At 43.7% G+C, this 288358-nt stretch overlaps 5 protein-coding genes across 17 annotated transcripts; 3 read left to right on the forward strand and 2 right to left on the reverse strand.

Annotated features, from left to right (window-relative positions):
- The first annotated feature begins 78164 nt into the window (after positions 1-78164).
- LARP1 (La ribonucleoprotein 1, translational regulator) lies at positions 78165-184554 on the forward strand. 6 transcript variants are annotated; one of them, XM_060271625.2, is made up of 19 exons: positions 78165-78240; positions 152929-152990; positions 156958-157023; positions 161401-161575; positions 161944-162084; positions 162696-162848; positions 163465-163627; positions 164991-165135; positions 165651-165825; positions 167504-167673; positions 168254-168607; positions 171750-171873; positions 174736-174941; positions 175079-175185; positions 175479-175630; positions 176932-177076; positions 177321-177430; positions 177964-178091; positions 181631-184554. In XM_060271625.2, the coding sequence occupies exons 4-19, from the start codon at positions 161452-161454 to the stop codon at positions 181874-181876; spliced, it is 2643 nt and encodes an 880-aa protein (XP_060127608.1). In that variant the 5' UTR covers positions 78165-78240; positions 152929-152990; positions 156958-157023; positions 161401-161451; the 3' UTR covers positions 181877-184554. The 6 variants fall into 6 exon arrangements, with proteins under 6 accessions (XP_060127608.1, XP_034961618.2, XP_060127606.2 ...); XM_035105727.3 differs by lacking the exon at positions 78165-78240 and adding an exon at positions 111000-111813 and having other exon boundaries at positions 161404-161575; positions 161944-162075; XM_060271623.2 differs by lacking the exon at positions 78165-78240 and adding an exon at positions 111007-111813.
- A 3626-nt stretch (positions 184555-188180) lies between these two features.
- On the reverse strand, positions 188181-211193 carry FAXDC2 (fatty acid hydroxylase domain containing 2). Of its 3 annotated transcripts, none has more exons than XM_035105733.3 (9): positions 211055-211193; positions 199883-199939; positions 197887-197978; positions 197692-197795; positions 195002-195123; positions 194090-194295; positions 192916-193021; positions 190642-190808; positions 188181-189579 (listed from the first exon to the last, which is right to left on the reverse strand). In XM_035105733.3, the coding sequence occupies exons 1-9, from the start codon at positions 211133-211135 to the stop codon at positions 189423-189425; spliced, it is 1092 nt and encodes a 363-aa protein (XP_034961624.2). In that variant the 5' UTR covers positions 211136-211193; the 3' UTR covers positions 188181-189422. The 3 variants fall into 3 exon arrangements, with proteins under 3 accessions (XP_034961624.2, XP_088518160.1, XP_034961625.1); XM_088662034.1 differs by having other exon boundaries at positions 199876-199939; positions 211055-211145; XM_035105734.3 differs by lacking the exons at positions 199883-199939; positions 211055-211193 and adding an exon at positions 198127-198262.
- Positions 211194-228672: 17479 nt separating this feature from the next.
- On the forward strand, positions 228673-240015 carry CNOT8 (CCR4-NOT transcription complex subunit 8). Of its 4 annotated transcripts, none has more exons than XM_035105736.3 (9): positions 228673-228844; positions 229248-229342; positions 230903-231092; positions 233928-234109; positions 235283-235476; positions 236623-236784; positions 237312-237456; positions 238588-238698; positions 238897-240015. In XM_035105736.3, exons 4-9 carry the CDS (start codon positions 233993-233995, stop codon positions 239044-239046), a joined length of 879 nt encoding a protein of 292 aa, XP_034961627.1. In that variant the 5' UTR covers positions 228673-228844; positions 229248-229342; positions 230903-231092; positions 233928-233992; the 3' UTR covers positions 239047-240015. The 4 variants fall into 4 exon arrangements, with proteins under 4 accessions (XP_034961627.1, XP_088518162.1, XP_034961626.1 ...); XM_088662036.1 differs by having other exon boundaries at positions 229255-229342; XM_035105735.3 differs by lacking the exon at positions 229248-229342.
- A 672-nt stretch (positions 240016-240687) lies between these two features.
- Positions 240688-268401, reverse strand: GEMIN5 (gem nuclear organelle associated protein 5). 2 transcript variants are annotated; one of them, XM_088662035.1, is made up of 28 exons: positions 268088-268401; positions 266899-267053; positions 266540-266721; positions 264758-264909; positions 264485-264595; positions 263692-263824; positions 263273-263435; positions 262320-262532; positions 261896-261981; positions 261184-261266; positions 260267-260403; positions 256292-256365; positions 255815-255996; positions 254563-254702; positions 253535-253706; positions 252976-253203; positions 251920-252027; positions 251425-251553; positions 250895-250990; positions 250341-250478; positions 249913-250060; positions 249004-249123; positions 247304-247514; positions 245045-245302; positions 243768-243930; positions 242300-242816; positions 241735-241831; positions 240688-241079 (listed from the first exon to the last, which is right to left on the reverse strand). In XM_088662035.1, the coding sequence occupies exons 1-28, from the start codon at positions 268386-268388 to the stop codon at positions 240873-240875; spliced, it is 4704 nt and encodes a 1567-aa protein (XP_088518161.1). In that variant the 5' UTR covers positions 268389-268401; the 3' UTR covers positions 240688-240872. The 2 variants fall into 2 exon arrangements, with proteins under 2 accessions (XP_088518161.1, XP_034961620.3); XM_035105729.3 differs by having other exon boundaries at positions 264485-264598.
- Positions 268402-268492: 91 nt separating this feature from the next.
- MRPL22 (mitochondrial ribosomal protein L22) lies at positions 268493-278518 on the forward strand. 2 transcript variants are annotated; one of them, XM_035105739.3, is made up of 7 exons: positions 268493-268538; positions 268660-268871; positions 271491-271626; positions 274010-274075; positions 275110-275187; positions 275931-276000; positions 278242-278518. In XM_035105739.3, exons 2-7 carry the CDS (start codon positions 268858-268860, stop codon positions 278451-278453), a joined length of 576 nt encoding a protein of 191 aa, XP_034961630.1. In that variant the 5' UTR covers positions 268493-268538; positions 268660-268857; the 3' UTR covers positions 278454-278518. The 2 variants fall into 2 exon arrangements, with proteins under 2 accessions (XP_034961630.1, XP_034961629.1); XM_035105738.3 differs by having other exon boundaries at positions 268660-268705.
- Positions 278519-288358: the final 9840 nt, after the last annotated feature.

Raw genomic sequence — 288358 nt, forward strand, 5'->3', positions numbered from 1 at the left:
TTTATTTACTTTTTCTATATCGTATAGATAAAAGGAACACCATCAGCTCAAGCATCACCACTGCAAACATTTTGTCGAAGTGTTGTTTTGTGCATGAATCAGTCATAGGAGAGACTGATTCTTAGGTTAGTTTGGTTGAACATCTGTTCTGGGACAACTGATGGAAAACATTATTAAACATAAAATTAACATATTTGCAATATTCAAATAATCTATATTAACATTGATGGTATATCAGAAAAAAACAAGTCTTGCTAAAGAGGAATCAGCATGGCTTCTCCAAAGGTAAGTCCTGCCTCAACAATCTTTTAGACTTCTTTGAGAGTGTTCAGAAGCATGCAGACAGAGGTTACAGTTCCCAGCAATTGTAACATGCTCATTGGGTAAGGAAGAAAGTCATAGCTGTCAAGTTCTCCCCTTTTTAAGGGAAATTCCCTTATGCTGAATAGGCTTCCTTGCGAGAAAAGGGAAAACTTGACAGCTATGAAGAAAGTAGACATGCAAACCTGCCTCTTTAGGAAGGTGAGAGGTGGTGGAAGAACTCAGAATTGATTCTGTGACATGACATCTGGTACTGCAAGCACACAGAGGCAGTGGAGACTGGTTCCTGTGGGGTTTTGTGGGGTGGAAAGGTAGGGAGACCAACAGGAGGTAGAGTAAGAATCAATGGCTGGTGGAGCCACAGGCAATGACAGGCAGAGGCAACTAATTCTGGTTTGGTCCCCATCACAGCACAGGCTGAGGAGGAGGAGGAGGAGGAGGAGGTTGACAAGTAGTGCTACCCTCTGGACTGGTTGTAAGTAAGAGGCAAGTAGGAGGCCGGCCAAGAGGAGACCGTGCCCCATTCATTCTAATGGATCAGCCTCCACTGATCAGAGACAAGGCTCTATGCTGCTTTCTAGGATCAGAGCCAACATGTCACTGAAGACTAATTGCTGGGAAGCAACAGCAGAGGAAGGCCATTCTGCTGATGTCCTGCTCGTGGGCTTCCCAAAGGCATGTGGTTGCACACAGGAGGCTAGATTAGTTAGGCTTTTGGTCTGATCCAGTAAAGGCTCTTCTTCCATTCTTTAGTTGAACACACTGGCAATAGGTGGGTATATCCGCATTCTTATATTACCATTGCTACTAATAAAAGTCCTCATTCATTTTACTAATTTATAAAATTGTATTTATCCTTATATCTTATGGTCTCAGAATTCCAAGCTGTTATGACTTAACCATGGCCCCATTCAGTGACCTTGGAGGCTATCACCTGAATAAATACAGAGGGAAAGCCATGTTTCCCAACTTACACTTAGCAACAAAGACAGACTTTTTTTTTTGGTCCAACACCTTCTAAATTCAGCCAGCCGGCTTGCTTTTCTTAGCACCTTTCAAGCTCCTTTGGAAAAGTCTATCCTTGCAAATTTATGGGGTAGAGAACTCTTAGGAGGGCTCTCTCTTCAGACACCTGCTTTCTGTCCAAATCCTTCTAAGGAGAGTTTCATGTGTCTTCTCAGTACAGCGTTGGCCTGGGTCAATCATGCAAAGACATCATTTGATTTCTTTGCACTTGAGGACTGTACACATGGTGACTGGGAGCTGACTTTGTGCACTGCCTTCAATGCAAACATGGCATTTCAGTGTTATGCATCGAATATCCAAATTCTTTCTGTGACACAGGATTGCGCTGGCTCATTTGTACTTGCACATTACCACTTGATCCTTGTGGAATAGACAAACAGCATTAATTTACACAGAGTCTGGGCTGCTTTATATGAGGCTTTTTGTACAGTAATTATACTCACATGTATGGACTTCACCTGCAGATGAGTTTCATACTTTAGCCTACCTGATTCCTAGGAAAACCACAACATGGAATACAATCTGTATCTGGAGAGCTGTAGGAGGCTTAAAGCAAGTAACCAATGTGCCCATGCCATTACCAGGCATAGCAGTCAACTCCTGGGGGAGTGGGGACTTTGGCCCCACAAGTAAAATATTTTAGGGGTCAAGGCCCTCCCAAAGTTACTGGACATTGCCATTTGAATGGTGTGCGTGGACTGCATCATGTAATCGATTATGTCGAGCGGTGCTTACTTCCCACCCATATTTAATTCAAGTTGGTTGGTACCCCTGATGGATATGGTAAAGATTGCTCCCAGCAGTGAAGTGGGTTTTTTATTGCTGATTAAGTTGCAGGTCGTACACCTAGGAGAAGCATGCTCCAACACCCCGACCCATATCTCGGTTTTGCCTCTTCATTCCCATTTACATTCAAAAGAGAGCCACTCCGTCACACAAAGGAACGCAGAGGTCTTAAGCGGCTAGATAGTTTGGTTCTGAGTGAAGCAACACCCAGACCTAAATCTCACGCGCAACAGAAAAACTCGAAGAGCCCCTGGGCAGATTGCGCAATCGAGCCGACCGCCCAAAGCGAAAGGAAAGCGCAGGAGCCCATAGACATCCTCGCACCTTGTCGAGGTCGCTTTTGATTGGCCTTGAGGGAGAAACTCCATTCCCACCTTGACCAATCGCCGGCTCCAGCGCCGAGACCGGGCTTTCCCCTCCCTTCTTCGCCTTCTCCTTTTCCTTCTCAGCAGCGCCTCTCGTGGCCGGTAGCGGTGGGACACTGTTGGCTGCCTCTGCCGAGAGCTGTAAGCGGAGTGACCCGAAGGGAGGGATTGCTGGTGCTTTTGCGCCGGAGGCGGCATTCTTGGGCGGCGTTTACGGCGTCTCCGTAGCTGCTGCTGCTGTCCGACGGAACGTCCGCCCTGGCCCGCCCTGCGACCTTGACGCCACCGCCAATCCCTTCTCCGGACACCGTTATCTAAATAGGGCCGTAAATCAGGCACTTGTCTGATCGCGCGCCATTGCAGGGGCTCCATAAAAAAAAGCGGGCTCTGCGGCGGCAATGTTTACATTGCAGCCACGTAAACTATTTCCCCTGTCTTTTGTATTAGCGTCTCACTGCAACATCCCGTAAATCACGGGCCTTCAGCGTGAGGAATGGCTTAAAGGTCTTACATATTTTTGGAGGCATAAATAATGTCAAATTGGTTTCCATTATGCTGCGAGCTCGGGGAAGAGGAGGCCCTGACTTACGGGAAGATTGCCCCTAGCGCTTCCTATGAAAAGACACATGGTCATAGAACTGTAGAGTAGGAAGGGGGACCACGAAGGGCATCCAGTCCAACCCCTTGCAATGCAAGAATCTTTTTGTCCAGCGTGGGATTTGAACCCACGACCGCGAGGTTAAGCGTCTCATGCTCTACCCACTGAGCAGGAGTGCAATGCCAGCAACGGGCACCCTCAACCAATACAGTTTCAGGCATGGTTGGTAGGATGCCAAGGCTCTTCTTGAAGTTTCACCTCTTGAAGTTGCTTATTATGGAGCTCAGCCCTGAGCCCTGCAATCCTGATGAAATGCTTTTATAATAGTCACTCAGTCAGGCACTAGACCAGGGGTCCCCAAACTAAGGCCTGGGGGCCGGATGCGGCCCAATCACCTTTTCAATCCGGCCCATGGACGGTGCTGGAATCAGCATTTTTTACATGAGTAGAATGTGTCCTTTTATTTAAAATGCATCTCTGGGTTATTTGTGGGGCATAGGAATTCGTTCATATTTTTCTTCAAAATATAGTCCGGCCCCCCACAAGGTCTGAGGGACAGTGGACCAGCCCCCTGCTGAAAAAGTTTGCTGACCCCTGCGCTAGACTCTAGAACTGGTATAGGTGCCTTTTAGTAGCCTACTGTAATGTGTGGCCTGAAATGGGCTATGGAGAGTGTCTGCTCCTCACTGCTTGAATGCCAAACTGGTATTTGTGCAAGAAAATAACAGCCACTTTGGTTACCTTAGAGGTGAATAAACCGCATCCTGTTCTGTTTTGATGGTTTTGAAGAGACAAGGTGGGGCTGAGGATGTGTGGGTTTTGTTACAGGCAGATCAAGTGGGCGGATCCAGAGTTGGCTCTTCTACTGCTGGATCTGTCTAGATCTTGGATTGACATAAAGGGTCTCTGTTCAAAAGCCATTCCAACAGAAGAACCCTGGTGTGGATGTTAGTGCAGGACTATGTGTGTTTGTGTAGAATACACTTGCATATGTACACACAAGCACACACACAAATGCACACAAACTAGAGATCTGAATCTGAGTGGACAGTCATATTTCAATAGTGGCACAATAGTAGGTATACCTGTGTGGTTTCTTAACAGCCTGATAAGTTCCTAGCTTGAAGAGTGTTCTGTAACATTACCTCTGGGTGTGTTTTTTCCCCTACATTTGTTTTAAAGTGAAATTAAAAAGATATGCATCTCTAGAATGGCTGGTGGTCTAAAGGAGTTCATTCAGTCACTCAGAAATAAAGTTTGCCTTTGCCAGTTACCACTACAAATCCTGCAACTTGGACATTAGTCTGGAATGTGTCTCTGAAAAACCACGATCTGACACACATTATAGTCATGACAGTACAGTACAAATAGACATCACAATAAGGCAGTTAACACGACACTGTTATCTGTCACTCTCCCCTGTTTCTTTTTGTCTGTCAGACTCTAGCAGCACAAGTGTCCCAAACCTAGTTGCTTTGGTAAAATAAAAGCCAATAAGGTCATCTTGATTAAATATCAAAAGCCAGGGTGTTTCTTCTCCCCCCCCCCCTGCCCCCAGATATCTGAAAGAAAAGAAAAGAATATATGTTAGTGGGTGGATAGCTCAGAGTTTTAAACGGAGAATGCAGACTCAGCTCTACTGTTGAGGGTCTTCAGGAGTTTTGATCTAGTAGGGCTCCGTAGCAATCATGAGAGGTGGAGGACAAAGATCTGGTTGATGAAAGGTGTGCAAACTAAAAGGTCCAGAGAGGGTTTTTTTCCTGGGGTGGGGATGTCTGGATTGTGCCTGGGGGAGAGAGAATTGAATTCCGCTGATTAGGGATGTCCGGATGCAATTTTACATACATATGTATATATATATTATGTAAATTGTTTTAATGCAATTAACACCAGGTCTAGTTTGGTATTGGCCAGGTCAGAGATAATGTGAGTAGACTCTAGTTTGGCTGGATGCCATGAGGAGGGGCTACAATCATGGCGTTGACTCTTGGTGGCAGGGTCCCTTAACAGTTCAGGGTCCTGACAACTTTAGCCCTAATAACCTCTGGCTGTGGCAGAAGGACTTCACACAACTGAAGGGAGGGAGGGGAATCTCTCTCCTATTTCCCATGTGGTCCTGCTTTCATTTCAGGATTATTTATTCTTATTTTAACCAGATTTAATATAGCACTTGATTGTAAATAGAATCTCTCGAGCAGTTTACAAAAAATAAAATAAAATTAACTTTAAGACAGAGTTTAAAACTTTTTTTAAAAAAATGCAAAGAATGTATAAGAATATATAAAAAGCTTTTTAAAAGATTAAAACACATAGTGGTGTCTTCATGTCTGAATAGGCTTGCCTGAACAGAAGTGTTCTTACCAACCCAGCCAATGCTGAAGAGTGCAGTGTTTCTGAGTAGACCTGGTTAGGATTGCAGTTTATGTTCGGTGGATTAATTTTAATAAGTCTACTCTGAGTAAAACTTAATTGAGTAGCACCCATGGACTTTTAAAAACATAACAGGTGAGAAAGGTCTTCATGAGGCATAAAAAAATAACCCACTCCTATCATGGGCATCAAGTGAGCATCTTTAAGGAGAGCATTTCCGAGACACCACCACTGAGAAGGCTATGTATTTATGGGTTTTAGTACTTAAAGCCAATTCACATACAACCATTTTATACTGTCTGTTGTTAGATGTTTGCATTTAACTGTCTGGATTACACTGAACAGTAGCACATATCAAGTACAGTGGTACCTTGGTTTACAACCATAATCTGTTCTGGAGGTCTGTTTGTAAACCAAAACAGGTTGTAACCCAAGGCTCACTTTCGCCAACAGGGCCTCCAAAATTTTTTTGTTCGTAATAATAATAAAAAAGGGTTGTAATCCAAAAAAAGTTGCAAACTGGGACACACACTTCCAGGTTTGATGTGTTTGTAATCCAAAATGTATGCAAACCAAGACATATGTAAACCAAGGTACCACTGTATATCATTTGAATCATTCATCACAAACCTCTCTTTTTTGCACTTTGCTACTGATTGCAAGAAAAAAGTAAATGTGGAAATAAGAAAAGAAAAGAAATCCATGCATAGTAAGTTTGAGGAAGTGGAAAGATGAAAATCTAAAACTGGTACCACTAGTTGTTTGCTCATGAAACCCTGACTGTTGTGAGGCAAGAAACAGAATTATTTTTAAAAATTAAAATAAAAGTGGGTCCATTGTTAAGACTGGAGTTAAAGGTGGGTCCCAGATCCACAAAGATTAATGACCATTGATTCAAATGAGCACTTCATCAAATGCAAGGTTCAATCCAGTTTTTGCAAGTGGAGAGGAACAGCCAGCTAGGAAATGATTTCCCTAGGAAATGGGGAAAGTATAATAATTTAGGGTGACAGATCAAAATTTTAAAATAACATGTTATGAAAGGATGGGTAGTGGTCTTTAATGGAACTACCTAAATCATAGAATCTGTTGCCCTTAGGATAATTCTGAAGAGAAGTCGTTGGTAGAAGCCCGTCTTGCCTTCCACTGACTTTATGCACAGTTGAGTCTTTGTACTGCAGTTCTATTATTATTATTATTATTATTATTATTATTATTATTATTATTATTATTACTTCTGGGTGTTAAAATCATGGGCATTGTAATGAAAACGGTAAAACCCGGCCTGTTCCTAATGGTTCGAGCCCAGTCACAATGTCTCTCTCCTTATATTGAAAAGAAGTTTGGTTCCTGTGGAATCTCATGTTGGGAAGGTGATGGTGGTTGTTTTCTTAAGCCTACGCTGAAAGAAAAATCATTTGAAAAGATGACAGGCTTGATTTACAGTGTCATTAACCAGAACTGAAACCCTACACAGGCGGCGTCTCCTGTGTAAACCGCATTCCCCTCACGCTTTCCAGCTGACGTTTCTCTGATTATGGCAGATAAAGGCCACTGTGGATCTGTTTCTATCACTAGGCCTTCATTTTCTTCATGGGGATAGTGCAATTATTGCCTTACATGTTCCCCAATCTCTAGATAAAACGGGAGTTAATAATCTGCCCAAACTGCAAACATGTGAGAGATTTCTACATTACAGTAAAATAAATGTCAAGGTTTGTTTTTGTTTTTTAAAGTCACATTTAGAATTCCCTCTCCCCCGGATCCTGTTTTAAGAAATTGATTTTTCTTGACTGGTCAAGCTTTGCAACATTTTCAAAAAGTACCAAAACCCCTAATCAATAATGATGTAATTACATATAAAGAAATTATGGTCATTGCAGAACAATGGTTGGGATAACAATAAGAAGAAATATAACCAAAAATAATATGGTGAGAATACTGCCAAGTTTTGAGAAAATAATTTATAAGAAGGAAAATCTGAAGGGGGTTGATTCTAAAATATATGTTTTTTCTGAATACTTTGAAAGCACATTTGGGTATAAACCTTAAGGGAAAATGTGGGTAGACCAATTTTCGAACAAGAATTGGATTTTGTTTTTTTACTCAGGAACCAGCACAATCTCTAACATGAGAGAAAATCATTACAAACTGCTATTTCAGTTGTATATGACCCCAGACAGAATTAGCAAAATTTATACTGTCTGTGATGGAAAGTGTTGGAGATGTGGACATCTGATGGCAGATATGGAGCCTATTTTGTGGACTTGTCCAATAATTTAAAACTTTAGGGGGAGGATAGTAAATATAATAACATTAACAACAACTTTCACTTTGCCACTGGGGTTCATGTGGAATATAATAGTAGCTGCTTGCATGTTTGTTGCACCAAAAAGGGAAAGCAGGTCACCACCAAAATTAGAGGAATGGTTAAAATAAAATTTGTATGGCAGCAATGGTGCATAAGCTTACTCAACTGATTACAGTGAGAGAAAGCAGACAAGAAAGAGAAAAATGTAAAAATAAATGGAAACGGTTTTCTAAATTTATGAAGAATAAATATAACATAAATATGGATGAATATAATAGTTTTTCTGTGTAGTAATATGTTAAGTATAATTATAATGCATTTATTGCATGCCTCTATTTTGCTATGTCGTGAAGCTGAGGCTCCAATACTTTGGCCACCTCATGAGAAGAGAAGAATCCTTGGAAAAGACCCTGATGTTGGGAAAGATTGAGGGCACTAGGAGAAGGGGACGACAGAGGACGAGATGGTTGGACAGTGTTCTCGAAGCTACGAACATGAGTTTGACCAAACTGCGGGAGGCAGTGGAAGACAGGAGTGCCTGGCGTGCTCTGGTCCATGGGGTCACGAAGAGTCGGATACGACTAAACGACTAAACAACAACAATTTTGCTATGTTATGTATAGATGTGTATATGATTTAATGAAGTCAGGTTTTTTAAATAAAAAAGGATCAGAACCCCTTAAAAAGTACCCAAAAATCCCTTCTCTAGGACTTTCCACATTAGTACAGCCCAGGTTTTATTCCTCTTCTATATGAAGACAGAAATGGAACTAAACAGTGATTCCACAGGATACTTCAACCCCTATGAAAATTCAACAGTGTCTGTCCCCATTGGCAATATCCTAAGCATGTTTATACAAAAGGGGGCTGCAGACCAAACCCCATTTGTGCTGGGCGGGGAGAGGGGGAATGGATTGAGCAGAGATGTCCCTCCACCCAGCCCTGGCATCCTCCACCCATTGAATCCCCACCTCTCTCACACACACACATCTAACAAGGAGGAAAAGTATGCTTTGGAGGAAGAAGAGATCATGTCCTAAAACCATTTGCTAGTTAGGCTGAAAACTGAAATCAGACAAAAACAGTGCATCAGCCTGAATTTCACACTGGACAATAGCACCATACCTGTGGTAGTCGAGTCATCTGCTGAAAGGTTGTTATCTGTAGCCTGCAGAAATCATTGCTAAATCCTTTATAGATTTCAGCTTCCTGCAATAATCCATGATGTTTGGTGAGACATCACAACTGGTACATGTACACTAGAAAATCACCTAACATTATTTACAGCAATAAGCATTGTGAGTAACTGGGATCCATGTAAAGGAAAACTAGCAGGAGGCACTGGTGCAAATGGAATATTTACTGTTCTGTTTAATGCATCAGCACATTCTGGGAATCTCTCTTCATCTAGGGCAATCAAAAATAGCCTCACTTTTTTGTAACCAAGCAATACTTCCTGTAAGAGGAACCATCTTGGTGAGTCTGATTTTTTTTACTGCTTCCTGATGAAAGTTATTAGGCCTGTCCTTTTGTATAATAAAAATGCACTGTTCTACAATATGAAATTCATATTAGCTGTTCTGTTGTTGTTGGACTTGAGTGTTCAGCCAGTTTTTACATATGCTGGATTTTATTATCCTTTAAAACTGATGTTTGTTGCTCACTTCAAATACTAGCCCAGGATGGTTTGGGGGAATTTGGCATATTGCTATGGCTAATAAACTAACTCACCATAGCAAACTGGTTAGCTGTGTCACAAAGAAGGATTTTGTCACAGAGGCACGGATTCTGTTTCTCTCCAAGGTACACGAAGGCACCCTTGGGCTCCCCCCTACACCCCCTCACATTCCTTATTTTGGAAAGGCACTCTTACAGTACTTTGAAGTGTTAAATATGTTGTAATCTCCCATCTTTCTTGACCTTCATGAATTCTTCATTTGAACATCAGCTGACAGGGCAAATGTGTGAATACACCAGCACTTGGTTTGGATCCATTGTTTCTTGCAATTTTGCATCTTAGACACTTAATAAAAACAGGAACAATAAGAAGCAGGAGGAAAAGACACTCTGCTATCATTGTATATATGGTGGTAGTATTTACAAATCTAAGTGGGACCCACATAAAACAGGTACAAGAAGATGAAATGACTTCCTTATCAATAGGGGGCACATACTTTCTGGAGAAGCCACAACTCTTGATCCCTTTCCCAATTTTCTGTTGTACGAACAATTAACATGATGTTGCCATGCTAGCCCTGCTTCCCTCTGCCCACTGAAGTCCCTAGATCACCATGACCAGTTTGTGGACATTGTCCTCTTGAACCACTCCGTTGGGGTGGTGGTGGGGAGGTAATGTCTGAAACTTGAGGAAGAGTAGGTAGTAAGAAACTTTGTGGGAGCCTGCAAACTTCCACCTGGAAGAGAGCCCTAAATGATCCTTCCCCGCAAGAACACACTACCTTGTGACATCAGCAGCTATTCCTCCACTTTCCACTTTCATATTTGCATGTCTAATAACCAGCACACCTCATTCTAAGGAGAGGGGGCAAAGAATGCTGTGCTCATAGCCCTAGAAACGAAGGGTTAAGAATGCGGGTGGGTATATGGGTGTCAGCTGGGAAGATAATCAACCAGTTTAGGGGAAGCACTTTCTCTGAAGAGTGGATACTTCTAGTGACGGGAAAAGATGCTTGGGACCGAAAGATGGGAAGGAGGGACCTTGCAGCAGAAAGAAGTGATGGTCTCAAGGGACTGGAGAGGGAGGAAGCAGGGGCAAGGGAAAGAAAGAAGAGGCAAAGTTAGCTGGCTGCAAGGGTTGAACTTACTTTTATGGCCATAGTTCCACCATTTGGTGGGCTTTTTCCTGAGGCCATTACATAAAACACCTCAAAACAAACATATGGCATTTACTTTTTCATTTCCCCCCTGTGTCTTTGCTGCGTCCTTCAAGACTTGAGCATCAGGGTCATCACAAAGTTGTTTGGAGTCTTCATGGATTTGCCCCACACATGTTGTTTCCCATTAACAGGCATTCCAGATTTCAGTGGTATCTGCAAACAGATAGGATCTGTCTCCTGTCTAGGCATAGTCTTCCTGCCCTCCAGCTAGTTAATGGAATGAAAAGCAGTCCAAGGGTTTCCCATTTTGGAATGATTCAGAAATGACTACTAAGGGCTTGGGGTTTTTGTGTGGGTTTTTTTTTAGCATAAGAATGGAGCAGTGATAACAAAGAATGGAGAGAGAGGGGGAAAGATGTAGGAGAGATGGAATAAATACATGGCCACAACTCTATCTAGATACTCAGTTTGCAGACTTAGGTGAAGGGCAATCTTACTATGGCTTTTAGCTTAGACTGAGCTCAAGCTATTCTTGTTTTCCCAGCTAATTCCATATCATCACCATGAGAAGACACTGTTCAAAACACTGCATAGGGCTTGACGGTTACTGATCTAAGCAAATCACTACTGTAATGAATAACGTCTGAAAACAGACAAGTGTTCAAGGGAAATTGAGAGATGCGTCACTTCAAGTCAAAAACTTGAAGAAGATACCTGTTTATCAGAAGTGACTTGAGTGTATGCACAAACAAGCATCTTCAACCCTCTTTAAAAAAACTACAGCCTTTTACCAACAATAGATGCAGGCTTCTAGCTGCACATTCAGCATGACTCCAAAACAAGCTTCTCATACCATGGAGCAAAGGACCTCAATTATTACATTTTTATCCTGCCTGTTCTCCAAGGAGCTTAGAATGGCACACATAGTTCTTTCCCCCCGACCCCCAAACCTTATCTTTCTAACTCTGTGTTGTAGGTTAGGGCAAGAGATAGCGACTGGCCCAAGGGCACCCAAGGAGCTTAATGGCAGAGTGAGATTTGATAACCTGGGTCTCCCTGGTCCTAGAGCAACACTTTAATTATTACACCACATTGGTCCTCAGTTATCGATGTGTACCATTTCCCCCTTTAGGCCGCTTCTCAGAGAGGCAAAAAACTGAATGGGTCATGAAGGCGACACCAGTGTGTGTGGACAAGGTTCCACCAGAATTGTACCTCCTGAAAGAAGGCAGCAGAACTGCACTCCCGCCTTGTGGTAGAGACACCTCTTTATTTGCTAGCTCTTGGCTGCATAGACGCTATAACTTTAAAGCACATTCAAAGCACGCTCCACTAGGTGGAAGCAGCAGAATAATCAATAATAATTTATTATTTATACCCCGCCCTTCTGGCTGGGTTTCCCCAGCCACTCTGGGTGGCTCCCAACAGAATACTAAAAACACATTAAAACATCAGAAATTAAAAACTTCTCTAAACAGGGATGCCTTCAGATGTCTTCTAAAAGTCAGTTAGTTGTTTATTTCCTTGACATCTGGTGGGAGGGCATTCCACAGGACAGGCGCCACCACTGAGAAGGCCCTGTGCCTGATTCCCTGTAACCTCACTTCTTGCAGTGAGGGAACCGCCAGAAGGGACTCGGAGCTGGATTTCAGTGTCTGGGATGAACGATGAGGGTGGAGATGCTCCTTCAGGTATACTGGGCCTCAGTTGCTGGGATTCACAAATGGAGAGAATGCAGCTGTTCTCAGGTTCAGCTCATAGGCTTTCCACAGGCATCCAGTTGGCCCCTATGAGAACAGGATGCTGGACTAGATGAGTATTTGGCCTGATCCAGCAGGGTTCTTCATATTATTTCCCTCAAAGAATTCTGGGCACTGTAGTTTACCCCTTGTTGTTTAGTCGATTAGTTGTGACCCCCATGGACCAGAGCACACCAGGCACTCCTGTCTTCCGCTACTTCCCAGAGTTTCATCAAATTCATGTTGGTCACTTCTGTAACACTGTCCAACCATCTCGTCCTCTGTCGTCCCCTTCTCCTTGTGCCCTCAATCTTACCCATCATCAGAGTTTTTTTCTAGAGAGTCTTCTCTTCTCATGAGGCGGCCAAAGCAAGCCTCAGCTTCAGGATCTGTCCTTCTAGTGAGCACTCAGGGCTGATTTCCTTCAGAATGGATAGGTTTGATCTTCTTGCAGTCCATGGACTCTCAGGGGTCTCCTCCAGCACCACAATTCAAAAGCATCAATTCTTTGGCGATCAGCCTTCTTTATGGTCCAGCTCTCACTTCCATACATCACTACTGGGAAAACCATAGCTTTAACTATACATACCTTTGTTGACATGGTAATGTCTCTGCTTTTTGAGATGCTGTCTAGGTTTATCATCACTTTTCTCCCAGGAAGCAGGCGTCTTTTAATTTCATGACTGCTGTCACCATCTGCCGTGATCATGGAGCCCAAGAAGGTAAAATCTGTCACTGCTTCCAATTCTTCCCCTTATGTTTGCCAGGAGGTGATGGGACCAGTGGCCCTGATTTTAGTTTTTTTTGATGTTGAGCTTCAGACCATATTTTGCGCTCTCCTCTTTCACCCTCATTAAGAGGTTCTATAATTCCTCCTCACTTTCTGCCATCAAAGTTGTGTTCTTTGCATATCTGAGGTTGTCAATATTTCTTCCGGCAATCTTAATACTGGCTTGGGATTCATCCAGTCCAGCCTTTCGCATGATGTATTCTGCATATAAGTTGAATAAGCAGGGAACTCTCTGGAACTCTCTGCAAGTTTACCCCTTGCAGAGTTACAATTCCCATCAACCTTTTGCAAACTACAGTGCCCATAATTCTTTGAGGTGTGTGTGTGGGGGGGGATGTGCTTTAAAGGTACAGTTGTGTACGCAGCCCTTATGCACGAGTTGTCCTGTACTCAGGAGCAAGGAACAATTTACAATTTACATAATGTCACCCACTGGTTAAGTTATTTTAGGTTCCCCAAAGCACGGAGTCTGAGCTGAGCACCTTGTCTCCTCTAGGCACAAATGTAATGGATTGTGTTAGTAGATACAGTTTATTATAGTCCGCAGTTGTAAGATGCCTTTCTGGTTACCAAAACAAAGGCAAATACCTTAAGGCATAATTGAGACAACCAGGTAGTCTATTATTATTCTTATCAGAGCTGAGCCAAATAGTCCCTGGAGAGGTCAAGTCAAAGGAGTGCAAAGCTCTTTCTCAGGGGGTGAGCTTCACATATGTTCCTATTGCTGCATTCCAGCATGCAGTTAGGTTGTCTGCCTCCCAATGACTTGAAGAGGATTTAGGCAGTGTAACTATATGCAGGATTGCAGCTGTGTTGCTATCGACCAAACAACACTCAGCCAATCTTAGTGCCAATCTACACATGCTGCAGATTTGTGGCAACAGAGTTTTTCCTGGGACGTGCCACGATAGATTGCAGGTTTAAGTTTAAATGCTTCTCCACCCAGAAAGAGACCCTGCACATAGAAAATAGCGCCTCAGGGAAAAGGTACAGTCCAGAAAACATTGCGTGTATGGTTGGTTGTCTGTAACAGCTGCAGTGAGAAACACCACCAGAGCTGGCAGGTCTGGCCCAAGACATTTGACTGCCTCAGGCACACCCACCCCATCCCAGGTCAAAGGGCACAGTACCCAAGGCTGTCTAAGCTATTCTGGCACCTGAGACAGAAAATCTCACAAGCGCTTCTCTTTAGGAGTAGAAATACAATAAAAGTTAGTTAACTAGCTATTTGCCCTTTCAGGACACTCAAAATCACTTGCCTAAGGCAGCTGCCTCACTCTGTCTAAGGATAGACCTGGCCTCGGATTTGATGCCATGTCATATGCATGGCACTGTAGTTGTGTAGTTGTGCCTCATTTTAGGGACTTTGTGGCTGGGGCCATGACTTGTTAAAAAAGGTAATGGGCTTACCTGAAGTTTTCAAAGAAGCTGTTTTCTCTTCCTGCCAAACTGGCAGAGTCTCAAACTTCCATAATGAAATTCGAATATGAATATAAAAAAATCCTGCACTCAGCCCTAGTCAGTGCCACGTCCCCATTAAAACTTAATGTGTGATTATGTTGGCCAGTGTCATGAATCCAGGACTGGAGAGTGTCACAGCGCTTGAAAGGAGTTATTTACTTACATGAGTCAGAGCGTTTCAGGACAACCTCCTGGGTTCAATCACATCAAACAATTTTTCTATAGTCTTGAAAGCTGATCCATCTACAGCAGCAAGGGATATCCTTTCCGAATGGAATTCCTTCCATTTAGGTTTTCCCAAGGAGAGGGGGAACATGTCGAATTTTTGTTTTATTTATCCAAAGTCTTAAAGCAAGTGTTCTCAAAGTGTGAGGTGGAACTCTCCAGGGTGGTGTGGGCTGTTGTCAGGGGGAGAGATCAGATGTTTCCTGACATCTCCCAGTGTATCTTTATGGAACCAAAAGTCTGTCTGAGACCTAGTTCAGACATTTAGACTTGTGGTTATGTCCTTTGTGGGGTAAGAGTTGGCGGCCAGACCTCAGCAGCACATCCATTCGTTCCTTTGACTTCATCAAAATAGATCCCAGAGCCATTTACGAAGCAGTAAATAAGTGAATCAGAATGCCATCAGAATGATATGTATCACAAAACATAGCGTAAACATATATTAAGACATGGTCCAACTGTTCATCATAACAGTAACAGTACACCTTGAAGAAAGTAATCAGTTTCCACCTGAGGCCTGGGTGAATGGATATGACTTAACTAGGCATGGAAGCTGAGTGTTGGGGTCAAATAAGCCTTCAAGGAGTAAAGTTTCACAGTCAGTGAACCAATATAGAGACGGCCCCATCTTGTGTCACCATACAGCGAGTTACACTCATTGGTGGGACATGTGAATGATGTCTTGTGTCAATCAGGTGCAATCTTGTGCATGGGGGGGCAGCATTTCATTTCCCTATTCATTTCCATTTAAAAAGTTTCATTTGCTTACGTAGTTTCCCATTAGTCATAACTGATTTAATTTTTCATTTGCGTTTTTCATTCATTACCATTTTTTAGTTGATTTCAGAAGTTGCTCCTTGCATCTTTCCCCAACCAGATGGTATGAAATTCACAGGTGTTCTACTATCTCACGCCAAGACATCTGACCTGCCAATGTATAGAGAGATTGGACAAAGGGTTCCCATTTTAGAGGATCATATGGTTCTTATTAAGGATGCGGGTGCTGCTGTGGGTTAAACCACAGAGCCTACGGCTTGCCGATCAGAAGGTCGGCCTGCGACGGGGTGAGCTCCCGTTGCTTGGTCCCAGCTCCTGCCAACCTAGCAGTTCAAAAGCACGCCAAAGTGCAAGTAGATAAATAGGGACCGCTCCAGCGGGAAGGTAAATGGTGTTTCCATGCACTGCTCTGGTTCGCCAGAAGCGGCTTAGTCATGCTGGCCACATGACCCAGAAGCTGTACGCTGGCTCCCTCGGCTAATAAAGCGAGATGAGCGCGCAACCCCAGAATCGTCCGTGACTGGACCTAATGGTCAGGGGTCCCTTTATCTTTACCTTTATTGTTCTTATTGTTTTAAATGGGAGACCTAACCAGTCTTCTGTTGCCTGTAACATAGGTGGTTTTCATCCAAATGTGCAAGCGTTTGAAATGTGCAAGCGTTCTGCTGTCACCTGGGACATCAAATTTCACTGCATGCACAATTCATCCAGTCTGTGTGATTCTTCCCCCAGGAATGGATTGCAGGCAAATTGCATGCAGTTTTGTTCAAGCTAGCAAAATGCATCATTTGCATGGTGCCAGGTGCCAGTATCCCTGAAGGCTAGCCCTAGTTCCCAGCATATGTACATGAGAACTGGGCCCAAGTGCAAAGCAACCCCATTATTTCCTATTTAATGCACTATAGTTGTCCCACCTTCCAATACATGGTGCACCTCAGTCTGTGAAGCAACTTTCCTTTTTGTTTTGATGAAAGAATATTTCCAGGAAAACAATATTTCCAAGGGTACCAAAAGCAAAACAAACAAAGAAAGACCACCTTTCTAGTTTGTAATTTCTAATTCTGGACAGTTGGGCTGGAAAATATTTTTATTCCAGCCAGAAATACATGCTGCAGTCTTGTAAATTAGTTCGAACATAGTTGGAAGTCCTGAATCCAGCCATAGGCTGTACCTATACTTTTTGTTCCTGAGGCTCTGATGTTTGGGGCAAAGAAAGATTCACAGCATAGAATCATAGAATTGTAGAGTTGGAAGGGACCCCAAGGGTCATCTAGTTCAACCCCCTTTGATGCAGGACTCTCAACTAGATCGTGGATGACAGATGGCCACCCATCCTCTGCTTAAGAACCTCCAAGGAAGGAAAGTCCACCAGAATGAAGAATGCTGACTTACAGGACACCCCTGCCCTGGTGAGTCATCAAAGAACATTTCAATGAAAACAAAGACTTAGCCTTGCCAAGACATTTTGCCTTCTTTTAGCTTCATCTGTTCTAAATTTGGGAAATGTTGTTACTAACTGTTTTTAGGCTAAAGGAGTCAGGGCTGGTTCAAGACATTTTGGCACATGAGGCAAACCACAAAATGGTGCCCCCACCCCTGGCCAGTGAAAAAGGAGTGAGTGAAGATTTACTGTACATTGGGAACAAGGTAGGGGAATCAAATCAACCTTACCCAATGGTTGAAGTGGGAATCAAAGGCCATGGCGGGTGGGGGGTTAAAAGGGGCCCGCTCTGAACCATGCTAGGCTGGAGCAGAGCCCTGGAGACCCCAGAGAGTAGCCCTGGCCATTTCTTCCCTAAGGATGTCAGTAATTCGGCCGTCCCGGGGGCCAGCTGTTGGACTTGTCCCACAGGCCAAATATGCGATTGCTCCCACAAACGTGATGAACAACACACAAGTCAGCAAATAAGGCTAAACTGCTTTATTTACATATAAACAAACTGGGAGCTCTACATCATGGCTCCCTCTCTCTGGCATCACAGCCAGTAAAGAGAAAGAACAAAGGAACAACAGTCCCACGTAAACATCCTGTCTACGTCACTTCCACTCTGTGGGAATGAAAACACATACAGTCATATGATACACAATAACCCTATGACTGCAGACGGGGAATGAATCCTAACAGGGAGGAGTGTCTCCTATTTGCTGAGAGGCAGATGTAGAAGCAGCATGGGGGGGGGCTTCCAAGGGGATGGCAGATCCTGCTTTCAAGGAGTGCACTGCAGTCATAGCTGCTACTGCAGCAGCAACACCAGTGGGTGATGGATTGTTTGAAGGCCAGATCTGCTGCCCCTGTGGATCCTGCCACCCAAGGTGGTCATCTCACCTTGCCTCATGTGTGGGCCTGCCCTGAGAGGACCATTACCAGGTTATGATGGCTCAAACCCTCTCGTTGCCTATGGAAAATACCTAATTTGGCCCCACCCACTTACTAAAAAATATAACCATTTTTAAAAATTGAGACTTTGCTGCCTTTTGGTGGCACCTTCAAGTCTGCCAGGTCACCTCAGCATGCCTAATGGTAGGGTCCCTTCTGCAAGATCAAACACAGCTAACAAAACTTGCAGCTTGCTTCTTGCTTCTTGTTATGTGATGCTTGCTATGTGATCAGCTCACACATTCAGCTGCAAAGGACCTAAGAGCCAAGTTAGATGTGATGGGGGAGATCCATGAAGAAGAACACACACATTTTCAAAGTTTGAAGCAGCTGTGGGTGCCTTGATTTTGATCAGGCCCACAATGTTGGGGGAAGGGGAGTTTAACTCTTCCACCATGTCACATGTTCCTGATTTAAACTGTTCCACCTACTGCTCTTTGGCCTGTGAGGAAAAGTGTACAATGAACATATAGAACATATAGAAAAATCCTTTGTGTTTTCTCCTGTGCTACAACTTTGGAAGCATTTAAAGAGGCCAGATGTATCAGACCAAAGGCCCATCTACACCAGCTTCCTGTCTCCAGCAGTGGACAGCCAATGGCTTGTAGAAACTCACAAATGGGGCATGAAGGGCTTTTGATGTAGCAGCCTCATCAGGACAGTGGAGTCGCTAAGCTGGTTGGAGGGTGCCTTGTACGCCTCATTCTGGGAACTCCTGAAGCAAGGCTGGTGCCAAACATATTGCTCTGAGGTCCAGCGCCGAGGGCCTTCTGGCGGTTCCCTCTCTACGAGAAGCCAAGTTACAGGGAACCAGGCAGAGGGCCTTCTCGGTAGTGGCACCCGCCCTGTGGAATGCCCTCCCACCAGAGGTCAAAGAGAACAACAATTGCGAGACCTTTAGAAGGCATCTGAAGGCAGCCCTGTTTAGGGAAGCTTTTAATGTTTGATGGATTTCTGTATTTTAATATTTTGTTGGAAGCCGCCCAGAGTGGCTGGGGGAACCCGGCCAGATGGGCGGGGTATAAATATTATTATTATTATTATTATTATTATTATTATTATTATTATTATTATTTGGACTACATCAGCGAGGCCAAGAGGCAGGGCTTTTTGCTTGGGCAGCCTAGGACCTCCATGCACACTGCCCAGGCTTGCACCTCAGGGAAGTAGCTTCGATGCTTGACTTCACCCCAGAGGCGCACTCCATTGTCACTCGAGACAGATAGATGCTAACAACAACAACAATTCTCATCAACATGTTGAATGAAGCCATGCATGAGAACTAGTGGTGGGATTTAGGTAATTTCTCAAAAGTGTGCAGCAAATGCTTCTCTGCAAAAAAAACAAAGTTTCAGAATAAAAAGTTACAGAGCGGCTGTTTTCAGACCCTACACCTTTTTTTTGTTCTGCAGTGTTTCTTTGTTTCTTTTAGGGCTTCATTCATATATAATTCCAGAAAGTTCCTTTTCTGGGGGTGCTACCCAATGACCTGTGCATGGTATCATTGGAAGAGACAGCATGTATTACTTTGTTTATAAGAACATATTTCCGGTGATTGATGTTGGAGCTGCGGAAGTATGTTTGCAAGTGAGACTTTAAAACATGAATCAAACAATGTTTGGAATACGTATGCTTCTCTGTCAAACATTTCCCTTAGTCTGGAGTCTGCCGCTAGCCTGCTTCTCCAGAGGTATGAAGGCCTGCAGTGGAGTCTGGATCAAAAGCGATTCTTCTATTGGACAGTCATCTGTCCTATATGACTATCTTCAGGGAAAGATGAGCTGGTGTGCGCTGTGTAAATGTGTATATATATGTACAGGATTTGCAAGATAGTTACTTCCTTAGACTCTAGTGTATACAAAGATGATACATCGCTCCAAGATGCTGCATCATATTTAAAAAGTTTGGGATCAATAGTAATACTCTATGTGACTTTAGAAAAAGAGGTGTTCATTTTTAACACTACTTTCTAATCCTGTAACCCTATGTATACTTGGGAGTAAACCCTGTTTAATCCAGGGAGGCTTTCCCCCCAAGCAACTGTGCATTGGCTTGGGCTGTAAGCTACATGGAATGGAAAAGGTTCTAGAGTTAATTGATTTATAAAGCAAGGACTATAAAAATAAAATCTGGATAAGGAAGAAGAACCAGGTCCAGATACTGGCTCAGCCATGATAGTTGTTAGATGGTAATGTAAATTGGTGTTGCAAACTGTAGAAGAGTAGAATTGTAAAGTGTGAGTTGACTCAGAGGTTCCTGGTTCAAATGTCACATCTTTGGGACTCTACCCCAAATCCACATTATGGGGATGATGGTAACAATAACAGCCTGCTTTACACAGTCGTTGTAAGACAGGCATGGAAAACTTGTTTGTATGTCAAGTCTACACAGCATAAATTTAAAGCACATAGTTTGCCCCCCCCCCAAAAAAAAATCCTTACAGTTTACCCCTCACAGAGCTACAATTCCCAGCACCATTAACAAACTACGGCTCCCAGGATTCTTTGGTGAAAGTCATGTGCTTTAGCTTTAAATGTATGTTATGTATTCAGCCAAGGAGTGCATTCCTTCAGGAGATATGTCTCGGGGGCCACATTTTGGGAGTGGCCAAGGCTGATATAATGTATGTTGAGCTGAACATTGTATGAATGTTTCCTGCTGCTGCTGCTGCTGCTATGACCAGTCATCACCACTGCCATTCAGCTGTAAGTATTCTTTCTTTATCTATGATTTGGCGTCCTGTTGAAAATAAAGGGGAAATATGGGATAACTATTTACATTATGAAGGACATCCTTATAAAAATACATTGGGTGTGCCAGTGCACATACAACAGATTTTGAGGTAAGGAGTTGCAGCGGAATTGAGGGCAATAGCTTGAGGGCCTGTCTTTGTATCTTTATATGCAGTGAGGGAGGGAAAAGAGCTGATTCTGTGCAAGGCTGCAGTCTTAAATCAATGTGACAGAGCAAGCTGCCTTATAATAACTCAGTCTATTTATTCGTCTAACCCAGGGGTGGGAACTTTAGGCCCCGGGACCAAATATGGCTTTCCAGGCATCTTCATCTAGCCCTTGGCACTCTTCCACTGCCACACGTCATCCTTTCCCCAGGCCACACGCTAACTGATCCTGCTTTTCACTCCATGTGTTTTTGCCTGGCTGGACTTTGCCCTTGAACTCTGATAACGTTTCTTCCTTGTCTGGAAGAAGGACAGAAAGAGGTGTGTCAGTGTATAGACATTAGCCTACCATATAAACATAACCTGTCACATTCATTGTGCCGCACACTTCTGCATCTGGTCCCGCCCCTTCCCTGGCATGTGGCCCTTGGAAGGTTGCTCAGGAGAGAATGTGGCCCTCAGGCTGAATAAAGGTTCCTCACCCTTAATCTAATCCAATAAGGTCTACTCTGGCGGAAAGCAGCTTGTCACGGTCTCAAGCAAAGACGTTTCACATCGTCTCTTAACTTGATGGTTTTAAAGGGAGGTGCTAGAAATGTCATCTTGGACTTCCTGCATATGCTGTACCCCTGAGCTGCAGTTCTTTCTGTAAAGAGCTGGAATGTAAACCAGAGTTTAGCTGGTTTACAATGGAGAAAATAGAATAAGTGAAATGCTCGACTCATAGAAAACAAATCAGAAACAAACCAACAGATAAATGCTTAGATAAAATACTGAGCTCATCGTAAATAATAAAGGGGATAATCTAATAGCAGCACACACCCGGGGGGAAATTTGGCCAGGCCTTCTAGAATACCTGTTAAGGACATAACTTTTCAGTTGTGGCTCTACATCTTTTCAGTGCCAGATAAAAAAATTCTCTAGACCAGGCATCCCCAAACTTCGGCCCTCCAGATGTTTTGGACTACAATTCCCATCTTCCCCTTACCACTGGTTCTGTTAGCTAGACTTTTGAATTCAGTTTTGCTATTGTAGGTGTTTGCCAGTTTGCAATAAATTTGGGTTTTCTTGACCCAGAACTTTATAAATATCTGCAGCTATTTTCCCCGTACAGAACTCTCTGCTTTGAGCCTTATCTGTCCCCCGTAATAGTGGTTCTGATCAAGTCTGATCTGATCTAGAATTGCTCCTAGGTTGCGTCGCTCCCTATAATCTGGAGGGGAAAACAAAACACCTATTCCAAACCGAGAAGCCTATTCTCAGTTAATGGCATGCTTAAAGAGCAAGCCATCTGGGTTGCTTTAACTCTGCTCATTCAAGAATCTTGTTACATTGTGAGAGGTACAGACACACGCACACACACTCTCTCTCTCTGTATCGATTTGGCAAAGTTATGTCCTTAACAGGTGACTTTTCATTACTTTTTAGCATGACCAAGATTTATTCACTTCACAGGTATTTTAAAAAGGCACTTGCCTTATAACCAGTCTTTCCGTACTTAGGAGAGATTAGGGGATCATATTTCATGGCCTCTCCTGGATCCCACTTCTAAAGCCCTAATGAACTATGGTTGAGTGAGCACAGTAATCCAGTATTTGCAGGAGCTTGTTAAAGTCACTGATTCCATTATAATAACCAGCTACATATGATCAGATTACTTACTGAAATAACGGCTCAAGGTAAGATGTTAGGGCCTGAACTGGCTGTCACACCAGTGAATGGAAGCTTTCCTGTTTGCTTCAATGAGGTCCGTGCTCCCTTTAAAAACAGATGATATGATGAACAAGGACTACAACCCAAGCCAAGAAGCTTTACGCTTTCCTTTCATTTGCTTTTCTTGGCTGTGTTGCCAGGTGTTTGAACAATGGCATTGGAACAGGCATGGATTCTGGGCTAAGGTTAGCATTTTATGCTACCCTGTCCCTGCTCCTCATTAGGGAATCATTCATGATCTGAACGTGAGTTCTATGACTAGATTTACCGCTGGTTCTGTTGTTAATTTATAGGTTCCATTCTACTAGGCAAAATGTTACACGCACAGGGACTGATACTCTGTCTGTTTAACTGTATCGTTTAATCGTCTTCGTTGGTACTTGACTGCTTGGATGACAGCTTTGGGCTCTGTTGTTGGAGGAAAAGCAAAAAAATCAAGCATTGGTAAATAACTAAACTGCCTTATTTGGATACATGTTTTACTGAATCGTTTAATGGTCTTTATTGGTATCTTACTTTTAAAAAAACAACAACATTGGATAGCTGCTTTGCGCTCTGTTGTTTGAGGAAAAGCATGGGTAAATAACTAAACTGTACTTTTTGGGTACTGTACTGTACAGCAAGTAGCATGAAATAGCTGACAAATCTATCTCTAGCCTGAAAACATCAATTAAAGGAAGCCAGCAGCAGAACAGATGTTACCCTGTAAAGGAAAAAGCATAGCAGCATAGAATGGAAACGTTATTTATTTATCCGATTCAGTTTAGTGGGGCGCGCGAATTGAGGTATCCTCTGTTTCTTTTTCTTTTCCTTTTCGTATGTACTCTTTATTAAATGTTTTCTTACACAATCTTATACACCTATGCTTTGTTGTTATTTCAAAATTACAGAATTAAACAATTATATATTTGTGGTTTTTCCAAAGTTCTTGCTTCTTGTTTCCTTCTTCATAAGTTATTTATGTTAACTCTAATATAAATATTAACTCTATTAACTCAGTTAATATAAATGTTAACTCTAATATAAATATCAACAACCTCAGATATGCAGATGACACAACCTTGATGGCAGAAAGTGAGGAGGAATTAAAGAACCTTTTAATGAGGGTGAAAGAGGAGAGCGCAAAATATGGTCTGAAGCTCAACATCAAAAAAACCAAGATCATGGCCACTGGTCCCATCACCTCCTGGCAAATAGAAGGGGAAGAAATGGAGGCAGTGAGAGATTTTACTTTCTTGGGCTCCTTGATCACTGCAGATGGTGACAGCAGTCACGAAATTAAAAGACGCCTGCTTCTTGGGAGAAAAGCAATGACAAACCTAGACAGCATCTTAAAAAGCAGAGACATCACCTTGCCGACAAAGGTCCGTATAGTTAAAGCTATGGTTTTCCCAGTAGTGATGTATGGAAGTGAGAGCTGGACCATAAAGAAGGCTGATCGCCGAAGAATTGATGCTTTTGAATTATGGTGCTGGAGGAGACTCTTGAGAGTCCCATGGACTGCTAGAAGATCAAACCTATCCATTCTTAAGGAAATCAGCCCTGAGTGCTCCCTGGAAGGACAGATCGTGAAGCTGAGGCTCCAATACTTTGGCCACCTCATGAGAAGAGAAGAATCCTTGGAAAAGACCCTGATGTTGGGAAAGATTGAGGGCACTAGGAGAAGGGGACGACAGAGGACAAGATGGTTGGACAGTGTTCTCGAAGCTACGAACATGAGTTTGACCAAACTACGGGAGGCAGTGGAAGACAGGAGTGCCTGGCGTGCTATGGTCCATGGGGTCACGAAGAGTCGGACACGACTAAACGACTAAACAACAACAAATATAAATATATATACATAAATCTTGATACACAACCTATAACCATAACATATACAACATATAACCATAATCATGCCTAGCTGATTAAATCAATAATATCGACTTCCCGTCACCTCTCGAAGTGCATCTCATCAGTATTACAAATGTACCTTGATTCCTCATCGTATTCCTATTATCTCTTTTGTACATCATAAAGCCAATCATACCACCATTTCTTATAAATCTTACTTTTTTGTTATAAGCCAATCATTCCAAGGCTGCCATGAAGAGTACACCATTATTATCATTTTCTTGCAAATATTTTCTGAACTTTTCCCATTTTTCCACAAACGACTGTTTAGAGTTTTCCCTTAAATTATCTGTTAATTGAGCCATTTCCACATACTCTAACAATTTGATTTGCCACTCTCTGTGGGGATTTTATCCCCTTTCCAGTTAGCAGCTATCAGCAAACGGGCTGCTGCTGTTGCATACAGAAAGATCTCTCTATGATTTACAGGTATGTCTTTACTCAGAATTCCAAGGAGGAATGCCTCTGGTTTTTTTTTTAAATAAAAGTTACTTTGATGATCTTTTTCATTTCCTTGTATATTCTGTTCCAAAATTCTTTTATTTTTCGGCAGCCCCACCACATATGTAGCATGTCTCCTCTTGACTCCTCACACCTCCAACATAAGTCTGCTATACTTTTGTACATTTTGGAAAGTTTGGATGGCGCGAGGTACCAGCAGTACATCATTTTGAGCATGTTCTGTTTCATTGTATATGACGCAGTAAACTTCATGTTACTTTTCCACAGGGTCTCCCAAGGTATCCTCTGTTTCAGCTCAAATTAACAATGGACTTGTTTGTAGATTATGCTAAAATACGCTGCTGCTACTATTACTGTTACTTCCACTACTACTACAACTAATAATGTGTAACTAATACATGATCATTTGTTCTTCATTTATTTGTTCTTCATTTATTAGTTATACCCAGGTGATACAGGTATACACCTGGGACCCAGGTGGCGCTGTGGTTAAACCACTGAGCCTAGGGCTTGCTGATCAGAAGGTCGGCGGTTCGAATCCCTGTGACGGGGTGAGCTCCCGTTGCTTGGTCCCAGCTCCTGCCAACCTAGCAGTTTGAAAGCACCTCAAAGTGCAAGTAGATAAATAGGAACCGCTACAGCGGGAAGGTAAACGGCGTTTCCATGTGTTGCTCTGGTTTGCCAGAAGCGGCTTTGTCATGCTGGCCACATGACCTGGAAGCTATACGCCGGCTCCCTCGGCCAATAATGTGAGATGAGCGCGCAACCCCAGAGTCGGTCACGACTGAACCTAATGGTCAGGGGTCCCTTTACCTTTAATACATGATCATTTGTTCTTCATTTATTAGTTATACCCCATTTCCCCTCAAATATGGAAAACAAAAACAGACATTTGTGTGTGTGAAATACAAAAACAAAATACACACAAAATCTATACTGTAAAACCACCAATAGTCAGAATACTTTATGAAGCATTTCCAGTATATCGGAAGCCCAAAGGGAAGTTAATGAAGAAGAAGAAGAAGAAAAAAACATGTACAACTGTTATCTTTTCAATTCCCACACAGATAGGATCATATTTATTTATAGTACCCCATTCCATCTCATTTGATATTGAGAAACAGCTGATAGTAGTTTTTTTTCCTATGCTGCCTTTATCATCCCTGGACACATACACAAAATAGTTACGGTGTCTAAGAAATCTTCAGAAAAAGACAGTCCCTTTGAGAGAGAGAAATGTGTTTGTAAGATTTTGACTCTTCTGATCTGGACAATAACAGGCTCTGTTGAAGAGCTGTAGAATAATTCCCCAAAGGTACCACCCAAGACTGGAGTATTATACTTCAGTACTGTAATTAGGGATCTGCTACTGATAAGGCTGCTGACCTAAGCCATGTTCTGCTATGGCCAGACGCACAGAAAAGGCCAGTGAACTGAATGTGCTTTACCTTCTGCTGCTAATAGGATCTCCCTGTTATACTGAAATGGAAAGAGACGTAAACAAATGAAAACGTCTCACTGTGATGGTTTCAGATCTTTAATCTATGGGAATTGGAGATGATAGGGTTGGCAGATTGTCCGTATACTGATTTGGGATCGTTGTTGACATTTATGCAGACAAGATTGTAAAACGGCAACGTTTGAAAAGGCAAAAAGTCTTTAAAAATAGCTCGGAGCCAGAACAGGCATTGGATGAATAGAGCGTTTGTCTTGGATGCTACTGATTGTGTGAAAGATGCCAGCAACCAGCCAGCCCACTCCTACTGTAGGGTTTCCCCACCCCCCACCCCTTACTATACTATCCATCCCAATTCTTTGCACACAGTGGTACTTCTGGTTAAGAACTTAATTCGTTCTGGAGCTCCGTTCTTAACCTGAAACTGTTCTTAAAATGCGACACTACTTTAGGTAATGGGGGCTCTTGCTGCCGCTGCACCACCTGGGCACGATTTCTGTTCTCATCCTGAAGCAAAGTTCTTAACCTGAGGTACTATTTCTGGGTTGGTGGAGTCTGTAACCTGAAGTGTTTGTAACCTGAAGCGTTTGTAACCCGAGGTACCACTGTATTTACTTGGAATTAAGTCCCACTGAATTCCGTGGAACTTGCAAGAAAGTGCGCATTGGTGCAGCCTTATTTAAATGTGAACTCTTCAGCACATGCTAGTTTTGGGGTAAATGTGATCAGTCCATTAAAAAAACCCGAGGTTTTCCTGTATACCTCTGAGATTAATTTTCCCCTCCTCCATCTCTCTTCCCATGCTTGTTTTGCCACCCAGGACATCCACATGCTAACTATCCACTTCATTAGTAGTAGACAGTTTTTCCTTTTCGTGCAGAACTCAAGCCCTTTTCTCTATTCAGAAAAAAAACCTCAGAAAAAAAGATGCCTCACATATGGAATGTGGCTTCAATTGCCAAAGAATGATCTATATGAGTTGTACAATCACCTAAAACAGATAAGGAGAAGCTACCACATGACTCTTGCAATTATTTGAGTTTATTGCACAACCCATTCAAAGAAAAGGACAGGATTCTTGATCTTTGCCTCTAACTTTTGTTTATGCATCTATTTGGGTTTAAAGCATTTCTCTGTTATCTACTTCCACCTTTATGCTGTAGCAAAAGAATCAATCACCCCTTTGGTGATTGTGAAGCCTAAGATTAGCTATATGTAGAGAATCTAGTCTAGACCTGTAGTATGCTTCACCCTGTAGTAGAAGTCTGATGCTGCTGAGCCTTGGGGCCCAGGGCAAGCCATGCAGATCATAGACCAGGTTTCAAACAATAGGTGCAGGAATGTCACCTGCAAAAAAAGTGCCTGCCTTTGCCCAAGGCAATTCCTGGTTATGCATTCTGTTACTAGATAGGAGCATAATATTTGGAGATACCCCAAGACTTCCTAAAGGTACATTCTCTCCACCCATCCAGCTTTCTAGAGTTTGACATGGGCTCCATGCAGATCAAACCAACCAGCAGATCCACACCACAACGATTCGATGTGCAAGACGCACACACCATTCCTCTTGTGAGAGATGTGAATGATGTGCTTTGCTGTCCTTGTCACTTCTGAATAACAATGGTGAAAGATGCAGATGCATCAATGCAAAGCAGCACATCTAACATGACATGGTGGTTACTGAACAGGAATCAGGGAGGCATGGGTTCAAATCCTTGCACAGCCTTGGTGCTGTCTGTTCAGTTCTGTAGCAGCATGAGATTCACAGGCTAGCAGAGTCCATATAGTACAGGGGTGGCCAACTTCCAAGAGACTGTGATCTACTCACAGAGTTAAAAACTGGCATTGATCTACCCCCTTTTGGGGGGTTCAGGTGAAAGTTGTTGAGCTTTTTAAGGAAGGAAGGCCCTGTTTTGGGGGGTTCACGTAAAAGTTGTTGAGCTTCTTTAGGGAGGAGGAAAGCAACATTGACACTGAGCTTTTTTTTAGGAAGGAAAGCCCTGTTTTTGGTGGTTCGGGTCATTTTAGGGGTCCAGGGCAAAGATGTTGAGGTTTTTTTAGGGGAGCCAAAAAAAATTAGCTTCTTTGGGGGGAGCCACTGATCTACCTGTGATCTACCACAGACGTCCAGTGATCTACCGGTAGATCACAATCTACCTGTTGGACATGCCTGAATGGTACATTGAAAAACTCCAAAGGCAGCTGCCTGTGATATTTCCCCTGTAGGTAACTAGAGTCAACTGAAGCCGTATGTAGGCTGAGGAGTCCTGGGATGCGATAGGTTCTGCTTCCCTGGATAAATAGTCTGGTTTCATCTGTTTTTGAAGTCTATCCCTTCTGCAACACTGGGGAGATGGAGGTCCTTCAGGGGGACTCATCCTCTAAGTCAAAATGTTGTGTTCTCTGGCCAGGAGGGCCTGGTGGTTCTCCCCCCTGAGGATGTAGCCTGAACTTCCCTCTCACCCTCTCACCTGCTGTGCATTCCAAGGTCTCTGAGTTATGGGTCAAGACAACCTTTGGTGAGTATCTCACAGGAGAAACCCATTCATGCAGCTAACTTGAGCTACTTTGAGGAAGGGTGGGATAAGCATGATAAAAAAGGGTATGATAAATTATATAATGATGTTATACACACAAAGAAACAGTTATTTAAAAATGGAAAATTAAATTGAACACACACTTTGCTTCACTCTGAAATACTCCATAGTAAGTTGTTTTGAATAACAGACTGATGAAATTGTAGAGTTGGAAGGGATCCCAAGGGTCATCACCCTACAAGGCAGGAATCTTTTTGCCCAACATGGGGCTTGAACCCACAACCCTGAGATTAAGAGTCTCATGCTCTAAAAACTGAGCTATCCTGCAGGTTAAGATTGCCACTTCCAACTTACAAAGGCATTTGGACCTTCTCAGTCAATGCCATACCTGCCAAGTTATGGCCTGAGAAATAAGGGACTGGACCAGAAGTAGCAGACCGGAAGTAGCGCTGCCGCCATTTTGGAACTGGGTGGAGCATGCTCAGAAACGACTTTTGATGCTGCTCTGCCCAGTTCCAAAATGGCCACCGCACCAGAAGTTGCGCTGCAGCCATTTTGGAACTGGGCAAAGCAGCATCAAAAGTCGCATCTGAGCATGCTCCGCCCAGTTCCAAAATGGCCGCCGTGCCAGAATAAACCAGGGAAAAACAAAAAAAATCAGTTTTTTCGGCTGGGGACAGCTGGAAAAACGGGGGTTTCCCAGGGAATACGGGAGACTTGACAGCTATGGTCAATGCTTCATGCGAAGTGTCATAGATTCAACCCACAATAGTCACAATGACATTGGTGGGGGAATTCCTTGACTGTTCATGAGTTATTCTCAGCCACAGATGCCCCACCTTCAGTGGATTGTTGCAGCTGGAGCTCTGAGCCACTGCACTACCATTCACAACCTACTCCCAGAGACAAACTACCATATTTTTCGTTCCATAAGACACACTTTTTCCCTCCTAAAAAGTAAGAGGACTAAACCCTACCAAAGGTTGTCAGGACTGACTTCCAGCACAACCCTATGCATGTTTATTCAGCAGCAAGTCCCACTGAATTCAAAGGGGCTTACTCTGAGGTAAGTGCACAGATGATTGCAGCCCTAATCCTGGACTCACTTTAGCTAAACTAATATGACTGGATTCTAAGCTAAACCACACTTCCCTGCAAAGTACTGTGATTCTTTAGTAGCTTATCATGTTATTTTTTAGAATGGGCATTACCCAATTCAGTTCAGTTCCATTTATTCTGTTGATTTATCACTTCATACAGAAAGAGTTCTGAAGTGATTGACAGAGAGCAATATACAGAATACACATTTAACGGAAACACACGAAGTGTTCATCCACCCAAATCACCCAATGTCGTAAAATAGCCATCCCACCGACATAAATGAACACCCAAAGCAACCAACCAAAAGCCAGACTATTAGTGCTGTCCAAATGCCTGGGAGAATAACCAAAATTAGTAACCATTAAGACCTATTATTTCAATGGGAGATATAATCACAAACATATTAAAAACAAGGTCATTTTGATACTGATTCTTCTTCTTTGCATGTCAAATGTACTGGTATGTTAAATGTGGAAACAACATTCCAATCAGAAAAATAAAGGTGAAGCTTATATATAAAGATTCAGTGTAGGCGTGCAATTACTTTCTAACATCATCGATGTGTGTGTGTGTGTGTGTGTGTGTGTGTGTGTGTGTGTGTGTGTGTGTAAATGCTATTAAGTGGTTTATGAATGACAAGTTTCAACACTTACAAAACGCTGTGCTTGAAGATTTTATTGTTTTATTTTATTTTCATGAAATTTATACACCGTTTGATTGTTTAAAAAAACTCCGCAAAGTACTTTACAAGAAGAATAAAGCAATAAAACTTTCAGTAAAAACAACAATTTAAAGAATTCAAAAAATTAAAATTAAAAGCCAGAAAGTAAAAACAGATTAAAACACACATCAGCATTACAGATATCTGTGTAGGTTTGTTGATTTTCGGAGTGTTTATTCTCCATACAATATAATACATTCTCAACTCCCCGCTTCTATTTTACTAGAAACAACCATATTTAAAAGGGATCCATTCTACTTTTTCCATTCAACACCTCCCAGAATCAGCCCACGAGGCTTGTGATTGTAAGATATCCTCTCTGACAATAAGGTGAGCTTAGGGTAGAGGGAATCCCCTCCCAAACCCTTATCTGGGCTTGTACACTTAATCGTTCTTTTAAGAGGCACCTACTTAATTACCCAACCTTTCCAGTTGCATGGTTTGGAGAGGGTTTTTTTTTTTAGAAAGCAATTCTTAGTGTGATCATTATCAAATTCTCCTCACTCGTCTCCCCCCTTTCTTAATCACCAGCCTGGTGCCAGGGCCTACTTCGCTTGCCTGCCAAGGGATCTGGCAGGAGCCAACCACCGGACTGTTTTGGTCGGCGTTCCCCATTCCACAGCCTCCCCCTGTCTCTTCCACTTCAGAGCTCCACCACTGAGAAAAAACAGATACCCCCACTCCACCGCCGGCCCTACGCTGCAAAGCGAACCGCTGTCAAAGTGACACACATTGACTTCCATGCTGCAATCCTGGCTGAGAGAAAAAGAGATGTATTGGGAGGTGGGGGTGGGGGAGGAGGAGAGCACATTAAAATAATAAGTTGTTGCAGCACCGCTGAAGCATCGCTGGAAACCAGATTTCCAGGTGGGGGACACTGGAGGATTCTAATAGGTCAACTGTTGAGCTTTATAGAGATTAAAAAAACAACAACAACCCGCAACATTCAATTGCCAAGGTGATGCATAGAAACACCTAGACCAATGGAGGCAATGAAGGGGCTGCCATGAGGGTAGGGAGGTGCGAAAGCAGGGTGTCCCATGAAAGGGACCGGACATAGTAGGAGGTAGTGTGTTAACTGTTTCTAACTGTCTCTGAGTTAACAAGCTGCAAGTGAAGGGACTTCTGTCTGGCTAGCTCTTCAAGACCTGCATGGTGATCTCACATTACAGTAAAGGCAGAGTTGGCTTCCTTGATTTCAGTGGAATGCTCCTGGTTTTTATAACTACTCAAGCCACCACCAAAAATTTTCACAAAGCATTTGGAACACATTTTAGCGTGCTATTGAAAACCAAAAAGGCTGATCTTTCTTTAAGCAAAAAGAAAAGGGGGAGGGATCTAAGCTACAAAGTTAGCAAATAGTTTTGTGAAGATTTCCCGATGCAATTTCACCTTGCATAAAAAAAACACAAGAGTCCTTTATTTTTACAAAAGAATATTGTTTGACAGTGTCAGAAGGAAAGCCCATAGTCTCTATTATTTTACAGGGATTAGCAATTCTTGGGTCCAGGGCTCAAAGAATTTTTGAATGACCACGTGTATCTGCTTACCAATAAAAATTGCTCAGTGGCTATATAAGTACAGTACCCTCTTCTCATATCAGCATAGGAATTGCAGTTTACCCCTCACAGAGCTACAGTTTTGCAGCACCCTTAAAAGACTACAGTTCCCAGGATTCTTTGGACAAAGTCATATTTTTTAAACACATGGTGCATATCCGGCCCATGTCTTAAGATCTTCTGCTGAAGCCCTACTCTAGCAGCAGTGCATTATACCATCACAAGGGAACAATGGGCCTGTTGTTGTTCAACATCTTTATAAACAACTTGGATGAATGAATTGAGGGGACGCTCATCAAACTTGCAGATAACACCAAACTAGGAGGGGCAGCTAATGCCACAGAAGACAGATTTGGGATTCAAAATGACTGTAACACATTGGAGAACTGGGCCCAAACCAGCAAAATGAATTTCAATTGGGGCAAAGGAAGAACCAGCTGCACAAATATAAAATGGGGAGACACCTGGCTTACTAGCAGTACATGTAAAAATGATCTGGGGTCTTAGTGGACCACAAGCTTAACATGAGTCAATAGTGTAGTGTGATGCAGCAGCAAAAAACAGAATGCATCAACAGAAGTATAGTGTCCAGATCAAGGGAATAATAGAGGGTGGTGCTGTGGGTTAAACCACTGAGCCTAAGGCTTGCCGATCAAATGTTCGGCGGTTCGAATCCCCACGACAGGGTGAGCTCCCATTGCTCAGTCCCAGATCCTGCCAACCTAGCAGGTCGAAAGCATGTCAAAGTGCAAGTAGATAAATAGGTACCGATCTGGTGGGAAGGTAAACACCGTTTCCATGCGCTGCTCCAGTTTGCCAGAAGCGGCTTTGTCATGCTGGCCACAGGACCCAGAAGGTGTACACCGGCTCCCTCGGCCAGTAAAGTGAGATGAGCGCCGCAACCCCAAAGTTGTCTGCAACTGGACCTAATGGTCAGGGGTCCCTTTACCTTTACCTTTTATTCTGCCTTAGTCAGATCACACTCAGAATACTGTGTCCAGTTCTGGGTGCCACAATTTAAGAAGGATATTAACAAGCTGGAACGTGTGCAAATGAGGGCAACCAAGATGATCAAGGCCAGAATCCAAGCCTTATGAGAAGCGCTTGAAGGAGCTGGGTATGTTTAGCCTGGAAAAGAGGAGACTGAGATGAGTAATGATAGCCATCTTCACATATCTACACATGTGAACTTAGTCAAAAGGCTGAGAAGCGATTCAAATATTGAAAGGGCTGTCACATGGAAGATGCAGCAAGCTTGTTTTCTCCTCCAGAGAAAATGATTCTATGATTCCCAAGAAATGCTAGTGAGATGTGTTAGTAGTCCCCGTTGGTTTCAGTAGAGCCAGTGTACTGGAAGAAGCAAAGATCACCAGTGTTGAAGCAATGATTCTTCAACATCAACTACGTTGGTCTGGTCATGTTGTGCGGATGCCTAATGATCATCTTCCAAAGCAACTACTCTATTCCGAACTTAAAAATGGAAAGCGTAATGCTGGTGGTCAACAAAATAGGTTTAAAGACTGTCTCAAGGCAAATCTTTAAAAATGTAGTATAAACACTGACAACTGGGAAACAGTGGTCCTGCGAGCGCTCCAGTTGGAGAACAGCCTTTACCAAAGGTGTCATGGGCTTTGAAGAAACTCGATCTCAGGACGCAAGGGAGAAACGTGCTAAGAGGAAGGCACGCTTGGCAAATCCACACCGTGATCAACTCCCGCCTGCAAACCAATGTCCCCACTGTGGAAGGACGTGTGGATCCAGAATTGGCCTCCACAGTCACTTACGGACCCATTGTTAAAATCGTGTTTATGGAAGACAATCTTACCTGGCTACGAGTGATCACCAAAGAAGAAGACAGTAGAGCCAGCCAAGCCCCTGAAACCAGGAATTAAAAACACTTCATTTTAACTACAGCAGGTTTGGAAGTGAACCTATAATAGGTTTAGAAGACGTGTTCAAAAATGCCTACTTCATTTTGGCTTCTAAGAACTATTTCTGCCTGCAGATAATTCCATGTTGTGTACAGTTATCAACACCCCCCCCCACTTCTTGGAATCAATATACCCATTTATCGGCTATCTCATTCCCATTTTTCTCCACTGCAGTGTTTTAACAAAAGCTTGTACATCTGTAATGCAATATGCAGGGCACATACCTGAATGTCCTTTCACAAAGGTGTTAAAATTGTAGGCCACAAGGAATGTGACCATCCAGCATCCATGTGCATGTTTTTGTTACCTCTCATACAATGGGAGCTATTTCAGCCTTACTTTTGGCTAATGTCTTTTCACCGCTTATTATATAAATAATATAAATAACTCGTCCTCGGACTTCAAACATGCCATGTCAGATGTATGGCAGGAGATTACAAAGTTTGTTAACGCTCAGGTCCTCAATCATCTGGGCAGCTTAGAGGCCGTTAACTAAAATAGAGATCAATGCTTCAATTTTATGGGGGGCCTGTCCCATGTGACCAGAAGCAAATCTTTTAGTTTATGGCTTGCTTATACATTCCTGGTGAAAAAAAACGGTTTACATTTTGGGGCTCAGCAACTCTCCTAAATCAGCTGCCAGGTTTTTGCAGCTGGTAGTAAAGGGAAGTGCTGTCAGCAGGCTGCCCAGAGGTGGATAAATGAGCCGAGAGGTGGGTTAGTGACGGCCTGAGCAGGGGCACGGAACAGCTCCCCTCGGTGCAGAGAGCTGCTACTGAGCCCAGCCGCAAGAGCTGTGCTTACATAAAGGGGATTGTTGTCTAGCTTACAGGGTAATGCCAGGCTCTCCCACCCTGAGCCATCACTCATAGGTACCTGACAGATCAACAGTGGCATAGGCAGAGTCTCACTGAAGGGGGCGACGGTGAGCTACACAGGTGTGCTGAAGGCCGCTTATCCATTCAATAGCATCTTGCTTATACGGTATGACAAGGATTTTAGGCAAGATGAGCATTTTCAGCACCAGAAGGAAAGGTCAAAGAGATTGAAAGCCACAAACTATGGAATGGCTGAAGCCCTCTCCTTTCTTTCTTTCTTTTCTCTTTCTTTCTTTCTTTCGTTCTTTCTTTCTTGGTAGCATGTATAACTAATGTTTCAGTGTCTGGTTTTAAGAAATGGTTGATCTCAACTTTAAGGTGTGTGTGTGTGTGTGTATTGCTTCTAAGAAGCAGACTATTTTCCCTTAAAAGAATCACAAATTAGGGGTGACAGACTCCAAATGCAGAAAAATATACCCTGCTCCAGCTCTTTTGTACACAATAATTTATTCAAGTGTAAGCAAATTTAAACAATTCCTTTTATTCATTCTTTCACCTCTCTAGCCTATGCTTCTTCCCAAGTTTGGGCTTCCAAGGTTACTAGCAACAATGCAATCATTAATTTTTTTTTAAAAAACCCCACTTAAAATCATTTCAAAACCAGCTCTAAATACACAATAAAAATGTAATAAATACACAGCAGAAACTCATAAACTTTGTATCCACACCAAGGTGAGAAATATGGTTTTCCTAATTAAAATGACGTTCCAAATGTATAAATGCAGGTGTACTTACCTGTATAACAAGGACATCTCTGTGATGACTTCCCACATTGACATGTTAGTCTTTGTGGTCTTCTTTCATTATTTCACTTTGTAACAACCCAAATAAATAAATAAATAAATAAATAAATAAATAAATAAACACACAGCATAAACTTTAAAAGTGGAACACCCACTCCAAAAAAAGCCTGCTTAAACACAAATATTTTTATTTCCTTTCTGAAGGCTAGAAGGGAGCTTGCAGTGTGAATCAACTCATAAGTGGGGTGTCACCAAAGAAAAGGCCCTGCTCACTGGGAATGCTGATCTCTCTGCAGTCAAGGAAGATATCCCAAAGAAAAGCCCACTAGATAATATAAGAGCTTGACGTGGTTTGTGTTACAAACAGTGGTCTCTAAAGTACCTGTGTTCCTATCACTGTCAGGTTTTAAAAATCAATACAGCGTGAAATATACTCGGAGTCGAGAGTGAATTTCATGCTCTTTATTCAGCTCATATTCATCAAGGAGGAGAAGAGAAGACGAATGCCCCCCCTTCCGTTAGTACCTCGTACGACACGGGACCGGTCACCTTGGTGACTGTGGCGGGTACCCATGCTGGGCCTGCCCCAAAATTCTTCGCATACACTGGGTCCTGGGCCACAAATGTCCGGGGGTTCCTGCCTTTCCCCACCACTACCTCATCCTGAGCTCTGTCGGGGTGAAGTCGGTCCAGTCTAGTTGCAAGGCGCCGGCCCATGAGTAGTTCAGCTGGGCTCCGGCCCGTCGTTGTGCTTGGGGTGCTGTGCTGTGCTAGAAGAAATGCGGCAAGGCGGTATTCCCAGTCCCCTTGTGTTATGCGGCGGAGGCTGTCCTTGGTGGTCCGCACCATGCGCTCCGCTTGGCCATTGGTGGCAGGGTGGAATGGTGCTGAGCGGATGTGGCGGATGGCGTTCTGCGCTGTGAAGGTCTGGAACTCCTCTGACGTGAATGCGGTTCCATTGTCCGAGACGAGGGTGTCAGGGAGCCCGTGGGTTGCAAACAGCTTACGTAGTACCCGGATGGCTGCCGCCGTAGAAGTGGACGGTACCAGTGCGACCTCCAGCCATTTGGTGTAGGAATCCACCACTATGAAGAATGTTTTTCCCTGGAAGGGGCCAGCGAAGTCCACGTGCAAGCGTGACCATGGATGTCGGGCGGACTCCCAGGGCTGGACTGGGGCCCTTGGGGGATCCGGGCGGGATTCTTGGCAGGTCTGGCAGTGTTGGACCCAGGCCTCTATCTCTCTGTCAATCCCCGGCCACCACACATAACTCCTGGCAAGGGCCTTCATCCTCACTACCCCTGGGTGTGTCTCGTGTAGGGCTGTGAGGACCCTTTTGCGGAGGGGCTGGGGAACAACAACCCTGCTTCCCCATAACAGGCACCCCTTGTGGGCCGACAGTTCATGTTTGCGGTTTGTGTAGCCAGCGAATTCTGGCCCGGGGCTGCTGCTGGGCCATCCTCGCCACACCCAGTCCAGGACCCGGGAGATGACCCTATCTTTTGTGGAATGGTGCGCAACTTCTTGTGCCTGAATGGGTCGGTCGGGAAGCAGCTCCAGGGTCATAACCTCTTGCGCAGGCGCTGGGTCGGGGCCTGTTTCTGGTAGTGGTAGCCTGCTGAGTGCGTCTGCGTGGCCCATCGCCTTCCCAGGGTGGTGGATTAGTGCATACTGGTAGCCGGCAAGGAAAATTGACCACCTGAGGACACGTGGAGACAACACTTGGGGGGTCTGCTTCTCGGGGGCAAACAGGCCAAGCAACGGCTTGTGGTCAGTCACTATGGTAAAGGGCCGCCCGTACAAGAAATCATGGAATTTTTTTACGCCCTTCACGATTGCCAGACCCTCCTTGTCAATCTGTGAGTAGTTTCGTTCGGCTGCAGCAAGCGTCTGGGAGAAGTATGCCACCGGCACCTCTCTTCCATCCGGGAGTTGGTGTCCCAGGACAGCGCCGATGCCATAGGGAGAGGCGTCGCATGCCAGCACCACTGGCAGCCTCTCGTCGAAGTGTGCCAAGACCGAGTTCGAGACGAGCAAGTCCTTGACTGCCTGGAATGCGGCCCTTTGTCGCTGGCCCCACACCCAAGGGGCCCTTTTATCTAGGAGTCTGTGTAGGGGCTCCGCTATCGCTGCCTTATGGGGAAGGAAGGCATGGTAAAAGTTCAATAGTCCCAAGAATGACTGAAGTTCGGGCTTGCTCTTGGGCGCTGGGGCCTCACAAATGGCCCGTACCTTGTCACCGGTTGGATGGACCCCTTCTGCGTCCACCTTAAATCCCAGAAAGTCCACCTGCGGCACTCCCAGTAAACACTTTTCCCGCTTCACCTTGAGGCCCGCCGTCTGGAAACGGTGCAGGACGGAGCGGAGGCGGTCCTCAAATTCCTCTGGTGTGGGCCCGGCGATCAGTACATCATCGAAGAAGGGGGTGACGCCAGGAATCCCTTTAAGGAGAGAGTCCATTAGATTCTGGAATATGCCTGGTGCCACGCTAACGCCAAATTGCAGCCGCTTTACTCTGAATGCCCCTCTGTGCGTCACAATCGTCTGAGCCTCTGCTGTGGCTTCGTCCACAGGCAACTGTTGATACGCTTGGGCCAAGTCCAGTTTGCCAAAGATTTTTGACCCAGCCAGGGTGGCGAGGACATGGCTGACCACTGGCACTGGGTATGCATGAGCCGTGAGAGCCTTGTTTATGGTGCATTTGTAGTCTGCACAGATGCGGACCGAACCGTTAGGCTTGACGGGTGTGACAATTGGAGTTTCCCAGGGGGCGTTGGGCACCGGCTCCAGCACTCCTTGCTCCACGAGCCGGTCCAATTCCTCGTCTATGCGGGGTTTCAGGGCGAACGGGACCCGGCGGGCCTTGTGCCTGATGGGTCGTACAGCGGGGTCTAGCTGTAGGGCAATGGGGGGTCCTGTATATCGTCCCAATGCCCCATCGAAAACCCCTGGAAACTCTTTGCATATGGCGTCCACGTCCACTTGTAAGCTAGTGCGGTTCACCCCGGTAACGGCTAGCCCCAGAGGTCCAAACCATGCCAGTCCCAGTAAGCTAACGTAGGGGCCCTTAACTACCAGCAAGTCCAATTGTTGCTTTCGCCCTCGATATTGCACCCTGAAGGTCCCCACCCCCATTGTAGGGACCTTACGTTTCTGGAAGTCCCGGAGGGTGAATGGGGCCGGCCTTAGTTTGGGACCCCCATTAGGGCACAGTTCCCTTAATGTTCGGGCCGAGATTATGGATAGAGTTGAACCCGTGTCCAGCTCCATGCGGCATGGGGCTCCCTCTATCTGTACCTCTATATAAATTTTCTCTGTGCTGGGATGGGGCAACTGGAATACCTGGTAGTCCGTGATCTCCGTCGAGTTGCCTTGGTGCATGGTGCCGTGTGACCTGGGGCTCCTGGGTCGGTCATCTGATGCTTGTCGACGGGTGAGTCGAGCCCGACACACCCGGGCGATGTGTCCCAATTTTCTGCACTGCCTGCATTCTGCGTTGCGGAAACGACAGGTCCTCCTCTCGTGGTTCTCCCCGCAGCTTGCACAGTTCCCTCCTTCTCGTCGAGGCTGCTGTGGTGTGTGTGCTGCTTGAGTGCGCCGCTGTACTCGGTGTACTTCCTCCCTGTCAGATTCGGATTCGTCGGTGAGGTCTTCGTGGTAGACCCTCGGTTGGGATGGCGGGGCCGGTCGTGCCTCTTGCGTTGACCTCTCGGCGGCTTCGGTTGCCCGGGCTTCCTCCAGAGCAATCTGGAACGTGAGGTCTTTTTTGGCGTAGAGGCGTCGTTGCAACATCTCGTCCCTCAGGCCACCGACGAGGCGGTCACGAAGCATGTTCTCCAACTCTGAGAAGTTGCATAACCGGGCGGCTTGGCGGAGGGAGGTCACAAACCCAGTTATGGTTTCCCCCGGGGCTTGCCGCTTTGCGTAGAAGGCATTTCGGCAAGCTACCACCGAGGGCTGTGGTGAGAAGTGCTCCTTCAGCCGTTCCATTATTGTTTTGTAAGAGACGGTAGCGACATCTCTAGGTGCAAGGAGAGCCCGGGCGATTTCAAACGTCTCCTCTCCACAGACGCTGAAGAATGTCGCCCTCTTCATGGCATCGTTGGTGACTTCTTTCGCTTGCAGGAGGAAGTTGAAACGGGCGGCGTACCCTTCCCAGTCTCCTGATGCTGGTTTGAATGGCGAGAAGCTGCTGTCGGTTGCCATTCTGGGTTCCTTGGGTCCTGGAGCTGAAGCCTGGATGCACGGTGCGATGCAGCGGTGCAGCAGGTGGCGGTGCTGCGGTGCAGTGCGTGGTGGCGGTCAGCTCAGCAGGATCCCACCTTCGTCGCCAGTGAAATATACTCGGAGTCGAGAGTGAATTTCATGCTCTTTATTCAGCTCATATTCATCAAGGAGGAGAAGAGAAGACGAATGGCTCTTTTCCCAAAACCATCTGCTTATATACATTATTTACACAATGGGCCTTGCGTGATTGGCTACTTCAGGGCTACACCTGTGGGCCAATTATATTGTGGATTGACTTCTGCCTGCAGCCTGATTGGCTGCTCCTACAGGCCAATCAGGTAGCAGATTCACTTCTGCCAGCCGCCTGATTGGCTGCTCCAGCAGGCCAATCAGGTTGCGGATTCACTTCCACCTGGAGTTGGATTGGGTAGCTCCCGCTGATTCTGAATCCTATTGTTCTAGGATTCCGCTCAGTACATAACACAGCGGTACCTCAGTTCCTGAATGAGTCCATTGTAATACATTTTGGTTCTCGGATCCCGAAAACCTGGAAGTATAGGCTTCCATTTTCTAACATTTTTCGGAACCCAAATGTGCGACACAGCTTCCACTGAGTGCAAGAAGCTCTTGCAATCAATGGGAAGCCGTGCCTCGGTTTTTTAATATTTTGGAAGCCGAACAGGCTTCCAGAATGGATTACGTTTGAGAACCGAGGTACCACTGTATCCTCAATTCAGCTTGGAAACAAATTAGCAGCCAGCACAACTCTTTAAACATCAGCATAATAGGGCACATTATTTGAAGGTTGTTGGTTTTTTTAATGTGGAGGGAAGACAAGTAAGGAGAGATATGATAGAGGCATCTAACCTTATGCATGGAGTAGAGAAAGGGGACAGTGAGAACTTTCTCTCCATCTGTTATAACAGCAGTCCTATACCCCAGCCTTCCCACCCCTGGTGTCCTCAAGACAGTCTGGATTGCAGTATGGTGCTGATAATGCTAAGGTTGCCAGTTCAATCCCTGTATGGGACAGCTGCATTGCAGGGGGCTGGACTAGATGATCCTCAGGGTCCCTTCCAACTCTACGATTCTATGAGTCTCATCAGCCCCAGCCAGTTGTAGTCTGTAATACATGAAAGGCACTAGGTTGGAGAAGGCTGCTACCCCCCACTGGACTTCTGGGTAGACATGCATAGAATTGTGAAGTGCAAAAGAACATAAACATATAAGGCAGTGCTCAGAACTTCATTAGTCTGGTGTCTGGAAACATTATTTCTCACTCGTCTCTTTTCTGGTGGAAAAATCAGTGGAGGGGTAGACAGATGGTTGGATGGAAAGAGAATCAGGATAAAGGCAACTTTCTCTCCAAAGATTGTCATCACAAGGATTTTTCACCCTTTTTAAATAATAATAATAATAATGTATTTATTAAAGATTTTCTTGTGTAACAAAGAAAGAAAGAAAGAAAGAAAGAAAGAAAGAAAGAAAAGTACATATCACGTCTCCACTTCCAATTCCCATTTGAAGTAAAGGGACTGTCTCCAAACAGCTCCCTATCAAATCAGCTGAATTTGTCTCTATACAAGCCTATCTTAGAATCAATTATTTCCCTTACTTTCAGTGATAATTCATAATTAGACATTAAACCAAGCAAGTGCATCAGTTGTTTGTAAAAATGAAGCTCCAGGGCAAGCCCAACGTTATTGCATAATTTCATTTTGCAAATTCACTTCTGTAGGTAATAGTTTTTGCTTGCAAATGTTTAAAGAAGCACAGCACTACAACCAAAGGTTATAGTGCATATCCTCCCTTTCTTATCAGAGTGCTCCTGCTCAGGCTTTCAGCCAGCCATGCCCTCCTCGGGATACTCAATCCATTTCCCTGCCAGCCAACCTAATGGTTTTTCTACATTAAAAAAAAAATCTAGATAATATTCAATAGTCTGTGGCTTCTGAGGATGCTTAGTCTATATTGAGCTGTGGTTTGCTTTTGGTTTTCTTTACATGGGTGGGGGTTTAATAAATTTATTTCCTTTCGCAAGGCTCAGGTTCCGTTGAGTGTGCTGATAGCTCCCTTCCTGTTTCACATTGGCCTCATTTTGGCTCCATGGCTGTTGGCCCCTTCTACCTGAATTTGCTCTTAAATGGGAGTGATGAAAAAGATGAGTCAACAGTACAGTACCTTGTTTTTTTCCAATAAATTAGCAGCTAAAAGCGCTGCCTTGTGAACTTAGGCAACGGTACAGGAGCGCAAGAGTGGGCAAAGGTATTCTCCCTGATAAATAACACTATTTGCCCCGAGAAGCATGCAACACAAAGCACAGTGCCCCCTCCTTATGCAAGATAGTGTTTGTCCCACAGAACTTGCTCTTCCAATTGCCTTTTCAACTGCCTTCTCTTCCCACATTGATAGCAGGCACCTGCCTAAATTACTTCCTTTCCCTTTCTGAGGTTATTTAGGTCTCGAATCGGCTATCTTCTAAAACCTAGTGGGTAATTTCCAGAGGGGGAGCCACGTTAACCGCCTGTTGCTTCATAATCATAATTGAGCATTGGTTCTTTTGAGATGAATATTTCTGCCCTCCTAAAACAGCTTGCGCGTTTGGGGACCAACTGGAGCCAATGAGTGTACCTTGGAGGTAGAAGCGGGGGCGGGGACACCAAATATTTTTGCAGATTTCCTTAGCAGCCTGGAGAGCTTGCATGCACATTATTGCAAACTCTTAAAAGAAAGAAAGAAAAGAAACAATGATCATAAACTCTGGCGACTTCAAATGGGCAAAGACTGTACTATTTAAAATGCAGCATTTGTGTGGAAAATATAGGAAACACATGTTTTCCCAGATGGTCTCCTTAGCATTTGCACCAATAGAGACTGAGATGTTTATTGGCTTACGGAATGGCAGAATTCTCTTCAGGCTATTGTTATAAAAGTAGACTTCCAGCTGCTCAGATTGACAACTTGTGTAGAAGGCCATCTTCTGATGGCCTAGGTAGAAAGGTACACCTGATTCTACCACAGTTTTATACAGCACTGCTAAACTGATGAGCGATTAGCCCTTTCCGGCTGTTCTTCACTGCAACATATTACAGTTGGGGTGGGGCTGTGATCACTGGCCTTGCCAGGCCCATTGCCCCACCCGGCATGAATGCATAACATGGGGCGGATCTGAAAAGGGGAGTCTCTGCTCTGCACATGTAGGCTGCCTGCATGATCTGGAATCCTGATGGTGTAGTTTTCAATCCTGCAGGGAATTTTAGGCTGTGCACACATCGCCAGCTTAAAAGGCAGCTTAAAAGGTCACCTTCGGATCCAAGTTGGCTTAGAATTTTTTTAAAAAGGCATCAAAATGCAGCCTTTCTTCAGGAGAAACAGGACTGATGCAGGATAAACATGGATCGCTTGTACACTGCTGCCCAAACCACCAGCAGACGCACAGTGGATGCAGAGGAAATAGGAGCAGTATCCCTCTTCAGATCTCCTCCCCAAGGTATAGATTTGGGGGGGGGGGGGGAGAAAGAGAACAGGGACACAGTGAAGGGAGTGGGACTAGCAACCATAAGACCTCCTCTTCTCTTTTACGGGCCAAGACCCCCCCAGAAATCCCCCACCAATAACTCAGACAGACACATTATTTTAGGTTTTGTTTTTGGCATAATTTTGGCCACAACTTTATTCAAAAAATTACAAATTAATTTTGAGTGTTGGCCTTAGGCTTTGGTTAATCTTCTGCCCCACGGTGGGACAGGACCAGCTCTGACGTCCTGCAGTAGGAAAGTCAAGTAAACACCGCATGGTGGAGGAGATAGCTGAGACCAGGCAATCTCCCCCACCAGAAATGTTCCCCAAGGCTCGTGCTCTGTATAGGCCCCAGCCCCGCACCATGCGGGGGTGTAAAGACTAGAGCCCCGGAGCCCCAGGATTCCTTTAACGGAATACTTCCATAAGAGCAACACTGAGGGGCATGCACCTCCATGCGATGCCCCTCCCAAACTAATCAACCAAAGCCTAACCTGCCAACCTAACAAGTTGTGACTATTGCTAAGCAGTAGGCGAAAAACCAAATGGCACGGCCAATCAGCCAATTGGAAAAAATTCCTACTGGCCCCTGAATACAGGCGGCACCATAGCAAGGTCATTCTAAACCAGCAAAGAAAAAGGAGGTGGGCGGGAGGGAGATTGAAATCACTAGCAGGAAGGAGCTCAACCCAAAAAACGCTGAGTATTTAAGGATTCCCCTTGTCAATCAAGAATTAGATACATGCAATTCTCCCCAGCGACACTCAGTCCTCCAATCATCTTCTTCTGATTAGATTAAACCCACACACACACCCCACACTCACAGTCATTTCTGCCAGGTCTGGCCGCAACCCTCACCGTACCCTATGGGGGTTAATGAGCTTTGTGGTTGGGAGAAATGGTGAGCTATCTGGATGCACACATTCAACAAACATACATAGGCATCATTCTCTGTTATATCTACTGACCTACCCTGAAACACACGGATTCTGAGTACCCATCTATTTTACAAGATTACGTTGGTTTTATATCCGTTTCGTGGATAAAATCTTGAGAATGGCAGTTCTCTGGTGCTTCCTGCAGTAATCTTATGTGGATCAGTCAGCAACCTTTTTCAGCCGTGGGCTGGTCCACTGTCCCGCAGACCATGTGGTGGGCCAGACTATATTTGGGGGGGGGATGAACGAATTCCTATGCCCCACAAATAACCCAGAGATGCATTTTAAATAAAAGGACACCCTCTACTCATGTAAAAACACGCTGATTCCCAGACCATCCGCAGGCCGGTTTGAGAAGGCAATTGGGCCGCATCCAGCCCCCGGGCCTTAGGTTGCCCACCCCTGGTCCAGAGGAAGACTTGTGTCTTTCTTAAACTCTTCCCTTCTCATTTGTTCTACCTCTGCCACCTACCCTACATTTGATTCCACACGGTGATGCATCCTACCTGCATGCAGACTTATTTAGAACAGGAACCAATCTACCAATGCTTTGCCCCCAGAGAGCCAGTGTGGTGTAGTGGTTAAGAGTGGTAGACTCGTAATCTGGGGAACCGGGTTCGCGTCTCCGCTCCTCTACATGCACCTGCTGGGTGACCTTGGGCTAGTCACACTTCTCTGAAGTCTCTCAGCCCCACCCACCTCACAGAGTGTCTGTTGTGGGAGAGGAAGGGAAAGGAGATTGTTAGTCCCTTAGGGTAGTGATAAAGCGGGATATTAAATCCAAACTCCTCCTCCTCCTCCTCCTCCTCTTCCACACCCTTTGAAATGCTATGTTTGGAGTGGTTCCATTCTCCGCACTTACTTGTCAGAACTGGCTTTCATGACTATCAAATTCACACAGTTGCAAGTAATCCAGAGCGCTTTGGTAATTAGACACCATTTTTTTTCAAAGTGCACAATCCACTCCACATACATTATCCCCAAAACCTTACAATAAGATATACTGATATTATTACTACCTTAGTTGGGGTTGAAGTTGATGCTGAGAACTGTTTTTTCTAAGGTAATCCAATGAATTTAACCACTGTGCTATGCAACAGCTTTCTGGAATATATATTTCCTGCAAGAACAAATTCTACATCCATATATATATGTGTGTGTGTGTGTGTTAACTACAGATTAAAATATCTACATTCACTACATTTCTTGCATTTGTGTGTGTGCGCGCACGCACACACACACACACACACAGAGAGAGAGAGAGAGAGAGAGAGAGAGAGAGAGAGAGAGAGAGAGAGAGACTGCATCTTTTAAGATTGATCTTCCATACTCATTTGGTTTCCCACCTTTCCTATCTGGAAGTGAAAGCTGGAGAGTGAGAGACAGCAAGACCTTCGTTCCTGTGCAGTATTTAGCAACAACCCAGGATAGCTGCAGTTTGGAAAGTGCAGTGAGTGACCAATCCTTTTTTCTAATCCAACCACTTTGGAAAAATTGTTTGTTCTCATCCTGTTTGAAGCAGCTTCAAAGTGGCTCCAGTCTAGACTGCGCCAAGATAAATTACAAACTTAAGGGGCTGATATAAACCACAGAGGAGAATGGACTGTTTGCATGAATGTAATTATAACAAATATTTTTATTTATATGCACAGATGTGTATTTACACTCTGAATCCTCAGTACAAAGGAAGGAGAGGGGACAGACAAGAAGCTTGTGTGTCAATATATATATAGGAGATATCCCCAAGACCAGTGTTTGGAGTGGTCTGAAAAGCACTGTCCCTTTAAGAAGGCAAAGGTGGGGGGGGGCACCTGAAGCTCCTTCCTTAACAGAACTTTAGCAGGTAATTCCATACATAGCAGGTGAACAAAATTGAACAGCAGTCTGGAGAAAAAGAGGTAGATGGTGTGCAAAAGTAGTGTGATCAGAAGTCTTGAGGATTTCTGTAAAATAAAACAAACATAGATGCTATTTATTTCTCCTATCAAAATGCATGAAATTATTCTGCCTCTCATAATAATAATAATAATAATAATAATAATAATAATAATAATAATTCTTATACCCTGCCCATCTGACTGGATTGTCCTAGCCACTCTGGGCGGCTTCCAAGAAAAATACAGAGCAGGGGGTGGGAAAACAAACATTAAAAGCTTCCCAAAACAGTTGTGTAACTCTTTGACATCTGCTGGGAGGGTGTTCCACAGGGTGGGTACAACTATTGAGAAGGCCCTCTGCCTGGTTCCTTGTAATTTCACATCTTGCAGTGTCAGAACTGCCAGAAGGCAATAGCTGTCAAGATTTCCCTTTTCTCGTGAGGAAGCCTATTCAGCATAAGGGAATTTCCCTTTAAAAAAGGGAGAACTTGACAGCTATGCAGAAGGCCCTCAGAGCTGGACCATCAGTGAACAATGGGGGAGACACTTCTTAAGGGCTGTATCATTTTTAGGTATTTAAAATAGAATTAAAATAGCAACGATTCTCCGTCATCTGTGCAGTACAGAACTGCACTTGATGTTGGCATGTTTATCACACACAAGCCTGCGACAAAAATGGATGTATCCCTCCTCAAATGTTGTTTAGGCTATTTTTAAGGGCAGGGAATAAGCCACCTCGGAAGGTGTGATGGAATTTGCAGGGAAGAACGGTTGAGGTTTCAGCTCATCAGTTCTTCCCTGCAAATGCTCCCTGCATTGCGCCTATAGTTACAACTCTTGATATAAATCTGTAGTTTATGTACATAAAGCATTTGTGCTCACATACACACACTTGGGAAAGTTCCCCAAAGGTCGGTAACATTATTTTTGTGCTGGTCTTGAGGTTTGGAGGGGTTTGGGCTGCTGAACATCACATCTCTGGGGACTCACAACACAAAACTGTATTAGTGGGCACAGAACATTTTCCAGTGTTTAACATTTGAGAGCCACAGTGGTATAGTAGGCGAAGCTCTTTTGTTTTGGGCCAGTCACCAGCTCTTAATCTAACCTACCTCACAGGGTTGTTGTTGTGATGATGATGATGATGATGATGATGATGATGATGATATGGAGAGTGGGAGAGCCATCTACCTTTGAAGGAAAGGTGTGATCTTCATGTAATAAAAATATTATTTTGTACCTAGTTACTAAGCGCTGCAAGAATATGGCACACAAGACAAGATCTCTCTTTTTGAAATCGAGTGTCTTTTGAGAACCTCAGCCTTGTGACACGTGAAATCAGATTGCCAGCTGTCTGAGCTCCCTGTGCTATATGTATGAAGTACGTGTCACGAAGCCATTGCCTTCAAACTGTTTCAGAATTTCACTCCTTCCTACCTGCAGCCATCTCTCCCAGCGTCCTCCTATCAAACTATTGATACAGCCTCATTCTAAACCACATAAATTTAAAGCCCAATAGGCTTTGAAGTTTCAAATGAGGACAGTTGTTTTTGTTTGTGGTGTGGCTTATCGCCCCGGTGCGCCCCTCCTTGTCTCCACGAGGGCTCCCTTCTCAACCGAGCCTACTTTCTCTGTCCTAGCAGGCCTGGCTGCCAGGGACCATAGCCCTGCCAGAGTATGCTGATAAGGATGATGGATGAGGAGGAGGCTGGCTCCACTATGGCCCAATGGCTTCCTGGGAGTTTGAGACAGTCTCTCTGTTCCAAAGCCCATCGGAATGCTTGTTTAGAAGTTGGCGAGCAGCAAGGAGGAGGGGGAGGTGGGGGGGGTAAGAAGATGCATCTCTCTCCCTCTATAGATGAAACCCAGATGGAGGCTCGGCCCATCTTTGATTGGGGATTTCAGCACCCTTCGGCGGCGGAGATTTGCTCAAAGGTTGACAAGGTGCCCTTTCAGCATGGTGACCCAGTCTCTGCTCACACAACTCTTGGCAAGCCGTACTGCCTCCGTCTTGGCTGTTTCACTGCATATGACATAGTTAAACGCGCAAGCACACAGTGCGGTGGAACACGTCAGTGCTGCTTTATATCTGATGTCATTTCGGTCCGATGTCATTTCTGTTGGCTGACCTGGAAATCACTCTGATTTTTTAAAGAGATAGACAGATGTACACACATTTTTTAAAAAAATATATAGACATCATAAATGACTATATTTGGGGACTGAAGCAATGGGGCCTTGTGATTGTAGAGAAGCGGAACAGAAGTTGTGTGGGATGTTTTTAATGTATTGTGTGTGTTTTCCCTTCTTGGTTTTAATGTATCTATGTGGGATCTTATTATTTTTGTTTGCTTGTAAGTCGCTTTGGGTTGCCTTTGCCAAGATAAAGTGACTAACAGAATAACAACAACAACAACAACAACAACAACAACAACAACAACAACAACAATAATATCCCCAACAAAGTAAAGCATTTTAAAAATCCATTTGACTCCAGGAGATAGATTTATGCACATATCTATTTGTGCTGCTTCCAGTATTTTGATCAGGACTATTTACTTTTATTGAAGCACCAGTTATAGCCCATTTCATGTCAAGTATCTTTCAACTATAATGATACACTGTACAATGAAGGGGCCAACCAAATCACCAGGCAACATATAATTATTTTATTTTTTTACTATGTGTTTACCACCAAGGAAGCGTGGGGATTGTCAGTTGGATTTGCTGCCCTAGGCACCAAAATATTTTAGACCACCTCTGTGGATCAGGATTGGAGAAGCTACGAACGACCCTTCATCATCCCTAACCATTGGCCATGCTGGCTGGAGCTGAGGAGCTGGAGTCCAGCAACATCTACAGGGGGTCAGGTCCTCCAGTTCTGCTGTAGTTGCTGAAGGTAAACAAGGAGTCCTGCTATTAACCCTCTCAGTCTCCTCTTAGTTTTATCAGTTTGTGTTTCTTTAATCACAGCTTAATCAGAAACATCGAAATCCGGCTGACTAAATAAACACATCATATCTTTATTTCCAAAGCTGAAAAGGAAGGTGATAGAATAAAATAAAAGCAGAAAAGCTTTCATTATTTTATTTGCATGTATTTTTTTAAAGAGGCATACATTTATCACAATCCACGCCCTGCCGTCTTTTATGCCTATGTTTGGGATGGGGGAGAGGGTGGGATAAGACACCAAAGTCCCATTAGTAGAACCACAGTTCTTGCGTCTGAAATCTCTGGAAATCTCTGAATGCCTCTAGCTCTGCTCCTGCCTCTTGCAGTGGAATGAGGAAGGGCAGGGACTTTCATCAGCTGTTCCCTGTGACATGCTGCAAAGCCCTGTGTTCCTGACAGGTAAGAGGTGTGTTGCCTGAAGTGATGACGTGTTTGCCCTGCGGTGGCTATCATTTTGCCTGATAGCTGAAGAGAGTGCAAGGCTATGTGTGGAGAGCCTCGCAGGAGCAGGAGAGACCCTTAACCTGTCATGTACTGGATTCAGAGGAGCTTAATTGGCTGGCAAGCAGCTTAAACTAAGTACGGTATTTTGAGCTAAGCAGAATTAGCCACACACAGGCTTACTTTCTTAAAATTGCACCCATATGTGCTCTTGCTGCCTTTGCGTGCCAAAAGGAACCACACTTTCGGTGAGTTCAGCAGGTAACCGGACTGCAGGCTCATAGCCTCCGACATTTCTCCGATGAAAACAGGAACGTCCTATTCCATAATGATAATTTTACTATTTATACCCCACACATCTTTCTGGGTTGCCCCAGCCTCTCTGGGCAGCTTCCAACGTATATAAAAACATAACAAAACATTAAACATTTTTTAAAAATTTGCCTTCAGACGACTCGGGGGTCAGATAACCCCATACCCTCCAGTGAAAATAGGGACATCCTACCATACCAAAAGTGGGACGTTCCAAGATCGGCTTCTCTAAATCAGGGATGTCCCTGGAAAATAGGGGCACTTGGAGGGTCTGCAGGCTGCAACCCTAAACCCACAAAACTAGGATTAAGATCTACTGAAGTCAGCAGGGCTGACTTCTGAGTATGCGTATGATTGCCTTGGTAGGGCTAGTGACTCCTTGTCTCTTCTGCTTTCTGGTTTGCACATTCTCCCCTCCCCCGCTTTCTGCTTGCTTCTGCTATGGCAGCATTTTTCAGATATTTTGAACATTTGCCTCCACTTCTAAATTTAAGTTGCAGCTAGATGCAATGGCAGGAGATCTGTAGCTGGATCTCCTGCAGTTATTTAAAATAGCAAATGTGGCCAATTGGGCTCCCAATTTAAATTAAGACTGCAGCACTGGGGGGCGGGGGCGGGGTTAACTCTCTTCTTCAGTTCTGTTTTTAAAGCACATCACCCGGGAACCGGGGAAAGAATCATAGGAATTGTAGTTTGCTAAGGGTGCTGGGAATTGTAGCTCTCTGAGGGGTCAATGACAGTTCCCATGATACTTTTTTCTTTTTGCAGGGGATGTGCTTTAAATGTTTGTTGTGTACACAGTCTCACTCATTTGTGATATCTACATTGGCTGTGAAACGTCTCTCACTCTAGTTTTCTCTCCTTCCTGTTCTGCAGTTCTTTTTCTGCCAGCATACAGAGCCAGGAACTGAATTTGTCCTGTTTCCAAGTACATGAGGCCAGACTTCAGCCTTTTGATGGAAGGCATAGCACACTACTGTGAATGGATTGAGCCCAGAGTTTATAGCTTTCTTCGGCAGCATTTGCCCATTTCCCAAAAAGCTTCAATAACTTTTTTTTTTTTGCTAGCGCCACCATATAACAAATATTAATTGGAGAGTCTCATTCAGACTATGAGAAACTTGAATGGGTTTCTACTGGGTTTTAAATGTTTCTTTTTTGGGGGGAAAGGCTGTAATGAAATAAGTATATTGGCTCTCAGGGATGGGATGAAAGGAAATTTTAAAACATTTTAAAAGCAATGGTTTTGGCAGTTGTCCTGAACGTAGAACAATTTGTGAATTTAAATGGTAGAGTTTTAAATATGTCACTTTTGCTTTTAGAATCAAATAAAGATGTGCAGAATGGATTGAAGGCTGACTGTTCCAATTTCCCTCCAAGGAAAAAAAGCTTCCTGATATGGGGGAAATGTTAACAATGTTCAGTTCCAAGAAATAATTCTTTAAGTGTGTTTTATGCAATATTCAAGGACTCACAAATCCCAAAGTTGGCAATTTTGTCCATGACACTGCAACATCATTTCTGATTTTGTATGTGCAATGTTGTACCTTCAGATCTTTGCACACTAACATTCCAGGCCAGCAATGCCAGTCCTTATGTGGAAACAGAGATGTTCCTCTATAGTGGCAGATTAGCAAAATGGCATCTTTCTTGGTCAATAGCTAGCAGAACGTAATGAATAACATAGCTGTGCAATGCATAATCGTTTGAGGGTCGATTTTCAATTTAACTTTCTGCTTCTGTCGTAGCAGAAAGGGCTACATTGAACAAAGTTCCATTTTCCATGGGTAACTACCAAGCGATTAGGTGCAAACCGATGAAATAAGTCTAGAATACCCTCACCTTAAGAACACACACTCTGTGTCACATGATTCAAGAGGCAACTTATTTCTTTAAAGTTCCTCTGTCCATAGATTGCAGTTGCTCAGGAGCTGGCATCCCCAAACTGTGGCCCTCCAGATGTTTTGGCCTACAACTCCCATGATCCCTAGCTAACAGGACCAGTGGTCAGGGATGATGGGAATTGTAGTCCAAAACATCTGGAGGGCCAAAGTTTGGGGATGCCTGCCTGGAGCAATAATGCAGCATGCCTTCAGTTGCAGGCATACAGATCCGGACAGGAGATCATGTAATATTTCGTCATTCCCAAAGCTCTTTGAGTTTTTGTTAATAAAATCAAATTTAATATACGCACCCAAATCTAAATGGATGTTCACAAGAGTATTTTGGAGAAGAGTCCTCTGGACAAAGAGGGTGTTGAGGGCCAGCCATGCCAATTCAGCACTTAAGATACCGGTAATGCCGTGCTTGATCCCTGCTAATCCTGATGGGTGATGGCAGACTACGGATTTGCAGGATGAGCAGTGCAGTCCAGAACAAAGAGTGCACCTCTGAATACCAGCTGCTGAGAACTGTGGGTTGGGAGAGGGCTGTTGTGCTCATGTCTACCTTGCAGGTTTCCCACAGGCATCTGGTCGTCCATTGGACTAAAAGGGCCACTGGCCAGATCAAGCAGGCTTGTTCATATGTTCTTACAGTTGGTACCAGCAAGGCTAAACTCTCCTTTCTATTAGCCCCCTTTTTAGGAGGGGGATGTCCTTCTTCAGGGCAGGATTTAGGTTTGATGAGGTCCCAAGCTACTGAAGGTAATGGGGCCCTTTATATGTCTAGCTGTCAACAACAAATTGTTGCTGTTTTCTGTGTTGAATATATGCTGTATGGTAATTTATGGACCTAAAGGTAAAGGGGCCCCTGACCATCAGGTCCAGTTGTGTCCGACTCTGGGGTTGCGACGCTCATCCTGCTCTATAGGCCGAGGAAGCCGGCGTTTGTCCGCAGACAGCTTCCGGGTCATGTGGCCAGCATGACAAAGCTGCTTCTGGCGAACCAGAGCAGCGCACGGAAACGCCGTTTACCTTCCAGCCGGAGCGTTCCCTATTTATCTACTTGCACTTTGATGTGCTTTCAAACTACTAGGTGGGCAGGAGCTGGGACTGAGCAATGGGAGCTCACCCCGTTGCAGGGAATCGAACCGCTGACCTTCTGATCAGCAAGCCCTAGACTCTGTGGTTTAACCCACAGCGCCACCTGGGTCCATTAATTTATGGACCTAATAGGTATCTAAAGCCATTTGCACGTGTTGCCGTGCAACCAGTCCATGCAGAATGTAGGCACCCTATATATAGAAATGAGCAAACCAGTGATATTTTCGGGAGCAGGCTAGCAGGCGGGGCCCAATACTTACATCATAGGAGCCTACACAACACAAAACGCTGTTGCTGTTTGTAGGTTTTATAATAAATTAATAAATAATAATAAAATAATAAATACTTTATTGTCACTGTACCACTTGTTTACAGTGAGATTAAACGAGCCCCACATCCCCCCCCCTGCAATCTCTCAGTCCTTGTTTCACTCTGGGTGCTGTCCTACGACCACCAACCCCGAACGTCAGCTGCAATGTTGATGTCTTCCATTCAGTAGCCTCACGGCCCATGGGTAAAAACTGTTCTTTAACCTGTTGTTGCGTCTTATCATGCTTCTATATCTCCTGGAGATTAAAAAGGTGCTGGCCAGGGTGTGAGTCATCCCTGAGAATGTTCCTTGCTCTTCTGAGGCTAGGGACTCTCTGTCCATGGCTGTCAAACCAGCATACCACACCGTAATGCAGTATGAGAGAACACTTTCTATCATGGACCGATAGAAGGAAATCATCAGTTGCTGTCCAACCTTGTTCTTTCGCAAGAGCCTAAGGAAATGAAGTCTCTGTTGGGCCTTCCTAACCACCTGGGCTGTATTGACCTTCCAAGTTAGGTCTTCACTAAGATGGACTCCCAGATATTTAAAGGAAGAGACTCTCTCCACACAGCCCCCCCCCCCGATATACAACAAGGCTAGCTCCCCTGTCTTCCTCCGAAAGTCCAACACCATCTCCTTTGTCTTGCCAATGTTTAGGTGCAGATTGTTCTCTAAGCACCATGTGGATACCTTTTGAACCTCCCCCCTGTACGCAGATTCATCGCTGCCTGTAATTAAACCAATTATGGTGGTGTCATCAGCAAACTTAGCAATTGCAGTAGATGGGTCAGACGAAATGCAATCATATGTATACAACGAATACAGGTAAGGACTTAGCACGCATCCCTGTGGAGTGCCAGTGCTGAGCTTCAGGAAGGTAGATGTAACAGGTCCAATCCTCACTCTTTGTGTCCGATCTCTCAGAAAGTCTTTAATCCAATCACAGGTGTTAGAAGAAAGGTCCATGTCCCTTAACTTTCCGATGGGAATGTCCGTAAGGATGGTATTGAAAGCTGAGCTATAATCAATAAACAGCATTCTGACATAATTCCCTGGTCTCTCCAGATGACTCGCTGCAAGGTGAAAAGCTGTAGCAATGGCACCATCTGTTTATTTTATTAGCTTTTTATCTTATATTTTGGAAATGTACATCCAGGTTTTTTTTATTTAAATTTTTTGGGGGGGCCCAAGATAGTGGGACCCTAAGCTATAGCTTGTTTAGCTTATACATAAATCCAGCACTGTCCTTCTTACAAATTTAGCTCTAAACAGTGTGTTTCCCCACTCCAGTTTATAGTGTACACCTGTCCTGCTGCTTCTCCTCATAGCTGCCAAGTTATCCCTTATTTTAAGGGATTTTCCCTTATGCTGAATAGGCTTCCTCGCGAGAAAAGGGAAAACTTGGCAGCTATGCTTCTCCTCCTCTTCCTCCTACTAAAAAGATGAGGAACAGATAAATTCTCCATAGCCCAGCATGATTGCCCTCTGCCACCCACCTCCATTGTGTGGGAGGAAAGAATATTGCAGTACTAGGAAAGTGAATTTCCTTTTGCTGTGTGCACACTCAAATTGAAGCACCTTCTTTTCCTTAAAGAATTCTGGGTACTGTAGTTTGCTAAGGATTCCTGAGAATTGTAGCTCTCTGAGGGACAAACTACAGTGCCCAGAATTCTTTGGGGGAAAGAATGTGCTTCAAATGTGCTTTTAAGGAATAGTGTTGTACACAGTTAACTAACATGAGAGGCTGGGAATGGATTTGTTGGAAAGGTCACGATATTGCAATCAAATTTAAAGACACCCTGAACAGATACCACAAATTAGTATGTAACGTTCTGGGAACACCACAGGCTCTTCTGCCATGGGGACAATGTGAAAATCACTTATGGGACACCAGTAATTCAATGGTGAATTCTTAAGTCCCCCCCCCCCAAGATGTGGTTACTCAGACAGCACTTAGGACTGACATAGTTACTGCTACTATGTCCAGTTTGGAAATAAATATTTAAGCCATCATTTTTGAAAGATTGAGTGGAACACAAAAGGGATGGCAAAGTGGCTTTCTTTACTGGTTAAAGAGTCCACTCTTCCACCCATAAATCCAGCAGGAGTGAGCTCTGTTTATTCTGTTTACTGCAATTACCTAACCTGTGAGCCTATGTATAAATCAGCGGCAGCGTGATTTATGGGCAAACACATTTGCCCAGAGAGTGCGCACAATGTCCCCACACACAGAAAGCTTTTATAGAAACCATTTTCTTTGGGGGGGTGGGGAGAGAAGGGGTTAAGAGCAACGGGCCCTGTGTATCTCTCGGCCATATTACTGTCTCTTAATAGCACAGCAGAACCAAGCATGCCATAATAGGCAGAGCAGCCACGGGGTGATTATTTATCAAATGGAACAGATAACTAGCAAACTAGAGATGGCCTTAAGCCTCGGCTGTGAGCTGCGTTGGCCATATATAGCCTCAGGACTGAACACCCAACCTACAGCATCAGAGGGGAATCTGGCTAGGCCCATGTGGAGGAGAAGCTAGGCCTACTTGGTCCCTCCTGAGGCTGGGCTGGCTTTCACACTCAGAGTCCAGCATAGGGAGGAACTTGGCTACAGATGCCGGGGGGGGGGCGGGGAAGGAAGGTGACGTTTGCAAGGGAGAACTGGTGGGTGAGGGATGAGGGAAACACCAATATGGTGCTGGCCTATTAATGCATAGTTCAGACCTCAAGTGGTAGCAGGTTAATTGAGGGTGAAATTAGGGAGCTGAAATATTGGCTGTTAATAGGCAAGTTAATATCAGCTGTATGCAGCACGACAGAGGCTGTTCCAGAAAAAGGAGAACAGGTAGGAAAGTGATGGGAGGCAGCTGAGCTGCTACACGGAGAAGCTAAAGGAATGGATCGAAATAACCTAGCAGTTTGAAAGCAAGTAGATAAACAGGTACCGCTCCGGCGGGAAGGTAAATGGTGTTTCCGTGCGCTGCTCTGGTTTCGCCAGAAGCGGCTTAGTCATGCTGGCCACATGACCTGGAAAAACTGTCTGCGGACAAACGTCGGCTCCCTCGGCCAGTAAAGCAACCCCAGAGTCGTCCGTGACTGGACTTAACCTTTACCTTTTAAGCCAAAAGTCACAGCAGAATACAGCTCCCCTATTAGGATTTTCAAAGCATTGGGAATCTCCAGATTTAGGGAGGAGAAAGTATGGGACAGCAGCAGTTCAAGGAGAGGTAAAGGGAAAGGACCCCTGAACAGTTAAGTCCAGTCAAAGGCAACTATGGGATTGCGGTGTTCATCTTGCTTCAGGCCGAGGGGGACAGTGTTTGTCCACAGACAGCTTTCTGGGTCATGTGGACAGCATGACTAAACCACTTCTGGCACATGGAACATCATGATGAGTGCCAGAGTGCACGGAAACGCTGTTTACCTTCCCACCGCAGTCTACAGTACTTGCACTGGCTAGGTTGGCAGAAGCTGGGACAGAGCAACGGGAGCTCACCCTGTTGCGCGGATTTGAACTGCCTACCTTCTGATTGGCAAGCCCAAGAAGCTTAGTGGTTTAGAGACCACAGTGCCACCCACATCCCTTGAGTTCAAGGATAATGCTGCATGGAGAAGGAGGAGAGCCCTTTGATTCCTTAGTGCAGCGTTTCTCAACCGCTGTTCCGCGGCACACTAGTGTGCCGCGAGACGCTGGCTGGTGTGCCGCGACGTGCAGCGACGAGAAGGGCGATTTGCATTGTCACGTGCCTGGCGGCCGCCAATATTCAACACTAACCCGCCGGAAAGGAAGCCGGCCGGGTCACGACGCGGGGCGAGCGCAGCTCTCAACAGCCACCACCACGGGAGGGTGGTTTTAAACTTAAAGAAGCTGGCTGGATGAGCTCAACCTGAAACTTGCTGAGCAAAGGATTGTGCTGGCAGAGAAATCAGCGGCTTGTGAAGCCTTATTACAGGAGATTGCAACCAACACAGCAATTGGCAAGTGTTTCTTACAGTCATAATTATATAGTCAATATAGGGTGGCACAGAGTTAAGTTAATTTTTTTAAACTTTTTTAATGGTGGTGTGCCTCGTGATTTTTTTCATGGAACAAGTGTGCCTTGGCCCAAAAAAGGTTGAGAAACACTGCCTTAGTGAGCCCACACTAAGCCGAGATATGGAGGGGCCCTTAGACTCATATTTCCGAACAAACCCCAGGGTCTCTAGAGGGTGCAGCCTATTTCAAGCAACTAAAGTATCAATCTGAATTTAGAGGTAATTGCTTTAATCCAAAGTGAAACATTGCACCATAGTGGGGAACCCTGTGACCAAGTGATCTACTGCCTGCACAGTCATGCTGTTCAGGTGCTAATGGTTGATGGGAAATTTAAAGGTCTCCCTTCTAATGGTCATTTTTTAATCTTTAAAGACATGGATCAGACAGCCCATCAAATAGAGGACTTTTCAAAGACAAGACCCTCTCCTGTAAAAGATACATAGCCATCCTGGCTGCTGCTTTGCCAGGAAACCTGTGAGCAGATTATGACCCAGCTCAGATGCAATGATCTCAGGACAATAAACCATGGTTCATGAGTCCAAGAGCAAATCACTTGTTTCCTGTAACATCTGCAATGTGAAACTGTGGATTAATCCTTGCTGTTATATCAGAAATTCCCTTCATTTCCTCTTCCAGAATTTTGCATGTCAATAGGTTCCCTGCTTACTAACTCAGGTCTGAAACTAGGATCAGCTCCCATAAAAATTTCAACTTCTCAACTTTGACTGGATAGTGCCAACATTTTGGGGGTGGGGGCGGGGCAGAGAAAGTTGTAGTCTGACACCATCACAGCATGGGCCAATGTTTATTCATAGGATAGGAAATAGATGTCCAGATCTCTGGTGTTTTCCTCTAGACAAGAAGGTGCCCAAACAGATAAGGCCCCCTGCTGATCTTCTTTTGAAGGCTCAAATGGTAAACAAACCTTCCTCACCTGATATCTGTTCCTTCCTTGTGAAATGAAGCTGATAAGACATCCACTTCCAGACAACAGCAACCAGCTGTTTCTTTACTGTAGTTGGTTTCTTTAGTTCATGAGGAGCCGCCTCACAAATAAGCTTGAAAAATGTATACAGATAGACAGGATGACAGAGCGAAGTGATGCACATTGAGAACAACAACCCCCAAATTGTATGTATTGTTTGTGGATTGGTTCTCCCAGGAAAGAAAATTTGAAATAACTGAATTGCTCTCTAAAAATGCTAGCTGCATATGCTGTAGCTTACCACAAGAGCAACCAGAACACTGGTGAACATTTAACAGTAAAATAGTTCATTATAATATGGAAAAAGACCTTGAAAGTCCATGTATATTTAGAAATGGGTGAAATACCCATTCATGGATCCATTTATTAATTTGACTAATTCCTTGGACATAGAGAAGTTTAATCTGGCCTTCAAATATAGTCCCAATGGGGCCTTGGGCTACATGGCCAAATTTGAAAGAGCTCTAATAACTCTACAGATTAAATCAATATACATGATGGTTAGCTATACAGTACCAGTAAACTGGTTAAGAATCATATACTGCCCTGTTACAGATTATATTTCTGACATGATCGGGGCCACCTCGAGCCTTGCACCTAAACTGATTTTGTTTAACTTGACCAAAGACAATATACCCATAGATTTGAAACTACTAGTGAGGACTTTGTTATAGCAGCTTCAGTTGGATAGGCTAGAAAATGAAAGTGCCAAGGTCCAGCTGATTGGGGCTGGCTATTGAAATGCCTAGAATTGGCAGATAAGGATAAATTACGTAGCTTTCCTTATCCATAAGAGAGAAGGTACATTGCCAAGCATTAATCTGGCTGAGAAATGGACTTGCTTTGTTAATGATTAGAGTGCAATATATGGAAATATAAGATTGGAAAGGAATTTTTCTTTCTTTCTTTTTTGGCAATGTTCAATGGTGAATAAAAAACATATCCCTGGAGATCTGCTCAGTAGTTTCATACTGTTAGGACATTTTTAAAGTTGAAATCTTGAACATACTAGGTAGCCCTAGGAAAGCAACTCTCAGCCTTCTCTTCTTCCTATGAGCCTTCCACAAGGACTGTCACATAGATTGCTCTGATAATGTATTTGAAGCACATGCGGTGCTTAGGGAAAGTACTATATAAATACTGTTATCATCATTAAAAGTTTGAAGTTGCTGAGTGATGGAGTGAGTGATTGTTTAATTAATAGCACCACCAATGCGTATAGTGTTTACCGAGTAACAAAAGCAAACACAGGCAGGTCTGTGACCAAAGGAGCTAGCCTAGCAAACACAGGGCAATGTGGGACAATAAGGGCAGGGCAAATTGGTTGCTTTTGCTTTCTCTCAAGTTCTCCGTTTGCAAATTATGTTTGGAAAATCATTAGCCTTTTACTGTGAATGTCTCCTAATATTCACATCTTTTGTATGTCATTTTGCCTAATTGTGTATATTATACATTTTTGCCAAACAATTTCCCCTAGTATAATATATTTTTGTGTATGCTAATTTTACTAATATATGCATTTTTATGCACACATTACATTTTTTGTACACTGCAATGCATGATTTGGAGAAGTAAATATTCCAAAGGATGGCTATGTTCCGGTTTGCGCATTATTTCAGAAAGTGACGTTTAGGTAGATTTAACTCTGAGTTGAACCAAATTTCTCCATTCTTAGTAAGGATGTCACTCCATCCTTAGTGACAACACAGGAATGGGGGGGGAGGGGGGACGCATTGCAGAAGGAAGCAGAATGGAAAAGGGAAGAATCATCTTGCAAAATTATTATTATTGGAAAGGTGTAGTAAAATTCCCTGTAAGAATTTAAGCAGATTGATGCACTTATCTTTTTTCAATATTTGCATACCACCTCTCAAAGCTAAAGATTTCCGAAGCATTTGACATTGTATTAAAACATCAATAATCTTATAAAATGGCATTTGGGACACTGTGTTCTGTACCAGCTGAAAGTTCTAAACTGTCTTCAAGGGCAGCCCCACACAGAGTGCATGACAATAGTCTAGCCTAGGTATAATCAAGGCAAGGTCCACTCTCTCTCTAGGTAGGGTTGCAGCATGCAGTTAAATGTGCTTAAATTCTGTTCTAGTTGGGAATAAGGACTGGGGATAAAAGCCAAAGGTGTACTGGGAGAATACTGGGTAATCTTGTCCCTTGCTTGCCCCACTGAGTATCTGGGACTTGCCACTTCCTGAAAGAAGATACTGTAAGCTAGATTGTTTGTCTGCCCCAATAAGGGCATTTATAGTGGCAGGATGCTCCCAGGCTCTCCTTGTGTCATAATAAGGAGATTGCAAATGCAATGTAAGAATTTAAAGGGGCAACGGACCCTAAAATCCCTACAAGGAAAGCCTCTAGCTGTGGATTATGTATAACTCCTGACCAAATGGGAATGGCAAAGGAGCCGTATGAATGAATTAAAGGGAGTGTTCTGTGGGCCTTCCTCCCAGACATTCTGCACAAGACAGCAACATCTATCATAGTGGGGTGGAGCATGTAGGATTCCCGTACACACTTCCCACACAGCACAACCGCCGAGGCCTGTTTCCTCTGGTCTCTCAGGCTCACAGCATCCCCTGCCACCAATCACACCGCTGTAATGGATTCGGCTGTCCCCACCCCCCACCTCCAAGCCTCCCTGGTGGTGAGCTGCTGCCAGTTTTGATGCAAACCATTGCATTCCGAAAAAGAAAAAGAAAAAAAAGAAAAGAACCCTCTTGTTAGCAGGAATGCTGTCACAGTTATTTCTCCTCGATAGCCAGAGTTGTCTCCTTCTGTGGCAGTTTGGCTTGCACAGGAGAGGGAATGAGAGAAAGATCAGTCTGGGTCCTGGCTGTTTAGTCTACCAATCAGATTGGTGACAAGGAGTCTACTGCCTGGCACGGCACACTTTTGCCGGTGCACCCCTGGCTACCACCCTCTCTCATTCTTCTTTCCGGGATGATGGAGAATGAAGAAGGTTGTGCATTTAAAAAAAATATTGGGGGGGGGGAGTGCAGACAAGGAAATAGTTGAGCAAGACAAAGAAATTGCCATCTGTACTTATATCAAGTAAGCCGTGTGCAGCACAGAACATTCCAGAACCCATACCATGGCCCCGTGAAAGCATGGAATCGTAGGCAAAATCAAGAATTTGCCTTATAGCAGGATCTGGGAAACAAATGGATAAGCAATGTCCATTGGGCATCCAGGTTTTAAGCAGCCCAGACCACTCAGTCGACTTGCCCCTCTCCCTCATGGTCAGTGGCTGTGGCATTGCTGCCAGGAGGATGTGGTTATGGCTTCGCCCCACTGACCAAGCCGCTCCCTCTCCACAGCAGGTCTTATCCCTCCTTTCTTCCTGTGCTGCTCTTTCCATGTTTTGTAGTACATAGGTGCAGAGGGATAACAGGGAAGAGCAAAGACCATTTATTTATGGGTAGACGGTGTTGCGTAGAAGTTTGTCGCATGAGCCTAGATGTCACGAAAGATGCTGAGGAACAACCACTTAGGCACGAAGTACATGTTACATTACCAGAGCACTGTGGCTGCCATAAAACTAGTGATTCCATCATGGGAAAGGGGCTATGTCATTCATCAAGGTTGAGGCTGTAACAAACTTGACCTAAACAATAGTTGGGACTTAATTTGGAGGGTTATTTCAGCTGCCTTGAATTAGGGGCACTGTCACCTAAAACGGTAGCTACCGGTACTATCTGTCTTGGCTGTACACATAGGGGGGCATGTTTTCAGACTAGTGTGCAATGGTGTTCTCTATTCCCATTCCCCATTGATGTCTCCACAGAACTTCTTAAAAAAAAAATTATCCTTAGTCTTTCAAAAGCAGGGGAATGAATGGATGGATGAATGAATCTTTATTTGCGTCAGCCATCGGCCATAGCAATAAAACAACAATACGATATAGTACAAAGAATAGAAATAAAAAGTCAATTACATGAAATACATTTTAGGGTTTTGAATCAATAGTCAAATAGTGGATCTTATTCTGATTGCGCCAGCTAAAAACCTTTCAAAAGCAGGAAATTGGAAGCTGCCGTGTTAGCATACTGTTATACAGAATATAGACAGACAGAGAGAGAGAATACAGAAGGAGGTGGCTACGTTACTGCGCTGCTTCCTATTCTGCCTATTTCATTCGTAGACAAGTTAAACATAGTGAGAGACAGTGGCACAGCCCTGCAATGCCAGTAGATCTGCCCCAGTAGAAAGCGCTCTCTGAGTACACATGTCGGCAGCAAGCACTTGAGAGATGCATTCTCAGTAGTACAAAAGGGATTATGATTGTCCCAGCAGAATTCACAAACCGTGTGGGTCAGGGCTGGCAGGAGGAGGATGCTCTGCGTACAGCACCTCAAAAAGGCGCCTGCGTTCAGCACTGAATGCACATTGTCACACCGTGTGTACACAACCCTTGGAAATGCCTGAAGAGGGCTATTATGAGCAAACAGAGTGTGGGAGGAGAGGGAGCTGCTGATGAAATGCTAAACCTCTTTGTCCACATCCTTTGGCCTTTGGCCTGATCCAGCAGAGCTCTTTATATATGTTCCCCCCTCCCTTTATATAGTCTTATGCATTGTCTGAGGCGCTCTTACCCATGAGTATGTGAGCTGTCTGATTTTGATTGCTCAGTGGTGAAAGACAAGAAGGTTACATGTATTCAGAGACACATTTCCATGCTGCATATCTCATGGTTAGTCTGAAATTAGGTTGCGGTTCTTGGTTCTGGTGTAACCAAAATGTTGCCTGTTTCAAAACTGTGTATCTCCATATAAAGCCATGAAACCAACAGCTACCAAATTATGCTGCCTTGGCTAGATTCCTCTTGGCTAGATTTTGCACGGTTAGCAGTCTGGATATACTGTACAGTACCCTTATTGAGCCATGTGTGTGTAAGAGAGAGAGAGAGAGAGAGAGAGAGAGAGAGAGAGAGAGAGAGAGAGAGGGAGGGAGGGAGGGAGGGGGAGAGAGAGTGTGTGTGTACCGGTATATCTAGTTGCTTTTTAAAGAAGCCCATGTCTGTCTGGCATAGGAGAGACAGTAACTCATGTGCAAGAATTTTATATGGTGGAAGGGTCCTCCCTCTTGCTTCCTGTTTAAATGAAACGACTGGCCGGGAGTGTGGAGAAACACAGGAGGAAAGCCAATCCCATTCACAACAGTTTATTGGTGGAAATACGTATATTTCAATAAAGAAACGCTTTCCTTTTACCAACATGATTACTTTAAAAAATAATAATAGAGACATCAGCATCATTTGTGTGAAAACCCCCACTCACCCACAAATTCACTGTGCCTGTATGAAGTCCATGATCAGGAATACGAATGCACTGTATAACATCGGTACAGGAATTTCATGGAGTTAAAAAAGAATGAATTAACCTGTTTCCTTGTAACTTTACCTCTCCGGAGCCAGCATCTTTCGAGTAATATCAGGACAGCTACAATTGCCAGTTTCACTTAAAAGAACTCTCAGGAATCTTGCTGCTGTGTTAAAAGTGCTTTCTACAGTGGGCGCAGGAGAAAGGAAGCATCTTATAACTCAGGGGTAGGGAACCTGTGGCACTCTAGATGCTGCTGCATTACAGTTCCTGACCATTAGCGAGGCTGGCTGAAGCTGATGGGAGCTGGAGTGCAACAACATACGGAAGGCCACAGGCTCCATGTCGCTGTTTCATCTCTATGCAGTCATTCAGTGTGGTGCAATAGCATGTGTAGTGCAATAGCAATAGCAATAGCTATAGCAGAGCAATTCTCTCAACTCTGGCATTGCTGCCATTTACTTAGATGGGACATGAATAGGTACACCAGGTCAGCTCTACCTTTTTGGAGGGCTGCTTTGCAGGTGGGAATCCAGGTCCTCACAGTGACCCAGTAGTGGGCAGAGGAACGTAGCTCACGTCAGCAGCATCCCTGGCCACGTCACACATCCTGGCCAGCCAGTCGGGTTTGCCTGGGGGCGTGGCTACATCAGTTTACATTGCGACACAGCCAGGGAGGCAGCCTCCTTTGTCTCCATTCTCAGGATCTCCCAGTCCACCCACCCTCTTTTCTTCCGTGGATTGACTATGGCCTTGCTATGACTTATGTCGGTCGTCTGGTTGTCAGGGCCGGGTAGGAATTTTTCCACTTGGCAAAATTGGCACTAGCTGTTTGGTTTTTGCCTACCTAGTAGCAATGGTCACAACTTTGTAAGGTTAGGCATTGGGTAAGCCTTATTATTCCTGCCCACTTAGCAGTTCGAAAGCACGTCAAGTGTAAGTAGATAAATAGGTACCGCTCTGGCGGGAAGGTAAACAGTGTTTCTGTGTGCTGCTCTGGTTTTGCAAGAAGCGGCTTAGTCATGCTGGCCACATGACCTGCAAGCTGTCTGCGGACAAACACCGGCTCCCTCAGCCTACAGAGCAAAATGAGAGCGCAACCCCAGAGTTGTCCGCGACTGGACCTAACAGTCAGGGGTACCTTTATCTTTATATTTAAGCCTTATTATGGGAGGGGAGGTTGTTGCCTCCGCCTGCCCCTCCATGTTAAGGGTATCCCGTTAAAGGGATCTGGAGGTGTGGTTCCCGTCCGAAGCCTGGGCGTGGGCTAGGGCCATGCCACAACCCCAATGGTGACCCGGGGAGGGGGCTCATTTGATGTACATCATAGGGCTCCCCCTTCTGGTGGTTGACCGTTATGAGACTTTCTGGAGTTGGGCAGGAGTCAGGATATAGTCTTGCTTCACCCAATTGCCGAAGCCAAGCCGCTCACATCTGTAACCAATAAAGTTGTGACCTTATTTATCCCATTAACCCAATATACTTGTGTTTGAAGGGAGCTAGGGGGTCCGGGGCCTCGCCACGCAACGGGAACTCTGAATTCGATCTGCCAGGGCTTCTGTGCTTCCCTGATCTTGCTGCCACCATGCCACACACATCCCCGGTAAATGACAGTGATGCCAGTGTCAGAAAGACAGCTCCACCCCAGCACATGAACCGCTATTGGTGTGGTGAGAACTGACAACAGGCTCAAAGCCATGCATTGACCTATCACTCCCTTAGCTCATTAGCAGAGGCCCTGCTCTGCATCTCCACCAGCATTTTCATACACAGAATTCCCGCCATTCGTATCGACAGGACCTGAAATTGCTGAAGGCTGCAGGCTTGTACACCAGGGACGGGGAACATTTTTCAGCCCGAGGGTCAGATTTTCTCCTGGGCAACCTTTGAAGCGCCTTGGGCCAGTGGAGGCAAAAATGGGCAGGGGAATCGAAGGGACTTGAAACTTTTTTTACAAGAGGCTTCATTCCAGCCATGCAAAAACATGGGCTTTCTAAACCCACCACCATCCTCTATCCAGGAACACATTTCTGCTGGGGAAAAGCACTCAAGGATGGTGTACAGCAGGCCCTTGAGGGGTTTGGCCTGGAAGAGTGGTCTGGTGGTCTGGAAAGAGTCTCGTGGTCTGGATACAGAGGCCTGCATTGGGTCCCATGGGCTGGATGTCCTGCACCTTTGCTACACACTGGGGAGAGTCACATTGGGACTTCTAAGCAGATATGCATAAGATTGACTAGATTCTGCCTGACCAGATTCCAATTTCATTGGCGGGGAGGGAGGAGACAGCAAAAGGTCCCGTGACAATTTGCACAGGTCTGATCTGCTTCAATTTGTGCAGATGACACCTAGGATGGCCAGATGCAAGAGATTAAATTTCCATATAAAATATTTGTACTTTGTAATGCTGCACAGTTAACACAGAAATGGAATGAGACACATGGAAAGCGCAAAGCTCAACGTTTGCCTAGTGCCAACACATGCAAACATGCATAAGGGACTGATCCGCCATCATCACATACTTGCACATCAAGTTGTTGGGGTGTGAGAATAAGCAAAAAGATACATTTGCATCCAACCTCCTTTCCATTGGGCAAGCAAAATGCATAACTTGTGAGCGTCGGAAAGCCCTGTCCTCCAGGACAAATACTTTATTTCAAATCCGACTAGAGCATGACAGGCAACATGATGCCTTGAAATGCTTGGGATTACAAATCCCATCATCTGGGACTGCTGGCCATGGTGGCTGGGGCTGATGGGAGCCGTAGCCCACAACATCCTGGAGGGCACCACGTTGGATACCCCTGGAGTAGAGAGACTAGGCAAGTCTGCTGAATGGTTCCTCCTTGCCAGATCAACTCAGGAGCCAGCCCTTTAACGGCAGCAGACTGAAGCTCAGTTGCATTTAAGAAACTTACAAGCTCTTTTATAGAAGCTTTCTAAGTTTAATTTTGTTCTGGGGCCTTTTGGCATTTCAAAGAGAGAGAAAATGAAGGGGGAGGCTGAAGCTTATTAAAATCTGAAAATCAATGGCTGCTACAAAAGCACCATTTCTTCTTCCAGCCTTGCTTTTATGGCTGCAATTGTGCATATGTGATAAAACTTCACTGAATGCTTAGAACGTGTGGTTCTCCCCATAGCCAAACCTCATGTTCACAGGCTCACTAATGATTCGCTAAGTGCTCTTTAAGTCTGGAAGTATAATTTTAAGACCAAGAAAAAATGGTAGCTTGTTTCAAACGCTGGGTGGAGCATTTAAAGCAGAAGTTAGAGTCTTGGGGAATAGCGGCTGCCATAGCTACCATGCTGTGTCTCAATGGATGGTTCTTTCCAAATTCCAGGGCTCTCATTCCATGCTGCAATAGCATGTAGTGCTTTCAGATGTAACAAACAGTTGCCCCGAATCCCTGATTTGTATTTTTAAAAATACAAGAACGTGGCCATAACTAGAGAGTGTTAGCTAGGAGATCCGTTTCACATGTGTGTTTGAATAGCCTAACTCTCTCTCCTGATCTATTTGATTTCGCATGGAAATTCCCCATTTATCACACACACACCCCGCAAGATTGCCCTCTTGTCTGCCATTCTCCGATTCATGCTTGCCAGCTCCTCATGAATAAAACGTTTTATCTGCCAGAGTGGCAGGACTCTATAATCAAAGAACTGTGATAGGGAAGGCAGGATTAACCCCGGAGAAGGAAGAAAATCCCCCTACAGCCTCCTGCCAGATACATCAAAAGCAACATACCAACTGATAATCTACTGTATAATGCAACGGTTAATCATAAGGGAACCAGAACTGGACACAGAGGGAAAAGGCCCACTTTGAACAGTTCAACCTTGTGACAGGACAGGTCAGTGTTGTTCCTTAGAGTACATCTTTTTTTTTGTCAGCCCAGTTCTAAAATACCTCAAATGTGACTGAAGTTTCTTTGCCTCAAAGATATCGCTGCCTAATATTTGGACCCATGGTGAGGAACCTCCTGGGGGAGGCCTGCAATGCCTCGCCATTTGACCTGTGAGGCCATTTTGGCCAAGCCACAGTCCCCCACATCAATGTAGGGGAGGTAAAGGTTTTTGGCTGGGCCAAAGGAACTTCTTGGCAAAGCTACGAAAGAAGGACACTGGTATAGCTTAAGCGAGCAGTCTTTGCATTCCTTGGTCACACCACTATTTCCAGAGGTGGGCTTAGTTATGTTCTGGGCACCACAGTTCAAGAAGGATACTGACAAGCTGGAACGTGTCCAGAAGAGGGCAACCAAAATGGTCAAAGGCTTGGAAACGATGCCTTATGAGGAACAGCTTAGGGAGCTGGGTATGTTTAGCCTGGAGAAGAGAAAGTTAAGGGGTGATATGATAGCCATGTTCAAATATATAAAAGGATGTCATATAGAGGAGGGAGAAAGATTGTTTTCTGCTGCTCCAGAGAAGCAGACATGGAGCAATGGATTCAAACTACAAGAAAGAAGATTCCACCTAAACATTAGGAAGAACTTCCTGACAGTAAGAGCTTTTCGGCAGTGGAATTTGCTACCAAGGAGTGTGGTGGAGTCTCCTTCTTTGGAGGTCTTTAAGAGGAGGCTTGACAGCCATATGTCAGGAATGCTTTGATGGTGTTTCCTGCTTGGCAGGGGGTTGGACTGGATGGCCCTTGTGGTCTCTTCCAACTCTATGATTCTATGATTCTATGTTATTGCCAGTGCTTATCCTGGTAGCGTCAGTGGCACTGGTGCTGTAGCACTGAATGGCAGAAATTAATTTGCCCCTCTCAGTTCATCTTCCTCTGCGAAAGTTCATATCACAAGTTTTCCAAATAAATCTCGTATTCCTGGCCAGTGTTCAACATACATATGATGACTGATTTCAGTATTTGACATTTGATGGTATATTTGAAAGGTTACCATTTTAGGCCTATGGTATTTGACACCGGACAGCATTTTGTCACTGAGTTTCCAGCAGTGCTTTAGGAGAATTGCCTTGGCTGGACTTGGAGTATTAATGCTGTGACTGACTATGTTTGGTTTTATCTGTTTGGTATTATGGCTGCAGCTTCTGGTTTCATGTGCCCTCCACCGGAATCACACCACGATGAAGGGAGGGTTTAAAATTGTATAAACAAATAGATATATAAAATACACTATGCCGCCTCATGATTCCATTGCCCAGAATCTATTTCCTCCTGAATGTGGGTGTCATTCTGCTTCTCACTTGCTATAATTAATAATAAGGCCTTTCCATGGGCATAGCCAAGGAGGTGCAGCTTCCCCCCCCTCAAGTAAATGAATAGAAATACTTAACTAAATGACCAATTGTGTCACAGATAACTATGTTCTGCCCTCCCCTAACATAAAGGTAAAGGTAAAGGGACCCCATACCAACTCTGGGGTTGCGCGCTCATCTCGCATTATTGGCCGAGGGAGCCGGCGTATAGCTTCCAGGTCATGTGGCCAGCATGACAAAGCTGCTTCTGGCAAACCAGAGCAGCACACGGAAACGCTGTCTACCTTCCCGCTTGGAGCAGTACCTATTTATCTACTTGCACTTTGATGTGCTTTCGAACTGCTAGGTTGGCAGGAGCTGGGACCAAGCAACGGGAGCTCACCCCGTCACAGGGATTTGAACCGCCGACCTTCTGATCAGCAAGCCCTAGGCTCTGTGGTTTAACCACAGCGCCACCTGGGTCCCTAACATAACCCTCCCCCCAAAAATATCCTGGTTATGCTCATGGGCCTTTCCAGGTCATGACTTGAGCAGAGACATCAATACATCCTCAGACAGAATATCACCTGCTCAGCAACTAGTTTTAGGAAGAATCCCTATGGGGAGCAGAGGGTCAGGGTCTACTCTCCCACCCCACCCCTTGTGGATTCTGCTTCCAGAGGAGTGCTTCATATTGTGAATGAACTATTCAGATATTTCAATGTGTTTCTTCAGCAGCTATGGACTCTCCTGTCGCGCCACAATAGTGCTGGAGTGCCTATCCCACCCGCCAACCCCTTAAGTGGAAGCAGCGGGCTTTATGTTTTCCATAGTTCTACCATTTATAAACCTTTGGGAGTTTTAACAATCATTTTAATAAGATGGAGGCTCTGTGTTTTCCTGCTTCTGCGTGAAAGTGGAATTGGCACCGAATCAGAGGGTGTGGGATTATTGTACAAAGAATAAAAGTCTGTTCTGGTAAGCTTCGTTTAACTGCACAGTCTTTGGTTTTTTTTAAAAATAATAATAATAAAAACTGCAATGGGAACTAAATCATACCAGGAAAATGAGCACCTTTTTTGTACACTTCCTCTGAAGCACATGAGATAAGGTCTCCATATCGCAGTGAAGTATAAATGAGCTGCTCCAATAAAACATCCTATAGCCATTACAGTATTATTTTTAAAGCATTTTTTTAACCGATGCCAAAGCTGGCCAATTGTGCCACCTGTTGGTGCACGGAAGAAGCAGCAGCCGCTTCTCCAGTTCCTACTCTTCCCCTTTGCTTGAAATTCAGGCGCCACCTAAATCTTGAATGCTGGAAGGATCTAGTACAAAATGCATGCAGGCTGTGTCTGTTCTGACAGGTGCGTGGCACATGCTGTTTGCAACTCATCGCTCGGAAAGACACACTTTGAGCAGATGTGGCTCCCCCCAGTGAATTCTGGGAACTGTAGTTTGTCAAGGTGTTGAGAGTAGCTAGGATCATAGAATTGTAGGGTTGTTTTGTTTGAGGGAGCAGTAAGTTCCACTGAGTTCAATGGGGCTTAATCCCTGGTAAATATGTAGGTGATGATTACTGCCCAACACTGCAAGGTTTGACACTCCATCTATATCTGCATTAGGTCTCTTCTGTTGGGAGTTCTTCTATATATTTCTTTTAATTAGGGTTCATTAATTGTCTCAAATTCTCTCTTGCTGCCCTTGCTCCATTCTCCTCATTTATTTGTTTTATTGCATGTGGTGCATATATTCACTTTTGCAGTTGACCATGGGAAGATCCCGTTGGAATTCAAGAGGTATGCTTCTGAAAGCAGATACGCTCCAGAGTGTGCCTTACTTTGTCTGCTTTGAATCCTTAAGGTGGTGTTGTGGCATGCCTAAAATACCAGCTGACAAAGAAGGAAAGGGAACACTGCACCTTTAATATTTTGGGGGGACGTGTTTTAGGAAGTAAGAGCTTGCCTGAAGGGAACAGAAAAGTTGAACCTGCTGAAATTTTATCTCCTGCACAATTATTAAAGGTACAGGTGGATCTACACTCATGATTTATAACGTTAAGGAAGGGTTACGGAATGGTTTTCATAATGTAGATGGACACATTACGTTTTGCTTTTTAAAATTCATAGCGCATTATTAAAATGTGACAACAGAGGGCGTGGCATAGGAACCAGGAACTAGCAGTAGGGAAACAGGATTTTTACGGACAAAAAAAAATTTAAATTACAAGTCTGCCCTGTGGCATTTTAGAATGATCTATCTAATACCTTTCTAATGATGTTGAACAAGTCAGCGCAGATCCAGCCTTGGTCTCCTGCAGCTCCTTCTCCTCTAGCATATTAGCTCTGCAGCGTACATCACAAATCCTAAAAGGATTGTCCTTTTTGAGACACGTGTTGCACCTGAAGTCCCTACTGAGAAAATTTAGAGCTGTGAAAAAGCAAACGACCAGGAGGTATATTTGGATAGCATTGCCAAAATAGGGGAGGAAACGTATCACCAGAAAAGGGGGCAAAGATTTTCATCAGAATCCCTGACAGATGACCATCCAGCCTCTATTTAAAAGCCTCTACTCAAGCAGCTCCACTCAAGGAGAGTCTGCCATTATCCCAGACCCTTCAAGTGTCCCTACTTTCTGAGGATAGTCCTGGATTTACAGAAGCCACCCCGGTTTCTGATCTGATCCTGGAATCTCCCACTTTTCCTTAGGACGTCCCTATTTTCATCGGAGAAATGTTGGAGGGTATGGAGTTATGCAAACCCCGAGCCAAGGAGACAAGTAGCTCTACAACCTTTGGGAGACACCTGAAGGCAGCCCTCTATAGGGAAGCTTCTTTATTATGCCTTTGTATATGTTGGAAGCCACCCAGAGCAGCTGGGGCAACCCAGTCAGATGGACAGGGGATAAATGTTGTTGTTGTTGAATAGGATGTCCCTGTTTTCATGGGAGAAACCGGGGTGCTCCAGTTCTCTTCTGCAGAGTGAGACAGGGACAGAACTGGCAAGGCTGCAAGCTGCTCTGGACATTAAGGGACAGGCAAGCAGAGGCTTCAGGGAGGCAAAGGCTGCCTAAGCCGAGAGGCCTGGGCTCTGTAGCTGCGAGGCCCCACCCTCCCTTCCCTCCTGCCTTTATTTTATGGCCCTCCACATGGCTGCCCATACAGACTACAAGCCTCCGCATCTGGTTTCCATCCCCCTAGCGGGCCCTAATTGCCGACGATTCTTTTGAAGCCCTCCTCAATTATAAAAATGAAACCGAGCCCTATAAAAAGAGGCACCCTGCAGTGACAGACCCAGCAGTCAAATGATTTTATGAACTCGCTGGCTGTAAATTTTTCACCAAACAAATCGCAAGCTTTATATTTCTCCTTCTGCCTCCCTTATTTTATAACCCTCCCTTCTTCCCCCCCCCCCCCCGCCTTCCCGCTTTGTTGTAGTTACTGGCATTCCTTACTTGCCGGGATTGTTTTTCAAGCGCTAATCAGCACAATTCGAGCCATGGCACATTATAATATAATGCCATACGCTGCTCTGCTGACTGGTTGTGTGCACACTCAATTTTTCAACAGCACAAGAGCTCTTTAGTACCTGGGCAGGCACTTAGGAGCCTTTTAACCCCTCGGCGTCCTGTTGAGGAGAAGTCGCTGCCCTCGGCCAATGAGGAGCTAATGACCCAAATGAAAACCATAATGCGCAAGGAGGTCGTAGGAAACAATTATCCCAATTGTTTTGTTTCATCTTGATCCACCATTTTACCAAGAGGCAGCGGCAAACCGGACTTCAAATGGCCAAAGCCCCGAAATGGAATTCCTGGAGTACATTTCTGGGTTCTAGCTCTGCTACTGACTTTGCTATGGGATACGCAGCAAGTCATTGGTCTGTGCCCTGGGGCCATAGCTATGTATTGCAAATATGTGCAATGAAGGACTTTAGGTGGGGTGGTGGTTTTTAGTGGATGAACCATGGACCAAAACCTTGCATCATAATCATTCATTTGTAACAATTTTCAGAGCAGTGTTAGCCTGCTGTAAAATCTAACAACACACCCCAGACTAACGCATTTCTTTTATGGCAGAAGCATTCATGCACTGTGTATATCTGAAGGAGTGTCTCCATCCCCATCGTTCAGCCCAGATACTGTGGTCCAGCTCCGAGGGCCTTCTGGCGGTTCCCTCACTGTGAGAAGTGAGGTTACAGGGAACCAGGCAGAGGGCCTTCTCGGTAGTGGCGCCCGTCCTGTAGTGGCACCCTCCCATCAGATGTCAAGGAAATAAACAACTACCTGACTTTTGGAAGACATCTGAAGGCAGCCCTGTTTAGGGGAAGTTTTTCATGTTTGATATTTTATAGCTTTATTATTATTATTATTATTATTATTATTATTATTATTATTCGGTTGGGAGCCGCCCAGAGTGGCTGGGGAAACCCAGCCAGATAGGCGGGGTATAAATTTTATTATTATTATTATTATTATTATTATTATTATTATTATTATTATATTCCTTTGTTCATCTTTTTGATTTGCCAAGTGTGCAAACATCATGGACTCTAGCCTAGGTCTGGAAAACCTATGGCCCTCCATGCATTGTTAGACTCCAACTCCCATCAGTCTCAGCTAGAATGGCCAGTTATCAGGGATGATGCGAGTTGTAGTCCCATAACATCTGAAGGGCCAAAGCTTCCCCATTCCTGCAGCAGAGACCACCTCAGCCATTTGTATTTTGGCAAAGCAAGGTTATGAATGAATGGATGCATTCCACATCCCTCCTTCTCTTTCATCTCACTGTTTCCCCATCATTGTGTTCCTTTTTCATTACAACAAAGCTGGATCTGTGAAACCGATTCATTTTGCAAGGTGGATTTTTCCTTTTCTCCCTTTCATCAATTTACTCCTTGCTAACTTCGGGATTTGTTGTTGCTCCTCTCTTTTGAAGTGACCACCTAGCACTGTATTTATTTATTTCATGAAATACCACTTGATCTTAAAAAACAATTTATTTAAAACCCTCAAAGTGGTTTACAAAAGGGAAGGGTTTATTTATCACCTGCAGCTTCACCTTGTCCATCAATTCTTAATTTATTTGTTTCCTAATTTAGGTAATCTACTTACTCTGGGTTTTACTCAGACGGCTTATTTCTGCAATGCAGGCTTTAGTTGCTAAAGAGATTTTCATAGGGTGAGTCTACCATTTTAAACCAGTTTCAGACATGGTTAACTCATGACACTTAACCAAGGAACACTAGAAAGGGAAGTTCTGTGAAAGAGGCTAGTGATCTCCAAGAAAAAATTATCTGTACACTTATAAACTGACAATTCTGTGGGACCTGCATGGAGGATAGGAATGGGGGATAAATCTGATTCCGTTCACATTTAAATGGGAACATAGCGAATTTGCACTTTGAGAACTGAAACACAGCCACCCTTCAAAATTCATACGCCTCCAAATTTTGCAATGCAATACTCCAGCCAGGTAAAGTGTCCATTAAAATGTATCTATTCGGATGTGAGGGCGATCTGGCTGCGACATCTGTCACCCCATTGATCGCCAGGGTTGAATTGGCTAAAATGTATCCATTCATTTTTTTAAAAAAACACAAAAATGAATTGTTTCAGGCAAATTGGCATGCAAATGTGTTTATATTAGGATAAATTAGCACTAAAATGCCAATGAATTTTCACAATGACTTAAATATAAAATATTGCAAACCAAGGTGGGCGTGTGGAGAGCCAAATTTAACTGATAAACTAAAATTGACAGATTCCACTTTCTATAGTGGAAGATAGCCGTGACAGTTATTTCAGATTGAATTAAATGCAGAGGTCAGTTCCTAAGTACAGTGGTGCCTCGCAAGACAAATTTAATTTGTTCCATAAGTCAATTCGTTTTGCGAAAAATTCGTCTTGCGAATTGCGGTTTCCCATAGGAATGCATTGAAATTTCTTTTTTTCTTTTTTGCCCATAGGATTGCAGTAATTAAATTTCAATGCATTCCTATGGGAAACCGTGATTCACAAGATGAATTTTTCGCAAAATGAATTCGTCTTGCGAGTCACCATCAGATCGCAAGACGCATTCGTCTTGCAAAAAAATCATCTTGCAGGGCATTCGTCTTGCGAGGTACCACTGTATTCTCCCAGATTCAGACAGCCTTTTCAGTATCTATTTGCAATTTCACTTCTGTCCTGCACTCTGAATACAGATAATAGACAGTGACATTGGTCAGAGATCTGTGGGTCTCATTTGCCTCCAAATACCAAGGACCCAGCCAACAACAATGTGTAGTCAAGGCATAAGATATGGATACCAGAAGATGAGAGCTGGTTTGTAAATGTATATTCATCAAGTGATACCTGCATCATCAAGCAATGGATTGCATGTGTGAAGCAGGCATCCCAAAGCAACACTGCAGATAAAACTATGCTATCACTATAATCACAAACTTTTTTAAAATAAAAGTTGTTCATACATTCATACATTGAGCTGCAACTCAACTCATCAAAAGCCTTTCGAGAAAGGCTGCGAAAGGCTATGTTCACACGATCAGGCCTGTAAAGAGGTAATTATTCCAGAATCATGTTCAAAGGCTCAATGTTCAAGCAATTCATCCAGAGCAAACATACACTATTCTACCTCCCACCATTTTGCCTCACAATCAACAGAGAATAAGGTTACAATTTAGTAGGATTATCAAGCCAATCATTTGTACCAACTGGTCCCAGAGTGGCTTGTTTTGATAAGGCATCTTGCTGGGACAGATCATTGCTTGCATTTCATTCCCCTTCTCACCGGGTTCCTTATGAAGCTTGTTTTTTGTCAGGTGCTTTAAAGATCTGCAGAGGGGAGGCGCTAGGGAAAGGAGAAGCTGTCAAGTTAACAGTTCAATGGGGTGGGGCAGGGTGAGGCTTAGATGTGTAGCAAATCCCCAGCACAAGCCTTAGCATGGAGACCTCAACTTTAATGCCTCTAAAAAGCTGGTGTGATTCGTGCCATCCTTCCTGCGTACAAAGAAGTGCCAAAGAGCGAAGTCACAGGCAGCCTCCGTAAAACTCAATTCAAAATCCAATCCTAAACACAGTTAATACCAAACAGACAAGGTGGCCTGTCCTCTTGCAGGCTGCTTTGCATTGGCCACAGCTTTAGCCAATTAACATTCCTGAAAGGCTTTGGGGCACGCCCCTTCACTCTCACCTAGTAAATGTCAAAACTGGCAATCTGAGCACGCTATTACTAGGGGGTAATCCTATCTGAAGCCCATGCCTGAGGCATACGCTGCCCGCCCGCCCTGTACCTAGTGATCAAGCCTGCCCCAGGAAGAGTGGGGGGCAGTGCGGGGGGGGGGGAGGCACAGATGGCAGCAAGGAAAAGCTACATGTGAATGTGCAGATTGTTTTGGCTAATCAGTGTCAAGTGCGTGGCGGAAATATTTATAACTCCTGGCCTGTAACTTGAAGCTGTTGGCTTTATGGAACCACCGCCTAAGTCCAAAAGGCTTCCCACAAATTCTGTGGGTCAGCTTGCTTCCTATTGGGGATTGATTTAGTGGCAATTGGGGGAGTGGCCAGACGCTGAGCCAAAAGGCCCCAAAGACTGAGGTATATCAGCTTCAATGACTCAACGTACAACTCCCTACTTTTGATTATTATTGATTTCATTGATGAATCACTTCCCATGAGGCATCCCAAAGCGATTTGCAGTTGTATAATGACTCCCCCCCCTCACATAAATGGTTGTCCTTTCAAAGTTAGATGTGCTTGAAGACATCATGTAATGCAGAGACCGCTTCATGCTTTCTCAGAAATAATTCCCATTGTGTTTGATGGGATCTGCTCTTAAGTGAGTGTCCACAGGACCACAGTCATAAGGGCAAGCGGGTGGGCTTATCAGGTTTGGTGGGGGAAATGAAGGCCTTCTGAAACTGTGGAGTTCTTTCCACTGCAGCTGGTGTTCTAAAATGGCAGCTGTCCCTCAAAATACAGCCTACCTTCTCACACTTGCCCTGCTGATAAAAGACTTGAGCATCGTTTTCATAAGGGAAGTCCAATACGCTTGGCAAAAGAGACAAATTCCAAAGGAGTAGCTGCCAAAGATAGGGCAGAACAGAAAGGTCATTTCTGTGTTGGTAAATTATCTCACCCAGTTATTTTCCCACTTCAGTTTCACATACCGAGTCACTTGTTTGAAAGCACTGCTGGTGGGGGGGGGGGTTGACATGCTGAATTTCTGCAGGTCACACAGCTGTTGAACACACAAGGGTCTTGTAATGGGGAGAAAGCTGGCAACCCTTCAAATCCTGAAGAGGAATTGAAGGACAACAGGAGGTGATGAAATTTACAGAATGAAGTTGGTCCATCGTTCCTGGTGCACAGTTCCTTAACACACAGCTATATGAGTAAGTGAATATATCTCAGGATCTGAGCAGAGCCGTGGGGGTGGGGATGAGGGCCATTTGGCCCCAACCAAGGTCAAAGTGGGGCTCAAATTTAGACACTTGCGGAAAAAAATAGCATGCACGTTTGTACTTATTGGGTCAAAATGTAACACAGTTTATCAGTTTAGAGTGGCACATTTAAGCAAATACCCTTTGTAATCTAGATTATTTAATGTAAAGATTCAACATCACTGTATCAAGTACTTGAACCATAATGAAAGTGAGCATATTTCCCTTCAGATGTATTGGACTAGAGCTGCCCTGGCTGGGCCTGATGGGAGTTGTAGTCCAAACTTCTGGAAGGCACCAGGTCAGTGAAGGCTGAACTGCAGCCTTCTCTGTGAATACTCTATTTTGTATATTACCAGCTATATAGACGTGACCTATTAGGGACTTCATTGTCCAAGTCAGCAGAGTGAGTAGTTTCTATGGTCATACTTTCCCCCACTCATTCCACGGTAAAAAGAAAGAAATCTCTTGCCATTGCTTCAGGCTGCTGCTGCTTTCTTGATCTGTGTTTCACTTAGCAGCACAAGAGAGAGTATCCAGGTTACAGTTGCACTGTGTACTTGCTAGCCAGGCCCTCTTGAGGACGCTAGGGCAGTCCCTGCTTCCCTAGGGGCTGCCAAGAAATCTATTTCAGGAGACTAGGTGCCGATAATAATACAAAGAAGCAAAAAGAGAGAGACTTCCTGCCAGGACTGATGCCGGTAGAGATGTCTAAACGTGCCTAAATTTCTTTGCTGACCATGTTGAACCAGAAAGGGACTTGGGAGTTTAATTCAATGGCTACCCAGGGAGAACTACCCAATAAGAGGCCTTAAAAAGTGAGTACCATTTCCTGTCTTAGATGTGAGTGAAATCAGGATGCAACATGCTTGTTTTTCTATGACGGGTTCTAGGATGCATAGGGAAGGATCCTGATTAACCGCTTGATTAACCAGTGGTGCTGATGACCTCATTGGCTGGGGGAAGGGGCACAGCTCTTTACATGCTGAATGTCCCAGGTTCAATCCCTAGCGCTACTAGAGTCCAAAGTTTCAGGTAGGAAGTGATGGGGCGAAACTACTGCCTGGGAGCTGCTATCAGGCAGAGCAAGCAAGACTTGGCTGGTGGGAACAAATCAAGCAGTTCCTATGTAGTTCCACCATGTTCTTATTATAGCCCTTAATTCTAACAAAGCTGATACTTACTTGGAAGTAACTCACACTTTTTTTCAATTAGACTCCCTTCCCAGCATAGGTTTGTAACCTTATTCCAAGCCCCATTACACTGCCCATCTCATCTTGTCCATTCGGCCTGCTTTCAAAAACAGCATCTATCTATTTTAGCAGTACAGTATTTTAAACATTCTGGCATCTGCCCAAACCTCTCGGCCACCCATTTGCTTTCTGCTCATGTCCATACTTGTGTCACTTTATGTCCATTTATCCTTATGCACACATTCAGAAATACACATGTCCATGCAGCTTGTGTCCTCACCATGTCTGTTCTGCCCAGCCCTTAAAAATAAATAAATCAGCAAACACTTTAGGAAATGTGAACACCATGCCACACACAGGGTGCCAATCCTGCAACAGAGCAAATAGAGATGTACCCCACTTTCTCCCCACTTTATTTTTTTACAGGAAGTATTTTTGGCTCAGCCACCCCCTGATCCTGAAGTTCCTTGATTGTGCATGTTTTTCTTATCTTCAAGTGCAACTATTAGTTTAAAGTGTGTATGTGTAGCTGGAGGAGCAAATTTACAAACAATAATTTCCCTGCAAACCCTGGGCACTCCCTCTCCGACTCACTAAGGCCCTCTCACCTTGACCCATCTAAGTACATGGCACATCCCTGTGGGAGACACAAGAACATTAAGCCAGCCTATTGGACATCTAGCTGACTGTTGTCTCTCCAAGGTTTCAGACAGGGACATTCCCAACCCTTCTGGGAAATGCTGGAGATTAAACCTGGGACTTTCCCCATGTAAGGTAGATACTCTTGTACATAGCCCCCAAATTATGTACTTTCTGACTTCAAAAATATTATGCGGCTATGTCCATGAAGCAAAACACTTATTTGTGTATTTTATTTCTTTTTTCACAATATCTCTACACCACTTGTTGTTAGAAAAACCCTCAAAGCGGTTGATATTTGATGACTTACTTTTTGCATTCTGTTTCTGCTAAGCCCATCCCCCATTGGTTAGAAGATTCAGGCAGGGAATCCTTTGTTCCTTTGATATGAATAAAAATCTCTCCTGGTTGTTTTTTGTTTGTTTGTTTTAACCTGAGCACGTTTAAGAGGGCTCTGATAATAGTAGGTGATTTATTTATTTATTTTGTAGAATTGTAGAACTACTGTACCGGTAAGCCTGTTGAGAAGTCCCAGTACGCCACCTTGTGGGCATCATGAAGCAGATTTCAATTCTCACATGAAGCAGAATTTTAATTTGAAAAGTCAAGACTAACTAGATAGGACAGTTACAGGTAGGTAGCCGTGTTGGTCTGAGTCGAAGCAAAATAAAAAAATTCCTTCAGTAGCACCTTAAAGACCAACTAAGTTTTTATTTTGGTATGAGCTTTTCGTGTGCATGCACACGAAAGCTCATACCAAAATAAAAACTTAGTTGGTCTTTAAGGTGCTACTGAAGGAATTTTTTTAGATAGCACAGCTCTAGGTTTATGGCAAATGGACTTGGAGGGTCTCATGTGCAGAAGATGTGCTGGATCCTTTCCCCGATCCATACTGCTCTTTGACTTTATTTTCTCCCATGCTGGACTTCAGGATTCTCTCTTATGCTAAGCCAGACTTGCAAAGGACATAAGCCGCATTTGAAGAAAGCAGTCTTAAAGCAGCTCCAGTAGTCTGTCTGTGTAGCTCAGTATTGTCTAGACTAGCAAACGGTGACTCTTCCGAGCAGGGGTGGGGAACCTCGGCATGGGGGACAAATGTGGCACCCTTCCCTGGTCCTTGGGACTCTCCCCTGGCCACACCTCTTCCCCAGCCACACCCCTCACAGACCCAGCCTGATGCCCTCATTCCTCTTGCTTGCCTGGATGGAAGAGTTGGTGGTGTGCATGTGTGTGGAAACAAGCCACAGGGCCGTCTTTACCCAGGGGTGCAAGGGGTGCGGTGCACCCAGACTCCAAATTCTGGGGGGTGGCAAATGTATTCAGGGGGCACCAAATGTATACCTACTGTATATCAAGCCCCCTCTCAATCAGGGACAGTGAAAAGCAATGGAGTGAAAGTCCCCACCCCCCACCCCTCCGTCGCTCTGTTACTTCGTAGCGTCAAATATTCCTGACGAGTCGGGGGAGGGGCGACAGCAACTTTGGCTTCCCCCTCCCCCCCAAAAGCTCAACAACTTTGAGGCTCCCCCCCAAAAAATCTGGGGGCAGCTAAATTAAATTTGGGGGCGCTGGGCGGATCTTTGCATCCTGGCGGCGCATATGCTAAAGACGGCCCTGACGATCCAAGTAGCCAAAGATAAAATATACCTACATTCACTGTCCCACCACTGCCATGTGGCCCCCAGAAAGTTGCCAGAAAGGGAATGTGGCCCTCGGGCTGCAAAAGTTGCCCACTCCTGCTTCAGAGTGTTAGCTGGAAAGTTTTTATATTTGCCTGCTACATAATACTGGTTTCTCTTCAAATGGGAATGTTCAGGGGTTGCATTTGGGACCTTTTGCTTGCAAACGATGGTGTGTGATGGTGAGGTTTCAACACCCCTTCCTGTCCGAGGTTTATACCAGTTTTATACCAGTTTGGGACCCAACCTGCTTTCTACACAGTTGGTTCTACTATTGTGCCCATAGGAGCCAACTCCTAGGGGCTGAGGTCTCTTTGGCTCCCTCAATAAAATATTTAAGGAGGCTGGGGCCCCCCAAAGTTGATGGACACTGCCATTCAAATAGTGTGTGTGCAGCAAGTCATGTGATCAATTGTGAGGGGTGGGGCTTACCTTCTCCCCCAGTATATTATTCAAGCTGACACCTCTGATCGTGCCCAAGAGTGGGTGTAAATCTGTGGCCTCTTATCCATAGCTGCCAAGTTTTCCCTTTTCTCGCGAGGAAGCCTATTCAGCATAATGGAATTTCCCTTAAAAAAAGGGATAACTTGGCAGCTATGCTCGTATCATGCACCAATGTTACTCTGTGTGTACATAGTTTGCTGCAGAAATGAAGCCCCTCTTCCCAATGGTGCTACCCCACAGCTCCTCCCATTTGTGATGTCCCATCCCACTGTTATTTTACGGATGCTTTGCAAATGGGACCTAACTATATTGGAGGCAAATCTGCACACTGTTGGGCCTCAGTGGATCAGGGTGGTTCTCTAATCTGTTGAGATGTCTCATCACTAAGGGAGGATTGCAAATGGTAGGGCTGGCTCCTTGGGTGGCTGCAGGCTGTCAGTAATATTTTGTGAGAGGGGTTCAAGGTTCTTTCGCACATCGAAAGTGATTCAAGTGCTTTGTCACCCTAGTGCAGCCTTTCTCAACCTTGGGTCCCCAGATGTTGTTGAATTACAACTCCCATCATCCCTAGTTACCAGGACCAGTGGTTAGGGATGGTGGGAGTTGTAGTTCAACAACTTCTGGGACCCCAAGGTTGAGAAAGGCTGCCCTAGTGCAGCAGATCCACTTTTTAAAAAGTGGACTTTTTACAGGTTGGAAAGAGATGGCGAAATTACATTGGAAAAGGTGGGGTGAAAGGATGATTAGTGTGAAGGCATGTAAACATCTTGCCTGCAAGCAAATCAGAATGAGTGCAGGATGCATGGTCATTGCCATTGAACCACCCTGCAAACTAATGAGAAGAAATGCTCAATAATAGATTCAAAACGCTATGATGCCACTTTAAACAGCCATCCCTCCCCCCCCCAAAGTATTATGGGAACTGTAGTTTGTTAAGTGTGTTGTTAGGAAACCCTAACAACGTCTCCACCTCCATCATTCTGCCCGGACACTGAGGTCCAGCACTGAGGGCCTTCTGGCGGTTCCCTCGTTGCGAGAAGCCAAGTTGCAGGGAACTAGGCAGAGGGCCTTCTCGGTGGTGGCGCCTGCCCTGTGGAATGCCCTCCCAACAGATGTCAAAGAGGAAAACAACTACCAGACTTTTAGAAGACATCTGAAGGCAGCCCTGTTCAGGGAGGCTTTTAATGTTTAATAGATTATTGTGTTTTATTCTTCTGTTGGAAGCCGCCCAGAGTGGCTGGGGAGACCCGGCCAGATGGGCGGGGTATAAATGATATATTATTATTATTATTATTATTATTATTATTATTATTATTGCCTTCACGTGGTGTAACAGTCAATTCCTCTTCACAGGGAACCCTGGGAATTGTAGCTCTGCCTATGCTTATGCAATAAGGTTTCTGGGTGTGGAGTACATATATAACTCTAGAGTATATTTGGGTGTAGCATGTAAAGTGGCTTTTTTTTCAAGTGGATAAAGATTGTTTTCAGGTGTGCAGAAAAATCTAACCACAGAAGCAACGGCCTCCACCCTCAGCTTCATATTTCAGTGCTCCCAAGCATCCTATTGAGGGTGTATATTTGCATTTCTTTTGTTCAGTTGTAATTGCAGTTTGAGATCTGTTTTATGTTAAGAGTAAGGTCAGTACTGGACAAAATCAGGGCATTTCAACCTGTACTGTGTGCCTCTGAGTACACTGATGAAGGCAGGTGGCAAGTATCCTGGTCTTTGTCCTGCCTGCCCCCCGCCCCCTTTGCTTCAGGGTTAAAGCTAAGCCACATTTTGTATTTGGAAAATATTGGGCTGAATGGAAGTTAGCTTTATCAACAAGCCCTCAAAACTGAATGAGATCTACAGTGCTTTTGAGAGGCATAAAATCACAGACAGCACTCTACTAAATTCCTGGTCCCAAAGTGTTTGCTGCCTTGTAGCCTTGTAGCTCAGTCGGTAGAGCATGAGACTCTTAATCTCAGGGCCGTGGGTTGCGCAAAATATTCCTGCCTTGCAGGGGGCTGGACTAGATGTCGCTTGGGGTCCCTTCCAACTCTGTGCGTCAATGATTCTATTATCCTTGTTGCTGTGCGCGAACAAAAAAATTGCATCTCCCGAGCCAGCTCTTGTGTGTGCATACCGGTATATTTGCAAAAAAAAAAAGTTTGCAAAGCTGCTTTGCTTCACTACTGTCAGTAGGCGGCAGCAAAGCCAATCTCAAGTGTTTTCTGAAACTTGTTGCAGAACAGTTAAGGCCATGATTTGCCGCTGACCATATGTTACATTATTAAGACTATTTAGCAGACATAGCCACCCTGTGTTGAGCAAGTCAGCCTGGCAACTTAACATAATTTGGCGATGGGCTATTAATATGGCAACAATGACAATAACACGGAAGGAGCTGTCTTATACTGATCCATACCAATGGATCCATCTACCCTGTTTCTGTGCACACTGATTATGGGGAGGGAACAAAGCTCAGGAGGATGTATTTTGCAAGCAGAAAACCCCAAGTTCTATTTCATGCGTCTACATTTAAAAGAACTAGGTGATGGCGAAGACTTCCACATGACATTCTGGAGACCGATGATGCCACCCAGAGTAGGCAATATTGAGCTAAGTGGTCAGTCTTAGCTTCATATCAGACAGCTTTCTATATTCCTATCCACTGCCATTGTTGAATAGTTAATGCCAGAATTCTTATACTGACCCTCAGAAGATCACTTGTACCACTTCATAGTTTGCTTTGCTCTAGTCAGAATGAAATCCACACCACTAACTTCATACATGAGGGGAAACACAATGAAATAAACTTTGAACAGTACAATGGGTATCTCAGGGGATTTGCACCAAGGGTGAGAAGTCGTGGCTCTCTTCCAGATGTTCCTGGACTAGAAATCCCATCATCCCCAACGATTGGCCGTGCTGACTAGGGCTGATGGGAATTGGGGTACAGCAATATCTGGAAGGTCATAAGTTCCCTCATCCACTTGTGTGGATCCATTTGGTTCAGGCTGATGCACCATAATGCAGAGAAATTGGAAGTGCTGGCTATGTCTAGCAGGCATGGTTCACAAAATGCACGAGTCTGTTTGTTTTCCTGTAGCTGTTCTTGTTCAATATAGAGGTGATGCCAGGTCATTGGCAAGCTCATGTTCGCAGGAGCGGAAATACTATGTGGTGAGACCTCATACAGATGCAGATACAGTTCCATATGGCAAAAGGAAATATCCTCGGGAAAGTACAGTGTGTTTTACAGCACCCTATCGGTAAATTACATCTATGCATAACAATCACCTTTCTGCCATAGTTTAACCTGCAGATAATCTCCATGGTGAATATGATAACAGAGGCACGGAACTGTGTTTATGCCACCTGCCCACTACATTTCCAAAGTGATGAGGTCTTCAAATGAATATATGATCTTTCTCATGTGTCCCCATTTTTTTCCACATAGTGGCAGACAGCACTGAAGATTTTGGCAGAGCAGCTGTAGATAAGGGGAAGGGAAGCCTCACTGGCATGCTGAATAAGACTCTTCTTTTCTGCCAAGTCATGGATTCTCTCTGTTCAGCTCTCACAAAAAGCTCCACTGAAAGTCAAGGTTTCAAAGGATTTATGTGCAGGAGCCTAATGTAGCAGACAAATGGAAGTTTGCCTAGTACTGGCTCTTGTCATTAAAAAAAGACAATGCATGCTAGTCCTTGCTGCTGGCGATAGCATATGTCTGGGTAAAGCATAGTTCTAGGAACATCATTTGTACAGCCTGTGCCTGCTGAGATTCTAGGCAAGTATATTTTCTTGTAGGCTTTATTTAGTAAGTTATATTCCTCCAAGTCACTTTTCTGATTTCTGACCAGGGTTCAAATCCCCACTCAGCCATGAAGACCACTAGGCAACCTTAGGCCAGTCATTGTCTCTCAGCTAACCTCCCTCCCAATGTTGTTGTGAGGATGAAACAGAGAAGGGAACCTTCAGCTACTTGCAGGACAGATGGAATATAAATGTAATAATAATAATAATAATAATAATAATAATAATAATAATAATAATTCAGTGATGTACAAAAAGGATAAATACACATCAAACAGTGAGCAAAAAAAAGCAACAATATGAAATCAATAAAAATTTACATCAGCCATTAAGGTTCAGTATAAAACCCTATCAGCCACTGTCAAAAATCCTGGTTTTTGCTTTCATAATGAATAAGCCCAAGCATTACAAATATGCATATGTTTACTTTATTTGCATAATATGGGGACGGGGAACTTGATGGCTCCAAGTCCCATCAGCTCCAGCCAGCATGCCCAATGGTCAGGATTGATAGGAGTTTTAGCCTGACAACATTGGGAGGGCTGCAGATTCGCTACTCTTTAGTGCGTCCTGGCTGGACCATCTGAATTTTCACAGAGGTCTGAATATTTTAGCATGAAACTCAGTGTTGTCATTTGAAGTGTGTGCTGTTACCCCCCCCCAAAAAAAAGAAAAAGCCTGATATCCTGCTTGGCAGTGCACACCATCACAGAGATAACTCGAGCCTCAAAATGAATGCACAAAGTGCTTATAGTCTGATAACGGTGCTTCTCTAGACATCCCCTCCTTTCCGAATTTTGAAAACTGCCTGCTTGGACAACATTTGTGCACAGCTTGCCTTCCTCTTCTGAACACATCTCTTCCTTAGCATTCCAGGCTCACCAAATGAAGAACCACTCAACCTCTTTTTGCCTCTCACCAACCCCTTTCCTTCATTCAAAGTAATCAAGCAGGGACAAGTTAATGGAAAGGCTCAGTGGTAGAGTGTCTGTTTATATAATAATAATTAATAATAATAATAATAGTTTATTATTTATACCCCGCCCATCTGGCCGGGTTCCCCCAGCCACTCTGGGCGGCTTCCAACAAAACATTAAAATACAGAAATCCATCAAACATTAAAAGCTTCCCTAAACAAGGCTGCCTTGAGATGCCTTCTAAAGGTCTGGTAATTGTTGTTCTCTTTGACCTCTGGTGGGAGGGCGTTCCACAGGGTGGGTGCCACTACCGAGAAGGCCCACTGCCTGGTCCCCTGTAACTTGGCTTCTCGTAGCGAGGGAACCACCAGAAGACCCTCGGCGCTGGACCTCAGTGTCCTGGCAGAACAATGGGGGTGGAGACGCTCCTTCAGGTATACTGGACCGAGGCCTTTTAGGGCTTTAAAGGTCAACACCAACACTTTGAATTGTGCTCGGAAACGGCTGCATATAGATGTTAAAAAGCATGGGGGAGAGGACAGAACCCTGAGGCACCCCACAAGTGAGAGCCCCAGGGCTCTGAACACTCATCCCCCACCACCACTTTCTGAACACAGCCCAGGAGGAAGGAGCGGAACCACTGTATGACAGTGCCCCTAGCTCCCAAGCCCTCTAGACCAGTGCTCCCCAACCTTTTTATCGCCGCAGACCAGTCAGCGTTTGATAATTTTACTGCGGCCCGCTGAGGGGGGGACGTTGATTGTTTTGCGGCCCACTGAGGAGTGGACATTGATTGTTTCTATTTTATTTAGATTGTTTTGATTTAATAATCTTAATTTAATTGTATTTAATGTTCCTTGGGCGGCCCGGTACCAATTGATCCACGGACCGGTACCGGTCCGTGGCCCGGGGGTTGAGGACCACTGCTCTAGATGGTCCAGAAGGATGTTATGGTCGATGGTGTCAAAAGCCGCTGAGAGATCCAGCAGAACTAGGAAACAGCTCTCACCTTTGTCTCTAGCCTGCCGGAGATCATAAACCAGTGCGACCAAGGCAGTTTCATTCCCATGATGAGGCCTGAATCCCGACTGGAAGGGATCCAAATGGTCCGCTTCTTCCAGGCGTGCCTGGAGTTGTTCAGCAACCACTCGCTCAATCACCTTGCCCAGAAATGGAAGATTTGAGACTGGGCGATAGTTGGCCATATTGGCCGCATCTAAAGACAGTTTTTTTAAAAAAGTGGTTTGATAACCGCCTCTTTCAGCGGGTCTGGGAAGGCTCCCTCACAGAGAGAAGCATTCACCAACCCGCGAAGCCCATCGCCCAGCCCTTCCCGGCTAGCTTTTATAAGCCAGGATGGGCAAGGGTCAAGGAGACAGGTGGTTGCTTTCACTCGTCCAAGCAGCCTGTCCACATCCTCGGAGGTAACTCATGTTTTGCATGAGAAGGTTCCTGGTTCAATCCTCGGCATCTCCAAGTAGGGCTGGGAAAGATTCCCTGTCTGAAATACTGTAGAGACACTTGTCAGTCAAATGCAAAAAAAATATTGAGCTAGGTAGACCAATGGCCTGATTCAGTATAAGACAGCTTCCTGTGTTCCTCTCATAGTTTCACGGATGATCACAGCCACCTGGGAAAACTGCATGTACATCCTACTGGCTACTCCAGTGGCCCTGATCTTGCAGTGTGATAGCTGCTGGGCCCCCAATGTCCCTCCACTGTCAGGTTCCATCAATGCCTGTTGCATGCACTGTCATTGTCCTCCTCCCAACTCTGCCCTGCTCTGAGCTATCTCTAAGGCATTGGATGTTGACTGTCTCAGGAACCCCACCCAGCCTGATCAGCCTAAGATGAAGTTAACAGTGCCTGCCCTGTCCTGATTACATGCCTGGGTACATAATTTCACAGAGATGGCTCCTTATCATGGACAGAGTACTGCTGGCTCATTCATTCATCATCAGTGGAACTTTGTTTGGCCTTCCTGCAACACAGCTCAAAGCATTCTGTGTGGCTCTTGCTCTTTTTTGGAAAGCTCGGGCAGAAGTCTGTCTTGGTGATCAAAAGCGAGCTTTGTTTTATCTGTTATTGCATTTATATCCCACCTCTCCTCCAAGGGGCTCAAGGTTTTTTCCTTCCCCATTTTCTCCTCACAACAACCATTAATCAGAAGGTTAAGCTGAGAGACCACGATGGGCCCAAAGTCACCCAGTAAGTCTTCATGACTGAGTGGGGATTTGAACCCTGGTCTCCCTGGTCCTTGTCCAACACTCTAACCCCCAACTCTAACTCTTTTTCAAGTCTGTAGATGGATAGAACCTTCTATAAAAATAGGAAGAAGGAGCAGTCCCTTGAGCTTGTTTCTCAATTGACATATTCTTGTTTCATGTTCTTATCAGTTCAGTGAAATTACCTAACATGAGGATAAAAGCATACCCATCTGCAGATTAGATGAAATCTCTAGCTGAGCATCACAGATTCAACCTGCATTTAAATAAATAAAGAAACTTCAGGTACCTTGCTAGGTACACATATCATGTAAAAGGTCAAGGTAAAGGTACCCCTGACCGTTAGGTCCAGTCGCGGACGACTCTGGGATTGCGGTGCTCATCTCGCTCTATAGGCCGAGGGAGCTGGTCTTTGTCCACAGACAGCTTCCAGGTCATGTGGCCAGCATGACTAAGCCACTTCTGGCGAACCAGAGCAGCACATGGAAACCATTTACCTTCCTGCCGGAGCAGTACCTACCAATATTTATCTACTTACACTTTGACGTGCTTTCGAACTGCTAGGTGGGCAGGAGCTGGGACTGAACATCAGGAGCTCACCCAGCTGCGGGGATTCGAACCGCCGACCTTCTGATCAACAAGCCCTAGGCTCAGTGGTTTAGACCACAGCGCCACCCATGTACCTAATATTAAATGACTAAAATTTAGCTCCTGCCAACTCTGGATGAAATATACCACTGTTGTTGGTAACCAAGGAAAGACATTGGGCATTGGGGTATATTAGTTCCTCTGAAGTGTGTTAGGCAATGAGGTCTAGCAATCCCCCTGCCAGATAGTGGGCCACGGTTTGGGGATCTCTGACCTTCCTGACAATATTGAATTCCAACTCCCATCAGCCTCAGTCAGCATTGCCAATTGACAGGGATGATGGGAATTGTAGTCCAACAACTTTGGGAGGGCCACAGGTTAGCTACTCCTAGACTACGTAAGTAATGAAAAATATCATATATTTAGGATTGATAGCTAACTCACATGAGTCAGCAGACTAGCTGAGAAAACCAATCAGGCAGTGTGTGATATTAGCAGCCCATTATAACATGCCACAAGAGCGTAGATAAAGGATGCCCCTTGCTCCTCTTCACCTTCCCTGAAAATGATTGCCTTAGGTAATTTAATGAAAAGTTATTTTGTCTCCCTGCAGTGACTCAGTATGTTTAATGCTGTCTGATAACTAGAGTCCAGCTCTGAACTATGGAGGGCCTGGAGTTTATCTGTTGATGGCGATGAGAACTGTAGAGGATAATTATTTAGGACAATAGCTGATAATTTCAGCTAAGCTCAGCATTGTCTTGCCTGGAATTATGGCTATCAGTTGCAAGGTGAAAGGATGGAGAATGATGGCCGGGGGAGAGGGGAGGGGAATGGAAGACTTTCAAGGCAAGGCAATGGCTGTTTCCATGGCAAAATAACCAGACAGATATCTTGAAGAATCAACAGGGAGCTTAAAATCTCAATGAAAAGGAGGAATTATAAACAGGACAGGCACTTTCTAGAAGACTGAGCTCTTTGGAGCTCTTGTAAAACATGTTTGGGGAAATAGAACCCCATGAAAGGGAAAAGAAGCTGGGGGGGGGCAATTTGGATCAGGGAAATAATGGGCACCTATTTTGCCCACCTTCTCTGGCGCTCTCAGAGCAGACTTTCATGGAGGGAAAGAAGGAGGGTTCTGAGTTCAGTGATATGCATTAGCTAGTGTGTAACATGTAGTTTGGCCTTAATATATTAGAACCTAAGACAAGCCTGCTGGATCTGACCAATGGGCCCATCTAGTCCAGCATCCTATTCCCACAGTGGTCAAGCAAATGCCTGCGGGAAACCCGCAAGCAGGGTCTGTGCACAAGAGCACTCTCCCTGCCTGTGGCCTCCAGCAACTGGGATTTGGAAGCATTATTGCCTCTACCTAATACCCATTGAGAGCCTTCTCTATGAAATTGTCTAATCTTCTTTTAAAGCCATCTATGTTAGCAGCATCACTGCCTCCTATGGGAGCGAGTTCCATAGTTGCTTTCTTTTATCTGTCTTGAATTATCTTCCAACATTCTGCTTCATTGGAGGGCTATGAGTTCTAGTGTTATGAGAGGGGCAGAAAAAAACCACTTCCTCCATCCCATCCCATGCATATTTTTATAAACTTCAATCATGTCACTCCTGCTTTTCTCTGAACCGAAAAGTCCCAAATGCTGCAACCTTTCCTCATCCCCTTGTACCCTTCTGCAACCTTGTACCCTTGAACTTCACCTTATACAGTAATATCCTTTTTGAGGTGAGGCAACCAGAACTGTACACACAGAGACTCTCTGACTGCCAAATGCAAGGCTGACTTACCTTGCTTTGGCTTGTATCTGAGGAACCAAGCACAACATCTGAGGAACCAAGCACAACACAAGCAAAACACACATTGGTATGTGTGTTTGTTGTCCCCACAGAGGTCAGGAGTGCAGTGTTTGTAGCCCAAATTTGCTCTCCACCTCGCCCTTTCCCGCCACCTCATGGACAAGCTCCTTTGTGCCTGGCCACATTCAAGCACTATTTGTGTTCATTGATTTCCCAAGCCAGATGTTATTTAAGGTCATACCGTATCACTTGCCCTTGGGCACTCACCCCATGATTTAGAACATGAAGGTTGAAAAGTGTACATGGCAAACATTGCTGGGCATGCTTCTCTCAGTGGCTATTTTAAACAAACCACAACAACAAAATAATATGGCAGGCTTCAGTCTTGAGTGCAGGGGGGGGGGAGAGAGAGTCTGCTTACCCTTACCCTTCTGGAGATTTTTTTTCTTTTCCTGTTCCAAAGGAAACAGGACCCTTTTAGTAGAAACGTAGCTGATTTAGAGCAGGAAGAAACAGCAGGAGAGGAAAGGATTTTTCAGCCCTATTCCAGTCAGAAGTGACAGCCAAAGTGCAGTGGTTTGTCTATGTAGGCCCCATCACAACACACCCCTACTCTAATATATGCAGCAGCTGCTTCTTTGGCGATCACTTGTAGCCATGTAAGATTGTTTTCCATAAACACGGTTTTAACAGTGAATCCGTAAGTGACTGTGGAGGCCAATTCTGGATCTACACGACCTTCCACAGTGGGGACATAGGTTTCTGGGCGGGAATTGATCACGTGCCTTCCTCTTAGCACGTTTCTCCCTTTCATCCTGAGTTCAAGCATCTTCAAAGCCCATGACACCTTTGGTAAAGGCTGTTCTCCAATTGGATCGCTTGCAGCCCAGTGTTTCCAAGTTTTGGGTGTTTATACTACATTTTTTTAGATTTGCCTTGAGACAGTCTTTAAACCTCTTTTGTTGACCACCAGCATCACACTTTCTGGACTTCTGTGCCTTTCATTGCTCTGCTCTCTTTTGAGTCTGGAAACCTTAAAGAGAAACCACTAACCCTTTGCTTGGAAATTAAACAAAGGGTCTGCTGGTTTCTCTTTAAGGTTTCCAGACTCAAAAGAGAGCAGGGCAATTACAGGCACAGAAGTCCTGTCCACTATTGCGTCTGGCAACCCTATCTATGGGTACATGTGCTAAACTCTACTAGTGTATTAGTATCTGTAAATACCTATGATGATCCTGTGTTTAAAGTAATGGGTATGGTCCAGATGGCTAGTTGTACTTTAAGTACATCCACTTTAAGTACATCGTTCTCCAAGAAATATGTAGTTTTCCTGGGAAAGGAAATATGGCAGATACAACGGTCATGTTATATATTCCCCATGTATAGACATTTTACAGGATTCTGAAAGAGTATAAGGAAAATATTTCAGTCAATGGCCATGACTGACTCTGTATCCATTTTTATGTGCTGATGCTTCTGAGGAGGGTTTCCTGTATACTCTTTTCTATCCCAGGGATATATAAACATGTCTGCCATCTTTCCTGTCCATGTAAACTGATCTTTTGGAGAATGGTGGAACTGGTGCAAGGTCTACATGGGAAAGAGATGGAGCAGCGTTACAAAGATGTGGCAGTGGCACTATCTGTACCAGACCTCTACATTGTGAGGCTGAAGGGACAATCACAGTTTAAGGACCACTAGGAGAATCCCAATCATTGTTTACAGCTGATGCCCACTTCTTTGTAGGAACATCTTTGGCCCACACAGACCCTTTAACAGTGGTATGGAGATGTGAGATCACCTGTGTTAAGCCCTGGGTTTTGCTCCTCCTTTCCTCTCCATTCCTCTCCTCTCCTCTCTCCCTCTCTCTCCCTCTCCCTCTCCCTCTTTCCCCCCCTCTCTCCCTCTCTCTCCCTGTCTCTCCCTCTCTTTGTCTCTCTCTCTCCAGCAGCCTGCACAAATGTTGGCAGCAGTTTCCCCAGCAAGATAAAAACATCTAAGTCAAAGGTGCAAGTCCAATCTACGGAATAAAATTAAATTGCAAAACTACTTTGTTTAATCATTTATCCATGAACCTCAGAAAGCTCAAAAGGTTTTGTGGGGAAATCGCAGCAGAATAACAATAATATGAACCAATAACATGTTTCCCATTCTAGTTGCTTAGATTATAGTAATGAAACTTAGGCTGGCATCCACACATATCTCCAGAATGCTGAACACTCTCCCCAGTAACATGTAATGAAGTAAGTAACAAAACTGTTTGAACGCATCAGAGGAAGCCAAGAGAAATCTGTTAGGTTTTCTTTTCCTCTACCTCTCCTGCATCAGAAGAGGAAAGTGGAATAGTGGATTCCTGTGATGGGGATCTTAAAAAGCAGGATTCTGTGAAAGCTAAATTCACACAGTGTGTTCACTGAGTAGTTAACAACAAGATGCAGCTGTTAAGGGATAGTTTTATCAAATGTCAAGGCACTTGTTAACGACAATAAGATGATCATCACCATTTAGTCTTAAACTGTAAATTATTAAATTTTGAATGAGGGCATATGATGACAGGTAAAGGATCCAAGCCAGAAAAGTCACTGCATCCTTATCAACAAAGGGAAGCTGTGTTTAAATGTCTCCTGAGCTACCTATCTACAAGAATTCTTCATCCTTCTGAAATGAGAATTGCAGGTGCTGGGCTTGTTTGATAAGTTCTCAGTCGGTATATTACAGTATATGTGCATGTCTTAGAGCAATTCTCCACAGGAGAATCATACTGCAGCTTGATAGTGAAACATAATGATTGTCAAATCCGGAGCAATAAACATGATGAGCAATAAATGCTGCATGTTTCAAAATTCGCTTTAACTGTGACATGCATCTGTCATTTTTCTTTCTGTGATCATGGTGTTTGGCATCCCCAAGTAAAAGAGCAACAACAAAGGATTCAGTGTATCAATTGGCACTTTATAAATATGTAACTAAACATTGGCTGCTTCCCCAATCTAGAAGTAACAATTCTGGGCACAAACAATGCAAGTTCTGTTGAAATGGGTAGGCCTTTAAGCTTCCACGTAGAAACAACAGGTGGTTACTACAGACAGTCAATCTGCAACATATTGATTCCAGAGCAATCCAATTTATTAATTAGCAGGGTAACTCTGCAATAAATGGATTATAGATTGCTATGAATAAATGATGGTTTGGCTTAGCATTATGTCTGAGCCCAAGCTTGTGGTTTGTCTCCCCTAGACAAACCACAAGTGGTATACAAAAAAACAAACCTTGGTTACAGCTCAACATTTGGAGTGAGATAAACCACAAGCCTAGGTTCAGATGTAACACGAATCCAAACCATGGTTTAACCTTGGGTAGCTCAGCAACAGCAAAACCAAGGGACAAACATTGAACCTGCACATTTGCTCATTCGTGCTAAGCCATCATTTGGCTTAGTATTAGTGCAAACCAGATCACTGTGTGCTACAAAATGCACGCACAACTAGAACAGTGTCATCAGATTAATGTTTGTGCAGCTCTGAAGACAAACTTCTCAGCCTGGTTCCATTACACATACAGCGTCTAGGGAATACTGTACTGCAGGGATGTTTATTTTCAGTGACAGTAACATATCTCTCAGTCTGCAAATAGCCACTGCAGCAGTTCATTCTTAGCAGCGTGTTCGTCCTTTGCCTTATATCTGAGTTGGGTTTCAGAGCTTGTGGGATGTGTAGCAGGTGTGTGCAGGTGGAACCAGCAAGCATATTCTGGTGTCATTGGCAGGAATTCATAAGACAACATCATCCCCCTGCTTCTGCTTAATGTGTGAGAGGGAGCAGCTTTGCATTTATCTGCTATCTGCTGGCCAGTAGCTACACATTCAGCATTAATGTGAAAGGGTCCTACATGCATACGGATATGTGTAGTGGCTGCTGTATGTGAATGGGAACCAGGATGGGCCAGAGTTTCTGCTTGCATGGAGGAAACTCTGTATGCATATCGTTGTGTGCGGTGTCCCTTCATACCAATGCAGAAGGTACAGCCACAGGAGCAGAAGGGCCCCTTTTGGGTTGTGGCCAGTAGTCATGATCACGTTGTCCTTGTTGCATGTATGGGGACGGGTCGTTTGAACACCCCTTAGACCTCTGATCTTTTTAGAGTAAAAATTCCAGAAGATGTGTCCTGTTTCCTCCAAGAGCTTCTATCAATTTATACAAATAGTGATACCTCCAATCTCTGCCAAGCGTAGCAAAATTCCAGGTAGTTACAGACACTCACCCAGGGTTGTGTTTCCATTGGGAATTCAAGGCACGGCGGAGGCTTGTGTCTTTAAGAAATATGGTTTACTTTACACATATCTACACCTAAAGTCTTCAATAGAGAGCTGCAGAGTTTACAGCATTCACATTTCGGAGGGCTTGTTCCCCATAGCATCGGATTCCAGTACATCTCTGTGTCTCTGTCCCAGCCTGCCTAGATGGTTCTGACCTTCAGCCCTGTCCCAGCCTGCCTAGATGGTTCTGACCTTCATGGAGTTCTACGGTACTTATTTCCCCCTTCTTGTTCCCAGAACACTTTGCTCCAAGAAACTCCTCCCCATCTGCTCACTCCCCTATTCCAAGCCTAGTTTTAAAGGGTGAGAATTTTAAACCAATGACATCATTCATTCACCGTAACTTTGGCAACCTCTGCTGGCCCAAGGATTTCTCTGTGATGAGCCACCAAGACCTTTCATCATGTTAATGATCTCTATCCCACGTGAAGCCCTGGCCTGTATTTTTCCACTGGCCTGGAATCTTCTCTTCAATACTCCCAAAATTATCTAAATTCTGCCATTTTACTAATTTCTAACATTCACTAACTCTAGATCTGTAACAAGATTTATGATCCACCCTCGGCTTTGTGGTTTCTGGTACTGGAGATGCCTTCATTAATAAAATAATCGATGGGAGAGGGAATTGCCACTGCTGTCCTTTTTGGGGAGCTATTCATTAGAAAATGCATTTATGTTGCTTTTTCTGAGAGATGTTACAAGTTGCTTCAATCTCGGCATATGATGAAAGCCCATACATCTCCTCTGCCCGAGTTGGATGATTTATACCTGTTTGAGATCAAAGTTGTGAGAGTTCTCTGTGGTTTCTCATGTTCATTGCTCAATAGAAGCAGGACTGGTCCTATCATTAGGCAGAATGAGGTGGCTGCCTCAGGCAGTAAATGCTGCTGGTGGGCAGTGGTAGCAGCCTGCGCCTTCCACTGTTCCCCTTGAGCTTCCTTAGAGAACAGAACTGTGTGTGCCATGCACCGCTGAGCCTGCTGCTCTCAAGTGGAAGGTGCAGTCCCCTTGCCAGGACTGAAGTAAGATTCAGCTGCAAGTCTTTACAGATTCTGTAAATGGAATTGAGGGGGGTGGGGGGGAAGAGAGTGATATCTAGGGCCAGCCCTGATATATGGTTCAAATTCATCAAACCGATTTGGACTGGCAAAGTGTGTACAGGAAGATTTAAAGTGCTGTGGAATTTTCTACCTTGTAGAGGGGCTTGTAGACAGATAGTTTGACTCCTTCCTACACACTGCATGGTCCACTGTGCAGAAGAAGAGCTCACCAGTTATATATGGCAGCCTGTTTGGAGCCTGATGAAGTTGCTGTTTATGGCGCTTGCCTGGAACTCTAAAAAATAAAATAAAATGGGACTGTCAAGCAGCTTTACATGGCTGTAAGTTTGGGTTTGACTCAGAAGGTCACAATTTGTGCAGGGCTGCTTATGCTTCTGGTTTGAGCATGCTAATTCCATGTTTTTTACGTTTTTAACTGAGAAGAGGGCCTGGTGAAGGAACAAACAGCTTCCTAACATTGCTCTTACCAGAGTATCAAAATGCCTTGTGTGCCACACTAACAACTTGATTTCCTTCGTGGGCAATCCTTTTTCTTCCCAGGCCATGCTCTCTCAGAGGTAATGTGTCACATGTGTCACATGTGTCACTGTTAGCCACATGCTGACAGTGTGGCTAACTACAATTGTCGGTGGTGTTGGAGCCAAAACTGGGTGGAGCCACTTTTTTTTCTCCCTCTTTCTGTTACTCCCCCTCTCTTCCTCCCCCCCCCCCATGTAGTGGGCTGCTGGGGGAGGGAAAGATCACATTTGCCAAGAGGCATGAACTGATCACTTGCGGAGAGCTTTTGAGCCTAGGCACAAGCATCGGGCCAGCCCTATATCACTTTCATACCCTCCAACATTTCAAATCTGGGAATGTCACTGGTAAATAGGGACACTTGGAGAGTCAGCACTTTCCTCGGTTGGGAGATGAGGCGTCAGACTAGTGCTATTCTCTCCCATTATTCCCTGGCTCTTTTTCTGTGAGATGACAAGCTCTTGAATGTGATGGAGTCTCCACCCCCATCGTTCTGCCCGGACACTGAGGTCCAGCACCGAGGGCCTTCTGGCGGTTCCCTCGTTGCGAGAAGCCAAGTTGCAGGGAACCAGGCAGAGGGCCTTCTCGGTGGTGGCGCCTGCCCTGTGGAACGCCCTCCCATCAGATGTCAAAAAGGAAAACAGCTACCAGATTTTTAGAAGACATCTGAAGGCAGCCCTGTTTAGGGAGGCTTTTAATGTTTAAGAAATTAGTGTATTTTAATGTTTCTGTTGGAAGCCGCCCAGAGTGGCTGGGGAAACCCAACCAGATGGGTGGGGTATAAATAATATATTATTATTATTATTATTATTATTATTATTATTATTATACCTCTTGGGTGGCTCCTTCCCACCCCCACCAAAAAAGATCAGCCCCAACCTGAGACCCAGACCCAGCAACAGCACAATAGCCACGGCTAATTAAAATAATGCTGTGCCCGGGCCTGAGCAGAGCTTGGCTGTTACTGCAGATGACTTCATCAGTGATAATGAATGTGTGAACCTGAATTCTTTTCCACTGCACTGTTTATATACGCAAGCATGCTGTTGACACAGATCTCTTAATCCCTTCTCTGTGTCCCATGGACCATGCTTGTACAATAGCAGGCCTCGTCCTATTGCTGGCATTGCACTTTACTTCTCTGCTGAAACCCCTTTTACCTCAGACTCGCTGACCAGTTGCTGACAGGGTGTTATTGGCAGGGGAAGCAGAGGGTTGTTTTGCTGGGAATGTGAACTGTGCACCCAGTAATGATGTCCTGATCTGTGTGGGACTAACATATAACTGCTTCAACAGCTATTTGCAGGCCAGGAAACACTTCTGCAGAATGTCAGAGAGATGCCCTGCTGTAGTGTCTATTGTGTATATATATTTCTATTTTATTGTGTTTTTAATATGTTGCAAGTCTCCTCAAGAACTTTGGTTAATAGGTGGGGTATAAATACCCCTAAATAAATAAATGGCCATGATTTCTGAGGCTAATGGGATTTGGGAGTTGGAAGGTGAACAATATGTGCAGTTGGCTATCCCCGCCGTACATTGTAGAAACTGGCAGTTCCACAAATGAAATAAAAAATAATACTTGAACAGCAAAAAGGAAGAGAGAAGGCCCAGGGCACGGGATGGACAACAAAGGGTGTCTTTGTGGCTGCATGTTCTTTCTGTATTGCCAAATGACGGTGGAATCTAATGAGTTCCTTCTCTTTCCCGTCAGCATTTGATGACTACCCCAGACTGTTACCTAAGCATGGAGAAAACTGTCATTTTTATAGTTCTCTCAATTTCTCATTTGTGTTTTTTCTTTACACATTTCTTAGCTGGAGAAGCACACTGCAAGATTTAAGTAAGTGTGAATTATGAAGGATGGCTGTGTTTCCGTTGGCGCACTGTTTTGGAATGTGCGAATTTGGTAAATTCACCTTCAGATGGAAATGGAATTGAATTTTCCCCCAATTTCTAATTGCACCTGAAAGGCTTCCTTTGGGAAGCTGAAGCTGAAGCTGAAGCAGCTTGGTGTTTTCACAGATTTGGCATCTGCCTGCCCTTTCGCCTGAATTCCTCAAGGAAATATCACTACTGGTGAAGTATGCTGCACAAAGGTGCTGCATGCAGGCTGCAAAGGAGGAGGGAGGGTGTCGAAGAAGAAGAAGAAGAAGACAGGGCTGAGCAGGAAGACACCTTGAATATCTGGTCAAAGTAACGCTAAAGGAGGTATGAGTGACTCAGGACCGGCCTCAGACATTTTGGCACCTGAAGTGACACACCAAACAGTGCCTGTCCCCTGCCAGGGAAGAAGGTGTGGGTGAAGATCTATGCCAGGAGCAAGGGAGGAATCTGTTGCCTTCGTGGATCCCACTGCTTGAGGCAGTTGCTGTGCTTGGCCTCATGAGTGGGCCGGCCCTGGAGTGTCTCCCCATGGTAGAGTGTATAGGGATGCTGGTGGTGCTGTGGTCTAAGCCACTGAGCCTCCTGGACTTGCTAATTGGAAAGTCGGCGGTTCAAATCCGCATGATGGGGTGAGCTCCTGTTTCTGTGTCCCAGCTTCTGCCAACCTGGCAGTTCAAAAGCATGCCAGTGCAAGTAGATAAATAGGTATAAATAGTGTATAGGAGTTCCTTAGCATATATACCACATGCTAAGTGATTTGCACCAAAAAGTGAACCAAACCAAGGGCTATACAGGCAACTCCCCATTTACACACATTCAAGGCACTGGCGTCTGCACATGCACACATCACTGCGAACTTGGAAGTGCACAAAAAGGGGCAAAAACAGCTGTAAAAGAGCACAAAAGCAGCAAAAAATGTGTGAAAACAGCACCTAGCAATCCAATGAGCCTTTGCAAGTATAGTCCCAAGAGCCCTTGTACCGACCTTTGAGGCCTGTGGAGAGTTGGAGGAGTTTGAGCAGGGAGGTTTGGTAGGTGTTTGCAGGCTTTTTCAATGGTGTTCCTAATATACACGATTTCACTTAAATGTGCAGGGCCTCAGAACATAACCCCCATGTAAATGGGGAGTTGCCTGTAATTGAAATTAATGCTTTGGTACAGAAATGGAGAAAATTCTGTTTGTTTGTTTGTTTGTTTGTTTGTTTGTTTGTTTCATAACTCAACCATATCCCTTGTACAGAGGCTCAGGACCACAAAGGAAACAAGGAGAGCTGCCAAATTTATGTTTTCTTCTAATTCAGCCTTTTCTGGTTATATCCAAAGAGGATTTTCACAGTTTTAGAATAACCATGAACTGATCACTGCCCTATCAATAGAACTTCTAGGTTAAGAGAATTTACAGGCAATCCTATGCAGAAGGACATAGGATTTAGGGCACTTCCGGGTTGCCACTATTTTCACATTCTGGCAAATTTAGGCTGCACATTTATAGTTCATTAGGAGGTCTTCTGCAACACACCTACTTCCCCAAAAGATCGGGCTTTTCACAATGCAAAGTGATGTGAAAATATACTGGAAAGCATAGGATAACATTTGCATCCTGCAAATAAATCAGATTGAATGCTCATTAAATAGCCAGCATCTTCTGATCTCACTGCAAGCAAATCAGGAGGAATGATCAATACAACCTATTCCGCAACAGGGTTTCCTTCCTAGTTAGTGTTCTCAGAATTGTAGCCCCCAGAGATCTCCGTGGAGCAGCCTCAGCAGTTCCTGAATTAGGTGTTTGTTGTTAGGCAAGTTGCTGGCATCTGAATTCTGGTGCGGCCAGAAAACTTTCTAATGCAGGGGTGGGCAGAAGATTGATCCAGTGTTTTGCAGCAAATATGCAAAGATTCTGACAAACAACTGATTAGCAACACCAGCAACAGAAAGTTTTCTGCCCCTTCCCCCCACCCCAAAATAATTAGACTACTGAGATAAATAACACTTGGAAGGAGCGAGGGATGGACCAGAAATAGGGTTTTTGTGTTAGAACACTAAAACTTTGCTCGCTGTCTTATCTGTGTTTTTATATTTGATTTTTAAAGTTTCTTATGTTATTTCTATTGTCTCGCTTTCGTAAGTTGTTCTGAGACACTCGTAAGTGTAAAAAGCAATGAATAAATGCAATAAAAACAGTACTGAAAAGAATACTGAGATCCCCACACACATCCCTGACCCTGTTGTAATGAATAACAGATCAAAACTGTATCTTAGAGCTTTTCCAAGAACAGAAGAGCTTTCCTCTGAGTGCTGTGTGCCAATCCAACACCAGTAGTGCAAAATTCTGCCTTACGTAAGTCGTTGTGAGAAGAGAGACACAGAGGAAGACAAAGCCTCTGAAAAACGAAATGAAGGAAGGAAAAATGAGATGTTTTCAAAAATGGGTAGGGCATGGCTGTGGCAAGGGATTGATAACACTCTTTGGGGGGGGTGGAGACTTTAAAAAATGTTTTGGGAGTGTTTCTCATACAAAATAAGAAGATGGCATGAGGAAAGCAATGGAGTTGGTGTTTACCCCCCAGTAATGTGATGGGCACTATTCAACTGCTGTCTGCAATAGTTTATAGAATTGTAGTCTTGGAAGGGAGTCGGATGGTCATCTAGTCCAGCCCCATGCAATGCAGGAATCCTGCCCACAGCCGCCCCTGGTAGATGCACTGACCCATTACACCACATGATAGATTGAACAAAACCTAGGAGCTCTTTGTCAAGAAGAAGAAGAAGAAGAAGAAGAAGAAGAAGAAGAAGAAGAAGAAGAAGAAGAAGAAGAAGAAGAAGAAGAAGACTTGCCAATCCCCGGTTTAAGTTCCCAGAAACTTCACATATCAGGACCTTAAATTGAGTGCTGGAATGTATTAGACGTCAAAGGAGATTACACAATAATACTACAGCATTTCCCCAGCAATCCCTTCTCTTAGAAGTGAGGCAGCACGTTTCAAACCTGCTATATTTTCCGAACGATAGTCAATAGCAGGCTCACATAAAGCACAATAGAAGCAAGGATGCTTCAACCGTTGTTAATGTGTTCTGTTGACTGGAACAATGTGGTCTGAATTCATAGGGCAGATGAGCTTGACAGACTTGTATAGTCAATATAACTAGGTTGAGATGATATCTTGCATTGGCCCAAACGATCCGTGGACACGAAGTCAACTTCACGCACTTCTTCATTAGGCGAAATGATCAGAACAAAATACAAAGAACATGGACTGTGCCAGGTTGTGTGGGTTAATTATTAGTACATCAAAACTTCTGGAACAAAAGAGAATATTCTCAGTAAGAGGGCGTTGGTTTACCAGAAAGATTAGATCAAGTGCCTAGGAGCATCATTGTTGAACAAGGAGGTCACTTTCGGAGTTCATCTATTTTGCTAGAAGTGTAACATTAATGAAGATTATTTTAATAATGGAGCAGATGTCAAGGATCTGGGGAATATAGGGTTCTTCCAAGTGAAAGTCCAGTTTACTGTCTTGTGTTGCAATATTAGATTTTTAAAAATCCAATAGTGAGATGCACCATTGTTAATATTTAGAATCCTTCATGGGATTTGTTAAAGAATCTGAAGGCCATCCTTTTAGACAATTTTCGCAAGACTGTTATTAAAAGTCACAAAGGTGGGTAGGATTATTGTGAATCTGCCACTACTGTTCACCACTCATTTTTGTCTGTTGGAAATACCGCTGTTTAGTTGTAGCTGAGGGTTTTCCAAGAGCTAGCAGCCATCAGCTGTTGTAGACTGTAGCTCTTGATTTCTTGCATTAAGCAAGAGGTTCAACTGGATGGGCTACAAGTCCTGCTCCAACCTCTAGTCTCAGGACAGGGATGTCCAGGTCCAATGGTCCACCAGTTTGCAGGTTTGCTTATGGACTCCAGCTCCCCCAAGGAGACTACAGGTTCCAGGACTAAACCCTGACGGACCCCTGGATTTTTGTGCTGTGGTAAAATACATCCGTGGCCCACAACCTCTGAGGAAAATCTTCCACAGCTGGGACACTGCCACTAAGAAGGCCATCTCTCTAATAGCTAGTCACACTACCTCAGGGCAATGTTTGGTTAACTGATCCGATTTGCATATTTAACCTCCATTCTAGCGGCTTCTGTATCACTTATCTTCTATATGAGGATTATGTACAAGACACTTGTTCAGAAAGTAACAATTGAAACCAACCCTGAAACTTTTTTTCCCCTCTGTGTGAAAATTCAGATTGACTACAATGTGCTTAACATTTCTTCACAAAGCAATCTGACAACGAATCATCATGATTAGAGAATTCAATACACGAATGCATTGTACTGTCTTGGTCCCAGGCATCTCAAGGAAATCTGAAAGGGAGGCAAAGTCTGTAAAACTTTTAAAACACCCCATTTTGCCTCATGGACATAGCACACAGTAACTCTGTGTTACTGATTCCAGTTGTGTAATTTTATCAATTTTCAGCCGAGAAACGTGCATGGAGAGGAGAATGTGGGAAGGAAAGAGGTTGAGTTAGTATGTAGGTTGCTAAGCACCAAGAGTGTTTATACTACAATCTGCCTTTATCTTTTGTCAGTGCCGCCTTCTTGCAAATAAGTACAACCTGGACAGTGTTTGTGATTAGTAAACATCCCCCCCCTTAAAAACAAACAAACAGTGATGCTTTAGACCAGGGATGGCCAACTCCCAAGAGACTGTGATCTACTCACAGAGTTAAAAACTGGTGGTGATCTACCCCATTTGGGGGGGTTCAGGTCAAAGTTGTAGGGCTTTTGGGGGGGGAGGAAAGCCCCATTTCTTTGCGGTGCAGGACAAAAATGTTGAGCTTTTTTTAGGGGAGCCAAAGTTGTTGAGCTTCTTTGGGGGGAGCCAGTGATCTACCAGTGATCTACCACAGACGTCCAGTGATCTACTGGTAGATCACAATCTACCTGTTGGACATGCCTGCTTTAGACAATAGCACTTGCAGTAAGTATGCAATCCTTTGCAAACATACCTGGGAGTCAAACCCACTTAAATTCTATGAGTTGTATCTAATATTAGTCTGACTCATAATAAACCCACTGAAAATAATGAACATGACAAATTTAGGCCCATTAATTTCAGTGGGTCTGCTCTACCTAAGTTGGATACAACCCTAAGTCTGCAGTTGTATACACTCTTACCTGGAGGTAGGAATGATGGAGAAATGCGAATCCATTAACATTTAAAGGAAAATCTACCAAATTTAAACTTTCCAAACACAATGTGAGAACTGAGACACAGCCGTCCTTCAAAATGCACATTTATTCAAATTTTGCAATGCAGTTCTCCAATCAACCAGTGTTTACAAAATGCATGTGTTAGAGCAGGCTTCCCCAAACTAAGGCCCGGGGGCTGGATGTGGCCCGCAAGGCTCTTTTATGCGGCCCGCAGAGACCCCCACTGTTAACGGTGTGGCACGGCTGCCCACTTCCAGGTCACTGGAGCATCAGAAACAGCTTGTGTGCATGCACAAGCGTCATTTCCTGAGCACTTCCGGGCCGGAGGAGGCCCATGCGCACAAGCTATTTCCAGTGTTCTGGCGACCCGGAAGTGCGCCGGAAATCACGTGTGAGCATGCGTATGGGTGTGTGCTCCCGCACGCTCCGGCCCGCAGCACAATCAGCGCCGGTGGCACTGGCCCTCGGTGACGTAAGTTTGAGGACCCCTGTGTTAGAGGAAAGTGCACATAAAAATGAATATATTAGTGAAAATAACATACAAATGTGCATTATATTACAATATCATAGTAGGGGAATTTTTCTTTTGCAAAAAAAATGTGTTTGTTAGGAGAAATTCATATTAAAATGCTGGAGAATTTTCATGAAGATTTTTGTTTAGAAAAAATCCTGTAATATGAAGAGCTGAATTTAAGATGGGGGGAAATAAGGAAATGAGGGAACCGAAATCAACAAACTTTTCCATCTCTGAGAGTAAGCTCCATTGAATTCAGCAAGACTTACTGTCCTTCAGTAAGGAGGACACCTGAAGGAGAAACCGAATGCAACTAAGTAGTCTAGAACCAACCCCATGGGATTTACTTTCAAGTAAACATGCATACACTTGTCTGGGCACTCAAAAATTGTATGAAGATGGGTAGTTAGATCCTGTGAAATAAGTTCCACAACCTTGAAGAAATCTTACTCTCAAGAGTGCATGTACAGTATATAGTTGTGAAGCACTGGATTCCGCCATTATCTCACCTTTATTTCTGTGGTGTACATCTCTACACCTTGCCTTACCTTTATGGTTTCCAGTCATTAGGAAGAAAGCTCTGATAGAGCTCTTTGAAATGCATTTTGTTTATTCTCTTCTTTTTGTCTATGGAGCTAAAAGATCTGCAGGTTGCTCTAACAAATTGCTCTTTCTTTTCCTGTATTCCTCTTGTTGTTTGTATAGTCATTAATACTATATGCTATCCCCCCCCTCCCTGAGAATTCTCAAAATGGCTTGGAATGAAAAAAGTTTTTTAAACTAGCCATTCAAAAGAGCTAAAGCATACAGAAACAAGTAAGAAGCCACAGCAACAGAGAAGTTTAATAACCTTGGTCTGTACGTTTAGCTGCATTCCAGGAGGTTTCTGCAAGGATGAAGTCAGCTGAATCGACAGTAATAATTGTATGAGGAACTTGAAGGGAAATATAGTCTCAAGACGTTAGGAGAAATGTAGACATGTCCTGATCAGCCTGTCAAACTAGTTCATGGGGACCACTGATTCTTTCAACTTGGACTCAGCCCGTTTGACTTTCCCTTTTATTATTGCCCTATTAAGTGTGGAGATGCAAATTGGTGACAGAACCATTGTGCTAACATGCAATCAACTAAATTACAAGGTACTGTGCATTTGTAATTCTTGATTTATTCCCATTGTTGTTATATGGCGTGCATGAGTTGGTTGAAATGTTTGCGCGTATTATACTGTACACTGTATACCTGGTGTGTGTGTGTGTGTGTGTGTGTGTGTGTGTGTGTGTGTGTGTGTGTGTGACTTGTGACCTCCAGGTGTTGTTGGACTCCAGCTCCCATCAGCCCCTGTCTGATGGCCAATGGTCAGGGGTGATGGGAGATTGCCATGCCTTAGCCAGGGGACTTCTCATCAGAAGACCCGCCCTTTCCCCAAGCCCTGGGTCAGGCTCTCTGTCTGAGGGCCAGGATCCTGTGATGATGCTGAGGAGGCGCCATCCGCACCCAGGATGAGTTCAGCCTCTGACCTTAAGGCTGAATGGGTCCCAAGGGAAGGGAAGGACCTTAAGTGCCAAAAGGAAACCTGGCCAATTCAAACAGGAGCCTGGCCACAGGCAAGGACTCCTCTGAAGAAAACGTCTCCTCAAGAGTGAAGCTTGGGGGAATCGCAAGGTTTGAAGAAGTACAACAATATTTAAGTAAGGAAAAGAAGGGGGTGTTATCCAAAACCAAGACTGGGCTCAATGGCCATAGAATGCTGACTAACTTTGGGAGGAGGGAATGGAAAACCAAAGGGAGAGGAATAGGACGGGGTAGCTGAGACCCCCACAATACAGGCCCTGGAAGGTTGCCCCTAAGGGAATATGACTATTGGGGTGGAAAAGGTTCTAGTTCAAACTTTCTCCTTTATAATTACAGATATGTCTCAATAGCACACAAGCATTAAAATATGGGCCCAGGGCTTTTATTTTCTTGAGGAATGGCAACTGCAATATGTTCACTGTGGAACTAGAGTCAGTGCAGTTCGGGGAATGGACCATTGGCAAATCTCAAGACAAAAATTGACCAGACTCTGGCATCTGAAATAGAACATTCACAGAAGGGAAGGGAATCTAAATCTAAATCTAAAATCTAAATCTAATCTAAAATCTAAATCTAAATCTAAAATAAAATAAAAATGGTCCTCTGTCAAGTTTTCTGCTGAAAAGCACAATCCAAAACTGGCTTACTTGCATTGCATGTGTGTGTGCAAGGAATGGGGAGGGAGTGAAATACATGCAGATACTCATATCCTACCCCCACCCCCTATAAATCATCAGCATTAGCATCTGACAGCATAAAGTTCAGGTTTGATGAAATGGATATTTGAATTCATCCTATAAAATATAGATTCAGAGCTGGCCATATCAAAATGTCACTTTTGGGTTCCCCCCTCCTCCTTTTCAAACTACTGTACAGTGATCAAGTTGTTCTGGAACAGATCCTTATCTTCTTTTGTTAAATATACACCTAAAAATTGAACAGGTCGTTCTGTCTGGCTGAACTAACCTAAATAAATAAATAAATAAATAAAACTTGGGATTAATTTTTTTTGTTACCTATTACTTCTGTTTTCCCTAATCCAAATTAGCTTTAAAAAAACCCAAAATCAATTCATATGTCTAAATAAGAGCATTCAAGGCTACTTCTGATTGTTCTACAATGGAAAGACATAGGAATATCATCTATTTGTAATATTAGTGCTGTCTCTTAGATGGTTTAATTCCCTTTTGTCTGCAGAGCTCCTTATTGTCACAGAGGCTATATGATATCTATAATATGGGTGAGAACCCTCAGGCTTGGATGGAGGGCTGTATATGGCCCTCTAGACATCTTCATCTGGCCCTAGCAACTCTCACCAGGCCACACCCTCTATCCCCAGACCACACCCCTCACCACTGGCATACTTATCCAATTATTGCTTTTTCCTGGTTGAAGTGTGCCTTAAATGCCTTTTGCTTGCCTGAATGGCGATACTTATGTGTGACTGAAATGTAGTTTACTGTACAACAGTAGTGGCCATACTTTGCTCCACCCACTTTTGCCTCTGGCCCCACCCACCAGAAGATTGTCCATCAGGGAACATGGTGCTGGGCTGAAAAAGGTCTTCCCACTCGCATCTATATATCAAGTCATAAAGCTAATCTGGGGGGTTGTAGTGAGGTGTCAACAGTATGCTCATGACAACCAGTTCTAGATTTCTGGGATCTGCCATTTCTGCCTCAAACCAGTGCTTTGTCAGATGGATGAGGCAATCAGGTTGAAACAGAATACAAATAATGTGGGCGAGTCATCCTCAGACCCTGAAAAACTGCTCTTCCTCTTAGAGCAGGTATGAAACTTTTCTCAACTCCCAGATTTCTGATAAGCAGATAGTTATGCTGGCCAGAGATGCATCTCACCAGATGCATTTTATCATGTAGGTTCTGCCTCTTCTTGGACAGAGGGGATCTGACTTTGTGTTCAACTTCTAGGCTCGACTGCTTGAATGCACTTTGTGCTCTTGAAGGCTTCAGTGGATAGAAAATGCAGCTGCCTGGCTCATTGATTACTGGGAGGTGTGAATATGTTCAGCTTGCATTATATTATCTGCATTGGCTGCTAGTGTGTTTTCAGCCAAAACAATACGAATTTGGGGAGATATGAACATCTTTCACCTATATCATCCACACTTGCTGCCAGTTTGTTTCTGGTGTAAACCTTTAAAGCCTTTCAGGGTCTGGGACTTATACACCTTAAGAGACCACCTCTCCTGTGTCAATTCCACACCAAATGTGTAGATCAAATGAGGGTCTGCTTTGTATTCCATTAGTAAGTGAGACCTTTGGCTGCTGCGAGCAGGGCCTTCACAATGGTGGTTTTGATGCTGTGGAATTATTTCAATCCCAGATTACAAGGTTGTATGTAGCTGGATTTAGGAATACATGCTGATTCCCAATGACTTTTTAACAGTCTGATAAGGGTGTGATTTCAGCCGATTCAGTCGGAAGCCGGTGGAGTCTGTTATCTTTTGTTGTCTTACATAAGTCTTGCAGGCTTTGTTATTTTATTTTGCAGTTTTAAATGCTATTTTAAGTGTCAATTTATTCATTGAAAACCACATTGAGGTTGTGGAAAAGCAACCTGTAACATATGCATCTCTTGTTTTACAGCTTTCTGAATGTTAAAGTATTAATATGTAGCTATTCATCAGCATTGAATTGATGCTTTTGAATTATGGTGCTGGAGGAGACTTTTGAGAGTCCCATGGACTGCAAGAAGATCAAACCTACCCATTCTGAAGGAAATCAGCCCTGGAAGGACAGATCCTGAAGCTGAGGCTCCAATACTTTGGCCACCTCATGAGAATAGAAGACTCCCTGGAAAAGACCCTGATGTTGGGAAAGATGGAGGGTACAAGGAGAAGGGGACGACAGAGGACGAGATGGTTGGACAGTGTTCTTGAAGCTATGAAGCTATGAACATGAGTCTGACGAAACTGCGGGAGGCAGTGGAAGACAGGAGTGCCTGGCGTGCTCTGGTCCATGGGGTCTTGAAGAGTCGGACATGACTAAATGGCTAAACAATTCATCAGCAACCTTGTTTTCAGAGTTGAAGTGTGCATGCACACGAAAGCTCATACCAATGACAAACTTAGTTGGTCTCTAGGGTGCTAGTGGAAGGATTTTATTTTATTTTGTTTCGACTACGACAGACCAACATGGCTACCTACCTGTACTGACCCACAGTTTACAAATGTTTCATTTACTATTGTTGCTGGTAGCACATGTAAAGCAAGTTTGTATGATGCTTGTCAGTTACTCCACATCAGGAAATAGTCATTTGATGACATCCTTTTCTTCCCAAAGGTGGGTTTCTATGGGGCCTAATTACTGCGACTGACAGATTATTCTTGTTACCAGACTAGAGATGGTATGTACATGACAAGTGAAATGCCAGAATTGTGCTCAGAAAGCAACTAGAATAATTTGTAAATGCTGCAGGCATTTTTCAGTTTTGTAGTTATCTTCTGATGGATGTCTTCAACAGTCTAGTTTTTATCCCAATCAGATTTTAAAATACGAGCTGTTTGTATAGGTATCAAAATGTAGGTATTGCTTGTCAAAAATTGCTGTTTGATGCTCCTCCTTCATTACACAGCCCACTGAGTTTTCATTTAGGCTACAAGGTGGTTTGGTCTAAGCACCTACTGAAAACTGCATCTGTATGTTTGGTTCACCTTTACGCTGAGACATTATGCAATATTGTGTGTCGAATCCATATTGCCTCCCTTATTTAGGGAACTGACTGGTTAGACTAGCATATTGATATTAAATGCAAAAGTCATAATCTATCAAGTTGGCCGTTAAAGCAGAAAGAAAAACAAACACAGTTAAAAAGTGAAAAGTAGGAGCTATGTTGTAGACTGGGATTAAAAGTCTCCAGTTTGAAATGGCTGTGGTCAACTGGCTTACCTAAACTGTGTAATTTACACCTACTGTAGTTCTTACTGATGCGGTAAATCCATGTCTTTGTGGTACCACTGCAGGGTGAAGCAGAAATTTCACATTATGTTACTCTTTTATTTTAAAAAAAGAACAAAAATTTTTTTCTCTCGAATACAGCACAAAGATCCATTTGGCAAACTAATACATGTGGTTCTGGCATTGTTATGTGCTACTAAGTACCTTATAATAGTTTGGGGAATAAAAATGGAGGCCAGAAATTCACTGAGACAAAATTGCACTGTAAATTTGTAGTATTGCACCTTGGAAAAGGTGATTTCCCTTTTTATCTTTATCACTTTTCTTCCAGATTTTCGCTAAAAAATTGTTCTTGTCATTCATGGGATAGGTGTAATCCTGGAAACCAGATTCTGAGGATCTCACTCCCCCTCCACCACCTCTAGTAGGTTATCTGCCTAAGTTCCATTGATGGACAAAAATCCAGTAGGGCAAGTTAGAATTATGATTTAGTGTTAGACTAGGACTGGGGAGACTCAGGCTCACATCCCCATTCATCCATGAAGAATGTCAGGCTGTGTACAAAACAAACAATTAAAACACATGACTTCCCCTGAAGAATCCCACACATTGTAGTTTGCCTGTCACAGAACTACAGTTCCCAGCATAGGCTGATAGATCCAGCTAGTTTTGCAACTGGAAGTTAGAATGTACAGAAGAGGGGAAGGTGCCAATTAGAGAAGGAAAGGAAAGTGGTAGTCAGTAGATTCCCCTCTGTGGCTGACGGCTACCTGCTCAGAGCCTTAAATGGTTCTGTAGGCTGCTACTGAGAAGAGAAAGAAATACAATCCTATGCACACGCTTTTGCATTTAGCGGGATCTACTCCCAAAAGCAAGTACTGTATCCATAGGATCGGGCCATTCGGCAGGCTACGTTATTTAGTTACTCCCAGAAGCAAACAGCTGGAAGGTTCGCCGGAGCCGAGCAGGCCGTGCTCTGCCTTCCGAGGGCTAGCCGGAGCCGGGAAGCAGGGTGGCGGCGCCTGCGCGGAGAGGCCCCAAGTCGGCAACCGCGCCTGCTTCGGTCCCTTTAAGGAGCGTCTCCTCTTTCTCGCCGAGTTGCATCAGGCACGCACGCGCGCGTCCCGTCCCCGGCGCACCCACCGCCCCGAGCTCGGGCTACCTGCCCGCTCGCTCGCCTTCCCCAACTTCCTAGGCGCGCTCGCGGCCGGGACCGGCGTGCGCGCTCCCGGGGGCCTCTCTAAGGCGGAGCTGGCTGAAGGGCGCGCGCTCCCGCCCGGCCAGTCGCGTGGTCTCCTTGCTTCTCCATATTGCTGCGGCGGCATTAGAGGAGACGGGGAGGGGGCACGCCGGGGTTGGGTTTCAAGGGTGGGGGGAGGAAGCCGGTGACTCGAGCCCCCACCCCGTGGCTCCGGGGTGCGCATCTGACTGAGGAAGGGGTTCGGGGGCGCAGAAAGAGAGAGAAAGGCGAGAGCTCCGGGCGAGGCGAGGCGGTTTTCGGGGGTGGGAGGGGGAAGTCGGCAAAGTTTGGGGCGGGCGCGTGTTGTCCGGGGAGAGCCTGGAGCCGGGGGCACGAGGCGGCTCCGCGGGGGTGCAGATGGCTACCCAGGTGGAGGCTCTCCTGCCCGCGAAACCCCTGTTGCCCTCCGAGGAGCACGGGCTGATGATGAAGAAGCCTCAGGAGAAAGGGGAGCAGCACCTCCTGCACCAAGGAGAGAAGGCCAACGCCGATGAGGGCAAGGGGGGCGGCCCCGACAGCTGCAGCAAGGAAGGCGGCGGCGGCAACGTGGGGGAGCAGCATCTGCGCCGAAACGGGGCGCTGCTCAAGCCCCCCAGCATCAAGCAGCAGAAGGAGGACAGTAACAACCAGGAGAAGGAGAACCTGCTGCACCAGAGGAGCGGCGGCGGCGGCACCGACTCGACGCGGCTGCCCAGCGAGGCCGGCAGCAGCAGCAGCGGCGGTGAGGAGGGCGGCGAGCAAGGAGGCGTTGGGCGCAAGGAATTCATCGAGGCCCCCCCGCCCAAGGTGAACCCTTGGACTAAGAACGCCCCGGTGGCGCTGGTCACCCTCAACGGACAGTCGCCCCCAGGTGGGTAGCAGCAAGGGACTCGGGCGAGGGAGGGAGGGAGGGGTGGTGCTTTCGGTGATGGTGGTCTCGTTTTGGGCAATCGGCGAAGGAAGAGCGTCGCGGCCGCTGGCGGAGGGCGATCTTCCCTCCGCAATATGGTGACATTTTCTCTTCTCCACACACACACCCGCCTCCCCCCACTGACGGTGGAACTCCACCCCGTCTTTGTCCATCTGCATCCACCCTGCTTGTACCTCACCTCGCCCTCCGCTCCTTGATCCGCTTCGTTATAAAAAAAAAAATAAAGGGGGGGAGAGCGAGCGAGCGCGGGATCGATGGCAGGCAAATGGAGGGTGGATGCAAGCATGGTGGGACGGGTCTTTCGAAATCGAGCGTGAGACGTCCAAGGCCTTGCTCGCTGGGAAACACGCCCGTGCTGGGCATGGGTGGAACTACCTTTATTGAAGGGAAAGAAAAGAAGGGGGGAGAGGGGGAAAAGGTGCCACCCCCGCGTGCCTCCCACTTTCCCGCGTGCGTGCTCAGGGAATCGGGCTTTTCCTGCGGAAACTGAAGTGAATAAACCTTTTAAGACTTAAATCCCGCGGCGCGCGGGCACGGAAGGCACCCCCGCCGTTGCAGCATTGATCGGATCGTGAATGTTTCAGGAGCGATCTCCCCCTTCCCCCCCCCGCTTCCTTTCCCCGAATAGCCTCGCTTTTTAAATGGCGTGGTGGTTGGTTGGCTGAGGGGGAGAGGAGCTCGTGAGGCTTAGACGTAACCCCGATCGAAAGTCGGCAGGGAAGCCCGGCATATTTGGGGAGTGTGACTGTGACCTTTCAAATTAGCCGGAGAGAGGATTTAAAAATGCAGGTTGGCTGTTGTTGTTTAAAACTGTCGAACGTTTGTCTTATGGGGGGGGCGACAGCTGGGGGCCCCTTTGGAGAGAGACCCCTGAGGAGAGCATGTTGTATGCAAATAGGCATAGGAAAGGGAAGGCCCCAAAGGCTGGACGCGGCCCGGCAGTGTGGCTGCGGCCGCGCTGTGAAGTGGGGAGCGGGAGGCGGTGCGTTTCCGAAGGTTCCTCGCCGCGCCGCTCTAGGCCCCGGTGCAAACGTGCCTCTGGCGACGGTTTGAAAGCTCCCGTCGCTCAGCGCCCCGCCGCCCAATGGCCGGGCGTGGGTGTGTGTGACTCTGTGCGCCGCCGTGCTCGGCGCTTCCTCCCTTTCCCAGCATTCCGCTGCAGCAAAGGCAACGTGGTTTTTCTGTCGCGGAGAGCATGTGATTTCTCCTGAGCTCGCCGTGGGGCCTTCCCGTTTGAACCGCGCTTCCTCTCACTCCCCCCCACCCCGCCAGTCCAACAACCCTCCGAAGAAACACCCCCACCCCCTTTCAGGGCCTCAGCGCGTATTTTTCCGAGGGTGACAGTGAAACCCGCTCTCCCTCCTCCCCCCCCCCCAGTCAAGCGGGTGAGAGCAGGAAAAGATGAGCTAGGCCTCGCACATGGAAGCTGGGTTTCCCATGTGCGGCCCCGTCCTCTGCAGTACCGCCGCCTCCCTTTCAGTAACCCCGAAACACTCGCGGACACGTGTTACAACGCTACTGGAGGATCCATATGTTAGTGGATGTGGGACAAAGGTCTTCCAAAAGTCCACGTGGGCTTATTTCCTTTGTAGGTTAATGCTGCTGGGCCTTTTCACCCTTTGGCGTCTGAACTGGGCCAGTACTGTTGACATTTAAACCTTCGGTCTGGATTCTCAGTGTGTTCATAGTTGGAATTCAGATGACATGCTCTAGCCCTCTATTTCTAGCTTTGAAACTGGGAGAAAGATTGGAATAGAGAGGCTGGAGACTTGCCTGCTACACTGAGGCAGTCGCTTGGAATGTTACAGCAACTTTCTCCCCACCTTTTGACATACTGTATATAGATGGCCTTGGAGAAATTCAAGAGAGTATTGCATAATCAGACCACTACCAGAAAGCTATTTCTTATATGCCCCTTCCATATGCTCCTGGATGATATGCAGGGAGGGCAGGCCTAACTTATTTCAGGAGAGATAGCTACGCTCATGTTTAGCTTATGAAGGTGAAATCTGAACTGGTTTTTGAAGAAACAACAACAAACGGAGCAGTTTAAAACTGCTAGCTTTATTGAGTCCAAGTCTTCAGAATTGTTTAGATTATTGCCAAACGTAATACTAGATTGCTCATGAATGCTTGTACTATATTATATGATGAATCATCAAGTTTTACTGACTCCTGTAACAGGTAGGTAGCCGTGTTGGTCTGAGTCGAAGCAAAATAAAAAAATTCCTTCAGTAGCACCTTAAAGACCAACTAAGTTTATATTTTGGTATGAGCTTTCGTGTGCATGCACACTTCTGTAAGACGCACTGTGTGCAGCACCTAGTTCAAATGCTATTTTTCTCCCTTCAAAATCAGGGAGTGGTAGTGCTTATCATAAATGCAAGCTCATAAGAATAGTATTAATAATACCCAGTCTGTTCAACTGTATCAGGTTAGAAGTATGATAATACTGGCTTGTTGGGACATATTTACGAATGAGTCTTCCAGAGGGTAAAGTTCCAGTGCAGTACGTAGATAGTTTCTAGCATGCTTTGTATAATATTGAGTGTACTTGGAACACTTGGGATACTTCATGTGTTAAAAAAGCTGGGTAAATTACTTTTTTGCTTTACTTTTGCTGGTAAGATACCATAACTGAAATTCATTATTTAAACATTATTTTTTGATGAACCTTTTATGTAGGTGGACATATGTAAAACTTTATGAGGAAGCCCATAACAGTACAATAGTACAAATAGACTTTGTCCCTAAATAAGAAATGTCACTTCCGTGAAAGAAACATGTATCAGATGTATAGGGCACAATGCACTTGTATGGTGGGCACTTTACCTACAAACGGAAGATTCCAGTAGTGATTAACAGTTTTGTTCTCTTATGCCCTTCTCTTCTTACCTTTGTGTGCACACAGGTAGGTGGTGTGCACACAGGTAGGTAGCCACCACATCTCCCCATACTGATATTCTATCATCGCCTGATGCAAGCACAGCTAACTTGCAATGCATGGAGAGGAAGGACTGGACAGGGATATTGGAAGTACTTGCAAATCTCCCCCCACCCAATTGACTTGTTCACAAGTGATCTCATGGTGCAAGTGGATCATACCCATAGTGTTTCAGTAATCCACCTTTTGTAGGGCTGTCTAAAAAGCCCCCTGGTAAAGCAAATGCTGCTAAGATTTCTGCTTCTTGGCAGCAGTGGCCATAATTTGTACAACACTAGCTTTGGCAAATCATTCCGCTCTTGTGGTACTGTTTTTTCTGCTGCTTGTTTTTTTATATATAATTTGCAATATAAACATGATAGTCTGAGAATACCAGATTGGACCATGCAGTGATTGAGACCTATGTGATAGGCCAGGCACCCCCAAACTTCGGCCCTCCAGATGTTTTGGACTACAATTCCCATCTTCCCCGAGCACTGGTCCTGTTAGCTAGGGATCATGGGAGTTGTAGGCCAAAACATCTGGAGGGCCGCAGTTTGGGGATGCCTGTGATAGGCTTTGGTTTAAGGTGGCTTTCTTTTATAGCATGTTGCACAAATTTAAAAACTTAATATGGGAGTTTTCTCTGTTTAGTACTTTCTGCCTGAAAATGTATGTGTAAGAATCCTGAAGTTCCTCTGATAAGAAAAAGCTTTGTGCGTTGTAGTAATGATTTCTAAAGCTTAATATTGGCAAAGGTGATGTGGCAGCTGTTTTTCTATATTTGGGAAATTTGCCCACAACTGATTTGGGGGGAAATGGTACTTGCAAAGAAGTCTATAACTTGTATTAAACTCGCAGGGGTCAGCAAACTTTTTCAGCAGGGGGCTGGTCCACTGTCCCTCAAACCTTGTGGGGGGCCGGACTATATTTTGAAAAATATATATGAATGAATTCCTATGCCCCACAAATAATCCAGAGATGCATTTTAAATAAAAGAACACATTCTACTCATGTAAAACATACTGATTCCTGGACCGTCCATGGGCCGGATTTAGAAGGTGATTGGGCCGCATCCGGCCCCCGGGCCTTAGTTTGGGAACCCTGTGCTAATGTATAAATATATATGTATAATTTTCAGCAACTTCTGGTTTTGGCATTGACTTGGTCCAGACCTGTTTAGTTCCAACAAGGTTGCTGCATCATGCCCCTCTGGACCATGCCTGAGGCTATGTGTCAGTGTAGCCATAACACCAATTCCTGGTTTGGTGCCACAAGAATTTTGCTTGACTTGAATCCAGATTGCAAACCTCAAAGCAGACTTGTAATCCTGGTTTCAAGACAAGCGCAAAGCATAATTTTCCAGCTCCCACATAATTACAAATAATGGTTTGTGATAAAAAGAAAGTCACATTGACTTAGCACATATAGGGGGGAGGGGAAGTGTGCTAGCACAAGGCTCAATGCATGGAATACCAAACCATTGTTTGGCATTATGTGTGAACCAGCCTTGTGTATGCAGAATTCTTGATTACCAGGAACAATGTTTTCAGTGGGATCAACATCCAAAGAGCATAGTAATGGACTAGCTATTAAGGCTGGTGGCAAGTAGACTGGTGACTCTCAAACACTGAAAGTATTTTGATTTTAAAAAGCAATTTTCTGCATGCAGCTAGGACAAGCAAAGGTGCTGCATGTCAGAGTTTGATTAGCTAGGAGGAAGTTGTCTTATATCTGAGCTGCACAGTAATGGGATATAGGCCTGTCTGGGAGCTTGGTTTTCGAGAAAAAGTTGAGAAAGCAGCCATTGCTTTTTGTACATCCATGCTTTGTTTTATGGTAATACAAAAGTAACATAAATTCAGAAAGTGATTGAGTATTGTGGTTTTCCCCAACAAGTCCTGGAAATGTGTGTGTCTATAATTTCTGGAACTTTCATAGTTCTACATTTGGTTGACCACTACAGATTAAATTACAGCAGATTAAAGTGGAATGCCAATGCATGGTTATTCAATAGTCGGTGAACAGAGCTTGTTCACAAACATGCTAATGATCAGAATGTGATCACTGGGATAGGATAGTGTGATGAATCATTGTTTGACTTGTGAGGTAGTTGCAGGTTCACTTAGTAATGCTTTAATTGCTGTTCCATCCCAATATGCGAGATGGTCTTCTGTGTTGTGGTCCCCCAAATCTGGAATGTCTTTCTCACTGAAGTTCTGGTAGTTTCCACTGACTTGTAGAAATAACCTGCTTTCCCCATGCATTTGCAGGAAATCAGTAAGTACTCTCTGGTTTAATTCTCATGCTGTTTCTCAATTAATTATTTTATTATTGGGCTGTTTTTATGGTTAGATTTTGTGCTTTGTTGGAAATCACCCTTGTTTCATGTTGATGTGATGAAAGCTGGCCTATAAACAGGAGGACTAAATAAATAATAGAGTATTTGGATCTTCTAGTCTGGAAAACAGTAGACCGCACAGAGGAGGTTTATGTACACTTTACTACTAGTGCAACTGGTATAAAAGAAACTGCACAATTTTGGATTCTATATTTCTGAGAAGAGCCATTGTGTTGCCTCTGAGGTTGCCTGGTGTATGAATCGTGATATGTCACAGTTGCTCAGTCAATTGGCCACGAATTTTAAAATCACCTTATGGTTTTCCATGAGTTGAACAAACACATTTTTGTGTCTTGTGGTCTTATAAATTAATATATGAAGTATACTTCTTGAGAAAGTAGCCAAGTGTTTTATTCTCCACCCACTTCTGTATGATTTTGTAGGATAAGGTGTTCCTCCACAGGGACACACCTTTATTCACCCTAATCTTAAAAGTTTCCATACTAATTGTTTTCTGTTTGAAATGGTTATTAAAATAACATGTGACTCAGCTGACTGCTGCAGAAAAGTGAGAGCTGAAGTGCACTTACTTCAGTTCAATCATGAAACTAATTTTGCTAGTTGTGAGAGAGCTGACAGCAGCATGGTTCCAAACTTTTTTCTGCAACATGTCACAGCATTGTGGATGGGACTAGATAACGTATCAGCAGCATGTTTTGCCCCTTTCTGTGACACACTGCAGTATTGTTGGCTTTGATTAACTCTCCAGAAATCGTGGGGCTGCAACATCCATTATCCCTGACTTATTGGCCATGCTGGCTGGGGCTGAGGGAAATTGTGGTCTTAAAACATCTAGAGTAGGCTTTGAATTATGGTGCTGGAGGAGACTCTTGAGAGTCCCATGGACTGCAAGAAGATCAAACCTATCCATTCTTAAGGAAATCAGCCCTGAGTGCTCACTGGAAGGACAGATCGTGAAGCTGAGGCTCCAATACTTTGGCCATCTCATGAGAAGAGAAGAATCCTTGGAAAAGACCTTGATGTTGGGAAAGATGGAGGGCACTAGGAGAAGGGGACGGCAGAGGACGAGATGGTTGGACAGTGTTCTCGAAGCTACGAACATGAGTTTGACCAAACTGCGGGAGGCAGTGGAAGACAGGAGTGCCTGGCGTGCTATGGTCCATGGGGTCACGAAGAGTCGGACACGACTAAACGACTAAACAACAACAGGCTTCCTCAACCTCAGTCCTCCAGATGTTTTGAGACTACAATTCCCAGCATCCCTGACCACTGGTCCTGCTAGCTAGGGAACATGGGAGTTGTAGGCCAAAACATCTGGAGGGCCGAGGTTGATGAAGCCTGATCTAGAGGGCACCAGGTAGGGAAAGACGGTTTTAGAGTAAGGGCAGAATTTCAGTGTTGGAATTCATCACCAAATGTACATGCTAAAAACAAATGTACTCGCTGCTTACTCTGAAAATTAAATGATATGTTATTTAAAAAGTTGGTTTTAATTATGATCTACTACTCAGGAATGGTTTTTCTTCTTAATGTTTGACAGAAGTCATTTGGGTGGAATTTCTCCTTTTGAAGTGCATCAAAGGTCATTTATTCCCTTCACTATGCCCTTCAGTTTTATTCTAGCCCTTTGCTCTGTGCACTGTTTGTTCAAGAGAAGCTGTGGAATGTAATGTTTGAGTGAAAACTGATTCACGGCACATTGTCTGGTACTCCCTAGAATAATCCTAAATCTATAGGATTTCCAACTGTAAAGGCTCTAATTGCCTCTCATTCAAGTTTTCTACCCTGTTCTTTGGTTTGTTTTAGCTGGAACTGTCTGGGCACTTGCATCCCAAGCCTAAATGTTTGTTTGGAAGTGAGTACATTCATTTCTGTGTGATTGCCTTCTAAAGTACAGTACTAGCTATGTTTAGGGTTTTAATCTTATGGTCATTTTAAGATTAATGTATGAATATGTTTCCCAAGAACAGTATGCAAGGGTGCTTAATGTTATTTTAAAAGGAGGGAATTGAAGGATGTTCCCAGTTTAGAAAACATTTTTACATTGAATCTTAGTGATAATCAGGGTGGATTGTGACTTCTGCAAGCCCTCTTCAAATTTCAAACTTAAATTACTTTGAATGTAAACAAACTGATCATTACATGTTCTGTTGGTGGTATTTTACATGGTAAGAATTGACAGGTTTTTTGACATTAGATGGTGTAAGATGCATTTTTCTTTAAAGTAGTTATTCCACTAGGTGGAATAAACACAGTGACATAAACACAGTAATTGTCTTCTTTAAGAATAGGAATTCTTCATTAGCTGCACCTGTATGAGACTCAAGATTCAGTCTCTCGCATTATAAGTTGAGAATTTTATTAATAGTTATATGGCACTTGTTGCTAAATAAAAGTGTGTCATAGGCCCCTTTTTAGTAATTCTTGTAACACCTGTAGATAGTCCAATATCTCCATTTTGCTGGTGTAGGGTGATCGCTGAAATAGGGTGTATCCAACTAACACATCCTGTCAGCACATGCATTTACATCTGCACAATGGAAATTCCCCCTCCTCTTCCCTCACCCTCCCCAAATTTCCTTTAAAGGTTAGGAGAACCCCTAGAATAGACTTAGGGATGTGCAGAGGGAGGAGAGAAGTTCAATAGCACAAGAGAAAATCCTTGCACTGATGAGATACATTAGTTGGATATCTCCCATAGTTGTTTACCTAAAAATACTTGAGTTGAAATTTCAATTGCTGTGGATCAGCTTTTCACTTCACCATGTCTTTGAAGGAGCAGGATAGACCAGTAAACTGGATTTTACTTTCACACTCACCCCTGTATTTTCTGATTGGCCTTTGGCAGGATTAGTGGAGTTGGTGACTCATGAAGCCGTAGCATGTGCTATGCAAGTTGGATTTGTGTACATGCTAATAAATATCTCTCTGCTTTGGTTCTAGTCAGCAGGACAACAATATTAAGGTGTGGCATTTTGAGGAAGCATGTGAGGTGAAGATAATTTTGTGTGTCTTGCAGACTAAAAGTGACATAGGAATCAGAAATTTTATAGTGAGTTTGTAGAAGACCTGACTGAGACCTTGCAGACTTGACTTCAACACATCTCCCTACTCTGAATGCTCCTAGTCAATATTTTATCTTGGCACAAGATTGCTCCTTGTCTCTTGGGCTACTTGTATGTTTTTATAGATAAGTCTTATGTTGGGGAGAGCAGAATTCAGTAATTAAACCACTGGCTTAGGAATCCTGGTATAATGTATCTTTTAACAGGGAAATAACTGAAATCCTGGTGATTGGCTTCATGCAAATGATAGAGACCCACATTTTATTGAGTAATGAAGGGATTAATAGTGAAAAACTGCTTTCTATTGTGGCCCTGCAGTGCACTTGTTTAACCAGCAGTTTCTCTGGTCTGAGCAGAGACAATAGCTGATAGGACCTGGGAGCTGTGAATTTTACTGTTGAATGAATTGATTAGCTTAGCATTGTGGTATTAATGGTTAATTGCATAGGAATATATTTTGAAGTGCATGGAGGGAGGCGTAGGATTTTTCACCAGGAAGAGGGGACTCAACTTTGAATCATTAGGGGGATTTAGTTGTGTCAGTCATAGTTCCCTTTGTGTGAGACTAGTGAGTATGCTAGTGAGTTTACATGGCAATTGGCTACATTTAAAATATTTTCAACAAAGGATGGTTTCCCAAAGCAGCTGCCAGTTGTCCCATCTAGTGTGTGCAGTCTGTTTTAATAGGGTGATCTTGTGTGGGTGGTGGTTAGAACTGCATGTCTTAAAACCTAATACTGTAGGCTTGTTCTTGAATCCATTGGGCTAGCTGGTGTTTTTAAGCTATATGGGCAGTATCCTTGGTGAGAATTTGATAGTATGGAAGAGGGATTGGACAACAATAATGGTAAAGAGGGTGCAGTTGCATAGATAATCAGTGTTAATCTGTTGAGCTGCAGCTGACCTTTCTTACACTTTGCTTTTTGAAAAACTGTATTGTTTGGCACTCTAAACGGGCAAAGGTCATTCAACTTGTAGCCATAGGCATTTTTGTCTTAGTTATTTTCTGTGTACTGTATTCAGTAGTGTCAGTGAAGCACATCAAGTTACTTCAGACTTTAGTTTTGTTAGTTAGTTCACTTGCATATAAAGTTCTCTGAATAAACGTTGCCTACTTTATATGTAATATTTTATATGTGGCTTGTACCTAAAACAAATGGCTCTCAGTGTTAGAGACTCAAACATATGTAAGCAAATTCTCAAATGGCACCTTAAACTTGCGTTATGGTTGCCACAATAGAATGTCTAGGTGCCTTTTTGCATTGATGTTTATTATTATTATTATTATTATTATTATTATTATTATTTCATTTCTGTACCGCTTTATATTTTAAAGAACAAATAGCAAAGTGGTTTACAACACGTTAAAACATCAAATAAAACAATCCAGCATAAAGCAAATTCAGCCTTCAAGGAAAATATTTCAGATCCTTCTCTAAGTGACATTTTGCTTATCCTATATTCTGTACCTACTTAATTTATATAGTGGTCCCGTAGCAGAAGTACTCTAGGAAGCCAGTGTAATGTAGTGGTTAGAGTGTCAGGCAAAGACCAGGGAGATCAGAGTTCAAATCCCCACTCAGTCATGAAACGCACTGGTGACTTTGGGCCAGTCACAGCCATTTAACCTACGTCATGGGTGTGAACCATGTACTCCTTGGAGGAAGAGGTGGGCTATAAATGCAATAAATAAGCTCTTCTGCTTACCTGCTTGAAAAAAATGGAGGGGCCAGACAGATGGAGATGTCAGTCATCAACCTGGCATCCAGAGATCTCCACACGGTCACAGTTGGACCTTTGCCAGTTGCAAAACACACCTAGCTAATTTCTAACACTGATCCTGAGCATTTCAAGTTCCTATATGGCAGGGGTGGAGGAACTTTTGGTATTTGAAATTCAGGGTTCTCTCAAGGCCCTACCTTTCACTTTGAGTGCTTTAGCCTGTTCTTATCTATGATAATGCATCTTGCTTGCATAGGAGGATAGAAAGAGTTGTGTGCAAAAAAAACCCCACCCACCTTTGACTTTTACTCTTCATAGAGGCTGCTCTCTCTCTCTCTCTCTCTCTCTGAATTTGTGCACAGAATCCCATGTTAGTGTGTAGTAATAGCCAAGAATGTCCCCAAAATTTTCCTCAGTTATGAATTTACTGGATGGAGTTGTAGAGCTTTAAGGAAGGGTTACTGAGATAGTCTAGGTAAAGAATGGGCCTGCATTTCATTCATTTAGTGCAGGCATCCCCAAACTGCGGCCCTCCAGATGTTTTGGCCTACAACTCCCATGATCCCTAGCTAACAGGACCAGTGGTCAGGGATGATGGGAATTGTAGTCCAAAACATCTGGAGGGCCGAAGTTTGGGGATGCCTGATTTAGTGTAATAAGGCAGTCTAGAAAGGCTAAAACCTAAGTCATTCTCCTTTTAAGAACAAGGTCCACATTAAATGGCATAACAGAGCTTCACTTGCAGTTTCTGTCACAGGTGAAGGCTTGTCTCTTTGGAGATATTTGCCGGTGAAAGAGCAAGATAATCTTTGGCTAGGTGTGGGACTTCATTGTCTATGAATGTCGCAACTTTTGAAGAGGAACAAGGGCTGACATCTTGCTGCAAAATAGCCCCAGTCTTACTAATATTTGTGATGCAGTCTGTGTGAGAAGGTGTATAGCAGAATGGCTGCTTCCTGTGAAAATCCATTGGAGTGCCCAATACATATGGCAGGCATAGGCAAACAGCCCTCCAGATGTTTTGAGACTACAATTCCCATAATCCCTGACCACTGGTCCTGTTAGCTAGGGATGATAGGACCTGTAATCCCAAAACATCTGGAGGGCCGAGCTTGCCCTATGCCTGACATATGGCACTTGACAACTTAGTATGCCCTCTGTCCCCTTCATGGATCAATGCCTTGTCGTGGCGAAGGGGCTTGAATAACTCAGAGAAGCTATGAGCTATGCCATGCAGGGCCACCCAAGATGGACAGGTCATAGTGGAGAGTTTTGACTAAACGTGATCCACCTGGAGAAGGAACTGGCAAGCCACTCCAGTATCCCTGCCAAGAAAACTCCATGGACAAAGACAACAGGCATATAAAAGTTATGACGCTGGAAGATGAGCCCCTCAGGTCGGAAGGCGTCCAACATGCTACTGAGGAAGAGCGGAGGACAAGTACAAGTAGATTCAGAGCTGATGAAGCGGCTGGGCCAAAGCCGAAAGGACGCTCAGTTGCGGATATGCCTGGAAGCGAAAGGAAAGTCCGATGCTGTAAAGAAAAATATTGCATAGGAACCTGGAATGTAAGAACCATGAATAGAGGTAAGCTGGATGTGGTCAAAAATGAGATGACAAGAATAAATATCGACATCCTGGGCATCAGTGAACTAAAATGGAAGGGAATGGGCGAATTCAGTTCGGATGACTATCATATCTACTACTGTGGGCAAGAATCCTGTAGCAGAAATGGAGTGGCCCTCATAGTCAACAAAAGAGTGGCAAAAGCTGTAATGGGATGCAATCTCAAAAATGACAGAATGATCTCGATACGAATCCAAGGCAGACCTTTTAACATCACAGTAATCCAAGTTTATGCACCAACTACCGGTGCTGAAGAAAGTGAAATTGACCAATTCTATGAAGACCTACAACACCTTCTAGAAATGACACCAAAGAAGGATGTTCTTCTCATTACAGGGGACTGGAATGCTAAAGTAGGGAATCAAGAGATAAAAGGAACAACTGGCAAGTTTGGCCTTGGAGTTCAAAATGAAGCAGGGCAAAGGCTAATAGAGTTCTGTCAAGAGAACAAGCTGGTCATCACAAACACTCTATTCCAACAACACAAGAGACGACTCTACACATGGATATCACCAAATGGACAGCATCAAAATCAGATTGATTATATTCTCTGCAGCCAAAGATGGAGAAGCTCTATACAGTCAGCAAAAACAAGACCTGGAGCTGACTGTAACTCAGATCATCAGCTTCTTATAGCAAAATTCCAGCTTAAACTGAAGAAAGTAGGAAAAACCACTGGGCCAGTAAGATACAATCTGAATCAAATCCCTTATGAATACACAGTGGAAGTGAGGAACAGGTTTAAGGATTTAGATTTGGTGGACAGAGTGCCTGAAGAACTATGGATGGAGGCTCGTAACATTATACAGGAGGCAGCAATGAAAACCATCCCAAGGAAAAGGAAATGCAAGAAAGCAAAATGGCTGTCCAACGAGGCCTTACAAATAGCGGAGGAGAGGAGGCAAGCAAAATGCAAGGGAGATAGGGAAAGATACAGGAAACTGAATGCAGATTTCCAAAAAACAGCAAGGAGAGACAAGAGGGTCTTCTTAAATGAGCAATGCAAAGAAATAGAGGAAAACAATAGAATGGGGAAAACCAGAGATCTGTTCAAGAAAATTGGAGATATGAAAGGAACATTTCGTACAAAGATTACCATAATCAAGGACAAAAGTGGTAAGGACCTAACAGAAGCAGAAGACATCAAGAAGAGGTGGCAAGAATACACAGAGGAATTATACCAGAAAGATATGGAGATCTCGTACACCTCAGGTAGTGTGGTTGCTGACCTTGAGCCAGACATCTTGGAGAGTGAAGTCAAATGGGCCTTAGAAAGCATTGCTAATAACAAGGCCAGTGGAAGTGATGATATTCCAGCTGAACTGTTTAAAATTTTAAAAGATGATGCTGTTAAGGTGCTACACCCAATATGCCAGCAAGTTTGGAAAACTCAGCAATGGCCAGAGGATTGGAGAAGATCAGTCTACATCCCAATTCCAAAGAAGGGCAGTGCCAAAGAATGCTGCAACTACCGCACAATTGCGCTCATTTCACACGCTAGCAAGGTTATGCTTAAAATTCTACAAGGCAGGCTTAGGCAGTATGTGGACCGAGAACTCCCAGAAGTGCAAGCTGGATTTCGAAAGGGCAGAGGAACCAGAGACCAAATAGCAAACATGCGCTGGATTATGGAGAAAGCTAGAGAGTTCCAGAAAAACGTCTACTTTTGCTTCATTGACTATGCAAAAGCCTTTGACTGTGTCGACCACAGCAAACTATGGCAAGTTCTTAAAGAAATGGGAGTGCCTGATCACCTCATCTGTCTCCTGAGAAATCTCTATGTGGGACAAGAAGCTACAGTTAGAACTGGATATGGAACAACTGATTGGTTCAAAATTGGGAAAGGAGTACGACAAGGTTGTATATTGTCTCCCTGCTTATTTAACTTATATGCAGAATTCATCATGCGAAAGGCTGGACTAGATGAATCCCAAGCCGGAATTAAGATTGCCGGAAGAAATATCAACAACCTCAGATATGCAGATGACACAACCTTGATGGCAGAAAGCGAGGAGGAATTAAAGAACCTTTTAATGAGGGTGAAAGAGGAGAGCGCAAAATATGGTCTGAAGCTCAACATCAAAAAAACCAAGATCATGGCCACTGGTCCCATCACCTCCTGGCAAATAGAAGGGGAAGAAATGGAGGCAGTGAGAGATTTTACTTTCTTGGGCTCCTTGATCACTGCAGATGGTGACAGCAGTCACGAAATTAAAAGACGCCTGCTTCTTGGGAGAAAAGCAATGACAAACCTAGACAGCATCTTAAAAAGCAGAGACATCACCTTGCCGACAAAGGTCCGTATAGTTAAAGCTATGGTTTTCCCAGTAGTGATGTATGGAAGTGAGAGTTGGACCATAAAGAAGGCTGATCGCCGAAGAATTGATGCTTTTGAATTATGGTGCTGGAGGAGACTCTTGAGAGTCCCATGGACTGCAAGAAGATCAAACCTATCCATTCTTAAGGAAATCAGCCCTGAGTGCTCCCTGGAAGGACAGATCGTGAAGCTGAGGCTCCAATACTTTGGCCACCTCATGAGAAGAGAAGAATCCTTGGAAAAGACCCTGATGTTGGGAAAGATTGAGGGCACTAGGAGAAGGGGACGACAGAGGACAAGATGGTTGGACAGTGTTCTCGAAGCTACCAACATGAGTTTGACCAAACTGCGGGAGGCAGTGCAAGACAGGAGTGCCTGGCGTGCTCTGGTCCATGGGGTCACGAAGAGTCGGACACGACTAAACGACTAAACAACAACATGCCCTCTGTAGGATGTGAGGAGAGGGCGCTTTAAACTAGTGTGAGTTCTTGTAGCATTATAGGACTGATACTTTGTATTCAACAAATGTATCTGTGGGGCTTTCTAAGCATTTGTCGTGCTTGTGATAAAGTGTCTGGACATGAGCTGGTATGGTAGGATGGACATTCTAATTATTCAGGGAGCAAAGCTGTCAATTCTTGCAGTCCTAAATCTGTGAAGGAAGAAAATGTCATTGATTGGGTGGAATTAAAACCTCTTTTAGAGTCTGTAGGCCAGGCACCCCCAAACCTATGCCCTCCAGATGTTTTGGACTACAATTCCCATCTTCCCTGACCACTGGTCCTGCTAGCTAGGGATCATGTGAGTTGTAGGCCAAAACATCTGGAGGGCCGCAGTTTGGGGATGCCTGCTGTAGGCTGTACTAGCTTTGTAGGGTAGACCAAAGTGTGAAGGAGGTCCTGGGCAAAGTCGCATTCTGTCCCCCAAAGCTCACTCAGGATAACTATCAGTATCCATCTTGTAAAGATTGAGTCCATGCGCCCTTATCAAGTGCATTAGTGATTTCAAGGAATCATTAACCACCATACCTGGCTGATATTGGGGGAAATAGAGTTGGATGTCTGCATTCTGATGGCAGCTTACTCAGTTTCTAGACAGCTTCTCCCATTAGTTCCATGTTGAGACAAGATGTGGAACTTGTATAACTCCTCTGACCTGGCTATTGTAACTGATAACACACTGCCCTAAACTGTCAAATTGGACTTAGCTTGCTAGTGTTGCTATGGTACTGTAGCTACCGGTACTGTAGTTTAATGGTGGCACCATAACCATTTTTTCCATGCAGCAGTGGTGCCTTACTCCTTATTGAATAGTATTGAAGTTTGAATATTAGAGCAGCTCAGCTATAAGATTCCCTTATTTTTATTAATTACACAAGTAAGCAATAATCTTGCCACCTAATTTACCCAGTGACTGTGATACCACTAGGAAAACAGCACAAAAATGAGCCTCTTAAGGAAGCAATTAAAATACTCTTGCCCTTAATTTGAAGGAGCTGCTATTCTAGAATGCTATTCATAAAGAGCATTGAAAATAAGTATTGCAGGTGTGATTGCTTACCCTGTTCCCACTTAGCCTGTTGGAAGCTGGCACCTGCAATAGTCAAGGCCAGCTGGGATGGGATAAAAAAAGCCACACCCATGAGCACAGTGGGTACTGTTTCCTTTTGTGCCTGCCAGGAGAGAGAGAGTATGAGTGCAGTTAGATACAGAGGCAGTTGGAATGTTCCTCTGCTTTATCTCAAGATCTGTGGTTTGTGTGGATGTACTCTCTCCCCCCCCCCCAATATTTTTTGGGTGGGGAGTGAGAAGAGTACAGGGGGCTGGAGGTCACTTTTACTTGCCGCAAATGCCCAAATTAAAAGGTTGCTCTAAATTACCATTCAGAAGTTATCTCCTGTGGTCACAGTAATGGCACACTCTTGGAGAATATTAATAATTCAGCCATTCTAGTAGTAGGTAGAACTCTTGAGAAGTATCTTTGTATGTTTTGGAGAGAAGTTCTACATTTTTCAACAGTTTTGGAAGAAGCATAAAAAAAGCACATGATTAAAAGTGATACTGACTGGAAGAAGTTTTAATGCTGTCTTTAGCCAAACAGTTGTTGTGAAGTAGCACATCTGGCCCAGTCATTGATGACATTGAATTCTCTCACAATATTTGTTATATGAGGGGAAAACATCTAGCAGAACCATTATTGGAACAATAAAGTACTACAAACACTCCATGTTTGACCAGCATCAAAACTGGATGGTGCTCAGGTGCTGTAGGATATTCTTAGCATAATCTATCTTGTCCCAGTTTGTCCTCCCAGTGGTACTTTTATATGACGCATGGCTATATGATGAGAACATTCAATATGACTGCTGCAGTACAAAAATGCTGCCTCTTTCTTCTTTACAGATAACTGATTTGTACAATATTGAAAGTTCTCCTTGTAGTTAGTGACAGGTGTTGTGCAAATGAAAAATACATTTCCTTGTTTGATTGCAGTGCCTTCTTTTTAACTGGAATGACCATTGAAAGGCTTAGCCTAAACTGAGTGTCAAGTCTGTTGGCCTCTGTATATCCTGTAGTGCCTACAGGTGACAGGTTTCCTTCATTTGCTGGCGGAAGGGCAGTGAGGCAAGTAATACCTGGCTCATTGTATCTCCCTCCCCATGGATCTGTGTGTCTAACAGTATCACTTAAGGCTTACTGGTGATTAAAAGGCAGAGCACAGGAGCTGGGTCACCAGCTGCTTCACTGGACTGATAAATGGGCATTACTTTTCTCTTGTTCATTCTTAATCCATCTTGTACTTTCTCCACACTGACAGTGGGGCACTTGGTCTTGTGGATCAGGCAAGGATTTTGCTACTTATCCAATTTGCACAGTTATCAGGCGGGTGGGGGCTACGATAGGGAATGTCCCCGTTCTCTCCAGGTACAGATAAGTCGCTGAGAGAAAAAGCAGCTGTGACTTTTTATTTTTGTAATATATACCTGTATATATGTTAGCCATCTTAGTAAGTTCCCTAAAGTTACCAGCCTGTATTTTCTTTTTATTTGTCTGTTTTACCTCAAATGGGGAATCTCCCTAAAAATCAGGCTGGTGAATTCCCCTCCCCCCAGGCTGGTCTGGAAATGCAGCAGGTTGGTGGAGGAGGCATGGATTGCTACCTGTCTGCCTCCCAAACAGCCTGCTTGATTTCAAATTGGACGTGCAAGAAAGGGCTTTGCTTCCTGTATGCCCAGCTTAGAAGCACAGCTGGCTGGTGGATTGCTCCATTCCTCCATATCTTGAGTGTTGTGCTTCCGCTTTTCTTCCTTTGTGGCCTGGGTGGAATCCAAGTGGACTTGTGAAAGATGGACAGATTGCTCTGCTCCTCCTTTGCCAGACCACACACTGGGGTGTGGAGGCAGGATTCCACGTTTTCTCTCTGGTCGCCAGTGGCATCCAGATGAGTGGTTAAATGCAAGACTGGTTTATATGTTTTATCGCAGTAGTAATTGTTGGAATAAATCTTTTCATATTTTTTTTCAAATCTTGGAGCCAAGTTCAGCAGTTTGGCTTTTGTTGCAGGTTGGGTCAGGTTAAAACTGTAGCATCTTTATGGTTTACTGTTTCATTGTGTTTTTAAATGTTTGCTTGCAGGTACATTTCCTCACCTTTACTTGAATTGCCTAATCAATAACAAACCAAGGTTACGTAAAACGCATAGGCAAAAACACATACTTGAATTGCAGCATGCGTGAATGTCATATCACTTGATTATAAACTGAATCTTAATGCACTTTATTGCCTAACACAAAATAAGGAAGGATTGTGAGGCATCTTTTGATCTGTATATGTTTAAAAGTGATACTGCACCAGCAGTGTTCGAAATTAGCCAGGCACCATTCACAATTTGTGACTGCCAACCAGCATTTTGCAACTGGATGGAGATGTCTGGATGTCACCCTTGGTGCCTAGCATCTCCCCCTGCCTGATTGCAGTCAGCTGGTCTGCTAGGCACAGCGGCAGCAAAAGAGACACTTCTTTTGCTACCGTGCTATGCCGCCAAAGACCTGATTTGCATCTTTTGCAGCCATGCTATCCTGCATACCCCCTGTGCTGCTGGGTGAATCAGGTGAATCAAGTTCCTGGAGATTGACCTCTGGTGCTGACTGGTTTAACTTTTCAGTGTTCAACTGTAAGAACTCCCCTAACAGAGCTACTTTGCAGATAATGTTTTAAAATAGGTGGCTATCATTTAAAAAGTGCTAGGTCCTGGTTGGAATATTCTGTTCAAGAAAGGGGGAAAAACACAACAGGGATATTCTGCGGGCTGACATTTGAAGTTGCTGTTTGCTTAAAGGTGCTGATAAGCTTGGGCTATCTGTGCTCTGTTGCCAAAGGACCTCTGGCTGTATGTCAAGCACCTCTCCCATATTCTTTTGAACTTCCTAAGGCAGGCTTTCAAAGGTTTTATTACCCTTCACAAATGCTACTTGTGTAGCCAAATATAACAAAGAGCAGAAGTTTAAATGTACAGTACAGTGGTACCTCTACTTACGAATGACTCTACTTACGAAATTTTCTACTTACAAAGAGAAAAAATAGTAAAAAATGGTGGCGCGCTTACGAAATTTTTGACATCCGAACAACCTCGCTGCCCTGCACTTGCCACCACCGCTGCCTCAAGTCCACGGCGGCGGGACCTTCCTTGCCCACCACAGCTGCGTGGCTTCTTTCTTCGTGCTCCGGAGCCCCTTCGCCTGCCTCGCCACCGCCACTTACCCATCCTGTGTGTGTCCAGCTGCACGAGCGGCATCTCCTTGAGGGCGATGTGACCTCCACCGGCGTCTCCGCAGCTGGCCCAGCGCAGGCAGCACCGCACAGGGCTGGGCGCCGAAGAGCCCAACGAGGCCTCCATGGCCGCCTCTCCTGCCCTCGGCTTCTCCGCTCAGAGCGCAGCCGAAGCCGCCATGCGGAGGAAGCGCCCCTCACCGCCACCCGCACCATGTCCATGCGAGCCCAAGTCCCACACGGCTGCCCGCAGGTGCCCTGGCTCAGCCTCTGATATCGCCAGGACTGCAACTCCCATCACCCCGCCACCAGGAGAGGTGGCGGCGATCACCGGCGGGGTGAGGGGAGTTGCAGTCCTGGCGACGTCGGAGGCCGAGCCAGGGCACCTGCGGGCGGCCGTGTGGGACTTGGGTTTGCGCGGATATGGGGCGGCGGCGATGCGGAGCCTCTCCCGGCGGGGCTAGCAGTACCGGGTGGGCGCCTAGGCCGGGGCAGCGGCGAGGGGCGGAGGGCGCTGGCTCCGGCTGCGCTCTGAGCAGAGAAGTCAAGGGCATGAGAGGCGGCCTCGTTGGGCTCTTTTGCGCCCGGCCCTGTGTGGTGCTGCCTGTGCTGGGCCAGCTGCGGAGACGCCGGCGGAGCATTTTGACTTACAAATGTTTCTACATACGAATGTGCATTCAGAACGGATTAAATTCGTAAGTAGAGGTTCCACTGTATTTAGACTGTTTTTGTCACCTTGAACACGTTACTTAACCCTTTTCCAAAAGTGGTTGTCTGTTCAATAAATCCTAGGTAGGGTGTGTGTACACATAGATGTTCGCTTATTTTTTATATTAAAATACCTGCATGCTTTCTGCAGAATAAAAGTTGTGGCCTTCAGGGGTGTAGAACTTGGTTGTGTAGCACATGTGCACCATGTACAGAAAGCCGTTGGTTAAATTCCAGGCATCTGTAGTTAAAAGGATCTTGGATTGCAGAGTTGTGAAAGCCTTTGCCTTAACCTCTGTATTTTGTGGCTTTATTTGTACACATCCTTGAAGGTCAACTTGGAATACTTGTGTAACCTTGATGCCAAATCTAATGCCCCCCTCTTCCTCTCCCCTCCCCTCTTGTGTTGGAGACATTATCTCTGGAATAAAAGTGTGCATTCGGGCTGGGCAGTATATTGATATATCATAATTGTTCATATGATAATTATTTCATAATTATCTGGCAATATATTGCGAATCACAACATTTGTAAAGGCTAGGTGATATCTGGTTTTCAACATCACGATAGCTCACCAGCTAAACATCATAATGTCATAGTGAATACAAATAATCGGGGACTGCCAGCAGGCCTGCTAGGAGGCAGAAGCAGCAATGGCAAAAACAGCTTGCCCTGACTGTGGTACATGTCTGCAGGAGTGGCAACAACCTGCAAGGCCTTGTGCTGGTGGCACAATCAGTGGTAGCCAGTGAGTACTTGTGGTGGCAACAGGAGCTGGTGACACAAGTGGTGACAGGCTGTGAGGCTTTGCGGTGGTGGCACAAACAGTGGCAGCAATAGAGAGTAATGACGGTAGTGACGGCGGCATGCAAGGCCTTTCGGGGGCGGCAGGAGGTGGGGGCAGTAGTGGCGGCCTGCAAGGCCTTGTGGTGGTGACAAAAAGGGTGACAGTAACGGCAGCACCCTGCAAGATTTTGCAGTAATGGGAGGTGGCGGCCAGTGAGGCCTCGTGGCGGTAGCAAAAAGTAGCAGTAGTAATGGTGGCGGCCTGTGAGGACTTGCGGCAATGATAATGTGGATTTTGCCGCCGCCAGGCTGCTGGCAGTCTGGCAGTCCCAGATTATTTTTATACATTATGACTCATCACCATACTCTGGATTGTCCTGAATACTACAATTTGGTAGGCAAGTCCAAAACCAAAAGTCTCATTTGGATGCCTTTTGGCTTGCCTGCTGATGAAAGTGAGCATGAGGTGATTGATAATATCAGTTTTAGACCCTTAAGTAGTTACAGATGCAAGGACATTGTCCTGTTCGCCTCAGTATGGTTCCTTCTTTATTTCAGATATCTTGATAATATTGCGATATTTAAAAGGTAAATTAGATCCAGTCGCGGATGACTCTGGGGTTGTGGCGCTCATCTCGCTTTATTGGCCGAGGGAGCCAGCGTACAGCGTACAGCTTCCAGGTCATGTGGCCAGCATAACTAAGCCACTTCTGGCGAACCAGAGCAGCGCACAGAAACGCCGTTTACCTTCCTGCCGGAGCAGTACCTATTTATCTACTTGCACTTCGATGTGCTTTTGAACTGCTAGGTGGGCAGGAGCAGGGACTGAGCAACGGGAATTCACCCCGTTGCGGGGATTCGAACCGCCGACCTTCTGATCGGCAAGCCCTAGGCTCTGTGGTTTAACCCACAGCACCACCAGCGTCCCTATTGCGATGTTTAGCTGGTAATATATCACGATATTGAAAATCAGTCCAGCCATAGTTTGCATAGCTATTGCAAGCTGACCACATGGATTTTGCTCACCTGCTTGCTAATCTTTCTCATGGCAGAGAGCTGGTCAGGTGGGAAAGATCCACATGGTCGGTCTGATCGTGTGGATAGGGATGATGCACTCTTTACTTAGAGAGTATGCTAGATATCCTTTGGCTTTGAAGGAAGTAAGGATTGGGATTATTTCTGGCTGGGCAATAACTCTAGACCCTGTTGGTCGTCCTTGCTTATGGTAATTGTCCCTTTTGAGTTTGCTGCTGCTTGCATGAGCCAGAAAGCAAGCAGCAGTTCTGAGCATTTCTTTTGCCTGTCTTTGCAAAATTTAAGAGTTTATTTCATGTTCATTATCTTGGTAACATTAAAGCTGCCTCACTGACAAACTGCTCTGATGCAGTTTTTTGTGTTTAGCCTGGTTGAATAGTATCCATCTCAAATGTTAGTGAATTTGAGGAATAGGTTGCTGATGCTGATGAATACTTACTAAGTGACACAGTATTAAAAGGGTTGTTAAAGTCTGTTAAAAGGAGAAGGGGTGTGAATGGTTCCTTAAAACAGGTGGAGAAACCAATAGTCTTCCAGATATTGTTGGACTACAGCTCCCACAATTCCTGATCATTGGCAGTGCTGGTTGGGACTGATGCAAGTAGCAATCCAGCAACATGTGGAGGGCTGCAACCCTGCTTTAAAATACATTTCAAAAGATGTTAGCTTTTTCAAAGTGGAGATAAAGAGATGTTCATTTGAGCTATACCTAAATTCAGTTACTTTTGCTTGCACATAAATGCTGTTAGAAATATTTACGCTCTTGTAAACAAACAAAACTAAGCTTGTATTATGGTTTTGGCTCATAGCTCCTAAAGCTGCAGCTGGTGTGTATGGAGAGAGACAAGCCAAATGCTATAAAGTGCCACATGGTTTTAAACCACGATTAGCAATGTAGGCTGACTCAGCAAAAATGTGCAAGGTTCTCCCTCTATCAGTATAATGGGCTGTTTTGAAAACTTGCATTAAGCTCCTTTCATAATACATTGTTTGTTGCAGATAAAACATTGCAAGCCTTACAAAAATAATGGCCAGAAAGATTGCTGTTTTAGTCTATGGCATCAAATAAAACAGACTTAAAAACTAACAAATTTGTTGTGGCTTAAGCTTTCATAGAGTAAAGCCTTCTTCATCTGATCCATGAGGTGCTATCATAAATTGACAGGGAATTAAAATAATTTATATAATGAACGATTTGTATCTGAATAAGCGTGCATGCACATGAAAGCTCATACCAATGACAAACTTAGTTGGTCTCTAAGGTGCTACTGGAAGGATTTTTTTATTTTTTAAAAAATCATATTTCTAATTAGAGATCCTAGTTTTTCTAAAATGTGGCTGCTAGAATTCTAACTGCAGCTTGCAAAATCTGTTCAGGTCTCTTATAACACATTGCAGCAAAGTATGGATAGCTGGCTAGACTGTCTGTGTCCAGGTTCATCAGAGTTCTTCCATTTCTCTCTTTAAAACCCTGGTAATTTCCATGCTAATCCGAGGAAAGCTTGTGAGATCTTCCCCATCTCTAGTAATTAGCGATGAGTGGTAAAGATCAAGTGAACAAAAAGTAGGTTACATAGCCCCAAGCACCTTGTCTTGAATTTTCAAGCTGCATCAACTGAAATTCATCCCACAATGCTACATCAGACAGTGCTTTTGACACATCCTCGGACAGAACTGCCATAATTGTGGCATTTAGACTGATGAAGGTGAAGGTAAATGATTTTGTCTTGACAACATGTTTAGCAAACATGTTACAGCAGGCGCTGAAGGTTTTTTTAATCCTTTCATGTGGTACTAAGCCATGAGCTACTTGGAATATCTCTGCTGGACACCACTCCCAAGTATGTGGTGGTTAGCAGAGAAATGTTTCCTTGCTGTTACGGCCACAGAGTAGGCTCAGTAGTGAACTTTTACCTGTGTCTAGTCATATTTGATGTGATCCTTCTACCACCTGCATTCTAGTAGTCTTGCTACCTGCTTCCCTAGCTAAGTTACTAGGTAAACCAGGGACCAGGCTATGCCCTGTGAGAGAGAACCCTTAGGAACAATTGTGCTAACCTCCTGAGCAATTGAGACTAAGGCTTGGTGTGCTGGACATGCCAACAGGAAATTCCTTGAGGACATTTTGGAAACCACTGAATTCAGTTCATTTCTGGACTGTCGTAATGGATTCACTGCCCCTACAGGATTCACTGGCCAAAACTAGCAGGAAGTGGTCTGAATGTGACTGGAGAGGTACGGAAAAATCCACCACAGCACAGTGCAGTTGAGAACTCTAGGTCTGTAGTGATACACCATAGTAAGTTGCCCTGCCCCAGACCAATTTTGGTGCTACATCAATACGGCAAGTGGATGTAGCTAAGAGAGTTCCCTTCCTTCAAGAATAAATAATGAATAATAGTTTAGTTATAATTTACCTGGTATTAAACTGGTAGGTCATCTTTTGCAGCCTGGGTGGCCAGCCTGTGGGACAGCCAGCAGTTCTTTATTGCACACAGGAGCAGAAGGGGCTGCCTCTGGCATAAGAGTCCATCCAATATGCTTGCCACGTTGCAGTCAGATCTCTCGCTCAGTATGCTTGAGGCAGAATTGTAATGAGGCATGGAGGTTGGATGACAAAAGTGGTTGATCAACTGTGTTTTACTATTTGGGTGTTGAAGGCAAGAGTGGAAATTGTCCAGAACAATTAAGTGAACCTGTAAATGAGCAGAGAATTAAGCCAGGTGCTTCAGCCAGGGTGAAGGGAAAGCGGGGCTTTCGGCAGCCGGCGAAAAGTCCCCGCACCAGCGCACTTCGGCACCGGGTGATGGGGCCGAAGTGCGCCGATGCGGGGGTGTTTTGCCGGCTGCCTTCCCCATGGTTTGGGGAAGGCAGCCAGCGAAAACGTCCCTGCACCGGCGCGCTTCGGCTCCGGGTGACGCAGTGTCGGGCGGAGGGGGGAGCAGAGAATCCTCCGCTTTCCCCCACCACACACTGCCCGGGATCGGACAAGGCTTCTCCAGCCTCGTCCCGTCCCCGCAGTGTCGGGCGGTGTGGGGAGGAAACGCAGGATCCTCCGCTTTCCCACACACACACTGCCTGGGGATCTGACGAGGCTGGAGTAGCCTCGTCCCATCCCCGCCTTGTCGGGTAGTGGGGGGGGGGAAGTGGAGGATCCGAAAAGCTCCCGCCGCGGACTGGCTTGGCGGCGGGGGGAAGAATCCACTTCTCCCCCCCTTCTTCCCACGCTACAGCCTTTGTGTTCCGCTGGTCTCTGCCGGTTGCAGAGTATACCTGAAGTATACCTGAGTATACCTGAAGGAGCCTTGGCCCAGTATACCTGAAGGAGCGTCTCCAACCCCATTGTTCTGTCAGGACACTGAGGTCCAGCATCAAGGCCCTTCTGGCGGTTCCCTCACTGCGAGAAGCAAAGCTACAGGGAACCAGGCAGAGGGCCTTCTCAGTAGTGGCACCCACCCTGTGAAACGCCCTCCCATCAGATGTCAAAGAAATAAATAACTACCTGACATTTAGAAGACATCTGAAGGCAGCCCTGTTCAGAGAAGTTTTTAATGTGTGACATTTTAATGTACGGTATTTTAAATTTTTGTTGGAAGCCGCCCAGATTAGCTGGGGAAACCCAGCCAGATGGGTGGGGTACGAAGAAGAAGAAGAAGAAGAAGAAGAAGAAGAAGAAGAAGAAGAAGAAGAAGAAGAAGAAGAAGAAGAAGAAGAAATCATTATTTTATTGAATTTCCCTTTTTAATTCTAGGACACATACTAGGTAGTACTTGAGCTACAGGCACAGAAGATCTCTTTCACATGTCAAAAGAATGCAACTTTCTCAGGCTTTGGTGCTTTCTTCTGTTTTACTTTTTTGTTGTTAATCCAGTGTTTAAAATTAGAAACATATATTATTGAGCAGTATAGGTTTCTACACTGGTTATATCATTCAGATATTTGAGTGAGTCATGTCTTGCGTCGTTAATACTTGCTTACACCTAAGCCATTTTAGGATGCTTCAGAATTGTTTTGCTCGTTTAAATGCCCTAATGGCAACTGTTCAAAAAGAAGGTTGTAATAATGCATCCAGGGGTTTCATCTCTGTTTCTTTCCAAGTATGGCTGATCTTTGGACAGCCCTCATGGGATTTTAAAAATTTATCTGTGACTAATGTAAGTTACGCTTTTCTGCTTGAGTTCTTGATTTTTGTACAGTTTTAAGGTACCCTTCCTGAACGGGAACTGCTTGTTTTTGTGTATTAGGTTTTCACCTTCCAGCAGCAAGTAGGATTGTGTCTGGTATGGAATGCTATCTATCTGAAGAAAATGAACCTGCATCAAAACTGAGTCCCTCTGCTACAAGGATCTGTGCTCAGACAAGCAGCTAAGGCACTGCTACTACATTTCAAAAGGCAGAGTGGTCACTCTGAGGCTCTGAAGGGAACTGCAAGCATTTTAAATTAGATTCTGGAATTCGGCTGCCAACTCCTCTGTGCTTTTTGCTCTCCTTGTCACGGTGGCTGGTGGCTGCTGCAGAACTCGTTGCTCTCATTTGCATGGGCCAAGAAGTAGAACAGATCGCCCTGTATTGCTGGATTGCAGCCTGTCACTCATATGCAGAGCGCACCATTCTCTGCAGACTTGGGCACAAGCCAGTTACCTTGGCAGAAGGGGATGAAAGCTATCTGACAAGGGGGAGGAGATTGGCTTTCCTTTTGGCATGGGACAGAGATAGGTGGCCTCTTTGGGTTGTCATGGAGGGTTGAGGGTGGGAATGTAGGCATTATTTATAGCACTAAATATAGTTGACTCTGCTTTCATAGAACAAGATTTGGGTCATGTGACCATTTTCCTCCTTCCTTGGCTGCTGGTCTGTGCTGAGCTCATGTATCTGAATAGGTAATAATTAACTGTTAACGAGCTTTTCATTAGAGGCCTGACTGTGTATGCACAGGGAGGCAGAGCCAAGGCTTTGTGGAAAAACCTGCTTTCTCTCTCAGGACAAGGTTGCAGTGCTTTTAGGCTGGTGTCCCCTCTTTGAATGCTCACTAGCGTTCATTCCCTGAATAACTTGTGTGGCAGTTACTCCTGTTGTAAAAATTTTGCAGAGCTACACGGCCCTAGAATTAAGTGGATCCTTGACCCAGGAAGAGTCCAGGTATCCTGGCAAGCAGACAAAGTTTAAGCGTCTCCTGCCCACCAAATAACAGAGACCAAACCAGGACGTGCGAAGCAAGGCACTTTTATTTTTGCTGTTGCAACAGGGTCCTTCCTCTCACACAGGAGAACAAGGAAGGAACCCCAAACAAAGATGTCTTGCCCTTAAAAAGAGATTTGAAATTGGTTTCAGCCCACCCCCCAGAAGCATCATCCATATGTCACAGAAGGGGTGTAGCCCAAGACCCCCCCTCCCTAGATTCATCATAGGTACATCATGAAAGGGGAGGTCTGGTGGCAGTAATCTGAGCACCCTGGACCCTGCCCCCTGCCCCCAGAACCTAATCAACAAAATTGAGAGATATTTACATTTCCCTGTTTCCCAGCCAAGTTAATCACACCCTTTTGTCTGGCAGTCAGGTATCAGGATGCCAGGGATTATCACTTTAATTCCTGAGACAATGAGAAGGTTCCCCCCACCCCCCTTCTTCTTTGCAGAGGAACACCTGGTCAGAGAGAGTCAAAATGGTGTCAGTCAGGCCTGTTTTCCTGTGCTGCTTCAGACATGTTTCTGTACATTCATGTACATGTTTTATGAACAATTATTATATATATATATATGACCTCAAAATTCTTATAACAATATCCCCCATTTGGGGCTATAATTTTTCTTAAAAATTGTTGCCCCACAAAAGAATAACCAGATGTGTTGTTTTAGTACTTTGGGAGAAGCATTTCTCAAAAATGGTCTACGTATTTCATTTAACAGGATGGTCCACCAATATTGACTGGAAAGTGCAGTTTGTTTGTTTACCCTTTTGTGTGTTCTTCAGGTGTCAAAAGCTAGCTCTCCTCTGGTTGCACACCTCCATCGTGGCACAACAGCAACAATCCCTGGTGAATCCCCTTAGGGCTTTCATATTGACCATGTCGCCTGGCACCCCCCATAGCTGCCACAGGTTTGGACATGTCATGAGAGAGATGCCTTTGCCTTGGGCTTCCTATGGGCCTTTATTATAGGCTCTGGCCTTGCACTGTAGGGAGTTGCCCAGTTGCTCTTAAAGGAAGAAAGCTACTTGCACCTTGGATACACTTGCCCAATTAGAACTGACCCAATTAGAATTTATACAGCCCCATAAAACATGTCCAAATTAGTCAAATTTAACTCTAAAAGGGATCATTCCTGTTAAATCAAGACATAAATACCTTCATTTATCTGGTGTTTCATGGATCTTGGGGCTTATTCTTGGTAAAATGATTTAAAACAATCTAAAATTGTGTAAGAAGGCTGGCACACTGCAGAGTGCCAGGTGGGACAAGAAAACGTGGTCATAAGTTGATCTAATCTAAATACTGGACTATGCAATATCCTGATCCTTTAAAAGGCATACAATAATACAAAAAAAATCATTGGGACACTATACATTAAACAAAAAAAAACAATTAAACACAAAATTGGTTCACCCCCCCCTCCTTGTGGAAATAACATACTGTCAGACATAGTTCAATGTTTCTGTCGAATATCACACAACATAAAACATAATCATATATCAGTTGTATGTCTTGAGGCCATCATGATCTTGAGACAATTCCGGCTGCTTTTAAATCCTAGGGCACAGAGTCTTGAGGTCAAGGAGAGAGAATGTCCTTGCAATTCACTTTCCCCCTTTGTCCCAAAGTCATTTGACACATTTCAGTGTTCCTATATAACACATAATGCACAAAACCTTCAAATTATTAATTATACGCCACTTGTATATCTTGAGGCAATCAGGTGAACTTGAGATAATTCTTGCTGCTTTTGCATGTATCTCCAACAAGGGGGTTTTCTTGTCTGCCTTCGAGTCACTGGGAGGAAGTTAACAGTACTTCTATGCCAGCACTTCTAAACCTTGCTGAAACGTTATAGCTTTCTAGGTCCTCCTTCTTAGGTTGTGATCAAAGAGATAAAATGTCAATTTGGTTTCCTGTAAAACATCCTTTTGAAAATAGGCCTGCAGGGGGTTGGGGTCTGAAGATATAATTAGTTAAAAAATAATAATAATAAATAGTATAATAATGATAAAGTCAAGAAAGGGGAGAATATTCTAGAAATTTCTTCTTGGGAAGCTGCAAAGAATATAAGATCATAGTTAAGCATTTTATTCATCTAAATATTATTATTATCATTCATATTTAATTACTGCTGTTATTGTCTGCTCAGTCAGTTTAATTTACTTCACCTAGTTTGGCTGTGGAGGAAACAAAGGACAAAAATTTTGTTAATTAGGACACAATCGATAAGTTATTAACATTTTCCTTATGTGGTTCTGAATTCTCTTTGAGGTTCACGTATCTTGTTTGAAAGGGATTAATATTATTATTATTATTATTTACAGGAAAGAATGAGTTAGATGCTACATTTGTATGTACAGAAAGAAAAAGTAGAAATACCAAAAAAAAGATACAAAAATAAAACAATAAAATTTAGATTACCACTCACACAACAATTTTTCAAATGAAATTGGACTTGACACAAAGATATCAGATTTTTTTAAAAAAAGAATTATCATTAAATAATACAAAGACATTATAAATTGGAGAGGAACCTTAAAGATCTGAAGGTGAAATATCCAATTAAGATGGAAAAATGGTAAAATAACGGAAAAAGCTTTGAAATTCATCATAATAAGAAATACTCAGGCAAGACTACCTGACAAAATACAGTCACAAAACAATACCTGGTTATTGTTAGAATAATTTCATAGACATAATGGAAAAACTGATTTAATAAATGGAAGCAGATTATTTATAAGCTAAAGAGAAGCGCCAAAGAGAAATGAAATTACTGTTTGTATCTCCTCACTCCTCACTTTTTCTTTCTTTTTTTTTTTGTGCTGTGGAAGAAAAAAATTGGCAAAACACTCAATCATTGCTACATTAGAAAAGGGAGGGTTATATTAACATAGGGTAATGCTTCGGGGTGAAATGCAAATGAGAGATAAGTATCCATCCTGAGTACCTGCTAGGAAAGAAATGGAGCCTTTTGTTTGCATAGTCTGTCAACTGGTAGACAGCAATTTTCTATGAATTTCCAAGTGTGGAGGGGGCTTGTTTAGGTGGCGTCCCCCCCCCCCCCATTGGGAGATAATTTTGCATTAAGGTTCTGAAAGAATTTCTCTGCACACTGAATCTCAGTATCCTGCTGGAAAGGGAAAATTATTTCATGTGAAAATCAGTCAGGAAATGTTCCTAAAATGTACAGAGTTTTGCATGTTGAACTGGAATTGGCAGCTTCTAAACAGTTGATGGTTCTCAATGGTTCTTTATCTATTTATTTATTTTTACATAAAGAAATTTAAATTTAAGTTTCATGTGCAAAGCATAACCTTGAACCTCTTAATTAATTTATAAACTACTCAAGAGACAGACTTATAGTAGTACTCTGCTATTTATACCTGTGGAAAGAATCTGGCATGTTAAGATTTTGAAACTTGGCAACCATTTAACTTTGATGGACCAGTAACATACATGAGGTTGTTTTCCCTCAGTGGTTCAAAGCTTTACATTAAGAAATTTGAATAATATTTCATGAGCAGATTATAACCTTTTCGCCCCTTAGTTTAAACCTCCTTTTTCTCCTCTATTTTCCTCTTCAAGCTGACATAGCCTCTGTGCATGTACAGAGTTCATGATTCGGCAGTCTATTATACCCTTTTTTTTTTTTTTTATACCACCAGGGTTTAAACTCACTTTTCAGTGCTTACAAACACATTTTCTCTCCCTCCTTTTTCTAAGTTTGGAAAGGGTTGGAAGGGATCTTGAGTAATCTAGTCCCCCCCTTCTGAAATATGGGGATCTCAACACTATCACTGCCCTTAGGATACACATACATTTGAGTACAGACGCCTGACTGGGAAGGAAACACAGGCTATGCCCTATCACGGAAGCACATGTGTGTACTAAGGGAAAAATAAGGAAGGGGAAGATTAAAAGTACCAACGTTATATAGAAGCCTTTAGCAAACCTTAAGATTGGATAAAGATTGGGAAATGTTCAAGACTTTCATATGTGCTTAAACTTTAAACCTTAATAGACAACGTGATAAAAACTTATATAATCACTCCATAAAAAAAAACAATTACACTCTTGTTCCAACTCTGAAAACCAATAATCTTTCCTTGCCAGAAAGCAGAGCTGGGCTGAATTTCAACCCATCACCACATCAGACACATTGCCTTTCACATAGCTCTAAAATGGGGGTTAGAAGGGACCCTGAGGTCATTTAGTCTAACCCTCTAAGATACAGGATTCACAAGATTTGAATGAAAATACCAACTTTATACAGAACCCTTGAGCAGATGAGTTGTTTTTTTCTTAAGAGACTGATATTAGGAGCCCAACAATAACCCTTCTGTCCAACACAATTGAAGTTAAAACTAGACTCAGATAGACAATTCCTGGCTATGGAAGCTCTACCTTTGACAAACAAATCACCTTTATTGGAATAGCTGTTCAATTTTCCTTTAGTCAATATTCATCTAGTCACTTGGAGAAAGACTCCCCTTTGGAGCCTCTCTCAATAACAAACATTTGCACACCTCATTCTCATATTTATAATGTTTAAGATTGATCGGTTCAACATTGTTTCTATACTAGAAATTTAAACAAGTTGGCAGTTTTAACTATGCACACTTAAGAAGGCAGTCTATGGATGTTGTAGCCAATTTAAACACACCCCATAACATTCTAAACCTTGAGTACATCTCTTATCCACTTATAGCTGGAGTTTATGAACATTTTCAAGTTTAAAATATTTTCAAAGCATTGAGCAAGCATTTTTAAACTTACAGCTCGTTATTTTCCTTCATCCTGCCCCCTCTTTTTACTTTTGGAGAGGAAACAATGGCCTTCTACAGCCTCTTTAAAACAAACCTTTACACACTACCTCCACTCTTTTAAATATTTGCCATGTTTTTGGGTTGATCAAGCCCTTACATAAGATTATTTAAGCAAGCTTGCCTTAATTTTTATATTATTTTAAACTATGCATGCTTTAAAAAAGGCAGTCTGTGGGTGTCATGGCCAAATTTTAAACACAAACCCCTAATTTCCTAAACCTGGATTATATCTCTCATTTACTTTAAAGGAAACAACTATCTATAGCAGACACAAGGAACAGACGCACATACACGTAACAGACAACACAGACAACATGTAACATGCAAACATATATAATTTTATACCATAACATACTTTGCAGGATTCCTCACAAAACTTTTCCCATTCAGAGTTCACCAGGGTTAATTTTAAAGCGGAGATTCACTGTATGTTAAAGGAACCTCCTGGTAGCCATTTCCCCTCATCTGGGTGGTCCATAGTAAATCGGACCCTATGTTTTTTTCTTACAAAGTTTTTGCAATTGGTTCCCTTCAAGCTTGTCCGCCCCGGGGATTTCATGCCGATTTAAGAGAACGAATTGGAGTGGACTTTCATCCTCAAAGTCCTTACCGGAGCCAAGCCTCAGTTGTGCTTTGCCTCGGTTGGGAGTCTGGGAAAGGAATTCCTTAGAGTGGGTTGCACCCATTTTACTTCTGTCTTTTTATACTGCAGTTCTGGGTCCCCGACCCTGTTCCTGGACACTCTTAACTTCCCGAGTCTATGACTCACCCCCACGTCCTAGTGGTGTTCCTGCCTGCCGTTCGCGTGCACTAACTACTAGGCGGCCTGGTGCAGCTAAAACCCTATTGGAACCCTCCCACTGGTCATCAATTGCCTGAGGGTTCCACAGCAACTTCCCTGCCTCTTACACACTAGACTCAGGTCCTACTGAACGCTTGCCTACGCAATGTCAGGTCGGAACTGAGGAATACAGAGTAGAAAGGAACAGGCGCACTTGCATTCCCTGGTCACGGGTCCTACCCAACAAGGGTCGCCGTGGCAGGGGGGCGTCTTCACCCGAAGATTAAGAGCAGAGGAATAGGAAACAGAGCTGGGATAGCCAGATTCCCAGATTGGTAGAAAAGCGACAGTTTGCTCAGACTTCTGCTCAGTTTGGCAGAAGGGAGCTGGGACAGTCTTTCTAAGCTCTGCGTTTAACGTAAAGACTGTTGCCCGGGACCTCAGTTCTACTCTGTAACTGTGCCTGGCAGCCTTGCTGCAACTAAAGTCCAAAGAGGAGAGTAGAAAAGGATAGTCCAAGTGGAGAAATAGATTTTTAGTTGCTGTGGTTCTTAGCTCACCCAAGGTGTCCCCTTTTAATACTCACGACCGATCCTTTCAGTCGAATCCCGTTGTCTCCAGCTTCCAACTGGTTCCTAAAAAAAAACAGCCTTGTCCCTTTAAACGTTGCTTCGTCCTGGGGGTCCCGCTTGGACTCTCAATTACTACCAAGTGCCTCGGGTCCTGAGGTTGGTTTACCCCCCTGCAAAAGAGGCAAGGGCGCGCTGGGCTCCCCTTCCTCAGTGAACCCGGAGCTCAAGGCAAAACTGGGTCCCCGAAGTGGTCGCCAAACTGTTGTAAAAATTTTGCAGAGCTACACGGCCCTAGAATTAAGTGGATCCTTGACCCAGGAAGAGTCCAGGTATCCTGGCAAGCAGACAAAGTTTAAGCGTCTCCTGCCCACCAAATAACAGAGACCAAACCAGGACGTGCGAAGCAAGGCACTTTTATTTTTGCTGTTGCAACAGGGTCCTTCCTCTCACACAGGAGAACAAGGAAGGAACCCCAAACAAAGATGTCTTGCCCTTAAAAAGAGATTTGAAATTGGTTTCAGCCCACCCCCCAGAAGCATCATCCATATGTCACAGAAGGGGTGTAGCCCAAGACCCCCCCTCCCTAGATTCATCATAGGTACATCATGAAAGGGGAGGTCTGGTGGCAGTAATCTGAGCACCCTGGACCCTGCCCCCTGCCCCCAGAACCTAATCAACAAAATTGAGAGATATTTACATTTCCCTGTTTCCCAGCCAAGTTAATCACACCCTTTTGTCTGGCAGTCAGGTATCAGGATGCCAGGGATTATCACTTTAATTCCTGAGACAATGAGAAGGTTCCCCCCACCCCCCTTCTTCTTTGCAGAGGAACACCTGGTCAGAGAGAGTCAAAATGGTGTCAGTCAGGCCTGTTTTCCTGTGCTGCTTCAGACATGTTTCTGTACATTCATGTACATGTTTTATGAACAATTATTATATATATATATATGACCTCAAAATTCTTATAACACTCCCATACTGCAACACTGTTTTGAGGTACCAATTTCTCGACAGCGAAACTTCTTGGCTTAAGAAAGACGTTGATTGTAAGAGGTGCTATTCATTCTGAGTATAAAGAAAGTCTGACCCACATAACTTTTGATTACTTTTTTGCTGCTGACTTGTAAAGCTGCTGTAGCTGTTGGGTGAACTCTGAAGTTGCCCAAGTGAGGATAGTTGTTAGAAGCCAGCAGCTTGTGTTCATGGAGGTGCATTGTGACAGCTGAAAAATATGTAGCTTTTCCCAAGAAATGTCGTACAGTCCCGGCCAATGGTCATGATAGACAGGCACAGGTGGAAGGACTAACGTGGCATTCAGCTGGGTTGCAGCTCTCTTCCGGAAGTGACAAAAACCAGCCCACTCTTGCATTCCCCCCTCCCTCTTTCCTATGTTAACAGCTTCTCTTACCTTGAGTGTGTGCTTCCAGATTTGACTATAGTGACAAAGGCAATCAACCTTTGGATTTGTTGTAAAAATTTTGCAGAGCTACACGGCCCTAGAATTAAGTGGATCCTTGACCCAGGAAGAGTCCAGGTATCCTGGCAAGCAGACAAAGTTTAAGCGTCTCCTGCCCACCAAATAACAGAGACCAAACCAGGACGTGCGAAGCAAGGCACTTTTATTTTTGCTGTTGCAACAGGGTCCTTCCTCTCACACAGGAGAACAAGGAAGGAACCCCAAACAAAGATGTCTTGCCCTTAAAAAGAGATTTGAAATTGGTTTCAGCCCACCCCCCAGAAGCATCATCCATATGTCACAGAAGGGGTGTAGCCCAAGACCCCCCCTCCCTAGATTCATCATAGGTACATCATGAAAGGGGAGGTCTGGTGGCAGTAATCTGAGCACCCTGGACCCTGCCCCCTGCCCCCAGAACCTAATCAACAAAATTGAGAGATATTTACATTTCCCTGTTTCCCAGCCAAGTTAATCACACCCTTTTGTCTGGCAGTCAGGTATCAGGATGCCAGGGATTATCACTTTAATTCCTGAGACAATGAGAAGGTTCCCCCCACCCCCCTTCTTCTTTGCAGAGGAACACCTGGTCAGAGAGAGTCAAAATGGTGTCAGTCAGGCCTGTTTTCCTGTGCTGCTTCAGACATGTTTCTGTACATTCATGTACATGTTTTATGAACAATTATTATATATATATATATGACCTCAAAATTCTTATAACAGATTTCTCACTGAATTGTTGTTTTCCAGTTTAATATGCTGCAAGTGAAGAGGTACATTTGTCAAAAAGCTGTTATTTTTTCTCTGTCTTTCCGTCTCTAGCCTTTGAAAAGACATAGTGACCTAGCCTAGCTGATTTTAAAAAGGTGGGAGGGAGGTGCCCTTTGAATTAGAATGGGAGTGAAATCCTTTGAGCAAATGACCTTGAGCATGGATATTATTTGCCTTCCCTCGCTTTTAGCTCAAAGGCGCTGTGTGTGTGTCTCTGTCCATGCATGTGTGCTAAATATGCATTTGCTGCTAACATCAGACTGGTTTTTATAAGCGTCCCCTCTGTATCTTTCTGGAACTGGTGTTTTTTTAGTAGGTCTGCCTTGTTAGTGCGGGACTTAAAGGGCTGGTAGTACATTTACAGTATGCTGCCATCTGGTGATAAAAGGTCTATAGATGCTTTTTGTGAGTTATTTTGATGGCATTAGAACATTAGAATAATTCACAATAGAGGTGGGCAGGCGTCAGACTTTCAGAATCTATTCTGTTAACTGGATTCCTGGGAATCCACCACCTGCAGCCAGGTGCAACATAGTGGCTGGGGTGGAGCCAGAGGCAAAGTGATGGCTCAGGGGAGAACCTGCTGCCTACCTGCATTGGGATGATCTGCATTTACCACTAAAAATCTACACTGGGAGTTACTACAGATCCTGGTATGGGGTGGCAGAGAAGCTTTCTTTTTTCTTACAATTGTTAACCATTGCAGATCGGAAATCCATTACAATACATTCATGAGTATTCTAGCATTGGGGATGCTATCAATATGGCTTTCACAACATCTAAAGCAAACGGCTATGGCAAAAAAAACACCACATTACACTACACAGCAGTTGCAGGATACTAATACCCTGTAAGGTGCTTTACTAGATGCCATTATGTCAACTTTTTAAAAGTTTTTTTTAAGGTTATGTTTGTTTACACTTTGCTACGTCAGCTTGGAAGCAGGTGTGACAAAGGGGCATTTCTTAACCCCTCCCTTTCTGCCCTATCTGGTGTGAGCAAGCAGCAAAGCTATGGAGTGGGGTTGGGTTAGTAGAATCATAGAATTACAGAGTTTAAAGAAGACCACAAGGGTTATCTAGTCCAACCACCTCCAATGCAGTAATCTTTTTGTCCAAATGTGGGGCTCGATCTCATGACCTTGAGATTGAGTCTCATGCTTTACCGACTGAGCTATAGTAATGCAGCCTTAAGTCAAAAGTGAGACAGCTCCTGCCCCTTCTCACTTATAGTCCAAAAGATGGAAGAAGTGATGGAGAAGGAACAGGAAAGCAAGCAAACTCAGGTATCAGTTCTTTATAATGTTACGTAGTTCTTACAATGAGAAACTGGGGGAGAAACAGTTGAAGGAAGAGGAGAAACCAAATAGAATTGGTCTTCCAGCAGAATTGGTGGGAGTTCGGCTGCTGCAGTCTGATGGAATGGTTACTGCCAGATGATAGTTGTTTTTCCTTGAGGCTTAAGGATGGGGCTACAGCTTCCACTCATCTGCCTAATTTTACTCCTTTGCCTTATGCTCTAATCTCTCATTTCATCAACAGCACATCATGCTTTGAGAATTAAATTAAAAGTGAAACTAAAAACATAATAAAAAAATCCACTTTGGATTTGGGCTGTGTGTGGCGTTTGTTTGTTTTTTACAATCAAATGGTGTATAAACATAATGAAATGAAATAGAGTCCACCATTGCACAAAACTTCTACTATAGGAGAGCATGGGCAGAAAAGATGGACCTGAACCATCTCTTCCTTGGTGGAGATATGAAAACATGAAATTATTGGACCAGTAAAAAAGTAGTAAAGATAAAGTATTGGACCAGTAGTAAAGAAGTCCCTAAGTTTTTAGGTGCTTTGTTATAAACAAGCACAATATAAATGAACATAAACTATAATTTATAGGTAGTGGTGGGGAACCAGTTTTCCCCACCCCCTGGCCTACTTTCATTTGATGATACAGTTGTTGCAGTCCAATGTTGGTCTTCAAACAGCCCTTCTGGGAATCACTTAGTGTGAAGCGTGAACCAGATATAAAAATGGAGACAATGGGAACACAAATAGAGGATGTTATCCTGCAGCATTGAACATTTATTCTGGCTCTACTCATCTACTCATTGCTGGCATGTGGCCCTAAACATGCTCCCCCTGAGGGAATGTAACTGGAGACGAATTGTTACAGCTCTGTGTACTCTTTTTAGGTAATAGAATCCCACATAATGGCTCACACAGACATTTGCATCACTTGATTGCATAACACTTTGATTATCTACACTGATTTGAAACAATATGAAAAGTTCCGTCTGTACGCTTGTATATGCAATTGCTCATTCACACATGCAAATTGTTCTCTGCTTCTGAAATCAAGTGCCATGAACTGGTTATGAAAGTTGTGAGTTCTCCAGCAATAATGTGCTCTTTTCTCTAGAGCAGAGTGTTTCCTAACCTTGAGTCTCCAGCTGTTTTTGGATTACAACTCCCATCATCCCTAGCTAGCGAGACCAGTGGTTAGGGATGATGGGAATTGTAGTCAAAAAACAGCTTGAGACCCAAGGTTGGGAAACACTGGCTAGAGCAGGCATCCCCAAACTTCAGCCCTCCAGATGTTTTGGACTACAATTCCCATCTTCCCCAACCACTGGTCCTGTTAGCTAGGGATCATGGGAGTTGTAGGCCAAAACATCTGGAGGGCCGCAGTTTGGGGGTGCCTGGGCTAGAGCATAAGTTCCCAATGTGGTGCCTGATAGTAGCATAGCTGCCAAGTTATCCCTTTTTAAAGGGAAATTCCCTTATGCTGAATAGGCTTCCTCGTGAGAAAAGGGAAAACTTGGCAGCTATGGATAGTAGTTGCTGGAAGGCTTTTACCACACTAAGTGGATTTGGTTCCTGGAATCTCAGCAGAGAGTTGCATGCCAAACAGGAGTTGGTATACTATTGTTAATGCAGTACTAATCACTGTATTTTGCTTATTGCTAATGTTATCATGTGACATTTACATAACCATACAAAATTGGCGAATGCAATATCATTCCCTAAATTAAAAAGTAAGTCTTAATTAAAAGTTGCTAGGCTTTTGATGTGGTAGAAGTTACTTGGCTTTCTTATTTACTTTGGTTCTTTTCAAATTCAAACCTGTTCAGAGGGGTGAATGGCAGTCTTTTCTACCGTTGTTGGTTGTTGCAGTTTTATGTTTAGCCCAGTGGTTTTCAAGCTATGGCTTCCCTCTCCCCTCCCTTGGGGGAAATTCAGAATGAATGGAAGGGGAAAGAAAGCTCAGGGAGCAATAGGTCCTTGTGACTATCACAGCCTTTATCTTACTAAGCCAAGTGATATTAAAGATTGTATGCACTTTAGCAGAAGACTGTTTAATTCTATGATTTTTGAGGGTGGATGGTTGATTGCTCCTGTCATTGCCGCTTCAGCTTGGTCTGCTTTTGGAAAGAAGCTCTACATTGTTCTTGACAGACTAGGAAAACTTGCCCATTTTTTTTAACACTTCCTAGAAAGTGATCCTCAGCAGTGTTGTTGGAAGTGGCCACCCTTAGAAACCAACCTTTGGAACGTTTTTTCCATCCACCCAGCAATGCCATCATGTTTGAATTTTTGCTGCCTCAGCTTGTTGTGAATAAATCCCTGCATGTTAAAATATCATTTAGGATCATCCAGAGTCTCGTGTGGCAGTGCCCCGTTCTATTTTTGTGAAATAGTTTGCCAGGATGACTGTGGCTGGTTCTGAGTGCCTTCTGCTTTTTCTCTTGTTTTGAACCGGGACTGTTACTTAGCCTTTTCATTTTTAAGGGAAATTAGTTGTTCCTCTAGGTCACTTTGTGGCATGTTAATTGGAGGTTTGCTCCTTCGCTAGCTCTCAGGGTTCTGTGTTCTTTGGGATCAAAAAGCAGATTTTCCTTCAATCGTGAACTTTTTTTCTGTAATCCATGAGGTGGATTGATTTGCTCTGTACTTTAACCTTCAGAGATACTCACATAGTTTAGAAACAGGCACATGTGGCAGGAAGACAGTATTGACAGTGGAAATGTTAATGAACTTTAATTAGTATAACTGTGTCTGCATGTGTAGAGTAGCACTTTCCTAGCTACCTATGAAAATCCACATAAACATGTCGTGGAAGGAAAAGCTATATACGGTATGCTGAATTTGTATAAAACAAAGCCATGAAAATTACTACAGTATCAAGTTTTATGTTGTAAACAACTTTTAAATGAACAGTAACACTGCAGTGAAAAAAATGAGCAACGGTAGCGGTGTTAGTCTGTAAGAAACAAACCCTCCAAAATCCATAGTTGGGCAGTACTTTTATTGCTCCATTGAAGGAATTGTTCAGCTGTGGGTTTTAGCATTCTTTCTCCCTCTACAGTAAGGTTCTCCCAGTAGCAGTACTGCATATAGCTGTTCCTGATCTGTAACCAGAGACTTTTGTATGGTACAAAGTCAAAATAACAATTTATTTTTCATGCACTGGTCTTTTCTGATTTAGTTGATTTGTTGCAGGTTAAAATTGGCGGGAGTTGTCCATGTTACATGGGGTTGCTGAAATCTGCTGTGTGGACATTTTAATCACCATACACCCCCTGGCCAAAAAAAAATCCCTTTATGGTTGGATGTGCTGGATATAGCAATAGAGCTGGCTTTAATTTGAGTGCTTTGAAGGGTATCAGGATACTGAACAAAAAGCCAGTGCCAGCCTCCCCACTTGCATGCCCTTCTCAAATTTGCCTTCCCTGCTTCCAGTTCCAGGGCCATAACCAATCACTAAGAAACACAGGAGTGATGTTCCTCAGCTATGGTCTCATTTCATGCATACAATAATAGAATCATTTCTGCTCAACAATGTAATTTTTAGTAGCGTTAAGTATCTATGCTTATTCAGATCTTTTAGCTGACACCCTGCTTTTGAAAAGCCTGGAAGTGTGTTCCTTTTTTCACTTTAAAAAATTGCCTTCCATCCATGAGGTGCATATTATGGATAATGTTGGCAGTCTATACGCTATCCCTTCATTAGCACATGTTGCATACCGTACTAGGATTCTTACAGCAATGGTGATTTTGTGCTACTAGCAAAGTTCAGGAGAGACTCTCTCGTATTATTGTGCCTAAAATCTTTCTCAGCATTGGTTGCCAATCCACAAAAAAGTGGTGGGCCCACAGTAAGCTGCTTACCAACCTTCCCCCCCCCCCCCGGTTGGATGAACAAAGCAAAACTGTATGCTCCCTGCATAAGGGTGTAGTTCTGTAGATCCATACACAACCCAAATACTGGGAAAACCATACTGTACTAAGGGAATACAATAGAAGCTGGCAGCAGAGTTTGGGAGAGTACTCTGCAACTTGCTGTTTTCTTGCTACTACACAGCTAGCTTTTGCCCTGCTTTGGTGGGGAAGCCTTCTTATTTTGAGATTTTGATTTATAGTTAGTTGCTTCTGGTACATTTTGTTGTTGCTGCTGTGGTATTCGGCATCTTTAGGGGATTTAAATTCTTGGTCTCATGGGTTATTTTACTAGTGAAATAAAGGTAACCTCCCAATTTGGCATTGTCCAGCCACTGGGATGCTCTGTCACACCCTCCACTAGGGGGCAGGCTCCTCTGAAGAAAGAATTAAGAGAAAGTAGGAAGCACTGCCTACTCCTGCCCACTCCTAGGTAGTAGACAGTACTTCCTCCCAAGAGTTGGCATTTTCCTTCCTTTGCAGTGAATGGACACAGCAGGTTCACAGCCTGGCCTTGGGAGCCAGTTCTAGCCGGTAATAACTTCTCTTCATGCCAGGCTTGAAAACTAAGATATTGCCCATGGGTGGGTGAGAACTATTTGAAGATAAATGCTGTCCATTTACTCTCAGATGGAACATTATGCATTTTCTGGGTACAGAGTGCTTAGAGCAATCTATTAAGAAGGGGGGAAATCTCAGTAGAGTCATGGCTCTACATATTGAACTTGAATATCATGTTTCAATCTACTGATCTTCCCAGTAGTTATGGAAAAGAGACTTGATTTTCTTAAGAGACTGACCTGGTCGTTCCTTGGAAGGTAGATGAATGTTAAGTGTGATTGCATGGAGTGATACAATAGGGACTAAAAACCGCTTCAGTGACCAACTTAGAATATTAATTTTTTGGCTTTTCTTCCCTCTCACTAGAGCATTCAACCCCAGCCAAGGTGGTGAAAGCTGCAAATCCAAGGCAACGTAAAGGAAGCAAGGCAAGTACTAGTGTTCATATTTGTGAATACTCCAAAGTTGTGTATCAGAATGAATTTGTGGGACTGTTTCAGCTTTATTATGTGGGTTAACGGTGGTTCTCAGAGCTGTCTTACTTGTGGTTTCTTGACAAAACTTGAAGGTAGGTTTAGGGGTCTTTATTTTTTGTTTCCAGTTCTAACTTTCATGATCAGCACCTTTTTAGTATATCTGTTCTTCGGCTTTCCTTGCTCCTGCACCATCAGTACATGTGCACCTGTTCTGTGCTTGTGGCACTCAGTGGTCTGCAAGTACATGGCTTAATCTGTGTGCAGCTGCTGGTTGAATGGATGATTCTGTCGTACGATAGGAGATTTATCTGGAAAGCCTTTTGCAAATACTTTTTCAGCTTTGACTCAATTTGCCTGTTACTGGTTTGGTAACAAACAACTCCTGTTAACTCTTTTTGGGAAGTTATGCCCATATCCTTCCCACCCTCCATCATTGGCTGGTTTCTTTAACCCTCTGGGCTTCTCTGCTGTTTATTCCTTGAATATAATAGGTTGCCTTCTGCTACACTTGGTGCCCATGGAGCAGTTTTAGTCCATGGTAAAAATGCTTCAGTCTGCAATGCTGCACATCAGAAAAACTGATGTTTGCAGAAAAACTGAAGTTGCATGTCTGGTTTTAGCTACTATACCTGTACCAAGTAGGCTTGGGTTTATGCGCTATTTTTTTCTGGGCACTAGAGACTGCATCATAAGAACAGACCTGTTGAATCAGACCAGAGACTCATCCTGTTCTGCACAATGGCAAACTAGATGTTTATGGTATGTTCACAAGCAAGATGTGAGGGCAATAGCACATTCCTGGTGTTGAATGCAATGTTTGGTCCTGGAGGCCAACAACACTAGTAGCTATGTTTAACTTCATCCCACCATTAATTTATCCAATTCCCCATTAAAGCAAAAGATGGGGTGTGACTACTTAAATTGTTCCCTCAGGCACACACACCAGAGATGCCGTGCAACATTTTGTTGCAGGGGGCACTCTTTGTGATAACAAATTAATAACAAAAATAGTTTCCCTTGTATAACAAAAGTAGTTTCCTGTGTATGTTTGCTATGGGTTGTAGGCAATAAAGTTTCATTATTAATGAAATGCCTTCCTTCCTAAAAGTGTGCTCTTGTGTTGTTCTTGTCCAGCTTCATTTGCCCTCTCTGCAACCTTTTTGCTTACTTTATATGTAGTTTTTTAGGGGACTTGACACCTTACATGCAGGTTCTGTTCCAAACTTTAGAGAGGTCTTTAAGGTGATATACTTCAGGCTAGATCAGAAGAAATCTCAATGGAATATCAAGGGTTAGAAAATGAAAATAGCTGGAAGCAGGATATGCCATTGATTTGATCTGCAGTCACAGGCTCTGCTAGAGGGCAAAGCTCAAGATGTGCTTGCAAATCAAAAGGCTCTGCTAATTGAAGATCAGTCAGTCATGGCAAAGTTCATTGAATTATAACATAACATTTATGTGCCACCCGGTATTCCTAGGTATAGACTGTGATGTTTAATGAATAAAATATTACTGTTTGAAAACATAATGGCAGTAATGCAGCAAGCAACCTTGGCTCAGTAAGGGAGAGAGCTGGATGGTTAACTTTATGCAGCCAATTTTACAAAACAAAAAATTGCCGTGTCATGTGTAAGGATAGCAAAATCTTCCCCATGTAAGATTAATCCATTGTACAGTGTCATGCAACTTCCCCTATCTTCTAAGGATATCACTGTTTGCTATTTCCTCCTTTTTCTGGTGCCTGAATTCCTTCTTCCCATACTTACTTCGGAAGCAGCATCTGTCCTTGCTCAAACCTGCTTCTCTTTCCACATCACATACCCCCACCCACATAAGAAGAATAAAGTCAACCCTTTTTAAAAAAGCAAACCTGTTGCATAAGTCTGTTTTATCTTAAGGTGATGTTGCATGTTGCAGACAGTGCGGAGAAACAGATGCGCAAATGACTTGGAGATCCACTTAATTATTCCAGGGCAGCTGGTATTGTTCCAGGAGAAGATACAAATGCTCCTTGCATGTGCATCTGTTGAGCTTGTGTGTATTTGCTGAAATGCACACAAAGGGATATGTGTGAGGCACTTGCATATCTGCTTTTGGCATCACAGGTGGCACTGTGGATTAAACCACAGAGCCTAGGGCTTACCGATCAGAAGGTCGGCAGTTCGAATCTCCGCGACGGGGTGAGCTTCCGTTGCTCAGCCCCTGCTCCTGCCAACCTCGCAGTTCGAAAGCATGTCAAAGTGCAAGTAGATAAATAGGTACCGCTCCGGCGGAAAGGTAAACTGTTTCTGTGCGCTGCTCTGGTTCACTAGAAGCGGCTTAGTCATGCTGGCCACATGACGTGGAAGCTGTACGCCGGTTCCCTTGGCCAGTAAAGCGAGATGAGCGCCGCAACCCTAGAGTCCTCAGCGACTGGACAATGGTCAGGGGTCCCTTTATTTTTACCTTTAAAATATGTGAAACTGCTTTTAGGCCCCAACTGAAGTATCCTTACAAGGCAAGAAATGTGGGCCAAATCGATCAGGATTAGCTTTTGAGATTTCCCCTTATTGTATGTATGATATTCTTGCCATTTAAACCCCAAACATCACTATTTCTGTTCATTTATTTAATTTTTTTTGTTTATTTTCAACATTTGAAAATATGCCCTCCACTGAGTTTTAAAGGTGTGAAAAATGCATATGAAAACAAAATTTAACATAAAATACAGCAACAACCATATAATCTGGACTACAGTCACAGAGCAATAAAGCCACGGAGCAGCAACAACAGAAAAATGAAGTGCTAGCAATACCAAATGCACCTCATCTCTCCCCAAAGGCCAGGATGAAAAGGTGCATCTTCAGTTGCCATTTAAAAGAAAACTGTGTTGAGGTGAGACACAACTCAGAGAGGATGTAATTCCATACATATTGGTTACCATAGACCTCATTGGGTGTGGAAGCTCCCAAAAGGGTCCCCCAGAAGCTTTTAAGGACCAAGCCAGTTGGTATGAGATGAAGTGTATTTTCAGATCATTTGAGCCCAAGTCATTTAGAACTTTGAATCTTGCCATAAGCACCTTAAATTAGGCCCAGAAGATAATCAGCAACCAATGCAGTTGTTTCAAAATACTGTATGTGTTTTATGAGAATGGCTAGCCACACCCCCAGAATTAATTATCGCCCCAACCTTTCGTAGCACTGTGTTGCTAGTGTAAACAATGTTCACTAGGTGGCACTGTGTTTGCAATGACAACATTTAGTCATGTCTTAATTGCTGAAACTGAGTTGAAGCCCCTCCTTCCATTGCATTTTAAGGAGGAACAAATCAGTGGTGCATCACAAGACTGTGGAAATTGCAGCATTGAAATGTGTCAGGAACAGTTCAGAAGACGAGAACAAGAATTTAAAGAAAGCAGGTTAAATGTACCCAGCAATGCTCTTTTTAAAAGGTGTTTTGCAGTTTTAATTCTAAATGCTTGTGTACATTTGTATTGCACAAAACACTTGATATAAATAGTCTTAAGAATTACTCTCTCTGCCAATTGGTGTCACAGGGTAACAAAGTCAAAGATGAATGGGCCTCTAGAGAATGGGTTGCCTTCCAAAGATGGATTGCAGCTTCCATCAGCCCAGCCAACATAACCAATTGTCAGGGATGGGGGGAGCTGTAGTCCAACAACGCCTCAAGAGCTTCATGCTAGCTACCCCTGCTCTAGTGAATGTAAGATTAGGCGCTGCCCATTTACTGTACTCTGTCATGGCATTTGAAATCTGAAATGTTGTTCATCATGAAAAAGGACAGAAATAGTAGGTGCTTAATGTGGATTTTTAAAAGAGGTGAAAAGTTCTACTGGAGAAATATTGCAGTTTTACAAAGGGGAACTCCTTCCTATATGATACTCTGTTGATTTGATATCTCTTGCTTGTCTTACTAGGTTGGTGACTTTGGGGATGCCACAAACTGGCCAACGCCAGGAGAAATAGCTCACAAGAGTGTCCAGGTAAAACACCCATTCTGACTTGAGAAGGAAGGTGCTTCTGTTCTTTGGCATGATTGTGGATGACTAGGGTTTCTGAGCAAATAGTGTTCTGTGCAGAAGCACAGAATTTTCCTTGTAGTGAAGTGGCTTGCTATGATGGTAGCATTACAATCCTATTCATGTCTACTGAGCAGGAAGTCCCATTAAGTTAAATGAGACCTACTTTAGGTAACTGTGTTGAATTGCAGCCTTGATATATATTTTTCTTATGCCTAGGCACCACTGTGAAAGTTTGTCTAGTTTAGAAGTAAGGTTTTTTAAAAAAAGGTTTTTAGAGTCAGAGTTATATCCAACTAAGTGATTGTGTGAGCAGAACAACTTCTTGCACAGTGGAACCTCCTATTCTCTGTGTGTTCACACAGCCCCAAAACTACTCTTGGTGGTTCCCTCATCCCTCTAGAACAGATTTGGGGATGATGCAGGGGGAGGAGAGGAAGGGAAATTTGTGTTGCAGTGATTTAGTGGGATACAACCCAGAATAACTTTAGGCTTAAATTTTTGCAGTGCATCAGGTTAACATTTGCACCCTTCTATAAATGTAGTTTCTATTTAGTCTCCTTAAATCCTGCCAGTTAAATAAAAGCTGAGAATTTTTTAAAAAAAGTATATATAGAGTAAGGGATCCCTTAAGATTATTTTATATGTGTGTGTGTTGAAAGGGAAGTAACACGGTGGTAAGAACTATGTCCCCTTACACCTAATACAATGAAAATTGAGAAAAATCGGGGTTTGGGGGGGAATGGTACCTTAATTGCCTCCAAAGATAGGTGTTCCCTCAATTTCCTGTTTGAGAGTGTTTATTGGACACAATAAATCACATAGTTATGAAAGCTCAATTAAAATGGTGATTTAATGTACAGACAGATAGATAAACACATACAATATCCAGAGTTGATGGAAAGAGGTAGAAGTATGTAAAGCAGATTACATTGTTGTGCTTAAAATGAATTAGCATTGTGGAAGCGGGCTTTATACTAATACAAAATTATTTCAGTAACCAACAGTTCCTGGGAGGTAAAGGCAATTGTTTATGTAACCTGAACCTAAGTCATTCAGGGCTTTAAGGTGGTGGCTAGCATTTTTTATTGGGGCTGGAAATGCACTGGTAACCAGTTCATCTAATACAAAATTGGTATAATGGGTTCTGGTTTTCTGACCCCCCTGGACAACCACATCCCATACTAGTTGAAGCACCTGTGCTGTCTTCAAAGGCACTTCTGTATGTAGGACACATTACAGTAGTCCAACCCATATATCATATGGGTGGATAAATGAGGTGAAGTCTGATCTCTCCATATAGGGCCACAGTTGGTGTACCGGACTAAGCTGGTGAAAGGTATTCCTGAGTACCATCAGGACCTATACCTCGCCTTCAGAAAGGAATCCAGCACCACCCCCAAGCTGGGAACTTGATTCTTTAGGAGGAGTGCAATCTCATCATGGACAGGTTGAACACCTCTATTCAAGATTGCCAGATCTCCTACCCATAAGACCTCCATCTTGTTTGGATTAAGCTGCTGCTCAGTCTTCTTCCTCATCCATCCTCAAAAGGTCTTCAAGCATTGGCTCAGAAGTTCCACAACCTCCCTAGGTTGGATAGATGGAAAAGAAAGTGGAGCGTCATATTACTCCACAAACAAATGACAACTCAGCCCAAACTTCTGAATGGCTCCCCCCCACTCACCCATTGCTTTATACAGACATTAGATAGCATGAAAGACAGGATAGAACTGTGAGGCGCACCATCAAACATGTTTGATATTTGTTACCCAGGCCAGGGTAGTAAAGCCTAAGGCCAGTGGGAAGCTGCAAATGTTTTTTTAAAAAAAATGTACAAGGAAGAATATATACCACTCAAACACTTCTTAATTATTTTAAGATAAGAAAGAGCAAGAAACAAACTTCCCTACTCCCTCTTAAAGGATTATGACTACCTTGTAGAGCCTCCTCCCCCCCCCCCAGGCTGTGGACCTGTTTGTCTGCAACTTAGCAGGCCTAATCTGCACTGGAGGAGCTCTTGCATCTGTAAATTTCATCAACTTGGTCAAAAGGGGGGGGTATTTCCATGTTTAGATTTCCCATGATAGTTAATTGGCCTACAGAGCTTCATTTTATATGGAGTGACTTGGAAACTCAGACGTGGATTGAAGAAAAAATACAATGGAAACAGATCAGAATTTTTTCCTGAAGTGCACAGGTGATGCAAGGTGAAACATGGCCTGTGTAAACATCCTAGTTTTTTTCTTCTTTCAAATCCTGTAGTGACTGAGGATGAGGTTGAATGCCTTGAACTTGATGGGTTTGGTTTTTTTAATGGTTAGAGAAATGACCTGTGTTTTTAACTTAAAAGAAGGAAAAGAGAACATTTTGAATTCATTCCAATTGCTCTGTTGATTGTAGAGGTATTTATGCCTACTCACTGAAGGTTTTGGTTTTTTTAATTAAAAAATTGCAGCAAATCAGTTACAAAACAGGTTAAAGAATAACCCTTTGTTAGTGGGCAAAGTGTCACTTTTCAATACCAGATTCTCAATTGCTGGGAATTTACCACTGTCTCTGCTTCTATTAAGCAGAGAAAGCCAACTGTCCTTTGGCTGGTGTTGTGATAGCAGAATTGCAAAATGGTGCTTTGTATAAAATGACAAAGATTAAAGGGTGTGGCCCCCCCCCCAGGGTACTTCCCATTCTTTCCACAGGATTTATTTATCTAGTTCTTCTTAGTCCTTGAAAATGATTTTCAGTTTGGTTTTGCAGGTGGACCAATTTTCTGCATTTTCTCCTTGAACTTTAGTTTGGTGCTGATAAGCTGCCCAGATAACTTGGTTATTGGGTGGCATATAAATATTCCTAACAATTTGTTTAAAAACAAAATGGAAGCATCAGGGAGGAAGTAGGGTGCAAATTGTGGTATAAATTCCAATTCACCTGCCACTGATACAGTTAAAAAAGAGAGAAGAATTAGTTTACCTATCAGGTAAGCTAGGATTTTCTAGGAGTCACATTCCATCCCCTTCTTAGTTGCACTCTTCCTGCTGAGTGCTTCCTTATTGTCGCAAACCCTACAGCATTGAGCTATTTGAGCAACCACAAAGTATACTTACTAAAAATATTGAAGTTCATCTCCTTTAAAAGAAAAAAGTGCTATATTTTTAAAGATTAAATTGAAGGAAGACAAGAATATACTTACTTTTACAAAACAAAAAAAACTCCACACGTGCACACATATGCAAAAATGTGTTTATGTTCAATTTTACCTGTCTACATTCTTACTGTTACTTTCATGTGGTGTACAATGATGTCATAAATTAAAGTGATATTCCCTACCATGAGTGTATTTGGTCAAATATGCCTAAAGATGTATGCATGGGTGAGTGTTTGAAGGGGTGAAGAAGTGTGGAAACAAGATAATTCATACTGCAACACAGAGTCTGTTGTTTCCCACCATATTGCTGAGAGTTCAGTTTGAGCAACACTTTTTGGGGGTGCTAAATCTCTGCTTAGGAGAAAGCCAGAAATAGCTCATTACAGATCCCAAGCAGATGATTTCCTTTTAGGGTTTCCCTGCCCACTATGCTCCCTAGCTCAGCGGTGCTATTCTGGGACATCAGCTTGGAGCCCATTCTAAAATCTGGCCACAACAGAGAAGGTAAATTTACCAAGTCCTCAGGCAAACCTGGGATTGTTCTTACAAGGGGGTGAAGCAGGTGGGCTGGTTAGCACCAAGCCAGGCTTCTAGAGCCAGTGCCTTGTCTGCTGTATGGCTTTATGGTGGGTGGAATAAGCACTCAAATACGTTCACAGCGCAGATGCAGAAATGCTTAAAGCATACTTCTATTTTGGGGCTTCCCTCCCCTTTGGCAATAGCTTTCCAGCATCATTACCTCTTGTCAGCTAGCCCCTTCTCTGGGTCTGGTGTCCTGCCCTGTCTTCATTCACCAAATATACCATGTCTGGTTTCTGTAGATTCAGAAATCATTGGGACTCATTCTGCAGTGCATGTGCCTGAAGTACACACTTGCCTTCTAATTTGACTAAAGTCTTGCTCTTGTAACCTTATTAACTTCGGAACATGCTGCTCCTGTATAACTATGTAATAACTACTTTGGCTTGAAGTGCTTTATCAAGAAGTTACTGCTCATGAATCAGAGCTCTCTCTTGAGGGTAAGCAGTTGTTCTTGGTTTCTAGACTCTTCAGGTGGGCTCATAAGACTGATTGTGAATGCAAGTGTGATTATGAGCGCATAAGGCAGCTGAATGAACTTGCTGTGTCAGTTGTGATCCACCTTTGCTAAACCGCCATTTTGATTCTCAGCTTGCATGTCTGATTGTCATTTTCAGCAGCTGCCACACAAGCCTCAATCTCTTCGGAAGCTTCCTATTAAGAAAAACATGAAGGAGCAGGAGAAAGGGGAAGGGAGCGATGGTAAAGAGAACATGAAAGCCCGGTCAGATGAATCGGGGGAGGAGAAGAATGGCGATGATGACAACCAGAAATCAGCTCAGAAGAAGAAGGGTGAGAAGAAACTATTTGAAAGTGCTGAAGCACGGTGGTCTGGGATCTCGGGGACTTCATCAAGCTGGTGCCCTCCAGATGCTTTGGATTACAACTGTTATCAGGCCCAGCCAGCACAGCTGTGCTAACTGGGACTGATGGGAGTTGTGGTCCCAACTTCTGAAGAGCACCATGTTGGTAAAGGCTGATCTATGGTATGTCCAAGGTATGATCTGGCCGTGCTTCTATTATATTCTTAACACTTTTTGCTAGTTAAGGTCAGTTACGAAGACCTGAATGATGTGCCTTCTCTCCTTGTGCCTTCCTGGGTGAGATGTTTTGTACTTCCTCGTAAAGATTTGTAACAGTCGTTCCTTGATGCCTTGCAGGCAGCAGACACAAATGGGTCCCTCTGCAAATAGACATGAAGTCTGAGGTACCAAGAGACAAAACAGCTTCTCGCAACAACAGACAGAATGAGCAGCACCGGCACCCTTCCAACAACCGAAGTGACTCAAAAGGTATTTTTGGTAATGTATTTTTTTATTGTATTTTTCATAATGCTCAGGCTGTCATGTTCCTTCAGCTCTTTCATTGGGTAGGCTTCTAATTTCCATGTGGGCTGCAGCATAGTCTCAAAGGCTTAGCAGTTTGACTGGGAGTTCCCTTACAAGTAGATGCATGCATGCTACTGATACTTCTGAGTGGTGGAGTTGCCTCTTTTTAAAAAATCAAAATAATATCCCAGCTGAATTCTTGTGTACTTCATGCAAGGAACTGGTTTGTTCTCTGGCTAAGCCTCTGTCATTGTCTGCATAATGTGTATGAGGGAGATAGAATCCACCAGCCCTCCATGATTCAACCAACATCTCCCAAGTATATCATTATTAACAACAACAACAACAACAACAACAACAACAACAACAACTTATTTGTACCCCGCCCATCCGGCTGAGTCTCTCCAGCCACTCTGGGCGGCTCCCAATCGAGTGTTAAAACAATACAGCATTAAATATTTAAAACTTCCCTAAACAGGGCTGCCTTCAGATGTCGTTTAAAAATAAGATAGCTGCTTATTTCCTTGACATCTGCTTATTTCACAGCTCTTAGGGGTATGCTCATCTCTAACATTCTCTTGCAGGTTGGCATCTGGATAACAAACATGAACGAAACTGGCCTGACCAGGATGAAACCTCTAGTGTTAAGAGTGAGGGAGCCACTGTGCGTGGTTCCTTCCGGGGCAGAGGCCGTGGTCGGGGACGAGGGAGAGGGCGAGGAAGAGGAGGTACTCGCTGTACGTATAAGACTGTAATATTTTTCATAATTGTGGCTTTGTGTATAGGATGTGGTTGATGCTATAGTTATTTCTTCTCCCACTTGGAATATCAATTGCTAGGGGACAACTTGCACATGTTTTGGCTAGACTCAGCACAGTTTGAGTAGATGCACTAAAATAAATGTACCATTAAAGAGCATTGTTCTTGTTTATGTAATTTTGGTGTAAACTTATTGCCACTGGAAATGCAACCATACTAGTAAACTGAGTATTTTGAACTAAAAAGCTACTACACTAAGAAAGCAGACTTTTTGTAGATTCTTAAATATGTAATGCAAATATAATATGGTGGTCATTCAAGAAGTGGCCAGTTGTGAACCTCTGTTATTATACGTATAGTGCAATTTTGTTTTGCTTGACCTGTGCTAGATGCACATTTTCTGTGGATCTTGCATTGCAATTCTGTTTAAAATGGTCTTTCCAAACTAAAATGTCAATGCCTTTTCCAATTCCTAAATTAGGCTGCTGCAAGCCTGGTTCTCCTAATCTGTGGATATTGACAGCGTAGAGTGAAAAATGGTCTTAGAAAAGTTGAGGTCTTAAGAAATTACCTTTTACTTCTTTCCCCCTGCAGCTCACTTTGATTATCAGTACGGTTACCGGAAATTTGATGGCTCTGATGGCTCACGTGCTCAGAAATACACCAGTAATATCACTTACTATTTTGACAACATCAGTAGCACTGAGCTGTACAGTGTTGACCAGGAGTTGCTCAAGGACTATATCAAACGGCAGATGTAAGTGTTGGTTTTGATTCTAGGAGTAGCTTACCAAACAGTATTTGCCTTTTGACGAGTTGTAGCTCGTTTTATACCTTTTTGTACTAGATTAAAAGTTGGGAGTTGTGCTTGCAAAGACAATGGTCTTCATCCTGATTCTTGCTGTTCTACAAAGTAAAAGTAGATAGAATTGGGATTCTTGCACCTTCATCACAGCCTGTAAATATGTGCCAGTGGGTACACTGGCACAACTGTTTATAACAGGGTGGCCCATTGGAAATATGCAAGATTTTTGCTGGCCTCTGAATCAGTGGTGGCAGTCCCCATAGCCACCTAATCTTACAGTTAAGATTCTAGCAGGAAAAGTGAGCAGCCTCTGACATAAATTGCCTCTCTAGAAACATATCATTGTACTTTATGCCAGCTTATGCCTCTGTTGAATCAGTGGTGGTAGTGCCTGCTTCCTGGAAAAGGAAAGCTTGCCTTTTGGTGGAAGTTGCACCCTACACCTTCAGTATCTGCACGCTGTCCTGATGTGCAGAGGAAGAGAATGAATCACCTTCTTTTTCATGTGTTGAGACCTGGTAGAATTGAGATTGACTCTCCTGAGGAGACTGGTAGCTTTGCTTCAAGGAGTAGCCTGGACTCCCTGGGCACTGCATAGCTAAACAGAAATGTCCCACAGACCTCAGAAGTTGGCAGCCCGTTAGCATGACATGCAAGCTGGACTACTTACCAAATCCTGAAGCAGCTGAATTCAGGATTTGCATCCTTCAGTTTTTATTTATTTTTTATTAGAATGTCATTCAGCTTCGTCTACTCATGTATGCAGAATTAGCTTAGTTTTGGCTAGTTTTAGTTTAAACTAGAGAAGAAAGGAGGAAATGATGAGTTTTCTTCTGCCCAAATGATTACATTCTGCAGGGCTGAATCAATATTTTTATTAGTATTCTGCTGCTTGTTTTATATTTTATTGTTGATATTAAAGGATTCTGTTAGAACCTTTTAAAATGATACATGTATTAATGTGTGTTAGATTATGTTAAATGTTGGTTTGTTGTTCAAGTGGTTTTAATTATTGTATTTCATATTGGGAAAAATAATCCTGAAAAGGGGCCTAAGAATATTGGAAAATATAGTATAAAAATATATACTTATTCATGTGGACATGTCTTGAGCTATGGCCCTAGAATTTTCCCCATAGCATCCAGTGCTGAAAGAGAATGTTGGTATTTACCTATTTTTGTAAAGCATTAGTAAACAGAAAGAGGTGGACTTTTCAGGAGGTCAGAGGTATTTATTCTGCTAAGTGTTACCTGGTGTGTGTGTGTGTGTGTGTGTGTGTGTGTGTGTTTCATCGTCTACTATTTACTGTTTTCAGAGAGTACTACTTCAGTGTTGACAACTTGGAACGAGATTTTTTCCTGAGACGGAAAATGGACGCAGAAGGCTTTCTTCCCATCACTCTAATTGCTAGTTTCCATCGGGTGCAGGCCTTGACCACAGATGTTGGCCTCATAATTAAGGTAAAAAATTACCCTGTGTTTCTTATTTGGGCCACTTGTGAGTGGAGTGCTGGGCAATCAAGAATGAAATGCCCTGTTCAAACCCTTGGGCATGTCCTGATATATCTCTGAGCAAGATGATCAAATCAGAGTGGCAAATGTCTTAGCAGACTTGGGTTCTTTGCAGTTATGCAAAAGGTAGTTCATGCATTCTGCCAACTGCATGCTTGCAGTTTTCAGGATGCAGTTGCATTTTGAAGACTGAGGCTTTAAATAGCTGTAAGACAGGGCTTGCAGTTCAGTTCGGCATTGATATTATTTGCATACTTCTGCTGGGATTTCTCTTTGTCTGCACAATCAAGGGTGTTGGAGAACTTTTTTTGTAAACCAACAATGGTCTGGAGAAAAGGGAAGGTGAACCTTTATTCTCAGTATTAAATATGTTTCTGTGGGGAGTAGGGAGAGGGTATGTGGGAGGAAGAGAGAGAGAAGGGTATCTTACTTTAGTATTAATGCTGAAAGTGATTGTTTTTCAGGCATTGAAAGACAGCAAAGTGGTAGAGATTGTGGACCAGAAAATCAGGAGAAAGGAAGAACCAGAGAAATGGCCTTTACCTGGCCCTCCCATGACAGACTATGCACAAACTGACTTCTCTCAGCTCATCAACTGCCCAGAGTTTGTGCCCAGGCAAAGCTTCCAAAAGGAAACAGGTCTGTTGGTAGTGTTTTAGAAACTATCCAAGCAGTTTTATTTGTGTTGGTGGTGATGAATTTGAGACCAGGACACCGTTATGTATCTTGTTGAAGGTTAGCAAAACTTCAGCTTTACTTAACTAATGCGTACACACAAAGCTGACCACTATTCTATCAAGACTTTCTTGAACATGTAATATGTACATCCTGGTTTTTATGTTGGTGTTCTGTAGCAGATAGGTCTAAGCAGTGCTTTTATATGCTCTTGTAATCCTGTAATACTAAAATGTGCCATAAAAAGCAGCCAGACAACTTGCAGCCTTCAGTCATGCACATCTGTTGCTGCATAATATCAGAAATGAGCGTACATTCGTACCTTGGGTTTCAAACAGCCTAGTTCTCAAATGTTTTGGCTCCTGAACGATTGAAACCCAGAAGTTCCGGTTTTCGAACGTTCTTTTGGAAGCTGAACATCCGACGGGGCTTCCACAGCTTCCGATTGGCTGCAGCCAATCAGAAACCGCGCTCTGGAAGCCAAACGGACTTCGGAACTGATTCCGTTTGACTTTCAAGGTACGACTGTATTGCTATCCAGTCATGTAGATAATGGGTGATCTCAATCCATTAGGAGAAAGATTCTTAAAAGAAAAATAATGCCTGGTTCCCTTTGTGCTGGCTTTGAGAGTTTTTTGGAAACATAATTGATCAAGGTCTTGAAAGTGCCTCACACTTTTGTTGCTGCACACTTAACCGGCCGGGGAGGGTGGGGTACAAATAAAAATCCATTCTTATTATTGAGTGTGTTGTGTGTTGCTGAGCAGGTATTGTGTTCTGTTTTGTTCTTGGTGTATGCCTGATGAGCACAGTACTGGCCAGCACAGCTGTTCTAAATGGTGAAGGGAATGTTAAATACTAGTCCCCAAGGTAATAAGGAGGAGCCTTAGGCAGCTTGCTGTGGCCAGTTGACAAAATAATTTGCCAATAAAATTGCTTATATCTGAGCTGAATTTATAGCTCAGCAGTTCCCAACCTTTAAAATTGCACTTCCTTTCAATTGATTTCTAGGTCCAGTTAAAGGTGCTGGCTAATAACTATAACACCCTAAGTAGCTTGGGGCCAGGATATTTCAACAGCTTCTGTATGAACCTGCCCATCAGTTACAGTAATCTTTAGCACGTCTCTTCCGTGTATTGCACCAAGGCAGCTGCGCTAGGTGGAGATACAAGCATTTTGATTGTTGTTGTAGCACTCTCATTTTGGAACTCCCTCCCAAGGATGGTTGGACTGGCCCCTTCTGTGTTGTGCTTTAGGCAGCTAGTGAAAACATTTTTTATATATCCAGCATTCTTTCCTGTAGAAAAATGGGAGTCTCGGCTGGTGAAAGGAAAGCCACTGAATATCATAATTAGTCAGGGCTATGTAAGGCTCAGGCAAAATTTCTAAGGTTCATATAATAGAACCAATTTTTCATGAGTGCTTAATACAAATTAAGTAGAAAGTATGTAAATAGTCAAAGCTCTTCCACTCATCTCAGATGTTCATGATAGCTCTGTAAAGGGAGGGGAAAGTTGCCACCCCTACTCGGTTGCAAAGCACATGTTATTCACAACACCGGACTTATCCTTGTGGGTGTTTTGTAAAGGGCTGTTGCCTGCATGTACAGATATTTATCTTTTACTAAAATACCATGTTACAGAATCTGCTCCTGGGTCTCCCCGCTCTGCTAGTCCTGTGCCAACGAAGACTGAGGAAGTTAGTAATCTGAAGACAATGCCCAAAGGCCTTTCTGCCAGCCTGCCAGACTTGGACTCTGAAGCATGGATTGAAGTGAAGAAGAGGCCTAGGCCTTCTCCAATCAGACCCAAGGTAGTTGGTGAATTGCATTAGCTGACATCCTCATGTATGTCAGACCTACAAATGGACACATTTAATGCTGGGCAGAAGACATAAGAGGTTCTAGAACGTTTGTGTGGCACTTTCTCCCCTTAGTTGTGTCAAGCATGCTGGGTAGGGAGATAGTGTTTCTGCTCTTTCCCAAAAGAGTTATTCCTGCACACAAACTTCGTCATAATTCCATCCATCCTTTTTCTGTAACTTGTACTATTGAATTACGTGAGGTTTAGATGTTGGTTCATGTCTCTTGAAGATAACTTCAATAGCTGTACAAGGTTCTACTTTAAGGCCCCAAGGCTGGTATGCTATGCTTGAAGGATGAGCATCGATGGAAAGGTTGCTGTGTTTGGAGGATCATGATGGGTGGAAGATGGTCTTATGGTGGGCTGGACTTTATGTGATCAGGGTGTGTTTGGTTTGATAGGCATTGCCCTTTGTTTTGAGGTTGAACCTTTGCCTGTCTGTTTTGCTGCATAGGAACCCCTGACTAAGTCTTCTGTGATCAATGTCCTAGCAGCTTCTGTCTTAACAGCGTTATCTATTTTGATACCAGAAACCAGAAGAATCCAAAACACCAGTGAAGCAGAAAGAGCAGGATGAGCCTGAGGAGCTGGACTTCATGTTTGATGAGGAGATGGAACAGATGGATGGCCGAAAAAACACCTTTACAGATTGGTCAGATGAGGATTCAGACTACGAAATTGATGACAGAGACGTGAATAAGATTTTGATTGTAACACAGACACCCCCTTATCTGCGCCGGCATCCAGGGGGAGATAGAACAGGCAACCACACATCCAGGGCGAAGATGAGCTCAGAGTTGGCTAAGGTGATCAATGATGGGCTCTACTACTATGAGCAGGACCTGTGGACAGAGCAGTTTGAGCCGGAGTACTCTCAGATAAAGGTGAGAACCAGGGGTGCACCACCTTAGTGCAAACAAAATTGGTTGTGTTTTGAGAGGGGGTAGGAAAAGGAGTTGTGTGTACTGTGTCTCGGATCATATTTTTAGTTCAACAGTGATTTCATTTTCACAATTCATGAGATAATATTACTTGTGCCTTGCGCAAAAAGTATTAAATCACTTGCCAACCCACCTATATGTAACTGAGTTGGGAGCATTGCAAGCAGTGGATCTGACAAGCTTTTGTTTGCCCTGGGAACATGACTCACATGCAAGTTGTCTCTACAGTCATACCTCAGTTTAAGTACGCCTCGGTTTGAGTATTTTCAGTTTAAGTACTCCGCGGACCTGTCTGGAACGGATTAATCCACTTTCCATTACTTTCAATGGGAAAGTTCGCTTCAGGTTAAGTACGCTTCAGGTTAAGTACAGACTTCCGGAACCATTTGTGTTTGTAAACCAAGGTACCACTGTACTACCTTTTTCTGCTTCCTTTGTGTGGAAGTGACGGATGAAAGAAGATAGAATTGGAACCAGCAGTCTTTAACTATGTTCCTGTATGCTTGTATCTTGATTATGAAAGTATTGTTCAGTTTCTTTTCTTGTATCTTTTTCAATATATGTATAATATATGACAACCCTGGTTATGGATTCCAAACAATAAGTACCACCACCTATTTGTAAGAAGTTGTCTTCACACTACATTGTTTCCTTCCACCTTGCATCACACCCATGCCTTGCTTTTTTGTTACTTAGGCCTAGTTTTAAACATGATTCTGGACTTGCTGAAAAATAATACATGTGCAGTTTTGACAATCTTAATTGACAGTACTTCTGCATGCCATGTTATCATGCTGGTATTGCAGGCTTTCTGATCGCTGACAAACTAACATGCTTTGGAATACTCTATTTATATACGATAAACAGGTAATATTCTCCCCTCCCTAACATTTATGACGTATTGTTTAAACTGGCCCCCAGTTTTCAGCTTTTATATTGTCGTTGTACTTGCAGCCTATTATGCCTCATAAATGCTTTCATGTGCTGCCTCGTCTTCCTCTCTGGAGCAATTGGTTTTAAGACTTTCTCTTGTGCTGTTGTCTCATCCTCCCTTGCTTGGGGTGGTGAATTTTGGAAAAGCTGACTTTTTAGGTGCAAAATTCTATGAGTGTAGTCCATAGGCACATACTGGATGAGGACTTGGTCTCCTTAACCCCTTTCAGCTTTATGCCACTTGTTTGTTAAGACTTTATTTGAACCCTGCTCGTTCTAGCTCTGGAATCTCTGTTCACTCAGTGAAACAGTGCCTCTGAGCACATGCCAAACATTTTTCCACTGAGTAATCCGGGGTTAAGGTAGAAGGGCTTTCAGGCTTGCCAGCTAGCAGATTGTGGTGCCTCTTATTTTCAGAAATGAAGAGCTGCCAGAGGTAATTACTCAGCTGCTTCCCAGAGGGAGCTCTTGCAGCATTTGAGAGCATGCAAAGATCAGCTAGTATACATAGACCTACAACTTAAATATGCAGTCCTTATTAAGGCTGGCTTTGGATGTTCTGGTGGCAGGTGTTTGAGATGGGAAGGTAGAGTTGCTGCTGAAGGGACTACAACTGTTCAGTGCTGGCTGCAGCAAATCAGAGATTCCATCTGTATTTCCTACCTGAGGGCTTACTTTACAAAAAGATGTTCAGGACCAAGCATACTATACATGCTTCACAGAGAGGAATTATGTTAGGTGTGGCAGCCTAAGGAAGCTTTGTGGAGCAATTACAAATTACTAAAAGGTGTTTCCTAAAGTGTAATTTGTAATTGCACATTAACTACAGGCCTCCTTATAAATGAAAGGCATGAGAGAGAAATATGCAGAACCATCTCTCTTCCTCTGTCTCAACTTCCCGTAAATGGTTGCTCTTGCCCCACTTTCCCTGTTCTGGCTCTGGCTGTGTCTACACACCAGACATTTAAAACACATGGCTTCTCCCACGCAGAATCCTGAGAACCAGTTTGTTGTGGGTGCTGGGAATTGGAGCTGTGGGGGAGGGGTAAGCTATAGTTCCTGGGATTCTTTAGGCAAAGCCATGTGCAGTCATACCTCGGGTTACGAATGCTGCGGGTTGCGTGTTTTTGGGTTGTGGACCGTGCCGAACCTGGAAGTAACGGGACGGGTTACTTCCAGGTTTTGGCGCACGCGCAGAAGTGCAAAATGACCTCACATGCATGCGCAGAAGCGTCAAATCGCGTCACACGCAGCTCTGCGGGTTGCGAATGTGCCTCCCACGCAGATCACGTTTGCAACCCAAGGTATGACTGCACTTTAAATGTAGGGTGTGATACTGGAAGTGAGCTGCAAATAGAGTAGTAGTAGTAGAAATAACAGCGGGAGGGAGGGCTAGGATGTGTGGTCCTTTTACGAAAATAAAAATCTGTCTACCATCTCCATACCTGTTCTGGCTTGGTTGTGCTTGCCAAACTGCACATTTTTGGGGGGGGGGGGTTTCCTGTATTTCTGAGTTGTAATGAATCCTCCTACAGGCAGTGGCTTGTTTTGTGCTCATTCAAAGCACGCACAAGTTGCTGCAACTCAGAAGTGGTCTCAAAAAGTGTAAGAGTAGTAAGAGTAAGGTAAGAAGTATAAGTACATTCAGTGTTGTAAATGTAACTTACCAGTACATCGGGAAATGACAGGAAGTCTGTTTTCATATAATTTAGTTTATTGCAATTTAGTTTATTGGATTTTTTACTTTGGTTTACTCTTGTTTAGTTAGAAATTATAAGAAAAGAGCATGTACAAATACAAGCTTAAATCAAACAAACAAATAAGAGATTGTTAATGAAAGCTTTGCCTCCTGATGAAGAAAGCTTTGCCTCAGAAGAAGTTTTGTGCTGTTTCATCAGATTTTTTTTAAGGGTTGCAACCATCTAGTGGACTGACTTGTAGGTTTTGTCACACTTGAAACTGGTGCATTGTTCTTTAATACATGTAGCCCGTGATTTGCCATTTCCTGGGGGGGTGGGTGGGGAGGGGAGAAACACGAATCAGGGAATAATAACCTTTATTATTATTTATTTATTTATTTATTATGATGTATCATACAACCTCCAGATATAAGTGTTTCATTTCTCTGTCATTCCCCCTCCCCCAAATGCAGCAAGAAGTAGAGAACTTCAAGAAGGTCAATATGATCAGCCGAGAACAGTTTGACACTTTGACTCCTGAGCCTCCCATTGATCCAAATCAGGAAGTTCCTCCAGGACCACCAAGGTTCCAACAAGGTAGGAGACCAAACCCTTTGCAGAATGCTCAGCTTTATCCTTTCACTTACAGGAGGGTCTCGCCCAATAACACCTCCAACCATTTAAGTTACATTTCCATATTCTCTTTTTTTTTTAAATCATAATTTTTATTGATTTTACAAATTACAAAAAACGGTACATACATGAACACCTTTTCCACCTTCTTCCCACCCCCCTCCATGGGTCCTCCCCTGCCACAGAAGTATCCCACGCAGGTGAACAGTCAGAGATGGTCCATTTTATGGTTGGATTTCTGTCCTCCTCCCCCTCCCCTGCCCCCAAAGCCCCCCCCTGCCACCAGAGAGCTCCAGGAAACCAGGGCAGTACGCAGGAAGACGTCCATCCAACCATCTATTCTCATACCAAAAAAGAGTAAAAAAAAAGAAAAAAAGAAAAAAAAGAGACAAAAAAGGAAAAACAAAACAAAAATAATCTTTTTTCCATTCATAATTAATAAACCATATTTTGTGGGCTTCCCCAACCTCCCCCCTTCCCCGGTTTTCATCCCTTTTTTATCCTCTTCAACAGTTTCTTATTCTATAAAATAATTACCTTTATACCTTATACTACTTTAAAACTTAGCTATTATCATTTTCACCAAATATCCAAATCACTGAAAAATCAAACTCCCATTTTTTCTTCCCGTGCCTAATTTTTCCCCCCTCTATAAGCCTCCATATTTTCACCTTTTTCCAAAATCAATTCACTTTTAAACTATAACTATTCCCAATCTAACCTTTCATCCCCAATTTCCGGCTCCAACCCCCCAATCCAGCAAGTTCCGTAGTCAGCAGTCCAGTTTTAATCCTAATAATCCATCCTATTAATCACAACTTCACTTTCCCTTCACCCCACCCCCTTTTTACAGTATTTTGCCATCCAGGCCTCCATACAGCACCCCTGAGTTTCTTCTCTTCTCTGCTTATTTTTTTCCTCTTCCCTGTGGGCATTCTGGAGTTCCAGTAAATCCAATCGTACCCCCCTCAAAGGAGGGGCACTCCACCTGACTTTTTGTAGAGTAAAATCATCTTTTTTTTTCGTGGTGAGCTTCATTTTGTATTATATTGTCACAGTCCTCATCTTCATCTTTTCGTTCCAAATCACAGTCCCCATCATTGTCAAAATCCTCCAAATCACTGTCACTGTCATTCTCACACTCGTCTTCCTCAGTTTCAGTAGCTTCATCCTCTAAGAAGTCATATTCTGCCATCACCATCTGGAATTGTTGCTTTAACTCTTGCTGTTGTGTCTCCTCTTGACATAGTCCTATTCTTACTTCCCACATTATGGTCAAAACAGTCCGCTGGAACTCAGGCGAATACCTTTTTGTTGACATAGTTCAATCGTGTCAAGGTCAAATCTTGTCACATGGGGTGGAAAATGGTCACAGTTTATTTTCTCGACTCCATTTTAACAAGCTGGCTGCATTCTCCAAGTCTTATTAGAGATAAAGTTCAAACTCACATTTCAAAAGCATATAAACCAAAAAAAAAAAAGGATTTCCAAAAATAGAAATAAAAATAAAATTCCACTTATAGATCCTGATCAGCTCACTGGGTTGTCTGGGCTGCCGGCTCCCGGGGAAAAGAAAGGTCTTTCTTGATCTTAACCTCTTTCTGCAGGGTATTCACAACCGCAGTCTTTCTCCCCTTTTACCCTGCATCTAGGGGAGATCCTCTTTGATGCCTTTGAGGGAACCTTTTAAATTGAAATCTTCTATTTACGGCTTCGGGTTTCTATTTACTGTCTCTTAGGTTGCCGGTTGGGGGGGGTGGCTTCCTCTTTTTTCCCCTCTCTCCCAAATCCAAATTATTTTATAATCCAAATCGTGAGATTACTTACACTCTTATTTCCAATCGTTTTTTTTCGGAAGAATCCAGCGCTCTCCGCCTTCGGCTTGAAGCTTCTCTCCGCTAGGGTAACGTTGTCGCTCAAGATGGCCCCCGCGACTTCTACCCTCCTCGCTCCGGAGCTCTTATTAGAGCTTGCCAGAGAGTTGGGGAGTCCGGATTGGGGCTCTGCCGAGCAAAATTCGCCCCGGGACGCTCTTCCCGAGGTTCTAAGGGGCGCAGCGTCGCTCTCGCTGCCCTCCCCACTCCTAGCAGAGATGGTCCGTCTCGGAGACGAGACGGGACCCCGCCGATCGGCGCTGGCGCTGAACCGGAAGCCTACATTTCCATATTCTCTTATCTGCTCTGTTATTCCAGAGTTTGGACGTGTTAAGTCTAGCAACAAGAATTACTTCAGAGTTGTGAGATTTGCAGTTGCTGCCCAAAAATTGAGGGGAACATTTATTGAGGATAACATGGTGGACTGTAAAGATTTAATTGGGAATTAACTATAAAAACCTGTTTGTATTCGTTTGTGTGTGTGTGTTGGTTGATACTGTGTTTTAATGTATCTATGTATATATTGTACAGGGTGTGTGTGTGTGTGTGTGTTTTCAGTGGTTCATATGACTATGCTGATAAATAGGAATTTACTCTATTTATTATCTTTACAGTCCTTATCCATCGTCCCTGTCCCATCCCCCGTCCCTGTCCCCATCCCCTGGAAATTTATTCACTATAATCAGTGCTATTATTCTAGAAAAAGAGGTGCCGGAACTCACCATGAACTTCCTCCCTTGTTCTCTTACAATGGCAATAGCACTCACCTGAGAGGTGCCGGAACTGAGTTCCAGTGAATTCCGGCTGAAAAATAGCCCTGACTATACTGTAATTTGTTTTCCCTTGTGACAGGTTATTAAGAGTCAGAAAGAAGTGTGTTTATGTGGATGTTGGACAATTACAATTACATATATGCAGGAGAAGCTATAGAGATTTTGGTGTGTTTTTTTAGTTCCTACAGATGCTCTGGCAAATAAGCTATTTGGTGTGCCAGAGCCTTCAACCATTGCCCGATCTTTGCCAACAACTGTGCCAGAATCCCCAAACTATCGCAATGCCAGAACGCCCAGGACTCCTCGCACACCTCAACTGAAAGACCCAACACAGACGCCCCGTTTTTACCCAGTGGTTAAGGAAGGCAGGTTGATAGATGCCAAGGTAAGTCTTGCATACCAAAAGCTTTGCCTATGCCAAATGCATGTGATTATGCTCAATGTATTTGAGATTCTTCTTGACTTGGATACCGGAAGAAATACCAGTCTTCATTATCTCAACTGAACCCTTGCTTCTTGCAGACGCCCCGGAAGAGGAAAACACGGCACAGTTCAAATCCTCCAATGGAATGTCATGTTGGTTGGGTGATGGATTCCCGGGAGCATAGGCCTCGAACTGCATCCATAAGGTACTATAAAGACAGACAGTTGATAATTCTCAGTGAAGTTTTAAAACAGGTGGCAAGGGGCATTAAAATTAGATCCAGATGAAAACATTTTTTTTTGCAAGAGTTCTCTGTTTTTTTCACCCCCTCTTCTCCATATTGATTTAGTTTTCAGCATTTTCTCAGAAACACGCTTGCAGTCAGAGAAAATCCCCTTTTGAAGTATAGCTGAACCTCATGTCATTTCTGTATCTTTCTGAATACTTCAGTAATGCTTCTGAGTGCTTCACTGACTCAAGTGTTTTCTCCTTGCTCAGTTCCAGCCCCTCAGAAGGCACGCCAGCCATTGGCAGCTATGGCTGCACTCCACAATCGTTGCCCAAGTTCCAGCACCCCTCCCATGAACTCCTCAAGGAGAATGGCTTCACGCAACATGTCTACCACAAGTATCGCCGGCGCTGCCTTAATGGTGAGTTGTATAGATACAGTTGATGTTGTCTAGATACTTGGCTTTTATGCAGGCCTTGATAGCAGTCAAGCTGGTGCTGAAGTCGGCAATCATTTTTCTTAGTACAGTCAACTTGTAACTTAACTGCTGCAATTTCAACTTTATGCAGCTGGAGGCCAGCCAGTTGAAATCACACAAATGTGGGAAATGTCACATATAAATATATTTATATTTGCTAAATTTATGTTTTCTTATGTTTGTGTTTTGTTTTTTTCTTTGTGCTTGGTTTTTCTTTTTTGTATTTTGTGTGAAAATAAAACAAAACATATAATTAAAAAAAATCACACAAATTAAATGCATGGAAGGCAGAGAGCTTGAAAGCTTTTTGTTCAGGGTTTCCTAATGTGAAAGGAACTTTTAAGCTCTCTCTCTTGCTTACTAGGCTCTGGGAGGCTCTCGTGAGATCTTGCGTGGCTGTCCAAGATCTTCTGAGAGCCTCCCGGAGCCCAGAAGGGCTGGGGGCAGGGAGGATGACCTGTTTGGCATGCCAGCTCCAGAAGGTAAGATTGCTTATGCAGGAGCGATTTAAAGGGGTTGTTCTCACTATGCCCACTACCCCCAGAACGTAACCCATGCGTAAGATGCAAGTTGACTGTAAGAACTGTATGTTTATGATATAGTATGCTTCCTGAATGGGAATGATAGACTCACCAGAGCAGGAATAGCTGGTGATCCTCTAGCAGAATGTGAGCAGATAATCAGACAGCATCCAAAACTTGCATTCTTGGGTCTGTTTTGCATCACACTGTCCGGTGCTGAATTTAGCTTTTCAGCATTTCTGAAGAAGTTTAGTGAACTGTGAGCAGCACATCTGCATGATCTACAGCAGGCATGGGCTCTAGTAATCTGGAGGAAGGACATTTGTGTTCTACACAGATGACAAGAATGTGACTGAGTTGGTTATATTATATGATGTTTGAAGCCTTGCAAATCTAGTTTCCCCTTAATTTTAAAGCCATTCTATTTCCAGTAGTCATAGGATAGTTTCAAAGGTTGCTAGTCTTTGCTGCTTGCAGGATGATGACGTAGACTAAAGGAATGTCTACATATACTTGACTCCAATATGGAAAAGGACTGGGCATTCCCTGTGCTAAGGAATAAATAGAATACCAGTGGGTTTTTGCTTTAAAAGGGAGATACTACGATGGAATCGTGGAGAATCGGGATTTTGTGATCCCCACTTTCAGGACAGGATGCAATGTTTTAATTTGGGTGTACCATAAGCTGGTTCTTATGTGGTTTGCCTCTTTCCCCTTGAACAGAGCGGAAGCGACTGGGCATTGGTCAGTCCCAGGAGATGAATACGCTCTTCAGATTCTGGTCGTTTTTCCTTCGTGATCATTTCAACAAGAAAATGTATGAAGAGTTCAAGCAGTTGGCCTTGGAAGATGCAAAGGAAGGGTACAGGTAAGTCCTTGTGTCTACACAGCACCACCATAAGGTGCCTTGCATTTTAAAGGCTGGAAAGGAGAAATGTGGGTTAGCTTAAATTGGTGAATATGGGGGAGCCCTTGTCTTCTGAAGGAAACATGAGATGCATAATTTATCTGGACTTAATCAGGAAGAGAAATGTAGCATGGAAGGCTCTTGGGGGAGGAAAAGGGTATGGTTGGAGGCAAATGTTGATGAGGTGGATGTCATGGTCTTACAGGTATGGACTGGAGTGCCTTTTCAGATATTATAGCTATGGACTGGAGAAGAAATTCCGACTTGACATATTTAAGGATTTCCAAGAAGAAACTATAAAGGATTATGAAGCTGGTAAGTGGGGGTCTGACTGCCCGGTATTCCAGGGGCTTCCTTGTGTGTCATTGCGGTGCCAGTGATCTGTGAGGAATGATGCCTTGAATCATTCAGCCTATCTTTTGACTAAAAACATTAATTCTGTGATTCCAGACCCCTAGTATAATGGGGGTTATGAGGATATTGCATGGTATCCAAATCTTTATTAAAGGGGACATGTTAGAGCAGCCTATCTTGTGGGGACATGATCAGCCTTCTTGCTTTTAGAGAAGTCTCCCTTCCAATGGCACATTTCTTGACCCTCTTCCCTTCGGCACCACTGCTTCTATCACTGTTTAGATACTGTTAACGTGCAGAAATTTGTAGTTGCAGAAGAGTTCTATTCTGACATTTGGCTAGATTGCTGTTGTTTATTCATTCTAGCTTTTTACCAAAACTTGATAGTTGCAGCTTTCCTCCTTTTCCCTTCCATTGTTGCTGAATGACAGTTTTTGGAAACTTCTTTGATGACAGGGGCTGACTTGTGTCTGTTTTGCTCCTTGTCTTAATAGGGCAGCTTTATGGGCTTGAAAAGTTTTGGGCCTTCTTAAAATATTCCAAAGCCAAAAACTTGGACATTGATTGCAAACTGCAAGAATACCTCAGCAAATTCCGACGCCTTGAAGACTTCCGAGTGGATGTAAGTAGTTTTCTACTAGACACTTGTAATGGATGCATCTTGTAGACCTGCAGAGGTCCATGGTGAATGTATCTTTTAAACAAAAGTTTATCTTAAATTCAGGTGTACAAAAAAAATATAATCTCAACTTTTATAATCACATCTGATAAACAATGCAGTTTCTCAGTAAGGCACTTATTTAAATCTGCTTAAAAGTTATAGTTACAGGTAGGTAGCCGTGTTGGTCTGAGTCGAAGCAAAATAAAAAAATTCCTTCAGTAGCACCTTAAAGACCAACTAAGTTTATATTTTGGTATGAGCTTTCGTGTGCATGCACACTTCTTCAGATACTGTATCTGAAGAAGTGTGCATGCACACGAAAGCTCATACCAAAATATAAACTTAGTTGGTCTTTAAGGTGCTACTGAAGGATTTTTTTTATTTTGCTTAAAAGTTAGTTTGTCAGTTAATAAACATTTTCTGAACCCTCCATTTTTATATTTAAATAATGTATCAAATAGTTCATTGGTGCCTATACTTTAGCACAGAATGCTTATTTAAATGCACACATTTTACAGTGGTGCCTCGTTAGACGAAATTAATTCGTTCCACGGGTCAATTCGTGTAACGAATTTTTTGTCTAGCGAGTCCCAGTTTCCCATAGGAATGCATTGAAACTTAATCAATGCGTTCCTATAGGCTCTGGGGGACTGGCGGAGGCATGCAACGGGGCTTCGGAGAAGGTCTCCGAAGCCCCGTCCAATGCCAGCTGTGTGCAAGGCGGCGGCGGGAGAAGCTCTCTTCTCCCAGCCACCACGTTGCCTGCCTCCCCCGACATGGAGCGCAGCTTCGGAGACCTCCAAAACTGCGCTCCATGCCGGCTTTGCTCTGCCAGAGGCGGCGGCGGGGGAAGAGCTTCTCCCGCTGCTGCCTCCCGCCTGCCTCCCCCGACATGGAGTGCAGTTTCGGAGGTCTCCGAAACTGCGCTCCATGCCGGCGCTTCAGCTCGGGGAAGCAGACAGGAAGTTGCAGGCTGCTGCCGTCTCCCTGCCTGCTTCCCCAAGCTGAAGCGCCCGGGGGACAGAGCCGAATAGCGGCGTGGGGGGGTCTTCGCCGTTTGCCTCCCCCTTAGCTCGGGGAAGGCAAACGGCGAAAAGCCCCCCCCCCCCCGCCGCCGCCTCTCGCAGCGCAAAGCCGGCATGGAGCGCAGTGTCGGAGACCTCCGAAACTGAGCTCCATGTTGGGGGAGGCAGGCGGGAGGCGGCAGCGGGAGAAGCTCTTCCCCCACCGCCGCCTCTCGCAGCGCAAAGCCGGCATGCTTCCTGCCATCTCGCTGCCTGCTTCCCCGAGCTGAAGCGCTTCAGGGCTGTCGCTGCCTGCTGTTGCCACCTGCCTGCCTTCCCCAAGCAGCGCCCACCGATCCCCGATGTGTCGGGCGGGATGGGGGGGAAGCAGAGGAAAGATCCTGCGCTTCCCCCCCCATCCCGCCTGTCACACAGCAGGGATCGTAGGGGGCTTGAGAAGCCCCATACGATCCCCGATGTGTCGGGCAGAATGGGGGGAAGCGGAGGAAAGATTCTCCGCTTCCCCCCCATCCCGCCTGCGCTTAGGCTTCCTCGGCAAAGGCAAGCGGGGGACACCTAGCCCGCCCGCTTGCCTTCGCCGAGAAGGCACCATTGCAGCCTAATGCCGGCTCTGTCGGGCGGAGGGAGGGAGAAGCGGACTCCGCTTTCCCCTCACTCCGCCCGACACAGCGGGGATCAGACGAAGCTGTCCGCGGCAGGGGGAGAGGAACAAAATCGTTCCTCTCCCCCTGCTGCTGAGCCTGCACAGATCCCGGGGTTCAGGGAAGCACTTGCAGCTTGTCCGAACCCCGGGATTTGTCCTTTCTGTCGGCGGCAGGGGGAGAGGAAGGAAGGAAGAGAAAGGGCTTCTTTCGCTTCCTTCGTTGCTCTTTCCCCCCTTCCTCCGCTTCTCTCCTGCTAGTTCCTCTTTGTGTTCCGCTGGTCTCTTCCGGGGCAGAGACCAACGGAACACAAAGGAGAACCAGCTGCAGCAAGGGAAGAAGGCAGAGGCTGATCTTCCTTTGCCTTCTTCCCTTGCTACAGCTGGTTCCCCTTTCGCTAGATGAATGCCCTGATTTTCTGATTAGAGGTTTTTATGGCCACGCTTTGCACGACAAAGCGGTGGCCATAGAAAACCTCGTTGTATAGCGAGGCAATCTCCGATCAGAAAATCCTTTCGTTAAACGAAATTTTTGTCTAGCAGGGCATTCGTCTAGCGAGGCACCACTGTACAACTCATTATAAAATTAAGTGTGAAATTTGAAGGATATTTGTGTTTTAATCAGTATAATGATCTAGGAGGTGTGAATGAGATCAGTTCTCTTTAAAATGGAACAAAATTCTCATCCAACCTTAATGAGCGGACACTACTAAAACATTGTGTTTGAGGTAACAGACTTCCGTATAACTTTATATCTCTGGTGGCTTATTCCTATATGAAAGTTGGCATTCAGTGTTGTGATCTTCAGGCGATTGTGCATCATTGAACAGCACCCAAGTCTCTCCCTGTGGTATTGCACTGAAGGGGGGGAAATTACTGCTTGAGCCATCTCCTTGCTGTCTTACTGATTAAGAAATCTTCTCTGGACCCATGTGCTCTCATACCCCCCTCCATTTGCCCAGCTTTAGCATTGTGACCATCTTATTATTTGGTCATAGTTCACCTCCACACTAGAAATAAAAGTGGTGATTCTGGCTTGAATGTAAATTGTGGTTTATGATAACTGTAGTTTGTCCAATTCAGACACCACAGCAAAATCTCTTTGCTGCAAACTGGTGAGGTAGAAAATCATAGTGCAAAGAATGCATAAGTCCAAAGCACAGTTCACAAGGACAAACCATAACTTGTCAATGCTATCTGAACCCGACTTAATTCTGTAGTCTGTGGCTAGAAGTAGTTGGTCAGATTAATTGAAGTGGCAGCAGCACCCACTGGCACAGGGACTGATTACAGCTCTCTTGAGAGGCACAGTCCAATGCATTTCAGTCACCTCGCACATTCATCATATTTTACACACACACACACACACACAAAAATTCACCTCTAATATCTTCATATTGTCCATTGCCTTATATAAACTTTGTTTTAGAATCTCCAAAAAGCCTTCCTAAAAGAACACACAGGGCAGTCTTGTTACTCAAAGAGGTGTTCTTCAAAGCCTTGTATTCAGCTGACACAACTGGAGCTAATTGTATTTGGTATTCTCACTTGCTTACCTTCACTCCCTTTTATATCCCGCTCTATCTCCGTATGGTAAAATCTTTCATCTCCTGTACTTACCCCCAACCCAAATTGTATGGTACTTTTGCATCTTTACTTTAGTTGCTATCCACATTGTGTGTGTTACTTTTCGTTCAATTCCCACTTGTTTGCTATCAGATATTATGGTATTGGTGGACAACCAGGATTTGGGGAACCTTTACTTTAAATGAAGCATGCTTGAGAGGGATGCCCAAGTGCTACATATTTATTTATTTATTTATTTTGTGTTTCAGCCTCCTATAGGGGAAGAAGGTGGCCACAAGAGATACCCAGCAGCATTGGGAGTCGATGGAAGGAAGCGATACCCATCTCAGTCTTCCAGCAAACCTGTCACCCAGACCCCATCCCATCAAGTCTCTGTCTCATCCAACCAAGTCCCCACCTCATCTAGCCAGCCTGTGCAGGAGGATGCCAAAAACCTGAGCCAGCCACATGCAGTTTCTACAGCGACTGTGGAAACGCAAACAATAGGGAAATAAGACACATCAGAACTTCCAATGGAAAGGGGGCAGGGATACTTGAGGGAGTTGAAATGTGGGCGTCCAAAACCAGGCTGCTTACCAGAGGTGGGGACTACAACGCACACAAATTTCTCTTGTTGGCTGGGAAAACAAGACGAAGCAAGCTGAAAGCATCCTTTTCTTCGCTGTGATTAAGTTACTGATTGGAGCCAGATCCTCACATTTTCACGTCTTAGCGCCTTTCTGGGGTAGGGTTGGGAAGGGGGAGATTTTTATAAATATAAATATATATATATCTATATCAAGTTTTAAATTATTGATAGAAGTTTGTTTGGATAAACCAAAACAATTCTGTATCATGCGGCGACATGATCCAGCTCCTCCTCATCCCACCGATCAACTATGCAGCCCACTTGAAAGAAGCTGGAGGCGGTGGGCCGGACAGTGTGGTTCCATTTGGAATTGGCCTTCGGCTTTCTAAGTCCACCAGGCGCCTGTCATTCTGGATATGACAATGCACAAGGAGTCCCTTTGCCACCATCACAAGTATCACTTCTGTTATGGCTTCCCTTCCATGCTGCTCACCTTTTCCATCACAGACTCGACTACTGGAAGTCAACCAAAGGACCCTAACTGAACATGGGCCCACCTCGCATTGGGCTCGCCCAGTTCCTTTTGTGTGATGGGTAGAACATAAACTCGCACAGTGTCTCCCCTCACATAGGAATGCTACTCTCATGATGAGACTTCGCTAAAACAGCTTTCTCTTACAAAACAAAACAAAAACAAAAAAACCACAAAAAAACTTGTTTTTAAAAAAGTCTATCTTTGCTTCCTTCCTTGAAAATAATAAGTTGCCTTATTGTGGAGTTGGGAAATTGGAGGCATCCCTGACTTCTCTGAGCAAATTTGGAGCATGGCATCTGCTTGAGACTCAGCCGGGCTGTGAGAATATCTACTGTTTCCCTGTCCAGGAGTCACTCTTGTCTGCAATGGCTGGTGATCTCCCCTCTGACCCAGCTGTGATTTGCATCGACTGGAACAGTACTGTTAATTTCTAGGTGAATGTTGTCTCAAGCCACCTAGACAGTTTATCTCTGGAGAAGGGGGTACTGGAGCACTAAAGTCTAAGACTTCTGCTATTGTGTGGTTGGTGCTGATGTAAATGTGTCAACTTTTCTAGTGCCCTTCCTGCTACAGCAACTACACATGCTATTGCCTCACTCAGACCTCCAGGTGCACTGCCATTTTCCTCCCTCTCCCACCAGGGCAGGCCAGGCCAGGAACTAGCCTGTTGATCTCATGAACTCTTCCTATCCCACGGTAGGCAGGCAGATGTGCCAGGAATAGGTAATTGCACAGAGAAGATCCACTGGCACACATCCTTGCTCTTTAATATATATGGTTGAAGAATGTGTGTACAGAGAAATGAGCTTTAAAGCAAACAAGGTGGGATTTTTGTGTGTGGTGGTTTCCAAATAAGAGGTGGCTTGCTAAGTTAACTTCCCTATGCAGGCCCTCCCTTTCTGTAGACTCTTGAATTACTGGCATGCTAGCCTGCCTGCCTGCCTGCCTTCCTTCCCTGGGTTGACCATGTAGCCACGGAGGACCCAGCTGTGTTTAGACTCTTCTCTAGCTACCAACACCTTGGCTGTCTTGCATCATGAAATCACTTCATGTATTGGAACCATGTCCACTCATCCTGTGTCATAGAACTTTATACAAAGCACCATGATTGACTTAACTCCTCTTGGGTTAACTGCTTGGAACTAAGTCTGAGACTATTGGCAGTTTGTGACTGCATGGCTCTTGACATCTTAAAAGCAGCTGGTACTGGAGCTATAGAAGTGAACTTCAGAGAAGATGGAAGCATATGTGTACAGATAACTTATTTCTGACAACATGCTTTATTGTTTCCTACATTTTGTTATATTTCCTAATGTACTGTCCCTGTTCTGCAATCCAGAGATTTTAGTAGGAGGTGGAAGATCTGAGATTGCTTGGTCATTATGCCATCCAAGCTTGCCCTGTGACTCTAAAGAGGGATGAATGGTGGTGGCAATATTTCTATGTGGTTCTACACACAATAATGGCCTGGCTCCAAACAGTCTCCTCCCTTCTTCCCCAGTAATGCATGATGCTGGAGGCACTTCCATTATGCTGGAGGCTGATACCTTCCTATCTGCAGCTGCTCACATGCTCTGCTCTGGAGGATCCCACAGCCTTTTCTGGGTGTGGAGACTATTGCCATAAAGGGTGAGAAGGAGCACCCTTAGGCTACTTTGGATCCTAGACCATTGTTAGGGGTGAGGAGAGGAAGAGAGGTGTGGCATCAACACATGTTTTAGAGGTTATGTTCTAGGCCTGTTTCTCAGATTTTTAACATGCTGCAAAGAGTGTGGCAATGAGGCCTGTGTCAGGTAAGGATGTTTTTATTCCCAGTCGCTGGAGCAACACTTTTTTACTTTAGGAATGCAGGGGATGTGATGGTAGGGCGGTTGGTTGATTTCTGTCACTCCTCTTCTAGGATGTTGGTAGATAATTGAGGACATGGGCCTTACTGCCTTAGGAGAGCTTGTTGTGTCTAGCTAATGTTATTTCATTTTAGCTGTGTCAAGCATGCTATTAATGGGAGTTTGTTATGGAGCAGTCTTGGGTGACCATGCAGTTAACTTGTGCCCTGTGGTTCTAGTTTTTTGCTGCCTAAGTTGTGATCCTGTATTATATCAAACCCTCAGCCTTTCATTGTGGTACCATTAAAAGACATGAGCATTTCACCAGGTGTGGCAGAATACCCACTGTGAACTTCGCTGGGTGTGTTGCAGAGCAGAACCATGTTAACATGGAATTGGCAGTCAGAACTGCCGCTGTCTTCTAATTTCGCTAGTATGACATGGTGCAATGAAGCTGCTTTTCTTGTTTGGCAGGATTTCAATTGGTAATGGGCTGAAACCCTAACTTTTGTATCTTCATCACAATTCATTTTTGAATAAGGCAAAGCATGCATTGGGGAACTGCTGCTTGTGAGACAGGAGTATGTGTTCAGACTTGATGACACAGTGAGATTAACCAGATCATTTTTGTTTAAAGGTTTCATCTTTGAAAGGAAATGGCCTTTGAACTTTCATCTGAGTGGTGATTAGTGCTGAAGTCTTGCTCTAAAAATGGTTTGTCTTTCATTTCAGTGATAAGCTGCTTGCCTTTGCTGATGAAGAACTGAAGGCAAACAACTGCTGGTGGTGTAGAAAAGCATTCTGGTGTGGTATAGGAGATCAGTTAAGGATGTAGGGCTAGTTTTTGGAAAGAGGAGATTGGCACAAGGATATAAGAATCACATATTGATTCCTCTGTGGATGTCCCATGAAATTGAACCACAAAATTCTTACCTACCATTCAAGGGACATGCTGAAGGTACTTGTTTACTTGAAGGAAGCGTAGCCTTTTGGAACCTTGATTGGTCAGTCTCCTGCATCATCTTGACATGACGATGACTGCATGTGTTTGTAGACACGTTACTGTTTGTATGCACATCCAGTGCCTTGGCTGTTCAGTGCCAGAAAGTCATAGCATTATTCCTATAAAGATGGTATCCAGCTTTCTGTATGGGTATTGGTACCCTAAGTTTTCACCACCCTGCTTTGAATTTTCCCAACACTTTGGGAAGAGAGTATAGTAACGATTTTGTTTCAATGTTGTGTCTTGGTTTTTAAAGCAGACCAAGTCAATGGACACTGGTATCCTGTCCCTCAAACATATGCAATGGTAATATCCAGTTGTGTTGTGTTTAGGAAGCCACCAGCTATTGCCCAATGTATGAGACTTTGGTTAAAACAGAGAGAGTGTTTTCCAGTGGGAACTCAAGCAGTCTTTATAGGTAAGCAGTATCTTTAAAGAAGTGTCATCCTGGGTAGCTGACCTCTGGGCAGGGTAATAGGGTGGGGGTCTGAAATCTGGTTTAGGACTGACAGTGAAAGTAAGTGACCTTTATTAAGTGTTGGTGCTCAGTCTGTCCTTAGCCCCTTTCTGCTCCTCCTCCCACTTTTGCAGCTGCTGGGTTGCTCCAGTTCTGTACTTGTCCATCTTGCTTCTAGTTGGTTAGTTGAATGTACCGTTAACACATGACACAGTAACCTCAGTACTCTGCCATAACATTTGTGTTGTTGTTTTTAATAGAGTAATGGGATGGGAGCCATCTTTCATGCCTTGCTCATTTTCCTTTTAAGCAAAAACAATCAAATCTGTTAACGCAGCAAACTCTGCCGTGCTCTATTATCTCTCCATATGGATCCTCTTCTGAAACTTGGATTTGTCAATAACTTTTTAAAAATCAGCTAGGTTTTTAGAAGGGATGGGTAGCTACATTGTTAAATGCCTCAGTTATGTTTTTTTAATCAAATTTCATATATGAGTGGTTTTATGGGGGGTGGCGGGAAATTTCATCTCAGCAACATGGGTTTGGACAAAGTGGTTTTTTTAATTAAAAAATTCTAAGGATAACATTTCTGTTAGTTTACATTTTAACTTTCTGAAGACACTTGAACATAGGACCGATGTATCTGTGATGAGGACACCCTATGGTTGGAAGCATCGAAAGGGCATGGGTTTAACCATCCTTTTTTTGGTTTTACAGACTTTGTTCTTCCAAGTCTGGCCTTCTGTTGCCCTTCTTTTTTATTTCCTCAATGGTATTGTTCCTGTATCTATTTGTCCTCCTTCCCAGAATATAGATCTTGGTACAACAGGGTGGCCTGGGTCACTGATATCCTTTGGAAAATAGATTTCAATGTCCTTGGCAGAAGCTTTTGCCCACCGGAGCCTTCCTGCTGTAGCATTGCCATGTGGCTATGGAACAGGAATGGCTGAATTCTCCTCCTATCATCGTTGGCTTTGCCCTTGCAGTGGTGCACTACCGTGGTGGTTGGGATTCCCAGCCTATGAAACTGTGACTCAGAAGTCAACACTGAGCTTTAAATGGTGGTGGTTGGAGCTTCCTTAGTGTGAAGTTGTGTTAAGCTGCTAAAAAAAACAACAACAACCCCAACCCTTCAGATGAGGAACCTGCAAAAAGATGCAATGATTGTTTTTTATAGATGTCTGATAACGCCATCACAGTAGGAAAAGAACCATCAGTTTGTTAGGTTTGCTTGCTCTGCCTGAGCAGGCTTGTATGTATACATGCTCCAACCATGCCCCTTCTGCTAAAACAAAACCCCAGAAGTGTTTGTAATCACTTTCAGCTGTATTTATTATTGAGATAACTTTTAAACCAACTGTTACCGTTTATCACCTGGGAGGAAAAGATCTTGTTAATATGGCCCACCATACACAATCCCATCTGTTAATAGTATGTAAATCTTAACCCATGTGCTAGGATCATCATCACATTGGGGGAGGGGGAGGGGGGACAGGGGAAGGAAGAGGAAACAAATTGTAAAATACTTGAATGAGAGCCTGTATTATAAACAGTAATATTATTCAGAGTATCTGCTTTCTAGGCTGATGTGACTCATTATTCTAGTAGTGCTTTAGTCCTTTGTAATTTGTGGTAATTATGCTTTTTCCTTTTTAATACAAAAATGTATAAAAATAAAAACCTCAAAAGACCATGCAATTTGCACACTCTTGTTTCTGCCTTGAGGCTATTTCTACTAATGGCAACCACATGTGGACCAGAGAACTGGGAGATGCACGATATGATGATGTAATGGCAGGATAAGTGTGCTAAAAATGTTACTTGTCAAGACAAATGTCCTTTTGCATTTTCAGTATTATGTACTCTAGCAAGATTCCTGGTTGCTTACATTATTTAAACTGTTCTTCAAAGAATGAAAAATTGGGCTAAGAGGCAACCTGTGTGTATGCCGCCTTTGAAATGACTGAATGGTCCTCTATACAAAAAAAAAGTATCGCTGCACACCGAAAGCTAAATATTTGGAATAGATCATTGTACTCAAGCCTCTTGTATGTCTTCTGCCTGGAGTGGCACAGTGATGTTTATTGCCTCATCTGCTGTTCTTGAGGACTAGGCCCATGTGGAAGCAAAACGAGAATGGTTTCATTTTGTGTTTGTTTTCCATTCCAGGGTCACCAAACAGCTACTTTTTCTAATGAGTTTTAGTGAGTATAAAAGATCGTCATAATGCTCTCTTTGGCTATGTTAATTAGCTCCACTATCTCTTTAAAAATCTTCAGTTACTTGGAGAGGCATGACTTATGATTATATTTATTTATATCCCACGTTTTTCCCTGACGGATTCAGGGTGCCCTACAGCTAAAATAGAAACAGCTGCAAACATAAGGAAAAATAGAAATAAAAACCCAATTAAGCATAGATAGAAATCTTTAATAGATCATATAGAGTGATAAAACTTTACCTCCCCCCCCTTTACAGTAATGCAGCACAAGAGTATCTTGCTATACAACAGCATGATGCCTTACATTGTACTGTTCAGTAGGACTACTCATTCAGCTTGGTACTCAGGGAGATGGCAGATTTCAGTCCCCTGCTTTCTTCCGAGATTAGGAATACCGTATTTTTCAGTGTATAAGACGAGCCCTAATTTTTAAACCCAAAATTAAGAAATTAAGTTGTTTAGCTTGTGGGCATAGAGGAGGTTCACTTCCGCCAGTTGCTCACCCGCCTGCCCACCAATGATCACTTGCCACAGCCACTGCCAATCACAGACCTCGTCACAGCCGCCAATTGTCTGCCCGCTCACCACCACTAACAGCCCACTTGCCGCAGCTGCCATTCGCCTGCCCAATTGCCACAGCCACCAATAACCCGACTATCTCCTGTTTGCTGCTGCCATTAATCGCACACACACCCCTCTGCATTCACTACCGTGTTTCTCATATTTTAAGACATACCCATAAAATAAGCCACAGCAGGATTTTTAAGCATTCAAGTAATATAAGCCATACCCCGAAAATAAGACATAGTGATAGGCGCAGCAGCAATGCCGGCCGCGGCAGGAGGAGGAGGAAAAAAATAAGACATCCCTTGAAAATAAGCCATAGTGTGTTTTTTTTGAGGAAAAAATAAATATAAGACGTGTCTTATAATATGAGAAGCACGGTATCTGTATAAGACGACACCCAATTTCTGCCTATTTTTTTTAATACCAAAAAACATTGTCTTATACACAGAAAAATACGGTAAATGCTCTCGAATTCACCTGCTCTTGGTCCTTTGTTGGGTCAGGCTGAAATTCCAACTTGGAATTCTATGAGAGTTACTTGTTTTCTGTAAGCCAGAAAGTGTATTCTCTCACCTCCAGCACCCTTTGTTATACAGTACTTTCAGCTGTTTGCTTTCCTTGGTCAATCACAACCATTTCTGTAGATGCTGCCATTATTCCTCTTCTGCCATGGTGCTCTACAAACATAAGCGTTACCCTGATCCTTTTCGGAGGCTGTGTTATAGGTCAAGCTCTGTCCCTTGCCAATGAAAACATGAAACCTGCCACAATAATCTTGTTGAGTGCCTCACCAGAAAATCTGGTATTTCCCGATTCTTGTGATTATCTGGATGATGTCAAAGGAAATAATTTGCACTTAAGGGTCACTCTGATTTCTTAGGACAATCAGGAATGCTTTCAGTGAGGGGGGTGAGGCTCAACAGAACGGAGTGTCTCTCATAGGCCTTTGTTTGCTTGAACAACAGATCTGTTCCATGCAGGCGGTCCAGCACACCCAAGACACCATAGCACTGATTGAATCTGGTGAAAAAGAAAGGGAAATAATTGCAGTACATACTTTTAATGGTGAACATACTGTAATGATGTAGGCATTTCCCTTCCATTAAACAACGTGCCCCATTCCACCCTGACCCTAATCGGTTAAATTTTGACTCTCCATATTATTCTGTACCATATTGTTGCTTTGAAGCTCTCAGTCTGTCATCTGAAAGCAGGATGGGGTGGGGGGGGCCTTGCATGTTTAAATTTTCTAGTTTTAAATAGATGTGTTTGAGCAAGAATGACTTGTCAGGTTTGTAAATGTATACAGAAGTTTTTTTTAATTGAAAAACCCCAAAGGTTTTTTTAAACACCCCCCCCCCAAACAAAAAAATCCAACCCCATAAAACAGCTATTTGCATTGGGATGGAAACTGTCTATTGCTGCTTCCCCCACCCCCAACACAAATAACTCTGGGAATGGCTTTAGTTGTAAAGAGCATATTGCAAGAGTAAAACACTGCTGTTACGGAAAGTAGAAACACTACCCTTAACTGTAATGTGACTGATGGAGCCAGAGTAGGAAATCGGTGGACCTCTAGATGTTGTTGAAGCTCAATTTCTACCATCCCTGATCATTGGCCATGCTGGCTGGTGCTGATGGGAATTGGCAGTGATCTGGTGGACCAGAGATTGCCTTAGAGGTAATATTCATATGAGTGCCTATGGGGAATATTTCATCCCAAGGATAGCAATATAGTTTGCCTAGGCCAAATTCATTTCTGGCAGCATGAGACCAGTTACATAAAGCCACAATAAGCAGCTGAGCACTAAGTAGCCGCACAGAAGAGTATTTACCCCCCCCCCCCAAGAAAACAAGATATGCCTGAAGATTTTGAGTACTTTCATATGCTAGGATAATAGTGGGTTTGGGGGTAGGGAATCTTCTTTTGTGTTGAACTTCAGCCAAGGCTTAGAGAACTTGAATGCTGGCTAAATTAAGCGAAGTCCGTTCCAGCAGCTGTATGCATCAACCCCACACCCCCACCCCCGGTCCCAGTTATGAGTGAGGCAAATGTGGCCTCTAAGAACAAAATCTAATTACTTGAGATGATGGAAGTCATGGAACTCTGGTGAGGGCAGGAAAGGTAAATGGTAGCCACAGTGAGAAATGGTGGTGGCCAGAAAGGAAAGGGAGTGCCACGCCATGATGGATGTAACATGAGATCTCATGAGGATTGGGCCGGTCATCACAGGCAGCATGTTGGAAAACTGGAATATAAGTGCAGGTTCATAATGATGAATATGTACACAGAAAATATTCCCAAAGAGGGGGTGGTGAGCTTCAAAGATTGACGCTCCACTGTTGAAAAGCTGGTGCTTTTTAAGTGTCATATATATTCTATGTGCAGATAAAAAGGTGTTTTTTTTTCAAAGAGATCTGCAGGGTGTTTTAACATCTGACTCTGCATATTGGTTGCAAATCTCCTTTGACGTTACTCTTCTGCTCCAAAAGTGCTTTACTGCTGACCTGGTTCTGCCCTGGGCACTTGCTAACGTGAAAGAGGAAGCCGTGTCGAATTAATGGAAGGAAGAACCGTAGGCCTGGTCTCCCTCATACTTCATTGATATGCCGGGGTGGGTGGGTAGCAATTGAAGTCCATAAGCGGGAACAGGAGACTAGTGTATGCCTTATTTTACACCATCTTATTCCCAGAACCATGATTGCCTTATGTTACTTATTTTTGTCTGACATATCATCTATTCTTCCAAGCAGGCAACCAAGGTCTCCTAAGAAAAGAATGGGAAATGCAGTACTTAAACTTGTTCGTGTATTTTAAGGGACAGTAGCTCCACCCTAGGGACACGAGTGGCACTGTGGTCTAAACCACTGAGCCTCTTGGACTTGCCAATCAGGTCAGCAGTTTGAATCCCCATGACGGGGTGAGCTCCCGTTGCTCAGTTTCAGCTCCTGCCAACCTAGCAGTTCGAAAGCACGCCCAAAAGCGCACATAGATACAGTCATACCTATGGTTACGGCCGCTTTAGGTTGCACGTTTTCGGGTTGCGCACCGCGCCGTACCCAGAAGTCCCAGAATGGGTTACTTCCGGGTTTTGGCGCTCGCGCATGCGCAGAAACACCAAATTGTGACCAGCGTGTGCGCCGCTGCGGGTTGCGAACATGCCTCCCGCACGGATCACGTTCGCAGCCCGAGCTGCGGAAAGGTAAACGGCGTTTCAGTGTGCTGCTCTGGTTTCCGCGTTCCATTGTGCAAGAAGCGGCTTAGTCATGCTGGCCACATGACCCGGAAAAACTCTGCGGACAAACGACGGCTCCCTTCGCCTGTAAAGCGAGATGAGCACCACAACCCCAGAATCGTCTGTGACTGGACTTAACTGTCAGGGGTCCTTTACCTTTACCTTTAGTTCCACCCTGCCTTAAAGTAGAGTCCTACACCTAGACCATACTATTTCGGGTATAAAGCAGAGGTGGTTTTGAGAGTCATCCTCTTGCATCTCTTTCATTTCACTGTGGCCAGTGAAAGGGAATGTCTGACTGGCACCTCATAGGAACCTCCTGAAGCAGATGGAACTGCCTCTGAGAAGAAGATTCACAGGTAAGAACATTCTTTTCTGTGGTCTCTGTACAGTCTATACAGATTGTATGCCTATGCAGAGGTATATTGGAACATTTTCTCTTTTTTTATTTGATCACTTAGCAATTGTCTAAACCACTGAGCCTTTGGGGGTTGCTGATGGTAAGGTTGGCAGTTCGAATCCGGGTGACAGGGTAAGCTCCTGTTGCTTTGCCCCAGCTCCTGCCAACCTAGCAATTCAAAAGCATACCAGCACGAGTAGATAAATAGGTACCACTGCGGTCGGAAGGTAAATGGCGCCTCCATGCGCTCTGGCACTCGTCATGGTGTTCCGGGCACCAAAAGCTGGCTACATGACCCAGAAAAGCTGTCTGCGGACAACCACTGGCTCCCTCGGTCTGAAAGCAGAGATTAGCACTGCACCCCATAGTTGCTGTTGACTGGACTTAACCGTCAAGAGGTCCTTTACTATCAATAATCAACAAAACTCTTTTTTTTTTACTTCATTATGCAAGGAAATTTTCAGTTAACAGAAAATTGCAATATTTCTACTAAAAATATTTCAAAACCTTCTTGAATTTTCTTTTGCAGGAGGTAATTATTTTTTCAATAATATTTTATCAAGGGCAACCAGTTTTTCCAGAATAGTCACTTGCCAATATTACTCGTAAATAAGATGTTGTTTTACCATTATAACCTAATCTGAAACTTTATTAAGCCATGTACCTCAGGTGTTGCAATGGGTCATTAGACTTTCCTCAGTTGCCAGTTGTGCCACTTACCACATGCTCAATTGGATGAGCATAGATGGAAACTACACCAATGGGAGCGGTCCATTCATGATGTTTTTTATGAATGTGTTTGTATAGGAGAGGGTGATGAAGAAGCCTGCAGGTGAAGAAGCAGAGACAATATGCCATATTTTACCTGTGGCAGGGGCGTCTTAGCCAGAGGCTACTGGCACAAGGCGCCACGGTTCTGGAGGGCGCCTCCGCCATGCCGTGCCCGGAGCCTCCTCCCTGCCGGAGGAGCCGCCTCAAGCCCCGCCAGCAGCGCCGCCCTCGCCCGCCTCTTCTTGGGCTGTGGGCACCATTGCAGGGAAGCCGGCCGCAAGCCTCCCATCAGCGCGGCAGCCAGGGCTCCCTGGACGGCAGCGCCACGCAGCTGGTTCTGCCAAGTAGGCAGAGGCGGAGCACAACTGGCAGCGTCCCTGCCCGTTGGGCCTCCCCCCTCCGGCTGCCCGCCACGCCTGGCCCTGCCCGGAAGAGCACAAGTCCGGCGTTGCCGGCATCGGTCCTGCCCGCCGCGGGCAAGAAGCAGAAGGCGCACCATGGCGGCGTGGGGGGGGAGCGAGGTGGGCTGCAGAGGGGCCCGAGGGAGAGGTGCTGCCCGCCCGGAGGGAAGCGTGGGGGTGGGGGGCGCCTGAGGGATCCCTGCACCATGGTGCCAGATAACCTTAAGACGCCCCTGATCTGTGGGCAGAACAGCTGGTGTTGAGGCACCATGCAAGGCAGCTACCGTATTTACTCGAGTCTAATGCACAATCAAATCTAATGCGCACCTCAATTTTCAGAACCTTAAAGCCAAAAAAAGTATTTGCTGGTGAATGTAAATGTGCCATCGGAATCTAATGCACACCTTAATTTTCACAATGTAAGTTGGCCAAAAAAGGTGAGCATTTGATTCAAGTAAATACAAGGGGGTAGGGATAACAGCATGATTACTTTGCACTGCACGTGCAATTGTGGCAACTACACTTCAGTAAAACAACCACCACCACTATCCAATCTATCGCATCCTGTTAGCTATGTTTAACTAGAAAATCACTTTTTTTGAAGGAGTGGAAACTGCAGCCTTAAAATGCCAGTCTCAATCTAGCCAGTTGGATACTGCACATTATAAAACCAACCAAGGAGGGCAGCCCAATCTGTTATCTCAATGTAATGTGTGCCTTACCGGTGAGAGTAATAGAAGAGAATTTCCTCCAATAGCGTAAAGATTGCCAGCTCGAGAAGAAACCAATGGAAAGTTGGCAAGTGCAAACTGCATGGCTCCCCCCTCCATTTCAGAATAGGGAGCATGAGGATAATCATAGGCAGAGAGATGAAAAAATCATTGAACAGGGCTGTGCGTATGGCATCCTGCAGTCTTTTTGTGTCCACCTAGGGGGAGAGGCAAAATGAACCTGGGTTAAAATGTGGAACAGCACTGCCTAAGCTGGGATGAACATTCTGCAAGCCTGGAAGACCCTTGGCTACAGTTAGAGGCTCGAAGTGGCTTCTCCCTCTCTACTTGCCAAATAAAGAAGGCTTTAAGTTCTAAATCTTCAGTCATTGCATATTCAGGCTTCATGAGCCCTGTGGAGCAATTAGGATAAAGGCACAGGAACAAACACTGGTGCTTTTTTGTGGGACTGGGAAACAGTTCCCTTCTTTTATTGAAGCTGCAACTTCTGTTAGGATAATTGGGACGATAAATTCACCCACCACTATAAAGAAAATGTTAGAATCACTAGCGGCCACTCAAAATGCCGTGCCTTCAGTTCCAGTTTTTAAATGCCTGCTGAAAACATTTTTATTCCGTCAGGCCTATGCAGGGAGTCGAAGCTCACTCTGAATGTGACCTTGGGCCAATCATTTCTCTCCTCAGTCTACGCTATTATACAGAGCTAGTGGAAGGGAAGAAGACTCTTCCTGGAGAAACAGATAAAAAGACCAAAATGCTATCTACCCAAATCAACATATTTGTACCGTAACTGCTGGATGCATCCCCTGACTGAAGCTAGAAAGGCTATCTGGGGAGGAATCAACAGCTCCCACTCAGAACAAGCAAACAGGGCTGCCATATTTGTGCAAAAAAAATACCCACAGGATCGTTCTTCCCCAACTGAATGCGGTATCGGGTGATGAAACTCGGCTTCCCAGTCACATCTGCTACCATCAAGATTCCATTGAAGATCCAGAAAATCAGGGCAGGAATTATTCCAGCGCCTGTAGTACAAGAAGAGGGAAAGAGCGAGTGGGGACAGGACAGCAGCTCAAAAAGAAAAGGATAAGAAAGAGCAGGAAATGAGTGGCATGGGAAGACCACAGTCATAGATGTTGTTCAAATGGACAAGCGGAAGGGAGAGACTAATTCTATTTGTGTTGACAGAGCAGATACTCCAGTAATAGATGTGTGGGTGTGTCCCCATCATCTGCTGCCCACGGTTCATCAAAGGTCACGTGGAAGACTGAATTTCATTGTGGCTTTCACTTAAGCAATTGATAGAGACTCTTACATTCACGCCTGATGCTTCATAGCAGGAGTGGGGAACTCGTGGCCCTACAGATATTCTTGGAGTACAAATCCCTGAGCATTGGCCATGCTGGCTGGGGCCGATAGGAGTTGTAGTCCAACATCCCCTGGAGCAGGGGTCGGCAACCTAAGGCCCATGGGCCACAAGCGTCGCACGGAGGTCGTTTAACTGGCCCATGAGCTGCCCCTGAACTGAGCCGCCCACTTGGCGAGTCCCCGCCCACTGCGCTAAACCAGCACAGTGCAGTGAAGGTACTCGCATCCGTGGTGTCGAAGATCACGTCTGCGCATGCGAAGATGCCGAAAATCGCATATGTGCAGACGCAGACACCAGAAATCGCAGGCTGGCGAGCAATCTGGCCCACGCTGGGATCTCCGCTGGAGTGAACCGGCCCAGGCAAGGTAAATCTTGCCGACCCCTGCTCTGGAGGGCCACAAGTTCTCCTGCTATTTGCATTATACCAGTGGGCTAAATAGGAAGAGATGCAAAGGGTTCCTTGGTGAGATGCAGAATAGTAGTAGTAGTAGTAATTTATTATTTATACCCCACACATTACGTTGTTGTTGTTTAGTCGTTTAGTTGTGTCTGACTCTTCGTGACCCCATGGACCAGAGCACGCCAGGCACTCCTGTCTTGCACTGCCTCCCGCAGTTTGGTCCATCTTGGGTGGCCTGCACGGCACAGCTCATAGCTTCTCTCAGTTATTCAAGCCCCTTCGCCACGACAAGGCAATGATCCATGAAGGAGCCACCCATTATATTCCACCCATAATAATAATAATACAGCAACAAAACATCAAAAATTAAAAACTTCCCTAAACAGGGCTGCCTTCACATGTCTTCTAAAAGTTGTTTATTTTCTTGACATCTGATGGGAGGGAATTCCATAAGGCAGGCACCACTACCGAAAAGGCTCTCTCCCTTTTCCCAGTAACCTCACTTCTCGCAGTGAGGGAAACACCAGAAAGCCCTCAGCGCTGGACCTCGGTGTCTGGGCTGAACGATGGAGGTGGAGATGCTCCTTCAGGTACACTGGGCTGAGGCTGTTTAGGGCTTTAAAGGTCAACACCAACACTTTGAATTGTGCTCGGAAACATACTGGGAGCCAATGTAGGTCTTTCATAACCTGTGTTATATTGTCTCAGCGGCCGCTCCCAATCACCAGCCTAGCCGCTGCATTCTGGCTTAGTTGTAGTTTCTGTGTCACCTTCAAAGGTAGCCCCACGTGGATCACATTGCAGTAGTCCAAGCAGGAGAAAACTAGAGCATGTATCACTCTGCGGGCAGAGTCCCAGCCTGCGTACCAGATGGAGCTGGTAGACAGATGTCCTGGACACAGAATTGACCTGCGCCTCCATGGACAGCTGTGAGTCCAAAATGACTCCCAGGCTGCGCACCTGGTCCCTCAGGGGCACAGTTACCCCATTCAGGACCAGGGAGTCCTCCATACCTGTCCACCCATTGTGCCCCACCCCCCCTCCCCTATCATCAACATCAATAACACAGTTACAGGTAGGTAGCCGTGTTGGTCTGAGTCGAAGCAAAATAAAAAAATTCCTTCAGTAGCACCTTAAAGACCAACTAAGTTTTTATTTTGGTATGAGCTTTCGTGTGCGTGTGCATGCACACAAAAGCTCATACCAAAATAAAAACTTAGTTGGTCTTTAAGGTGCTACTGAAGGAATTTTTTTATCAATAACACAGCAATAGTTTTTGTACTAGAAGCTGACTCTTGTCCTCTTCACCTCATAGCAACGTAGCTGGACTATCATTGTCACTTAAGCTTTGTGAACATTCTGAAAAGAGACTAGATGCTATACATAAATATGGATTCAGAGGTCCTTGGCCACAGCCCCACACTTTTAAATTAAGTCACTCCACATAACTCTGCATGTTGTGAAGGAAAGGAGGAATAGGGACAGTACGTATTATTGGTCAATCAGGAAGTTTTGCCTAACTTATGTATCAGCAAGCTTGGGTTCAATGAGGCACATGCCCAATGGTAAACAGATATGACAAGGTATTATATTATAGGAATGCTTTTATATTCAAAACCACCCTTATACGTAGATAAGAAATGAGCCTATTATTAGTATTCCTGCCTTTTCCCTCAATTTGAGACTCAGGCAGCTTACACAGATAAAATAGAACAAGCTAAATACATAGAAAAGACCATCATTATAATGGAATAAAATACTAACAGAATTGAAAGAGCCGTTAAAAACACAGACAATAACTGACTTCAGTTCAAAGTGACTCACAAACTATGAAAATCACCCATTCATTTCCCCCTAGGAGGTGGTGCAAGTTCTCCCACTGAGTCTGCCAGAACAAGCCAGAGGCTCCCCAGAATTTCTGCAGGTGCCTGAAACACAAAAGCGATCCTGTGACAATAGCAGTTGCCACTTTCCTTTTGGCCAAACCATTATTGAGCTCCAGGGACCTGGTGGACTTACCATGTGACTGAGTTCCTGAAAGCAACAAACATGAGCAGGGCAGGACCCAGTATAAAGGCAGCGATCTTCATCGAATCCCAGAACTTCCATACCTGAGAATACAAGAAAACACAAGGACATATTCAATGTCAATAAGCCAAAAAATGGAGAGAATGAGAGGCACAGAATATGGGAATCTAGCAAGTATGAATGTACTTTAAAGGAGGTATATAAAACCTCGGAAAGGTTGACACAACTTACACCCGTATCACCGACAGGCCAGAACACTTTCCACTCTCCCAAAAGCTGCTGCTCCTTGCCTTGGGGAAAGACAGGAGGGAAGCTCTCCAGGTGTTAGCTCCCAACTTCCTTCCATGAACGTCAAGCAACAATTAAGTAGTATCTCAGTAGGCAGAGAGTACTATTGTGGGTTTGTAGGGTGTGAGGCACCCTAATTGTCTGGGTCCAGTAAAATTAGAATTAATGAAGGGTTGGAGAGTTACCTGGATCCAGCTCATGTTGATTATTAGGGAATCAAAGCCTGGTGATAACCTGGAAGATGAGCCAATGCCTTGAGCTCCACCCTGAGCCCAGGGTTAGCCAGAAAGACAGTGCTAGAGTGGGGTAGGTTCACGATTGCCGTGGACAATAATGTAAGCGAAAGGGGAAACGGTTGTGCTTTGCAGGCAGTTTCAAAGCTGTAGAAAGGGGAATCAGAGCAATGTAGGGTGACAGTTTGAATCCAAGCAGCAGCCATGGAAGAAACAGAACCCGCTTGGAGGGTAATGTTTTGAACCTCTCCAATGTAGGCTCAGGTATGTGCAAATAAACCATAAATTATAGACACCACAGTCCCCATGGTGCCTCATTTCCTAAGGAAATTCAGGCCCTGGGTTATGTGCCTGGACCCCTGGAATCTCGCACTGCTGCAGAGATTGGGGTGGTGTGTCACAGGATTGTTCTGAAATGTTGATGAGAAAATTATTAGCGGTGATCTGCTGGAATAAGCAGTGGACTTTAACACCAATTCTATTGACCGGGGAAAGTGACATCCGAGTTTAGTTTTACAGGTCTTGAACTTATCGCCTCTGTTGCTCAATATCTATATGAAGACACTGGGAAGGGCTATTAGGAATCTGGCAGGGAGGTGCCCTCAGAATGCAAATGACAAGCTGCTCTATCTCTCCACAGCATCTTGATCTGAACAGTTTCTGAGATATTGCTGGGACACAGTGTGAAATGGAAGAACAGTTTCTGAGATATTGCTGGGACGCAGTGTGACATGGAAGAAGAAAAACAAGCTGAGATTGAATCCTGGACAGACAGAGGCATTGTGGGTAAATCGTTTCCACATCCAAGAAATTGGTCAGCTGCCTACCTATGCAATGCCCCTGAAGGAGCAGGTTCACAGTTTTTTGGGGGGGGGCCTTCTGGATCCAACTCTGTCATTGGAGGTAGCCTCAGTGGCTAGAAGGGCCTTTTACTAACTGAAACTGGTACAACAGCGATGACCATTCCTGAACTGGGAAACTTGGCCACAATAGTTTATGCATTGGATAGTACAAGACTGGATTGTTGTAATGTGTTGTATGTGGGGATTCCCTGGCACCTCCATTCAGTGCATAATGTTATTGTTTTATTCTGTTTGTAAATCTCTGAGGTTTTTAAAAATATATACAACCAAGCATTGGATACATTTTATGAAATAAATAAAAATAATGGAAAGCTATCTTGCTTTCCCCGCCCAGATCCAGGCCTGCACGCCCCAAAGGAACTGTTACTGTGTATTTTAATTCTGTATTGATTTTGTAGTTTTAAACCAGTTATATTTTAGAATATAAAGGAATAAAGCAAAATAATGCGGCAAATTCAAAAGGAAGCATCGGGAGCGCACTCTGGGTGCATTCCAAAATTCCTTTGTAGCTATGGATTGAGTTCTCTGCTTTTGGAACTCAGCACCTTTCCCTATCAACTTTCAAACTGTACCATTGAAAGCTGCGGGAGTGGTACCTTTTACCTGTCTCTGATGTCCTCGAGGGCTAGGTTCCCAGCATGTAGCACCTTCCTTCATCATCTGAAATGCAAATCAATACACAAAATTAGAGTGAAACTGGGATTGAAGATGAGGATTCATGACATATAATCAGATTGCGTCAGTGAAGGCCATGGGAAAAGCCTATACAGTGGTACCTCGGGTTACAAACACCTCAGGTTACAAACACTTCGGATTATAGACTCTGCTAATCCAGAAGTAGTACCTCGGGTTAAGAACTTTACCTCAGGATGAGAACAGAAATTGCGCGGCAGCAGCAGCGGGAGGCCCCATTAGCTAAAGTGCTACCTCAGGTTAAGAATGGTTTCAGGTTAAGAACGGACCTCCGGAATGAATTAAGTTCATAAACAGAGGTACCACTGTACTCATCTAGCGGCACAGCATGGATTGCTGGCGCCTGGGGCGGTTGCAACCCCCCCCCCCCACCGTAGGCTGGGCGGCTGGGGTTGGGGTGCGCAGGGTGGGAGGCTGCGCGGAGGGTGGACGGAGCCCATCTCAACAGTCTCCTCACCCACTAGACCAATCTCCCTCCTGCCATGCCTTAGCTGCAAGGGTTCCTTGCCTGTCATGGGGGCACCTGATTGCACTCCCAGGGCCGGCTCTAAGTAGACCCCTGGTGGCATGGTGCGCCAGGGCGCCGGGCGGAAACCATGCTGCGCCCTGCGAGGGCGGGGGTGCCGGAGCGATCTCTGCCCCTCAGCGCCAGGGCAGCCGAGCTGCTCGAGACTGCCCTGTGCACTCCTTCAAAAATGCCCCAGTGCCTCCGCCACACTACACCTCTGTAATTATCGAAACAATGCCATCCTTCAAAGAGTACACACAGATCCATTCCCATCCTCATAAACAGAACGTGTCTTGGAGAAATTCCATTTCAAAATCCATTTGTCAGGTTGACTCCCATTGTAAAGTTATGGGAGTCGCCTAGTTGCTTAAAGCATTTTCTTACACAACGTTCCGCAAGGGTTTTGAAGGAAAGCCTTTCCTCCTCTGCTACTGGCATTCATACCCGTGGTGCCAGCTGTGTTTTGCCTCCCAGGTGCCTGTTGGGAAGCCAGTAAGCAGGATGGGAGTACTGTAGCCCTCTGCTGCGCACGATACCCAGCAACCGGTGTTAGAAATTAGCCAGGCATGTTTTGTGACTGGCAAGTGTTGAATTGTGACCACATGGAGATCTCTGGATGCCAGGTTGGTGACTAACATCTCCATCTGGCTGGCCCCTCCAGTCAGCAGGTAATTTATTTATTTATTGCATTCATAGCCTGCTTTTTTTCTCTAAGGGGTACATGGTTCACACACCATGTATTTTAATTCATTGATGTCTGCTTTTATGCATATTGTCTTGTTTTTATGATGTTAGCAGCTCTGAGCCCGGCCTCGGCCGGGATACCAAATAAATAAATAAATAATTATACAGCAGCTATATAAATTAAGTAGGTAAATAAAGATGGGGAAAGGAAAACGCCCCTTAGAGAAGGATCTGAACTATTCCCCTTGAAGCTTGAATTAGTTTTATTCTGCAATGATGCTTTAATGTGTTGTAAACCGCTTCGAGATTTTTTTAGGTCAATAAATAAATAAAGTGGTATATATGATGATCACCACCACCACTACTGCCAAAAAGGTGCCTAGATATTCTGTTGTGGCGACTGTAACCTAGGTGTAAATTGCCATTTGGTGATTAGCTTAACCCTAACCCCTATTTACCGTGCCCCGTTCTACTTAACAACGCCTACGGCCGCGTCTCGTCGATATGCCTTCATTAAAGCTAGGTTCAATGTTTTTCCAACTAACGTGCTGAGACATAGATTTACTAAGGGCCAAGTCTCTTCAATGTGTGCTTGTGAAATGAAATCAACTGAATCTTTACACCATGTTATGTTTATCTGTCCTATGTACAGTTCGGCTCGTGCTAGTATATTAAACTCCATAATCCAGCCTATGGCTGACAATCCAGTTGACCTTCAGCTAGCCTGGGTTCTTCAAGATGTACAGGTTGCTAAATTCCTAACAGCCGTCCTCTCGTACAAGAGACGGAATGGAATGTTAGCTGATTATTGATAGTTATAAAAAAAAAATTAAAAAATGATATCAGATATTGATTTTAGTTTAGCGCCTAAATTTTTAATCTTAATCTTAAACCTTCAAGATATGTCTTTTGAATTGTTAATATTTGTCCTTGTGAGCTGTGAATTGTGTTATATTATCTGTGGTTTGTACGAGTCTGTGGTTTTTATATGATTTGTTTTGTTGTGTTGTGTTTTATGATGGGTGTACAGCCGAATAAACATCTTTGCTTTGCTTGCTTATATATCTGAGTTTCTAACCCTGTTCACACCTACTCTGTGTCAGTGCCATTGGGGAGAGAAAAAACATTTAATATCTCTCAACATACAACCATCCCTTAGCATTATACAGTACAACAGCCTTCTAGGCAAAACTATGCCAGCTTTCACAAAGAACAAATTCATATGCTAATAAATAATAATAATAATAATAATAATAATAATAATAATAATAATAATAATTTATTCATACCCTGCCCATCTGGCTGGGTTTCCCCAGCCACTCTGGGCAACTTCCAACAGAACATTAAAATACAATAATCTATTAAACATTAAAAGCTTCCCTAAACAGGGCTGCCTTCAGATGTCTCCTAAAAGTCTGGTAGTTGTTTTTCTCTTTGACATATGGTGAGAGGGCGTTCCACAGGGCGGGTGCCACTACCGAGAAGGCCCTCTGCCTGGTTCCCTGCATTTCCCCATTTCTGCTATTGTCTCAGATGCCCATTAGTGATTCATAAACACATGCACACCCAAGGTTCTCCTATGTCTCTTCATATATACAGCTGTACCTTGGAAGTCGAATGGAATCCGTTCCGGAAGTCCATTCGACTTCCAAAACGTTCGAAAACTAAATTGCGCCTTCTGATTGGCAGAAGGAAGCTCCTGCAGCCAATCAGAAGCCGTGGAAGCCCTGTCGGACATTCAGGTTCCAAAAGAAGGTTCGCAAACCGGAACCATCAATTCCGGGTTTGCGGTGTTCGGGAGCCAAAACGTCCGAGTTCTAGGGCGTTTGGGATCCAAGGTATGACTGTACTTAAGAACGTGGGTTAGACAACATGAACATTTGAGCCAGTGATGTCATTTTGAAGACATGGGGGTAGTTTATTTTGTGAACGTGCTTTACATTCTCTCTGAATCTTTAACCCTTTGCAGTCCCCTCTGTGTCAGTGGAATTGCAAGGACAAAGCAGAGAGCAAAATCAGGTGCATTTTCAAAGGACCAAAGAGAATATATTATTTCCGGAATATATTACTTCATAACACAAACACACTGGATGTTGTTCGAGTAAGTTTTCCTCAGAGTAGACCCATTAAATTTTATAACATTGTAAGATCACCCTGGAGAATAAGTGGTTGGTCTAGAAGGCATAGGTGTCTGGTCTGATCTTTAGTACACTTTCTGAACAGGGATTTTCAAAGGACCTCATCTGACACGCCCCTAGATCAGGTGACAGTCAGGTGTTGGCAATCCTGACAGAAATACAAGGTCAGGGAAAAGTGCAACCTGCCTGGTTTCTGTGCTGGACCAAAAACTATCCGAGAGAACCCCGAAGGCCCATAAAGTGACTATTTTTCTTCTGAACTTTGTGCTCTGTTTCTGACTCATATTTTCTGAGCCAAAGGGCTTTTCAGTAGAAGGAAAACTTTAAAAAGGGAAAGGAGAAACTGCTCTGGTATGGACACATCTGCAAAAACATGCTCACTTTCATAGATGAGGCCTAATCTTCCTGCTGAAGTAAGGCTTTTTTTCTTGATTAAAAAAGACCTTTTACCTCATTTTCCATAAGTCCCTTTGCTCATTATACTGCCTTTATCAATGCAGATTGCATTGCTGTGCTCTCTGTAAATATAGATATGCTATCTCTGAAATACTAGCTACGCTGTTTGCTTCAAGAATGTGCATACTTAGCAAAAATTAAAATCAATCTGGATGTTTATGTTTTCTACCTGATCCCTTCATTAATTTCTCTAAGAGTCAAGGATGAATTCCTGTTAGGGGCTCATTCAAGTCAGGAGCTACTTAACAGACTCCTTTCCATTTATAAGAGGGATAAAAAAAACTATCCCACGCGAGCAGACGGTAACAGAATGGAAATAAGTGCAAATACTACTTTGCTTATTCCTCTGTCTAATACATTTGTCATATAACAAATTTATAGACCATTTCATGACATGAAGCCTTCAAAGTGGTGGACAAGATAGAAACAGGAGACCAAACACATGCTCTAAAAACAATAATTCCATCACTAAATTCTAAATAATAAACCCATTTCTGGAGACATCTCAGGGAAAGGCTTCGCAAAACAAAAATAGGCATCTATTTTTGGTACCCAGGCATCATGATACTAGGGGTCTGTCTAATTTTGGCTGGTAATTACCTATACAGTATATGCAGGTAGTATTGTCCCTAGCATCATTACCTGATTCCTTTCCCAAACCGCTAGCCAACATTTTAAATATCTTTCCGTTTGCCCCTGTACAGTACTTGAACAATTCCTGTAGTTACCCATTTCTAACAGGAAATCCATGCAACTTTCATTCAGGCAGTATTTCTGGGCTATCACATTTCCTCAAGTATTCAAACAGTGATATGTTCCTGCTGATATATGTTATGATAACAGTGTATGTTAATGCAGTTTCAATCACAGCAGAGAGTCCCAGAACTGGTCAAGGGAACAGGCACGCTTTGAGTGGGTTGGATCTGTGAGTTTGGTCTCTGCATCTGAATTACTGTACTCTGTCACCTCTTTGAACACTTGGACTGCCTATGTTAATCTGTATGTTTAAGTTAGGATTGATGCAATGCTTTTAATTGCTCTCATCAGTGTTTATTTGCCCCCTGTTATATTTGCAAAAACAAAGTGTGTAAGACTAAACTTGATAGTGGCTGCTAGTTTGTTTACCTGTGAGATCCTGATTTGAGAATAACTTCTGATTGTATAACTCAAGTGATCACACAACATGGTGCATGTACACCATTTGAATGGCAATGCCAAATATTTTAGGGGGTGAGCGAAGGGACCTCTGCCCCGAGGAGTTGGCTCCTATGTTTGGGGGCCATACAGCACTGGTAAAACCCACCCTATCCAACATGGGCAGAGTGGATGATACCCAGGGTGTAAGTAACAGCTCATGAAATGTGCCTTGTAGTCAAATTAGATCACTTGTAATAAAATATGGAGCAGTTTCTTATAACTTTTAGTAAGGGACGTTTTCACTTAAATGTCTGTGTTTCCCAGCACCTGTGAAAAATAACCACTACAGTTTGACTGTAACACTGTGATCAAAGCATGAAGCAAAGGTTTGCAGGAGGCCGGAGCGGGGATTTTATTTTATTTTGTACGCTTGCATTGTTGCAGGATTGAAAACCAATAAAAATATATGCTTTAAAAAACTGAAGTGGAATGGACGGAGCTGCAAATCATAAGGGGAGGGGGGTTTGACCAGAAGCCTGCGCCAGCTGGCATTCCCTGTGCAAACTGACCTTTACATTAATTGATTGATCAAACAATTAGAAGCCTGATGCTTAATCAACAGGAAATGCTTTTTAACCAGTCCCGGTTCCAGAGCCAGAGGGCAGCTGGTGAAGCAGGTGGGCCCCCTCCCAGAGCCCCATGATCAGGAAGGAGGGAGACTCAGCCCATCCCGGCACGCCCAGAAGCAGCGCGCACTCTGCCCATGCCCCGGGGCATCCTGCCCTGGGCATTTTAGTGCCTAAGTGGCGCCTGGGGAGGGTGAAGGTGCCTGGGCCCTGCGGGGTGCACCTCTTCCTGTGCGCACCTTGCGCAAAGGGAGCATTGCACTGCGTGCGGGGTTCGCCCCATCGGGGAGCCAGACACCTAACCCACCTGGGTTCATGGCGCTTGGCCGGCTGGGCGGCGCCGTCGCTGCTGCTGCAGCTGCTGCTCGTCGCCTCGGACTTGGAGGAAGTGAGCGCGGCCGGAGGAAGTGTGCGACAGTGCGAGGAAGGGGAAGCAGAGCCTGTCGTCCCCGCCTGCGCGGCCCTGCGCCCCCTGCAGGGCATTGCAGGGAAGCGCCTCTGCAGCCAGCAGCAAGCAGCAGGAGGAGGGAAAGCGGCAAGTGGGCGGCAGGCTGGCAGCGCCCCTCGGATGACGGCGCTCTAGGCAGTTGCCTAGCTCGCTTATATGGACGCACCGGCCCTGCCTTGGTCAAAACCATTTGAGACTTTAGAGGTCCCAATGAGGACTTGAAATTGATCCTTGCTGGCAAGGTTGATGAAGTGGTCAGTTGAGGCTGACCTGATTGGGCACAAGCAAGCTGGATTTAGACTAAACCGATCTACAACAGATCAGGCAATTATTCTTTATCACTTAGCCCGGAAATACTTGACACCTCGACGGGGCCAACTTTGCACAGCTTTCATAGATTTGAAAGCTGCGTTTGATAGTATTCCGAGGAAATTACTATGGGATAAACTTGCCTGTTGGGGAATAGATAGAAGGCTTCTGTGGCTTATCTCCCAACTTCATGCCGGGTCCGTGGCCAGGGTGAGATTAACCCCTGCTGGAGACCTAACGAACCCAGTGCCAGTAAATAAGGGAGTACGCCAAGGCTGTATTTTAGCGCCACTTCTTTTTAACTTATTTATCAACCACACTGTCTATCAACAACACCAAGTCCAAAGTACTGATATTTTCAAGGAGTCGAAAACTTTATACAGTGGTGCCTCGCTTAACGAATGCGCCGCTTAACGAAATTTCCGCTTAACGAAAGGATTTTTCGAGCGGAGGTTGCCTTGCTAGACGAATTCGTTTTACGAAAAATTCGTCTATCGAATCGCGGTTTCCCATAGGAATGCATTGAAATTCAATTAATGCGTTCCTATGGGCAAAAAAAATCCAAAAAAATTTCAATGCATTCCTATGGGATTCGCTAGACGAATTTTTCGTTATAAGAAAAGACCCGTGGAACGAATTAAATTCGTCTAGCAAGGCACCACAGTACATGGAAACTGGAGGGTACGAAAATCGAACAAGTACATAAATTAAAATATTTAGGAATTTATTTTCAATATAAAAGTGCAAGTTGAATACCTTCAAAACAAGACAAAAGCCCTATCGCACTCCCTCCTCTGTTTTTTCTATTCTGAGGGGGCCTTATTCATCCCTGCGGCCTTGAAAGTGTATACCGTGTTTCCCCCTTTTTAAGACGGAGTCATAATATAAGCCATGGCAGGATTTTAAAGCCTTTGTAAAATATAAGACATACCCCGAAAATAAGCCATGCCTGCAGGGTCGGCTCCCAGCAGCGCTGGGCATGGGAGAGAGGAGACTGAGCAGCCACTGTGGCATTGCGCTGCCAGAGACTCGCAGCCACTGAGGAGCTTGCGGCGCCGGGGCTTGCAGGCGGCTCTCGCCTTGCCGCCCTTTCTCCTGCTCCCGGGGGAGACGTGGCTTCTATTCCCCATTGCCAAGGAAACAGCCCGGGGGAGAGACGCCAGAGCTGAGGCGCCCCCCGCCCGCGGATCCCACGTGCCGCCGAAAACGGCAATGCTTAGGGCCCCCCACTCCTCGCCCGAAGTGGAGTAAGGCCCCCCGAGCGGTCCAGGGCTTGCTTCCGAATGCGCAGGGACAGGACTGCGCTGTTAAACTCTTTGCAAACTCCTTGCCCAAAAGAAAGCTGTCCTGCAGAGTGCCGGATCGAGGAGCCGGTCTGCAGAGTCAGCGCCCAGCAGCGCGGCGCTGGATTGAGGAGGCGGTGCTTCGTGCGGAGCTGCTGGGCGCCGACCCGGCAGGCCGCTTCCTCGATCCGGCGGCCTCCCGGGTGGGCGCCCAGCAGCGCCGTGCGGAGCACCGGATCGAGGAAGCGGCCTGCCGGGTCGGCGCCCAGCAGCTCCGCACGAAGCACCGCCTCCTCAATCCAGCGCCGTGCTGCTGGGCGCTGACTCTACAGACCGGCGGTGCTCCGCGCGGCGCTGCTGGGCGCCAACCCGGGAGGCCGCCAGATCGAGGAAGCGGCCTGCCGGGTCGGCGCCCAGCAGCTCCGCACGAAGCACCGCCTCCTCAATCCAGCGCCGCGCTGCTGGGCGCTGACTCTGCAGACCGGCTCCTCGATCCGGCACTCTGCAGGACAGCTTTCTTTTGGGCAAGGAGTTTGCAAAGAGTTTAACAGCGCAGTCCTGTCCCTGCGCATTCGGAAGCAAGCCCTGGACCGCTCGGGGGGCCTTACTCCACTTCGGGCGAGGAGTGGGGGGCCCTAAGCATTGCCGTTTTCGGCGGCACGTGGGATCCGCGGGCGGGGGGCGCCTCAGCTCTGGCGTCTCTCCCCCGGGCTGTTTCCTTGGCAATGGGGAATAGAAGCCACGTCTCCCCCGGGAGCAGGAGAAAGGGCGGAAAGGCGAGAGCCGCCCGCAAGCCCCGGCGCCGCAAGCTCCTCAGTGGCTGCGAGTCTCTGGCAGCGCGATGCCGCAGTGGCTGCTCAGTCTCCTGCTCTCTCCAGTGTCCAGCACCGGCGCAGCTGGGCACCGACCCTGCAGGCTGCCTCCGGAACCCAGCAGCAGCAACGCTGGCTGCCGTAATTACAGTTAAAAAAAAATTAAAAAGACACCCCCCCGAAAATAAGCCATAGGCTTATTTTCTTGGGTAAAATAAATATAAGACGGTGTCTTAAAATGTGGGAAACACGGTAGCATCAAAGTGATGGCCACAATGGCCTATGCTGCACCTTTATGGGTGGCCTTTGCAAATCTCTCACCTTTAGAGTCGCTTCAAAGCCAATTCTTACGCCAACTTCTAAAATTACCAACATGCGTAAGTAATGCGGCTATTCACTTAGAAATGAAGATCCCCTCAGTGGAGTTAGTTTTATGGAGGTGAGTTTTGATTTATTGGATATCCCTATGGCATAAACTCCCGAACCACTATCTCATTCAATGCATGTGGCGGGATGACTTCACAAAATTTTGGTCAGGAAAAATCAATGCCAAATTGCTGTCCTATGAGATCTCGCCCACTGAATTGCTCAAACTGGATCTAAATGCGGCAAAAATGTGTATAAATCAAAGGCTGGATGATGCGGAGCTATACCAAAATTTCTTAGCTGGTGGTGGAGTATGCTCGCCGTTAAATTTCGGCATAACCCCTATTTACCGTGCTCCGTCCTATTTAACATCGCTTACAGCCGCGTCTCACCGATATGCCTTCATTAAAGCTAGGTTCAATGTTTTTCCAACAAACGTGCTGAGACATAGATTTACTAAGGGCCAAGTCTCTTCAATGTGTGCTTGTGAAATTAAGACATCTGAATCTCTACATCATGTTATGTTTATCTGCCCTATGTACAGTTCGGCTCGTGCTAGTACAGTATACTAAATTCCATAATCCAGCCTATGGCTGACAAACCAGCTTGCCTGGGTTCTTCAAGATGTGGATCCTTATATTACTCTACAGGTTGCTAAATTCCTAACAGCCGTCCTCTCGTACAAGACACGGAATGGAATGTTAGCAGATTATTTATAGTTATAAGAATTTTCTATAATGACATCAGATATTGATTTTAGCGTAGTGCCTAAATTTTTAATCATAATCTTAAACTTTTCTTTTTTAATTGTTAATATTTGTCCTTGTGAGCTGTGAATTGTGTTATATTATTTGTGGCTTGAACGAGTCCACTGTTTTATTTGATTTATATTGTTGTGTTTTATGATGGGCGTAAAGCCGAATAAACATCCTGATTGATTGATTGATCCCAGAAACACATAGGCAGCGAAAAAAGCTTGCATGTTATTGGGTATGGTAAAATCAAAATGCTTGGCCCCTACAAGCATCTTTGGCATACTGCCTCTGTAGCTGAAGGCTATCCAAAACCGTCACAACTAGTAACTGCAATATCGTGCACAATTTAATCTAATCCCCTTTTTAAATCTTTCTTAATTTGCTGGCTGTCACCACATTGTTTAGAAACAAATGACACAGTTTAACCACCCAGACTGCCAGCTTTCCTAACCAACAGCACACCCTTTTTATCTGGATTAAGGTTCAGCTTGTTCCCCTTATCCATCTCAAAAGTGCCTCCAGACGCCTCCCTGGGACTAGCAAATGGACTTCTGTATTATTTGCATACTGATGTTACTGCAGCCTTAGCCTCCTAATGGCCTCACCCAGTGATGTCATGTACCGTAGGTGTTGAAAAACACAGGGGACAAGATAAAATCTCCTCCTAGCTAGCTCCATCCTTCGAGAAAGAACTAGAGTCACTATAATACTGTTAGTTTAAGTTGGAGTAAGTATTCTGACTTTCAAATTGCAAAGAAATATTACAAACTGGCATTAAAAATATACTATGTCTCCTTTCCCCCCCCCCCCGACTGTCCCAGCTCAGCTGACAGAAATTCTGAGAATTTACTGCTTTACAAAGGAACTGCTACGAGGATAATAGTCATTCCCTAATACAAGCCTAATACAAGGGACCCAGGTGGCGCTGTGGATTAAACCACAGAGTCTAGGGCTTGCTGATCAAAAGGTCGGCGGTTCGAATCCCTGCAACGAGGTGAGCTCCCATTGCTCGGTCCCAGCTCCTGCCCACCTAGCAGTTTGAAAGCACATCAAAGTGCAAGTAGATAAATAGGGACCGCTCCGGCAGGAAGGTAAAGGCGTTTCCATGCACTGCTCTGGTTCGCCAGAAGCAGCTCTGTCATGCTGGCCACATGACCCAGAAGCTGTCTGCGGACAAACGCTGGCTCCCTTGGCCTATAGAGCGAGATGAGCGCCGCAACCCCAGAGTCGGACACGACTGGACCTGATGGTCAGGGGCCCTTTAATACAAGCTTCAGTGAAATGAATGAGACATCTGAGTAGGCAGTTTGTACTGGAAAACTGCAGGTTTACTCAAAAGCAAATCCCACTGAGTTTACCTACTCCCAAGGAAATAAGTATAAGACTGCAGTCGTAACACCTATCACTAGTTACAAATCTGCAAAAGTTGAATTATCCCAGTTTCTCTCTCTCAAGGCAAAGCAGCTACTATTCTTAAAATAAATTGAGATACTCCAGAGGGAAAACAACTGTTTTAATTGAGCTTTCTCCGTTCCAATCTCTTGCTTCCTAGCTATTTACCTGACCAACTTCTGCTCGCCAACGGCACCGGCAAGTATTTCTGCCTTCTGTCTCGTCTGTTGTTGTTGCTGGCTGCTGCATTCAGCGAACTGAAGGAAAAGGAGGAGGGGCGAGCCTGCAAGCAAGCAGCTAATTGGCCTCTTTCCTTAAACATCATGCATGGAGTAATTACGCATGAAGTAACAGATACGTCCATTATTAGTGTTGGCAAACATGCATGGCTGCTTATGTAAGAGGTTATAGCAACATCATGTGATGCATGTATTAGTGTGTCAACAGTTTTCAGTACCTCCCTTAAGTTTAAACAATGTAAGGGAACTGCATGCTTTTGCATTTTTACAAGTATACACACACACACACACACACACACACACACACACACAATTTAAATCTTACTGTGTGTTTTAATCCCCCCTCAAATATTTCAGGTCAAATACCAGTGCTATGATGGGGGGGGGAGTAACATGGGGTGTTCTGTTTTATTTGTATTTAGTAAACAAAGCTTTAAAAAGCATGCTAAATTAGAATGCTTTCTAGAATTTTGTCTGATGAAAACTGACTCTTTTCCTGATGAACTTAGCAGATGCAAATTAGCCAAATTGCCCTTTCCCTTCAGCTACGGTATGTGCAAACATATACATATTGTTATAAGAATTTTGAGGTCATATATATATATATAATAATTGTTCATAAAACATGTACATGAATGTACAGAAACATGTCTGAAGCAGCACAGGAAAACAGGCCTGACTGACACCATTTTGACTCTCTCTGACCAGGTGTTCCTCTGCAAGGAAGAAGGGGGGTGGGGGGAACCTTCTCATTGTCTCAGGAATTAAAGTGATAATCCCTGGCATCCTGATACCTGACTGCCAGACAAAAGGGTGTGATTAACTTGGCTGGGAAACAGGGAAATGTAAATATCTCTCAATTTTGTTGATTAGGTTCTGGGGGCAGGGGGCAGGGTCCAGGGTGCTCAGATTACTGCCACCAGACCTCCCCTTTCATGATGTACCTATGATGAATCTAGGGAGGGGGGGTCTTGGGCTACACCCCTTCTGTGACATATGGATGATGCTTCTGGGGGGTGGGCTGAAACCAATTTCAAATCTCTTTTTAAGGGCAAGACATCTTTGTTTGGGGTTCCTTCCTTGTTCTCCTGTGTGAGAGGAAGGACCCTGTTGCAACAGCAAAAATAAAAGTGCCTTGCTTCGCACGTCCTGGTTTGGTCTCTGTTATTTGGTGGGCAGGAGACGCTTAAACTTTGTCTGCTTGCCAGGATACCTGGACTCTTCCTGGGTCAAGGATCCACTTAATTCTAGGGCCGTGTAGCTCTGCAAAATTTTTACAACAATACAGTGGTACCTCAGTTTACAAACACAATTAGTTCAGGAAGTCTGAACTTAACCTGAAGCGTGCTTAACCTGAAGTGAACGTTTCCATTGAAAGTAATGGAAAGTGGATTAATCCGTTCCAGATGGTCCGTGGAGTACTTAAACTGAAGCGTACTTAACCTGAAGCGAACTTTCCCATTGAAAGTAATGGAAAGTGGATTAATCCGTTCCAGACGGTCCGTGGAGTACTTAAACTGAAGCGTACTTAACCTGAAGCGAACTTTCCCATTGAAAGTAATGGAAAGTGGGTTAATCCGTTTCATACGGGTCTGTGGAGTACTTAAACTGAAAATACTCAAACCGAGGCGTACTTCAACCGAGGTATGACTGTACCAGTATCTACATACCTTAGAACTGTTTATATCAGGGGGGGCGATGGCATCAAACATTGCTCCAGCTTTACTTAGGGAGCCTCATGTTTCTATGCAGGAATTTCATTAAGGCTCCTGCATTCAGTCCTCCTTTTCATATCTCTCCTGCTTGCCTTCTATAGATCCTCATCTGCACTGGGTGCCTATTTGTTTTGAAATCCAAGTTGATTTATAAAGCCTAAAAAGGGATTGGGACCCAAATATCTGATGGAGTTTTGTGCCTCCGTTCCCTATATTTACCCATTGGCCATTGAGATCTGCTGTGGGGAGTCTTCTTGTGGTACTTTTTACTGTCATAGGATAATTACATAATGAGCAGTGATCGGAGTGGTGCTGCCTTATTTATGGAATTCCCTGTCTTGAGAGGTTTGCCAGTACTTTCACCATTAAGACACACCTATTCAATAGGGCCTTCAGGACCTCTTGATGCATTCAGAGCAGAGTAGGCTGTATCACAGGTATGGGGAACCTTTAGTCCTACAGAAGCTGTTAAACTACACTCCCATCATCACCGACCCACACTAGTTTACAAAGCTATTGTACTACCAACCTTACTGTATGCTTGTGAAATATGGACCACTTACAAACGCCATCTCCAACTCCTTGAAAGATTCCATCAACGGTGTCTCTGAAAATTTTTACACATCACTTGGGAAGACAGGCAAACTAATACCAGTGTACTGGAAGAAGCAAAGATCACCAGTGTTGAAGCAATGATACTTCAACATCAACTTCGTTGGACTGGTCATGTTGTTCGGGTGCCTAATGATCATTTTCCAAAGCAACTACTCTATTCCGAACTTAAAAATGGAAAGTGTAATGCTGGTGGTCAACAAAAGAGGTTTAAAGACTATCACCCAGCAGCTGTATGTGGAGGAGCGGAGACGCGAACCCGGTTCACCAAATTACGAGTCTACCACTCTTAACCACTACACCGCACTGCGCCACACTTGTGGAGGGACTCCTCCCTGTACCCTGGTGAATCAGCAGGAGGCTCAGCCACTTGGCCTTGTTGCTGAGTATCACTTTCTTCGCATGAGTGGCTGAGATGCATGTCAAATGTCACTCTGTACCAGGCATCCCCAAACTTCGGCCCTCCAGATGTTTTGGACTACAATTCCCATCTTCCCACGACCACTGGTCCTGTTAGCTAGGGATCATGGGAGTTGTAGGCCAAAACATCTGGAGGGCCGCAGTTTGGGGATGCCTGCTCTGTACATTTGAATAGATTGGTCTCATCCTGGAGACATTGGTTGGGGATCAGTAGGGTCTTGCCTCTGTTGCTGATGAAGCCATTTTCCTGTAGGCAGTGGATGGTTGTTCCCAAATCCTTCTGTGCTCCCATGACTGGTAACTAGAAGGTCGTCCAGATATCAGGAGCATTGGTGGGCAACCAGGTGCATAGGTGGGCTATCATGAATTTTGTGAAAACCTGGGGTACTGCGGATAGGTCAAATGGGAGAACTCTGTATTGGAACTTCTCCTGGCCATGGGCAAAGTGCATTAGGCTGTTGTAAAATGGGCATATGGTGGTATACTTCCATGAAGTCTATTGAGGCAAGGTAATCTCCAGGCTGAAGAGCCTCTGAAATGGATTAGACGTGTTTGGAACAGTTCAAGAAAGCAGGTCAGTATGGTGCGGAAATCATTATTTTTCTTGAGAACCATTAGAAAACTCTGGAGGAACACTGATGCTGTGGAACTGGTTCTATGGTGCCTCTCTCAAGGAGGTGTAAATTATCTTTCAGGTTCTCTGGAGCTTTTATGGGTTCCATGAGGGCAGAGCAGCCCACCATTTTTCCCTTGCAGTGCTCTTGAACTCTATGGAATAGCCCCTCCAGATGACACTCACCATTACGATGTGGAGTTCTCTCAGGCTCAGGAAATGCCGTTTATCTTCCCGCCGCAGCACTACCTATTTATCTACTTGTACTGGCATGCTTTCGAACTGCTAGATTGGCAGAAGCTGGGGCAGAGCAGTGGGAGCTCACCCTGTTGCATGGGTCTGAACTGCCCACCTTCTGATCAGCAAGCCCAAGAGGCTCAGTGGTTTAGACTACAGTGCCACCCGTGTCCCTTTGTCCTAAGTGGAGGTGTGCTGCAATTATTGCAGATCATAGTGCAGATGCCATTTAGGGCAGAGGCACGCCCAGGACAAAACATTCTGCTCTCAAGAAGGAACACCTCATGCTAAGTCCAACTTGCTGATCCCTTGCTAAGACTTTGACTTAACTAACATCGATAAGTTTATCTGTAGTGATTAGATGATGTGATATGGGTGTCACTAGAACTAAGATAATGGACTCTTTCCCATATGCTCCACTCTTTCACTGACCGAGAATAGCACATGAACAACTATCTCCTATTCTATGTAAATAAGGCATTTAAATTTTGCTGAAGGAGGGGGGTGTCAGTGTGTGTGTGTGTGTGAGAGAGAGAGAGAGAGAGAAAGAGAGAGAGAGAGATGTTGATATGAAATGATAATCTACACCCTCATTTATTGTCTGGTACATAGGTAAAGAATCCTTTGATTTAAGCCAGTTTAATTCCATTGAAACATACACCAGTGTCATCTATCTGTGTGGGGCTGTAGTAAATTGAGTGGACAGAATGGTTAAGACCTTTTCCTTTGAGCACAAGGGAGCAATGAAACATCATTTAGAGAGAAAAATACTTGCATGAGAGGGGCATTTAGAGATTTGAGAACAGATGGCGAAAGAAAGGAGTGAAGTGAGGTATCAGCATAAAGGTGGTACTGAAAGCAATGGGGTATGCTGAACTCATCTACAGAACAAGGAAATTATCATTTATTTTGGTTTCGGAATAGAATGCTGCAGACAGAAGCTGGATGGAGGGGAAACAAAACAAAACTCCAAAAAACTGGAGTAAGCAAAGTACTCCACATCTTAGAGATAAAGGATGAAGGAAAACTGGGAATAATTGGTCATAAACTACAGGCAAGAAGGGAGAGGATGATGCTTCAGAGAAAGCCACTGGGTCAATGGATTGAGGGAACAGAAGGAGCAAGAGGCAAAATGTGGGAAGGGTAGGCAAATGAGCATTTTTGAAGAGGCGGTAATGACCACACAGAGAAATTCCATAGCAGAGGAAGAGACAGAGCAGTTATTGATGAAGATGAGATCAAATAAGTGCCCAGGGCAGTATTAAAGGTGGAGCTATGTGTGGGATGTACAGTGGAACCTCGGTTTATGAACGCAATCCATTCCACGGAGGCATTCATAAATGGAGGCATTCGCTCCCCAAAGACATGCTTTTGTGCACGCGCGAAGCGCCGATGGAGCGCTTCTGCGCATGCACGTGCTGCACAGATCACTTCTGCGCATGCGCAAGCTGCGCAGAAGCAATCTGCACATCCGACTCCGCGGAACCCGGATGTAAACACTTCCGGGTCTGCGGCATTCATAAACGGAGGCATTCATAAACAGAGGTAGTTGTAAACCGAGGTTCCACTGTAATCCATTGGAGCAGTCAAATACAGTGGTACCTCTACAGTGGAACCTCGGTTTACGAACACCTCGGTTTATGAACCATCATAAACCGGAAGTGTAAACCAAGGTTTCCGAGGCCTGGGCCGCAGCTGCGGAGGCACTCCAATGCCTTCACAAGCACGGAGCGATGCGAGCGTGCACAGAGGGCGCCGGCTGCTTTCCCCTCCTGCTCCCGACGCCGCTCCCCGACCCCCGACTCACCTCCTCCGCCACCGAGCCAGGCCGCCCACCCTGCTTGGGCTTGATCCGGCGCGCCTGGCTGCCGCCTCCTTCCCCAACCCTGGCGCTCGCCTCCTACATGCCTGCCTTGCTCAATACCCCGGCGGCAAGGGAAGGAAAAGAAGAGAGAGCGTAGAGCAAAATAAAAAAATTCCTTCAGTAGCACCTTAAAGACCAACTAAGTTTATAACTAAGAGCGTAGAGCCTTATCTTTTAACTGTCGGGCTTATTTATTGGGGGAGGCGTTCATACCTCGGGGCCCCGCAGAAGTTTAAAGCGGCGTGCACGGAGCTTTCGCCAACCCCTGGCCCGAAGCAGCTCCCGCCGGCAGAGGCTGTGGCCTTCGAAGGAAGCACTTTCTTCCTCAGAGCGCTGCAATTTGTTTAAAAGGGCTGCTGGGAACTGCACCTCCGCTAGGGGATAAAGCGCAGAGCCTGGGATTCTTTTGAGGTAGGAACGAAACGGCAGAGGCTGTAGGAATCCGGCTCATTTCGATCCCCTCAGAAAACCTCCATGTGCTTTATCCCCTCAAGGAGGTGCAGTTCCCAGCAGCCCTTTTAAACGAACCGCAGCGCCCTTAGGAAGAAAGCTGAGGTTGAGCTGCCATTGCTGGGCTGCTGCATGCCCGGCAGGGCCAGGATCTCGTGCCGCTGTCGCCCACTGAGGCGTCGCTGCTGGGGCGGTCCTGCTGCTGCGGGCAAGAAGCAGGCTGCTGCCGGGCTGCTGCTGGTCAGGGTGGGTCACGTCCGGGGCTGAGGTCTTCCCGGCAGGCCCAGCAGGGCCAGGATCTTGTGCCGCTCTTGCCTGCTGAGGCGTCGCTGCTGGGGCTGCTGCTGCTGCTGTGGACAGGAGGTGGCAGCGCGGCTTGACGCCCGGCGGGCCCAGGGCTCTCCCGCCAGCAGCAGCCAAGGTGTGGGTGAAGGCGCTGAGTCTCTCGGACACAGCAGCGGGCCCTTTCCCAGAGCAGTCCACCACCACCCCGTCCCTATCGCAGCTGCAGGAAAGCAGGCGGGGAGGAGGGGAAGCTCCTCGGCTGCACCCAGGCAAGCTTGCGAAGCCCCAGGCGAATAATCTGAGCAGCAGCAGGCATCGCATTGCGAGAGCTGCCCGCGGGGTCGCCCGGGCAATCCGGGGAGCCGCCGAGATGGGGTCTCCTCATCGAGGGGGAAAGGGCCAAGTCCAGTCAGCCGCTCGCTCGCTCGCTCGCTCGCTTCCTTCTCCGCAGGCCCTTCTTTGCCTGAGCGGAGTCCTTGCTATCGTGGCCGGCTGGCTGCCTGGCTCCCCACCTCAGCGCTCCACGTCAGCAGAAGCCGAGTCCTCTTTGCTTTCCCCTTCCTCCCTCCTTCAGCAAAATCCCCCTGACGCTTCAGCGGCTCCCCTTCCTTCCCCTCCATGGAGAGGCAGCAGCTCGTCGTCAATCGTCTCTCTTCCCAGAGCCATGGGAGTGCTTCCGTGGCTGCGCCCCAGTCGTGGAAGCGCTCCCATGATGGCTCCGCAAGTTCAAGTAACTTTTTTTTTACAATACTGTACCATCTTATTTATTTTATATTACAGTACATTAATTATTGCCTTCATTTTATGGATCAATGGTCTTGTTAGACAGTAACATTCGTGTAAAATTGCTGCTTTAGGGGGTGTTTTTCATCATCTGGAACGGATTAATCCACTTTCCATTACTTTCAATGGGAAAGTTCGCTTCGGTTTATGAACACTTCGGTTTATGAAGAGACTTCCGGAACCAATTGTGTTCATAAACCGAGGTACCACTGTACTTACAAATTTAATGCGTTCCGAACACACATTCGTAAGTCGAAAAAAAGTGTAAGTTGAATCCCATAGGAATGCATTGGGAGAAAAAAATTTGTAAGTAGAAGCAACCCTATCTAAAAATTCGTAAGTAGAAAAAATCTTATCAAAACCGCATCCAAGATGGCGGACGGAGCTCCATTCGTAAGTAGAGTTATTCATAAGTATAGGTACCACTGTACAACATTCCTTGTTAGCCTAGAGTGGACACAGACAGGGGGATGTTGATCAAACCAGATTGGATTACTTAAGTAAAGAGATTATAAGAAAAAACTGCTCCTTTCCCCTTATGGGGTACCCAATAGCCTATACAGAGCCCTTATGTAGGTTCTCTATAGGTAGGAGAAAAATAACAGAGGCCAACCAGAGAATATTGAGAAGCAAAGCAGCTAGTAAGCCTGATTTTTATTAACTGTTGCAACAGGGTTCTCCCCCACACGCAGGAGAGAGGAGGAGGACCACAAGCCATGTGCGCAAGCCTTTATTTAGACATTTTAAATTGCCTACCCTCAGGGACCCAGGTGGCGCTGTGGTTAAACCACTAAGCCTAGGGCTTGCTGATCAGATGGTCGGCGGTTCGAATCCCTGTGACGGGGTGAGCTCCCGTTGCTCGGTCCCAGCTCCTGCCAACCTAGCAGTTTGAAAGCACATCAAAATGCAAGTAGATAAATAGGAACCGCTACAGCGGGAAGGTAAACGGCGTTTCCATGTGCTCCTCTGGTTTGCCAGAAGCGGCTTTGTCATGCTGGCCACATGACCTGGAAGCTATACGCCGGCTCCCTCGGCCAATAATGCGAGATGAGCGTGCAACCCCAGAGTCGGTCATGACTGGACCTAATGGTCAGGGGTCCCTTTACCTTTACATTTAAATTGCCTACCCTAGAGTCCAAGACCACCCCCAATACATCATACATACATCACAGAAGGGGTGTAGCCCAAGACCACCCCCCAGATATATCCTACCTACGTCACAGAGAAGGCGGTCTACAACAGAAATCTGAGTGCGTTGTTTTATCTCCTGTCTGACAATATACCTGATTGCATTATCTGGGTTTTGGCCACTCTTTTGTTAATTCCTGAATCTAGGTCACAGGTCACAGGCTCACACCCTGTTCATATCTTGAATGTGCCCTTAAGACAGGATTTGTGAGGACAGGATTTGTGAAGAAAGAGACAATGGGGAGGTTTCCCACTTTGACCTTAAAATTCTTATAACACCCATGTAGGTGACATCACTCCCTGGAGAGAAATGCCCCATCCTGCCCATCTTTGGGCTTTACTTTGGCTTTGGTCCTGCGCTCAAAGGAGTGAGCCTGCTCACTTGCTATTAAAAGGGATGAAAGCTATTTGCACCTTGGATACACTTGCCCAATTAGAACTGAGCCCCAGTCGGATTTATGTAGTTCTCAAATCCTTAACCCAATCTGTTATAAATCATTCTAAAAAGGACACTTGTCCAAATCAGTCAATTTAACTCTATAAGGCATCATTCCTGCTAAATCAAAGCATATACACCTTCCTGTATCTGGTGTTATAGGAATTTAGGGGGTCGGGTGACCCAGAAACAACTTGGTTCTGACCCAGGAAGAGTCCGAGAACCTGACAAGGAGACCAGTTTAAGGAGCTCCTTGGTGGAGTAAAATGAAAGGGACCACACCAGAGCATCTAGAAAGCAAGGCAGTTTATTTCTAGTAAAATAAAACTGTTGCAACAGGGTCCTTCCCTCACGCACAGGACGGAGCGAAGAACCCAGAACAAAGGGAGCTTCCAACTTTATATAATATTCCTTCCCAATGTTACTCAATTACAAGAAAAAGGCGGGAGACAGTTGGGTGGAAGGTAATCAGGTAAGTACAAAGGTTTGATAGGTTTTTCAATGTGAGGATCTAGCGGGACAATCGGCGTGATGGTTCTGATAATGATTATGCAAACATTTTATTTGTTCGCAGGTTGACACCTGTGTTGAATGAACTTGTTCTTCTTCACTGAGTTGTGTATTGGTGTCATTATTATAAGACAGGCTAGATGGCAGTGTGGTAGAGGGTCACAAGAGAACTTGTCAGGACGGGAGGAGGTATAGAGGTGTTCAAGGAAATTTACACTATGCGAAGAGACTGACAGAATGTGATACAAGTAATACATAGAAACAATTAATACATAGGAACAATTAATACATAGGAACAATATTAGAGGGAGAGGACGCGTACACTCAAGGTTCCGCAGAGTATTACAGAAATAAAGTAACTAGTAGTGAAAGGAGGGATACATTTCAGCAACAGTAATACATTCATGGTTTAAGGCAACGTTTTGACACTTTACGAAAATCTCGAAGTTTAGCGAAACCGCACGTAGAAGAGTACATAGAAGGAAACCCTTGTTTTGAAAGTAGGATCAAACAGATAAGTTTATACAACATAGTTTTATTCAGGTATAGAATCATAGAATCATAGAATCATAGAGTTGGAAGAGACCACAAGGGCCATCCAGTCCAACCCCCTGCCAAGCAGGAAACACCATCAAAGCATTCCTGACAGATGGCTGTCAAGCCTCTGCTTAAAGACCTCCAAAGAAGGAGACTCCACCACACTCCTTGGCAGCAAATTCCACTGCCGAACAGCTCTTACTGTCAGGAAGTTCTTCCTAATGTTTAGGTGGAATTTTCTTTCTTGTAGTTTGAATCCGTTGCTCCGTGTCCGCTTCTCTGGAGCAGCAGAAAACAACCTTTCTCCCTCCTTTATATGACATCCTTTTATATATTTGAACATGGTTATCATATCACCCCTTAACCTTCTCTTCTCCAGGCTAAACATACCCAGCTCCCTAAGCCGTTCCTCATAAGGCATCGTTTCCAGGCCTTTGACCATTTTGGTTGCCCTCTTCTGGACACGTTCCAGCTTATCAGTATCCTTCTTGAACTGTGGTGCCCAGAACTGGACACAATACTCCAGGTGAGGTCTGACCAGAGCAGAATACAGTGGTACTATTACTTCCCTTGATCTAGATGCTATACTCCTATTGATGCAGCCCAGAATTGCATTGGCTTTTTTAGCTGCTGCATCACACTGCTGACTCATGTCAAGTTTGTGGTCAACCAAAACTCCTAGATCCTTTTCACATGTACTGCTCTCAAGCCAGGTGTCTCCCATCCTGTATTTGTGCCTTTCATTTTTTTTGCCCAAGTGTAGTACTTTACATTTCTCCTTGTTGAAATACATCTTGTTTGCTTTGGCCCAGTTGTCTAATCTGTTAAGGTCATTCTGAAGTGTGATCCTGTCCTCTGGGGTGTTAGCCACCCCTCCCAATTTGGTGTCATCTGCAAACTTGCTCAGAATTAAAGAGGGTTTTAGAATTAAAGAGGGTTTTAGAATCAGTAAGTCTCCTTCCTGGGAGGAGGGGTTGGTGCGAAAATGCGCAGTTGCTGTCGGCATGGGGCTTCCTGACCTAAGGCATTGTTATGTATGATTCTGGGGAAGTTGTGAAAGGGTTTAGGCGATAGCTATGTAAAAGAGGTGAGGTGTATCCAGGTGAAGGTCTGGGGTCAAGTGAGGATTATTTTCTCCCATGGAGCAGGGGCTAACCTTCCCTTGACCCCAGCTTTCTGAAGGAATAAAATGGTTCTCGTTTGGTCAAGGCAGTGGTTCCCCTCTCTATGTATTACTGGACTCATAAGGCTTGTATATGGGGTTTACCCCTTATATCACTGGCATTTCATGGATCATGAGGCTTCTCCTTGGTAAAATGAATTAAAACAAATAAAATGGTTAGGGGAGGTTTGCAGACTGAAGACTTCTAGATGGCATGAGGAAATGTGGTCATAAATTGATCTAAATCTAAATATTGGACTACACAATAGCTAGATCTATTTGAAAACATGTAACGCATAAGAACCTTCCATGTGTTTGTAAAACATTGGGGTGTAAGCCAAACCCCTCTACTGTTCACAGTTATGCACTATACATTAAACATTAAAACAATTTACACAAAATCGGGTCCCCCCTACGTGCGAATAACACATACTATCAGACATAGTTCAACTTTCCTACATAATACTACACAACACACAACATACTAATTAGTAATTCTATATCCGTTGCATATTTTGAGGCAATCATGTGATTTTGAGACAATTCTTGCTGCTTTTACATATCTCTTTAATCCTAGGACACAAAGTCTTGAGGTCAAAAAGAGAGAAAATGTCCTTACAATTCAACTTTCCCCGGTTTGTCAGCTCCTCTCCCTCCATTAGCCCAAGTCCTTTATGGAAAGAAATGGTTGTGGGCACTCTGATGTCTTTTGGCAGGCAACACTCTTGAAGCAACGCAGGCTGTTTGCTTTTGTTTTTCCCAAACAGTTTTCAGTAACACATCCTTTGAAGAAGATATAGGCCTGCAGAGGGTTGGGGTCTGAAGACACAATCAGTTAGATAAGGGAAAGATTAAGATAAAAAATAGCCAAGAAATGGGAGAATAATCTAGAAATTTCTACTTGGGAAGCTGTAAACAAGACAAATCTAGAGTTATTTTTTTCTAATTTCAATAATATTATTATCACTTTTCCATATAATTTCTACTGTTATTTTCTGCCCAGTCTGTTTAATTTCCTTCACTTAATTTGGCTGTGGAAGAAACAAAGGGACAAAGTTTTTGTTAATTTGGACACCATTGACAAGTTATTAAACATTTTGCTCATGTGGGTATGAATTTTCTTAGGGGTTCACTTATCCTGTTTGAAAGGGAATATTATTTCCTGTGAACATCTCTGTCAGGAAATGCTGTTCCTAAAATGCATAGGGATAGACACTTAAAACAAAACCTGATAAAATTAATTGAAATTCATTTTTTTTTAAAAAAACTACTCAAGAGACAAACTCAAAGTTATGCCCTGTAGGAAAACTCTGAAATTAAGCTGTGAAACTAATCTTGCATGTTAGATTGGAACTTGGCAGCTTCTTACATGTTGATGGTTGTTAATGGTTCTGTACTTAATGATTATTTCCCCTTAAATACCCCCTGGGGCAAAGATTTAGGGCAACCTACAATTTTACACAATCACACAAAAGGGGTACTTCTCGCTGCTTTCCCCTCAATAGTTCTCAATTTTACATAAAGTAATTTGAATAAGGTTTCCTGTGCAGGGCATAACTTTGTCAAACAACTACTGTTTTCCCGAAAATAATACATACCCATAAAATAAGCTGTAGCAGGATTTCTAAGCATTTGCGCAATATAAGCCATACCCCGAAAATAAGACATAGTGATAGGCGCAGTTCTGGAGGGCGCCAAGGAAGAGGCGAGGCTGGACGCGTAATAAAAATGTGACATCCCCTGAAAATAAGCCATAGTGTGTCTTCTTGAGGAAAATAAATATAAGACAGTGTCTTATTTTCGGGGAAATAGAATAGCCTTTGTACATATACAAAGTTCATGATTCAGCAATTCTATTACAGTATACCAATTAGTATTGCATCTCCTGACTCAATTACCATTTGAATAAAGCCATGATTGGCTTTTCTTACCAGGGACTCAAGGAAGGTAAGGCGTCAATTTAAAAAATCAGATTTCCCAAGGGCAGAAACTCAAAAGTGTTCATCAAAAGTCAGTACAGTGGTACCTCGGGTTACGTACCTGATTCGTTCTGGGGTGTGGTTCGTAACCCGAAAAGTACGTAACCCGAATGAGCGCGAAAGCGCGCTTCTGCGCATACGTGAACTGCGCAGAATGTGTCTGCGCATGTGCAGACAGCACGCGGGGCAAAAAATACTTTCGGGTTTGCGGAGTACGCAACCCGAAAGTACGTAACCCGAAGCAAACGTAACCCGAGGTATGACTGTAATACAAAGTTGGTCAAATTAAATTTCTACTAAAGCCTCAGCGCTAATGGATACATGTTCTTGTATTAAGCAGACATATCTGCACCCCAGGCAAAAAAATTTGGGAGCTACATGCCTCCTTTATCTACAGGAAAATGTGGTACAGATCTCAAATTAAAAAATGTGGGTTATCATTATTTTGTGTGCCCCCCCCCTCTGGTCATTAGCAGAACAATCACCCACTCTTATGTATGAGTGAAATGGCCAGGCAGTCAGAATTCATAAATTTCAAATACAGTACTGTATATTCCTTGTCATTTCAGCCATGAGCAGACTAAATTCTCTGCTCCACTTATGTACAGGAAAATAGCCAAGGCCTATCCATCCTAATCATTAATTTGTATGTGCTTAAACTTTTGCTGGACTTTAGCATATTTGAAGTTTTGTTTTTAAATTGCTGGCAAAATGGTGAAAACCCCTACTCACTGCATACTTGCAGACATATAGCCATAGATTTGCAGGTTTGGAAGGGACCCTGGGGTCATCTAGTCCAACCCTCTGAAATATAGGGATCAACACCATCCCCTCCCTTTTTCAGCAAGATTTGTACTACCAGAGAGACACATACATACTTATGCATACAGACACAATTGGGGAAGGAAACACAATCACACATGTGTACTAAGGAATCAAACAAGGAACATGAAAATAAATGTACCCAACTTTATATAGAACCCCTTTAGCAGATCTCAATATAGTTTAAGTGAGAGTTTCCTCCCTTAGACTCGAGAGTCAAAGGGGTGCTTATAGTAAGGGATAGAAGTAACTCAATAGTTACAACAACCACACATAGGAAAGTGAAAAGGGCTGAGTACCTTTCACACCAAATGGAGTTCCTAGTGACACTGCCCCCCCTCCATTGCAGTTTTCTCATTAAAGGAAGCTTACTTGGGAGTAAATTTACCTGTTAAAGCACAGAAGATGGGGAAGGAAAAAGCTCAGAGAGACAAAACAAGAGGGGGAAAATATTTTAAAAGGGAAGACTGTGTCTGGGTTAATCTTATGGACACATCAACATGGAAGCTCAACCTTACAAATAATGTAAAGATTTTTCAAAACCTTTTATTCTAAGGAGATCTACTTAAGCCTGATAAAAGCCAGACACTGCATATTAACTTGTAAAATTATCTTGTGCTCAACTACACTTTGCAGCAGGAAACATTAAGTATACCAAGAGGCTAAACTATGGCAAAAGAGACTGGGATTAAGAGACTCCTTTTCAAAATGACCATGGACATTCTTCTAGATGGAGTTTACAAAGCAAAACATTTTCAAAGTTCCAAGCAAACATTTTCAAAATCTTTGAAGCAAGCTTGCATTTTTAAACTGCACATTTAATATAAGCAGCAGCTGGATAGGATGTTAGCTTTCAGGCCAATTTAAACACAGGAAAAACATTTCTTAACATTTTAAAACCTTAAGTACTAAACTTATTCACTCCCAGAGGAAACAAAGATTTCTAACAGGAGGGTTATTTCTGAGGGCTGACAGAGTCCCATAGGCTTTCTTTTTCTGACTGGTGACCATTTTCACAATTGGAGCCCACCTTTTCAAACTTCTGTGGTTGACTAATAACATCTATTCCTTTTGACTGATGGGTACCCATGATGATAATGGTCACTGATTACATTACTTTTGTAGTCTGGCCATTCTTTTGTGATGGTAAATACTTAATTTCATGAATCCAGGTCACAATGCCCTTAAGGCAGGATTTGTGAGCAAAGAGGCAATGGGGAGGTATTCCCATTTCCTTCGTCCTTGCAGGGAGAAATTTGGGAGAGTCAAAATGGTTTCAGGACTTCTTTCCTGTACTGTTTCAGACATGTGGTTCATATATTTATATATGTTTGCATTTATGACTATTCATTCAATATTTGAGACCTTAAATTTTTTATAACAAAACCATCCAAGGTGGTGACCATCACTACATCAGGGGTTACATCATTTACATCAGGGGTGGGCAGATGTTGCTGAGACTACAATTCCCATAGTCTCTGATGACTGGGAGTTGAACATTTCTAGCCTTATGAGTTAAGACTTAAGAAAAGAGAAGCAGGCAGAAGGAATAATATGAAGCAAAAATAGATCTGGGTTAATTTTTTTTTTTTTTTTGCAGATTGGGCTAAGATAGCAATGCGTCAGCCCAGGTACAAAGCCAAATGTTTTTATACCACAAGTTTGAGTCTGTGCTGAGAACAGCTTATGGCAACAACCTTTTCTGCTACCATGTGTTTATGGGGTGGCATTTGTAAGGGGGGGGCATTGTTATAAGAAAAAACTGCTCCCTTTCCCTTATGAGGTATTCTGGAGCCCGTATAGAGTCCTTGAGGGTTTCCTATCGGTAGGAGGAAATAACAGAGGCCAACCAGAGTATATTGAGAAGCAAAGCGGCTAGTAAGCCTGATCTTTATTAAAGGGAAATAAACTGTTGCAGCACTCACCACAAGCATCACAGGAGGCAGTCTACAGCGGAAATCTTGTCTGCCTGGACCCCTAATGGTCACTGATTGCATTACCTGGGCAGCCTGGCCATTCTTTTGTGATGGTTAAGGTCACACCCTATTGATACACAAACACATCCTCAAGACAGGATTTGCAAAGCAAAAAGCCAATAGGAAGGATTTCCCCATTTGTCTCTCTTACTGCAGAGGAATATTTGAGGTCATTGGAAGAGTCCAAGTGGCTTCAAGATTGCTCTCCCATACTATTTCAGGCACATGGGTCATATATTTAGATATGTGTGCATTTATGAATATTTATTGTAGACCTTATTGAGACCTTAAAATTCTTATTTAACAGCATGATATCTGATGAGTAAAATCGTGCATTTGTTTAATGGTTTCTATGGGTGATATAAAAATTAGTAAGTTCCCTTAAAGGGAGATCAGCCTCATAAGGAGGACTGAAATCCTCAAAGGAGCAGATAGACCTAGGCTCCTTTTGGTCGGGATAAAATGACAAAGACCAAAACCCAGGGCTTGTAAAGCGCGATCTTTATTTTAAAAAAAACGGAGGTCTGTTATAACACCATATGGTCATAAACAACACATTTAGTCTCTCCTTCCCTCCCAGGAAAAGGAGCTCAGACTCCCTTTGTTTTACAAAACACCGTTCCCATTCATTTGAGGGATCATTTCCCTGGTCATTATAACAGAGGTCCCCCCCCCCCCCAATGCAGAGATGGCAAATAATTTTTTCCTTATACACCTTTGGCTGTACATGTAAGTGGATGGAGCGAAAAAAGGTGGGAAGTAAACAGTAAACAGAGTACTTGTGAGCTCTATCTGTGAATCTTCTGCAAATGGCACCCTGATTATTCTGGAGATGGCTTGATTTTATCTCAACAGGTGACGCTTCTTTATTGGTGTTGTAGCAGGAAAAATGTAGGGCAAAGGTGAGATGTGCTTCCATTTTGGTTCAGGAAGTTTAGTTACATGTGGGTGTCAGTGAACCCTTCACAGTGAAAATTATGTAGTTTGTCCCCTCTCTGTTAAAAGGGTTACTCTTATAACAATGGTCATCCTCAATACTATTCTGGGTGCAAGCTTTTTCAAAACTATCGAAACAAAAAAAGATAAAGATTTGTCTCTTTTACTTGGGATTGGGTCCCATTAAATCGTAGTGGTTGGGAAAGATTGAGGGCAGTAGTAGAAGGGGACGGCAGAGGATGTCTGGAAGCTACTAATATGAGTTTGTTTGACCAAACTGCAGGAGGCAGTGGAAGACAGGAGTGACTGGCTGCTCTGGTCCATAGGGTCACGAAGAGTCCGACACAACTTAACAACAGCAACAACTCGTAGTGGGGGAAACTTTCAACTTGCAGGCTCTATTTCGCACAATGATCCCACTTTACCTTGGAAGCAAAGTCCTTATGGTTTCAAAATGGCACTTGTTTTGTGGTTAAAGACTGTACAGTAATGCAATTACTTGGGAAAGACTCCCGGTAACCTGAAATAGATTTACTTCCAAGTCCAGAACCAGGTCTCAAGTGTGCTTAACATTACAGTCATGGTGCATTAGCATGCATGCTCACTCGGGCATAAATCTTATGGGAATGAATCCCACGGGGTTCAAGGGGGCTTATTATTCTTCCCAAACCAGGGTGCTTTTCGGATTGCTGCCTCAGTCGCTTAAGCACAGCTTGCCAAAATCAAAACAAAACAGCTCGATCGCTTTCATAGCTGCCTCTCCTCCTTTCTGGGCGGGCGCTGCCGCCGTTGAATCCTGCTCCATAACGCATAAAATAAAATAAAACTCAGCCATCCCTTTCGACAGGACACACGTTGTAGAACGAGTGTACCCAACGCCTCCCAGGCGCAGGCGCAGTTGGAACACAGAGGGGAGGAGGAGCCGCTGCCGGCTGTGCTCACGCGCAAAAGGGCGCTCTCTTTCATCTTTCCGGTGTCTCTTACGGAAAGCCGGATGCTTCCTACCCCAGGAAGGTTCACTTAGAGCGCATGCGTGTAGGGAGAAAAACAGAGAGGAGAGGGAGAGAGAAAGACGCCCAGCTCAGCAAACCATCGAGCGATGGAAAATCGGTAGCCTAGAAGGGACCCCACCAGAGGAAGACCAAGGCGGCGGAAAGGAGCAACGGCCCGGCGCTCGGTTTTCCCGCGCTCCTGGTGAGGCGTTGGACTCGCCTTTAGGCCTCAGGCCAGGCGGGGGGAAGTTGGGGGCAGAGAGGGCGGGGAGGGGGAGGAGCCTCTCGAGGGTCTCGGGCGGGAAAGCTCCTTTGTTCGCAGACCGGATTTCCTGGTTGTGGGTGGGTTTTTTTTTTTAAAACCCTCGGCTCTCCCTCGCGTGGCTACAGATCTCGCAAGGTGGGGAAGGCAGAGCAGGGTCTTCAGCACCTCGGGTTTGTGGCGTCGACGTTTCCACCTCCTCCCGCGCAAGACACGTAGAGGCGAGGGCCTCAAGTTCCGTGTGTAGAGGTTTTTCTTGCATCGCAGAGGGCGGGTGGAGAAACACACAGTTGTCCTGCAAATGCTTCTTTCGTGAGAGAGAATATTCCCTCTCTGTTGGAAGCGATCAGGGACGAGCGAGGTTTCTGCTGCGAAGTTCACATAGTCCAGGTCGATCTGGATTTCGTCGCGACAAAACTCGCCGAGACTCTCTTGCATGTAAGAATATTGTGCTTATTAAGGCGATTTGTTTCTTCGTCGTTGTTTTCTTACATTTCTAACCCCGGCTTCCTTCCCTCTTGCGGAGATCGAAGGCGGCCTCGCATTTAAGCAGAAAATTGATATTTTCCTCCCTCCTGTCTGTGCTCCGGCTCGGGGGACTTGAAATAGTAGCAGAAAAGTACTGGTAAACGAATAAATAAGGAAATGCAAGAAGAATATTCAGAATAATGGCATGGTTTTTAGAGTAGATAATTTTACCTTTTTTACTTGTGATTAGAAAAAGGTGTTGGCAGATTCATATAAAATGATGAAAAGAACGTTCACTTGGTTGTGTTTAGGGACACTCAGAGCAACAGGCATGAAACAAAATCCTTATTTCACAACAAGCAGTTTTGAGAAACCTAAAGTTTTCATAGTCAAAAGGCTAGACAAAATAGTGTGAAATATAGCCCCTTAAGAGAGGAAGCCAAAGTTATTACTAGACCTTGAGACTGGAAGTACAGTAAATATCATCAACAATCTTGTGGTAGTGAAGTCCATAGTTTAACATTATATTATTATGAGAGAGGTGGAAATGTGTTTTTATTTCTAGTTTCTCTATACTGTGTTTAGTTTTTAAAAACCTGTACTATGTTTCATCTTTCTTTTTCTAAATGGATATATTTTTTTCCTGGTTAGTTACTACCAGTTCAGCCTCCATTGGTATATATATGAAACTGATATTTTTTGCACCAAAGTTCATCATACTATTAACAATGAACTTCATTTGCCTTAGTCTTCTTTGGCGATCACTTGTAGCTGAGTAAGATTGTCTTCCATGAATATGGTCTAATAGTGAGTGACTGTGGAGGCCAATTCTTATGTTGTTGTTTCACTCCATTCAGAAATATCCTTTTGAAATGCTTTGTGATCTGTTTTGGTGTTCAGTACTAAAAATAATAATTGGTGCCACCTACAAACTTGGCCACATTGAATAACCCTGTTCTGTGAACCTAGTATAAATAGTCTTCTCTCAAGTTCTCTGTCTTTTGCCTTTGCATAGTAAGAAAGAAGAGTGATTTTCATATTTTTAAAATTAAATAATTTCTTTATTTCTTCACTTCAATTTGTACATAATCTTTGATCATAACATATACATGTCAACTATTCTTTATATTAAATCATACATTAATAACAGAATAAAACACAATAAAAGCTACAATGTTTTATCTTCCTATGAATGACTTTAAACAATATCTCAAATAATAACAAAATAACACTAAACAAAAGGTCAAAAAACAAATACATAACTGACTTCCTGACATTTCCCGGTCTTTTATGATCTTGAAAGAACACTCTTTTCCTATTCTAGAAGAGTGATTTTCAATGGACTTTTTCAGGAGGTAGAAGCAGCCTTCCATGTGCAGAAGAAGCATACCATGTGCATTTTGAACTTCTTTTTCTAAAAACTAAACACCAGTCTTTTAGGAATGTGCATATATTAACAGTCTTTTTTGTACATTCTCTGGTCAAGATGCATATTTATTTATTAATTTTATATACTTTCCTTTCTTCCAGAGGAACCTGGGCAGCAAACAACAAGAGGCAAAACAGCAAAAATATCTTCAAAAATATCTTAACAACAGATCTGATATGCACAAAATCAGACTGGAAAAGATCTCAACTTTGAAAGGCTGTTGAAAGAAGGTCTTCAGTATTCACTGAAAAGACAACTTGTCTAATATTCAAGGGAAGGAAATTCCAAAAGGTAAGTGCTGCAACACTTAAGGCCCGATTGCTGCATTGTGTGGAATGGATCTATTTAAATTGTAATATCCAAGATACATTGGAGAATGTGTATGCAGTGGCAGAATTGTGTACAATGCCTGCTCAAAAAGAACATCCTGTGGCCAATGTATGGAGCCTTGAAGGAGTATGTCCTTCAAGGACAAGAGGGGGAAAATATTTTAAAAGGGAAGACTGTGTGTGAGTTAATCTTATGGAGACATCAACATGGAAGCTCAACCTTACAAACAATTTAAAGATTTTTCAAAACCTTTTATTCTAAGGAGATCTACTTAAGGCTGATAAAAGCCAGACACTGCATATTAACTTGTAAAAGTATCTTGTGCTCAACTACACTTTGCAGCAGGAAACACTAAGTATACCAAGAGGCTAAACTATGGCAAAAGAGACTGGGATTAAGAGACTCCTTTTCAAAATGACCATGGACATTCTTCTAGATGGAGTTTAGAAAGCAAAACATTTTCAAAGTTCCAAGCAAACATTTTCAAAGTCACAACTCTCTTTCATCCTTCCCTCCTTATTGTAGGAAAAAAGGGTAGATATACACATTTCTCAATATTTGCCATGTTTGAGTTGATCAGACTGAAAACATTGCTCCCTCACACAAAAACTTTGAAGCAAGCTTGCATTTTTAAACTGCACATTTAATATAAGCAGCGGTTGGATCGGATGTTAGCTTTAAGGCCAATTTAAACACAGGAAAAACATTTCTTAACATTTTTAAACCTTAAGTACTAAACTTATTCACTCCCAGAGAAAACAAAGATTTCTAACAGGAGGGTTATTTCTGAGGGCTGACAGAGTCCCATAGGCTTTCTTCTTCTGACTGGTGACCATTTTCGCAATTGGAGCCCACCTTTTCAAACTTCTGTGGTTGACTAATAATATCTATTCCTTTTGACTGATGGGTACCCATGATGATAATGGTCACTGATTACATTACTTTTGTAGTCTGGCCATTCTTTTGTGATGGTAAATACTTAATTTCATGAATCCAGGTCACAGGCTCACCCTATTCATACACAGATATGCCCTTAAGGCAGGATTTGTAAGCAAAGAGGCAATGGGGAGGTTTTCCCATTTCCTTCGTCCTTGCAGGGAGAAATTTGGGAGAGTCAAAATGGTTTCAGGACTTCTTTCCTGTACTGTTTCAGACATGTGGTTCATATATTTATATATGTTTGCATTTATGACTATTCATTCAATATTTGAGACCTTAAAATTCTTATAACAAAACCATCCAAGGTGGTGGCCATCACTACATCAGGGGTGGGGAACATGTGCTCCTCCAGATGTTTCTGAGACTACAATTCCCATAGTCTCCGATGACTGGGGGTTGAACATTTCTAGCCTTATGAGTTAAGACTTAAGAAAAGAGAAGCAGGCAGAAGGAATAATACGAAGCAAAAATAGATCTGGGTGATGAATTTTGTTGCAGATTGGGCTATATATATATATATAATAATTGTTCATAAAACATGTACATGAATGTACAGTACAGGCACATGTCTGAAGCAGCACAGGAAGACAGGCCTTTCTGACACCATTTTGACTCTCTCTCTGACCAGGTGTTCCTCTGCAAGGAAGTTGGGGGGTGGGGGGGAACCTTCTCATTGTCTCAGGAGTTAAAGTGATAATCCCTGGCATCCTGATTCCTGGGTGTCAGACAAAAGGGTGTGATTAACTTGGCTGGGAAACAGGGAAATGTAAATATCTCTCAATTTTGTTTATTAGGTTTTGGGGGCAGGGGGCAGGGTCCATACTGCTCAGATTACTGCCACCAGACCTCCCCGTTCATGATGTACCTATGGTGAATCTAGGGAGGGGGGGTCTTGGGCTACACCCCTTCTGTGACATATGGATGATGCTTCTGGGGGGTGGGCTGAAACCAATTTCAAATTTCTTTTTAAGGGCAAGACATCTTTGTTTGGGGTCTTTCCTTGTTCTCCTGCGTGAGAGGAAGGACCCTGTTGCAACAGCGAAAATAAAAGTGCCTTGCTTCGTACGTCCTGGTTTGGTCTCTGTTATTTGGTGGGCAGGAGACGCTTAAATTCGTCTGCTTGCCTGGATCCTTGGGCTCTCCCTGGGTCAGGATCCATTTCTTTGGGTTCATAGGAACCAGCTTAAATTTTACTTCAATAGCAATGCATCGGCCCAGGTACAAAGCCAAATGTTTTTATACCATAAGTTTGAGTCTGTGCTGAGAACAGCTTATGGCAACAACCTTTTCTGCTACCATGTGTTTATGGGGTGGCATTTGTAAAGGGGGGGGGGAAAGGGGGCATTGTTATAAGAAAAAACTGCTCCCTTTCCCTTATGGGGTATTCTGGAGCCCGTATAGAGTCCTTGATGGTTTCCTATCGGTAGGAGGAAATAACAGAGGCCAACCAGAGTATATTGAGAAGCAAAGCAGCTAGTAAGCCTGATCTTTATTAAAGGGAAATAAACTGTTGCAGCAGGGTCACCACTCACCACAAGCATCACAGGAGGCAGTCTACAGCAGAAATTTTGTCTGCCTGGACCCCTAATGGTCACTGATTGCATTACCTGGGCAAGTCTGGCCATTCTTTTGTGATGGTTAAGGTCACACCCTATTGATACACAAACACATCCTCAAGACAGGATTTGCAAAGCAAAAAGCCAATAGGAAGGATTTCCCCATTTGCCTCTCTTACTGCAGAGGAATATTTGAGGTCATTGGAAGAGTCCAAGTGGCTTCAAGATTGCTCTCCCATACTATTTCTGTAATGAATATCATGCTGGAATAAGCACTTGTCATTTCCCCTTCATATTTAAGGTGGTTTATCTTCACATCTTGGCGCTCCCGCCCTGCTCTTGTGATTGTGGTGCAAATCCCTCAGGATGCCAGCGGCACTTGCAGAAAACAGTCAGGTGATCTGTGAAGTATGGGCAAATAATCTAGAAGAAGAAATGAGAAAAATTCGGGAAATAGTTCTTAGCTACAGCTACATTGCAATGGTAAATATGTCTTCCAGTATTCAACTTTCGAAATATAGGATTTATATGTAGACAAATGAGTTATTTTAGCTTAAATTAGTGTGTTCAGCTAATCGGTAGATGTGATATAAGACCTGAGAAAATTTAGGAAGATTTTCAGTGTCTGTTTATACAGATTGAGATATCAGATGAGCAAATGCCTAGCTTCATTGGTTTGGGGATGAAGCTGTAGGGGATGAAGCTATAAGCAAGTACAAAGTTCCTTTTGCAATGAGGTTAAACCTAACAGAAGCTCCTTCCCAGCCAACTCATATGACAGCTCAGATTGATAAAAGACATGGTATGTGAATATGCCTTTAGTGTGCACCATAGCCTAGCTATTAAAAGATTGTAGAGTTCATGTAGATTAAATAGTGTTCTAGTTAACCAAGTGACCACAACCCAAGATAGAGGTTCTTCTGTTCCTGCATCTGAAAATATGTAGTGTTCATGTGCGAAAGAGTCATGTCCCTTCCTCTTTAGTTTCTGCAAATCCTATGTGAAAGCAAACTGAATAATTGTATTTAACAGTCAGGAACAGTTCACATGTTCTGGAACATGGCTTAGAGTTGGGGGAGCAGGACTCAAATCAGTCTGAGGTTTGCTTTTTTTACTTTTATTAAGCTAATTGGACTACTACAGTTTAAATTGTAGGCGAAGAAAACCTTTCTTGTTGCATTCCTGTTGTTCTTCAGTCCCCTGTCCCTCGCAGTCACCTTTTATCTCTAGTCCTTCCATTGAATTCAGGGGCAATGGCACATAAAGGATTCATTTTGCAGACTGTACAGATTGGGCTTTGCAGCAAAGCTGGCTGGCTGCATGCAACAGGCTGGAAAAACAGCTGCCAAGGGCATCTGAATCACCATGTGCCTCTGAATCCAGGGGGAGGAGTGGCAATGCAGTTGTAGTGGTGCAGGCATTTTCTCACTTTATCTCCCATTTTAGAATGGCTGGGGAGGGCCAGATGTTTCCCCAAAGAAGGAAAAGGGCCACAAAAAGAGAAACTGCAGTTGGCTATAGGCATTATTTTGTGTGTGCTTAACCATTTGTGATGCTGATGCCAGGAAGCCGGCAACTGCAGAATTCAGGGGATAGTCTGTGGTGTGTTATATCTGTGAATAGAACTTACAAGGGACTTCTCCTTTGTTTTTCTAGGACACAGAGTTTCCTGGGGTTGTTGTTCGACCAATAGGTGAATTTCGCAGCTCTATAGACTATCAGTACCAGTTGCTCCGATGCAATGTTGATCTGCTGAAAATCATCCAGCTAGGCCTGACCTTCACAAATGAGAAAGGCGAATACCCTGCTGGGATCAACACATGGCAGTTTAACTTCAAGTTCAACCTTACGTAAGTCTTCAAAGTTGGGGGATGTGTGAATCAGTTTTGCTCTGAAAGGCTGTTTGTTCCTACATAGAAAGAAGAGCTTCTTGCCAGCTAGGGAAAAAATCCCATCTCAATATGAAGGGGTTATGTTTCAAATGAATGTGCCAGCATAGAATGATGGTGTTTTTTTTGTAAAAATGTTATTAAAAATCACTTTTAAACCTAGGGCTTAAAGTCTCTTGCGCTTTAAGTCTTTAACAGACAGGCCCTTCACCCTAATCAGGAAAAAGTATTTCTTGTAAGTATGATTATAACTTGTTAATTTACAAATCGCCTTTTACATGCTTCTCATGGTAGTTTACGAATATGCCATACAAGCAGCACAAAAAAACAGTTCAAGGCAAATGTTTATTGTTTTTAAACCTAAAGGAGATACTTTTTTTCCAGCTGGAAAATATTGTCAAAACAAAAATGTCTTCCATTTTTTACCCCAAATATATGGCAAGAAGCTGGCATTTTTTAATGGTAAATGTACACATAGTTGCCCTGCATTTACTCATATGTTTTGGGGCGTTTGTACTTACACACTCACAATCTCCTATTTCTTTGTGGACTTTCTCTCTCATTCACCAGTGAGGAGAGTCTGGAAGTGTGCTCTCACTTTGCACAGGGATAGCAGCTGTTCCTCATACAAGCCTGCCTGGGTTTTGATATCATAGGGGGAGGCCCATCACCCTCTCAGGCATGCTGTGTGGAGCCATGGGAAGAGGGCCTTCTTGGTGGCTCCTCCCTTCCCTAGAGAAGCTAGACTGGCTCCCTTCTCTCTGTCCTTCTGAAGTGGGGTGGGGGATTTTCTTGCTCCATGAGACTTTTGGGAATTGACTGCTTTTAAAGAAAGGGCTAGTACCGTTCTGTTTCTGTTGTAATTATTTCCATGTTTTAAACTGATTTTATATATGTATATAGTTTTAATTCTATCAATATTTAATTGCTTTTAAGTGACTTTTCCTGTGTTTTTAGTGGTTCTTGTTTTTATCTGGAATCTGTCTTGAGCCTCATTGGGGGGAAAGGAGGGGAATAAATATTATAAAAGTTCCATTGATTCATTTAGGCATCCATTTAGGCACAATGAAGACCTGATGTATAACATTTATTTGCCCTTCTCACTAGGGAAGATATGTATTCTCAAGACTCAATAGACCTTCTTGCAAGCTCTGGACTGCAGTTTCAGAAGCATGAAGAGGAAGGGATTGATACCTTGCATTTTGCTGAACTACTTATGACCTCTGGTGTGGTGCTCTGTGACAATGTCAAGTGGCTTTCATTTCACAGGTTTGTCAAATAGCATTTCACTTCTAACATTTAGCCACTTTTGTTAAAAAATTATGCTTGCTTGTAGTTTTGCATATCCCATAAAACTTACAGTCTTCTGCATCACTGTTCTGTGCCCTTTGCAAATAAATATAAGCTTATTAGTTGGCCCCCTGCAGAACAAAGATCCTCAGAGTCCCTTCCAATCCTACAGTTCTGTGAAGCATTGTTTTGTTTTTAGTTTTCAGAACTACCAGCACTCAAGTGCTTGCTGGTTTATTGAATTAAATGTACGACTCACTATGAATTCCAAATAGACCCTATTTGTGAAATGTTCTTTCCCTGCCAGAAATCTGCAGTAGTTGAGCGTTGAGCGTGTACTGTTAATTAATGTTGAGAATAATGACTACCTTAGCTTCAAGGTACTTTATAGTAACTGCCTCGTCTAGGATATCTCCTAGTAACATCATTTTAGTAGTACCAGCCAGGTTTGAAAATAATGCATTTAAACCATTGGTTGATCTGTCTTTGCACCATTTCTTCCTCAGTGGCTATGACTTCGGTTATATGGTAAAACTTCTGACAGATTCAAGGCTTCCAGAAGAAGAACATGACTTCTTTCATATCTTGAACCTTTTCTTTCCATCTATATATGACGTTAAGTACCTCATGAAGAGCTGCAAAAACCTGAAGGTACAATACTTGATTTTACAGTAATTGCCAAATTTGAGGTACATTGGTTGCTGCTTTGCATAGATGTAAACAAAGTGAGCTGAAATATGGATTATTTGGTAGATTTATGGCTTTTAAAATAATAAATAGTACTGTATAATAATAGTAGAATTAGTTTGAATTGCAACTCCCATCTTACTGCTGGGCTGGGTACACGACCAGCATCTTCACAGTTTCCCATCACTTCCTTCCTATTAAGCCGACCACCAAATCTCCCTGATAGCAGAGCAGATGAGCTTTGGGGTGGGGAAATCTTCCTTGCATTGAGAGGGAGTGTGGGCTGGTAACTGCAATGGAGGGTTGAATAGAGCTGAAGAAGGGACAGAGAGAGAGACTGAGCTGGTGGGGGGTTGGGGACAGCTGAAAGCAGATAAAACCAAGCTGTCTCTATGCTTTCTTTGAGATGGGTATAGGGTGTGGAAAACAATGATGGCGAAAAAGAGCTGACTCAGCCTCAGCCATTGTTAATATGGCCCACAGAAAAAAGATTCCCTGCTACTGGCCTATTTGATGACCAGTGTCACATACTCCTTGAAATCAAAACCCATTGTGTGAGTGACAACCTACTGTACCATGGTGTCATTCAATACAAATTGCAGAAGTGTGCACTCGCTCCTTCCTCTGTGAGCCATCGTGCACATATGCCTCCTTCACCAAGCTGTTTTCACATTGGTGTTACAAGGAGTCTTCCTGTGATCTGATGTGGTACTCTGAAAGAAGTTCGCGACTGGCCTCTGGCAACCTCTAGAAATTTTTTTGTTTTACATTTTGGGAACTGCACTTTTATTACTGTTCACTTAAATTTATGACTCAATGGTTGATCGAATTGAGTTTGGAGGCAATTGTCCAAATGCCAATACTGAGGCATGTACTAAGATATGCCGATAGCAAAATTGAACTTGTTTGATAGCTCTGTGTTTGTATTGTAGTTTCTAAAGCTTGCTGGTATAACTATAAATTATTGTTCAAGGTTAACCTTATTAATAGATACAAGTCTAACCCTTGGCCTTTGATTTGAAATGCTGTGAACTCTCAAATTGTCATAGGCAGAGAAGACAAGGTGGATTAGGTATGATTTCTTCTCTCTTGCAGGGAGGCCTTCAGGAAGTTGCTGACCAGCTAGATTTACAGCGGATTGGACGGCAGCACCAAGCTGGATCGGACTCGCTACTCACAGGGATGGCATTCTTCAGAATGAAAGAGGTAGGCGTGTCTTGCCTCCTACCAAATAGTAAGAGTGTGCAGTGGCTTGCCAGCAAATTCTAACCACCTTGGCACCTCCAACTTTCCTTTGACTAGGCACAATTTCCCTTTCCATGGTTTCTGCAGTTGGTCAGTCACTGCTGAAATGACCGTATGAATCAACTTGTGACATGTATTTTTTTTCTTTCTGTTTTGCAGTTGTTCTTTGAGGACACAATTGATGATGCAAAGTACTGTGGGAGACTCTATGGCCTTGGTACGGGAGTGGCTCAGAAACAGAGTGAAGATGTAGAAGCAGCTCAAGAGAAAATGAGCCTTCTGGCTATTATCAACAATTTGCAGCAGTGACAACAGAATGCTGTTCAACAGAACATGGGTCCATGGAGGCAAGCTTCCTCCTTTAAAGTGTTACATCTCAAACACATGGCAGAAGAACTAGCGTTTTTACAGAGGGCAAAAGACATCTTTGCTATGAATCTTGGCTGATTCTAATCAGCAGTTTCATAATGGCTGGTAGAGTCATGCTCTTAAGTAAAAACAGATACAAACTACCATGTATATACCTCTGTTTTCTTTTAAAACGTACTGAATTTGCAAGGCGCACATTTCAGAACTTTCAGCAGTGCTGCAGTTCTCATATGCACTTGCAGATTTAGCTTTTGAAAGCTTGTTTTAAACCTTGTTTTGCTCTCTGTGAGGGTGATGTGTTCCTAAGCCCTCTGCTAGCTTTTATCTTTTGTGTAAGTAATTCTGTGAAAGTGATCCATTCAGCCCTGGTGGTGGAGACATAATGCATGAGACGCTTACATCTTAGTAGCAGCCGTAAGGGTTGTGCTGGCTTGTATTATAGCTAGCTTCTCCTTTTAGATTGCCGGGCCATGTGTCATAGAGCAGTATGCTTAATCTTAACTACCATAGAATCAAAACTGCCTGCATGATTGAGACTACAATAACAATGTGGACCGAAAATTAATTCCAAGTTGCCCTTCTACCAAGTTGTTCAGTAAATGGATAAAATCACACGTACCTACCAATGAAGGCTAGTTCAGCTTTTAGATGTCCCTTTTATAGTACTTTAAAGAACAACCCAAAATTGTTAAATGGTTACAGACTAAAAGTGCATTTAATAGTTTTGCAAATTTCATACAATCTTGAAAACCAAAATCTGTTTGAGGGAGAGAGAAAATCCTGATAGTGTGGTATTTTTAACAAACTTAACTCCCCATTATGTAAAAGTATTCACTAGTTGCAGTTAAATGCTCATGTATATATGATTGGTTCTTAATTTTGTAAAATAAAGAATTTCTTAAGGCATGAGACTTTTTGACTTTTTCCACACTAATTTTCAAATTGTATTTGAAAAAGGTCTTCTAGATCAAAAGCTACAAAGCAAAGCTGGCAGCATGCTTTAATCTGCTAACTTGATTCCTGTGAGATAAGCTAGCCGCCCCTTTCAGTAGTTTTAGCCAATGAGTGATACAGTGTTTTTTGGGCACCAGGATATTTGGGGGGGGGTCTTCCCGAATGCCACAAACCCAGAAGTGCCAAACATCCATTTCGGCTGTCGGCATTGTTTCCGGGGCCAATCAGAAGCCACACCCTGGTTTGTGAACGTTTTGGAAGTCTAGCAGACTTCCAGAACGGATTGAGTTCGAGAACCAAGGTACAACTGTACTTACAGAAAATGGTACACTGAAGAGAGGTCAAGGATATCACTACCATTATATGATATCTTGCCTTACCTTATACTCAAGGTTAATTGATATGCGTACTACAATTAACACCATCCATGCATCCCCCCCCTTTTATTCCCCATCCCACTTCTGGTGTAAGATAGCTGCAATGATGAGTGGTCAGCTGTGCTTTGTATCATCTATGCTCGCATTTTTAAAGGTGCCCTTGCGGTTCCCTTCGTAAAGTAGTCAGAATCCATCCTCAAATCTTTGAAAAATTTGCTTATAAAAGCAGTGATGAAAAATAAATTTCACATTTTTAGAACATATACTATTTATTGGTCAATTGTTGTGCACAGAAAGTTCATAGAAGCTATGTACATTAGAGAATCCTTCCACAGAGTATTGCCTCACAATAGAAAATAAGTTGACAGCACCAGGAAAAAAATGGATACTTCTGGTAGGTTGGGTTTTCTTTCTGCACATTATTTCAGAAAGCCCTCACGGACCGGCATGCCTATGTAGAAGTGTCTTGTTCATCCATTCTAGAATGAGACATATTTTGTCCCTACAAATGTGAGTTCCTTTGTATTTTCTAAGTAGTTCTAACGACTTCTCTTGTAATTCTGGAACTACCTCCACACGGTGCTGGACACTCATGTGAAGCACAACAAGACAGCACTCAAGTACATCGGGGAAGGGAGAAACCTGTAAAAAGAAAAAAAAATGTATTTTTACATACTGAAAACTCCTATGTATAACTCCAAGCTGAGGTGATATAGCTTACATTTCCCAGCTGCATTATATGATCAATATGACATTGCCAGTTTTAGTAGTATTCGAAAGAGCACAATATTTTAAAGCTGCCCTGTACTGCAGTAAGCAGCTTTTCAGCTGCATGGGTATCTTCAGTGATGACAGCTGCATATTTCAGGTAAACATAACTCACTTGCTCATAGGTTGCCACACCTGTATATTCTAAGGTCACATCTTTTAAAATTCATTCACTTTTCCAACTTGAAGCTGTACAAGTCAGCTGTTTTGCCAACCAGTCATTGACATCTTCCTTGAAAGGGTAGCTTGCAGATTTTTAAACCACGCTGATCTTGTAAAATACAGGATTTTGCCCTCTAGGTTTTGCTGGACTGCAAGTCCCATTCTCCCTGGTGAGATTGAATCTTAACATCTGTAGGGCCACAGGTTAGCCACCTACTGCTGCAACAAAACAAGCATCTTCAAACATAAGTTATAATAATAATTTTATTATTTATACCCCACCCATCTGGCTGAGTTTCCTACAAGCTTGTGCTGTTAAGTAAAACAGGGAAACAAGGATTTTGCTCCATGTTAAAGTCAGACTTACCTTTATACTATCTGGGAACTCTGCCAGTTTCTGATTTGCTTCTGTTAGTTGTTTTGTCAAATCTAGCAGAGAAACTGGTTCATTCACTTGTTCCTTACTGTAAAGAAGTTTTAGGAGATCACATTTTCAAAAATTCAAAAAAGTTAAATATTCCCAACCTGCCACTTCAGTATAATAAGACCACTATAGAAGCAATGCAGCAACTTGTCTGAAGCAAAAAAATCAGATTTTTTTGTGAACTGTGTCAAAGGTTTCTCTCAAGAGTTAGTGTATCAAGTATTCAAAGCCAAGGTCTCCCTGAAAAGCTCACGCTGGGGATACTATTAACACCTATTCCATGTGTCATATCCAACTAAATCACCGCAAACATGGAACAACTTCTGCAAGTACAACAGAACTTCTCTCATCTGGTAATCCCAACCACACAGTCAGAAGGTCTGAGGGTTTGCTTGGTTTTTTTTTTTTTACAACTATCACAACAGAAATTTATGAATTGGGGCCTAGTTCAATGGGATTCCACAGCCAGCTTTGAGCACCACCACCATCACTAAAATGCACCACTTACTTCTGACTTTGGCTTGCTGGGGATTCAGCTTCTAAATCCTGGCTGTTGGTGGCACTTTGGTGGAGGTTGTTTTTCTGATGTTGGTTGACCATGTCTGCCAAAGTCTGCTGAATTCTAGAGATCTCTCTCTTTGTACTTTGGATTTCAGCATATTCTTCTGAAAGGAGCACTCTACAGCCCCTCAGTTTTGCTTGTCTTTCCACTAATAGGCTTGAGCTGGCTACTGAATCAGTTTCTGAGTGTGTGCAATTGTTATGCCCTCTTGAAAGCGGATCTTCAACTTCAGTTTCTTCAGGCAAAGGGACTCTTTTGATGTTGCTCTGGCCAAGAGTAGACAGCTCAAAAGTGCAAGCCTCAGAGGTCAGCCCTGGTTGTTCCACAACAAGAAAATCCACAGGCTCCGGGTTCCACCAGAGATCGTAGAGTTGCCCATAAGCTACAAATGCCTCCAGGCTTTTGCAGGCTGCCATACTTTGCAAGTCTGTGCTGTCCAGCTTGTCTCTTAGATGAGCGCAACCTGTCAAAACAAAATATATGCACAGTTGGAAAGGAACTTTGGTTCACTTGCCATACCTTCTAGGCTGGCACAGTGAAGAAGGCAGCCATGGGATGGGCTGCTTGCCCCGATTCACTCAGGAGGGACTACATGACTGGTGATTTAATGTAGCACTTCCTCCTAGATACCCTCCAGTTTTTCATCCGAGACAAAGCTCTAACTTAGTAGTAGCCAAAAGAAGTAGAACAGAAGACATCCCTGTCATTAAGCAGAGGCCAGTTCCCTTTTGACTGGTGGAACTGAAGCACAAGAAGTGTCATTGGAAGTGGCCTTGTAGATGCCTCATCAGGGTCAGAGATAGAGTGGAATGTTAGTTTATTTTTTAAAACAATGCCTTGGTTTATTTTACACAACAGAACTTCTCTAGAACACTGCACTGATTATCCATAATCTGCATATAGAACAAGGAGGACGTAAGCAGTACTCTCCCTTTCAACAGTTCAGTACAGCTCCTTTGTTAATCTATTACTTACATTTGATTTGCTGCTAAGCTTACGGATTGTGGTGTGCCAGGGCAAAAAGTCATGGGTGGTATCCAACTAAATCGTGTGAGCATGATGAAAATTTCCTTCCCTCTCCTCCTCCATATGCCCTCACAGGGGAAGTTCTGATGCCTCAACAGAAGCTGTTCTGTGTATGCAATTATTGAGATGGATACAAACTCATGGTCCTAGCTTCTGATGCAACACAGCTATCTCTTTCCTGGTTTGCTTATCAATGTGTATCAAAGCTGGAGGAATATGGTTGAGTGCACAGTACGGCTTCTAAAGCCAAGAACCTTAGCTTCCCATTACAAAGTGACCAGCACACCACCCTTGGATAGGAACTTTGTAAGTTGGGAGGCTCAAACCCTTGATCTGTTCCAATGGATTTATATAAAAACTGACCTAAATGCGGGATGAGTTTTTATACCTGTAGGAAGGAGGAGGTTGCAGATTTCTTGCATAAGTCTGAAGTTTCCAGCATCATAGCTACGGGTCACAGCTGCAAGAGTGGCTTTCACTGTCTCCTCCCAGGAAGCAGTCTGATGGCTCAGAATTGCCAGTGTGAGATCGTGGGAAATATGGAACAAAACCTAGAAGGGGGTGGGGGTTAGGGACCGTGAAAACACAAAAGGTTTCTGAAGATCTGACAAGGGGAACCTCTGGCCTATGAGCCAAATCAGGCCTACCAGAAGTCTTCATCTGGTGTCCCCAAGTTGGTTCCTCCCCCTGAGTGACACCCATCTGCCCCAGACCCAGTGTCATGTGATGTCAGGTGTGGAATGGGCTCCAAAAGAACAACAAGGAGCCTTAAAATATGACCCCAGTTGTTAATTAACAAGTGAAGTTTGCATTTGGTGGCAACCTGGGAGCTCCGGAGTGGATTTTGGTTGTCCGTTGGTCCATCAATGTGGACCACAAAAGGGTAGCCACCCCTGCTGTAGAAAGTGGCTTGATGCTTTTGGCTGTGGGGATCACAGGGACTGTTTTTAAAAGCACCTTTTTTCAAAAAAAGAGAAAAAAACGGTTTTGAAGCAGGACATGAAGCTCTATCTGTCTCTCCACCCCATAAACTTCTATCACACAAGCCTGTCCAGAGGAGACAATATGTGAAGGCTTGCACCATTAACTTAAGGGACTGACAACAAAAGAACCAGCCTGATATTCAGCAACATCCATGCCTGCCTACTCAGACACAAGTCCCACTTAATTCAACAGGATGTTGAATGTCCAGTGGGACATCTAATCCTTGGGAGATGAGAGTCTCTTCACTTGGCTCATTCCTTCAAGACGCTCCTGTCTAGCAAACAACGCCAAATGATGGAAAATACGCAAGTCAAGAAAACTGATGCAAGCTCTTTCTCAAAGCACGCAATGCATACACCATGAAGCATAAAGCTGCATAGCTGCCAAGTTATCCCTTTTTTACAGGGATTTTCCCTTATGCTGAATAGGCTTCCTCGCGAGAAAAGCGAAAAATTGGCAGCTATGTAAAGCTGCCCTACCAGCACTTTCCCTAAATACAGCAGGAACAAAATGGATTGATTGAAATGGCGATTTACAGCACTAACTCCTTGACCCATTTTGCAAAGCATGGCTAAGAACTATGATCAATACTGCACTGTACTCATGCAAGTGAGATCACCTTTCCTCACCCTTTTCTCCAATTCAGGGAGACAATACTGGCAGAGCCCGCACACAAATTACCTGCCTGGGATGACTATGGCTAGTAGCGGGAGGATACTCAATTGTTCTCAGCTGTTCAAGCAGGTTCTTGGACTGCTCAGCAGTATTGACACCAAATATGCTCTGCCACACATTGGTCACCATTTCCATGAAAGAGCAGTCTTGCTTCACTGTCCAGCTGTGGTAGCAAGGTTGGGATGGGCATCGGTTTTCCACCAGATTCTTTTCGGTAAGGCACTTTTGGAGCAATTCATTGACGCAGAACACCAGCCTTTGTCCCTGTAGATTAAAACCATAGTCATGAGGCACAAGAGACCCAGGGACCGATTCATTTAAACAGAAAAGGAAAAGCAATCCAGAACGTTTCTCATGATGCAATGTATTCATTGGGTTTATATGGCTGAAAGTTAGATGTCACATCACAAATACAAAGGTCTCTTGGGGGAATTAGGAATGCTTTATCAGAAACTTGAATAACGAGGGTATTTCCTGCTCAGTCTATTAGCAGAATTTTCCAAACTATGGCATGAACAGAATGGAACTGAAATTCTGATCTTACGATGATAAGGGAAGGTCAAATGAAATAATCAATCTTAAATCAAATTTCCCACTTTGTAATATATTTACTAAACAAGCATGCATGCTAATTGGTTGTGATAAATAAAACAAAAATTGCAATTAAATATAGTTTTGATATTATTCAGGAATAAAATCCAAACCTTGTATCAATGTAGCCCATGTACCTTTTGTGCTGAAGGGACCAATTGTTCATTAAAAGCATATTCCTATGCACATTTACTCAAAAATAAGACCACTGTATTGAATGAAGTGTACCGTATTTTTGTTCCATAAAAAGAAAGAGGGAATTCTGTGCGTCTTATGGAGCGAATGCATGGTCCCTGGAGCCGAATTGCCCAGGGGCTAAAGCCAGATCATTTTTTTTTTTTTAAGAAAGAGCAAAAAGGCTAACAAGAGGGAAAGAGAAAGGAACCCGCTCTGCAACTGATTGCAAGAGATTGGAGAGGGAGATAAGAGAGCTAGCTCCCTTCCTGGCCCCTTGCCTAGGCCTCAATTGTCGTCTGCAGAGGGAGACATGTGATTGGCTGATTAGATTATCCATCTGGAAAGTGTAGAAATGGGTCCCTTTCCTAGAGAAGTTGCAGAACTGTGAGTTGAAACAGGATGTTGTCCCTTTGCAAGGAAACTTAGCAACTTTGAGCTGATCCAAAAAAATGGAACTTTCCCCCTTTGCAAAAAAGATGCACAACTCTGAGCTGCCCCCCCCAATGGGGCCTTCCCCCTTTGCAAAAGAAGCTTCCTCAAATATTTAATGGGGGGGGGGCAAAGGCACCTAGGCCTCTAGGAGTTGGCTGCTATGCCTAGGACGATTCAAGAAAGCAAAATATTTTTTTCTTGTTTTCCTCCTCTAAAAACTAGGTGCGTCCTATGGAGCAAAAAATACGGTACTCCTTAGTAAGTATGTATTAGGATTGTAGCATAAGGATTTCCATTTGGCTCTACAGTGGTACCTCTACTTACGAATGTTTCTACTTATGAATGGAGCTCTGTCCGCCATCTTGGATGCGGTTTAGATAGGATTTTTTCTACTTACGAATTTTTAGATAAGGTTGCTTCTACTTACGAATTTTTTCTCCCAATGCATTCCTATGGGATTCGACTTACAAATGTGTGTTCGGAACGCATTCAATTTGTAAGTAGAGGTACCACTGTAGTTGTATATATACACATACAACAATTAAGCAAGAGAATTGCATGAAGAATAAGTGTCTAAACTAAAAAACATTTCAGAAGCAAGTGCTTATAGTTGTGAAAACAGTGTTTCTTCTTGAAACAAGAAGTACATGTCCATGTTGAAGGGTTGAGTGTACTGCATAACTTATCATATTTGAGATACGTCATCTTATAAGTTGTTTTATTGATAACTTTTGCATGAAAAAGCAGGCTTAGTCATGGATTCGGTTTTCAAGCAATTATGATGGCAGACTTTAATAAGTTCTTTGAATTACAAAGAGGTACTATTTAAACCAATTATTTTAAATGAGAGAATATACATTAAAAAGAGCACTTTTAAAATTCAGGGTGTTTTTTTTTTAAAAAAAGAAATCACCCATTTTCACATTTACCCTGAATAGGAATGATCACTTGGGCTTGCAAAGCTAACCAGTATCTCCCTCTGAACAAATATGCACAGGACTGAACAGGTGATACAACTCCAGACCCATCCATGGTGCAACAGTAAAAGGAGTAACACACACTGACCAACAAACTCTCATGCTGCTGGAGGACATCTTGTGCCCCAACCCAGTTCTTGGAAGACAGAAGTTCTTGGGCACATTTGAAGGAGAACATCGTTGACAGATCTTTCTCCCCAGCTATCAGAGCCAGCTCAGCAGCAGCTTTAAGGGAGGTGGTATCGGCCTTTTTAGCCAGCACTTTGGCTGCATCATAGGGAGAGGCAGCTCCCAGGTAACTGAAAGGGAACCATCAACAAAAGAAACTCTTATTTCACCAGCAGACACTTTGTTTCAAGACATCTTAACCACCCAAGTCAAAAGTTAAGTCTAATCTAGTGCAAAGGCGCTGTGGTTCAGCTGCTGACTGGAGTAGAGTATCAATGCCATGTTAAAACACCATGTCAAAACACTGCTACAAGAATTGGACTTGCTACCAAGCGAAGTTCAACATGCTGATTCTGGTGTGCAAAGTGCTACAGCATCTTTAGGATGCCTGAACGAATGTCTCTCCCTCTACACACCCAAGCAATCTCTGCACGCTGCAGTGAACTGGATCCAGTGTGGCAGCACCCACCCTTTGCAACACCCAGCAGGTGCCCCCTCTTATTATCTTTACAGCACTTGATGAAGACCTTCCTCTTCCAGCAAGGTTTATAAAGGGAGATTCTTATCCCAGTCTACATCTGTACCAAATCTGAAATTGTTTTTATTTTTAAAACATATGGGAAGCAATTCACAAATGAAAATAAATAAATTCATTTTCACTTTCTTGAAGTACCTGAGTTTATATTAAGGCAGGTTCAGGGGCTACTGGGTGACCCAAAATGAGATCACTAAAATTACTGCTTACGCTTGTCCAATTGTGATGGTCAAAATCAGATTTAAGATACATATGCAAATCAAGCTGGTTGAAGAAACAATGTCTGGCACCAAAACTGTGACATCCGGCTAAGACCCAGGTTCATTTATGGCATGAAAGGGGCAAATCTTTATCTCCCTTGACCTTGATGGGCCAACTACTGACAGGTGAGCGGGACTACACACCTATCAAAAGTTGTCCCACCCAGGGTGGGCGACGGGGGGGGGGGGATACTCCTCAAGCCCATCACTGATACAGGGGAAATTCATTCCTGTTTTATGCAGCATTTCCTGGTGGGAACTGGCTGGCACGACCCAACTGAACAGGACTGACGTCCCTGCACAAAAGAAGCAATCAGAATAGAGGTGTGTGTTTCAGTGGCTCTTTGCTGAAACTTTGGGGCAATCCACACATTCCTAGAGGGAACAGAGCAGGATTCAACTCTCCATGCATCAGATCCATCCTGTTCTCTGCAGCTGGCATTTCTACCATGCATATGAGGTCAGGTACCGGTGGCTCTGGTTTTAGAAAAATGACCTTGTGGGCCCCGTTTGTCTGGTGACCTGGAGGTTCCTCACCCCTGCCTAACAAGCAGCTGAAGGGAAGTGATCCAATATTCACCATGGCCATTACTGCACATCACACTGAGGATAGCAAAGATCAGGTTGAAGCGAACAACACTGAGCTGGCTGTCACATTCCCAAATCTGTGGATCACAGTACTCTGCACCAATTAACTGATTGTGCCCTCCATCATCTCATGTTGGAAGGCAGGCTCTCCAAAACAACCAAATTATTTAGGAGATCCTGGCTCTTAGGTTCAAAACAGCTCTCATTTAAAGTAAGAAAAGTTGCTTCCACCAATACCATTTGGCTGCCATGGAATAATGGCCATCCTTCTCCAGCACAGCTGCCCAGGTGGTGTACAAATTCTTCAGAACGGGATCTTCAGAACGCAACCTAGCCTTGGCAACTGCAGTGGCTTCCCTGGAGGAAATGAGAAAACCATTTTGATACACTACACTAATGCACAGGGAAAACGAGCATGCTTCTAGTAACGTTACTTCAAAAGGAAGTTTATCCTAACAATGATCATGAATTGATTCTACTTCATTCAGATGCCAAGGCATTCACTAAACCAGCAATTGTGTAACTTGATTGACTTGTAGCACTGTTGCATTACCTAAGAACTTTACAGGCTCACATACACATGCACAACAGTAGAGAAATGGCACCACGATTGCTCAAAAGTTGGCAAGTCTTTCATGTATATGTGAATTACTGTCACTGGAAGGATTGTATCTGCATAATAACAGGCATATATGACCTATCTATGACCATTCATCTGCAATGGTTTATGTACAAGCAAGTAATCACTTGAAGATCATTTGGAGCTTGAACACACGTGTGAATTGGGCCAGGTTCTTTACTGGGTGGGATAGAATGCAGCATCTGCTGTCATTGAAAATGAGAAAAGTAACTACACCAGCTCCTTACACAGCTCTAATACAACTGTTTATTACATCCTTGCGCTAGACTTGATATCCATCTTTGTCCACTGCCACTTAAAAGGCTGCTAGCTGTGGATTTATCTGGCAATACTTTTTCCTTCGTTACATATCCAAAAATGCAACTGAAGGGAAGGATCTGAGTGCCAACTATTCCAAGGGACTTTTCGTAATTAGGATTTAATGTATTTTAGTTTTTAAGCAGCCTGGGGGACGGGGGGGGGGAATTCTACGTTGCAACCCATCAAAACAACAGGAGTATAGTAACCTGAAAAGGTTGTGTGATTTCAGCAGCTCCACAGCCTCATACACTTTATGGATGGAGAGGAGATGGGATGCGGCTTTGACGTACTGCTCTTGAAAAGAGAGCTGCTTTGCGAAGGCTTCTACAGTCCATGCCCAGGTCTGATAGCCAGCTGAAACAGTGACAGCAAAATTATAGTACAACAATGAATGAAGTGAACACATACAAGAAAGGACTTCCTACAAGAAGAACAGAAAAACATTCTTGTCATGGTGTAAAAATAATGCAGGATTCTTAATTGTGGGGGAGGAAACCACTTTAGAATTATTCTTCTTCTCCAGAGTCCATCCACTAAGCCCCCAGAATAGCCTGGTTTTGGTGTGTCGGATTAAGCCTGCTTTGGTAGCAAAGTTGTGGGTGTTTCTTTTGGGGTGGGGGATGTCAAAACATACCCATTGGTGAAATGGCCACCAGCTGGTCTGTCAGCTCTCCCCTTTCTGCAGCGGACTGAAGAGCACTTTTCAGATCTCCTTTCCACAGCATGAGCTGCTGAAATAATTCCGGGTGTCCATTCTCCAAGTGGCTTTTTCCTGTGGGAAACAAAACGTGTTCCCTGGTTAGCGTCACAGAAGGGGAAACGGAACAATGCGTACAGCAAAACAACGAAAAAATATTCAAGTCACCACTGGAACACAATGTCTATACAGGCTTTCTACTGTGAGCCCCTCAGTTTAATGGTGAAAATACTGCCACCTCAGCTCCTTCAACACCCACTCTACCCCCACCATCCTTATTTTCTGTAGATGGAATGAATATTAAGTAATTTGTCATACAAATCTACAAAAGAATGTTATCTAGGGGAGCGACTTATTTCAAGGTGAAAGCTTGATGGATTCACTAGGTACTAAACAGCCACACAAATATCCAGATACCCCACCATGCTTTTCATCCTTCCCCTCCCCCCAAAAGAAGGTGGGAAAACCTGAGTTAGGATTCAAGGCCTAACCTTCTGCTTCCATCATTCTGTACAGGGCAGGTCTGTCTGTGAATAGCCCCAAATGGATAGGATCCTTTGAACAAGAGGATAAATCTTCATTCTGAGCTGTAAGGAAGAAAACAAAATATGATCACCTTCTGTTTCAAATATACGTTCATGTTCTTCATGACAGGGTAAAATATTTTGAGCAGTCTTACAGTTCTTGATTAAAGCACCATTAATAAAGAACTCAGAGAAGTTTGCAGCCTGAAACCATAATTACTTTAAGAACCCACCCCCCAAGAATAGATTCCAGATGACCACTCAGATTGAGACTCTCCCATACACAGATTTTTCCTATGTTCAGTTTGATGTCCTTTTGTTTGCAAGTAGATTTTCTGCTTAATCTCTGGAATGGCAATTTATTTTTCACATGTATTCACACATTAAAAACACCCTGGCCTACTTTGCATATTGTCAACCTGTGTTGTTTAACAGTACACACATTTCAGCTGAGCACAGTCAAGCGTAGCCATCGTTACTGAATTTGCTGCCCATACCTTTGGAGTGCAAGAAAGCTGCTAGTCTCAGACAGTCCTGGTGCAGGTCTTCTTTTGACCTATGGTCCATAGATGTGCTGAGAGGTAGGATGGAGCGAGGCTTTTTCCTCTTCATAGAAGAATCTGATCCTGAAAAGAGTTGCCATAATATCGTTCTAGGCTACTAGTGGGAATCTCTAGCCACAGGCTTCAAGAATTTCTGGACAGGATTTATGGGCACAGCATGCTGACATATTCACCGAATGGGAATAACTAACCTCAGGTTTGCCTACCATAAAGTATCATTATTTGAGAGCTAAAGTAGCCTTCTGCAACCTGGTGCTCGCCAGGTATTTTGGACTCCTAGAAGTCCCAAGCAGCATGGCTGATGGTCAGGTGCACTAAGCCACAATTAGTAATACAAGAAAATGTATTTCCTTTTTAAAGCAAAGAAGGCTTAACATGTCCCCATCTTATGTAACCTCCCTAGATTTCTCCTACAGGATGCATACCTACCTGGTTTAAACTGATCCTTCCTCACAAGCGGGGTCTTGTGGATCACAGGTGGTTTTGGAATATCGGTCACACAAGCAAGCGGTGAACACACTGGAGGATCCTTATGAACTATAGTGAATAACAAAACTACATTTGCATAATGTCTAGCGTAAAAATGGCCAACTTTATACATGCTATGGAAACAGAAACTCAAAAAAATAAATAAAAGCTGGGCAAAACATAACTGATGTTCACATGCTTCTTATTTCCTATGAAATATTTCATGGCCTCTGGCTTTCAATGATGGTTGAAAAACAGGTAAAGTGTAAGAGAGCTGAAAAGTGTAGGCCAGGGGTGGCCAACTCCGAAGAGACTGCAATCTACTCACAGAGTTAAAAACTGGCAGTGATCTACCCCCTTTTTGGGGTTCAGGTCAGAGTTATTGAGCTTTTTTAAGGCAGGAGGAAGGCCCCATGGGGGGGGGTTTCGGGTCAAAGTTGTTGAGTTTTTTCTATGGAGGTGGTAAAATGTTGAGCTTTTTAAAGGGGAGCCCCAGTTGTTCAGCTTCTTTGGGAGGAACCAGTGATCTACCACAGACGTCCAGTGATCTACTGGTAGATCACGATCTACCTGTTGGACATGCCTGGTGTAGGCCAAATTCCATGACTCAACCATTGACTGTCTGAGCTTGGTATTGGGGGAGGAAAGAGTACATTACCACAGCATTAAGTCATCTGCGTTCCTTCCCTCAATGCTGCACCACACAGTTTAGTTTGCCTCAAAGATAACACAATCTGATTTCAGAGCTACATAAAGTAAGAGCCCAGAGATCCTACTTGTGCCAGATGTCAAGGGTTCACCCTACTTTTGTTTTCAGTATTCAAATTTCTAATAAAAATAAAGATGACAGCCATTCTCATAACCACTTAAAAGTTAATCTCTGCTCTTTGAACTAGTATGAAAATGATTATATCCACAGTTCCATTTGCAGACCAGAGAGGGACCTTCTGTTCTTTAATCAAGATCTGGGGAATATTTGGACAGATGTGTAAGAAAATGTACAAACAAAGTTGATACCTTCCATGGAAATCCTCTCAACTGTATCCTGCTCCTGTTGCTCCTTTTCTCCCTCTTGGTCTGACAGGCCATTCTCCTCTAAGAAAGAATCTTTCGCGTTCTCACCACCGTTCACCCAGTCACTTACATCCGGTATTGAAGGCACCTTTCCCAACGGCTTCTTCTTCTTCTTGGCTTTTGGTTTGAGCTGAGTGTTTCTCTTTTTCTCCATATCAATGTTCTTCTTACCTACGAAACAACAGAAATGTCCTGAAAATAAAAGCTGTGTGCGTTCAAAATGCGCTTAGGAGAATAGCCACACACCCTCACTTAAGGAGGGTGCACCAGACAAATTGCGCTGATGAGTTGTGCTCACCACCATTCTTTGGAGCTTTGTCTATGCTGCCAGGTGAGCTCTCATCTTCATCACACTTCATGAGGCCCCAATTCCTGCTGACTTAGGAACACTCACTAGGACTACATTCGAGAAACCCTGAACTAAATGCAGAAGCAAATGCATCTACTTCCCTTCACCCCCTTCCTAGTCCCCCTGGTGTTAACACATCAGCAACCTACTGACCTTGGGGAGGACGGCTGTGCTCTTGCTTTGAAGCTACCCATTTATGAACACAGAAGTCATCTGCTCCAGTATAAACGGAGTCCGCTTCCACAGGTGACCACTGCGCACAAAGCAGCCGGCCCCGGTGTCCCCTGTAGTTGTGCAAAGGCTCTTCCTTCAGAACATTCCAAACCTGTAAACATAACCTCTTATTAAGAAAAGCAGTCAAAACTTTTCCTGGTTTCAGTAAGAAGGCTAATGCATCTGGTCACCTCAAAGGAGGAGTGTCTGAGTCTCCAGACCCCTCCACTTTGGAGTACAGCAAGCAGCATTTAGAATAGAATCATAGAGTTGGAAGAGACCACAAGGGCCATCCAGTCTAACCCCCTGCCTAGCAGGAAACACCATACAGAATCATAGAGTTGGAAGAGACCACAAGGGCCAACCAACAGATTTCAATAGTCTGTGCAAAGATTGCCTACTATCTGTATATGTATCCTCTTCACCCATATCCCATTTTTCTTAATTTGGCATTTTTTTTGCTCGTGACATATTTGTACAAAGTACACTTCCTGTATTACACACACACATCCCCCCCCAAAGCAGGCACCCCCAAACTGCGGCCCTCCAGATGTTTTGGCCTACAACTCCCATGATCCCTAGCTAACAGGACCAGTGGTCAGGGTTGATGGGAATTGTAGTCCAAAACATCTGGAGGGCCGAAGTTTGGGGATGCCTGCCCCAAAGTATACTTAGGAAGAAACTTATGTTGTTTTTTCTTATTATGTTCTGCAAGAAAGCCAAGATATAAGAATGCACCCGTCTATATAATTGCTGATTTCACCTACAAAATATCCTAAAGCAGGACCCTTTCATGGCAGCTGCGTACTCTGTACAAAATGTAGCAAAAGAAGCCACTATTCAAAATACTACTCTCCCTGATTAAAAAGAAGAGTAAAAAAGGCATTCCTAAATCCCTTATCTATTTAATTAGCGGTGGCAGAGGGAAGAAGAACTGTATGAAAATCACAACCCTTTCACAATCATACCTGGGCAGTGCCATCATAGCAAGCAGATACGAGCCGTCCGTCACAATGTGGGCTCCAAGACAAGCTAGTGATCTTAGCTGTGTGTCCCGCCAAAGTACGGAAGGGTTCAGTTATTGTCACAGGTCTCTCTGGAGAGTTTTCTAAAGGCAAAATACATGGTGTTGGAAGCAGCCGGACAAATGTTCCTAAACGCATTTCACAGGAAAAAAAATTGCTTCAAAAGATGCCAATGTTATTTGGTCAGAGACCCTCGGCAGTGCAGGCACAAGAGAACAGTAGCCCATGTCCACACTCTAGAAATCTTCTGTCACAACGGCTAATGCCACACACACCAATGTGCTGTTAAGTACTGTAATGTGTTTCCAATGATAGTTTTCTTGCACAGTTCTCTCATGGCAGCAATACTAATGCTTGAATTTTTGCAGAGTTTAACTTCAGTGTATTTAACATGGCAATACTGGAAGAAAATGCAACTATCACAACGTAAGGGAAGCATACTGTTAAAACCAGGCATAGGCAAACTCAGCCCTCCAGATGTTTTGGGACTACAACTTCCAGCATCCCAGCTAACAAGACCAGTGGTCAGTGATGGTGGGAATTGTACTCTCAAAACATCTGGAGTTTGCCTATGCCTGGTCAAAGCTAATGGTGACTCAATAACAATATACTCCTTGCATCCTATCTGCTCAGCAAATTTGAATCTACCAAGATTCATGGTTTCATCTGAGCAGGTATTACCAGACCAGGATCACGATTTTGGTTGGGCATAACATAATTTCCATCAAATCTAGGATCTCTGACTGCGTAATCAGCTCCTGAACATGCTAGTTCTCTGTTACTGTCATCATTTCAGTTCTCCGTTACGCCATTAGTTCCAGTGCCCCCCCCCCCAAACCCAAGACAACATGCTAACATTAAGGCTAATTTTATCATATAGTGAACAGTTTTTTCAGCAATCTCCCATGAATGCCAAACTTCACTGAGAAAATAGTTTCACAGGAACACAGGTGTTTTCTGTACCACACAAAAAACGAGGTTTCCAGACTTAGCTGCTGTTATCTCTCGACACTTCCATAAAAGCAGATCTGTGCAATGACACACATACACACAGAGCATCGCTCAAACAAACGGAGAAGGAAGAATCCTTTAGTGTTTGAAGCCACAAAGGAGCCAACATGTCCAGCAGCACCGCCAGTCTGCTGTCTGAACAGAGTGACTGATGGCAGGTTCTAAAAGCATGAGCAAGAGTTACCTATGACACTCTTGATATTGTGTACATAAATGACAGCATTGTTTGAGCCAGAAGCTATCATGTAACTCAGTTCTGGCTGTGCCCCATGATCGTGATGCCAGCGAATAGCATTGATGAGCTTGTGGTGTTGCTGGATGGTGCACAAGAGTTTCAAGTCAGGAGCCCGAAGTATTTCAACAGAACTGCAATATTAAAAATAAAGGATGGGGAGAAAGGAAGAGATGATCAATTAATAGGTTGAATAATGTGGCAAACAAGAACATTTGCCACCTGCCTTCCCAAAACAATACACGCAACTCCTTAGGCTAGCCAAAATTTTTAAACAGCTTAGTACGTCTAAGTAAGCTACTTCTAATTTTGTCATGTTTAAAATTAAGTTAGATTTGGAAGGTTGTTAAGTACACCCTGTGCTGACCTTAAACCCACAATGCCTACTGCATATATAAAGTTAGCATGAACTTAAATGTCAGTACATACCCATCTTCATTACCAATAGCCAAGATGCTGCCATCTGGTTTCCAGCTGATCTCTGTGTGTGCTGGTAGTTTGTGCTAAAATAAAATAGACAAAGAAGTAGTAGAGAGCCACCTCAACAGTCCTGACACCCTTTTTATATAACCAGCAAAAAAAATACACATGAGAACGGATTATTATTATTTGAATTCATATACCACCCAATACGCAGAAGTCTCAGGGCGGTTCACAGAATAAAAGCAACATATAAATCCACAAAATACATAATCAAAAACCCCACCCCACATTTTGAAAGGGCATAGGATGTCAATCAAATCAACCAAAGGTCTGGTTAAAAAGGAACATTTTTGCCTGGCATCTAAAGGTGGATAATGAAGGCGCCAGGGGACAGCATTCCCTGGGGACAGCATTCCACAGACAGGGAGCCACTGCAGACCAGGCCCGTTCTCGTATTGCCACCCTCCTGACCTCTAGAGGAGGTGGCACACAAAGAAGGGCCTCAAAAGATGATCTCAGGGATCGGGTAGGTTCATATAGAAAGAGGCGGTCCTTGAGGTACTGCGGTCCTGAGCCATTTAAGGCTTTATAGGTCAAACCCAGCACTTTGAATTGTGCCTGGAAACTAATTGGTAGCCAGTTCAATCGGACCAGGATTGGTGTAATATGCTCAAACCATCTGGCTCTGGTGAGCAACCTGGCGCTGAATTCAGCACTAGCTGAGGTTTCCGAACTGTCTTCAGAGGCAGCCCTATGTATAATGCATTGCAGTAGTCTAACCTTGAGGTTACCAGAGCATAGACAACAGTAGTTAGGCTATCTCTGTCCAGAAAGGGGTGTAGCTGGGCCACCAGCCAAAGCTGATGGAAGGCACTCTGGGCCACTGAGGCCACCTGAGCCTCAAGCGACAGCAAAGGTTCCAGGAGTACCCCCAAGCTACGAACCTGCTCCTTCAGAGGAAGTGTAACCCAGTCAAGAGCAGGTGACCTCCCACCTATCCGGTCTAGAGAACCACTCACTAACAGTGCTTCAGCTTTATCTGGATTGAGTGTCAGTTTGTTGGCTCTCATCCAGTCCATTACTGAGGCAAGTCCAGCACTTCCACTGCCTCACTTGCAGATGTAATGGAGAAATGGAGCTGAGTGTCATCAGCATACTGCTGACAACGTACTCTAAACCTCCAGATAACCCCACCCAGCGGTTTCATGTACATGTTAAACAATGTAGGGGATAGGATTGAGCCCTGTGGAACCCCACACTGGAGGTTCCACGGGGCTGAAAAGCATCCCCCAAGTACGACTGGAACCACCACAAAGCAGTGCCATCCCACTCCTAGTTTGGACAGTTGCTCCAGAAGGATACCATGGGTCGATGGTATCAAAAGCTGCTAGGAGGTTGAGGAGAACAGGGACATGTTTCCCTCGTCTCTTTCTTGACAGAGGTCATCATACAGGGCGACCAAAGCAGTTTCTGTGCCAAAACCAGGCTTAAACCCTGACTGAAATGGATCCAGAAAATCAGTTTCTTCTAAAATTGCCTGGGTTAAGAGAGGGGGCACAGAGGAGATGGGAATCCATGAAATTCCTGCACAAATTTTCACAAGTGAACAATTTCAGTCAGCCAACATGCCAACATGGCCTGGCAAAAGATACACCAGCGGGGAAAAGCCATTTTTGGCCATATAACTACCACCTCCCTACATTCTCCTGAAACCATTTGATTATGTTTTTCCATTTGTAGTAGGATTTAACTGATCTGGACTGTTCTTCCCATAAGGGAACCACAAACAAGCCCTCTGAGCAGTTATGGAGATCCAAGCCATACATCTTGCCATAGACGTGTGAAACCTATAAAGCAACTGCAACTTCTCACTGAATGTAGAATGCTATGGCAAAAGTAAACAGGAAAATTCAGGAGACACGCCATTGTCTGACAAGCCAAAAGGGAGAAAACTTAAAACTTCTCTGTTCTACCCGTTCTGTGGCCTCTCATTCTCTGCCTTATTTCCTTAATTTGGCAGAATGGTGTTAAGGACATTTGCTCACGCTGAGAAGGAGGCGCACGCTATACATTTGAAACTAAATTATGAGTGTTTATAGGCTATGAAAAGCTTCACGCCAGCACCAGCCAACACATGGCTGGCCCAGAAGCCAAAGTCGTGCCAATTGTTCATCCAGGGTTTCCTGTGCAAATAAGTTACAGAAGAGTAAGGACAATGGATTGCAGCCTCACCACAAGGGATGATGCAATGCCCCGACGTGCAAAAAGGGAGCCCCAACAAGGCACACGTGTGCTGAGGTTTGGGGAGGTCTTTAAAACATCTTCTCAAGTTCATAATTGAAGGTTTGGAATTTCAAGTGTGCTAAATCTACAACAGATTTGCAATTGTGGCATGGATGGAAATCAAGACTAGCAGGCTGCAGCTTAAGAACTGGAAGTGTGAAATTCAGCCCCTTCGCCAGCAGCCTCTTACTTTGCTTTTGCAGTAACCCTCTCAGGGTTACTAAGTCATAGCGCTGTAGTGACAGTTGATGGCATTCTCCCGTCTTTCACTCATTTGTCTATTTGTATGCAGCTTTCTCCCACAAGATTGTGTCCCTGGTCCACAATGTATCAAATAAATGGCAAAAAACATTTTTTTAAAAAAACCCTATATACAGTGAAAAACAACACCTCAAGGTTTTTGTTTATCAGTCATACATCTTATTTGTATGCTGCTTTTCCACACACACAAAAACCATGCTCAAAGTGGCTTACAACAAAACAATCGATCCATGCAATGCTATATAAAATACAAACAAAGAAATGAAGGCAGCCCTGTTTAGGGAGGCTTTTAATGTTTAATAGATTATTTTATTTCATTTTTCTGTTGGAAGCTGCCCAGAGTGGCGGGGTATAAATAATAAATTATTTATTTATTTATTTAATAGCTGAAAGCTAGATGGGAAAGAGAACAACAACACAAAAAGAGTCTGCTGGATCAGTCAATTAGCCCATCTAGTCCAGCATCTTCCTCTCACAGTGGCCAACCAGATGCAATGGGAAGCCTGCAAGCAGGACCTGAGCTTAACAGAGCTCTCCTCTCCAGCAGTTTCCCAGCTACTGGTATTCAGAGACATACTGCCTCAGAGACATACATAGTCATCAAGAGCAGCAGCCATCCATGGCCATGAATTTGTTTAATCCTCTTTTCATAGCCATCCAAGTTCATGGTCATCACTAGCTCTTGTGGGAATAAATTCCAGAGTTTAAAATTTAGAATAAAGCCTAACCCAGAAAAAAAAGTAGCACAGAAGACCAAAAAGATGTCTAGTTCCAGAAAGTGTCCCCACAATTAACCTACACAGCTTTCACTTCACTTATGGCTGCCTTCCTCCCAGCACCCCTTCTTTGATTTCATTCTTCATTGCTCTTCAAGGAAGGAAAAGATGGTTCTCTTTCCTCAGAGCCCCATACACACTCAAGGCGATGACACTGTGTGCACGCTCTCTCCTCCATCAAACTCCCATTCCAGATCTGGACTCTTGGGCCTAGCAATCCTTTGATCCTTTAATTCCCTTTCCTTCCCACTGCCTTCCTCCTAGTAGTACACAATTCCCATTCTCCCTCATGCCTATGCTATTTCCCTGCTGTTCTACTTTGATGATGGTTTCACTTTTCTTCATTTCCATGTTTCAAACTCCAATCCTTTCCTTAGGTATTTGCTTTTCAGATCACTTTGTTCCACCACCTGACCTTGAGCATGGTAGGTCTTCGGAGGCACTGCCATTCCCTTGGCCTTCCTTCAGCCTCTTTGCCTCTGGCCTCCCTCAGCTTCCCAACCCCCTGGAGACTCTTCCTGGCCCAGTTTTAATTCCAGCTGAACTGACAACTCGTGTTTTCCATCAGTATCAAAGGCTGCACTGCCACGAACACAACACAGAACAGACAGAGAAGACTTAACAGGTGAATTTCACCTATGGCCCGTAAATTCTTACTCACTTTGACTGAATTAGTTTCTCTGATTAGTTTGTTGATGTCATGGGCTTCATCACTAAGTTTCCAAGGATTGTGCTGAAAAACAATCCCCTCTCCTGCACAACTATACAAAGTTGCTGAAGGTCTGTCACCATCCCCTCCTGCAAGAGAAAAACAAATAAATTAAACCGGTTAGTCTTTTTAAAAGCAGACACCTTGAATACAACTGGCAGAAAGAAGTGTGCTAACCGGCTTAGCAAAACATATCAGATGTGATTCAACTAACTAAATCCTGCTAGCAAAACCCCATGCAATGATTTACATTAAAGGAACAGAGCTCCTCTCCCCATGACAACAAAATCACTGAAGAATTAAACCAGGTGCACTACTGCCCCACCCGATACTTAATGGGCAGTGGCGATTTCTTTGACTCAAGATTCACACTGCGTGGCAACATTTTTAGAGAGCGCACAATGAATACAAATTTCTTTAAACTCCAATTGTTTTTCTTTGTACACAGTAATGCTAGAGAATGCAGAGACAGGCATACATACAATGTATCAGAAGTCATAGAACAAGGGACCCAAGGGTTATCTAGTCCAACCCCGTCATGCGGGAATCTCAGCTAAAGCATCCATGACAGATGACCATCCAACCTTGTTTAAAAACCTCCAAGGAAGGAGAGCCCACCACCTCTCGTGGGAGTCTGTTCCACTGTCTAACAGTTCTTCCTGTCAAAAAGCCCCCCCCCCATGTTTAGTTGTAATCGCCTTTCTTGTAACTTGAATCCATTGCCTCAAGTCCTACCCTCCAGAGCAGGAGAAAACAAGTATTGTACTATGCTTTGATTCTTAAGACTGGAGACTATAGACACCCCACTGTCTGCTAGTTATCTTCTCAAAGGCTATTTCAGCGATCCTAGATGGATTCACCAGACTCACCAAAGGACAACGGAAGGACAGGGGGTCCCCAGGCTAATGTGTACACCGTTTTCTTGTGGTAGGTGCTGGAGATCTGTGGGGGCCTAAAGGAGAATTTGGGTGTCATCTTTAACAGAAAGCTCACCAAGCATGCATTATCTGGTGTAAAATGCAAAGCACAATTGAAAAAGATTACGAACAGAAATAAAAGTGTCAAAATGACCAAGCAAGTTAGGAAGCAAAGGTTAGAACGGCAGAACTTTTCAAGATCCTTTTGCATTCTTCCAATGCAATAGGAAAGATTGTTGGTTCTCTATTTTGCATATGCAATTTTTTTATGCGGAGTCACAATTCAGAGAATAGTAAATCACTGTGAGCTTTCCAACGTCAGTTTTGCTCAGATTTTAACCTTATGAAAGATTTTAAATGAAGTAAATCAACTTAACAAAAAATGTTTACATTTTATACATTCAAAACAAATTCAAAGCTTTATTTGGAAAATTATGTTTACTGGAGTATCTGTAAATATTTCCGGCATGACATTTCAGGAGTGCACAGTTCCTTTTATTGCATTACAATTTGAATTCCGTAGACTTCTAAAATATCCACCTTCTATAATCTCCTTAAAAAATACTCCCCCCCCACCCTGCCTTAATAACATTTCCTCATTTTTTTTAGTTTGGTTATAATCTGCCGACTCACACAGACCAACAAAAGCCAAGTCATTTCTTACTTGTTGGAGTAGGTGTCATAGATGCCGACTTTCCCATCATCTGTTCCAAAAGCTAAACAGCCTTCTTTCTTTGGGTGCCAGGCCAACTGCAAACAGAAAGAGCCACAAGGCTTTCAACATTTTGTGGATGCCTGGGATTCATTTATATCCATACAAGGTGCTGCTTTCCACATTCGTCAGGTTATCAAAAGGCAAAAATTTTAATTGGAAAGTCTAGCATTTTAAATAAGATTTGCCATTCTAGAAAATGTATTTATTTTTACTATTACAAATCTGCCAGGTATTGGACTCTGCTACTCTAGGTGCTTCCATTCATTCCTGGTACAGCAAGCATTAGTCGTACCCCAGTTAGGTTGCTACCAATATCAATCTGGGAATAGGAAGAACTTTTTTAAAAAACAGAAGCATCAAAGCACACACTTACAGCTGTGACCTTGGACTTAATGCCCTGCCAAAAGGTTTTCACATCATAGTGATTGTTGATAGACGTGGTGTTCCACACCCGAAGCATGCCGTCCCCAACTCCTACAGCAAGGCAGCCTGTATCCACGGGGGAAAAGGCCAAACAGTACACAAAACCCCCAAGAGAAGGCAACGTCCAGCAGCAATCTAAAGTTGCCAGGTCCCAACACTTCACCTAAAGAGAGATGGGGGGGGGGCAAGTTAAAGGTTATGGGGGGAAATTAACAAAACCTTTCTCCAGAAGCATGCTGTTTCCAAAAGGGGAGCAGTGCTGATGAGCAGGTATCTGCTTCAAAGATGACTAAGTGGCCCTATATGGAATTTTAAGAACCTGCAGTCCAAAAATCATTTCCCTGTCTCCACAAAATACAAAAAAAGGCCAGGCTGGGTCTGATTATTTCTTGGCTGAAAACTTAAAAGATTACAGGACTTTCGGTCACTTTTTGCTTCTATAAAATTGACATTATCAAGGAAACTATCAGGAGATGAAAAACAATCTCCAAAACCACAGGTAACACAAAAGACAGACACTTGTTTGCACTGACAGCTGAGCTGTTAACAACTGAAGGCTGAAGAAGGCAAAGACCAGAGAAAATCATGAGAGGTCCAGAGACCATGATAACGACAACAATAAAGCTGGAAAGTGAGTCAAGGTGAATTACAGGAATATTTAACCCTCAAATACCCTTGACAGACACCATATTAATTCATTCAGCACCCTCCCCTTCCAGAGTTACTTGCAATATAATGTGGATAATTATTTTGGAGAGATGTGTGTGTGCTTTTGCATAATGCTAGACTAGGTGCTTGCTAGGAACAGATTCATGGCTACTGACAGCAACCTAGCAGGTATGCTTGGGGAACCCTGCAAAACAATACAATTCTGGAGTATTTTAAAAGACTTGCGGTTCTTACATCCCTGTCCATTGAAATGGAGAGAAGTAGCTGCCTATCCTCTACTTGCAAGGAACACAAATTGAACGCTATTCTGGAGTGGTTTTGTCCTTCGGATGAAGCTCCCAGAAGTTCCCATTTCCGCTTCCCAGGTTGAGTCAAATCCCACTGCAGCAGCTCACCTCTGTGAAGAAAAGAACAGCAAGACATGCAAAAAACACTAGACGTGGAAATGGTAATATACACGAAACCTTTCCATTAAGAATGGGAAAGACTGCATCACACAAAGTTTCACACATCACATTCCATATATGGCTCAGGCTGCCGAGAAAGGAGGAAGTCTCCAGAAACGGGGAGGTTACAGAATGCCAAGGAATTATTCCCAAATCCCATGCTCGCATTGAGTTTTCTATTACTGTTTCCTTGCATTCAGAACTCACCCAAAGCAGCTGGATAAGATGTGTGTGGGCTGACTTGGGGGCCAATGTAGCGTTAACCAGAGGCGTTCTTTCACAGCTGGTTCAACACCTCCACCTCTTCTTTTCAAAAAAGGCAATTTCAGAGTCATTACCACTGCAGAAACAGAAGGAATGGTTACAGCATGCTTACCCACAAGTGCTGGAGACTGCCAGCCTCCACTGATTCCACTGGTATCAGGACAAGGGAGAGAACAGCTCGAAACAACTATCTTCCAAAATGAAAAGCTGACTCTTCACATGTATTTGAAGTGCACTTATGAATAACCAGGAACTTTATGAAATTTTCTTGCCTCAATTCTTAGAATCCAATCTAACTCCTGGCACTTGATTATCTGGAGTACAAGGCACCAAAACTTAAGACTGGCTAGGCCAGACTTCGTAGGTTTCAATTTCTTACACACTTAGAAGGAAGAAAATCCATAGAATGCTTATTTCTGACTGAACATGCAAAGGATTGCATTGTCGGTTTAAGAGTCTCCTTCACTTCAACCAAGGCACTGCTCTGTCTTCATGTTTCACTCAGTCTTGGATGACAACAGTGCCAGAAATTACATGACACCAGAAGAGGTTTTGTCATACTTGCTTAGGGAAGCAAAACCTTGCATTTCAGGGGTGCTAAATGCAGTTACAACATGTCAGTGCTATGCTGTGAACAGTCAAAATGGTGATGCATGAAGCAAGCAAACTGAGAAACACACACAAAGCATGCATTGCTAAAGAAAAACTACCAGTAATCAAAATTTTATACACTTACCTCTGCTTCTAGTGCAGCTCCACACACGGATAGTCTGATCTTTGCTTCCTGATGCCAAGTAATAGCCTTTTGTTACAGCTGCCTCTTCCGTCACACCTCCAACAGCAGTGTCTTCTTCCAAGAGTACCATGAAATCAAGTTAAACAGTACTACTTTATTTTTGAATGAAAGATCTTCTACATGGTTTTCAGGCACCCTTAGAGCAACCAATACATACAGGGTGATGACCACAAAAACAAACACTATCCCTTTGCCCTATGTACAGGAACATACCTTGGAAGTCATCTTGTCGATTGCATATACCTTCCTCCCCAAGCACAGGGCACCAAGCCAGAGAGTGTATTTCATCATCATGACCTCTCAGTCGATGTACAACCTCTCCCTTTCTGCTGATGTCGATCACAACCACTATTCCATCTTTATAACTTAAAAGAAAGGGCATACGTTAGGGGAGGGATGCCTGAATTCTCAAGCTATCAATAATGCTTTGCTGAGTTAGGTCAGTACACGATGCAGCCCATAAATATTTTGTGCAGTCTACTATCCCTCCTCCACAAACACATTCCTCCTCTCCCATTAAACAAGGAAAGAAAGAGCAACATATGTCTAGAACAGGGGTGGGGAACCGGATACAGCCAGTGGAATGAATACTGTATATTCTGACGTATAAGACGACCCCCGACGTTTCCAGTTAAAATATAGTGTTTGGGATATACTCACTGTATAAGAAATACGCCCCAGCATATAACACGACCCCCAACTTTTGAGAAGATTTTCCTGGCTTAAAAAGTAGTTTTATATGCAGGAATATACAGTACTTGATTTCCCCACTGTTCATGGACAAAAAACTTGCCAACCACCCAACATAATAATGATGCCAGGCAACTGACAGTTGTCAACATTCAAAGATCACTGTAACTACGGTAGCAAGTGCCTTCAAAGGGGCTTGATGAACCCAAAGATCAGCTGATCAGCCATTACCCTTTGAAGTCCACTCAGAGGATACAGACACTCTGTTGATGGTGACCTGTTTAGCCTGGCAAAGAGGCATCACCATCCAATCCAAACCTCCTCCCACAGACTGGTGCAATGACTTTGGAACCACTGGTTCCCAATAAGGAAGGATGCAAATATAAAAATTTATAGAACGTGAAGAACAGCTCATGAAGAACTACAAACACACACTGCTGCCCAATTCATGAATGTTTACTTGCAAGTTATGTCCCATTGTGACTAACTGGATTTGCTACCAAGTGAAGTGTGAATGGGGTTGCTATCTTAAGTTTGCCTGGTCTGTCAGAATGCTAAAATCAACCATTAATTTATCAAAATTTATATACTGCTTGACTGTAGTAAAAACTCCAAGTGGTTTACAAGAAAATTACTTTTGAGTTATTTGGAGCAATGCTTACTATCCTGGCCCAGAAGAGGATGCTTGCTTTAAGATGAAGGAGTGAATAAAAATCTCTAGAAGTGTTATGAAAATGAGGTGAGAACTATACCACCCCTTAGTTACCACTTAGTAAACTGGCAGGATGTATTAACTCTGAAAAGTTTCATTGTAGTTTACAGATTCCAAAAGCAGGTGCAAAATATTTAAGGATATCTAGAATGTTACATGTGAAAATTATTTTCTCTCAATCATACCATTATTTCTTTCTCTACCAATCCCCCCCCAACATGTGCTATAGGCATCTTCTAAAAGCAATGAGGTGGTCAGAGCAAAAAAAGGCAACCACAGACTATTCATCTAATTAGGGAATGCTGCAAACAGAGTTGAGTCCTTAAGTTCAGGCACTGATGATCAAACTAGTTTCATCTACGTTCACTTGGTGAAAACTAAGAGAAACTCAAGTCAGTGAGAATTTCATTTATTCTGTATTCCTCTTTCTACAGGGCCAAGTACAGTTCTAAATAATCTAGCAGCACAATTCTGTATGTCTACCAAGAAGTAAGTGCCAATGAGTTCAAATAGGCTTGCTCCCGGATAAAACAATGCGATTTCTGAATATAGAACTGCACAGTAAATCATGTATGCAGCCTTAGTATACTTACCCAATGGCTACCAAATTCTCATGGTGCAGAGAACAGGTGAGACAGAATATAGTTCTGGGCTCTGGGAAGAACTGCTGGCTGTCATTTCGATTATGCCAGTAGCAAATTACTATTCCCTTCTCATCACCCGACACAACCAAGTCTTTCACTTTCGGCGACCAGTGCACTGCAGAAATTGTGTTCTTGGGGCGGGGGGAGAGAATTGAGAAAGAAGATTAACATGGATGATTTTTGGAAAGCTTTATTTTACACACTGCTCTTCTGGAGTAGATGTCAGCAGCAGTCTCCCTGGAGAATGCTGTCTGGCCAAATGACATTCATTTGCCAAATGACAGTGGCACAACAGTCAACTGCTTTACCTGATGCAACATATGTTCAGTCATGACAGCCAATGTCTGCGTATCCCAGATTTTCACGGTTCCATCATCAGAGCTACTGGCACAGAAGCTGTTCTGACCAGGATAGGAACAAAACGAGAAACCTGAAACTCTTTCGGTGTGGCCGACTAGCTCCCCTGTGATGAGAAAACATTATGGCTGAAAAATAAAGCAACTTTTGGTTTCAAGCAATTGGGGGGGGGGGAACAAAGCTTATTATTAACTCAGGCCTATTGTCTACACACTTTCAGCATAACTTCCAAATTATGTTTAAAGCTTCTGCACTCTCTTCTCTCCTAATTTCTATCTAAAAATTATTTGTGAAAAGTTACAACCTATCTCCTGCTAAAGGTAAAGGTACCCCTGACCATTAGGTCCAGTCGAGAACGACTCTGGGGTTGCGCGCTCATCTCACTCTATAGGCCGAGGGAGCTGGTGTTTGCCGCTTCTGGCAAACCAGAGCAGCGCACAGAAACGCTGTTTACTTTCCCGCCGGAGAGGTACCTATTTATCTACTTGCACTTCGTGCTTTCAAACTGCTAGGTTGGCAGGAGCAGGGACAGAGCAACAGGGGCTCACTCCATCGCGGGGATTTGAACCGCCGTCCTTCCGGCAAGCCCACCAGCGTCCCATCTCCTGCTAAGGGAGGCACAATTATGCAATTGCTCTAGTACAGTGATTCTTAACCTTTTGGTTACGGACTCCTGAGAGTTCATGGACCACAACTTAAAAACTCTTGCTCTAGTAGCTATTCAATGAGTCTTCTCATACAGTGCATCTTACCCTTCCGCACATTGGTTTGACTACAGTAATTCTATATTCTAAAAGGCCATTCACTGTTAAGATCTCATTCTCCAATTGCCCCCCTTTAAAAATCAAATTCCCACCCACCCCCCGAGTTGGGAACCACGGCTTTAAAGTTTCAGGCAGGGTCTTTCCCCCGGGGCTGAACCAGAGACCTTCCACACGTGCAAAGGAAAGCGCATGCGGTCCTAAGTGTGCTTAGGGCTGCTGCACTGCAGGGCACGCTGGAAATAAGAGACACCCGCTGGCGAGGGATCCCAAGTATCTGGTATACTGCCTCTGGACAAGGAGGCTCCAGCCGCTCCCCCAGAATTTAAAGCCCGCACTGAAGGGAGCCCCGCGCAGGATGCAGGCGCCGGCTCCGTACCGTGGAAGGAGGGCGCGGAGGGGCGGATCTCCAGGAGGCACACGCTGTTGCGAGCCGCGAAGCCGAAGAGGCGCCCGTCCTCGGAGGTGTCGCTGCAGCGGCTGCAGTACCAGTTGGGCGAGGCCGTCAGCACCCGCTCGGCTGCCCCGGGGCGCCACGCCGACGCCGCCATCCTGCCTCCTTCTTCCGAGGCGGCTTCCCTCTCACGTTTTCTTTTTCGCTGCTCACAGCGGCCGTCGCCCCGTGCCGCCGCAAAGCGCCGCCCAGCAGCACCTCCCTTCCCGCGTGTGCCGCAAAGCATTTCGCTCCGAGCTACGGCGGCTGTTTGAGGACATTCCGGAGGGGAGGGGAGGGGAGGAGGAGGAGGGGAGGGGAAGCGCCCTTCTCTGCTGTCGTAAAATCGGCAGACGCGTTGTGGCTGCGAAGATGGCGGCGCCCGCAATGCTCGGGGGTGAGTTTGGCGGTGGGGAGGGAGGGAGAGAAAAACGACGATGAAATGTGCCCAGGGGGCTGAGCATTTCTCCACCACCCCACAAAACGAAACCATCTAAAGCTTCATTTCTCGTTTTCAGGGGCCGCCCGATTGTGGAGCTTCTGCAACTCCTTCCGGACCGGGAGGTGAGTCTGCCCCGCGAGAGGGTCTGTATCTCTCTCTCTTTCTCTCAGGGTGATGAAGAGGCCTCTGGCGCACGAAAACAGCGAATGCAAAGCTGCCATCTTCTTTTAAAGGCACTTTTTGTGCATTTGGTGGTGTAGAATTATGGCGCCCAATGCAGCACTTTTGGTCAGTATCCAGGAGTTCGAGCGCATGACCAGCAGCAGTAACCACTGAGACTTAACAAACAAATCTTCCAAAGGTTTTTGTACTCCCGTGCTTAAGAGAGGTAGATTTAACAGCCCTGTACAGTGGTACCTCGGTTTATGAACACAATTGGTTCCGGAAGTCTGTTCATAAACTGAAGCGTTCATAAACTGAAGCGAACTTTCCCATTAAAAGTAATGGAAAGTGAATTAATCCGTTCCAGATGGGTCCGCGGCGTTCATAAACTGAAAATTCATAAACCGAGGTGTTCATAAACCGAGGTTCCACTGTATAGGGATTATGGCTGAGGCAGTGCTGTTGCCGTCAGCTGGAGAAGAAAGGGCTGGGCTGTTTGTGCCTCCAAGGCCCAAACCAGCCTCTAGAATCATGGAGTCAGAATCGTAGAGATGGAAGGAACCCTGTGGGTCAACTAGTCCAACCCTCAGCAATGCAAGTACAGTATATCAACTAAATCATCCATGACAGGTGGCCATCCAACCTCTGTGTGTCTGCTTTCTTAAATCAGTGCAGGAACAGAAAACATCTTCCATCAACAGCTACTAGGCTGGGTGGCTGAGGAATTTGCAACCTTGAAGTGACAGTATATAAATGCAATCAATCAATCAATCAATCAATCAATCAAGAGTATCCATCTGATGGTGAAATGAAACGCCCTCAGATTGTGCTTGAATACAGATAATATTTAAATGAATGAAGGCATGTGTAGAACGTCTTCACTCAGGTTATGCCTTGGTAACCTCTGCTTTGAAGATGGTCCAACAATTTCATTTAGTCCACAGTACAGCTGCCAAATTGCCAGAAAGGACCAGGCACTTTAAGTCAATTGCTCTTCCTGATCAGTTTCTGGGCTCAGTTTAAATCCCTTCAAAGTTTTGGACCAGAATATCAGGATTGTGTCTCCCCACGTGTGGTTAAGATATGTATTAGAGGTGTTTCTTCAAGTTGACATGCAGCAGGTGATTACTCTGCAAAGCCCCCATCCCCCATCATCATTGAACACAGGAGCCTTTGAGAGGGCACAAAAATGTTCATGAAACTTCACTTATTGTCCCTCAGCTGCATAGTTACTAGGAAAGAAAAGTGGAAGCCAGCATTTTATTAGCTGACCAGGAGGGAGCACACTTCTACCGCACAGAGAAGCCATTCTCATTCAGTAGGTATTACAGAGGAACAGTAGGGCTCTGAACTTCATTAATGAAGAATGTCACAGGGGAAAGATTTGGGAAGAATAAAAACACATGCACAGTTTTTATTTTATTTTATTTCAGTGGGATTACACATCTCTGCATGGTTAATGAATCACACCTTTATATAAGATGGCTTTAATGTGTGTAACCCAAAGCCAGTATTTTGCATCCTAATGGCAAATATAAGCAATAGCTTCCCTTTGTTTCCTTTGGACTGTGCTGGGAGACAGCTTGTGCCTGCTTTTAATTTTACAGGCTGTCTCTTGGTATTTGAATACCAGTGTGAGGACACAAAATACATATTTCTACAGATGCAAAAACTGAACATTTCGGGAAACGATAAATATTATATATATATATATATATATATATATATATATATATATATATATATATATAATGGACATTAACATGATTTGATAGTACTAGCTGAGACCCAAGGAGTATAAATGCTTTTTAAATTATGAAAATAATTTAAAAGAAATGTATCTGTAAATACAAATAGCAATAGGTAAATATATTTCTGGTGTTCTCTCTATAGGGGTGTGTTGAGCACTAGAGGGTGCCATCACCTAACAGTTTATTGCATCTCTGACTTTTGTCTTCTGGGTTTCTGTGGTTTCTGTCCTGTTGTTATTCTGTCTCTCACAGCTACAGTAAACCTACCATTAAAATTATGGACTGGTCATTTCTTCGTCAGAGGGCAAATGGGCAAATTTAGCAGGGGATAAAATACTTTTTTCTCCTCACGGTACATTGGAAATTTGCCTTCTCATAATACCTTTCATGCTATGAAAGCCTGGCAGCTTTAGTGTCCCTCCCACAACTAACCAGTGTGTAATCTTTTTCAAGGAAGTAAGCAAAGCTTAATTATAAAAACTGCTAATCATTGAAATTCTTTCCTTTCCCCCCCAGAAAGACCCAGCTTTCTTATTTTGCTGTCTCCAATCCCAGACCAGAAGTTACATCACTTAGTTGGAATAATAAGAAAAGCATTGGGATACATATGCCCAAATTAAAACATTTAGTATGTGGTTTCTGTTAGTTACTTCAAGCTCAGTTTTTCCCATATAGTGTATCTAACTGAATCGATACCACTTCATTTAGTAATTGATATTGAATATATTATTAGGAGCATATGTCCATAATGTATAAATAGGATAGCATTATGGATGCTGCCTACTGGGCTATCTTTGCCTCATTTCCTTGCATTAGACCTAGTGCCCCTCAAATCAGCAGGGCAATTGAACCAGCTTGGAGTATGTTACTCATTGATTAGGAGAGACAATGAAAGAACACATCCAGAGAAGTTGGGATGAAAAGCATCTAGCAATAAACCCCTTAAGTGATTATTATAATCTTCTTGGTGGAATGACAAATTCTTGTCTCACAGGTTACTAGCACCTTGCAGTGTTCCTCTTCTATCAAATATTCATACAAGTGCATCTCTTGGGGAGCTTGGAAGATGGGAAAAGAAGAATAGGATGGTTTATCCTCCACAGCAACCAGGAGAACCTCGAAGACCTGCAGTAAGACTTACATCTATTTATTACATAATTGTAGCGCAATGAACAGGGGTTCACTTTGTCTATTTTTGCAAGGTTGTAATTTCCGAGAAGAAGGCTTTGTATCAAACACACAGGCTTAAATGTTGGAAGCAATGACCCCCATTTTTTTAAAAAACCTATTTGTTAATTTTTTTTGAAAAGCAATAAAAATTAATTCGCAAAAAAGGAAGCAATGACTTACCAGACTTACCACATCCCAGCAGCTCTTTGACACAATTAATGACTGAAATAAAACATGATAAGGGGGACTTTGTTCAGGATCCTTACTCAGTTTTCATCCGCAAGCCTCTTTGAGTTCTGTCAGGGAAAAAGACAGGATATTATTATTATTATTTATTTCCAAGCCTCCGACTTTGCTTTGTCCTCTGTAATAGCCAGTGCTATTTAGCATGTCAGTCCTCACTGGCTGGTTTTTTTTAAAAAAAAAAATTTAAAGAATTTTTTTATTAATGTAAGGTCAAAAGTACAAACAATGTAACTTTCCTTAGTAACTGTGGTTATGTTTTTCTTATTTGTTTGTACTTTAGAATTTATATTAATAAAAAGCTCAGTGGCCGTTATTATGTGTGTGTATTTTTGTTTTACTAAAGATGAACTGTACTTCTGCAAACCTTGTTGTTGAAACCTCCCTCTTGTATGTAGATGGTACTAGTTTGGCTACATAAGGATCCAGGCTCAGGGAATGGAATTTGCTGTTAGTATCTAGGATTTCTGTGCTTGGCTAGATGGCCAAGCACATGATATTAAAATTTTAAAGTATCATTTTATTCCCCCCTCTGGTAAACGAAATTGATGCTAGATCTTGAATAGACATCATAGGATAAGGCATGTGTATCCCTAATTCTGTAGAAAATGAGTTGTTCTGTCTGCTGTATACAGGTAATAGGTTTATTCTGGCCTGAATTTCACTGATCACATCCTTATTTCTCCTGCCTTGGGCTGTACTTAGAAAACTGTAGCCGTAGTGGTACCCTTGTCAGCTTCCATTGTGTGCAGAACTAGATAAACTAAATATTAAAAGCCTGGCCACTGCAGGAAAGAGATGCTATTTTTTAAAAAGCTTGAAATCACTAGCTGGTAGCATGATATATGGGGCACTTGGGAGACTTGTATGAAAACTCTTTCAAGTTTTCCCATCAGGTATAGTAATCTTGGTCTTGCATTTTTTACAGCTTTTCTTTACCTTTAAATAATGAATTTACTGTCAGATGGTTTGGCTTGCTGCTGAGCACAGCTAAAATGAAAAATGGTTTCACTGCAGACAAATACAGTATTTATTTTTAAGTTCCTCATTTTTGTCTTCTGTGCGCATTTATCTGCTCGGTGAGCAATATGATTTGAAGTATACACACTATATTTTTGAGCAACAAAGTGCACATGAAATTTCACTTCTCAAATGATTAATGTATCTGGGTGAATTTTGCTTCTCTTTTACAAAGCCTTTTTTAAAAATGCATTGCCATTCTGTGGCTGGTACTGGCCCTTATGTGTTAGCAAAATAATAGTTGTGAAGGGATTATTATAATTAGCTTTTAAATCAGTTGTATATTGAGAACTTAACCTGCACTGACCTATTTTGTTAGGGTTGCCATACAGTAAATTGTTGAGCTTTTTTTTTTGCGGGGGGGGGGGGGGGAATTATTGAGCTTCTTGAGCATGGGTTGCCATACATCTGGATTTTCCTGGACATTTCAGTGATTACTGCCAGGACACTGTTTCTGACGGCCCAATCCCAGCAGTGTCCGAGAAATTCCAGACATATGCCAACCCTATATTATGTGCATTAATTTCATGAAATGTATCTCACTTATGAAGACTGACTGAGGCACAGCGGAGAATTAGTATGGTAGTTGAACAGCTTTGTGTTGAGCAATGCTAGAATAATCTGTGTCAAAGGCCTGTTGGCTAATTTTTGCACCTGGAAAATGGAAAGGATGAATTCATTTCAACATGGAGTGAACTGCATGTGGAGCATGGATCCTTTCCTTCCATGGCCAGCTGCAAAGACCAACAGGTGTTTGCAGGTAGGGGAGGGAGAGACACCAAGTCATTGCATAACACTTTTTAAAGGTAGGAACAAGTCAGCCAGACTATAGTTGGTGACCATAAAGCTGCCCACATGAAATACTAAGCATTATCTATTATGTAGTAAGAGACAAATAACACAATATAGTTGGAATTACAGTTTTCGCTGCTTCCATTTTTGCCTGTTGTCATGTAAAGTCTGTCAGACATAATTTTTGGGAGGTGGAGGAGGAAATGTTTTCTATTTTCAAAGTAGTAGAGAAACTGGGGGTGGTGAGGAGAAAACAAAAGACATTGTTGTCCCATCTCTTTTATATAGGAAATATACCACTGTCGAAGACACATTAAATACAGTAAGGACAAGATGTGGTACCTGGCAAAACTGGTAAGAGGATTGATTTTTGTAGGCTTAATCTTGTTAGGATTATGGGATTTTTTTTCTTGGTGACGGCTGTATTTTAGTGCCCTCTTTACACGTGGTTGCATTTGATTTTTTAAAAAAACGCTCTTTCCTTGTAAAAGCCCTGGATAAAATGTTACATAAGTTTACTTAAAGAAGCAGAGGATGCTTTGCGCTACTGTATCTGTTGACTATGGCTTTCCCATGTTACAGTTTCCATGTGGAAACCTTTTGAAACTCTGTTATTTATGTTTGGAAAACATTCTTGGTGAAAGGTTTTGCAAGGTGAAGGCAAGCCACATAGTGGGGGCTGATCATACAGCAATTGCATAGCTTGCTGTGTCAAGCAGCTGCACATGAAAGTAGTTTTAAATAGCCTTTTCCTTTCTGCAAAACCCCAGCCAGTATGGCCAACAGTCAGGGATAATAGGAGTTGCAGTCCTTCAGCACTTGTCACGCCACAGTTTAGCCATATGTGCACGATAGATTTGAAAGCCTTATTCATAGGAAGCTTTCTATTTATTTATTTTTGCAGTGCATTTGAGATTAGGAATTTTTCTTCTCTGTATCAATTTTGTAGTCCTTAATGCTCTTTGTCAGAGTTTTTGTTCATTTTTGTTTTTTGTACCACAGCACTTACATAAAACTCTAAAATAACTCAGTGTTGCATAGTTCTACACTGAAACTAATGCTTATAATGTGGTTTGTTCCACTATACAGTGGTACCTCAGGTTACAAACGCTTCAGGTTACAGACGCTTCAGGTTACAGACTCCCCTAACCCAGAAATAGTACCTCGGGTTAAGAACTTTGCTTCAGGATGAGAACAGAAATCGTGCTGCAGCGGCACGGCAGCAGCAGGAGCCCCCATTAGCTAAAGTGGTGTCTCAGGTTAAGAACAGTTTCAGGTTAAGAACGGACCTTCGGAATGAATTAAGTTCTTGACCAGAGGTACCACTGTATATGAATTATATACTGTATTGAGAATTTCTCCCATCTCTGTGTTGCTTTTCATTTCAGATACGAGGCATGTCCATAGATCAGGCACTAGCTCAGTTGGAATTCAATGACAAAAAGGGAGCAAAAGTGATAAAAGAGGTATGTTTCTTCAGAATTTAATTTACCATTCTCTATTAAATCCATATATTTCTATCTTTTAGATGATATTTCTGTGCTAGTTCATATTGTTTATAACTGGTTTATTCTTTTATAAGCCTTGGATTGTATGCTGTATTTTTGAACAAGTTGGTGAACTGCTTAGAGAACTTTGTTAAATACAACATACACACACACACACACACACACACACACAGAGAGAGAGAGAGAGAGAGAGAGAGAGAGAGAGAGAGAGAGAGAGAGAGATGTGTGTGTGGCTGAGAGCTTGCATGGTTTTATCTCTCATCCTCAATCACTGTTGTGCTAGTTGATGTGGGTATATCTAATTTTCCTGCCAGGATTTTTATGCCTGAAACAGCATTTCCACTTTTGTGCTGGCAAAAGTGTAATTATATTGTTTGGCATCTGTGGCAGGGAAGTCTCTGACTCTGGATGCAGTGGCACATAATGTAGAGAGATTTTGGGAACTAGACTGTTTGCAGTCCTACTTCTGTGTGGGAAAAGAACATTTTCAATTTGGCTGGGGTTAAAATCTGCCACAGGACATGTTGCCATGAGGTAGGGAAGCTAAGAAGCAAAGTACCCTAAGGCAAGGAAGTTGAATACCGTAAATGCATTGTTTCCTTTTTTAATTTAAAGGTGAGTAGGTATTACTGTGCATTTGAAAACTCCAGGATTAAAAATTTACATAATCTTAATTTGTAATTTTTCCTTCTTTGCAACAGGTCCTTCTTGAAGCCCAAGAAATGGCGGTGAGGAAGCATAATGTAGAATTTAGATCCAACTTACACATTGGTAAATAGTTCATTATTCTAGAAGACATCTTCTAAAGTGCCATCCCTTTCTCTGCCCTGCAAACCACCTTTGCCCCTAGAAAAGCCTCTCTGGAAGGTTGGCAGGCCATTCTGAACAATTAGGGATGGGTTACATAAGGTTTGGAGGGTGGTGATGGCTCTGATGGCACTTCCTGTGTCCATCTAACTTTGCTCAACAGGGCCCAACCAGAGCTTTGTGTATCCAGTGTGTTCCATAGTTTTTCATCTCCGAGTAGCCTTGGCATGAGAAGATTTCTCTACTGGAAGGTCACATTAAAAATTTTCAGATTAAATGTTGGGTTTTAAAAAATGTAATCCATGCTAAGGATGATTGATTGATTCCCACTCCAATCAAATATTTTGGTTCAAATATTATTGTTTATTGGAAAAACTTCCATTTATACAGTAAGTAAAAAACACATGGCATACCCCCCCCCAGTTTTGCTTACTAAACACAACCTAACTGATCCTAGGTGATTAAGGGCATCAGAAAATGTTGTTATTGTTAATTCCTGCCCCCCCCCAAAGAAAAATCCCACAAAAATTCAATGAAAGCTTCAAAATGGAGGGTTTTGTATGTCTCTCAGTGTCCCTGCAGTTTCTTGGTTTATTAAGTACTGAAATGTCATGAGAACTATTACATAAAAATCAGTGGGATATGTCTAAGATGAGGATGTCTGATTCATTGTGTGGATTTTGAGTATCTTTGTGCTTAGATAGGGGAAATATTTAATCAACACAACATGTAAAGCCTACTGATTACCTGTATACATAAGACTTCATAAATGATACTGAATACATTCAACTTCAATGAGAGTTCTTGGCCTACTAGATTCCTTGGAGCAAATATATTTCATTGCTCAAATTCTGGCAAGGAGTAGACTTGCCTGATGACATCTTCCAATAGATTAAAGATAGGCTTCTAATTTCCTAGCACTGTTGGGGATAGCAGCAATTTTACAACCAGCTGTAGAAATTGCACCATACTTTACTGATAGCTGCATAAAAAGTAGGGTAGACCAGGCATCCCCAAACTTCAGCCCGCCAGATGTTTTGGACTACAATTCCCATCTTCCCCGACCACTGGTCTTGTTAGCTAGGGATCATGGGAGTTGTAGGCCAAACATCTGGAGGGCCACAGTTTGGGGATGCCTGGGGTAGACCTTTGAAAAGTAATTCAACCTGCATGTGGATTAAGTATAACTTCAGTCCTTGCAGCTGTAGTTGTTTGACATTACTTGCCCTAGCATTTGTATACATGAAAAGTGCATTATTCCATATAGGTGTTAAACACAATAATCCATTTTTCATCATCAGCCCATTTCTGTTGGTTTGTAATTCATTTTGCTGTGGCAGGTTAGCCAGCAGTTCACATTTTACTTCCCAGCAACTGATCACCTGTCAACCTTTAATTGAGGTAAAAAGGTTCTAAATTAAGTGCATTTAGATCTGGCATTTAGGTATAGCCCTCTGAGTTCTCCATATCAAATGGACCCTTTTAACTTACCTTTATAATGCTGCTGTCATAGGAAGCTCATTTCTCTTTTAAACATATGATGACAAAAAGCAGTGTAGAAATGGCTTCTAGCAAAGGGGGAAATAAAATGTCATTTTGTCATGATTCATAACGCCTCGAGTGGACGTTCCAGGGGAAAGTGACTGACCAGCTTAGTGAATTATGCTTTCCTAGGGGAAGGCTTAAAAAGGGTGGGTTGGGTTTTGGCCGCACAAAAACCTTTGATAGATGAAACTCACAGTTATAGAAGAAATACTTAGTGAAATACTTAGTGAAAAATGAGTAACAGTAGTAGTTTTCATTAATTTGTTTAATGTTTTTGCTGCTGGTTGACACAGGTCCTATTTTTTCAGCCATTTTTAAAAAAGAAATTTTTCTTTTGTACTGATTTCTTCTATGCCACGTTGTTATCACACTTCTTTAATAAAGTTAGTTGTCTACCTAAATGGGGGTGGGGTGAGGAATGGACATTCTGAAGGGAAAGGATTTGCATATAGCTTTATTGTAGGCCCAGATAAATAAACAGGACCGGTATATTTTTCTATGGTTTGGTTTGTAATTTTTGACGTGGCACATTAAAAAGAGAAATCCAGGTCTCTCAAGGCATTGAGTGAGCCAGATGTTCGGCTGAGGGTTTTTTAAAATAGAATTTATGTTATGGCCTGCGTTCTCCCTTTCTTTTAACGTCTACTTTATGTCTTCTAGCTGAATCCTTCTCTGGAAAAGGGCACTACCTGAAAAGGATCCGCTACCATGGCAAAGGCTTTTTTGGCATTATGGACAAAGTCAAGTGCCATTACTTTGTGAAATTAGTCGAAGGCCCACCTCCACCTCCAGAGAAACCAAAGACTGCTTTTGATCATGCAAAGGAGTATGTGCAGCAGCTTCGTAGCCGAACCATTACTAACACATTGTAATATTCCCCACTGCGTTGTTCCCTTTTTTGTGATAACCATGTAAATAAAGTACATTTTAAAAATCAGTTTCTAATTAGGCTCAGGTGTCTCCTATAGACACAAAAATATGTACGGTGACTAGGAAAGAATATCAAACACTAGGCAAGTACAGTGCCTCAGATCTAGATGATACTTGAGAAAAGTGGTAGGGAGTGGTCCCAAATGAGGAAGCTACAATCTGATTTTTCAGTTTGGTTCTTTCCCAGTAGTAATTGCACTGGGAGTATTGCTTTTCTTGATCTTTTAGTCTGTAAGTATGCTTTAGCACATGCTGAGAATGCAAAAAAGATTTAATGGGATATCCAATCTAAAGGGGGCTTGCATTGACAGAAGTGCTTTTAGCTACTGGAATGATAGTAAATGGATTCAATTAATGGTGTTTTGGGTTTGTAGCTATTTTAGATTTCCGCCCTGTTTTGAAACATTGTTAAAGCATTATAGATCTATTTCATTAAAGTGTCCCAACCTGAACATGGGGCATATGGCGACAGCTGGTTAAAAATGAGTGAGGGGTGAATGTCACAAATTACAATATATTCTGAAGACACATGATTCAGCTGCCATGCTGTAGTTGCGGAGTTTTGGTTATTGTCAGCACCTGGATGAGAGACTTGCCTAGGAACTGTATGTACACATGATTTGAATTCCATCAAGAAATGCAGGGAATGAAAAAACAAAAACACTTAACAGTTCGTGTTTAACTAGCAGGCAAAGCTCTGTGAGTGCAACTGCCTTTTCTTCATTCTTTTCTTTTGCATAATAATTCATTAAAGAATATGGAATGGACAGTCAGTTTTGTTCACTGACAAGAATTGGCAGGAAATACGCATTTGGTTTGATGATCGCTTTTGATATCTTCTCATGCATCACAGAAGGGGGGGGATGTTTCCGAGCAGCTGCACAGTAAACAAGTAATGAGGAGAAATTTCAGTTTAGTACAATGTAACTGCAGATGACGCTACTGTTCATTTTCTGGGGGTACATATAGAAATAATACAGCCCTTCTTAGTTGCCTCTTGGCACTCAGTTGCACTAGGAGTCCCTGATATGTGCAGAAGCCTGTTAATCTCTGAGGAAATGAAATGCTTAGCAGTAATAGAGCATGTGCACCTAGATTACAAAAGGAAATTGACACTGATTATAAAGTTCTTTATTTTTGATGGGAAGCAACTTACTCTATGCTTTTTGTGCTCTTAGCTGTGTATTACAGAGCAGCCTCCTCTTCAGGATAATGATGCATTTCATTTCAGGTCAGGGGTGAGGAGACTTAGGAACCAAATGCAACCCACCAAGTCTGCCTATCGGGCCCCTGTGACTCTCCCTAGGCTACACTTCCTCAGCCGCACCTGTCTCTCTAGGTCCCACTTGCTACCAGCCCTACTTTTGAGTGTTTGCCTGGCTGGAATCTGTCCTGGAACTCGTGACAACGCCTCTTGCTTATCTGCACGGAGGGTAGAGCAGGGCGGGTGTAAAACTAACCTAATACACAAAGGTTACAATTGTTGCTCTTCCTACTTTTGCCTCTGGCTTCAACCATCACTGCCATGAGCTCCACCCACGCTGACGGGAATGTCTGTTTTTGTCTGAAAAAGTTTCTCCGCTCCCGTTTTAGATGGTGAGGTTAATCTAATCTACTTTTAGCTTTTTTGTTTAATTGTAACCAGCTGGCTTAAAGAAAACGGATAGCTGTATGAACTGAAATTTGTGTGACCTATTTATTATTGAGTGGCCTTTATTAGTCTAGACTAGAGCAAGTTTGAAATCCTCAAAAGTTGGCTCAGGCAACTTGATTTTTGAGGATTTAAAACTTCCTCAAACAGAGACAGTTCTAGGGGAGTCACACCAGGCACAGAGCTGCTGGGGCACCGGAGCGGGCACACCACTATTACTCCAATTGAAGGCTCGGAGGGGGGGAGTCTGCTGGATTTTGGCGTTTCACCAGGCACCACTGAAATTTGAGATGCCAAGGTCCACCAAAGGCAACATGTAGAAGGGGCTTCAGAAAGAGCAAGCAAATATAGTTTCACTGTATTCCCACAGAACCTTCCGGGCCTTTAGCTCCCCTCCACAGAAAGCCTTTATATCCAGTGCTAGAACCACACTCTTCTCCCCACCTCCTTGCTTCTAGCAACCATAAACTAGATACTGGTTTCCAACAAAGTTGTAGATTGCTCCATGTTGCCTTCATATTTTGTGAACAACCCAGCTTCTCGAAAGTCTGAGGGGAAAGAAGTTATTCCTTTGCTCCTCCAAGTACCTGATAGACCACCAAAAAAGCCCTCCCTATTGTAAATGGTTCTCCTTTATTATTAAAGTGGGGTGTCTATGGGAGTTTTGCTGCTGCCTAAACGTGAGGCAGAAAAGATAGAATCTTCTCTGGTGGTTTTTCCATTTGCTAATCGTTGGTAGGCTGATTTCAGCTGATGCTTCCAAGGAAGCTGACAAGGCAATGCAATAATTTAAAAAATGGCAGAACACAAGCAATAAAGCAGAAATGGTAGAAGTAAAGTTTATCCATGGAAAGGCAGGGACCTCTTTACACAGTGCCAGAAAGCAAAATCATTGCCAGCCAAGCGTCTGCGGAGAACAATCTACAACAGAGGTACCATCACTGAAAATGTCCTGTCTCTGTAATAGGGCTTCTGATTTAGATCTTGACAAACTGGTGGGCTTATATGGGCTAGGTGATTATATGGATGTGTAGGGATTTAAAAGTTAATACCAACATCTTGAATTGAATGTGGAAACAAATTTAGAATTTGTCAAGATTTTTTTTAATACTGGCAAGCTCTGTTCAAAATACCCAGTGCCGGTGAGCAACCTGCCTGTTGTGTTTTGAACCAACCTAAGTTTCTAAATAGGTTTTAAGGTCCACTCCTCCCCTCTGCTCCAAAACACTGAAGCAACCTAGTTCAGATGTTTACTAGATCATGGATACCCATAGCAAGACTTCTGTCCATGAGGCAATTTGTGCCATGGGTATTATTTGGTTATATAAGTGAAGCAATGGATCTTACAGCATCTGCAAACAACATACTCGATTCTAGGGAGAGTTTGTTGCTCAAGAACAGATTGAAGACAATCTCTAAAGCCTATCATCAATAGTACCTTCATTTTGACTGGGCTGAGCTTATCAGCTCTCATCCAGTCAGTTACAGACTGCTGGGACCTGATCTACATTCCACTGACTCACCTGGTTCAACTGAGACCTGTTATCCTTTGCAGAAAAATAGGTCAAAGCAAGCTCTCCACCTCTTCAAAATATCCCCAGCAGCAGAAGGCAGTATGCACACATAAGGCATAATGTTGCATCATGTTTCTTTCATTTTTTTCTTGCGTTGTTACTGGGAAAACAAATACTTTTCAAAAACCTTCAAGACTACAGTGAGAGGAGAATTGTGCCGTCTGGTGCTGATTTTGCACTCTGCCAAGACAACCAGCCACTAGGACTCTTCATTCTCATACAGGGGTGTTAGCCTGGTGCCTTCTAGATGTGGAGGGAGGCTAGCCTGCTGCCTTCTAGATGTGGTTGATTGAACTCCTAGTTCCCATCATCCGTAACCATTGGCCATGCTTAGGCTGGGGCTGATGGGAGTTGGAGGCCAGCAACCTCTGGAGGGCCGCAGATTAACCACTGCTGCTTTGGGAACAAGGGGACCTGCCCTTTTTCATACAAAAAGGATTGTGCAGGATTGAGGAGTTTGGTGTTTGAGGATTTGTGCCCTCTGATGCATATCCTTAAGAACCCAAAGTCTCCCATCACCTCCACCAAAATATCACTTTGGTGTCAAAGAACCTTCCAAGCAGTAAAGTGAAGATGGGAATAATTGGCAGCCAAAGTGCATCCTTAGAACCCAAATCCTTTCTCTCCCCAAAAAGCAATTTCTCCTTTCCTGCCCAAGGCTAATTGTGGTGGAAAGTACCACCCATGGATTTTCGCAGATCCCTTCCTTCCTGCATTCTGATTCTAATAACCACCCACAAACTAGGCTAGGTTTTATTTAAAGCAATTTTGCCAGAAAGCAAAGGCAATTTGTTCTTATTTTCTGTGCACGTGTGGCAAAAACTCCCTAATGAGTACAGCTCCAGCAAGGAATTGCTTGTCAATCAATATCCATAATTTTCTTTGATCATCCAGTTTTTCAATGTCATTTTCAGAAGGTTCAGCTATTTTTCTTTGATATTGACATACATTGAGCTTATCTTCAATAGTGGTCAATATCTTTTATAATGTTCTTGCCACATGGGTAGGTTCCATCTGGATGAAGCATGTATATTTCACTTTTTCATTGTCGGGGATGCTGATTCCATCTGAGAGATGCTTAAGCATGCAATATCTTTCCTCTGAATGTGATTAGTTTATATTTAACAAGTACATCTCTGCCCAAAATTGTATTTTTACTTACATTTTTAAAAATGGAAAAATGTGAAGTGCCAACCTTCCTCGTGTCATTTTGCATTGCCATACCTCAGAGAGATTTCAGCGTGATGAGACTTCAGAGGAATAGGATCACATTCCATCAAATTACCCAGCCCATTTAGCCTAAGGCGTTTATTAGCATCCTCTAGTCAAGGGAAGAGAGTTGTCTCAAGTGCTTCTTATGCAACTAAAAAGCACAGTTTTAGTCACTGGTCAGGCAGATAAGCTTTGATTAACCACTAGTTTATTGCTCATAGTTCAATTCAACGTTGAAAAGCTGTTTATATAACACAATGTGATTGTTTTCTAAATTATATGAGCTTGCCACATGAGTGTAGCCAGGATTTTTTTTGGGGGGGGAGGGCAGGCTTTATGTTGGGGGGAGGGGGACAGAACTGAGTTATCTGTGACACAATTGTTCAGTTAGTTATTTTCATTTATTGATAGGGGGGCAGTTGCCTCCTCCTCCCCTTGGCTACGCCCATGCCTTTCCAGAATATATGTTTGCCTGCATATGTTGTTGTTGTTTAGTCGTTTAGTCGTGTCCGACTCTTCGTGACCCCATGGACCATAGCACGCCAGGCACTCCTGTCTTGCACTGCCTCCCGTAGTTTGGTCAAACTCATGTTCGTAGCTTCGAGAACACTGTCCAACCATCTTGTCCTCTGTCGTCCCCTTCTCCTAGTGCCCTCAATCTTTCCCAACATCAGGGTCTTTTCCAAGGATTCTTCTCTTCTCATGAGGTGGCCAAAGTATTGGAGCCTCAGCTTCACGATCTGTCCTTCCAGGGAGCACTCAGGGCTGATTTCCTTAAGAATTGATAGGTTTGATCTTCTAGCAGTCCATGGGACTCTCAAGAGTCTCCTCCAGCACCATAATTCAAAAGCATCAATTCTTCGGCGATCAGCCTTCTTTATGGTCCAGCTCTCACTTCCATACATCACTACTGGGAAAACCATAGCTTTAACTATACGGACCTTTGTCGGCAAGGTGATGTCTCTGCTTTTTAAGATGCTGTCTAGGTTTGTCATTGCTTTTCTCCCAAGAAGCAGGCGTCTTTTAATTTCGTGACTGCTGTCACCATCTGCAGTGATCAAGGAGCCCAAGAAAGTAAAATCTCTCACTGCCTCCATTTCTTCCCCTTCTATTTGCCAGGAGGTGATGGGACCAGTGGCCATGATCTTGGTTTTTTTGATGTTGAGCTTCAGACCATATTTTGCGCTCTCCTCTTGCCTGCATATACATGGTGTGAAAAGGGTATTCGTAATGGTAATGCAAAAAGCAAACTGCAAATGAGGATGAGGTTCAGATAAATGGAATACCACTTGGGTGGTAAAGCTTTCCAAAATCTTGCATGTGGTAGGATGAGAGCCTCATAGCTTTTGAAGGCATCTCTTATTAGATATTTTTATTTTGCTTATCATTTCAGATTTTCCTATTACTAAATAAAAGCATGTATAATGAGAGAGAGAGAGAGAGAGAGAGAGAGAGAGAGAGAGAGAGAGAGAGAGAGAGAGAGAGGCTTACACAAGTAAAATAAGGCAACAAAATTTAAAATCATAAAAATAGTGAACAAAAACTAGCAGGAATAAAATTATCACAGTTTTAACTATCAAAAGCCTCAGGAAAAAAGGTCTTTTCTAAAAAGATAGCAAAGTTGCTAGTAAGTGAGCCTTCCTGGGCAGAGTATTATGTATTCTATCATGGAGAAAGTCCTCTCTATGACTGCCACCCTAACTTACTTCCAACATCGGAAGCCTCAGTTTATTATCTCAGCCTCAGTTTATTATCACAGCATACGAGCAGGCTGATGTGGAGGCAGGCGTTCCTTCAGATACCCTGTTCCCATGCCATGTGGGCACCACCACTCTAAATTGTTATAGAATCATGGAATCATAGAATTGTAGAGTTGGAAGGGACCCTGAGGACCATCTAGTTCAACGAAAGAATATGCAGCTGTTCCCATACAGCTTGGTGTTTTTAGCCCCACACTAAGCAACTGATCTATGGAGCATGGTTTTAACTATGGAAAGGCAGCATAGAAAATGAAATGATGAGGATGATAAATTGTGCACAAAAGTGCACCAGTGGCTAAAGTTTAAGAACCTGTGAAATGTATTCCAATCTCAAAGCCAATGCAAATAGATCATGGATGGGATAAAAAGCTTAAAATAACCAAGAGGTATAAAAACAAGTTTGCCATCTTGCCTTGAGTAGAAATGTTGAAAAATCAAAGCTTGGATTCTCAGTGATGCAAACATAAATGTGATTACGAGGTTTTAAGAGGGCACTCCAAGTGCATCTGTGAGATGTATTCTCACCTATTGGTCTTGGTCCAAGGCTTTGCAGCTGCATTTAGCGAAATCATCATCACCTTGTCTTGTATACATGATCGGTCTACCCTCCTGATGAATACGCTCCTGTGTATCATGTTCAAACCTGAACTACAGAACATATGGCTCTTAACCTACAATGGCAAAGCATAGCTTGTTCAGCAGGAGTGTCAGTGGGGAAGACTTTAAACTGACAAGGAAACAAGCTATCTTGAATCTTGTTCTAGATACAGGTGGGTAGCCGTGTTGGTCTGACGTAGTAATATATATATATATATATATATATATATAAACCTTCCAGTAGCACCTTAGAGACCAACTAAGTTTGTCATAGGTATGAGCTTTCGTGTGCACGCACACTTCTTCAGATACCAAATATCTTCAGATATCTGAAGAAGTGTGCATGCACATGAAAGCTCATACCTATGACAAACTTAGTTGGTCTCTAAGGTGCTACTGGAAGGATTTTTTTTATTTTGTCTTGTTCTAAATATTTTATTCCCTTGTGATATACTTTAGCTGATAACACAGAGATAGGTTTCCTGGTGTTCTAATTTCTCAGTCATTAACATGCCTGTATTTGAGTTGAGTATCTGAGTCCTAATTATGGAAGAAAATCCTTTGCTAAGAATGGTAGCAGACCTTTAGCAGATGGTGATCATTAATAGTGTGACCTCCAATAAAGGAGTTATTTTAAGAAGGATCCTACTGGGGTCAGTGTTTTGGGTCTCTACTGCCTACTAATTGTATTAATCAGATGCAGAGAACAACGTAGATTCAGCATTATATATATCTGCTGATCATACAAAAATTGAAGAGCAAGCATGCATGAAGGCAGTCTAGGCTTTGAGAAGAAACAGATTAAAGCTGTAAACTGTGCTCAGTTTAATGGGAGGAAAAATGAACTTCAATGAAACTTTCATTCGAGTCTGTTTCCAACTCTGACATTCTTAAATGTTCCAGTAAAAAAAAACCAGGGTCTTTTACAATGCAATGTTATGCAAGTCTGTTTTGAAGTCCCATTGATTTCAGTAGAATAATCCCAAATAAACTGATACGGAATTGTAGTGTGCACAACTATATGAAAGTTCCATTGAACTAAATAGTGCTTACTTCTGCATAGCTATTACAATATTACACTGTTAACCACTTACGGTACCAACAAAAACATAAATCCATTGATTTCAGCGGGTCTACTCAGTGTAGGCCCCTTCATGGATCACTGCCTTGTCATGGCAAAAAGGCTTGAATAACTCCAAGAAACTATGAACTATGCCTTGCAGGGCCACCCAAGACGGACAGGTCATAGCCGAAAGTTTAGACTAAATGTGATCCACCTGGAGAAGGAACTGGCAAACCACTCCAGTATTTTGCCAAGAAAACTCCATGGACATAAAAAAGGAGAAGCTTTGAGAAGAAAGTGATAGTTTCCAAGGCATGCTCTGGTTCATGGGGTCACGGAGAGTCGAACATGACTAAGGCGTCTAAACAACTCAGTGTAGGACTTAGTTGGATCTCATCTCAATTTTCAATTCTTAACTGGTAATCATTGTTACTTGTGTGTTTAGACCCTTAAACCTTCCCCTTAAATAAATTCAGACAAGACTCAAATTTTGGTTTGGTTTTTGGCAGAATGTAGGCCACAACTTTATTGATTAAAGCAAGTGAGTGGTTGCATAGGCTCTGGTTCGACTAGTTTCCTGCACTGTTGCAGGTAGCACAGACCCAGGGCATCAGCATAGGTCAGCCTAGGGTGAACACCCGAATAGGCGGAAAGCCAGGAACAGGCTATGTCCACCACCCAGATGTCCCGCTGGACTCAGGCACGGGCACAACACCCTCACAGGGTTGACCAAACCATTGAGTCCCTGGATTCCTTTAACGGAATACCCTTCACATGGGGATGGCAAGAGCGTTCCACCATCCCTATCACCTGAACCAGAGCCTATCCTCAACCTTACAAATTGTGACGATTTGCTACGCGGCAGGCAAAACCCAAATGGCACCAGTCAATCAGCCAAGTGGGGAAAATTCCTGCTGTGCCCCTGTCCCAACGACAGACGACAGACGACGGCATAGCAAGGTCCAGCGTAAAATGCCTTAAAAGTAGGGAGAGGTGGGTGGGTGTTCCAATGCATGCACTGAAAGAGGAAGCTCTGGGTGACGTGCATAGGTATATATAGGTCCTTCAATCCGTTTAGCCTACGTCCCATTGGCCTGATTAAACCCTGCATCGAGGGACCTACCAATTGGGTGTTGTGGCTATCCAATCATACCCACCCACAACACAGGGTTTGGTTGCCAGGTCTCACCGCAACATGTGCCCTCTTTATGGGAGGACCCGATTTATCACTTTAATATACATTTTATCATAACAGCCCAGTGAGGTAGCTTGGGCACAAAACCTTTTGGGTCAGTGGACACATTTGAAATTTTGAAAAAGTGCTATGGGTGCCAGTTGTAACGTGGCTACCACAGGAGCATAGCATATTACAAAATGGCTGCTGTGAGGCATGACAGAACACAAATTGGCTGCCACAATGAGGTGGTGTTAGCAGACTTTGCAGCTTGGGTAAATTGGATTGAAAAGATCACTTAGAGTTCTGGGGTTCAAAGGCTTTACTCATGCAGAAGTTGTTTATAGGATGGGTAGAGACGAGAGAGAGGAGCAGCAGACATCTTGTCTGCAGAGAATAACAAAATGGCTCAACATTTAGGGATGAAGTTAACAGACAGAAAAGCTACAAACGGGGTGACTAGACCACTAGACCAACAGTGCCCTCTTGTGGGTTAAAGTAACATATGCATAGACTACAAACTCAGGAGAAGGAAATGTATTTACTTTTCCCCAACAGGTGGCACATCTAAAATAGCAGAAAAAGAGGAGAGTAAAATGGAGTGAGCATGTAGCCCATCAGTAGGAAAAAGGCACTTGCATAAGCCACCACCATGCTCACACCCAAAGTGCTCTTTGCACCTTTCCTCTCTTCAGACTAGATGGGAAGGTTGGTATTCAGTCATGGCATCCAGTGAAATGTGGCCATGTTTATGGGGTGTATGAGTCCAGGAACCGAGGAGGAAGAACAAACAGTCTCTCTTGTAGTGTGGTTTTT

The sequence above is a fragment of the Zootoca vivipara genome, chromosome 2 (genome assembly GCF_965207765.1).
Source record: "Zootoca vivipara chromosome 2, rZooViv2.hap1.1, whole genome shotgun sequence".
In the NCBI taxonomy this organism is placed as follows: domain Eukaryota; kingdom Metazoa; phylum Chordata; class Lepidosauria; order Squamata; family Lacertidae; genus Zootoca; species Zootoca vivipara.

What these genes read in the sequence shown, in the direction of transcription:
- LARP1 (XM_060271623.2), top strand. Translation starts at nt 111,321, where the DNA reads ATGGCTACCCAGGTGGAGGCTCTCCTGCCCGCGAAACCCCTGTTGCCC. An exon ending in ATCAGCTCAGAAGAAGAAGG is followed by an intron (nt 161,576 to 161,943) that starts GTGAGAAGAAAC and finishes GATGCCTTGCAG; the next exon opens with GCAGCAGACACAAATGGGTC. An exon ending in TATAAAGGATTATGAAGCTG is followed by an intron (nt 177,431 to 177,963) that starts GTAAGTGGGGGT and finishes TTGTCTTAATAG; the next exon opens with GGCAGCTTTATGGGCTTGAA.
- FAXDC2 (XM_035105733.3), bottom strand. Translation starts at nt 211,135, where the DNA reads ATGCAGCAGCCAGCAACAACAACAGACGAGACAGAAGGCAGAAATACT. An exon ending in GGCGAGCAGAAGTTGGTCAG is followed by an intron (nt 199,940 to 211,054) that starts GTAAATAGCTAG and finishes TTTGCATTTCAG; the next exon opens with ATGATGAAGGAAGGTGCTAC. An exon ending in AGTTGGGGAAGAACGATCCT is followed by an intron (nt 194,296 to 195,001) that starts GTGGGTATTTTT and finishes CTCTCCCCCTAG; the next exon opens with GTGGACACAAAAAGACTGCA.
- CNOT8 (XM_035105736.3), top strand. Translation starts at nt 233,993, where the DNA reads ATGCCAGCGGCACTTGCAGAAAACAGTCAGGTGATCTGTGAAGTATGG. An exon ending in GCTACAGCTACATTGCAATG is followed by an intron (nt 234,110 to 235,282) that starts GTAAATATGTCT and finishes TTGTTTTTCTAG; the next exon opens with GACACAGAGTTTCCTGGGGT. An exon ending in AACTTCAAGTTCAACCTTAC is followed by an intron (nt 235,477 to 236,622) that starts GTAAGTCTTCAA and finishes CCTTCTCACTAG; the next exon opens with GGAAGATATGTATTCTCAAG.
- GEMIN5 (XM_035105729.3), bottom strand. Translation starts at nt 268,388, where the DNA reads ATGCTTTGCGGCACACGCGGGAAGGGAGGTGCTGCTGGGCGGCGCTTT. An exon ending in CAGAATGATGGAAGCAGAAG is followed by an intron (nt 250,479 to 250,894) that starts GTTAGGCCTTGA and finishes TGTTTCCCACAG; the next exon opens with GAAAAAGCCACTTGGAGAAT. An exon ending in CCAGCAAGCCAAAGTCAGAA is followed by an intron (nt 241,832 to 242,299) that starts GTAAGTGGTGCA and finishes ACTTCTTTACAG; the next exon opens with TAAGGAACAAGTGAATGAAC.
- MRPL22 (XM_035105738.3), top strand. Translation starts at nt 268,514, where the DNA reads ATGGCGGCGCCCGCAATGCTCGGGG. An exon ending in AACTCCTTCCGGACCGGGAG is followed by an intron (nt 268,706 to 271,490) that starts GTGAGTCTGCCC and finishes CTTGTCTCACAG; the next exon opens with GTTACTAGCACCTTGCAGTG. An exon ending in TGTGGTACCTGGCAAAACTG is followed by an intron (nt 274,076 to 275,109) that starts GTAAGAGGATTG and finishes TTTTCATTTCAG; the next exon opens with ATACGAGGCATGTCCATAGA.